The sequence below is a fragment of the Scyliorhinus canicula genome, chromosome 8, assembly GCF_902713615.1.
Source record: "Scyliorhinus canicula chromosome 8, sScyCan1.1, whole genome shotgun sequence".
Taxonomy (NCBI): Eukaryota; Metazoa; Chordata; class Chondrichthyes; order Carcharhiniformes; family Scyliorhinidae; genus Scyliorhinus; species Scyliorhinus canicula.
In genome coordinates, this window is record NC_052153.1 from 168,726,320 (window position 1) to 168,967,737 (window position 241,418).

The 241,418-nt window shown below is 49.6% G+C and overlaps 1 pseudogene; it reads right to left on the reverse strand.

The window, feature by feature from the left end:
* Positions 1-1,122: 1,122 nt before the first annotated feature.
* On the reverse strand, positions 1,123-218,042 carry LOC119970686 (annotated as a pseudogene).
* Positions 218,043-241,418: the final 23,376 nt, after the last annotated feature.

Consider the following 241,418-nt stretch of genomic DNA (forward strand, 5'->3'; position numbering starts at 1 on the left):
CCACTTACAAAGGGAAACATGGCCACTTAGAAAGGGAAGTATGGCCACTTGCAAAGAATCACGGGAAATATGGCCAATGCAGGATCCAGAAGAACTCAGAGCTTAAGTGTATCTTGGCTACTCGATAACCAGACACTAGCAAAAACATCAGCCGATTTACCTTCTAATGGCCCATTTCCCCAGAACAAAAGACTTATACTCAGGTATCAGATACAGATACAGACTCATCGGCACCACTCCCTTCACCCAGGAAGCCCAAACAGCCACGGTCAATGACCGCTCAGGACATGCCCAGCCATCAAGGCACCCGCCCCTTTATTGGCTAAAATCGAAGGCAGTAATCGAAGCCTGCCGAATTATTGGGTCCAAAGCTAGGGACCACCTAAAAGAGCGCGACCCCCCCCCCCCCCCGAAGGATAAAAAGAGACACTGCCATGTGTGGGTCTCTCTTGGCCCCGGCGCTCAGTCTCTCTTGGCCCCGACCTACGCCTAAAACCGAGTGCAGCATCACGACCAGAGGACAAGTTCAAGACCAACGATCGCTACCAGACGGATGAGCCCAGCAGAAACGAAGTCACTTCTCCAGGCCCAGCCACGCACGATCCGAACAAAGGCCTTGTTCTTCTGCATAAAGCCGGGTGCCTGAAGTTAAGTACAGGTTGTTGTATTATTAGGTGTAATTCAGCTTGTAGTGTTTTGTGTTGCATTTCTAAGTAATTCTTGTGTGTAAATAAACTATCATTGAACTTGAACTAACTAACTGGTTGTTGGGTCTTTGATCGATATCCGGTAAAACCTTGTGGTGGTATCATTTGATACCTGGCGACTCTGAAAAGCAATATCATCATTAATAACTGTCATATCAGTATCCAGTTAAAAAGAGCAACATTATTGGCGTCTCCAGTGCGAATTGGCAACATGCTTCAACAGAGTAATCCCAGCTCATTAATATTGACATTTTAACATTTGTACTACTGTGACTTGTGTGATGGTTAATATAAGTGAGGGGCATTAACATTGTTTGTGTCATTATTATTGATTCTTTTTAGTTGCATTTTACAATTGATCAGTTAATTGTTCCATTGAAATGTAATTTCATGATAACTTGCAAGGCATCCTTTTCAAGTTTGGACATTGTTCCTTTTTAAGTTTTGAATCCACGCCTGAATCAATTATCATTGTGTTCATGCCTGTTTACCCCTGCAACAAATAAAGACGTGAAGACGGTTAAATTAATGATTAATAATACTGATAACCTGTTGGCAAAGAAGTAAGGAAAGATCTGTTTCCATTAAATGTAATTATCTTTCAGATTTACACAATCTCTACCGTGTTACTACATAAGCAAAGTCAGTTTTATCTGTTGCAGTGCACCAGACAGATTTCCCTTTAGGCATATCGCTCCTTTGGCATCCATTAGGTGGAACAGGTCAGATGTCTACCACTTGTTTGATGAAGAAAATTGCCGTTAGCAAACTAAGATAAAGATATAGGCACAGCAAACACTTGTGAAAGCAGTGATGTCAGTTATCAGAGCCTTGGAATTTGCTGATTATGAAAGAACATTCACTTACATACTACCCACAGCTCTTAGCTTAAGATGCATGCACAATATCAATCATCAGCAAGTATACAAAGAAACATTACTCTCAACATAGAGATTCGGTTAACAGCCTTTCAGGTGTTGAAACGTTGCCACACATACTCCTTCCCTACAACACAATCTTATACTTTGCAGGAGCTATTATGAGATTTTTAAAAAAAATTTCAGAGCTGCTGCCTCTTGCATAGTAAGTTCACAAAGCAAATGTATGGTTTTCCAATATCAAGTAACTTTTATAGCTTAAGACAAAGCAACTGGATACCACAATGTATGTTTTATGAGCTTGCAGTCGCAGCCTCAGCTCCCGGGGGCTGGAAATTGAGGGTGTGCTCCATATCCTTTTCTTTGTGGGGAGTGTTCCTGCGATATTCTTACATACATCCCCGGTGGGCAAAGCTGCATGCCATAAGTGCACATGCATAAGATTTCTTCTCGCATTTAAATTAATGAACCCAGATCTCAACTTTTCTATCGGCGCAAGCCTAGTTTGTTCGGGGGGGAAATGGTGATAAATGACAGTGAAAGATTAAAAAGGCAAAAATGCAAATGCTGGAAAACTAAAATAAAAGTAGAAACTGATGTAAATCTTTAGCTAAACAAGAAATATTTGAACAGTGAAACAATAGAAACGGTTTATGTTTTATACATGTTTTGTTCCTGTACAGATGTTTGACACATTCAGATACACTGCACCTTGCCGTTCTTTTCTGGGGTCTTCACTATTCAATAGAAGATCTTGACTTTCTGGTGAGGGAGACTGTGACCACTTAAAATTAGAACATAAGAACCTGAGAAATAAGACCGTTTTGCCTGGTCTGGAGGGTGTTAGCTATGTGGAGAGGCTGAAGAGACTTGGTCTGTTTTTATTAGAAAGACGGAGGTTGTGGGGTGACCTGATAGAGGCCTACAAGATTATGAGGGCATGGAAAGAGTGGATGGGAAGACACTCTTTCCCAAGGTGGAGGGCTCAGTCACCAGGGGCATAGGTTTAAGGTCTGTGGGGCAAAGTTTAGAAGAGACGTGTGAGACAGGTTTTTTTACGCAGTGGGTGGTGACTGCCTGGAACGCGTTGCCAGGGGAAGTTGTGGAATCAGATACATTAACGGCGTTCAAAAGGCATCTTGACAAACACATGAATAAGATGGGTACAGAGGGATAAGGCACAAGGAAGTGCTGAGGGTTTTGGCAAAGGTTGGTATCATGACCGGTACAGACTTGGAGGGCCGAAGGGCCTGTTCCATAGAACAAAGAACATTACAGCGCAGTACAGGCCCTTCGGCCCTCGATATTGCGCCGTCCTGTGAAACCCCTCTAAAGCCCATCTACACTATTCCCTTATCGTCCATATGTCTATCCAATGACCATTTGAATGCCCTTAGTGTTGGCGAGTCCACTACTGTTGCAGGCAGGGCATTCCACACCCTTACTACTCTTTGAGTAAAGAACCTACCTCTGACATCTGTCCTATATCTATCTCCCCTCAATTTAAAGCTATGTCCCCTCGTGCTAGACATCACCATCCGAGGAAAAAGACTCTCACTGTCCACCCTATCTAATCCTCTGATCATCTCGTATGCCTCAATTAAGTCACCACTTAACCTTCTTCTCTCTGACGAAAACAGCCTCAAGTCCCTCAGCCTTTCCTCATAAGATCTTCCCTCCATACCAGGCAACATCCTGGTAAATCTCCTCTGCACCTTTCCAATGCTTCCACATCCTTCCTATAATGCGGCGACCAGAACTGCAGGCAATACTCCAAATGCAGCCGCACCAGAGTTTTGTACAACTGCAACATGACCTCATGGCTCCAAAACTCAATTCCTCTACAAATAAAAGCTGACACACCGTACGCCTTCTTAACAACCCTCTCAACCTGGGTGGCAACTTTCAGGGATCTATGTACATGGACACCGAGATCTCTCTGCTCATCCACACTACCAAGAATCTTACCATTAGCCCAGTACTCTGTCTTCCTGTTATTCCTTCCAAAATTAATTAACTCACACTTTTCTGCATTGAACTCCATTTGCCACCTCTCAGCCAGGCGCTGCAGCTTATCTATGTCCCTCTGTAACTTGTAACATCCTTCCGCACTGTCCACTACTCCACCGACTTTAGTGTCATCTGCAAATTTACTCACCCATGCTTCTACGCCCTCCTCCAGGTCATTTATAAAAATGAAAAACAGCAGTGGCCCCAAAACAGATCCTTGTGGTACACCACTAGTAACTGGACTCCAGTCTGAACATTTACCATCAACCACAACCCTTTGTCTTCTTCCAGCTAGCCAATTTCTGATCCAAACTGCTAAATCACCCTGAATCCCATGCCTCTGCAATATTTTCTGCAATAGCCTACCATGGGGAACCTTATCAAACGCTTTACTGAAATCCATATACACCACATCAACTGCTTTACCCTCATCCACCTGTTTGGTCACCTTCTCAAAGAACTCAATAAGGTTTGTGAGGCACGACCTACCCTTCACAAAACCATGTTGACTATCTCTAGTTCCTGTGCAGTATTGTTCTTTGTTCTTTGTTGATTGACCGTCAAGCCTGCCCCTTAATTCAAAATGATCTTGGACGATTTTCTGCCTTATAGAAACCCTACAATGCAGAAGGCCCATCAAGTCTGCACCGACCCTCTGAAAGAGCACCCTATTTAGGCCCGCAGCCCCACCCTATTCCGGTAACCTCAGGTAACCTATGGATGTTAAGGGGCAATTTAGCATGGCCAATGCACCCAACCTGCACATCCTTGGACTGTGGGAGGAAACTGGTGCACCCGGAGGAAACCAATGCAGACACGGGAAGAATGTGCAAACTCCACACATATGGTCACCCATGGCCAGAATTGATCCCAGGTCTCTGGTGATGTGAGGCAGCAGTGCTAACCACTGTGCCGCCAAGCCGTACCTTTCTCGCCCAGTCAATGCCACTTGCGCGCCCATTTCACATATCCCTTGATTACTTGAGAGACTAAACTATGTCTCATCTCAGCCTTAAATACTTTGAACGATGGAGCTTTCCCAACATTTTGGGAAACAAAATTCCAAAGATTCACAATCCTTAGAGTGAAGAAATGTCACCTTATCTCTGTCCTAAATCTCATCACCCTGTGACTGTGTCCCTGTGTTCTAGATTTGACATATTGAAACACCACAACTTGGAATTTCCCCTCCAAGTCACTCATCATCCTGACATAGAAATATATCGCTGTTGCTTCACTGTCACTGGGTCAAAATCCTGCAACTCCCTACCAAACTGCATTGTGAGTGTTCAATACCACACGCCTGCACTGGTTCAAGAAGGCAGCTTACCACCACCTTCTCAAGGGCAATTCGGGATGGGCAATAAGTTTGGAATTGATTTATTGTCACGTGTGCCGAGGTACAGTATTGTTTTGCGTACAGTCCAGATAGATCGTTCCATGCATAAAAAAACATAGAACATATGACAAATACACAATGTTAATACATAGACACAGATATCAGTGAAGCATACGGAGTGTAGAGATCTCAGTAGAGAAGATGCATGGAGAGATCAGTTCATTCCATAAGAGGATCGGTCAGGAGTCTGGTAACAGCAGGGAAGACGCTGTTTTTGAACCTGTTAGTGCATGTTCTCAGACTTTTGTACCTCCTGCCTGATGGAAGATGTTGGAAGAGAGAATAACGGGTGGGAGGGGTCTTTGTTTATGCTGTCTGCCTTCCCTCGGCGGTGGGAGGTGTAGACAGAGTCAATGGATGGGAGACGGTTGCACGTGATGGACTGGGCTTTGTTCACGACTCTCTGTAGTTGCTTCCGTTCTTGACCAAGCAGTTGAGATTTACGACAGAGATAAGGAGACCTTTCTTCACGCAAAGGATTGTGAATCTTTGGAATTCTGTATCCCAAAAGGTTGGGAAAGCTCCATTGTTGAATGCAGCCAGGTAGGATGCTTTCTGTGGTGCATTTGTAAAAATTAGTGTTAGTCAATATGGACATGCCAAATTTCCTTAGTTTCCTGAGGAAGTATAGGCGCTGTTGTGCTTTCTTGGTCATAGCATCGACATGGGTGGACCAGGACAAATTGTTGGTGATGGGCACCTACGAATTTGAAGCTGTCAGCCATATCCACCTTGGCACCATTGATGCAGACAGCGGTGTGTACGATGCTTCGCTTCCTAAAGTCAATGACCAGCTCCTTAGTTTTGCTGACATTGTGGGCTAGATTCTTGTCATTGCACCATCCCACTAGGTTCTCTATCTTCCTCCTGTACTGTGATTCATCATCGTTCAAGATCTGACCCACTATGGTCATGCCATCTGCTGATCTAGCCAGTGGTGCCCACATCTTGGAAATTAATAAAAAAAGATTCCCCAGCCAGGGGAAATGCCACTCAGTGTCTACCTTGTCAAGACCCTTCACAATCTTGTATGTTTCAACAAGATCACTTCTCATTTTTCTGAATCCTGGAGAGCATAGACTCATTTTACTCAGCCTCTCATTCCAGGAACCAATCTAGTGAACCCTTGCTTTATTGCATACAAGGCAACTGGTTCCTTCCTTAGAAATGGTGACTTAATTGTAGTCAGACACCTTGGCCGGGATTCTCCAAAATGTTAAGGGTTATGCAAAATGCAAAGTGTTAAGGGCCAGCGTCAAAACCGCGCGAGTGACGCCGGCGTCAATGGGCTTCCAGGCCCTGTTATTCTTCCCGTCCTTGAGGGCTAGAACGGCGCCAGAGTGCTGTGCGCTGCTCTGGCACTGAAAGCCGGCCCGCAATGGCCGGCACAGGTCCGCGCATGCGCGCCACAGCCGGCGCGGGACCGCACATGTACGCCACGGCCGTCTCTGCACTAGCCCGTGGGCAACATGGCGGAGCCCTACAGGGGCCTGGCGCGGAGGAACATAGGCCCCATTGGAATTAACGCACCCGCCAGTCGGTTGCCCCCGATCGCGGGCCTGGTCATCGTGAAGGCCCCCCCTCGGAGTCGGCTCCCCCCACCTCCCCACCAGGACGGACCCCGCAGCCAGAATGCTGAGGTCACGCCAGGTAGGACCATACGCAAACGACGCCGGCAGAACTCGGTGGGCACTCGGCCCGTCGAGCGTGCAGAATCGGCACGGCGACCGCACCAGCCCGATTCACCGGTCACCGGAGAATCAGCATCCCGGCGTCAGAGCGGCATGGCGGGATTTGCGTGTCCCCCCCCCATCGATTCTTCAACCCGGCACACGCTTGGCGAATCCTGACCCATAAATTTTGTATTTTAATTTACATGCAGTAAAGTCCAACGTGCGTTTTGCCTTCCTAATTGCTTGCAGTACCTCCATGCTAATTTTCTGTAATAATGTACCCCAGTCTCTATTTGAAAATTTCATGATTTTTAAAAATATTCTGCTTTGCTATTCTTACAACCAAAGTGAATAACCTCACACTTCCCTGCACTATAATCTATCTACCACCTTGTTGCCCACTCACTTAAACTTGCTACATCCCTTTACAGCCTCTGTCTCCTCGTAGCTTTTAGTCTCATTCAACTTTGTATCACCAGCAAACCTAGAACCATAGAAAAGTTACAGCACAGAAGGAGGTCATTCGGCCCATCATGTCCATGCCAGCCGAGGACACCCAGGTGCCTTTTCTAATCCCACCTCCCTGCACCCGATCCATAGCCCTGTAGTTTACAGCACTTAAGGTGCAAATGCAGGAGCTTTTTAAAAGAATTTAGAGTCTCTACCTCCACCACCAACTCAGGCAACGAATTCCAGATTCCTACTATCCTCTGCATAAAAACTTTCTTCCCCATGTTCCCTCTACACCTTCTGCCTCTATCTTGAATCTATGTCCCCCGGAGATACATTACTTTTTGTTTCTTTATCTGAGTCATTAAGTTATCATGTAACAGAGAGTTGGTGTGAAATTTGGTTCCAGAGTGCCACTGGAATTGGAGCTTTGACATTTGTAGCAAAGCCCACCTAGCTTTTCGTGCTGAGAAAGACACTTGTGTGGGCACCACCTGCGTCTGCCAGGAACACCTGAACTGGTGATTGATGAGACCATCAATTCACGCGACACGTGGTTAGAAGTGAACAGTGGTTTTAATTGTCTTACAACAGAGCCTGCCTGTGACACGATGAACTCCAGATGAACTGGCAGGCAGGCCCTCAGCATCAACCTTTATACTTCCGGTTAGGGGGAGGAGTCGTGGGTGGAGCCAAGGGTGGAGCCCAGTACAAACTCCCGTACACTCCCAGTGCATCTCCCCCTAGTGGCAGAGCAGCGCAACTGCTCGTGTGCCGAGCTTACAGAGACATAGTACAACATGTGTAATACAGTGTGAATTACGCTACTGTGATTCACCACAGTGATGTTACTCAGTCCTGATTTAATGTTCCATTTGGAAACCTGGACCACACAGGTCCATTCAACGCATTTGCTTGTCACTCACCAGAGAACATGCGTTCAATTGCATGTCGGGCCCAGCAGGAGCTTATTGAAAACTCCAGGCACCCAACATGTAGGTAAGTCATTTGCAAATAACTATTGCGAAGGCTCTGGACGTGCAGTGGAGTGTTGATTTGGGAGGGTAAGTTCCTGGATTTGGCAGGGAATGCAACTGTATCCTCACCGGGAGGCCAGAGGTTTGTTGACCTGTCCACACAAAGGTTGCAACATGTATGGTGGCTGAGTTTGCAGTGCCTTTGGGTCCGCAACTTGAAAGGAGCAGAGGCTGTGGAGAGAACTGTCTCGATACCATGCCCTCTGCCAAGACTCCTCAGAGCTCCTTGACAACGACAGAAGGCTGTCTAGCAGGTCAGCAAATACACTGAGTATCTCCGTCAGCAGTTTGTTCTGCCATCAATTGAGTCTGCTGTTGCACCAATATCCAGTGAGCTCACAGCATGCTGATCCCAACTTTACACTTTTACTTATTCCCTCATGGGATGTGGGCACTGTTGGCAAGGGCAACAATTGCTGCTCGTCCCTCATAGCCCGTGAACTGAGTGATCTGCACCACCATTTCACACAGTTAAGAGTCCGCCATATTGATGTGGGTCTGGGTCACATGTAGGCCAGACCAGGTAAAAGAAAACTCCATCTGTTTCACTAATGCTCTTAAAGGGAGGGAATCTGCCATTCTTACCTGATCTGGCCTCCACATGACTCCAGATCAACAGCAATGGGCCCAGCAAACCACTCAAATAAATGCTGGCCCAGCCTTACATCCCCTGAATGAATCAGAAAAACATAAGATGAATTAACCATTACAAGTGCTAGAGTGTAATGGGCTAGAATGGGCAGCACGGTAGCATGGTGGTTAGCACAATTGCTTCACAGCTCTGGGGTCCCAGGTTCGATTCCCAGCTTGGGTCACTGTCTCTGCGGAGTCTGCACGTTCTCCCCGTGTGTGCGTGGGTTTCCTCCGGGTGCTCCGGTTTCCTCCCACAGTCCAAAGATGTGCAGGTTAGGTGGATTGGCCATGCTAAATTGCCCTTCGTGTCCAAAAGTGCCCTTAGTGTTGGGTGGGGTCACTGGGTTATGGGGATAGGGTGGAGGTGTTGACCTTGGGCAGGGTGCTCTTTCCAAGAGCTGGTGCAGACTTGATGGGCCGAATGGCCTCCTTCTGCACTGTAAATTCTATAATTCTATGATTATCAAAACACCGAATTGGTTCAGATATCCATCAAACTATATTTGAGGGAATTATGGGTTGGTTCCGATACAAGTGCAGCTATCTGCTGGAAGTGCCAGATGGAAGAATTGACATCATTCACACACCACTCAACTCAGACATTTTGCTAAATTTATCTTGCATTAATAATTTAGCTTTTCGTGGTGCACCAGTATTTCAGATTCTCAGGAAAACTGTTCCAGTGAGTTTGTTTCTGATAGAACTGCAGCGGTTCAAGAAGGCAGCTTACTACCCCTCAGGGCAATGAGGGATGGGCGACAAATGCCAACCTTTACAGGGATGCCCACATCCCATGCAAAAATAATAATAAATAATAAACCTTCAGTTTTGCTGCTTCCCCCTGCACAAGTATGCATTCTGCATTTGACTCTTTCTGTAAAGCAAATTTACTGTGCCCGAGGCACACAACGATGTTCCTGGAGACCTGGATCAGAGGTTTGGGGTGAGGATGGAAACAACTGTGCTGCAAAGCATCCTGTGATGTGTCCAGACAGCTTAAATACTGTCCAAAGCTGGAAATGGTGGAGGGGGATTGAGGCAGAGTGAGTTGAGGGTGGTTCACAAAGTAGTCACAGACCCAGCGCTCTGGCCCCCGTGGAGAGATGCAATGGTCTTATTACAACTTGACCCCCAAACTGTGCCAGTATCTGAACGGACTGCTGATACCTGCCGTATTGTGATGATCTACCTATGCCCCCTCCCCCAACAGGACAAGACCGCTCACAACACTCGTTAGCGGAACAAGACTGGAGGGGGTTCGCCCATCCTGCACCCCCTCACCACGTTTGAGCAGAGGGCACTGGACCTTGTTGGGGGATCTGCCACCCGAGAGATCGCGCAATGCGAGGTTGGCGGAGCTGCAACAAGTGAGACAACCCTGCATGACAAACAACCCCCCTCCCCCATCCTCTGTCCCTTCACACACCCTGCCCACTTGGACACCTCCTCCTTCCTCTGTCCCTTCACACACCCTGCCCACTGGAACACCTCCCCCATCCTCTGTCCCTTCACACACCCTGCCCACTGGAACACCTCCCCCATCCTCTGTCCCTTCACACACCCTGCCCACTGGAACACCTCCCCCATCCTCTGACCCTTCACACAACCTGCCCACTTGGACACCTCCCCCATCCTCTGTCCCTTCACACACCCTGCCCACTGGAACACCTCCCCCATCCTCTGTCCCTTCACACACCCTGCCCACTGGAACCTCCCCCATCCTCTGTCCCTTCACACACCCTGCCCACTGGAACACCTCCCCCATCCTCTGTCCCTTCACACACCCTGCCCACTGGAACACCTTCCACATCCTCTGTCCCTTCACACACCCTGCCCACTGGAACACCTCCCCCATCCTCTGTCCCTTCACACACCCTGCCCACTGGAACACCTTCCCCATCCTCTGTCCCTTCACACACCCTGCCCACTTGATCACCTCCCCCATCCTCTGTCCCTTCATACACCCTGCCCACTTGGACACCACCCCCATCCTCTGTCCCTTCACACACCCTGTCCACTGGAACACCTCCCCCATCCTCTGTCCCTTCACACACCCTGCCCACTGGAACACCTCCCCCATCCTCTGTCCCTTCACAACCTGCCCACTGGGACCGTCCAGCGCCCGGCCGAGCGTCTCTAAATAACACGTTTCATTCTCTTCCCTAGGACGTGATGCCGAACGACCAGGGCCGTCTGCCTCCAGGCGGACACAGGCATCTGCCCCCACCTCATCCAGGGCCGCACAACAGAGGGTGCCCGATCAGCGGGGAGTCCCATCCTCCCCAACCGAATCTGTGGAGCAGGTCGCCCAGAGAGCGGCGAGAGAGCAAGAGAGAGAAATGGCCCGCGAATGCCCCGCGGCCTCTCAGCGGGCCGATGACATAGAGGAGGCATCCACCCAAGACGACCTCGAGCTTGCGGCATAGCTATCTCCCACACCATCCACCATCCCAGAGACACTCACCCCGGTTGGCCTATTTAGTGATGAGGCTCCTGGGTCACAGTCTGGGTCGCACATCACAGCTGAGCAGGTACAGCAGGTGGAGGTCGGAGCAGCCGAGGGCCCGGACTGGTGGAGGGCAGGCCAGGCCCAGCATCCAGCTGGCTCCCAGACGTTTTCCGAGTTCCTGGAGTTTCTCAACCCACTCAATGCACAGCCGATGCATCAAGAAACCCAGGGACACAATGACGGGATGAGAGCTGTCTTCCGGACTCTGCAGACGCTGTTAGAGGAGTCGGACCGCGTCCACGAGCAGGGAGTGGTGCCGCTCATGGCAGCAAACCAGTCCGACACCGCACGGATGGCATCCGCGGTGGAGGCAATGGGTCAGATTATGCAAGGCGTTGGGCTTAATGTGCACGCGTCATCCTCAGCCCTGGACAGGGTTGCCCTCTCACAGGCAGCCAGAGCCAACACGACATTGCCGGCGCGCTGCGGGCCTTGACCGAGTCTCAGCAGGTCATGGCCCAGTCGCAGCACGCCATGGCACAGTCACGGCAGTCGATGGCACAGTCCCAGCAGTCAGTCGCGGAGAGCATCAACCGCCTGACAAATGTACTGGATGGCGTCGTGCACTCACAGGTTGAGATCGCACAGTCCCTGGCGGGAATGTCTAACTCCCTGGACTCCGTCTCTGCAAACCTTCGGATCCTGGTGGATACCGTTGCAGGCCTCCAGGACTGGCAGCGCCAGGTGTCGGTGGCGCGACGGGGCAGCTCACCGCTCGCACCTCTGTCCCAAAGTGAGGCCCGGGGGCCACCGGGCTCCCCGAGGGAGGAGGAGGTTTCGGGGCCCGTTCCATTAACTCCATCACGGGACGTCCCGGAATTCTCGGCCTCCCCCCGTCCCATCCCTGGTGCATCGGGTGGGCAGCAGGCAGAGCAGGGTGGCACAATGTCACCCGAGACGCCTGCAGAGCAGCCTGGCCCATCAAGGCCGGGTCGCCCCAGGAAACGCTTGCCGAAGGAGAAACGAGTCGAAGGGGGCGATTCGCAGCAGTCCTCCTCCACTCCTGCTGTATCATCTGGGGAATCACTTAGACGTAGTGGTAGGGCCCGTAAGGCAACAAAGAGAGACACTGAGTAAGTTGGCACGGGTGAAGGGCACAGTTTAGTTGTAGGGACTAGGGCACCTGCAAATTATTGTTAACATTAAACGCACTGTTCCACCATACTTGTAATACTGTGTGATTGTTCCACAGCCACAGGAATCGTGATAGTGACCGAGTGTCGCTGGGGTTGACGAGTGGTGAAACTTCGGTGCCGGGTGTTTAGTCCCTGCCCCTCCCCCCACCCCCTCCCACAGCTAGCCCACGCGGGCACGTGATGGAGTGTCCGTGACGAACTCAGCGGCCACCAAGGTGGATGGTTCAGCTATTGCCATGGGTCAGACTCTCTCTAACGATTCTGAGCTCACAGCTCTTCGCAGAGCGGGCTGTCATCATTCCACATGGCACTGATCACACCCGCTGACACAATCATCAATGTTGTGCCATACCGTCTGGACCCAGTGGTAAGGGTGATATCGAAGTGGAGCAGTGTACACTGAGAGGGGGTGGGGGGGGGGTTGTGGTGGTGGAAGTTGTGTGTTGACCCTCTGCACGACTAGCGATGCAGGTGGTGGTTTGGTGTTCAGCGGGGACGTCACATGCGACGTGTGAACCGTGCTGCCACCAAGGCGTCGCATGCCCACCGTCCTCGCCGGGTCCGTCGTGCCGCCTCCTGGACATCACCAGCACCTGGGTCGTGTCTGCGTGCTGCGCCCGCCACTCCGCCAGCCTCCTCCTTCTCCTCCTCCTCCTCCTCTGTGCTGGCACCACTACCACTGGCTGTCCCTCCGCCTCCTGCAGCAGGTCATCTCCCCTCTGCATCGCGATGTTGTGCAGTGCACAGCAGACCACAACAATGCGAGCGACCCTGTCGGGCTGGTACTGCAGGGCCCCTCCAGAGTGGTCCAGGCACCTGAATCTCATCTTCAGGAGGCCAAGGCAGCGCTCCACCACACCCCTGGTTGCTGCATGGGCCTCGTTGTATCGTGTTTCCACATTGGTCTGAGGCCTCCGTATAGGCGTCATCAACCAAGACCTCAGCGGATAACCCCTGTCGCCTAGCAACCAGCCCCTCAGCCGGGGGGGAAGTCCCTAAAACTTCGCAGGGATGTACGACTGCGCCAGTATGTAGGAGTCATGCACACTCCCTGGGAACCTTGCACAGACGTTCATGAACGTCATGTGGGGGTCTCATACCACCTGGATATTCATGGAGTATGTCCCCCTCCTGTTTGTGAACACCTCCCTGTCCCCTGCAGGCGGGCGCATGGGGACGTGAACACAATCGATTGCCCCCTGCACCCTTTGTATCCCGGCTACGCTGGCAAATCCACGAGCTCGTGAGTCTTGAGCTGCTCGGTCCTCGGGAAAGGTGATGTAGCGGTCCGCGATGGCAAAGAGGGCGTCAGTCACATCCCGGATGCACCTGTGGACCGATGACTGGGAGATCCCGGAGAGGTCCCCGCTCGGAGACTGGAAGGAGCCGGTCGCATAGAAATTAAGAGCGACCGTCACCTTGATGGCAACTGGGATCGCGTGTCCTCCCCCCATTCCACGTGGGGCGAGGTGCGCCACGAGGTGACAGATATGTATCACCGTCCCCCTACTCAGCCGGAGTCTCCTCGTTGGCCGTTGTTAGTTGTTGTTCGGAAAGAGATCCAGACATGGTTCACCCTCGGCCTTGGTCGTCGCCTCTGGTGTCGTGGCTGCACCCTCACTCTCTCCTCCTCCCCCTCCTCCTCCTCCCCCCCATGCTGCTCGACGACTGGCAACTCCTCGGCCCTTCCCTCTGCTGCTGCAGCTGGCCCTGCGTCGACTGCGGGTTGTGGCTGTGGATGCTGCTCCATCTCCAAATGCGGTGCAGTGGCCCCAACCACTGCGCACAACATAGCCGTTCTGTTCGCAGGCATTGTGCTAACCTACAAAAGGGTGGTGGGGGGGCAGAGAAACGGGACATGTTAGACGGAGGTTAGTCGACACCTCGGCAGCCACCTGCCATGGGATACCTGTGTGTCCCGGTGGCCTGGTCACGCTGCTGACACGCGGGCATGCTAACCCCTGGTCACTTTCTGCATCCAACGGGCAGTTAACTACGTCCTCTTCACCGGTGCGTCAGTGGCCTGTGGCCTTAAGCCACAGGGCAACCAGCGGCCGTGTACTCGTGACCGGCACGCCATGGCATGGTGGCAGACATTTTGTAACCGGGCTTGGACGAGTCACTCGCTCACTCTCTCCCTACGCCCCCACTCCCCCCCCCGTCTCCCCCACTCCCCCCTCAGTCTCCCCCACTCCCCCCTCCGTCTCCCCCACTCCCCCCTCCGTCTCCCCCACTCCCCCCTCAGTCTCCCCCACTCCCCCCTCAGTCTCCCCACTCCCCCCTCAGTCCCCCCACTCCCCCCTCCGTCTCCCCACGCCCCCCTCCGTCTCCCCCGCTCCTCCCTCAGTTTCCCCCACTCCCCCCTCCGTCTCCCCACTCCCCCCTCAGTCTCCCCCACTCCCCCCTCCGTCTCCCCCACTCCCTCCTCAGTCTCCCCCACTCCCCCCTCCGTCTCCCCCACTCCCTCCTCAGTCTCCCCCATTCCCCCCTCCGTCTCCCCCACTCCCCCCTCAGTCTCCCCCACTTCCCCCTCCATCTCCCCACGCCCCCCTCCATCTCCCCACACCCCCCTCCGTCTCCCCCACTCCCTCCTCAGTCTCCCCCACTCCCCCCTCCGTCTCCCCCACTCCCCCCTCCGTCTCCCCCCACTCCCCCCTCAGTCTCCCCACTGCCCCCTCAGTCTCCCCCACTGCCCCCTCAGTCTCCCCCACTCCCCCCTCCGTCTCCCCCACTCCCCACTCAGTCTCCCCCACTCACCCCTCAGTCTCCCCCCCGCTCTGGACCCCTTCCCATTCTCGGGGATGCCTTCCCCGTTGTGGCCAGACTCCAGCAGTGCGCTGAGCGGTGCGCTGAGCGGTGCGCTCACCTACTCGAAGCTCTCGTCAGCCAGCACGACTGGTTGACGAACTTCAAAAGCAGGTGTGTTGCCCGGCGTGAAAACATAGCGTGAGGACGTCGGGGCTTCGGCCCATCCGGGCCGGAGAATAGCGGGGGGCCAATAAGTCGGGCTTCTGGTCGTGTCGGGGGTCTTTCGAGGCCTTTGCCGGGAATGCCGACGTGTAGTTTGTGCGGGGTTTGGAGAATAGCGGGAGGGTGTCAGACCGGCGTCGCTGTAAAAATATGCGCGGCCCGCTATTCTCCGAACCGGCGTGAGAGCGGAGAATCGCGCCCTTAGTCTCCCGTTGGGAGAATCGCACCCTTTAATTTTCCCCGAGAAAGTTGACGAACGGCTGCCACCTCCAGGTGAAACCAATCATTGATCCTCTTAAGGCGAACTTTATTTTCTCGAGACTGAGAAACCCAGCCATGTCACTAATCCAGGTCTCTACACTCGGGGGCTTCGCTTCTCCGGGCTACCAGGGAGGCAAAGGCCAAGACGTCGGCCTCTTTCGCCCCCTGAACTCCCGGCTCTTCCAACACTCCAAAGATCGCTACGTCCGGACTCGGTACCACCCGTGTTTTTAGCACCGTGGACATTGCCTTTGCGAACCCTGCCAAAATCCTCTAAGCTTCGGGCATGCCCAAAACATGTGGGCTGATTTTACTGGACTTCCCACGAACCTCGCACACCTGTCCTCTACCCCAAAAAACTTGCTCATCCGGGCCACCATCATGTGTGCACGGTGGACTACCTTGAATTGTTTCAGGCTAAGCCTGGCACATGATGAGGATCTATTAACCCTGCTTAGGGCATCCGCCCACAGAACCGCCTCTAACGCTCCTCCTAGCTTGTCTTCCCACTTGCCCTTAAGCTCCTCCACCGGAGTTTCCTCCGCATCCAAAAGTTCCTGGTAAATATCTGATACCTTCCCCTCTCCTACCCAAGAACTGGGGACTACTCTGGGGCGGCATTCTCCCCTACCCGGCGTGACGGAGGGTCCCGGAGTAGGGGAGTAGCGCCAACCACTCAGGGGTCGGGCCTCCCAAAAGGTGGGGAATTCTCCCAGCCCCGCGCCGGAGCGGGTTGCACCAGAAGACTGGCGTTAAAAACTAGCGCCCCCGGCAGCGGGGCTGGCCGAAAGGCTTTCGCCGGTCGGCACATGCGCCGGCAGTGACGTCAGCGGCAGCTGGCCGCTGACGTCACTGCCGGCGCATGCGCGATGTGGGGTTCTCTTCCGCTTCCCCCATGGCGAAGGCCGTGGCGGCCGCGGAAGAGAAATAGTGCACCCAGGGCACTGCCCCGGAGTCTGAGCGGGGCGGCCCCGATCGCGGGCCAGGCCATCGTGGGGGCACCCCCTGGGGTTCGATCGCCCCCCGCCCCCCCCCCCCCCAGACCCCGGGGCCCGCTCGCGCCGCTGATCCCGCCGTTCCAGAGGTGGTTCAAACCTTGGCAGCGGGAGAGGCCTCCCAGCGGCGGGACTTCGGTCCATCCGGGCCGGAGAATCACCGCAGGGGCCTCTCCGATCGGAGTGGCGAGATTCCCGCCACCGCCACTTCCCGGGTGGTGGAGAATCTCTGCCACGGCATGGGCGGGATTTTCTGCGGCCCCAGGCGATTCTCCGACCCTGCTGGGGGTCGGAGAATTTCGCCCCTGTTCTGTATCCCCTGTGGCGGCTATTGTGTTATGCTTTTCCGCGTAGCATAAGCTGCTTCCTTGATGTATACTCTGACAAAGGAAGGTTCAGACTTGGAGATAGATTTAACACATTTATTGAAGAGTTAACAATTCTCCTACTTGGGTTTGACTCTCCTGCTATTCTATCTATAGTAACTCAATCTAATTAACCAGTCTGTTCTAATCCATGCGGTGGGTGTGATGCTGCTCCTGTCTCTCTGAGTGTTGCCTATGGAAAGAGAAAGAGCATGTGTCCCCTGTCCCTTGTGGTAGTGTCACCTCTGTGTGTGTCTTGAATGCCCTTTGGTCGTGTCCTTTCTTACTGACCTATTGGTTGAATGTCTGTGTGTCATGATGTCTCTGATGCTCCCTCTAGTGTTTATTTAGTCCTCGTGTATTTACATTAACCCCTTGTGTATTTACAGTGTCCTAGTGTATCTACATTAACCCCTTGTATATTTACGTGATGCATATCACCACAGCGGCAGCAGCAGAAAGGCCGGAACCTACTTTCTCAAGAAGTCTCGCACCTGCAAGTACCTAAACCCATTCCCTGCTGGCAATTCAAATTTATCCTCCAAGGGTTTCAAGCTGGGGAAGTTCCCGTCTATAAATAGATCCTCCATCCTCCTAATTCCTGCCCTTTGCCATCTCCAGAACCCACCATCTAGCCTACCCAGTACAAACCGATGATTATTATAAATCGGGGTCCAAACCGATGCTCCCTCCACTCTCTTAAATCTCCTCCTTTGCCCCCAGATTCTCAGAGCCGCCACCACCACCGGACTTGTGGAGTATCGGGCCAGTGAGAACGGAAGAGGTGCCATTATTAGTGCTCCCAAAACTGTGTCTTTACGTGACCCCGCCTCCATACGCTCCCACACCGACCCCTCCTCCACTACCCACTTCCTAATCATGTCTATATCAGCCGCACAGTAGTAATTGCAAAAGTTTGGCAACCCCAAACCTATCCTCCCGTCGACTGCGCTCCAGCAACATTTTCTTCACTCGCGGGGTTTTACCTGCCCACATAAAGCCCGCAATAACGTTTATTCACCCACTTGAAAAAGGCCCTTGGGATGAAGATGGAAACTGAAAGACAAACAGAAATCAGGGGGGACCGTCATTTTCACGGATACCCTTCCCGGCAGTGATAGCAGGAGCATGTCCCATCTCTTAAAGTCCTCTTTCATTTGTTCTACGGGCCAGAATAGGTTTAACTTGTGCAGTGCCTCCCATTCCCCAGCCACCTGGATTCCCAGATACCGAAAGCTCCTTCCTACCATTCTAAATGGGAGCTCTCCCAGTCTCTTCTCCTGTCCTCTTGCCTGGATCGCTTTTCCCATGTTCAATTTATACCCCAAAAAATTACCTAATTCACCGAGGATCCGCAAAACTTCCCCCATCCCCTTCAACAGGTCTGAAATATACAAGAGCAGATCATCTGTGTAAAGCGAGACCCGGTGCTTCACCCCTCCCGAACCAGCCCTTTCCAGTTCCTGGAGGCTTTTAACGCCATGGCCAATAACTCTATTGCCAGAGCAAACAGTAACGTGGATTGGGAGCACCCTTGCCTCGTCCCTCGGTGTAGTTTAAAATACCCCGACCTCAGCCGGTTCGTACTCACACTCGCTGCTGGTGCCTGATAGAGGTACTGCACCCAGTCAATGAAGCCCTCACCAAACTCAAACCTTCCCAGCGCCTCCCACAGGTAATCCCACTCCAACCGATCAAAAGCCTTCTCCACATCCATCGCTACCACCACCTCCATCTCTCCTCCTTCTGAGGGCATCATAATGACATTTAAAAGCCTTCGAACATTGGCCTTGAGTTGCCTGCCCTTTACAAATCCCATCTGATTTTCACCCCCGGGACACAATCCTCTATCCTTGTGGCCAGTATCTTAGCCAGCGGTTTGGCGTCCACATTCAGTAGAGAAATTGACCTGTATGACCCACATTGCTCTGGATCCTTCTCCCGTTTCAGGATCAATGAAATCAAGGCCTGCGACCACCCTCCGACCTGTTGGAGGGAGGACTCCCTTCTCTCTTGCTTCATTAAACGTCCTCACCAGCAATGGGCTCAATATCTCTGAAAAATTCTTATAGAATTCCATCCGGGCCGGCAACGGGACCTTGCCCGACTGCATATCCTCCAGCCCCTCAATTCTTTCCTCAATTTCAATTGGGGCTCCCAGCCCTTCCATCAGTCCTCATCCACCCTTGGGAACCTCAGCTGACCCAAAAACTTCCTCATCCCGTCCACCCCAGCCAGGGGTTCTGACTCATATAATTTGCTGTAAAAGTCCTTAAACACCTCATTCACCCCCACTGGGTCCAGGACCGTGATCGTGATCCACCTCTACTCTTTACTCTCCCTATCTCCCTGGCTGCCTCCCTTTTTCTGAGCTGGTGTGCTAACATTCTGCTAGCCTTTTCCCCATACTCATAAATCGCCCCCCTTTCCTTCCTCAGCTGTCCCACCATTTTCCCTGTGGTCAACAGCCCAAACTCCACCTGTAACCTCCACCGCTCCCTCAGTAGCCCCACGTGTAGGGCCTCCGAGTATCTCCTGTCCACCTGGAGTATCTCCTCAACTAACCTGTCCCTGTCAGCCCGTTCCACCTTTTCTCTGTGGGCCCGTATCGAGATTAGTTCCCCTCTTACCACTGCCCTCAAAGCTTCCCAAACCATTGCTGCAGAGACCTCCCCTGTATCATTTGTTTCCAGGTAGTTTTGGATGGACTTGTTAACCCGCCCACAGATTGCTTCGTCCGCTAACAATCCCGCATCCAGCCTCCATAGCGGGCGTTGTCCTCTCACCAAACTAACCCGTAGCTCCACCCAATGTGGGGCATGATCCGACACTGCGATTGCCGAGTACTCAGTATCCACCACCCCCCGATATTAGAGCCTTGCTCAGAACAAAAAAGTCGATGCGAGAGTATACCTTGTGGACATGGGAGAAAAAAGAAAACGCTTTGGCCCTTGGCCGTGCAAACCTCCATGAGTCTACTCCCCCCCATCTGTTCCATAAACCCCTTGGGCAGTACGGTAGCATTGTGGATAGCACAATTGCTTCACAGCTCCAGGGTCCCAGGTTCGTTTCCAGCTTGGGTCACTGTCTGTGTGGAGTCTGCACATCCTCCCCGTGTGTGCGTGGGTTTCCTCCGGGTGCTCAGGTTTCCTCCCACAGTCTAAAGATGTGCAGGATAGGTGGATAGGCCATGATAAATTGCCCTTAGTGTCCAAAATTGTCCTTAGTGTTGGGTGGGGTTACTGGGTTATGGGGATAGAGTGAAGGTGTTGACCTTGGGTAGAATGCTCTTTCCAAGAGCTGGTGCAGACTCGATCAGCCGAATGGCCTCCTTCTGCACTGTAAATTCTATGATAATTCCTTTGCCGCGGTTGGCACCCTCCCTGTCCTGGATTTTGACCGGTCCAATTCCGGATCAATGACTATTAAAATCTCCCCCCATGATCAAGTTATGTGACTCTTAAGTCTGAGATCTTACCTAACACCCACCTCATAAATTCCACATCGTCCCAATTCGGAGCCTATACATTCACGAGTACCACCCGCACCCCCTCCAGCTTCCCACTCACCATTATGTACCTACCCCTCATATCTGACACGATTCTCCCCGCCTCGAATGCCACTCGTTTATTGATCAAGATCGCTACCTCCGCTGGTCTTTGAGTCCAGTCCTGACTTAAAGCATCCGTTTTATATTATTATGTTCATTTGTTACAAGGAAAAAGACTTCAATGAAAATATTTTTAAAAATGTTGCTTGTGGTTACAAGGGTGTCACTATAGAATAATAATAATCCCTGTATGCGAGCTGGCCATTCGATTACATAGTCCCATCGATTCTCTGTTATAATCTTTTTTATTATTGTCACAAATAGGCTTACATTAACACTGCAATGAAGTTACTGTGAAAAGCCCCTAGTCTCACCCAACGGAAACCAACGCAGACAGGGGAGAATGTGCAGACTCCGTACAGTGACCCAAGCCTGGAATCAAACCCGGGTCCCTGGTGCTGTGCAATCGCCTGTCTGTAGTTTGTGCAAAAATGTCATCAGACAGTGGATGATCATATTCTACCGGTTGCAACCCCTCCACCATTTATTTCTCTTCCTATTAGGATGCCATAGCTAAAGGTAAGGATATCAACCAAAGACTTAATGAGAGATTGCAAGAAATAAGCCAGGACTTGCACAATTATCATAGAATCATAGAATTTACAGTACAGAAGGAGGCCATTTGGCCCATCGAGTCTTCACCGGCCCTTGGAAAGAGCACCCTACCTAAGCCCATACCTCCACCCTATGCCTACACCTCCCCCCTATCCCCATAACCCCAATATTACTTTTTGGACACTAAGGGCAATTTAGCATAGCCAATTCACCTAACCTGCATATCTTTGGACTGTGGGAGGAAATCGGAGCACCCAGAAGAAACCCACACAGACACGGGGAGAACGTGCAGACTCTGCACAGACAGTGCCGGGAATCGAACCTGGCACCCTGAAGCTTGAAGCAACTGTGCTAACCACTATGCTATCGTGCTGCCCTCTGTGTTGGTGGTTCCAAACCATATCCACTGTGAGCTAATAGATTTTTTTCTCTCAGGCCATATAGGGAACAGCAGAGAGGCCAGATGAAAACATGGGTGTAGTCAATGATCCTCTGCACTGTAAAGTTGCTGTACCGAGAAGCATGTTGCTGAATCTTTTCATCTTGTTCTCATCAGGACAAAAACAATAATACCAAGTTTCAAATGATCAGTGCAACCAGGAAAAATGGTGCTGATTAATTTAATGTGCTTTGTCAGAAAAATCACTTTTGTGGTATAAATGCAGGAAATGGTAAAAATAAGCAGCCTCCGTTGAGAAAGAAATAGTTATTGTTTCAGGTTGATGACCTTTCAGCAGAACTGGGAAAAGTTAGAGATGTAATACGTCTTGAGCAGGGCATGGGTGGGACGAGGACAAAAGGAAGGTCTGTGATAGAGACAGGTGAGATTGAATAATAGAAGAGAATGTGCTGATATTCTTTCTTACGGGGGTAAAAAGAGAGGTGATGGGTCAAGAAAAGTAGCAAAAGTTGTGTCTGGAGCAGGTGTGCTGCCGTCTGAAAGAAAAAAAAATGAAACAAACAAAGAAAAGGAAAATTGGAGCGGAAATCATGGTCTGAAGTCGTTGGACTCAATGTTGAGTCCGGAAAGCATCTAATTAAAAGTTGAGGTGCCATTGCTCAAGCTTTCGTTGAGCTTCACTGGAGAGGTATATTAGGCCGAGAGCAGAGATATCAGTGTGGGAGTAGGTTTTTTTGATGTTCTGCTGTCTTCTCAGAATGGCCTCTGTTGGCCCTGCTAAATGCTTGAACATTCATGGGCAGCAGGTTTTGCTATTTAAAAGATTTGATAGCATAACTGGAGGGAAACTATTTCCTTTGGTGGGAGAGTCCAGAGTAAAGGAGCATAAATTTAATGCTGGGGGCAAGGCCATTCAAGCATGATGCCAGGAAGTACTTCTTCGCAGAAAGGGGAGAAGAAATTAGGAAATCTATCCTTCAAAGTAGGTCAGTTGAAAATTTCTAAATTGTGAATCAAGGAAGATCGGACATGATCTAATTGAATGATGGTACAGACTTGAGTGACTGAATGGCCTACCCCTGTTCCTGTATTCCAAATGGCCGATACTGTAGATGCTCCCAATGCGACTCTTGAAGAAGCCCAGTGTATAAAAAAATGAGGGGCAGTCTGATCTTGCCAACCATTGGCAATATTGTCTGTGCTACACAGGGGCCTTTGTGAAAAGAATGGCACAGCTGCCAATATCTCCCTGCTGAATTTCAATCTCCTGGGGACCATCTCCACTATCATTTTCACTTCACAGGAGACTCCCGTTGTGTAGCAAAGATAGCGGACAATACACCTGGTGTGTCACCTGACAACAGAGGTAGCTTTATGCAGCTCCTCCTGCCCCTCTACCACCAGGTCCAGTGGAAACAGTTTCTATAGTGCACAGAAACCTATAGTGAGATTGGTAAAGAATGCACTGAAACTGCTCTGCCAGTCGCCCTAATTAATGCATTACATTATATAAAATAAACAGCTGCGTGTCTGAGTTAAAATAGTGGGTAGAGGAATATAATCCAGACACAAACTTGGAAAAAGCCCGTCTCAACAGAGAAGATAAAAGAGTGAAGCCTTCAGTCCAGCAGCCGTGTCACAATTCTTCCACGGCTCTGTGACCAGAGTATTTCATGAAATTGTTTCTTGAAGAACGCAGCACTCACAATAAACCACATACAGAATCTTCCAATAAACCCTCATCTTCCATTTACTGTGAGCAAGATTTTCGGTGGAATTCCCAAAGACACAACAAACATACTTTTCCTTGTTGGCAGAAATACGAAGAAGATCGACATTTTTCGTTTTGAGTTTAGAATCTATGATGAGTACCGAGATCATCCTGGAAAAGAATGGAACATTAGGATGAATTGTTTGTCATAAGTAGCTATTTTACACGATTATTCATGAAACCGCGCCTTCTCAACCTTGCCCCTCGCCTGAGGTGTGATGATCCTCAGGTTAAATCACCACCCGTCAGCTCTCCCCCTCAAAGGGGAAAGCAGCCTATGGCAACCTGGGACTATGGTTACTTTACTTATTTTACAAGTAGTACTCTTTAGAGCTGACAGTACCATGGGGATAGACCATTGCCATGTCCACCCTCCCTGGGACCCTCGACATGCAGAGTTTCTCATTTAAAATATTCTTACTCTGGTCATACATTTAGGGCGCAATTCCCTGGCCTCGTTGCGCTCGAGCGAGAGCGCAACAAGGCCGGTGAATAGCAGGAGAGGCCAAAAATGAGAACTGCGCCGGACGCCAAACAGTTTGCGATGCAACCGGCCCGCTCCCTTAGGCGAATTTGGGATCCCGCCGTAACGTGGCAAGAAGCCAATAATCACCGCTTAAGCCTTATTTCCAAACAATTAGCGGGAGCCACCCCACATCCAAGAGCCAATGGCCTCCCGCCATCCAGTGGCCTCCCCAGCACGTGGTCACGCTGGAGCCGATTAGAAATCCTTTTGAAAATGTGATTATGGCGGAAGGACTTCTGCGGGGTTCCGAGGAGTTGAGCAGCCATCTTCGCTCACAGGCAAAGAGCCCGTGAGCACTGGGCTTGGCACCCCGGTGCTGGGGTGGGGGGCAGCCATCAGGGGTGGACACCCTCGGCAGGGTGGCCCGCCATTGGGAGATGGGGGTTGGCATTGGGGGGGCCACTGGAGGGGCAAGCAGGGATGGTTCGACTATGCCAATCCCTGGATCATGTGCAGTCATTCTGGGAGCAACCAATGTTCCTGCCCGTATGCCCTACTGACCACCCATAACTACTACTAACTGCTGAGGCATCGTCTGAAGGCTAATGCTGAATTGGCTATCATGGTTAAGTGAGCACTTAATATATTCCAAGTGGATTCCCGTGGGTGGGCGAACAATGTAGCATGTGGGAGTCATTGCCTAGCATTCCAATCAGACCATGATGCCTGGACACTGTGTTTGAACACTGCGGGAGGCACATGCAGCAGCCAAGATCTGAAAACCCAGGGGATGGGCCCCAGGCCCCAGCCTTGGGGACATGTCCACGGCCGGGGGGGTGGGTGAGTGCAACGAGTAGAGGTTCAGCGCTTGCTCCAGGTAACATTATGTGTGGGTGTCAGGAGTACAGGATCTAGGGTCCGGTGAGCAGAGGGCCCACCGCTGTGGCTGGGTGTTGTAGGCAGGGTGTTACAGGCATGGGTGGCAGGGGGAAGATCAATGGGGGAATGGAGGGTCCTGTGGAGAGAGCCACCGCAGTTTCTCAGTCTAATACCCTCTCCCAATTCTTTACAGGTATTGATGCATATGGATGGTATTTGGGACCCCGCAGAACAGGCCCTTTTGGTGCTGTTGGTGGGCCGGGCGGCCAGGCGTCAGAGACGGTGACAGCAGCGGTGTCTACAGAGCTCCAGGCGGCGGCCCATGTGCTGAACCTGCCCCACACCGTAAGAACCCGGCCGCCAATCGGGTCAGGGTGAAACACAGAGGGAGAGTCCCATGACGGCCCAGGTATACAGGCGTCGCTATCGTTTGAGCAGACAACTGACAGCGGTGCCACAGGAGGCTCTACCTCAACAAGAACTTGGCACAATGTGGAGGAGGACACCTGCTCTTTGTGGCCGTCAAGTTCACCGTAGCCCTGAACTTTTACACTTCGGGATTCTTCCAGGTCTCGAGCGGGGATCTGTGTGGTATCTTCGCAGCCCACAGGTGCATCCGACAGGCAGGGCCGGCCCAAGGTACCGGCAACTCGGGCAGTCGCCCGGGACGCCATGTGCTAGGGGGCGCCAGAGACTCGGGTCCCGCGCATGCGCAGTTGGGCCGGTGCCAACCAGCGCATGCGCGGTGGCCGCCCTCCCCCATGGCGGCTCCCTCCGCCCCCCCCCCCCCCTCCGGCCGCATCCCCGCCTCGGCCCCGCCTCGGCCCCCCCCCCACCTCGGCCCCCTCCCCTCGGCCCCCCCCCTCCCCCTCGGCCCCCCCCCTCCCCCTCGGCCCCCCCCCCCCTCGGCCTGGATGGTCGGTTGACTTTGGGCGATACCTGCTGAGGACCTGGCTATGATGCCAGTGCAGAGGCTGGAGACCCTTGTGGAGACCCGATACATCTAGGCCCATGTGGCCACCTGGGCTGCCATTGAGCGGTGCATCAGACTGTTCAAAATGCACTTCTGATGTCGACCACTCCGTTGGTGCCCTGCAGTACACCTCTCGGAGCGTCGCCCGCTTTGTGGTGGTTTGCTGTGTCCTCCACAACCTGGCACAGCAGCAGGGCAGCATGCTGGAGGAGGGGGATAAGGAACATTTGGCCACCTGCGAAGAGATGGAGGATGATGAGGAGATGTCGGACAGCAGGGGCTGGAGGACGATCCTGGGGAGGAACCAGGATACCAGCCAGAGGCTGCAGGACAGATGGCAGTGGCGAGGGTCCGGCAAGCTGTGTGAGCCAGGAAGGGCCTCATACTTGCCCGCTTCACATAGGATGTGGCCTGATCCCTCATTGCTACCATGTCTCCCCCCACCCCCATTTCGAACCCTCCCAGGTTCTGTGTTGCATCAATCCAGGGTGCTGGGGGCTGTGCCGGCACCGTCAGCGGGTCACTGTCTAGGGTAGGGGTGCAATAACCCGCAGAGAGCTGATCGCTGGTGTTCCTCAATCTGTGCCCTAGTCAGACCCGTGCCTGTCTGCTGAATGCTTGCTCACACCCATCACCTGCACGCTGCGTGCCCAGGGTGGGGGGGAAAGGGGGCGGGATGCCCGGAGAAATGGCCCAAGGATTCGGAGGTCGGGCCAGATCGCGGAAGAAAGTGACAGAGGCATCATACTGGTTGTGGTGAAGGGTTTGTAATGTTTCACAAGGGTCCAACAATGCCCCAATCTCCCCACCACAACCTACCCCCCTCCCCCAGTGCCTCTCAATGATCCTTCCTACCTCTACCACGACATCTGGGTGTGTCCCCAGGATGCACATCAGAGGTGGAGACATAGCTGCTTACCACGTCCCATGTCCTTCGATGCCTCTGGCAGGCGTCCTCTGGGGGCTCTAGTCCCCGGCGCACTTGGCAGCACATGCACAGACATGCCACCCTGCCCCGTGTGCTGACTGCGAGACGCAGCTTCGACAGAGGGGTGGAACCTGGGGAAGCAGGTGGCAACCGTTTCCACTCCATGGGATGGATCCGAGTTGGCACCCAGCATCCCTTGCTCCCGGTCAGTGCATGGGCAGCTCGTTCGACACCTGGCTGCCCATGCGTCATGTGGGCTCTGCCAGCCCTGGTGGCAGCCAATGTCTGCACCATGGTGTCGACGCCCTTGGCAATCCTGCTGAGCGATTGGGCCATGCTCTGCAGCGTCTCGGAAATGTCCACCTGCAACACGGACAAGCTCCACAGCACCTCAGCCATTTCCATCTGAGACTGCGACATGTCCCGCAGAACATCATCAAGGTTAGCCTGGTACTGGGTCATGCCCCCAGCGAGTCAGATATTCAGCCAAGGCCCTCTGCAATGGCCGTTACTGACTGAGCCACGCCTTGGGCACCTTAACCAATGGTGCCGAGGTCATGCGCCAGACTCTCCACTGCGGTCGCCACCCCAGCAGTGTTGGCCTCAGTGCCACACATTGCCGGGTGACACCTCCCATGCCCGTAGCCTCTGGGACTCCTCCAATTGGCTTTGGACATTCTGGAGTGTCGCTGACATCTCCCTCTGAGTGTCCCAGGCGCTCCCTAACGCCTCCATCACCACCATGTTCCATAGGCTTAGCTTCAGGCTGGGACCAAGCTCAGTCCTGGGATCCAGCAGCCCTCCGACTGCTGGTTCACTTGGGCATTGCTACATCTACCTGATGTGCATCAGCGACTTTGTGGTGTTCACCAGATTGTGCCCCAGAAGCCTGACCACTAACGCTGCCCACTGAGTTTGTGCCTCTGCGTTGGTGGAGGGTAGGGATGACAGCTGTGGTGTGTCAATTGTGGCATCCTTGGAGCTTTCCTCTGGTGAGGGGGCCACTCCGGATGAGCAGGGTGCCATCGGCTGGAGGACCTGCGGGAGAATGAACACGTGATCAGTGGGAGGGATGGGTCAGATTGTATGGCAATACCAGCTCACATGTGCCAAGTCCAATCAACCAAATGAGACAGTCTGATGACATTACCCCAGTCCCGCACTGGGAAATTCCGAGTGAAGAACACAGTAATTAGCTGCAGTACCACTGCAAAGCAGTAGAGGTGGAATTCTCACCAGAGAGATCTCTGAGCAAGACTTATTCAAGATCAGCAGTTAGGGCCCTTAATGGCTTCATGACATACCGCAAACTTTCGGCCAAATACGTTGTGTAATTGGGCCTATTAGGCAATGGCTGCTGCTGGCATTACAGCATTTAAGGCCTAGGATTGAAGAAGTACTCAGGCATATGTGAGCGATGGCAGGAAAGGGGTTGTGAGGTGGGGGATGATGGGGAGGGGAGGAAATGTTGACAGGGAAGAGAAGAAAGGTTGGCAGCAAGGGCTGGGGATGGCTCTCAAAGAACCCTCTTCATGATGCCTTGCCAATCGATCTGACACTGATTGCCTTTGAATAAGAGAACTCCCCTTGCCCACCCAGAAGCCTCTAAACAAGCACACCAGGGTTTTCCTGTTCTCCTCCCTGCATGGCGAGCCTCCCTGCCAGCAGGGGTGGGATGAGGTCCTTAAGTGGGCATTAATTAACGTGAGGGGGTTAGGAGGTCCGGTCAAGAGGTCAAGGGTGCTTGCGCATCTTAAAAGTTTGAAAGCCGATGTAGCAATGCTGCAGGAAACTCACTTGAGGGTGAAGGACCAGGTGAAACTTATAAAGGGTTGGGTTAGTCAGGTGTTTCACTCTGGATTTGACAGATGGGCTCGAGGGATAGCGGTAATGGTCAGCAAAAGGGTACGCTTCCAGATGGAGAAGATGGTGGCAGATCAGGGGTGCAGATATGTGATTGTAACAGGGGCACTGGAGGGGAGGTTAGTGACAAGGTGATGTGTATATGGTCCCAATTGGGACGATGTGGGATTCGCAAAGAAGGTGCTTGGGGCCATCCCCGACTTGGACACACACGAACTGATAGTGGGGGGGACTGGAACTTGGTGCAGGGGCCAAGGTTGGACAGGTCACGGCTGCGCTCGCTGGTCCCATCAAGGGGGGGGGGGGGCGGCGGCGAAGGCATTGGCTGGGCTAATGGTGGGAATGGGAGGGGTGGACCCTTGGCGGTTTCGGCACCCAAGGGAATGGGAATACTCGTTTTTCTCAGCAGTCCATAAGGTAGACTCGCGGATCAACTTTTCCGTGGAGGCGGAAGGCTTTGCTGGCTGGGATTAAGGGGTCGGATATGGTATTGGATAAGGGGGTAGCGCAGAGGCCCGGGGTGGAAATTAGATACCCGACTTTTGAGAGACCAATGGTTCTGTGACAAAATTGAAAAGGTAATTGAGGAATATGTAGGTTTCAACTGTACGGAAGGCTCTAAAGGCGGTGGTGAGGGGTGAGGTGATTTTGTTAGAGGCCAGGGTGGACAAAGAGGAGAGGTTGGAGCGGCAGAATGTAATAGATGAGAAGTTGGAGGTAGATAGGAGTTATGCAGAAGATGGGGACCCAGCGAAGTTGGATAAGAGGGAGGAACTACAGGTGAGCTTTGACCGACTATCTACCAGAAAGGCGGTGCACCAACTGAGACAAGCAAGGGGTGCAGTTTACGAACATCGGGATAAGGTATGTTAGTAGGTCGGCTCCGGAGTGAGGCAGCGGTAAGGGAAATTGTTCAGGTGAAGGGTAGGGCAGGGAAGTTGGTGGTGGCTCCGGAGCTGATTAAACAAGGTGTGGAATTTTATGAGAGATTGTACAGGTCAGAGCCACCTGTGGGGAGACCGGGAGATGCAGGAATTTCTAGATGGGTTAGAGTACCGAGGCTAGGGGAGGAGGACAGGGCTACATTAGAAGGGGCAATAGTGGAGCAGGGCGATAAAAGATGCGATTGGGAGGATGCAGTCGGGGAAGGTGGCAGGGCCGATGGGTTTCCGGTGGAATGTTATAAAAATTCAAGGATAAGCTGGCGCCCCTGATGGTGGGGATGTTTGAAGAGACAATAGGGAAGGGAGTGCTGCCGCAAACCTTGGGGCAGGCATCGATTTCCCTGTTTCTAAAAAAAGATAAGGATCCGACAGTGTGGGTCATATAGGCCCATATCAGTTTTGAATGTGGATGCAAAAGTATTGGCGAAGGCACTGGCGGGTAGGCTGGAGGAGTGCCTTCCAAAGGTGATAGGTAAAGATCAGATGGGGTTTGTAAGAGGGAGGCAGCTCTTTTCAAACATTAGAAGGGTATTGAACGTTGTTATGGCACCGGCGGAGGGGAAGGAAACAAAGCTGGTTGTGGCATTGGATGTTGAGAAGGCGTAGAATGGTACAATGGGGGTACTTGATGGCAGTTCTGGAGCGGTTTGGGATTGGGACCAAGATTTGTGAACTGTGTAAAGTTTTTTTTTTTTATAAATGTTTTTTATTGAGTTTTCATATTTTATATATGACAAATTACAAATTATTAGAGAGAAAAAAAAAGAAAACACAAAAATTTAACATGAATATTTACAGGTAAGCATCTTCATAACAACAATTGTGGCCGCCCCCTTTAGCCAGCATACATATTTTACATTCCCCAATATGGCCGAGGCACATGTTTATAGGCATTTATTTATAGTTTGGTTTTGGGCCTTGGCTTGCCATCAAACCCCCCATAACGAGCCCGTAACCCCCCCCCCCCCCCCCCCCCCCCCCCCCCCCCCACCACCCCGCTGACCCTTCCCCTGATTCCCGTCAATTTTTCCCCTGATTCTTGGCCACCCGACTATTCTTCCTCTTGTACGTTGGCCACAAACAGGTCCCGGAACAATTGCATGAATGGCTCCCACGTTCTGTGGAAGCCATTTTCCGACCCTCGGATGGCGAATTTGATTTTTCCCATTTGGAGAGATTCCGAGAGGTCGGACAGCCAGTCTGCAGCTCTGGGCGGTGCTGCTGACCGCCTGCCAAGCAGGATTCTACGGCGGGCGATCAGGGAGGCAAAGGCAAGGGCGTCCGCCCTCCTCCCCAGGAATAGATCTGGCTGGTCTGAAACCCTGAAGACCGCCACTATCGGGCATGGCTCCACCCTCACCCCCACCACTTTGGACATAGCCTCGAAGAAGGCTGTCCGTACTCCACAAGTCTGGGGCAAGACCAGAACATGTGGGCGTGGTTGGCCGGGCCTCTTTGGCACCGCTCACAATCTGTCCTCCACCTCCGGGAAGAACCTACTCATACGGTTTCTCGTTAAGTGGGCTCTATGTACCACTTTTAGTTGCGTCAGGCTGAGCCTTGCGCACGTGGAGGTGGAGTTGACCCTATGCAGTGCTTCGCTCCAGAGTCCCCACCCTATCTCCATCCCCAGGTCGTCCTCCCATTTCCTTCTTGTTGCGTCCAGTACGGTGTCGTCCCTATCTACCAGTCGGTCATACATGTCACTACAGTTCCCTTTCTCTAGGATACTTGCGTCCAGTAGGTCTTCCAGTAGTGTCTGTCATGGCGGTTGTGGGTACGTCCTTGTCTCCTTTCGGAGGAAGTTTTTGAGCTGCAGGTACCGTAGCTCGTTCCCCCCAGCTAGCTGAAATTTCTCTGTCAGTTCGTCCAGTGTTGCGATCCTGTCGTCCGTGTATAGGTCCCTGACTGTCAGTGTCCTTTTGAAGGTGGCGTCAGTCAGTGCTGGTTTGAACCTATGGTTGTTGCAGATGGGAGCCTTGTCCGACATTTTGTACAGGCCAAATTGCTGCCGCAGTTGGTTCCAGGATTGGAGGGTGGCTGTCACCACTGGGCTGCTGGAGTGTTTTTTGGGTGGGGATGGGAGTGCTGCCGTGGCGAGGGCCCAGAGGGAGGTTCCCATGCAGGAGGCCTCCTCCGCACACACCCACTCGGCTTCTAGTTCCTGGATCCATCCCCTTACTCGCTCGGCTATTGCCGCCCAGTGGTAGAATTGTAGATTCGGGAGGGCTAGCCCCCCCCTGGGTTTGTTTTTTTGTAGGACCTTCTTTGGGATCCTAGCATTTTTACCCCCCCCCCCCATACGAACGCCATGATAAGTTTGTCCAGCGCTTTGAAAAAGGCCTTGGGGATGTAGATCGGAATGGATCTAAACAGGAAGAGGAACCTGGGCAGTACGTTCATTTTGATCGTCTGGACTCTCCCCGCGAGGGAGAGCGGGAGTGCGTTCCATCTTTGCAGGTCCTTTTTAACTTCCTCCATCAGGCTGGTGAGGTTCTATTTGTGGATCCCTTTCCAGTCATGGGCTATTTGGATCCCCAGGTAGCGGAATTTATGTCGGGCTTGTTTGAACGGCAGCCCCTTTAGTGCTGCCCCCCCCCCCCCCTTGCGGGTGTACTGGGAAGATCTCATTTTTGCTCATGTTGAGTTTGTAGCCCGAGAAGGCTCCAAACTCTTTCAGGAGCGCGATGATTCCGTCCATGCTGCTTTGTGGGTCCGAGATATAGAGGAGCAGATCATCCGCATAGAGTGAGACTCTGTGCTCTCTACCTCCCCTTCGGATCCCCCTCCAATTTTTTGCTGCCCTGAGCACGATTAACTGTGTAAAGTTATTATATAAGGAGCCGAAGGCGAGTGTCCGCACAAACAATATCAGCTCAAGATACTTTTCTCTCCACCGTGGGATGAGGCAGGGATGTCCTGTGTTCCCCCTGCTGTTTGCACTCGTGATTGAGCCGTTGGCCATTGCATTAAGAAGTTCGGGGTATGGAAAGGAATAGTGCGGGGCGGGGGGGGGGGGGGGGTTGGTAGAGCATAGGGTGTCCTTATATGCCGATGACTTACTGTTGTACGTGTTGGAACCGAGTGTGTCAGTAGGGGGAATATTGGAGCTGCTTCTAGTGTTTGGGTCTATCTCGGGGTACAAACTAAATCTAGTCAAGAGTGAGTATTTTGTGGTGTTTCGGCCGGAGGTGGGGGCAGGGGTGGGGGGGCAGCCATCCCGTAGGACAGGGACTCACTTTAGGTACCTGGGGGTGCAGGTTGCCGGGAGTGGGGGGGGACGGGGGACGGGGGGACGGGAGGGGGGGGGGGGGGGGGGGGGACTCCGCAGGTACAACATTTCTAGTTTGGTGGGGAGAGTGAAAGCTGATCTGGCAAGGTGGGATGGTCTCCCTCTGTCATTGGCGGGTGGGATACAGGCGGTTAAAATAAACGTGTTGCCGCGATTTCTATTTATTTTTCAATGCCTGCCAATTTTCCTGCCAAAGGCTTCTTTCAGCGAGATTGAGAGAAGGATTATTTTATTCATATGGGGAGGGAAGGTGTCCAGAGTTAGAAAGGTGCTACTACAGAGGGGAAGGCTGGTAGGGGGTTTGGGTCTTCCAAACCTGATGTTTTACTACTGGCCGGCGAATGTGGAGAAGGTGCAGAGCTGGGTAAGAGGGGTTGAGTCCCAGTGGGTCAGAATGGAGGAGAGTTTGTGCAGGGGGTAGGGATTGAAAGCACCAGCAACAGCGCCGCTCCCAATGACCCTGTGGAAATACTCAGGGAGTCCAGTAATAATAGCTTCAATGAGAATTTGGAGGCAGTTTTGTCAACACTTCGGGTTGGGGGCAGGGTCAAGGGAAATGCCGATTCAGGGGAACCACAGATTTGTGCCAGGGAAGTGGGATGGAAATTTTCGGAAATTGGAAGATAAGGGGATTAAGACACAAAAAGATTTGTTTCTTAGGGGTTGGTTTGCAGGATTGAAGGAGCTGGAAGCGAAGTATGGGCTGGAGAAGGGGGAAATGTTTAGATACATGCAGGTTCGAGATTTTGCCACAAAGGAGATACCGAGCTTCCCGATGGAGCCAGCCCCTGCATTGCTGGAGGAGGTGCTGACAGCGGAACTGGAGAAGGGGGTAGTGTCGGCGGTTGTCGGACCTATTTTGGAAGAGGAGAAGGCACTATTGGAAGGGATCAAAGCAAAGTGGGAGGAAGAGTTGGGAGATGATATGGAGATGGGTTTCTGGTGTGAGGTGCTCCGGAGAGTGAATGCCTCCACCTCGTGTGCGAAGTTGGGGCTGATACAGCTGATGGTGGTATACAGAGCACACCTCACGAGGGCGAGGATGAGCCAATTCTTTGAAGGAAGTAGAAGATGTGTGTGAGCGTTGCGGGGGGAGGGGGGGGGGGGAGGCTGCATCCCAAGAGAGCGGGAAAACTAGTGCCCTCTGGCTTTATAGTGGCCGTGTCCTGTCTGGTGCTTGGCTGCTGTGTTCTTGTGTGTTCAGTGGTCATCCTGTGTGTCATCAATGTCTGTCTGTGCACCATCATATACTTGTGTGTATATTATGACAGTAGCCTTCGCCTCGTTGATCGCCCGAAGGCGGATCCTGATAGGTTGGAGAGCAACCTCTCCACCCTGTACCCTGGCGTGGATGTGGGACCTGGTGGAATTCTTGGGCTCTTGAGAAGGTGAAGTTTGAACTGAGGGGAAGGATGGAGGGGTTCTACATTCATGAGCATTATTCATTATGCACTTTCAAGAACTGGATAACATTGAACATTGAAGTTGGGGTGGGTGGGAGGGTTGGGGGAGGGGGGGCTGTGTGTGTTAATGGCGACTATGGGCGATCCCTAATTCCTTTTTGTCATTTGTTTGAACATGCAGCCTAATGTTTGGGGTTTGGTGGGAGGTTGTTAATGATATGGGGATTGACATATTTGTTATTGATTATTGTTTATTGTTGGTAGGTGTAAATTTGGGAAAAAATATGAAAAATGAGGAGAATAAAAAATATTTTTTTTAAAAAGTGGGCATGAATTTCAGATAATGTCCCAGGCACCACCATCACTATCCCTCGGTATGGCCTGTACCTCCGATTAGACATATCCAGCAGAGGTGGCAGCAGAGTCGTATACAGTTGGGAACTAATTGCCTAGGAGTCCTCAGCAGTGACTCTGGACCCAATGAAGGCTCATGGCATCAGGTCAAACATCAGCAAGGGCACCTCCTGCAAATTACGATGCTCTGCTCATCCCACAGCTGATGAATCAGTACTGCTCCATGTTTAACACCACTTGGAGGAAGCACTGAGGGTGGCAAGGAGACAAAATGTACTTTGGTGGGGGACTTCAACATCCATCACCAAGAGTGGCTCAGTAGCACCATTACCGATTGAGTTAGATGAGTCCTAAAATACATGGCTTAGACTGGGATTGTGATAGGTGGTGAGGGGACCAACAAAAGGGAAAAATCTACTTGACCTCATCCTCAACAACTTGTATTTGCAGATGCATCTGTCTATGATCGTATCGGTAGGAGTGAACACTGCACAGCCCTTGTGGAGACAAAGTCCCCTCTTCAACTGAGCATACAGTCCATCACGTTGTGTGGCACTACCATCGTGCTAAATGGGATAGATTTTGAACAGATCTAGCAACTCAAGATTGGGTATTGATTAGGCGCTGTGGGCCAAAAGTGGCAACAGAATTATACTCAGCCACAATCTGTAACTCCATAGCCCAGTGTAACCTCCACTTTACCATTAACACCAAGCCAGGGTATCAGCCCTGGGTCAATGAAAAGTGCAGGAGGGCATGCCAGGAGTAACATCAGGCATACCTTAAAATGAGGTGTCAACCTGATGAAGCTACACACAGGACTACTTGCATGCTAAATAGTGTAAGCAGCAAACGAAAGACAGCTAAGGAATTCCACAACCTAAGGATCAGATCTACGATCTGCAATCTTGCCGCATCCAGTGGTGAATAGTGGTGGACATTTAAACAACTCACTGGAGGAGGAGGCTCCACAAATATCTCCATCCACAATGATGGGCAGGTCTAACACATCAGTGCAAAAGACAAGGCTAAAGAATTTGTAACAATCCTCAATCAGAGGTACCGAGTAGATAATCCATCTGAGCCTCCTCCAGAGATCCTCATTAAAACAGATGCCAGTCTTCAGCCAATTAAATTCACTCCATGTGCTACCAATAAATGACTGAAGGCACTGAACAATGCAAAGGCAGTGGGCCCCAACAATATTCTGGCAATAGTACTGAAGACCTGTACTCCAGAACTTTCCGTGCCCTTAGCCAAGCGGTTCCAATTCAGCTACAGGACTGGCGTCTATCCGACAATGGGGAAAATTGGCAAGGTATGTCCTGTACACAAAAAGCAGGACTGGTCCAACCCAGCCAATTACCACCCTATCAGGCTGTGGTGGTATGATTAGCATAGCTGCCTGCCATTGGTGTAGAAGACCGGCTTACCATTGGCCCTGGTCGGTCATGTGCCTCTCGAGCAGTTGGTTGAGATCAGTCATGTGACGGCTCCCCGATTGGTCGCGCGGGGTATAAATACCCAGTACTCCCGGCGGTCGTCCTTATACTGTAATCGACCGCAGGGCTAACATCTAGCTGATTAAAGCCATACTTTTGTACAGCAACTCGTCTTGCGTTCAATTGATGGTACATCAATTTAATCAGCTAGAAATTTGAAGATGGAGCTCCGGATCAAGCCCGAATGCCGCCGCATCAGCCCGCAAACTCAGAACGCATCGTAAATCTTCAAACATTGGTTGGCGTGTTTCGATGGCTACCTGGCGTCCGCAAACAGCCCCCCCACCATGGCACAGAAGCTTCATATTCTTCATTCCAGAGTGGGCATGGCGGCCTACGTGATGATAGGGGAAGAAAAAGAGTACGACGCGGCCATGGATAAGCTGAAAGGACAGTTTCTTAAGCCGGTAAACCGAGTGTTCGCCCGACATCTGCTGGCTACTAGACAACAGTTCCCCGGTGAGTCCTTAGACGATTTTTACCAGGCCCTCGCTGTCCTGGGGAGAAATTGCGCCTGCCTCCAAGTTTCAGCCACTGAGCACATGGAACTTTTGATCAGAGATGCTTACGTGGCTGGGATGCAGTCCGCCGCTATCCGCCAGCGAATGCTGGAAAAAGACGACCACAGCCTAACTGAGGCACGGACTCTCTCCACCTCCCTGGAGGTCGCCGACTTAAATGCCCGCGCCTACGTCCCCAGCCGCACTGCAGCGCCATGGGCCTCCTAGCACGCTTCCCCACCGCCATCCACGCTCCCGACCCCCATCAGGCCTGCACCGCGGGATGCCCCGACAAGTCCGCGGGGCCCCGCTGCTATTTCTGTGGGTTCGCCAAACACCCTCGCCCGCGCTGCCCCGGCCCGTTCCGTCCTTTGTAAGAGCTGCAGGAAGAAGGGCCATTTTTCATCGGTCTGCCAGGCCAAATCGGTCGCTGCTGTGCTGCGCAGCGGCCGGGGATCCCCCCTCCGGGCCCTTCCAGCACACCGCGCCAATCTCTCCCCCCCGCCCCCGGGCCCCTGCGCCCAGCGTGCGCGCCTATCCTCCTCCTCCGGGCCCTTCCGGCCCGTTCCAGCGCACCGCGCCAATCTCTCCCCCCGCCCCCGGGCCCCTGCGCCCGGCCTGCGCGCCTCTCTGCCCCCGCTCTCAGCCGCTCCGATCGGCCCGCCGGCACCGTTAACCCCGCCCCCAGCAACCACGAGGGTCCTGCGGGTGCCACCATCTTGGGCCCCGGACGCCACGTGCGGGTCCTGGGCGCCGCCACCTTGGGGCCCCGACTCCACATGCGGGTCCTGGGCGCTGCCATCCTGGACTGGCACACAAGGTCCTGCCAGCACCTACTCGGCCAACGACGATGGATCTTCTCCGCGGCTCGCGGCCATTCAGCTCGACCAGTCACGTCCACGCACGCCCGCCAAGATGACGACGCTAATCCACCTCAACGGGCACGAGATGGGCTGCCTGCTGGACTCCGGGAGCACGGAAAGCTTCGTACACCCTGACACGGTAAGGCGCTGCGCGCTCCCTGTCCACCCTGTAAAACACAAAATCAGATTAGCCTCAGGTTCGCACTCCGTCCGCATCACCGGGTGCTGCATCGCGGACCTCACGGTCCAAGGGAAGGTTTAAAAAAATTATAAACTCCTTATCCTCCCCGACCTTTGCGCACCGGCACTCCTAGGACTGGACTTCCAGTGCAACCTGCAGAGCTTGACCTTCCAATTCGGCGGCCCTATACCCCCCTCACTGTCTGCAGCCTCTCGTCCCTCAAAATGGACTCCCCCTCCTTGTTTGCTAATCTCACCCCGATTGCAAACCCGTCGCAACCCGGAGCAGACGGTACAGCGCCCAGGACCGGACCTTCATCAGGTCAGAGGTCCAGAGGTTGCTGAAGGAAGGGGTCATCGAGGCCAGCAACAGTCCCTGGCGAGCCCAAGTGCTGGTGGTCCGGACTGGGGAGAAAAACCGGATGGTCATCGACTACAGCCAGACCATCAACCGGTTTACGCAACTGGACGCGTATCCTCTCCCCCGTATTTCCGCCATGGTAAACGAGATTGCGAAATACAAAGTCTTCTCCACTGTGGACCTCAAGTCCACTTATCACCAGCTCCCCATCTGCGCGAGTGACCGCAAGTACACCGTGTTCGAGGCTGATGGTAGCCACTACCACTTCCTCAGGGTTATATTTGGTGTCACAAATGGGGTCTCGGTCTTCCAACGGGAGAAGGACCGAATGGTCGACAAGTACGGATTACGGGCTACCTTCTCGTACCTCGATAATGTCACCATCTGCGGCCACGACCAGCAGGACCATGACATCAACCTCCGAAAATTCCTCCAAACCGCAAAACTCCTTAACCTAACTTACAATAAGGATAAGTGCGTGTTTAGCGCCGACCGTCTAGCCATCCTCGGCTACGTAGTGCGTAACGGAGTGATAGGCCCCGACCCCGAACGCATGCGCCCCCTGATGGAACTCCCTATCCCCAATACCCTCAAATCCCTTAAACACTGCCTGGGTTTCTTTGCTTACTACGCCCAATGGGTTCCCAATTACGCCGACAAGGCCCGACCCCTCATTCAGTCCACGACCTTCCCGACGTCGTCAGAGGCCTGCCAGGCCTTTAGCCGCATCAAAGCGGACATCGCAAAGGCCACGGTGCGCGCCATCGACGGGTCCCTCCCCTTCCAGGTCGAGAGCGACGCATCAGAAGTAGCTCTGGCGGCCACCCTGAACCAAGCGGGCAGACCTGTGGCCTTCTTCTCCAGAACCCTCCAGGCTTCCAAACTCCGCCACGCCTCAGTGGAAAAGGAGCCCAGGCCATAGTCGAAGCTGTGCGACATTGGAGGCACTATTTGGCCGGCAGGAAGTTTACCCTCCTCACAGACCAACGGTCAGTGGCCTTCATGTTCGATAATGCACAGAGGGGCAAGATTAAGAACGACAAGATCTTGCGGTGGCGGATCGAGTTGTCCACGTACAACTATGATATCTTGTATCGCCCTGGGAAGCTCAATGAGCCTCCTGATGCCCTGTCCCGCGGTACGTGCGCCAGCGCGCAGATAGACCGCCTCCGCTCCCTCCACGCGGACCTCTGCCATCCATGGGTGACCCGCTTCTATCATTTCATAAAGACCCGCAACCTGCCCTACTCCATCGAGGATGTCACGGCAGTAACCCGTGACTGCCACATCTGCGCAGAGTGCAAACTGCACTTCTACCGCCCCGAGCGCGCATCTGATCAAAGCATCCCGCCCCTTCCAATGTCTCAGCATTGACTTCAAGGGGCCCCTTCCCTCAAGCAACCGCAACTTACTTACTGACGGTGATCGATGATTACTCGCGCTTCCCCTTCGCCATTCCCTGCCCCGACATGACCACATCGACTGTCATTAAGGCCCTCTCCATCTTCTCCCTGTTCGGCTACCCCGCGTACATACATAGCGATCGGGGGTCCTCCTTTATGAGCGACGATCTGCGTCAATTCCTCCTCAACGGGGGCATTGCTCTAGCAGGACGACCAGCTATAACCCCCGGGGTAACGGACAGGTCAAGCGGGAGAATGGCACCATCTGGAAGACCATACTACTGGCCCTCCGGTCCAGAAATCTCCCTATTTCCCGATGGCAAGAGGTTATCCCCGATGCCCTACATTCTATCCGCTCCCTCCTCTGTACCACAACAAATCAGACACCTCATGAACGTCTTCTTGTTTTCCCCAGGAAGTCGTCCTCCGGATCCCCTCTCCCGACGTGGCTGGCCGCCCCCGGACCCATCTTGCTCCGGAAGTATGTGCGGGTGCACAAGTCCGACCCGTTGGTGGAACAAGTCCAGTTACTCCACGCTAACCCGCAGTATACGTACGTGGAGTACCCCGACGGTCGGCAGGACACGGTCTCCCTCCGGGACCTGGCACCGCCGGCGTGCGACCCTCCCCCCCACAGACCCCCCCCCCGTTCTTTTTCCCCCCCCAGCGTCCCACCCAGGCCACCCTCCCCCAACCATGGCGTCTCCACCACCAGCCCGGGTTACGGCGACAGTTCAAGGACCATCGCTCCTGAAGTCCAGGACATCAGCTGAACCACCACCATTGGCTGAACCAACGTCACCAACTCCACTGCGGCGGTCTGCCAGGAGTCCATTTAACTCTCAACACCACCATGGACCTTGTATGGACACTATGTACTGCTATTAAATGTCTGGGCCAGTGGGAAGCCAAGGATACATTTTTTTTCCTTCTCTCCTTACAACTCATACCACCAGTTCTCGCCCCCCCCCCCCCCCCACCCAGCTCTCGTTGACACCCCCCCCCCCCCGGCTTCTTTCTCCGCAGGGGTGAATGTGGTGGTATGATTAGCATAGCTGCCTGCCATTGGTGCAGAATACCGGCTTACCATTGGCCCTGGTCAGTCATGTGCCTCTCGACTGGTTGGTTGAGACCAGTCATGTGACGGCTCCCCGATTGGTCGAGAGGCTGAGTTAACCCCGCCTCCAGGGCGGGGTATAAATAACCAGTACTCCCGGCGGTCGTCCTTATACTGTAATTGACCGCAGGGCTAACGTCTAGCTGATTAAAGCCATACTTTTGTCCAGCAACTCGTCTCGCGTTCAATTGATGGTACATCACAGGCTACTCTCAATCATCAACAAAGTGATGGAAGGGGTCATAGAAAGTGCTATCAAATGGCACGTGCTTAGTAATAACCTACTCACTGACATTCAGCTTTGGTTCAGCTAGGGTCACCCAGCTCCTGACCTCATTACAGCATTGGTTCAAACATGGACAAAAGAGCTGCACTCCAAAGATGAGATGAGAATAACTACGCTTAACCACAAGGCAAGTATTGCGACAAGGAGCCCAGCAAAACTGAAGTTAATGGGAATGGGGGGGGGGCGTAAACAATCTACTGGTTGGAGTCATACCTCACACAAGGAAGATGATTGCGGTTGTTGGACGTCAGTCATCTCAGTCCCGGGACCTCACTGCAAGAGATCCTCAGGGTAATGCCCTTGGCCAAACCACCTTCAGTTGCTTCATCAATGACCTTCTTTCCATCATAAGGTTAGAAGTGGGATTGTTCGCTAATGATTGCACAATGTTCAGCACCGTTCATGACTCCTCATATGCTGAAGCAGTCAATGTCCAAATGCAGCAAGACCTGGACAATATCCAGGCTTGGGCTGACAAGTGGCAAGTAACATTTGTACCACACAAGTGTCAGGCAATGACCATCTCCACCAAGAGAGAATCAACCCATCACCCCTTGACATTCAATGGCACTATCAAACTATAGGGGTTACCATTTGCCAGAAACTAAAATTGACTGGCCAGATAAACACTGCGGCCACAAGAACTGGTCAGAAACTAGGAATTCCGTGTTGTATAACTCACCTCCTTACTCCCCAGAACCTGTCTACCATCTACAAGACATCAGTCAAGAGTGTAATGGAATACTCTCCCCTTGCCTGGATGAGTGCTGCTCCAACAACACTCAAGGAGCTTGACACCATCCGGGAAAAGAAGCAGCCTGCTTGTTTGTCAACCCATCCACAAACGTTCATTCCCTCCACAAACGAAGAACAGTGGCAGCGTGTGTACCATCTACTATATGCACTGCAGGAACTCATCAAGGATTTTAGTAGTACATTCCAAACTCAGAACCACTACCGTCTAGAAGGACAAGGGCAGCAGACACATGGAAACACCACCACTTTCAGACTTTCAGAAACTTCCAGACCAAGCCACTCACAATCTTGACTTGGAAATATATCGCCGTTCCTTCGCTGTCGCTGGTCAAAATCCTGGAACTCACTCTCTAACACCACATGGACTGCAGCGGTTCAAGAAGGTGGCTGACCACCACCTTCTCAAGGGCAATTAGGGATGGGCAATAAATGCTGGCCTAGCCAAGGTCACCCATATCCCATTATTTATTTTTTTAAATTCTAGATTATGGCTTAAGAGGATGCTCATTGTGACTGCTGTGGTATAATGTGTTATTAAACTGCAATAAAAATATGAAAATGTGGATTTTAGAGTAACTAAGAAAACACAAGAGACGCAGCATCATTTCATCACAACTAACGCAAGGAAACATTACTGTAACAAGGCTGAAGTAAGGTATCTAGATTCCAAAGTTAATAGTTATCTTGAGCAGAATGATTCCTCAGCTCCACAATGCATTATATATGAATTAGCACAATTTTTGCATCTAATGCAACTACCTGCAGATCTCACATTCAACATAGCTGTATTGCATTTCTTTAGGATTTGTCAGCTGCTGTGAATGTTATTGTGCAAGCCACTGACAAACCATTTAACAAATAACGAGGGAAAGAGCTTTCAATTTGCTGGAATGGATCCCAGATAGGATTTATCAGATCACATCATAGCCAAAATTAAAATTCAAAAGTATTTAATTAAGTTTTATGTTTGACCTGGGGATAAAATACACAATAGTTCTTCTCCACTCAGAAGATTGTAGGGTCAGTTTGATATTACCTTGCCATGTTGACCTGTATCTCAAGAAGGAATTTAAAATATTCTGATAAGGAATCCCATTTAATTGATTTTGTTCATTTATCTAGAAAGACCGTAAATTCTTCTCATTGAATTATCCATTTGATTCTGAAGTAAACCATCTGTTGTTGCCTCCACTGCACTCACCAAAAGTCCATTTATTGATCATCGTTTGTTTGCAGAATGATTTCCTGTTTATCAGTTCTAATTTTACCTTTTTGACAGGATTAACAATTTTTACACTTCTATATGCTTACCTCTCAAATATTTCCTTTCATCAAAAACCATAATTTCTCTAACGTTTTTAACATCGCCAAATGATTCATGGTGCTTTACAGAAGTGTTATCCAACACACTTTGACACTGAGACACACATCAGGAGGCGTTAAGAGAAGTGATGAAAATCGTGGTCAAAGAGGGAACTTTTACAGAGATTCCTGGGCTTTGATCCAAGGCAGCTGAAGGCATAGAACATAGAACAGTACAGCACAGAACAGGCCCTTCGGCCCTCGATGTTGTGCCGAGCAATGATCACCCTACTCAAACGCACGTATCGACCCCATACCCGTAACCTTACTTTTTAGGACACTACGGGCAATTTAGCATGGCCAATCCACCTAACCCGCACATCTTTGGACTGTGGGAGGAAACCGGAGCACCCGGAGGAAACCCACGCACACACGGGGAGGACGTGCAGACTCCGCACAGACAGTGACCCAGCCGGGAATCGAACCTGGGACCCTGGAGCTGTGAAGCATCTATGCTAACCACCATGCTACCGTGCTGCCCCACTATTAGTGGCATGGCCAACTATTACAGAGCAATTAAAATCAGAGATGTTCAAGAGGCTAAAATTGGAGGAGCAGAGAGGTCTTGGGAAGTTGTAAGGCTACAGAAACAGAAAGGGGCAATGCCAAGGTGGGATTTGACAACAGGGAAGAGAATTTTAAAGTAGAGGTTCCAGTTGGACTGGTCACAATACAGGTCAGTGCACAGAAGAGTGATGGTGAGTGAATGGGACTTGATTCAGCGTAGGCTTGGGCAGCAGAGTTTTAAATGAGCTCAAGTTTACTGATGGCGGCCATTGGGATAGTCTTATCTAGAAATAGCAAAAACATTTCAGCAGCAGACGAGCTGAGGCATGGACGATGTTATGGAGGCGAAAATAGGTGGCGTTGGTGATGGAGCAGATATAGCCCGGGATTCTCCCTTCCGGGGACTAAGCCCCCACGCCGGCGGGAAAACCGGCGTCAATGACTCCGGCGTCAACAGGCCCCCAAGGTGAGGAATTCTCACCTGTCACCTAGGTGGACACCGGAGGGGTTGGCGCCGCTCCAGCCGGCGGCGAAGGGACTGCATGAGTTTGCGCATGCGCAGGACGGCCTTCATGATCTCGCGCATGCGTGGAATGGCCGTCGTGATTCCGCGCATGCGCAGACCGACTGTCGTATTTTGCTGCATGTGCCGGGGGGTTCTCCGCTCTGGCCATGGCGGAGGGAAGAAATGCCCCCACGGAACAGGCCCGCCCGCAGATCGGTGGGCCCCGATCGTGGGCCATGCCACCGTGTCAAGTCATTACGTTTTGAGAATGAGGATGAAAAATAAATATGACAAAGTAATTGAAATGTTTGACAAGCATTGTGAGCTTCAGATAAATGAAACTTTTGAAAGGTATATTTTCAGGAAAAGAGTCCAGAAAGTGGGTGGAACACTTGATTGCTTTATCACAGATCTCAGGCTTAAGGCGCAGACCTGCAATTTTTCAAGTTTATTAGACTCCCTTCCACGTGATCAGACTGTATATAGAGTTAAAAGCAAAAAGCTGCGTGAGAGATAACTGAGACAATCGAAGTTAACGTTAGAAGACACCATTCGTATATGTCAAGCAAGAGAACTGGCAAAAAGAAATCAGTATTCTGAAATGTTGGTTAGTGAAAGTGGTGTGAAAACGAACAACGTGGCTGATGACATTGATGCTGTGGTGCACTTGAAAAAGAAGCGCGCTGCAGATGGTGGCCATTTTGCACATGACACCACGAGTGTCATGATGTGCAAACACTGTGGCCATGCCCACCAAGTAAAAAAAATGTCCAGCTTTAGGTAAAACCTGTGCAAAGTGTAACAGACTTAATCATTTTACTTCTCGGTGTAGAACGGGAACTGCATCGCAACAATTTAAGCAGATGAGTACATCTAACAAGGGAAGACCTGTACAAGAAATTAACTTAAAGAAGCTTGACAATAAAGTGAATAGACCTGACGCTGTACAAGATGGGTTTGATTTAGAAGACTCTTCCTTTATGGATATAATTGAAAGTGTAGACAAAGTCCCACAAGCAATTTCCGATGCGAGCAATTTAAAACATATCTCAATTGTTCATGATCAGGAGGATTGGACAATTCCATTAAAAATTAACGGAACCATTATTCAAACTAAATTGGATATCGGTGTACGAGCTAATCTGATAAATCAATCAGACATGGCCAAACTGAAAATAATACCTCAAATTGATGAAAACGACTGTCAGTTAAGAGACTACAATGGCAATGTCATTACCACAATGGGGGCATGCTATCTAACAGTCAGATCAAAGATAAGATGATTCCTGTCAAATTTGAAATTGTAGGACCGAAGCAATGTTCATTTTTGGGTGTCCAGGCGTGTGAGCTGCTGCAGCTGGTAAAGCGAATTCACAGCTCAGACAAAATCTCAGCCAATACCAAAGACCAAATCAATGCCATTCCTAACGTCAAGTTTCCTAACGTATTTCATGGAAAGGGTGTGTTACTATTCAAATATAGAATACAGCTTAGAGAGAATGCTAAGCCGGTCATTCATCCACCTGAGAGGGTACCAGCTCCCCTGAGAGAACGCTTGAAACTGGAACTTAACTGCATGCAGAGCTGGGGATCATCACGAAAGTGTAGAACCAACTGATTGGGTTAGTTTGATGGTATGTGTTAAGGAGGCAAATGGCGACCTCAGAATCTGCATTGATCCTAAGGACCTGAACCAAAATATAAAGAGGGAACACTACCCAATTCCCAAATGTGAAGAGATCACAAGTGAGATAGCAGTTGCAAGAATCTTTACAAAATTAGATGCTTTTAAGGGTTTTGGCAACTGAAGCTAGATGAAGCTAGCAGTAAGTTGGCTTTGATTTTTAGGTCATCATTGGCTACAGGAATAGTGCCAGAGGACTGGAGGATAGCAAATGTGGTCCCTTTGTTCAAGAAGGGGAGTAGAGATAACCCCGGTAACTATAGGCCGGTGAGCCTAACGTCTGTGGTGGGTAAGGTCTTGGAGAGGATTATAAAAGATACGATTTATAATCATCTAGATAGGAATAATATGATTAGGGATAGTCAGCATGGTTTTGTGAAGGGTAGGTCATGCCTCACAAACCTTATCGAGTTCTTTGAGAAGGTGACTGAACAGGTAGACGAGGGTAGAGCAGTTGATGTGGTGTATATGGATTTCAGTAAAGTGTTTGATAAGGTTCCCCACGGTCGGCTATTGCAGAAAATACGGAGGTTGGGGATTGAGGGTGATTTAGAGATGTGGATCAGAAATTGGCTAGTTGAAAGAAGACAGAGAGTGGTAGTTGATGGGAAATGTTCAGAATGGAGTTCAGTTACGAGTGGCGTACCACAAGGATCTGTTCTGGGGCCGTTGCTGTTTGTCATTTTTATAAATGACCTAGAGGAGGGCGCAGAAGGATGGGTGAGTAAATTTGCAGACGACACTAAAGTCGGTGGAGTTGTAGACAGTGCGGAAGGATGTTGCAGGTTACAGAGGGACATAGATAAGCTGCAGAGCTGGGCTGAGAGGTGGCAAATGGAGTTTAATGTGGAGAAGTGTGAGGTGATTCACTTTGGAAAGAATAACAGGAATGCGGAATATTTGGCTAATGGTAAAATTCTTGGTAGTGTGGATGAGCAGAGGGATCTCGGTGTCCATGTACATAGATCCCTGAAAGTTGCCACCCAGGTTGATAGGGTTGTGAAGAAGGCCTATGGTGTGTTGGCCTTTATTGGTAGAGGGATTGAGTTCCGGAGCCATGAGGTCATGTTGCAGTTGTACAAAACTCTAGTACGGCCGCATTTGGAGTATTGCGTACAGTTCTGGTCGCCTCATTATAGGAAGGACGTGGAAGCTTTGGAATGGGTGCAGAGGAGATTTACCAGGATGTTGCCTGGTATGGAGGGAAAATCTTATGAGGAAAGGCTGATGGACTTGAGGTTGTTTTCGTTAGAGAGAAGAAGGTTAAGAGGTGACTTAATAGAGGCATACAAAATGATCAGAGGGTTAGATAGGGTGGACAGCGAGAGCCTTCTCCCGCGGATGGAGGTGGCTAGCACGAGGGGACATAGCCTTAAATTGAGGGGTAATAGATATAGGACAGAGGTCAGAGGTGGGTTTTTTACGCAAAGAGTGGTGAGGCCGTGGAATGCCCTACCTGCAACAGTAGTGAACTCACCAACATTGAGGGCATTTAAAAATTTATTCGATAAGCATATGGATGATAAGGGCATAGTGTAGGTTAGATGGCCTTTAGTTTTTTTTTTCCATGTCGGTGCAACATCGAGGGCCGAAGGGCCTGTACTGTGCTGTATCGTTCTATGTTCTATGTTCTAAGTACTATGTACTTACAACACCCCGTATGGCAGGTACTGCTTTAACCAAATGTCTTTCGGTGTCATGTCAGCATCAGAGATATTTCATTGAGTGATGGAACAAATGATAGAAGGTATTTCAGGCATCAGAGTATATCTTGATGACACCATCATATGGTCAGCAACTCAAGAAGAACACAATGCAAGACTTCTTCAAGTAATACAACAAATCGAGAAGTTTGGTTTGAAACTAAATAGAACCAAATGTCAATTTGGTATCTCCAAACTCATGTTTTTAGGTGATCAGATTTCAACTCATGTTTTTAGGTGATCAGATTTCAGCTCAAGTTGTGCAGCCAGACACTGAAAAGATTGCAGCCATCAACAAAATGTCTTCTCCTGGAGACAAAAAAGCGGTTCTTAGACTTCTCGATTCATTCCGAATTTATCATCAAGTACTATGGCTCTGAGACAGCTAATACGGAAAAATTTTGTTTTCACATGATCTGAAGGACACAAGAAGGAGTGGTCCGACATAAAGACAGCACTCACCACAGCACCAGTCCTGTCTTTCTTTAATCCTAAGAGTGAAACAAAGATATCTACAGATGCTAGCAAGGCCGGCATAGGAGCTGTGCTGCTACAGCAAACATCTGACGGGCAATGGCAACCGCTTGCTTATGCCTCGAGATCGATTACACCGACTGAACAGTGCTTTGTGCAAATCAAAAAAGAATGGGTCTCCTCACTGGAATGGACAAATTCCACAATTATGTGTATGGATTACCCACCTTTACAGTGGAAACAGATCATCATCCTCCTGCATCTATCATAAAGAAAAACTTGAATGACATGTCTCCAAGACGCCAACGTATGATAATGAAACTTCAAAGGTATGAGTTTGAATTAGTCTTCACCCAGGCAGCACAGTGGCGCAGTGGGTTAGCTCTGCTGCCTCACAGTGCCGAAATCCCAGGTTCGATCCCGGCTCTGGGTCACTGACCGTGTGGTGTTTGCACATTCTCCCCGTCTCTGCATGGGTTTCGCTCCCACAACCAAAAGATGTGCAGTTGAGGTGGATTGGCCATGCTAAATTGCCCCTTAATTGAAAAAAAATGAATTGGGTACACTAAATTTATTTTTAAAAAAGAATTAGTCTACACCCCGGATAAAGACCTTGTTGTAGCTGATGCACTGATACGTGCAACAGATGATACAGGGATGACCGACATTGTCCATGTCCTCAAAGTTCAAGCGAACCTGATTGAGGAAAGTCTACCTGTCTCTGATGAAAAAATGAAACTCATCAAGGAAGAAACAGCCAAAGATGACACAATTCAGCATATGTTGCACTACATGCGAGATGGTTGGCCGAAAGGAACTTGTTCCAACTACAGGAATATATGAGTGGGTCTGAGCAGCGTGAACAGTTTCCTGCTTGGACAAGACCGGATTGTAATTCCGCCTTCGTTAAGAACCACGATCCTCAGCAACGTGCATGAAGGTCATCTGGGGTTGCAAACGAAGAGCTTGTGAATTAGTATATTGGCACGGTATCAATGAGGATCATAGAATTTACAGTGCAGAAGGAGGCCACGCGGCCCATCGAGTCTGCACAGGCCCTTACAAAGAGCACCCCACTGAAGCCCATGTATCTACCCTATCCCTGTAACCCAGTAACCCCCAGTTAACACTTAGAATGGCCAATCCGTCTAACCTGGACATCTTTGGACTGTGGGAGGAAACCGGAGCACCCAAAGGAAACCCACGCAGACACAGGGAGAATGTGCAGACTCCACACAGACAGTGACCTAGCTGGGAATCGAACCTGGGTCCCTGGAGCTGTGAAGCAACTGTGCTAACCACTATGCTACCATGCTACACTTTTTACCCTGTGCCAGAATATCAATAACCTTGTCGCAGCATGTGAAAGCTGTCAATATAATTAGTTACACCAGCAGAAATAAACACTGACGATGCATGAACTTGTCAAGACTCCATGGGCAAAGTTGGCATTGATCTGTTTTATTTCAACGGAAATGACTATCTATAAATCATAGACTGCTTCTTGAATTATTCTGAGGTTACCAAATTGTCCAATTCCAGTTTGAGAGCGGTTATAAATGCTACAAAAGAGATTTTTGCAAGACATGGAATCCTGTTTACTGTCATGACTGACAAAAGTCCATGTTTCGACAGCTGTGATTGGACAGGATTCGCAGAACAATACAATTTTCAGCAGATGACTTCTAGCCCACAACATCCACAATCTAATGGGAAAGCTGAAAAAGGTGTACGCAGATCAAAACAACTGCTCAAAAAGCATTGGATTCCTGAAGGAATCCATTCTTAGTTTTATTAACCAATAGAGCTACACCACTAGCTACTGGATTTTCACCAGCACAACTTCTGGTGAATCAACAGCTACGTAGTACGTTACCATATTTGCCTACAGCAGATCCTGATAATGACGATGCTGTACAGAAGATTAAGCAATCGCACCTTGATGCCTGGACATTGTGTTTGAACACCGTGGGAGACAACACAGCACACGCAGCAGCCAACATCTGAACACCCAGGGGCTGGGACACAGCTTCAGGCACATGACCATGCCGGAGTGTGGGTGGGTGCCATGAGGAGGGTCGGGTTGCCTGGAGAGATGGGCAAAGGGTCCTGGGGTCAGCAGGCATTGCATAAGAAAGTAGCAGAGGTGCCATAATGGTTGTGCAAAAGGTTCCTGATAGTGGGGGTTCCTGCCTTCACCAGATGTACATTGGTATCAGTGTGGTGCTTACCAGCTTGTCTACGTCCTGTAATTGAAGGCTCGCCTCCTCACTTTTTACCACTTCGCCAATTTTTATATAATCCGCGAATTTACTGATCAATCCTCCTATATTCATACCTAAATCATTTATATAAACTATAAACAGCAAGGGCCCCAACACTGATCCCTACCACAGACTTCCTGTCAGAAAAACACCCCTCGACCATCATCCTCTGCTTCTTGCCACTCAGATAATTTTGGATCCAATTTGCCAAATTTCCTTGGATCCCATTGACTCTTATCTTCGCTGTCAGTCTCCCATGTCGGACCTTGTCAAAAGTCTTGCTGAAGTCCAAGTAGACTACGCCAAATGTACTTCCCTCATCTACACCCCTGGTCATCTCTTTGAAAAACTCAATCAAGTTGGTCAGACATGACCTTCCCTTAAAACCATGCTAACTATTCTTGATTAATCCCTGCCTCTCCGAATGCAGATTGATTCTGTCTCTCAGAACTGCTTCCAATAGTTTCCCCACCTCTGAGGTTAGACTGACTGGCCTTTGGTTTCCTGGTTTGGACCTTCCTCCCTTCTTGAATAATGGTACCACATTGGCTATCCTCCAGTTCTCCGGCACCTCTCCGAAATTTGCCAAATTTCCTTGGACCCCGTGGGCTGTTACCGTCACTATCCGTCTCCCTTCTGGGACCTTATCAAAGGCCTTGCTGTAGTCCGAGTATGGGGTCAGAAGTTCATCTCAGCGTCAAATAAGATGCTAAGATTGAAGACGGTTTGGTCAGTTTGGACAGTGGCCAGGGAGAACACTGGAGTTCGTGCTTCAAGGTTACTCTAACCAAACTGATACTTTACTGGAGCAAATGTAAAGAAAAGGTAGCCAATTTTATCAAGTTGAGGACGACTGCTGCAGCATGCCTTTAGCCCGAAGCAGTCATTGAATGCAAAACAAGTGGACTGTTTTTGAAAGAAAGAGGAACTGCCCTGTTGTTCCTCAAACAATCCCAGCAGAAGTTATCTTTTTTCATTTTCAGATAAGCAACCGCAACATTAAGCAGGAACAACTTAAAAACAAAAAGGCAGCTCCTTATCAGTTTCTATACACATCCGGTTGGAGCACGAAGGAAACATTTCTGTGTGAGGAGAGTGGAGTTTTTCTGTGAATTCTGACAGACCAACAACAACAGATTTAAGTCCAAATGGTGAGTTATAAATCTACCCCATAAAAGTTGCACCCGGCCTGTTAGCCCAACCAGATTGTGCCAAGTTTACGCTTCACGTCAGAAAATAGTCCCAATCGCATTTACCTGCTGAACCCCAATATTCCTTTATCCTCTTCATCCACCTGTCCAACATAATCTAACCTGTAAAAAAAGGCCCTGAATTACCTTGCACATACTAACCCTGCATTCCAGAGCTCGAGCGGATATGTGTGTGTCATCTCACAGGCCACAGCCCACAGGTGCATCGAGCAGGTCACGAATACCCTATGTTCCCAAGCGGAAGACTACATCGTCTTTGACATTGACCAGGCTCATGTCAATCAAAAAGGGCCACAGTACAGGGTACAGTGACTGAGAAGAGTGTGAAAAGGGAGGTGGCCAATGCAGGATAATGTGCACAGTATACGGAACAATGTAAATGAGCTTGTTGCGCACATTGAAATTGGCCAGTGTGATGTTGTGGCATCACAGAGACGTGGCTGCAATGGGATCAGGGCTGGGATCTAAATATCCAAGGATATATGTCCTATCGAAAGGACAGGCAGATGGGCAAAGTTGGCGGGGTTGCATTGTTAGTAAGGAATGAAGTTAAATTGATAGCAAGGAGTGATATAGGATCAGAAGGCATAGAATCCCTGGGTAGAGTTGAGGAATCGCAAAGGTAAAAAAACCTTGATGGGAGTTATGTACAGGCCCCCTAGCAGTAGTCAGGATGTGGGGCAGAAAATAAATCAGGAGATAGAAAAGGCATGTAAAAAAGGCAATATTACAATAATCACGGAGGACTTCAATATGCAGGTGGACTGGGAAAATCAGGTTGGTAGTGGATCTCAAGAAATTGAATTTGTGGAATGTCTAAGAGACGTTTTTTTGGAGCAGCTTGTGACAGAGCCTACTAGGGAACAGGCAATTCTGGATTTGGTGATGTGTAATGAGGCAGACTTGATGAGGGAACTTTAGGGAGCAGTGACCACAATATGATAGAATTTACCCTGCAGTTTGAGAGGGACAGGCTGCAATCAGATGTGACCGTACTACAATTTAATAAGGGTAACTACAAAGACACGAGTGAGGAGCTGGCCAGAGTTGATTGGAGAAGGAGCCTAGCCATCAGCCCTGGGTAACTGTTCCAGAGGCTCAGCATCAGGCTGGGACCCTGGCTGGGTCCAATAATCCAACAGACCTCCGACTACTGTCTTTCCTGGGGGTCCCTGCCTCCACCTGATGTGCATCATCAGCGGTGTGGTGCTCACCAGATTGTGCCCCAGAAGCCTGTCCACTAACATGTCCCACTCAATTTGTGTATCTCTGCTGGAGGAGGGTGGGGATGACAGCTGTAACGCAACAATAATGGTTGGATCCTCAGAGCTCTCCTCCGAGGTGTTCTCCACGGAGTCAGGAGAGGGGGCCACCCAGGATGTGCCGGCTGGAGGACCTGCGGGAGAATGGACATGTGGTCAGTGGGAGGGATGGGTCAGTCAGTAAGACAATTGCTACTCACGTTTGACAGGTCCTCCAGGTGGAGCCCAATGGTGCCTCACCTTTGCAGCGTCCGCCAGCCTCCGCGTGGGTGACCGCCCTGTCTTAGGCCACACCGGTCACCTCCAAGGCTCGCTCCTCAGAGTTGAGGATTCCCAAGTCCCACATCTCACCACCAGTCTAGGCCCTCTCCCACCGATTATGGGAGAGCTTTTCCTGAGGAGACACAGAGAAGACATTGGATAAAGGCAAATTACTGCGGATGCTGGAATCTGAAACGAAAGGGAAAATGCTGGAAAATCTCAGCACGTCTGGCAGTATCTGTAGGGAACGAAATGAGCTAACGTTTCGAGTCCGATGACTCTTTGTCAAAGATCATTACAAAGAGTCATCGGACTCGAAACGTTACCTCTTTTCTCTCCCTACAGATGCTGCCAGACTTGCTGAGATTTTCCAGCATTTTCCCTTTTGTTACAGAGAGGACATTGTTAGCCACAAGCGTGGTTCACAGTTGTGAGGGAGGGGAGGGGGTGTGGAGGGAGGGTTGGGGTGGAGGGAGGATTGAAGGGGGTGGAGGGAGGGTTGAAGGGGAAGGGGGTGGAGGCAGAGTTGGAGGTCACCTGGGGGGTTGGGAGGGTGGATGTTCCCTTGGCGGGGTGGGGGCATTGGTGTCTACTCACACATGCTGCCCGGTGTAGGTCGTTGATCTTCTTCCAGCACTGGAGGCCAGTCCTCTTGGTCACACTACCCGAGCTGACGGCTGCCGCCACCTTGCCCCAGGCAGCACTGGTACTTTGTGACTCACCTTCCATGACCCCCGATGGAAGAGGACATTCCTCCTGCCCTCCACCGTGTCCAGGAGTCTCCCTGGGTTATCTTGGGGCTGGTCTCCTCATTGTTGCGAGCTGGCTGGGGTTGGCCGCGCAAGTTCAGCTTAAGGGCTGCTCAACCTTGTTAGCGGGGGGCTGGCGAGCGTGGTCCCGGCCTATCAACTGGCGAGCCGCCATTTGGGGCGAGAAGCCCATGAGGCCTCATTAAGTGGACCAATTAACATTGAATCGTGTTGATGTGTTATCAGTGTGGGTCTAACATCACTACAACTGGATGCAGTAAAACGAGAAACAGGCTTCCGACACAGGAGATGGTCCAACACTGTTTTATTGAACCTGCTGATTGCTGTACTTAATCTGCTGTGGGTTGACACTCTATTAACCTAACTGATAACCTCCTACTGGCTTGACCAGACTAGCTCTCTACCACATGGTGATGATGTTCATTGGCCTACGCACTGCGACTATCTCCCTCGCCGTGAACTGTGAGAGAGAGAGCCTTAATGCCCTGTGGGCTTTATAGTGGTGGTGTACTGTCTGGTGATTGGTTGTTCTGTGTCGTGTGTGTTCATTGGTTATTCCGTGTGTCAATCACTGCCTGTCTTCATCTCATGATGTACATAAGTAGATATTATGACAAGTGTTACCGGCATCTCTGGGCCAAGTGCCAGGAAACTCGCTGCAATTCCCGCTCGCTACCACACTCAGAAATATTTCCAGAGAATTGCGCCCTATGTTCTCCCGCCGGAGCTGATTTGCAACCGATTTGAGCTCCTGCCTCCCCAGAGACCTACTAAACAAAGAGAACACTCACCCGCCCGGAGAATGTCTTAATAAGAAGACCCCCCCGAGACTCCCTGAATAAAAAGACCTCTGTCAGTAAGACACCCTCCCCAATAAAGAGACCTCTGTTATGCAGCACCGCCCCCCCCCCCCCCCCCCCCCCAAGCCCCAGTCGCCCAGAAAAGAGACACCTGTCTGAAAGATAGAGAGCAGTCCAGACAGAGGCAGTGAAAATAATTACTGTTTTGACACTTACCTGGGCACACACGCTTGCTGGTTCAAACACAGGAAGCACCATGTGTCAATTCCTGCAAAGAGAAACCGGTCAGCTGTGTTTAAACCACTCAGATCCTTGAGCTGCAAGCCATTCATTCATTTTCTTTACCAGGCTGTGATTAACAGCTTCCACATACACACACAGCTGTCAGCCTTGCTTTATTCATCTTCCTTCATGGTTGAGTAACTCTAAAGTGCTTTAACCACAATGTTTATCCACATCAACTACTTCTGACTCCCCTTTACTTCTCCCGACCCCAGTTACCCAATGGCTGCCTGCCCCCCACACCAACTCACCAGTGCAAAGCCACCTCACTTTTTTTTAATAAATGTTTTTATTCTCTATTTTCGCATTTTCCTCCAAAATTTACACCACACCCACAGACAGTAAACGGTAACAAATACAAAATCAATCCCCTGAACAACAACAATGATCCCATCCTCCCACCACCCCAAACAATGGCCCACCTGTCAATATATGCATCCAATAAAACAAACCCTCCCACGGTGGAAACAAAAAGCAAAGGAGAAAAAGAAAAAAGGAGTCCGGGACCGCCAATGGTCACCATAGAGTCCACTCCCCCCCCCCCCCCCCCCCCCCCCCCCACACACACACACACTAAATGCTGTCCAACCTCTGACAGAGTGCCGTACATGATACCCAAGAGTTGTAACCCCCCCCCCCCCCCCCACCACTCCTTCCCAACTCCTCCCGTCCACTGCCTCTTGTAAAACTCCTTCCCCCAACCTCGGTTCCTTCCCCTCCAACTTTCCACTCCGGCTAGATCACTCGGTTCTGCCAGGCTCCGATGGCCGCAGCCCCTCCCCCCACCTCACTCCCATTCACTGGCCGGCATAGACCGGCCCCCGCCCAGGTCCCTTTCCCCCTTGCCCGACCCTAGGAAAGCCCACAAATCCCCCTTTTAGCGCACAAATCCCGCATATCCACCTACACCCCAAAGAGCCCTCACTTCGAGTGAAATTCCCATCACTTCCCTTGTCCAAATATATACAACATTGGCTCCTGTAGCCCATACACCTACACGCAGTGAAACAAACAAACAAAAAAAGAAGAAAATACAGTCATGAGGTTACATCGGCATATGGTCATTTCTCAATTTCTCAGTTCTGCCACAGTCCTTCTGCCTTCGCAAACTCCTCCGCTGCCTCCGCCGTTCCAAAATAAAAGTCCTTGAGCTTGTAAGTCACCCTCAGCTTAGCTGGATATACAATGCCGCACTGCACCTTGCTAATGTACAGTGCCCTCTTCACCCGGTTGAAAGCAACCCGTCTCATCGCCAGCTCCACCGTAAAGTCCTGGTATACACGTATACCAGCTCCAGCCCAATGCACCACCCGCTTCTGCTTGGCCCAGCACAGGACCTTCTCCTTCACACTATACCTACGGAAGCACAGAGTCACTACCCTTGGTGGCTCACTCGCCTTTGGTACAGGCCTCCACGACTGATGAGCCCGATCCACTTCATATCGGGAGGGATCCTTCCCCTCCCCCAATAGTTACTCCAGCATCGCAGCAGAATACTCAGTCGGTCTCGGCCCTTCAACTCCTTCGGGCAGCCCCACAACCCCCAAATTCTGTCGCCTGGACCTGTTTTCCAGGTCTTCCATTTTTCCTCGCAGATCCTTATTAATCTCCATAACCTTCCGCATCTCCTTCCCCATCGATGTAAGTGTTTTTTTTACATAGAATTTACAGTGCAGAAGGAGGCCATTCGGCCCATCGAGTGCACCGGCTCTTGGAAAGAGCACCCTACCCAAGGTTAACACCTCCACCCTGTCCCCATAACCCAGTACCCCACCCAACACTATGGGCAATTTTGGACACTGAGGGCAATTTATCATGGCCAATCCACCTAACCTGCACATCTTTGGACTGTGGGAGGAAACCGGAGCACCCGGAGGAAACCCACGCACACACGGGGAGGATGTACAGACTCCACACAGAAAGCGACCCAAGCCGGAATCGAACCTGGGACCCTGGAGCTGTGAAGCGATTGTGCTATCCACAATGCTACCGTGCTGCCATGCTGCAATAATGTCTCCTCCACTTCCTTCAGCGCCTCCCCTTGTTCCCGCACCACTTCCACTGCACTCGCCACCGCTGTCGTCACCGAGGAAATCGCCTCCTCCACCAGCACACTCAAAATTCCCTCATCTCCTTCCTCATTGTCTCCATGCATTTTGTAAACTGCCTTTCGAATTCCGCAGCCATTACCGTAGTTATTTCTTCAGCTGTAAGCAATGCGGCCTCTCCTGGTGCTCCAGCCTCCATTTTCCTTGGTGACCCCGCGGTGACCTTTCCACTCCCCGATGAACTTTCAGCTGTTTTCACAGCCGTTTTTTTACTGGACCTCGACATATCCCTTCCCTGTACTTTCTCCTGGCCTTCACTGCCTTCGCTGCCCCTAGGACTGGGCGTCAATCCCTGACAATGCCGTTCCCGAATGGGAGCCCTCCAATGCGCGGCTGCCTCCCACCCGCCGTCACTGGAAGTCAGCCGTCACCGCTTCTTCAGTGGTCTTGGTGAGATCTTTTCACAGTTGTTCCCTCTGCTGCTAGAATTCAGCTTTCATAAAGGCCCTCAAGTCAGCTTGAGGCCTTTAAGCTCGCCCTTCCCCCGCCTGCATGCTGGAAGAGGCTTTTGTCTCTGCTGTAGCTTCAGCCAAATCTTTCACTGTTTCTGCGGGCCTGGTAACCAAGAAACATACCACTCCTGGGGGAAAGTATTCCTCCAACATTCACCTGTGCCTTTGCATCAAAATTCCACCCCGCATTGCTTAAAAAAGAGCTCTTGTCTGTAACCTTCGGCAGGAGCTGCCTTTTGTGTGACCACTTACTCCATGGTGCACACCGGAAGCCCGCAAAGCCACCTCACTTAATTGGTGATCCAGCCTCCATCACGGTTCCTTGTCGGGGACTGATGGCAATGTCACATGGAGGCCCTCAAGCAAATAACTTCCTGACGACCATAAAACCCAGTTGTGGTTTCCTGGGTCAGTCAAGGTGGCCTCCCCCTCAACCTTTCAGCCAGCAGTGAGCCCACTGCTGGCTCAAAGTGCCCTGGTCTTTCTCTTTGAATTTTGCACCAACATTTGTTGTGAATGAAAAGCTATTTTGGCACGGTGCCCTCTGAGGGAATCTGGGACATGAGTGAACACGGCAAGTGACTGAATATCTTCTTAAGCAATCAGACTGCAGTATTTCGACTGAGGCATGTCGAGTCTGAGGCAGGATGTGTAAGTTAGAATATTTCATACAATGCCAGATTGGGCAGAGATAGCTAAATAAAGAAGCTGCTGCCACTCAACTCCCCACACATGCTCATTCCAGCCAAGAAGATGGTGGTTCACAGATATGGAGCTCAAGACCCTGCTGGACACCGTGGGGGAGAGGCGGGGTGTCCTGTTCACCGGGCTGGGAAAGAGGCTGCCACCTTCCACCATACACCGGGCCTGGGTGCAGAGGCTGTGAGTGTCGTGGGCCCCACCACCAGGACCAGCTGTTGCAGGAAGCTGCATAACCTTCTCAGGGATGCCAGGCTGAGGAGCCAGCACTATGCCCCTGGCATCAACTCACGTCCATACACACACCCGTAACGTCCCTCACTCCCCCCCACATCCCCCCCCCCCCCACCCACCCACCCAGAAGGCGACCGACTCCCACCTGCCGGAAGTCTGTTCGCATCCTGTTGATGACCCCCTAGACCAGGAGCATCCCGGCAATGGCGGCCAACCTCACTGCCAGGGCATCCTGGTGAGATCGGTCTACATTGAAGCTAATATATTATACTGAACGGGCATACAGGACCTCCGTGATGGTATAGATGGCTCTGTGCACCAAAGTCTGTGGGATCCCTGACAGGTCCCCACTTGGCACCTGGAAGGACCCCAATGCGAAGACATTCAGGGCGACGGTCACCTTGACCGCTACCGGAAGCAGTCATTCTAGCCACCGCAGCCCTTGGGGATGCATTGAGGCTGCATGAGCAGGAGCAGCTTGCCCCAGATGAGCAGGAGCCGGCTGGTGAGGATGAAGAGCTGGCCACCCAACAAGCTGAGGAGGAGGTGGAAAGGAGGTACCACATTAGGACTCATGTGTAGCGATAACGCCTGTCACTCGAGGACCTGTCGGGCCAGGCATGCCGTCGAAGACTCCGGCTGAACAGGAGGACTGTATATCTGCTGGATCATGGCGCACCTGGAACCACGGAGTGTGGGGGAGGACACCTGCTTCCAGAGCATGGCCCAGTCTCAGAGGATCATTGCTGAGGGCTTTGACACCATGGCGCAGAAAATGGGGAGCCTCTAGGACTGGCAGTGTCAGATGACTCAGATGCTTATGAAACTCACTCCAGCTGTCCCTCTATCCCATGGAGTAACCCAAGAGCCCACGAGCAGCCCAAGGGAGGAGGAAGCAACGGAGCCCATCCCGGAGCCTTCTACCAAGGAGGCTGAGGCAGTCTCCAGCTCTTCTGATTCCTCCCCTCCTGCCACCAGCACAGTTCAGGGGCAGCGGGCAGAACAGGTTGGCACATTGATACCAGTGACATCCCATAAGTTGGCCAACACCATCTACGTCCAGACCCTCCAGGGCAAGTTCACCAAGGGCATCACAGACCACTGGTTGCGGAATGTAGCAGACCACCTCTACTTCTGATGTGCATCCTGGGACACACCGGAGAAGATTAAGACATTTTAGGAGCACTCAATGGGCAAGGGTGAGGTTCGTCATCGTAGTTAAGGAGTGGATAATTGTTACATGAAATGTTCACCATTAAAAAGTGTTGCAGTTGGATATCTGGTAGCGACCATGGAGTGAGTGATCGCACATCGGGTGAACGTGTTGAGCAAAAAAGGTGCAGGAGGGGTAGAAGGAGAGAGTGACCCATCGGTGGATGGATTTGTGGACCAGGAGTGGACTAAAACAAAAGGAGCGAGGAGAAGCTGTACCTGCGACACAGGAGAAGATAGCGGAGGGTCAGGGATCGGCCCTGCCCTCTCAATGGTCGCTGGGCTTCTTGAATGAGAGATTCACCCAGCAGAGAAAGGAGAATCTGGAGGACCTGGCGAGGGTTGTGAATACAAAAAAGGTGGGGATCGACCGCCTGGAAATGTGGTTGGAGGCCCAGAGCCAGGCAGTCCAGAAAGTGGAGGAGACGGGGGCGGGGGGAAGCATGAGGAGCAACTTTCCTCAATGGCGGCCGAGTTAGGGGTGATGCGGGATACTCAGAGGCGGCTGCAGGAGAAGGTGGAGGACTTGGAGAACTGGTCCCGGAGGTAGAACATTAGGTTCGTGGGGCTGCTGGAGGGCAGAGAGGGAGCAGACGCTGTCTCATATGTGGCTCAGATGCTGGGAGAGGGGGCCTTTGAACAGCCCTTGGAAGTGGACCAGATACTCAGGGCGCTGATGAGGAAGCCGCAGGGGGATGAGCCACCGGGGGCGATGGTGTTGCACCTGCACCGGTTGCGTTGATAAGGATTGGAACCTGAGGTGGACCAGGCAGGCGAGGCTATGTACCTGGGAGGGCAGTGAGCTTTGTGTGCAACAGGACCTGGGTGCGGAGCTGACCAAGAGGAGAGTGGGGTTCAATAAGGTGAAGGCGGCCTTCTTTAAGAAGGGGGTGAAATTCAGAATGCTGTACTCGGCGTGCTTATGGGTGACTTATAAGGATTGTGAACTTTATTTTGGGATGTTGGAGGAAGCGATCAAATTTGTCAGGGAAATGGACTGGCAAGAGAAGGAGGACACTGAACTTTTGAGGAGATGTTCGATTCACCACCCTCGCCAGGTCCTCCATGTTTGTGTTTGTTTTCTTTGGTTGCCATTGCCCTGTGTTTTTCATTTGTGAGGGATGGGTGGTTACTCCTTTCATTGCGTTTGGGTTGGTTTGATTTTTGCAGCAGGATAATGTTTGATTGGGGATGGCGAAGGGGAATCAGTGAGGGGTAGGATGCTCGGCGTCATGGGCGGGGGCTACCAGGCTAGCTGGGCGGGTTAGTTCACGGAAGCGCGGTGGGGGTGAGCTGGTGGTTAGAGTGTTGATGGGAGTTGGGATTGTTATTTTGTGGTGGGCGGGGAGGGGGGGAACATCTGACAGGGTTAGAGCTTTTAAGATGTGGGGCGTAATTCTCCCCTACCCGGCGGGGCAGGGGGTCCCGGCGTAGCGGAGTGGCGCCAACCACTGCGGCGTCGGGCCTCCCCAAAGGTGCGGAATTCTCCGCACCTTTTGGGGCCAAGCCCTTACATTATGTTGAGCCTTTGGACCTCCGCTCTGATAAATACCCTATCCTGCAGGCTATACCGCCTGCTACGAGTGGCTACGGGTTTACAGTCCTTTGTGAGATTGGCGAAGAGGGGAGGGGATACGCAGCGTAGCGACGCTGCAGATCGTGAGTGGGGGCAGGGGCCCTCCGAAGCTGAGGGTGAGGCTCTTGAGGTTACATTGGAAGTCTAGGCCTAATAAGAGTGGCGCGCAGAGTTCAGGCAAAATGTAGAGTTTGAATTTCGAGTAGCTTGCGTCTTGGATTGTGAGTGTCGCGGCGGTGCGCCCCTGGATCTGGACCGAATGGGAGCCTGAAGCGAGCGAGATAGTTTGCTGCGCGGGGCAAACGGGGAGCGAACAGCGCCTTACCAGGTCTGGATGTATGAAGCTCTCAGTGCTCCCGGAGTCGAAGAAGCATGGCGTTCTGTACCCGTTGATATGGTTCGTAGGTCGTTTCGGCTGTGCTCGCTTCTGCAAGGTAGGCCTTGAAGCACCGCATCCAGTGGGAGAAGATTTCTTTAGCCTCTGCATCCTGCGGGTTGAGTTCCAGGCGTCCAGGCTTGAGGGCCGATTCCATGATCGATCTTTACTGTTCTTAAGTCGATTAAATTGATGGAACCATCAATTCACCAGACACACGTTTCCGATATGAATCTAGGCTTTAATCGACTTACTTCAGAGCCAGCCTGTTACCCGTTGATGAACTCTTTGTGAACTCAGGCTGACTCTGGACAAGGGTATTTATACAGCAGCACTAGGGGGAGGAGTCGTGGGCGGAGCCAAGGGTGGAGCCCAGTACAAGTTCCTGAGTACTCCCAGAGCTACTCCCCATAGTGGTTGGATAGCGCTACTGCGCTTACAAAGACAGTGTGAATTATCATGTCATATATATTACATTCACCACACCGAGTATAAATTGAACATGGGGAAGGGTGAGGTCTTTCCGATCCAGGTGAGGGAGCAGAAGAATAGATTGGGAGCGATGCTGTATAAGGTTGGGGGAGGAGCTTTCAGTACTTGGGCATTCAGGTGGTGCAGGGGTGGGAGCAGCTGCATAAGTTAAATTTGGCTCGGTTTTTAGAGCAGATGAAGGGACTTTAGAGGTGGGATGCGCTCCCATTGTCATTGGTGGGGATGGTTCAAACTATAAAGGTGACGGTCCTCCCGAGGTTCTTGTTTGTGGTTCAGAGCCTCCTGATTTTTATTAGGAATGTGCTTTTTAGGAGGGTGAACGTGGTGATTTCTGGATTTTTATGGGCTGGTAAAACACCGAGAGAGAAGAAAGTGCTGCTGGAGCGGGCTCGGGAGGGGGTGGAAGGGGTGGGGATGGGTCTCCCGAACTTTATAAATTACTACTGGGCGGCAAAAATAGCGATGGTCAGGAAATGTGTATTGGAGGAGCGGTCGGTATGGGAGCGGATGGAGGCGGCCTCATGCAAGGACATGGGTTTTGGGGGGGGACTGTTAACGGTGCCTCTACAGGTCTTGCCGGCCAGGTACTCCTCAAGCCTGGTACTGGTGGCGCCCCTGCAGGTGTGGGGACAGTGGCGGCAGCACCTGGGGCTGGAGGGGACGTCGGTTTGGACATCGATATGTGGCAACCACCGGTTTGTTCCAAGGGGGCTGGATGGGGGTTTTGGGGTGGCAGCGGGCGGGGACCGAGCGGTTTGGGGATTTGTTCCTCGATGGCGGCTTTCCGAGCGTGGAAGAGTTGAAGGAGGAATTTGACTTGCCAGGTGGGAATGGGTTCCAGTGTTTGCAGGTGAGGGACTTTTTGTGGAGGCAGGTAGCGACCATTCTGCACCTGCCGCCCAGGGGCTACAAGATAAGGTGGTGTCAAGAACAGGGGAAGGGGAGGGGATGGTGTCGGAAATTTATAAGGAGCTGATGGACTGGGAGGCAGCCCTGATGGGGGAGGTGAAGCGTAAGTGGGAGAAAGAGTTGGTAGGGAGTTGGAGGCTGGAATGTGGGAGGAAGCCTTGAGGAGAGTTAAAGCACCCTTGTCATGCGGCAGGCATGTTTAAGGCCTTATCCAGTTTAAGGTGGGAGACAGGACACATATGACTGTGGCCCGGATGAGCAGGGTTTTTGAGGGGGTGGAGGATAGTTATGGGTACTGTGCACAGGTGGGCCCACGGACCATGTCCATATGTTCTGGCCGCGTCCAAAGCTTGGGGGATTCTGGCAGAGGTTTGCCGACGGTATGTCGGAGGTTCTGAAAGTGAGGATGGTCCCGAGTCCAGAGATTGGGGTGTTCGAAGACCTGGGAGTCCAGGGGGCGAGAGAGGCTGATGTCGTGACCTTTGCCTCCCTGGTAGCCCAGAGATGGATCTTGTTAGAATGGAGGAACCCGGACCTCCCGAAGTTGGGGGTGTGGGTAAGTGACCTGACGAAGTTTCTCAGACTAGACAAAATAAAGTTCGCTTTGAGGGCCTCAGTGGGAGGGTTTGCCCGGAGTTGGCAGCTGTTTATCGACTTCTTTGGGAAAAGTTATGCTGCCAGCAGTGGGGGGGGGGGGGGGGGGGGGGGGGGGGGGTTCCAACAGAGTGGGTCTTTCTCTCATCTGGGCTCAGATCTTCCTGCAGGCCTCCTAATTACGCCACCACTGAGAGCCTATGACACCCACAATGGTGGACATCCAGGAAAGCAAACCTCGTCAGTCACTGGGCACAGCCCTAGCCCTTACAGACTTGATCCCCTGACACTGAAAGGCCCATCACTCTAGTGTGATGTCACTTTGACTCTTAGGAGGGGTGAGGGGAGCATGGTTCAGGGAAGGGGGCACTGGGTTTGGAGTCGGTGTCATTGGGTTTGGGGTAGGGGCGAAACTGGGTTTGGGGAAGGGTGGCTTGAGGTGGGGGGAGTTTGGGAGGTGGAGCTGGGAGTGAGCTTCCAGACACAAAGTCTCCGATCATGCGAATCTGGAGGCTATGAGGGCCTCCTTGTTCCTCCTGGCCAGTAGGACCCTTGCTGTTGCCTGTCCTCCATCCACACACTCATCATCCTCCTCCCCCAGCATGTCGTCCCCTACCTTGCCAGGTTGTGGAGTTCACAGCAGACCACAACGTACCGGGCTCCCTCTGGGGGCTGTACTGTAGAGCCCACCAGAGCAGTCCGGCCCTGTCAGCGGAATTGCATTTTGAGCAGCCCAAGCATTGTTCAATGACAGTCTGGGTGGCAGCGGGGCCTCATTGTAACCGGACACTGCCTCAGTCTGGGACCTTAGCACTGGCATCATCAGCATGACCTCAACGGGTATCCTTTGTCCCCTAAGAGCCAACCATCAGACTAGGTGGTCCTTGAATACCCCGGGGATCTCCGATGCTGCAGAATGTAACTGCCAGACACATTTCCCGGATAGTGTGTACAAACGGGCATGACCCTGAGGCAGTGGTCGGAAAGGATCTGTACATTCAGGGAATCTCTTTCTGTTAATAAAGGGCAGTCCCTGGTGCAATGGTACTCAAAGGGTGACATGTGTCCCATTGATGGTTCCCTTGGACCTGGGGCATCCTGGCAATGGCGGCGAATCTTGTGCAGTCATTTGGGGCAGCACAGTAGCACAAGTGGATAGCACTGTGGCTTCACAGCGCCAGGGTCCCAGGTTCGTTTCCCTGCAGGGTCACTGTCTGTGCGGAGTCTGCACGTTCTCCCCGTATCTGCGTGGTTTCCTCCGGATGCTCCGGTTACCTCCCACAGTCCAAAGTCGTGCAGGTTAGGTAGATTGGCCATGCGAAATTGCCCTTAGTGTCCTAAAAGGTTAGGAGGGGTTATTGGGTCACGGGGATAGGGTGGAAGTGAGGGCTTAAGTGGGTTGGTGCAGATGGGCCGAATGGCCTCCTTCTGCACTGTGTGTTCTATGTTGAGAGAGTGCTTACGGTGTGGAATGGACTGCCTGCTGTGATAGCGGAGTCGAACACTTTAGGAACTTTCAAGCGGTTATTGGATAGGCACATGGAGCACACCAGAATGACAGGGAGTGGGATAGCTTGATCTGGGTTTTGGACAATGCTCGGCACAACATCGAGGGCCGAAGGGCCTGTTCTGTGCTGTACTGTTCTATGTTCTACGTGGTTGGTGCTGCAAGGCCCTCATCACCACATATGTTGTCTGGCCTCAACCCTTGCCATTGAGGGATTCTTCCCCTGACCGGCTTGAAGTGTGAGGCAGATGAGCGTGGTGAAACATTAATGATGGTGGCCAATTGGTAGGACAAGTGTGACTTGCAGGTTTATAAGAGGGCAAAAATGCTATCAGAGTCAATTGGGGGGTGGGGGGGGGGGGGTTGTCATGCTATCACGCTCAATGGACCTGGGCCGCCAGTGCATGACCTGTGCCTTTAAGCCCGACGGAGAGTCCAAGACTACAAGCCTTCCCCGCCTTTAACGTGACTGTCCTGCCTTCTCACTCTGAGTGGCACCCAGTGAGCCACTTGTGCTAACAACCTTAATTCTGTACATTTCCTTCTGCCCAGATTAGCAGCACCGAAACCCCAGGCCATTGACAGCATTATCCGGGAGATTCTGCTCAGCTTTCTGGGGTTCATCCAGACATTTAAACATTGTCAGTGAGACACTCCTCAGTGGGGAACCCCTGCACTTTACTGTATGAGTGGTGCCAGTTGCCTCTATGATGCTAATGTACCTCCAGTGCAGGCATGCTGTTCAGGAGTCAGAGGTTGGAAAAGATCCAGTCTAAAGTCATTGCTGTCATACAGAGCACCTGCTCTTTCGAGGAAGCACCTCAGAGCCAATGGACTGTGAGGTGCTATAAAAACATACCCTCCTTTGATATAGCTTTTATCTGTCAAGCAGGAGGTTTGTAAAAGTCAATAGGAAGTGCAATGGACTGTAAACCAGCAAGTACAAATGGGAAACTTCAAAGGGGATGAAATGCTTCTCCAAGAAACAGGCTGCAGCATGTCTCTGTCCTGTGAGAGGATTTTAGGACAGGCAGGCTGCAGCTGTGCTATGCCCCGCTGTAGGGTGTTCACAGAAAATAAATCTGGCTTCACAGATCCAAGTCCACAGGTGACCCCAAAACCCGGCCGCCACCAGCCTCCCCCTGCAACCCCCGCTCCCTTGGAGAACCATTCCCCTCCCCCACAGCACCCAGCCAGCAGCTGCTATGTCCTTGTGCTCCCTGAAGGTAAGTGTGGAAATTTAAATTTCTGCCTTCATCTCAAGTTTTTCTTTGGAGCTTGTCTTGGCAATTTTCCTCTGCACGTCCACTTCTCAACCCTTTCTTCAGGTCAGGATGCTTCACCGGATTCTTTTTCAGTCTTGTAGGATTTTAGTTCTTCTCTGCATTTTCTGTGAGGTTTTGTGATTTTCCATTGGCTACCACCATGCTGAATGGTATTGGATACCTTTCGGTAGGTCTTAATGAAGTATTCAAGCTGGCAACTCAACAAGGTCCTTTGGCTGCACCTTCCAAACATGTAACCATTACGAGTGAATCTGATGAAAATGTTGAGCAAGAGGAGAAGGGATGGGAGGATCACATAAAATCCTCCCATCCCCTCGCCATGCAGCAGATGCATGGAAACACCACTGCTGGCAGGCTCCCCTCCAAGTCACACACATCCTGGCGTGGAACAATTTTGCCATACCTTCAGTATCGCTGGGTCAAAATCCCGGAACTCCCTCCCAAAGGGCACTGTAGGAGTACCTACACTGCATGGATAGCAGTAGTTCAAGAAGGTGGTTCACCAACTCTTTCCACAGGGCAATTATGGATGGGCAATAACAATGCTCGTCGAGCCAACGACGCTCATGCTCCAAGAAAGAATTAATAAAAGGAGCTGTCTCCATGTTTGCTCAAGTACAGGGCTCAGTTCAAAACTAGACTGACCTCTAGGGGTGGGTCATATGTTCTCTTACATCTCTGTACAGTACTTAGTCCCACAATTGACCTTATATGTGCCAGACATTATATCAAAGGTGCCCTCAAACAACAGGGCTCCAGGACTAGACTGACCAAAAGTGAATACTTATGGGTCCACAATTTTCTTCATGCAATCTTTTTGTTTCACGTTTTGCAACTGCAAGTCAGTCATCAGGTTATTTCGCCTGGTTGTGGCTAAATTGCAACAACGCTGTAAGAAGTTTGGGAGGAGATTACCTACATAACCATTCTTTCAGTTGTAGGCAGTGTGAGGCCTTCTGGAATCAGGAGTGTGTTTCTGCTGTAAAAAAAGGTCACTTATTAAGTTTCGAGTGATAATGGCTCATTTGAACATTTCATTCACAGGCCAATGAAACATTTTACAAGCCATTCAGTGTTTCTGAGACAGAGGTTTTACCTTTTGCTTCCATACACCATGAGCTAATTGAAGGCGCATCTGTAAATGCTGGCCGGTATTCCCGCCGCCGGAATTCTCTGTTCCTGCTGGCAGCCCACTCCCGCCCGTGGGTGTCCCGGCGGCGCGGGGTGGCTATGATGGGAAATTCTATTGACAAGCGCTGGGAAGAGAGGATCCTGCCACCAGCAAAGGGCGCGCAGCCGAGAAAATGCGCCTGGGGGAATCCAGTCCGTCGTTTTTGAAAAAAAATCATTCGTAGAAATAACTTTGGTGAGGCAAATCAGACTCAAGATTAGTAGACAGTTGGGAGAGAAAAGTTTGATACCAAGATTACCAGCGGACACACATTTCCTTTTATGTGATCCTCCCACCCCCTCTCCACTTGCTTATCATTTTCATCAGATTTCTTTAAGTTGCCTTTAACTTCAGATGGTATCAGGTGGCTGATTCTAGCAAAAAAACAGTATGTAGAGTATATAAAGCAAAATTACAGAAGATAATTACAGGAACCAAGTACAATAGGTTGTTGGAAAAATACAATTAAATTCACTGATACAGTATAACATTTTATCAGCTGAATTGAACAATATTCCATAGTAATGTGTTTCTGCAGTCTGTTGAAGCAGATTTTTTATTTTGTGCATAGCAGCAACCCATCAGTGCTTCAGAAATGAGAAATGCCATGGTGCTCTCCCACACCCCCAGCTATTAGCTCGACGGCAAGGAATTTAAGGAGAGAAACAACATGAGGAAGATGGAACACAAGAAAAAGAAGCAGGAGACTGAACTACTAATTCAACTCCACTTTCTCACCCATTCCCATATCCATTGATTTCCTTAGTGCCCACAAATATGAATCTCAGTCTTGTAGGCACTGAGCAGCACGGGCAGCACGGTAGCATTGTGGATAGCACAATCGCTTCACAGCTCCAGGGTCCCAGGTTCGATTCCGGCTTGGGTCACTGTCTGTACGGAGTCTGCACATCCTCCCCGTGTGTGCGTGGGTTTCCTCCGGGTGCTCCGGTTTCCTCCCACAGTCCAAAGATGTGCGGGTTAGGTGGATTGGCCATGATAAATTGTCCTTAGTGTCCAAAATGGCCCTTAGTGTTGGATGGGGTTACTGAATTATTGGGATAGGGTGGAGGTGTTGACCTTGGGTAGGGGGTAGGGTGCTCTTTCCAAGAGCCGGTGCAGACTCGATGGGCCGAATGGCCTCCTTCTGCACTGTAAATTCTATGTAATCCCCAGCCCTGTGGGACAGAGAATTCCAAAGATGCTCCGAACAAGGACATTTCTTCTCTCAGTATAATGTGTCCAACCTCTTGTGATGAGACTACAACCCCTACATCTAGCCAATCCCATAAAGAAACAAACTTTCAGCATCCACCCTGCCAATCCCATAAAGATTTTTATACTTTCCAAACTCCAAAGAATTTAGACCTGTTCTACTCAATCTCTCCTCCGGGGTCAACCGCTCCTATGCATGAACCGATTTAGTGAATCTTTGTTGCATCCCCTTCAAACCTTCCTTAGGCAAGGAGACCAAAACTGTTCACAGTATTCCTGGTCTGGTTTTGCCAAAGTCCTGGTGCTTTACCCCAAACCCTTGTAATAAAGGTTAACATAGCATTTGACTACCAAATTGCTTGCCACACCTGCACATTGACTTTCTCTGATTTGGGATCGCCAAATTCCTCTGCATACTAACATTTATTACATTCCCCTGTTTAAAAATATTCTGCTTTTCCATGCTTCCTACCAAAATGGGTAATTTCATTTTTCCCCAAATTACAATCCACATGCCACCTTCTTGCCCAGTTGTTTAACTGGTCTAAATCCCATTGCAGTCGCTTTGCATTCTACTCATTGCTTACTTTCCCTTCCAGCTTCGTTTCATTAGCAAACTTGGATATTTGCATTTGGTTCCCGCTTAAGTTATTGATACAGACTTTAAAAAGCTGAGGCCCAAAGACTGATCCTTGCAGTGCTCCACTAGTTACATCACATCATCCCAAAACTGATCTATTTATTCCTACTGCCCAATCTCTGTATGCAAACAAATCCTTAACCTGCGTTAACATATTATCCCCAATCCTATGAGCCTTCATTTTGTTTAACAGCATTTCATGTGACTTTTTATTGAATGCCTGCAGAAAATACAAATATACTATCACAGGTTCATTGAATTTACTGTACAGAATGAGGCCATTCGCCCCATTGAGTCTGCACCAGCCCTTGGAAACAGCACCTGACTTGAGCCCACACCTCCACCCTATCCCCGTAACCTTTTTTTCTTTGGACACTAAGGGCACTTTAGCATGGCCAATCCACCTACCAGCACATCTTTTCACTTGTTCTCCCTTATCTACCCTGTTAGCTACCCACAAAAAACTCTAATAGATTATCAAACATGATTTTCCTATCATAAAACTGCAACATTGTTTTTATAATGTAATAACCATGTCTATTCCAATTGTCCATTGGAGTTTTTATTCTTCTAGGAAATGTATACTTGTTGGGAACTTGGAATTGTGTTTCGAAATAGACATAGAACATAGAACAGTACAGCACAGAACAGGCCCTTCGGCCCTCGATGTTGTGCCGAGCAAATGATCACCCTACTCAAACCCACGTATCCACCCTATACCCGTAACCCAACAACCCCCCCCCCCCCCTTAACCTTACTTTTTAGGACACTATGGGCAATTTAGCATGGCCAATCCACCTAACCCGCACATCTTTGGACTGTGGGAGGAAACCGGAGCACCCGGAGGAAACCCACGCACACACGGGGAGGATGTGCAGACTCCGCACAGACAGTGACCCAGCCGGGAACCGAACCTGGGACCCTGGAGCTGTGAAGCATTTATGCTAACCAACATGCTACCAAAAGAAATGTTTGCAATTGCTTATCTCGTGTCATATACAATGAAGTACAGAGGAAGAAATGAAGGAAAACAAGAAAATTACCTGCATTTGGGAAAGTAATTCTGGTCCAGAAATGGAGGGAGTTGTTGAAGTTATATTATCCTGAGGGTGATTTCCCTGATGCATAGTTGTCTGGAAGGAGCAAAACTTGCAGCAGTGTTGTCTGACCGAGGAACAGTAGCTTCAAAAAGAAAATGGTCTAAATATATTTCACTGCAAATATCTATTATTTTTTCCTTCATGCCACACTAAATACATTTTCCTCATTTCAAAGTTTTGTGGACCCATTTGACAATGATACCGGATACCCATTTTTGTTTGTCTTTTCTTGTTGGTTCATATTTTTAAAAGAGGGATCTTAACAGTGGATATTCCTTTCCTGTAACAGCCTCCCCGAACAGGCGCCAAAATGTGGCGACTAGGGGCTTTTCACAGTAACTTCATTTGAAGCCTGCTCGTGACAATAAGCGATTTTCATTTTCATTTTCATTTCATTTCATTTCATTAAATTCAAGCTGTGGGATTCTCCGTCGGTGGGATACTCCGCTTCACCGGCAGCGCACCCATGCCTGTGAATTTCCCGATGGCGTGGGATGGCCACAATGGGAAACCCCATTGGTCGGCTGCGGGAACGGAGAATTCCCCTGCTAGCGGGGACGTGCCGGAAAACGAAGCTGGTGGGACGGTAAATCCGGCCTCAGGTGTTTCTGTAACTCCTTATAATAATATAATAATCTTTATTTTCACAAATAGGCTTACATTAACATTGCAATGAAGTTACTGTGAAAAGCCGCTAGTCGCCACATTCCGGTGCCTGTTCGGGTACAGTGAGGGAGAATTCAGAATGTCCAAATTACCTAACAGGCCGTCTTTTGGGACTTGTGGGAGGAAACCGGAGCACCCGGAGGAAACCTGAATGTTATGATCTGCCAAGTGTTCATCCAGGTACTTTTTAAAGGATGGGAGACAACCCACCTCTACTACCCTACCAGGTAGTGCATTCCAGACTGCCACCACCCTCTGGGTAAAAAGGTTTTTCCTCAAATTCCCCCTAAACCTCCTGCCCCTCACCTTGAACTTGTGTCCGCTCGTGACCGGCCCTTTAGGGGACAGCTGCTCCCTATCCACCCTGTCCATGCCCCTCATAATCTTGTCCACCTCAATCAGGTCACCCCTCAGTTTTCTCTGCTCTAGTGAAAACAGTCCCAGCCTATCCGACCTCTCTCGCATCTTATATGTTCCATCCCAGGCAACATTCTGGTAAATCGCTTTTGCACACGCTCCAGTGCAATTACATTGTTCCTATAATGTGGCGACCAGAACTGCACACAGTAATCCAGCTGTGACCTCACCAAGGTTCTATACGGCTCCATGATGACTTACCTGCTTTTGTAATCTATGCCCCAATTGGTAAAAGCAAGTGTCCCATATGCCTTTTTCGCCACCCGAGTAACCTGCCCTTCCTTCAGAGATCTATGGGCAAACATGCCAACATCCCTTTGTTCCTCAAAACTTCTCAGTGTCAGGCATTGACTCATTGACTGCATCCTTGTCAAATTAGTACTTCCAAAGTGCATCATCTCACACTTTTCAGGGTTAAATTACAGGGTTAAAAGCAGGGTTAAATAGGGGCTGGTTTAGCACAGGGCTAAATCGCTGGCTTTTAAAGCAGGCCAGCAGCACGGTTCAATTCCCGTACCAGCCTCCCTAAACAGGCGCTGGAATGTGGCGACTAGGGACTTTTCACTGTAACTTCATTTGAAGCCTACTTATGACAATAAGCGATTTTCATTTTCATTTTAAATTCCATCTGGTTTTTGTCTGCCCATTTGACCATCCTATCTATATCTTCCTGTAACCCAAGACACTCAACCTCACGTAGTCATCTATGTGGTTTATATAAATGACAAACAACATCCTCAATGGTTGATTTTATTTTGTTCATGAATTTTGTGCTGATCAAGGCAAAAGTTATTACTGCTCAGTCAGGCACCCAGTGTGAGAAAAACCATAAGAATTAAGAGCCATTGGCCCCTCGAGCCTGTTCTGACATTCAATACAATTATGGCTAACCTCCTGTCTTAATTCTACCTTCCCATCTGCTCCTCATTTCCCTTATCTTTGGGAGACCAAAGATCTGTCCATCTCAGCCTTCAATATACCCAACAATCGCGCATTCACAATCCTCTGGGATAAGGGATTCCAAAGATTCACAACCTCTGAGTGAAGAAATTTCTCCTCATCGTAGTTCTAAATGACCAACCTCTTATCCTGAGACTGTGCCTTGTGTTCGTAGATACTCCAGCCATGGAAAATAACCTTTCAGTGTCTACCCTATCTAGCTTCTTCAGGATCTTGTAAGTTTCAATGAGGTCACCTCCCATTCGTCTAAACTCCAGAGAGTAATGACGTACGTTACTTAGCCTTTCATCAGAGGATAAACCTCTTTATCGAAGAACCAGTAGTGAACCTTCGCTGTACTTCCTCCAATGCAAGTATATCATAGAATCATACAATCCCTACTGTGAAGAAGGAGGACATTCAGCCCATCGAGTCTGCGCCAACCCTTCAAATGAGCACTCTGCTCATTTACAAGTGTCCATTCCTATGACTACCTAATAAATAACCTCACACTGCCCACATTCCACTCCATCAAGCATCTTGTTGTGAACTGACTGAACCTGTCAATAGCTATTGGCAGTCCCTTTGTGCCCTCATAGAACATAGAACATACAGTGCAGAAGGAGGCCAGTCGGCCCATCGAGTCTGCACCAACCCACTTAAGCCCTCACTTCCACCCTAACCCAATAACCCCTCCTAATCTTTTTGGACACTAAGGGTAATTTAGCATGGCCAATCCACCTAACCTGCACGTCTTTGAACTGTGGGAGGAAACCGGAGCATCCAGAGGAAACCCACGCAGACACGGGGAGAACATGCAGACTCCGCACAGACAGTGACCCAGCAGGGAATCGAACCTGGGACCCTGGCGCTGTGAAGCCACAGTGCTGACCACTATGCTACCGTGCTGCCCAGTCTATGTTCTCACCTCGCTTTGTATCATCAGCAAATTTAGATACATCTTTATCTAAGTCATTAATATAGTTTATAAACAGCCTAAGCACCAGCATTGATACTTGCTGACTATTAGTAGCAACCTGCCAACTTCAAAATGTCCCATTGATCCCTACTCTTCTTGTCTGTTAACCAATCCTCCATTCATGCTAATATATTATCACCAATTCCATAAATATAAATGCCTCTTTATCTTGCACATTAACCCTTTATATGAGACTTTATTCATAGAATCTATACAGTGCACAAGAAGGCCATTCGGCCCATCAAGTCGACACCGACCCTCCGAACAAGTACCTTAACCTACGCCCACTCCCCTGCCCTCTCACCGTAACCCCACCTAACCTTTGGACACTAATTTATCATGACCAATCTACCTAACCTGCACATCTTTGGACAGTGGGAGGAAACCGGAGCACCCAGAGGAAACCCATGCAGACACGGGGAGAACTTGCAAACTCCCCACAGTTACCCAAGGTCGGAATCGAACCCAGGTTTCTGGTTCTCTGCGGCAGTTGTGAATATCTTTTGGAAATCCAAGTGTATTACATCTACTCCCTTCCTTTTATCTGCCCTACCAGTTACATCATCAAAAAAAGCTGCTAAATTTGTCAACTCTGATTTCCATTTTGTTGATTCTGTCTGATTAGGCAATAATTTTCTCAATTAATTGGTAGGGTGTTAACACTAACTTATAATTGCCAGTTTTCTCTATATTTTCTTGAATAGCATTTCTTGAATAACATTTACTAACTTTCAAAATGCTGAGGTTATGAAGTTTCATTAATCTTAATGAGTGCATCCACTATTCCTGCAGCTATCTTTCCAGAACCCTCCAGAATTATGGACATTTGACAGCTTTCAGACCCTTAAGTATCTATAATGCCTTTTCTCCAATTCAATTACTGTACGTTCCTCACTCTTGACAGGGAACAATATTAAAGACCATCAACAGGTTACCAAAATTGAGGTTCATGGAATAGGAAGGTTAGTCAGTGTCAGCTCAGATTCAAAAAATTGGTCTACAGAAAACAGTGAGTTTCAGACTAGTGGGTGGTGGACAGTGTTGTTCCCCTTGGGTCAGTGCTCCAACCACTTTTTTCATAAATATGAATGATTGGGTATTGGAATGAAAATTAATATTTCAAAATTTCCCTGTGATACCAAACGTGGAGTTATGACAAACAGTGAGGATTGAACAAGCCAATTGCAACAGAACACTGAGCAGTTGACAAAGCATATTCATTTACAGAGCTCTTGAATGCAATACATGGATATTATAAAGCTCGTGATAGGTCACACTTGAGTATTGCAGCCATTCCCGGGGTCCTGGTTTCGATTCCCGCTTGGGTCACTGTCTGTGCGGAGTCTGCACGTTCTCCCTGTGTCGCGTTGAGTTTGCTCCGGGTGTTCCGGTTTCCTTCCACATGTCTCAAAAGACATGGGGCGGGATTCTCCGTGAATCGGCGCGATGGCCCGAACCCGGCGCCTGAAACGGCGCGAATCACTCCGGCATCAGGCCCCCCGAAACGTCCTGAATTCGCCGGCCGGGAATAGGCTAGTAGCGGCGTGGCGCCATTCACGACGGCATCACCTGTCACGTACGCGCGCAGCGTCGATGATGCCGCACGGCATCACTGCACAAAATACGGGCCCCCCTGGAAACCTGGCAAAATGGTCGCCCGCCACGCAGCGCCAAGTGAGATGCCCCCCTTTCCCCTTCCCCATTCCCCCTATTCCCCCATATCTCCCTTTCCCCATATCCCCTTCCCCATAGCCCCCTTTCCCCATACCCCCTTCCCCCATATCCCCTTCCCCATATCCCCCTTCCCCATCTCCCCCCATTCACCCATATCCCCCTTCTCCCATATCCCCTTCCCCATATCCCCCCTTCTCCCGTATCCCCTTCCCCCATATCCCCTTCTCCCATATCCCCCTTCCCCATATCCCCCCTTCTCCCATATGCCCCCTTCTCCCATATCCCCCTTCCCCCATATCTCGCTTCTCCATATCCCCCTTCCCCATATTTCCCTTCCCCGTATCCCCTTCCCCATATCCCCCTTCACCCATATCCCCTTCCCCATATCCCCACTTCTCCCGTATCCCCCTATTCACCCATATCCCCCCTTCCCCATATCTCCCTTCCCCCATATCCCCTTCCCCATATCCCCCAGTCCCATATCCCCTTCCCCATATCCCCCCTTCACCCATATCCCCTTCACCATATCCCCCTTCCCCATATCCCCCTTCTCCCATATCCCCCCTTCCCCCATATCTCGCTTCCCCATATCCCCTTCCCCATATTCCCCTTCCCCGTATCCCCTTCCCCATATCCCCCTTCACCCATAATCCCACCTTCACCCATATCCCCTTCCCCATATCCTCTTCCCCATATCCCTTCTTCCCCATATCCCCTTTCACCCATGTCCCTTCTTCTCCCATATCCCCCTTCCCCATATTCCCCTTCCCCATATCCTTCCCCCATATCCCCATAACCCCCTTCCCCATATCCCCCTTCTCCCACATCCCCCTTCCCATATCCGCTTCCACCCATATCCCCCCTTCCCCATATCCCTCCTTCTCCCATATTCCCCCATTCACCCATATCACCCCTTCCCCCATATCCCCTTCTCCCATATCCCCCTTCCCCCATATCCACCTTCCCCATATCCCCCTTCCCCCATATCCCCTTCCCCATATCCTTCCCCATATCCCACTTCTCCCATATCCCCTTCCCCCATATCCCCCCATTCACTCATATCCCCCTTCTCCCATATCACCCCATTCACCCATATCCCCCTTCCCCATATCCCCTTCCCCATATCCCCCTTCTCCCATATCCCCCTTCTCCCATATTCACCCATATTCCCCCTTCCCCATATCCTCCTTAACCCCTATCCCCCTTCCCCATATCCCCTTCATCCTATCCCTCCTTCCCCCATATCCCCTCTTCCACCATATCCTCCTTCCCCCATATCCCCCTTCCATAAGACCATAAGACATAGGAGTGGAAGTAAGGCCATTCGGCCCATCGAGTCCACTCCGCCATTCAATCATGGCTGATGGGCATTTCAACTCCACCTACCAGCATTCTCCCCGTAGCCCTTAATTCCTCGCGACATCAAGAATTTATCTATCTCTGCCTTGAAGCCATTTAGCGTCCCGGCCTCCACTGCACTCCGCGGCAATGAATTCCACAGGCCCGTCCCAGTCCCATCCCCCTCCCATCCCAGTCGCCCAAGCCGCAGCCTGGCCCATCTAGGCCGGGCCGCCCTAGGGAACGCCCGCCAAAGGGGTCCCTAGTCACAGGGCAGGAATCGCAGGAGTCCACCTCCAGTTCTGCTGTGCCATCTGGGGAACCACCTAGACGTAAGGCCAAAAAATTAGACACTGAGTAAGTTGGCACGGGTGCAGGGCACAGATTAGTTCTGGGGCTAGGGCACGTATATGAACTGTTTGTTATTAAAATCACTTTCACACCTACAGAAGCTGCCTTTGTGCTCTGTCCGATGCATGCGGGGGTGTGGTGTGAGGTGAGCGCCAGTGTGTGTGTGAGGGGTGATAGAACGTCGGCCTCAGGTGAGTGTGCCCCTCCTCCCCCCGGGTCGCCTTCGCCATCCCCCCGGGCAGAGGATGGGTCCGTGCGCTGCAGTGTCATGGCCGCATGCACGGATGGTCCAGGTGGAGGGTGGTACTGTGGCCATGGGTCAGACTTTGTCCAACGATGTAGAGCCCAGAGTTCACCGCAGAGCGGGTTGTCATCATCCTCCATGGCCTGCAATAGACACGCTTCCACCGGCGACGTGAGCCCGGCCCGTTGTGCCGCAGGTGGATGTGCAATGGGGGGGTGGTGTGCATGCAGGTGGGGTGCGGGTCGTTGGTGTTGGGTGGGTGGGGTGAGGGTGGTAGGCTGGTGCCGTAGTGTGCAGTCTGCGCCCATACTCGGTGATTCCCACGTCCCCCTAGCCCACCAGGCGGCCTGCTGGCCAAGCCGGTAATGATGGGCAGCCTCCTGTCCATGTCCAACCCTTCTGTCCTGACCAATACGGATGAGTCATGTACACTGTCCGGCTACCGGGTGCAGACGTGCAGGATCCTCACGCGGTGGTCATAGACCACCTGCACGTTCATGGAATAGGTCCCCTTCCTATTCGTGAACACGGCCCTGTTATCTGCAGGTGGCCGCACGGCGACGTGCATCCCATCGATAGCCCCCTGGACCATGGGCATCCTGGCCACGGCAGCAAAGCCCGTTGACTGGGCATCCTGGCTGGCCCGGTCACAGGGAACTGGATGTAGCGTCCGCAATGGCATACAGGGCGTCTGTCACTACACAGATGCACCGGTGCACCAATGCCTGCGAGATGCCGGACAGGTCCCCACTCGGCGCCTGGAATGGCCCCGTGGCATAAAAGTTCAGGGTCACCGTAACCTTGACGACCACGGGGAGAGGGTGTCCTCCCCCAGTGCCAAGCGGTGCCAGGTGTCCCATCAGGTGGTAGATATGGGCGACGGTTTCCCGTCTCTTCCGGAGTCCCCTCCGCATGCCCGGTCCGTGAGGTCCTGGTACGACGAGCGAGGCCAGTACACACGATGTCTCATCGGGCATCTCCGTGGCACCATCACCACCTCCTCCTCGTCCTCCTCATCCTGTCGTGTGGGTGGCCCTCCAGCCTCGGCGGCTGCCACCTGCCTCCCTGCGGCATGCTCCTCTGCGGCAGCCTCCGCCCCCTCCCTGGCACGCTCCTGCTCCAGCTCCCCCAGGGCAACATGTAGAAGTGCGGCCAACATCGTTGGGTGATGACCAAACATAACGGCCTGCAGAGGGTGGGGGTGGGCGGTATAGATGACATGTCATCATTGCCCACACTCCCCCCCTGCCTCCCACCCTTCCACAGCCAGGTGCCATGGGCTGCATGGCCGCGACTTTTGCCAGCACCTGGCACCCCTCCTCGGCACGCACTGTCCCCAAACCCCCCCCCCCCTCCCCGGCACGCACCCCCTCCCCAACCCCCGCCCCCCCCCCCCTCCTCCCCAGCACGCACCTTCTCCATCACTCGCCCTCCGCCCGCTCCTCCCCCCATTTCTCTCCTGCTCCTCCCCCCCCCCCGCTCCTCCCACCCAGCTGTTCCCACCCCACCCCACCCCCCGCTCAAGGTTAAATACGCAGTTGACATCAATGGCATCATTATGTCCCCACACTATCTGAGGAACTTGACAAGGCAACAAATGAAAGCAATTAACATCGCCAGGTGCCCCATGAGTGATTTACGGTCTTGGAAATCCCTTATTTGTACCATTGCTTCTCTGGGACCTGTGACTCCAGATCCACAGCAATGTAAGTGGCTCTTAACAGTCCAATGAAATGGCCTAGCCAGTCGCATTGTTCAAGGGCAATAGGGGATGGGCAACAAAAACTGGCCTTACCAGCAATGCCCACACCCCTTGAAAGAATAAAACTGAAAAAATAAGACCAGGAAAGACAGATTGCAGGTTCTGGGACCCAATTAACTGGCTGCCATTGAGGCTGCTTTATAATAAGGACAGCGACTCACCACCAAACCCAACCCAAACAGAGGGCCAGCATTCAGCAACCTTAGCAGTGCCACAACTAGGGGCCAAAGTTGAATCTGCACCTGGAGCAGTGATGGCCATGTGCCCTCCAGAGGTGTACGTCTGGCTGGGGCTGCCAGGGCCTTGCAGGCAGGCCCCTGTGATCAGGAGAGGGTGGGCATTGTTGATGAACAAGCAGGCCTGCTGCTGTTGGGGTGACCATTGCAAACAGGGTGGCCTTCCAGGGGCCATAGAGTTCCCCAAAATGAGGCCAACCCCGTATCCTCCCCCGCCCCACCACACACACCCCTGAGCCCACTGGGTGGCTCCCATGATTAGCTGGTCTTTTGAAAATCTAAATATCTGGGAGGCGATTCTCCGAACCCTGCGCCGGGCCGGAGAATCGGAGCAACTGTGCCCCGATGCCAGCATGCGATTCGCCGAGGTGCAGAGAATCAGCGCCATTTGCGCCGACGGTTTGGCGCGACGCCGGCCGCGGGCCGCTGGAATCGGCGGGGCCGTCGATTCTCCGGCCCGGATGGCGGCCGCTCCGACGCAATGCCGTTCACCCCTGATCGCTGCTGGCGGGAACTCTGCAGGAACGCTTGGGGTACGGCCTGTGGGGGGGTGGGCACCTTCTTCGGGGTGGGGGGGGTCCTCCGATGGGGTCTGGCCTGCGATCCGGGCCCACCAATCAGCGGGCCGGCCTCTTTCCCCCCCCCCCCCCCCCAGGACTACTTACCGGTGCGGCCGGCCCCTGAACACCGACCCCATGTTGGGTCGGGGCCGGCGCACGTAAGAAGTTCCCTGCGCATGCGCAGGATGGCGCGGCCCAACTGCGCATGTGCAGGAGGCCCCGGTCCCACAAATCGCGCCACGCCCCTGCCAGCCCCATGGAGGCCCCAGAATGGGGTCTGGGAACAGGCGCCGACGCCGGAGTAAAACATTCCGGTTTTTACTTCGGCGTCGGCACTTGGACTCCTGTTGGGAGAATCCCGCCCCTGATACTTGCTAAATGACTCTTGTCTAAACTTTTAAACTATATTTTCTGACTCTCAGTGCTCTGTCCACAGAATCAATAGAAGAATCCATAGAATCCCTATCGTGCAGAAAGAGGCCATTCGGCCAACTGAGCAGCACCGACCCTTTGAAAGAGCACGCTACCTAAAACCCATTCCTCCGCCCTATCCCAGTAACCCCAAAACCCCACCAAACCTGCACATTGTGGGAGGAAACCGGAGCACCCGGACGAAACCCACGTATTCACAGGGAGAACGTGCAAACTTCACACAGAATATCTATTTTGGTTTTTATAATACGTATTCCAGTATCTATACTATTTTACTGCTTTTTAAATGGCGTTCGTCTGTAATATCTTCCAATTTTGACAAAGGGGGTCATATATAAACATTAATCAAATGCCTCAAACCTCATTGTATTGAAGCTGATGTAGTATGTACAGCTGGCTAACACAGCGAGAGTTCAACAAGCCTAAAATGCCATCACTGGGTCAAATCAGACTGAACTGCATATATTTCTGCCACACGCTCAGTGCACATGCTCCAGCTACTTCACCAATATACCGTTCACTGTGATTTGCCTTACCATACGTACCACATCACAATATTGGAATTCTGAGAATACTTGTAGCATCTAAAAATCAAGTGCAAATTATACAAATTTCTCACCCCTGTTCTTCACAGTGTCGACTCACCAGGTCATTATTTGCATTTCCTGAATTGTCTCTGGGAGAGGCTGGTGATGGGTTTCAGGCAGTATCAAGCTTAATAATCCAGCTGTTACCATGAAACTACCCATTATTATGAAGGTCATTATTTTACTACGCGCAACTGGAAAAAAAAGAGACAGCATTAGAACTGATATGGAGATTCAATACATAAGTTAAATACTGCAAATGCTCTAAATCATGGAATCATAGAATTTACTGTGCAGAAGGAGGCCATTCGGCCCATTTGGACTGAACCACTGAAAGAGCACCCTATTTAAGCCCACGCCTCACCCCATCCCCATTAACTAGTAGCCATACCTAAACTTTTGGACACTAAGGGGCAATTTAGCGGGGCCAATCCACCGAACCTGCACTTCTTTGGACTGTGAGAGGAAACCGGAACACCCGGAGGAAACCCACACAGACACGGGGAAAAAGTGCAAACTTTTTGGCCTCAACTTGGCCAGAATTTAACCCAGGACCCTGTAGCTGTGAGGCAGCAGTGCTACACACTGTGCCACCGTGCCACCCTTGAAATAATCTAAAATAAAAACTGAAAATGCTGGAAATAGACAGAGGCCAGGTCGTATCTATGGAGAAAAAAAACCGAATTAATGAGGGAGTTTCTCTGGGGCCGTTCGCCCGAGCCCGGCTGGCTCACTGAATCGGATGTCAGGACAAAAAAGAGATTCTCACTGGGTGCCAAACCCGACACAAGCCTCCCGGCCATTTCTCCTGGCAAGAACTCATTAGCATCTATTTCAATCTCATTAGTGAGATTAAACTGGAATGCTGCGGCCTCCTGCAATGCTCATACCATCCCAGCTGGACGTTCTGCAGATGTGAATCACTGCTGGTCCTTAAAAGTGGGGTCCAGGGACACTGAGGGGGAGCAAGAGGGTGAATATCTTCTCTGCACTTATTTCAAGGGTGCCGAGGGGTGTTCTTTTTGGGGAGATAGGGGTCTTGGGCTTGGGCTTGGCTGGAGGACCTCAGTTCGGGTGTCTTTCCTGGGATGGGGATCGTGTGGCAAGTCTTCCCTCTGTTGTCTCGAAATCTTTGAACTCTCTTTCAATATATAAATTTCTATGATCTGTCAGATTAAGGTAAAAGTCTTCCCTCTGTAGTCTTCAGACTTTTGTGCGGGGATTGTCCGACCCTGCGCCGGGTCGGAGAATCCCGGGGGAAGGCGAGAATCCCGCCCCCCCGCCCCGACGCTGGCTTCCCTAATCTCCGACGCGGTTTTTCGGGCACTGCAGGAATTCCCGCCTCGCTGGTCAGGGGCCATTGACAGCGCCCCCCCCCCCCCCCGGCGATTCTCCAGGCCCCGATGGGCCGAGTGGCCGACAAGTTTTGCCCTATCCCACAGGCGTGGATTACTCACCTCACACACGGCTGGAAGGTAAGAGCGCGGGGGCCGTCCTGGAGGGAGGCAGGGGGATCCGACTGATCACCGTGCAGTTTGATTCCGTGGGGGCCTATTTTACGCTGTGCTGGGCCCCTGTAGGCCATATTGCCAGGGGGCTGGCGCGGAGAAGGGAATCTCCGCGCATGCGCGGACATACGCCTGCCGTTCTGCAAATATGTTGAAATACGCTGGCCGTTCCGCGCTTGCGCGGGCCGTTCCGCGCTTGCGCGGGCCGTTCGGCGCCGGCTGCAGCTGCGGGAACCTCTCCGGCAGCCACCTAGTCCCCTAGAAAGGGGAGAATTCCTCACTTTCGGGGGAAGTTGACGCCGGAGTGGTTGCCGCCAGTTTTCACGCTGGCATGGGGACGTAGCCCCATTATTGGAGAATCACGCCCTTGATCTCTCTCCCAGCATGTCAAATTCAAAGAACTGTCGGATTAAGGTAAAAATCTTCTCTTTGATGTGTTCGAAACATAGAACATAGAACAGTACAGTATAGAACAGGCCCTTCGGCCCTCGATGTTGTGCCGAACAATGATCACCCTACTCAAACCCACGTATCCACCCTATACCCGTAACCCAACAACCCCCCCCATACCTTACTTTTTTTTAGGACACTACGGGCAATTTAGCATGGCCAATCCACCTAACCCGCACATCTTTGGACTGTGGGAGGAAACCGGAGCACCCGGAGGAAACCCACGCACACACGGGGAGGACGTGCAGACTCCGCACAGACAGTGACCCAGCCTGGAATCGAACCTGGGACCCTGGAGAAACCTTTGAAGTTCTTTATTCACAGTCAATTTCATTCCCCTTTAACTTTTGCAAGCCTCTGGGCCCGCCGAGAAACTTTTTCTAAAAATAAATTTATAGTACCAAATTCTTTTTTTTCCAATTAAGGGACAATTTAGCGTCGCCAATCCAGCTACCCTGCACATCGTTGGGTTGTGGGGGTGAGACCCACGCAGACATGGGGAGAATGTGAAAACTCCACACGGACACCTGCCGAGAAACCTAATGGTTTGAATTGCACTGTTTACATTCAACTTCACAGTCTATTACATTTTACAAGTCTCGTAATTGACAGGTCCAGGCTAGTTCAAAGGAAGGCTTAGCTGTGTTTATTTTTGAAGCTCATCATGGTCCATTTTGCTTCTGCCTTCATAAAAGAAAACATGAGTAATGTACCAGAAGTTCTGAGAAACACAAGTTTCAGTGAAGAGTTGAAGAAAATTAGTGTTCGTAAATAAATAGATTTGGGAAAATTAATGGGATTGAACCCAGATAAATCTCCTGCATCTGATAATCTTCATCCTAGAGTACTTACGAAACTGACACCAGAAATAGTAGTTTCATTGGTGATCATTTTCCAAAATTCGGACTCTGGAATGGTTCCTACAGATTGGAGAGTAGCTAATATAAGCACACTATTGAAAAAGGGAGGTAGAGAGAAAACAGGGAACTAAAAACCAGTGAGCCTAACATTGATAGTGGGGAAGTTGCTGGAGTCCATTATTCAGGATTTCATAACACAGCATTTGGAAAGCAGTGGTATAGTCAGACAAAGTCAGCATGGATTTACAAAATGGAAATCATGCTTGACAAATCTAATGGAATTCTTTGAAGAATGCAAAAAGTTGGAATAAATAGGTCCAATTTAGATTGGCAGGCCGTGACTAGGGGTACCACAGGGATCTGTGCAAGGACCCCAACTGTTCACATTATTTATTAATGATTTGGATGAGGGAACTAAATGTATTATCTCCAAATTTGCAGAGCATACAAAGTTGGGTAGGAATGTAAGCTCTGAGGAGGATGCAGACATGCTTCAGTGGGATTTGGACAGGCTGAGTGAGTGGGCATGATGATGGCAGATGCAGTATAATGCGGATAAATGTGAGGATATCTGCTTTGGCAGCAAAAATAGGAAGGCAGATTATTATTTGAGTGGGCGTAAATTGAGAAACGTGGATACCCAGTGAGACCTTGGCGTCCTCGTGCATCAGTCGCTGAAAGTAAGCACGCAGATACAGCAGGCAGTAAAGAAGGCAAATAGTATGTTGGTCTTCATAGCAAGAGAATTTGAGTATAGGAATAGGGATCTTTTACTGCAATTGTGTAGGGTATTTGTGAGGTCACATTGCGTGCAGTTTTCACGTCCTTATTTGAGGAAGGATGTTCTTGCTGTGGAGGGTGTGCAGTGAAGGTCTACCAGGCAGATTTCTGGGATGGGTGGGACTGTGACATGAGGACACTAAATCGGTTGGGACTATATTCATTGGAGTTCAGCAGAGTGAGAGGCCATCTCATTGAAACTTAGAAAATTCTAACAGGGTTAGACAGGGTAGATTCAGAAAGAATGGGGGAGTCTAGAAAAAGGGGTTATAGTTTGAGGATAAGGGATGAACCTTGAGATGGGGAGAAATTTCTTAACCCAGAGAATACTAAATCTTTGGAATTCGCTACCACAGGAAGTAGTTGAGGCCAAAATGTAGTGCAGTTTCAAGAAGGAATTAGATGTGGCTCTTGAGGCTCTAGGGATCAAGGGATATGGGGGGAAGGCGAGATCAGGATATTGAGCCTGATGATCATCCATGATCATAATGAATGGCGGCGCAGACTCAAAAGACCGAATTGTCTCCTCCTGCTTCTATTTTCGACGAACATTTCTACGTATTAACTCTGAAGTTCTTCCTGTTTTGAGCATGTGTTGTTTCGAATCACAGTTTTTTCCTCCAGTCTTGTACTTTTTTCAGAAGTACTTCCTCTTTTCAGCAGGTGTTCTGTCTGGCCCCATTTTGTTTACTCTACTTTATTTTTCCATGTCTCCGAACCTTCCTGGAAAGCAGGTATGATTTCTAATTCCGCTTTTTTTTGGCCATTTCTTTTCTTATCTGCACAGCCTCTTACAAAACCGATAAGCTTTACATTACCATTTTTTCTCTCCCTGGCTGTCTTTTTTAAACTCTGCCAAGCTTCCTAAAATGCCAGATAGCTTGAAATGATCACAATCTCTTGGCATTGTCTTCACTGCAACCTCTTATGAAAGAACCGCATGCCTGGACAGTTGTTACATCTCCACCGCATAAGCATCAGCCACAGCTCAGGTAAGAAAACTTAAGTGTCCCTCAATGATGATCCCTTATCAGAGTCTCTGGAAATCTCTGCATGAGCCACAATGAGCCGAGATTAACTACCTCGATGCTTCTGCCATTTGTCAGGGGGATCTGAGGTCCTGATATGGGTGGGAAGGAGTGTGAAGTTTGAAGCTTTCCAGCCCAAGGGGCTGGTTCCATGTCACTCATGGAGACAGGGATGGACAGTCAAGGTAATGGCTGGGGAAGGAGGGGCGGGGGTGCATCTATCGTGCACTCCCATTCATTCCTGTAATCAACGGTCCTACACTGGCTGCCCTGCTGTATGTAGTGTGGCTACCAGACAGGGATAAGGTGGTGTGATGTTTAAGCTTGAGCATCCACGGTGCACCCATGTTTGCCTCTGAAAGCACCTGCATCCTCTCACATTCCTACTCATTATCAAACTCCTTTCCAAAGCCCATCATCATTGATCAGATGTGCCAATCTCCAAGTAAAGGTCAGAGGAAAAAACAGTCATAGGCCGGGCCTGAGGGTCGTGGGCCAGGCATAGTGAGGAGTGGGCTGGTGCCTCGCACCATCGACCACATGACTGCACCTTTGGATCAGGGGCTATGAAGCTCTGAAGGGCATCCATTCTCAGCATCAAATGAGGGACACCATTACTGATGATGTGAAGGGAGGGATCAAGCAGCCACGAGGCCATGGGTGATTATGAAGGGGAAATGTCTATGTCACAAACCATGCTGTTGTTATCTGTGAGGGTATTCCAACTTGAAATAACAGTTTGTGGGGGGTGTATAGTTTTGTTTTGATGTGAGGAGACAAGTGAAACGCCAGTGAGAAGAAGCAGCATAGTCACTGTACAACAATTATTAAAAGCTATTTATTAGACACATGAACTGGATTACTCAACGACAATTTAGAAATATGGATTACTACACTGACACACAGGTTTTATGGAACATATCCCTTATTCTAAAATATATCTACGATCCCTAAACTCCTTAAGACTATCCTGTTTCCCCAAACACAAAGTAAATAAATTTATAAGTCACACCAGCTTATAGTTACCACACAGTACAGGGATAATAATCAAATTTGGGAAACGTCTTTCTCTGGTCCAGCAACAATATTTAAACTGCCCGTATGAAGGTTTTCTGCATAGCCTTAAGACCATAAGACCATAAGACATAGGAGTGGAAGTAAGGCCATTCGGCCCATCGAGTCCACTCCGCCATTCAATCATGGCTGATGGGCATTTCAACTCCACCTACCAGCATTCTCCCCGTAGCCCTTAATTCCTCGCGACATCAAGAATTTATCTATCTCTGCCTTGAAGCCATTTAGCGTCCCGGCCTCCACTGCACTCCACGGCAATGAATTCCACAGGCCCACCACTCTCTGGCTGAAGAAATGTCTCCGCATTTCTGTTCTGAATTTACCCCCTCTAATTCTAAGGCTGTGCCCACGGGTCCTCGTCTCCTCGCCTAACGGAAACAGTTTCTTTGCGTCCACTCTTTCTAAGCCATGTATTATCTTGTAAGTTTCTATTAGATCTCCCCTTAACCTTCTAAACTCCAATGAATACAATCCCAGGATCCTCAGCCGTTCATCATATGTTAGACCCGCCATTCCAGGGATCATCCGTGTGAATCTCCGCTGGACACGCTCCAGTGCCAGTATGTCCTTCCTGAGATGTGGGGCCCAAAACTGGACACAGTACTCCAAATGGGGCCTAACCAGAGCCTTATAAAGGCTCAGTAGCACATCACTGCTTTTATATTCCAACCCTCTTGAGATAAATGACAACATTGCATTCGCTTTCTTAATCACAGATTCAACCTGCATGTTTACCTTTAGGGAATCCTCGACAAGCACTCCCAGATCCCTTTGTACTTTGGCATTATGAATTTTCTCACTGTTTAGAAAGTAGTCTATGCTTGGATTCTTTTTTCCAAAGTGCAAGACCTCACATTTTCTCACGTTGAAATGCATCAGCCATTTCCTGCACCACTCTCCCAAACTGTCTAGATCCTTCTGCAGCCTCCCCACTTCCTCAGCACTACCTGCCTGACCACCTAACTTCGTATCATCGGCAAACTTCGCTAGAATGCCCCCAGTCCCTTCATCCAGATCATTAATATATATGGTGAACAGCTGCGGCCCCAACACTGAACCCTGTAGGACACCGCTGGTCACCGGCTGCCATTCCGAAAAAGAACCTTTTTATCCCAACTCTCTGCCTTCTGTCAGACAGCCAATCCTCAACCCATGCCAGTAGCTCACCTCGAACACCATGGGCCCTCACCTTACTCAGCAGCCTCCTGTGTGGCACCTTATCAAAGGCCTTTTGGAAATCCAGATAGACCACATCCACTGGGTTTCCCTGGTCTAACCTACTTGTCACCTCCTCAAAGAATTCTAACAGGTTCGTCAGGCACGATCTCCCCTTACTAAATCCATGCCTTGGCTCTAAGAAGGGTGCGAGATTGCTGCCGCTATCATTTCAGGATGCCAGATTCTAGAGGTGTCATGGGCTGGAGGGTCTGTGGGAGGTTCATAGGTCTGATGGGTTGATAAAGCACCTTCTGTGGGAAAGGCAGAGGCTTGTCAGATTTACTGTGCTAAATCTTTAATGTAGATTATTTACATTGCTCACAGTCAATTTTGAATGAACGCTGTGTGACTTCACCGGTTCCAATTCAGTGAACCTCTAACTTCTTAATTTTACTTGGCCTTGTGCTACGTTTAGGTGTCTCCCCAGAATGGCAGGTAGCACGATTGGGCATTGTGCCTCGCCAGAGAGGGGAGTACTGGGGGGGCTTCTGAGGAGGATGCTGGGTGTTAGCATGTACTAGATGCTGTGGTATGAAGAGGCAAGAGTTCAGCTCCTTTTTCACCAACACGCCTTTAATGGTTCAAACTCACTCAGCACAGAACTCTACAGATCATCGCAAGCTCCAGAGTCCACCTGAAGCCCCTTTACATATCAGTGTCAATCATTGAACACTTAACATAAATGAGACAACTAATTGCAATGTCTCTTAACCCATTACTTAACACTGGGGGGTCAGTGGCGGGATTCTCCGACCCTCCGTGCCAGAATCTTGCCCGGCTTGGGGCTGAAAAATAGCCGTTCACATGGGAAATCCGACGCAACGGCGCTTCCGCGGACCTGCCAGTCGCACGCATCCGATGTGACGCCGGTTGGGCGCCACAGAAAGAGGCCCCCGCAGCGATACTCTACAGTCGACTGGCCGAACTCCCGACGGCGTGGTTTACATCTGGTACCACCCAGCGGGAGCTCGGACCTGCGGCGGCGGTCCTCGTGGGGGGAATCTGACTCCGGGGGGACCTCAGTGGTGGCTAGGCCTGCAATCGGTGGCCACTGATCGGCGGTCCATCGCGATCTGGGGGGGGGGGGGAGCCTGCTGTCCTCCGCACGGGCCACCATGTTGGCATCGCCCGTGCCGAAGTGAGCCGCCGTGCGCATGTGCGAACTCGCTTGCGGCCGCCATGTGCATTCGCGGCTGCACGGACTGGACAGCAGGGCCCCACCGGCAGCCAGAGCTGTAGAACACACGCCGGGGCCCTGCTAACCCCCTGGAAAACGGAGAATCACCTTTGAGGAAAAAGTCCGGAGTGATTCTCGCCCATTTTCCGACGGGCGTGGGGACTTAGTCCCCACGAGGGAGAATCCCGCCCCAGGTGTCAAGAGGCTGTGTGGCAGCAGATAGTAGGTTAATGGTGAGATGCTTGGGGTCAGAGATGGTAATGATGCCAGGAGGAGACAGGTGGGTACTCACCTTTGCAGCTCTAAAGAGGTCATTCATCATCTTCTGGCATTGTATACTGGCCCTCGTGGTGAAGCTGCTGGCACCCTAGCCTCTACCACTGCATCCCAGGCTAGATTCATAATGGCCGCTGGTGCTTTCCTGCCTACACTGCGACTAAGATAGCTCTCCCCCTCTCCACTGGGTCCAGAAAATGATTAAGGTCAGCATCCAGAAATTTTTGGGCTGCACTTCTTGCTGGCTGGACTGACAGTGAATGCTGAGGAGTGTTTAAATATTGCTCCCGCTTGTTAGCTATGAACAACTGATCCCCGATTTGGGTAAATGACACACCTGGGGAATTTGGCATGATGTGGTTCTCATGTGGGATTATTTTTCAACCAAAGCATGGTTGAGTTGCTCCTCAACAGCACTGCCAGGGCCAATGGGAATTGTACCAATTTTCCCACTGGTGGCAGTACTTTTTCCCGGAGAATCGCGCCCAATGTTTCAAGTCGATGACCTGTCATCAGCGGCGTCAGTATTCTGTTTTCTCAAATGTAATACATAGGTCCATAGAACTTTTAGCAGAGATCTGCAATGGTTCAAGAAGGTAGCTCAGCATCATCTTCTGTTGCAGTTCCAGAGGTGTGTCCACAGTGCTATTAGGGATGGAGTTCCAGGATTTTGACCCAACGAAAGTGAAGGAACGGCGATATATTTCCAAGTCAGGATGCTGAGTGACTTGGAGTGAAACCTCTAGGTGGTGGTGTTCCCCAGTTACTGATGCCCAACCTCTCCAACCTATCCTCATAACTGAAGTTTCTCATCGCTTATACACTCTTGTAAACCTCTCCAATGTTTGCATCCTTCCTATAGTGTGGCACCCAGAACTGTACACAATATTCCAGCTGAGGTCGAACTAGTTAAAAGCAAATTTCTGCGGATGCTGGAATCTGAAACCAAAAGAGAAAATACTGGAAGATCTCAGCAGGTCTGGCAGCATCAGTAAGGAGAGAAAAGAGCTAACGTTTCGAGTCCAGGTGACACTTTGTCAAAGCATTGTCTAACTAGTCTCTTGTATAAGTTCAGCATAACCTCCTTACCCTTGTACTCTACATCCCTATTAATAATGTCCAGAATACTATATCCTTCATTAACCTTCATTAAGGGCAGCACGGTAGCATTGTGGATTGCACAATCGCTTCACAGTTCCAGGGTCCCAGGTTCGATTCCGGCTTGGGTCACTGTCTGTGCGGAGTCTGCACATCCTCCCTGTGTGTGCGTGGGTTTCCTCCGGGTGCTCCGGTTACCTCCCACAGTCCAAAGATGTGCAGGTTAGGTGGATTGGCCATGATAAATTGCCCTTAGTGTCCAAAATTGCCCTTAGTGTTGGGTGGGGTTACTGGGTTATGGGGATAGGGTGGAGGTGTTAACCTTGGATAGGGTGCTCTTTCCAAGAGCCGATGCAGACTCGATGGGCCGAATGGCCTCCTTCTGTACGGTAAATTCTATGAAACTGCTCCATCTACCTGTCCTGCCACCATCACTAATCTATCCACATATACACCCTCTGCTCCTGCACCCTTATTTTATATTGTCTCACCATGTTCTTCCTACCTCTGTTTCTCTCTCCACAGCTGCTGCCAGACCTGCTGAGCATTTCCAGCATTTTCTGTTCTTATTTCACTAAAAAACATATTATCTGGCCATTCATTTCATTGTTTTTTGTGGGAGCTTGCTGTGCACCAATTGGTTGCTCCAATTCATACGTGACAACAGTGACAACACTTGTAAAATGTTTCAATGACTGCACAGCACTTTAGGATTCCCTGAAGTCATAAAAAATCTAAATAACTAGAAGTTATTTTGTTCCTTCACTACTAAATTCTTTTTCCCCTGGTGGAGTTGTCAGGTTACTGACGTTTTGGCTCCCTTGAACGGTTCTTTCGGATTGCTTCCTGCAGTAAACTAATTCTGATATCCTGCTACACATCTGCTCTTTTGTTTATGTTCAGATACTGTTGCATTTTGGGCAACTCCATTGCAAGAATATGTACAGAAAATTAGTTTATTGTGGATGGTTTTAGAAGTCTAAGGCACCAAATATGCAGGAAAGGCAGTTCAGTTAAACTGATTTAAGGGAACTCTCTGCAATTAATATTCTTTAGTTTATACCTTCCAAAAGAACACAATATGCCCTTCTGGACTCCAGTTGTGTTTTACTGGTGAAGTGTGAGGAATAAATATTTAAACGCTCGGAATTCTAGAAGGATTAGCTCTTTATCAACTTCAGTGAATTGAACCTCGTCAAATGAATGGGAACAAAGCCTGATTAATGGCAAATGTAATGTGCTGCAGCATTCGCCAAAAGTGGACGCCCTTTGTTATGTGGGGTGATGTCAGCTCAGTGAAGAATAAAGGGAGAGATTTGGAAATTGAGACCTACCCAATGCACGCCACGGTATTAAAATATCCAGTTATCAGGTCACTGGAGACGGAAGTCCAACATCAGTTGCTAATGCCACAGTTTTCAGATATAATCCAAACATGGGCACAGGCACACATTTAGAGCACTTGACATTGGTAAATGCCGACCCTCCCCACCATGCTAACCTGTATACAGTACATGTTTCCAGGATTCCTGGGGTTCCCCAGGTACACACTTATGAATTTTAAAATAGTGTATTCTGGTCAATTTTGAAACAATATTTAATTTCATAATTTTTAGGTATTTAAGGAGTAATTTTCCAAGTAGCTACTGGTAGATGGAAACTTTGCCCATGATCAGTGCAGGTGGGAAGACTGCAGGCTTCTTCAATGTATATTTGTCAACGTTCCTCACCACCAGTGCGATATAATTACAGAGGGAGATTCCATAATGCTAGTGCCACTGAATGTCATGGGGAGATGGTTGGATTCTCTCTTGTTGGATATAGTCTTTGACTGGCACTTGTGTGACATGAATGTTTCTTGCCACATAGCATCCCTGATTCAAGTCTGAATGTTGTCCAGGTCGTGAATGGCGCAATCATCAGCAAAACTCCGCACTTGCGGCTTTATGATGGAGGGAAGGTAACCATTACCTGAGCAGCTTTTAATTCCAGATTTCTGAACTGAACTTAAATTCCACCAGCTGTCAGGGTGGCAGAAAGAGGCTAGTCGGTCCATCGAATCTGCACCGGCCAATAGAAAGATCACCCTACCTAAGCCAACACCTCCACCCTATTCCCGTAACCGAGTAACCTCATCTAACCGTACGTAAAGATGAGACGTAAAAGTTCAGTTAGGGTGCTCGAGAGTTACAAGTTAGCTAGGAAGGACCTAAAGAGAGAGCTAAGAAGAGCCAGGAGGGGACATGAGAAGTCTTTGGCAGGTAGGATCAAGGATAACCCTAAAGCTTTCTATAGATATGTCAGGAATAAAAGAATGACTCGGGTAAGAGTAGGGCCAGTCAAGGACAGTAGTTGTGTCCTTGTTGTGTGTGGAGTCCGAGGAGATAGGAGAGGTGCTAAATGAATATTTTTCATCAGTATTCACACAGGAAAAAGACAATGTTGTCGAGGAGAATACTGAGATACAGGCTACTAGACTAGAAGGGCTTGAGGTTCATAAAGAGGAGGTGTTAGCAATTCTGGAAAGTGTGAAAATAGATAAGTCCCCTGGGCCGGATGGGATTTATCCTAGGATTCTCTGGGAAGCTAGGGAGGAGATTGCTGAGCCTTTGGCTTTGATCTTTATGTCGTAATTGTCTACAGGTATAGTGCCAGAAGACTGGAGGATAGCAAATGTTGTCCCCTTGTTCAAGAAGGGAAGTAGAGACAACCCCGGTAACTATAGACCAGTGAGCCTTACTTCTGTTGTGGGAAAAGTCTTGGAAAGGTTTATAAGAGATAGGATGTATAATCATCTGGAAAGGAATAGTTTGCTTAGAGATAGTCAACACGGTTTTGTGAAGGGTAGGTCATGCCTCACAAACCTTATTAAGTTCTTTGAGAAGGTGACCAAACAGGTGGATGAGGGTAAAGCAGTTGATGTGGTGTACATGGATTTCAGTAAAGCGTTTGATAAGGTTCCCCACGGTAGTCTATTGCAGAAAATACGGAGGCATGGGATTCAGGGTGATTTAGCACTTTGGATCAGAAATTGGCTAGCTGGAAGAAGACAAAGGGTGGTGGTTGATGGGAAATGTTCAGACTGGAGTCCAGTTACTAGTGGTATACCACAAGGATCTGTTTTGGGGCCACTGCTGTTTGTCATTTTTAGAAATGACCTGGAGGAGGGCGTAGAAATGAAAATGAAAATCGCTTATTGTCACGAGTAGGCTTCAATTAAGTTACTGTGAAAAGCCCCTAGTCGCCACATTCCGGCGCCTGTCCGAAGGATGGGTGAGTAAATTTGCAGATGACACTAAAGTCGGTGGAGTTGTGGACAGTGCAGAAGGATGTTACAAGTTACAGAGGGACATAGATAAGCTGCAGAGCTGGGCTGAGAGGTGGCAAATGGAGTTTAATGCAGAAAAGTGTGATGTGATTCATTTTGGAAGGAATAACAGGAAGACAGAGTACTGGGCTAATGGTAAGATTCTTGGTAGTGTGGATCAGCAGAGAGATCTCGGTGTCCATGTACATAGATCCCTGAAAGTTGCCACCCAGGTTGAGAGGGTTGTTAAGAAGGCGTACAGTGTGTTAGCTGTTATTGGTCGAGGGATTGAGTTTTGGAGCCATGAGGTCATGTTGCAGCTGTACAAAACTATGGTGCGGCCGCATTTAGAGTATTGCGTGCAATTCTGGTCATCGCATTATAGGAAGGATGTGGAAGCATTGGAATGAGTGCAGAGGAGATTTACCAGAATGTTGCCTGGTGTGGAGGGAAGATCTTATGAGGGAAGGCTGAGGGACTTGAGGCTGTTTTCGTTAGAGAAGAGAAGGTTAAGAGGTGACTTAATTGAGGCATACCAGATGATCAGAGGATTAGATAGGGTGGACAGTGAGAGCCTTTTTCCTCGGATGGTGATGTCTAGCACGAGGGGACATAGCTTTAAATTGAGGGGAGATAGATATGGGGCAGATGTCAGAGGTAGGTTCTTTACTCAGAGAGTAGTAAGGGCGTGGAATGCTCTGCCTGCAACAGTAGTGGACTCACCAACACTAAGGGCATTCAAATGGTCATTGGATAGACATACGGATGATAATGGAATAGTGTAGATGGGCTTTAGATTGGTTTCACAGGTCGACGCAACATCGAGGGCCGAAGAGCTATATACTGCGCTGTAATGTTCTATGTTCTAACCTTTCTGGACACTAAGGGCAATTTAGCCTGGCCAATCCATCTAACCTGCACGTCTTTGGACTGTGAGAGGAAACCGGAGCACCCGGAGGAAACCCACGCAGACACAAGGAGAACGTGCAGACTCCGCACAGACAGTGACCCAAGCCGGGAATCGAACCTGAGACCCTCGAGCTGTGAAGCAACAGTGCTAAGCACTGTGCTACTGTGCCACCCATCCAGGCACGGACCACCATTGCCATGGTCTGCAATGCAAGCATCTTGCTGCGCACCCCACTGACCATACATCGTGGCCTTGGTTCTGCAGAGTGCCACCAGCCTTATGGGTGTCCCCACCCTCCTCCATGCCATTTCAATATGGGCCAACCAGGATGACTGAGCAGCGGGGTTCACCACCATTGCCGAGGTGCCCCGGATCCAGGGGGTGATTGATGGGATGCATGTTGCCCTACAAACACCTGCAGATGACAGGCCGCTCTACAGAAACAAAAAGGGGTTCCACTCGATGTGCAGTTGGTGTGACCATTAGATGCACACCATGGGCGCGTGTGGGGGGGGGGGGGGGGGGGGGGTGGGTGGCGTCAGACACCGGAGAAGCGAGTGCTGGGTGAACCGTGGTCTCAGAGTTAAGCCCACCCCCAACAACCACCCATTATCCCCCCCACCCCGCGCCCACACTGCAGCCAACCCGGACCAGCCCACCCCTCATGCACATCTGACAGAGCACCAAGGCAGGTTGTAACATTGTGCACAGATGTTTAATGTGAAGATATATAAACAATTATGTGCTCGAGCCCCATCACTAAACTATGCCCTGCACCCATGCCAACTTAACTGGTATTTACTTTTTTGGCCTTACCTACCCTAATGCTACATCTAGGTGGATCTCCAGATAGTACATCAGGAGTGGAGGCGGCAGTGATTCCCGCCCTGCAACCTGGGTCCCCTTTGGCGGGTGCCTCCTGAGGCGTCAGGGCCTGCCTAGGCCTGGCCGCTGCTCGGGTGTCCAATATGGTGCAGTGCTGTCTTTTTCTGCTCACTGCCCAACAGATGCACCAGGGTAAGAAGGGGGAGTCCAAGGTGCTGTGGTATTCAGGCACCTTCCCTGCAGGAGACACTGGCACGGGCCCCATCACCTCCTCCTCCCTTAGGGTGCCCGATGGCCAGCAGGGTACCCCATGGAATGGGGATGCGAGTGGAGCCTGCACCTGCTTTATCGGAGCATCTGTGAGGTGAGTGTCTCCCCCACCACCTGGCCCTGCCAGTCCTGGAGGCCCGCTGCCATCTTGGCCAGGGTCTGCATGTTCAGAGCCATGGAACACAGGGAGTGGACCATCTCTGTCTCGGACTGCATCACATCATGCTGTGACTGTGTCACGACCTTCTGGGTTGACACCGCAACAGCCTGTGCTAACTCCCTCTGGGACTGGACCTCGTCCCTCTGAGTTTGCATCACGTCGGCCAGCGCCTGGATTACTCCGCCGATAATCCCAGCCATGGTCTGCTGTGACTGGGCCATGCTCAAGCGAGACGCTGCAATGTCCAGGTGGCCCTGGCACATGGCTGTCTGTGAGAGGACAGCCATGTCTTCAGCCACCATCTGCGCAGAATGCCCCAGGCCTTGGACATACTGATCCAAGGCCGAAACTCTCGCCCCCAAGGCTTCCAACATGGACTCCTACCCATGTGTGGCACGCACGGACAGCACCACATCCTGCTCCTGCATGTGGTTGGAATCCTCCACCTGCGCCTGCATGTGCTGGATGCTCGCCGACAACCCCTCCTGTCATCCCTGGCTCTGCAACTGCTTCTCCACTATCGATGGGACTGTCTGTTCCAGAAGCCCGAAGCTCATCTGGATGGCAGCTGGTCCCGGGGGTCGGCTAGCTCTCCGACTGCCCACACCCACGGGTGTTCCTACCTCCACCTGCTTTATCGGAGCATCTGTGTGGTGAGCACCAAATAATGCCCCAGGAACCTCTTCACTATTGTGCCCAACAGAGGTGAATGTCTCTGGGATGGCGGAGGGTGTTGGTGACAGCAATGACAGAAAATGTGTGTCATCATCGAACTTGAGCTCCGGGGTGTTCTGGGTCTCGGGCCTATGGCTCTCATCCGTGTCTCTGCCCATCACCAGCAGGTCCTGTAGGACACAAGACAAGACACATGATTAGGCTGCACGCCGGGGTGGGATGGTGGTGGTGGGAGTAGGTGTGGTGGAGCTGTGTTGGGGAGGGAGTTTGTTGGGGATGGGGGTGTGTTTGGGAGGGGGAGTAGGGAAGGTGGTGGTGGAGCTGGGGTGTGTCGGTGGAATGAGGGTGGTGTGGGGGTGAGGGTGTTGTGAGGGTGGTTTGGGGGTGGTGTTGGGAGATGATGACACACGTGCCATTTGGAATTGCAACTCAGCTGAGTCTCACTTCCTCGCCCGACGCCGACCTCAACCCTGGCTTCTGTCCTTTCCTCGGGCCCACCGACCATGGCCAGGGCCGTTTGCTCTTCCACGGTGAGTGGCCGCAGGTCCAGCGATCCACCCCCAGTCTTTTCCCGCTCCTGCAAGTTATGGGCGGCCTTCTCCTGGAGGGGGAGAGTGGAATCAGGAAATGTACCATGTTAGATAATCCTATGCATTCAGCCCAGGGGGTCGGTAGCTGGTGACCTCAGTGGCCACGGCATCCAGCCAAGGCAGCTGGTATGGGTGTTGGCATGTGATGCAGGGTGGGGGTTTGGATGCCCTCCTGGTGGGTGGAGATGTGGGGTAACGGCTGTGTGGGTCAGGGGTTGGTGCCAGGAGCACAGTGCTGCCTACTCACTCTGGCAGCCCTGAGGAGGTCGTACAGTTTCTTTTGACACTGCCGGCTGGTCTGGACACTGTTGCTCACAGTGCTTACTGCCTTTGCCACGTGCGCCCAGGCACAGCGAACGGTGGTGGCTGGCAGCTTCCTTCCCGGGCCTGGGTACAAGGTTGCGCATCGCTCCTCCAGCAGGGTCTCAAACTTGGTGTGCGTAAAACGGGGTGCCGCTCTCCTCGCTGCCACCTTTTTGGCTGGGATGGTGTGTGTGAGGAATGAAATGTGTATATGCAGCTGCAGCTTGTCGGCTTCCTGAGTGCCAATTGGGAATCCGGTGAATCCGGCACCATTTTTCATTGGAATCGATTGTGTTCCAGCCTACGTGGTACTAGCCCCTTAACGGTCGTTGAATTGGTCCAGGTGCAGCGACAGTTTTGCTGTCATAAACTCAGCAAATCTTGCCGCAGTATCAACACTTAGTGAGGTATTCTCCAATAATGGGGCTAGGTCTCCACGCCGGCACGAAAAGCGGCGCCAACCACTCCGGCTTCAACGGTCCCTGATAATGGGGAATGCTCCCCTTCCTAGGGGGCTAGAGTGGTCCCAGCCGCTCCAGCTGGCACGGAATGGCCAACGTGAGTTCGCGCACGCACGGGGGTTCCCTTCTCCGTGCCGCCCCCGGCAATATGGCGGAGCCGTACAGGGGCCCGGCACGGAGGAACATGGGCCCGCACGGAACCAGCCCGCCGGCCGATTGGTAGGCCCTGATCGTGGGCCAGGCTACCGTGGAGCCCCCCCCCCGGGGTCGGATCCCCCCGCCCCTCCTCCAGGACAGCCCCTGGAGACACACCTTCCAGGTCCCGCCATGTGGGACCTGAGTAACTCACGCCGGTGGGACTCAGCCAAACTCGGGGACACTCGGCTCCTCAGGGCCCGGAGAATTGCAGGGGGGGGGGGGGGGGGGGGGGGCACTTTCAATGGCCCCCAACTGGCGTGGCAAGAATCCCGCGGGCGCCCAAGAATCGGCAGGGGAGAATTGGGAAGCCGGCCGCGGGGCACGATTCTCACGTCCCCCCGGGGATTCTCCGACCCGGTGTGGGGTTGGAGAATCCTGGCCTTCGTCTCAGGAACAGAGAATTCCGCCAGTTGTCATCTCCCTTCGCAGAATAACTTCTTTAGTCAGAGACATACCTTCCTTCCTGATTATCCTCCTACTTCAACTGTAAGCTTCCACTAAGCTCCGTAATTCATGGGTATCCCATCCAATTCCCTCCAGGTTTATTGAGGTAATCGCCCCTTTAACTCCTTCCCATTGAAAATGGCAGTCCCACCCTTAACTTTCCCCACTTACCCGACACATATACCAACTTTAACCGTCTCAGCCCACTGTGGCAATCTCCTCCTCTAAACCTTCCATGAACCTCGCACTATTTCCACTCGATTCCACTATCAGGCCTGACTGCATGATTTCTTCTTTTTACATAGTCACGCCCCACATCTCTGCATGTAAAGCAGATTTTCTAAACACACTTTTGAAAGTCTTCCAAATGCCTGGTGCAGAAAATCCCATTGAAGTGGAGCAATCTAACCAACCACATTATGAACATATACAAGAAAGTCAAACAACTCATTTGTAAACTTGACGACAGAAAGGTTATTGGGCCTAATGGCACAGTACGTTTGAGTGTTCTGTGTTGGGAATTTATAGCTTTCCTGCCACACCTCATTTTGGGAGAGGAGGGAGAACATTGAGAATGAGACATAGCGTACCTTGCACTGGCTATCGTACATAGATAACTGAAAATAATGAATGACAAAGTGTTAAACCTTTGAATTACCTTCTATCTGATCGCTGCTCATTGCTGGCTGGTCATGTTCAATGCTGCATCCAAATTTCTGCAATCCACGTTGTAACTCTGACCAAGTCCCTTTCCACCCTCATTCCTGCACTTCCTGACCGATACATAAGCTCCCATTGAGCTCCCATCCTCATGTTCAGATCATTACATGGCCTCATCCTTCCCTATCTCTGGAACATTTTTCAACCCGACAATTCTCTGATAAATCTGCATTCCTCCAATTCCTATCCGCTACTTCCTTCTGCCTGTCTTTGGTGGCTATATCCAGGCCCCAAGCTCCTGAATTTCCTCGCTAAATCCCCTTCCCTCTCCATTCCTTTCCATTCCTCTGAGACTTTGTTTTAAATCTATTATCTGCTAATGTCTCCTTCTTGTGCTTGGTGTTATTTCTTGTCTGATCACTCTCCTGTGATGTGCCATTGAAGATTTTATTGCATTTGGCGCATTAGCAGAATCTTCACAAAAATGCAGAGAGTTGACTCCGCTGAGAAAACTGGTGTTGGAATTGTAGTCGGCATTTCTCGCCGTATTGAGCAACACGGTGCAATTTCACAGAGGAAGCGAGAATCAGACAGTCAGCTGGAGGGGTGGGGGGCGGTGGGGGAAGGGGGCATAAATAGCCGGCAAGGCTGGGAAACCCGAGATAGGGACGCCTTTTTTAAAGGGTGCCCGATCATTGATTTGACAAAGAGGCCTCCCCCAACGTCTACAAGCAATCGGGGTGACCGCCACCCACCCCCTGTGGTGACCCACCACTGTATAATTGTGTGTGTGCCTGTATTAGGGGATGTAAGGCAGTACCTGTACTACAGGTTCATCGGTAGCCCCTGCCGGCTAGCTCCGCCCACAGGGAGCCGTATAAATATGTATGAGTTCTCCTGAGCTGCCATTCTACCAGCTGCAGTCGGAGGATAAACATCTAACTATAATAAAGCCTCTCTTGTACTGATTCGAGTCTTTAAGTGCAATTGATAGCGCATCAATTTATTATAGTTAGATTTTCCGCATCATGGACATCAGGATAAAACCAGATCGCTTGCAGCTGGATCCGCAATCGCCAAACGCCAGAAAAGACTTTAATCACTGGCTGGCTTGCTTCGAGGCCTATATCAACTCAGCGAATCCCGAACCGACGGAAGCTCAGAAAATTCAACTTCTCTAATCAAGGTTGATCTGATACAGGACGCGCCGAATTACGCAGGCGCCATGGAACTCCTTAAAGAAAATTACGTCCAGAAGACGAACACTTTGTTTGCAAGGCATGTACTCGCCACTCACGTACAACTACCTGGTGAGTCAATTGAAGACTTCTGGCGGGCCCTTATCCCTCTAGTATGGGACTGTGACTGTCAGGCCATCACGGCCACGGAACATTCCAATCTCCTCATGCGTGATGCATTCGTGACGGGGATTGCATCGGACCCCGTCCGGCAACGACTGCTGGAAGGGGCCGTACTCGACCTAACGGCGACAAAAACTTTAGCGCTCTCCATGACGGTCGCATCTTGTAATGTACAGTCCTACCCCGCTTGCTGCGCGGCCCACCCATCCTACCCCTTGTGGACCCCGCAACCGACCCTCCCGACTGGGGCTGCTCCCGCACAATATGCCTGCGTTGCTTGCCACACCGCGCACTCTGGGGGTCCCGCTGCTACTCCCGGGGCCACGTGCGAACAGTAGGGGCCGCCATCGCCCCCCCGGTCCACGTGCGGCCCATGGGGGCCGCCATCTTGCGCCGCCCCCACAACGTGCGCACCATGGGCTCCGCCATCTTCTTCCCCACAGGTACTTCGGACGTCGCCATTTTGTCCTCCCCTCTGGACTGTACCGCGGGACCCGGGTCGCTGCCGCTCCTCGTTGGACTCCTCGGACGATCGCCAGCTGCTCACCTCCATGACGCTGGACCAGTCCCGTCCTCAAAACCTGGCTACCGCTTTGACGACGGTGCTCATCAACGGCCACACGACCTCCTGCCAACTGGACTCCAGGAGCACCGATAGCTTCATCCACCCGGGCACGGTAAGGCGCTGCTCCCTCGCGGTCCATCCCGCCAACCAGCGGATCTCCCTGGCTTCCGGATCCCACTCTGTCCCGATCCGGGGTTTCTGTATGGTCAACCTCACCGTACAAGGCGTTGAATTCAGCGGTTTCCGCCTGTACGTTCTCCCCAACCTCTGTGCTACACTATTACTGGGCCTGGATTTCCAATGTAACCTCCAGAGTCTCACCCTCAAATTCGGCGGGCCCCTACCCCCACTCACCATTTGCGGCCTCACGACCCTCAAGGTTGACCCTCCCTCCCTCTTTGCCATTCTGATTGCAGATTGCAAGCCCATCGCCACCAGGTGCAGACGGTACAGCACCCAGGACAAGACCTTCATCAGGTCTGAAGTCCAGCGGCTGCTTCAGGAGGGTATTATCGAGGCCAGCAACAGCCCCTGGAGAGGCCAAGTGGTGGTGGTTAAAACTGGGGAGAAACACAGGATGGTCGTGGACTACAGCCAGACCATCAATTGGTACACGCAGCTCGACGCGTACCCCCTCCCTCGCATATCTGATATGGTCAATCAGATTGCACAGTACCGGGTCTTCTCAACGATTGACCTTAAATCCGCATACCACCAGCTCCCCATCCGCAAATCGGACCGTCCCTACACTGCCTTCGAGGCGGACGGTCGCCTCTATCAATTTCTTAGGGTTCCCTTCGGCGTCACTAACGGGGTCTCGGTATTTCAAAGAGAAATGGACCGAATGGTTGACCGGTACGGACTGCGGGCCACGTTTCTGTACTTAGACAATGTCACCATCTGCGGCCACGACCAGCAGGACCACGACACCAACCTTGTCAAATTTCTCCACACCGCATCTCACCTCAACATCCCCACACAACCCCCTCTGCCCTGGCGCCACCCTCCCTTCCCCCGGCGCACCCCACCGCAGTCCCCGTTCCAGGACAATCCGTCCTCCCCTTGCTCCCACCCGGGGATGAAGAGGATTTCGACATGCTCTCGGAGTCACCAAAGACCAAGCCAACGCCAGCACTGCGGCGCTCTCGATGACAGATCAAGGCACCGGACCGTCTCAATTTGTAACCTTCTCTGTAATTTTTAAAAGCAATCTGTATGTATATAGTTTTCTACCACCCTCGCTGGACTCATTTTTAACAGGGGGTGAATGTGCTAGTCACCGCTGATGTATTATTTTGTATATATGGGTTTTACGGTAAGGCCCCTGTACTACAGGTACGGGGGTAGATCCCTGCCTGCTGGCTCCGCCCAGTAGGCAGAGTATAAATGTTTGTGCTCTCCATACAACAGCCATTTCGCCAGCTGCTGTAGGAGGCTACACATCTCTGTGTAATAAAGCCTCAATTACATTCTACTCTCGTCTCGTCGTAATTGATAGTGCATCAGTGCATGTTTGGGGTACCTTGATTTGGTAAGCACACCGTTCCATTGCAGAGAAGAGGGACAAAGGTCATTCCTAAATCAAGAAGACTTTAAAAAAAAGAGCATTTCATTTAATTTGAGTGGTGACATCCTGTAGGTCTTTGAAATCCTGAGCTATATGTGGGGAATTTGATTTGTAATGTTAAAAAGATATGGTTGAAAATAAGTGCCACTGTAGGTACAGATTTCAGGTATGTTGCGACTGTTATCCATTTTCACCCACCAGCAACTTGGTTATAAGCCTGGCTGCAGTTTGAACCGTCAGATCCAGCTGTGGCCTCTGTGAACATCTGCTTCAACATATGAATAGGGCTCCACTCTGGGATCTTAACTGTGGCAAGTTCGCATGTGAGAATGCCTGCACTCAGTACATTTAATGAAGACTCGTCCAGCTAGGCTTTTTAAACCAACCTTGTAAGCACACTGGAGCTGTACTATGAAGCCAAGCAGTGAGGTTGTCTCCTTGAAGGAGTGTCATGGTGTTTCTGCCAGATTCCAATCAGGCCCTGATTTTGGAGATATACGTGCAACTTGATCAGTAAACTGACTTCAAAGGGACGCTAAAGTTACAGTATAAACATGTCCTGACAAGCCTCAAATGTGGCTAGTGTTTGGAAGAAACTTTATGCAAAGTCAGAGAATTGGAGTTACAATGTTCTCATTTTATTTCAAATCTACAATTCCTTCTAGTATGGTTTGCTGTTCAACTAAACCTAGTGGTTTATTACTTGGGAGTATTGAATAGGTACAACAGATGCCATGCAAAAGCACTTCTTGCCACACTGATGAAGAATTCGTTATGATGCAGAGCCCTGGGTAAAGTGTACATGGTCTGTGGAAGGAAAAGCCTTATTTTGGGAGAGGGTGTGAAACTGACAATCAGCAGTGTCTCCCACCCCAGGACCACCCAGCCCCCCCCCCCCCCCCCCCCATTGCTTCTCTCGTTGTTTGATAGATGAATACCATTTCCTTCTTCTATACTTGCTTATTCTATACGGTATACATTCCTTTCCAGGCCATATTGTCTACCTAGATCTTTACAGCCCAATTCAGCAAAGCAGATCCATCCTTGTGCTTATGCTCCACATGATCTTCCTCTTTAGGAGCAGCACGTAGCACAAGTGGATAACACTGTGGCTTCATAGCACCAGGGTCCCAGGTTCGATTCCCCGCTGGGTCACTGTCTCTGTGGAGTCTGCACGTTCTCCACATGTCTGTGTGGGTTTCCTCCGGGTGCTCCGGTTTCCTCGCACAGTCCAAAGATGTGCAGGTTTGGTGGATTGGCCATTCTAAATTGTTCTTAGTGACCAAAAAGGTTAGGCCGTCACGGGCCTCCCCCTCTGGGTCTCTCCCTGGCCTAATGGGCCCCGCCCTACACGCTGAGGACCCGCCGTCTCGTGTCTCTGTCGACGCTGTTGCTGGTCCTTCGAACAGTCGACGGACAGCGTGTGCTGCAGGAGGCTCTGCACCAACAAGGGGACAGTGTGACACCCATGCCATTTTCTTGCGGACTTGGCACCACGTGGAGGAGGAGGTACCTGCTCCCGGTGGCCATCAAGGTCACCGCCGCCCGGAGCTTCTACGCCTTCTGTGCTGGCGAGCGTGGTCCTGGGTGAATCAGCCGGGGAACCATGATTTGTAGCATGAATCCCTTTGGGCCTCGTTAAGTGGACCAATTAATGTTTTATCATGGTGACAGCCGTGTGCTTGTAATAATCTTTATTGTCACAAGTAGGCTTACATTAATACTGCAATGAAGTTACTGTGAAAAGCCCCTAGTTGCCACATTCTGGCACCTGTTCGGGTACACTGAGGGAGAATTCAGAATGTCCAATTCACCTAACAGCACGTCTTTTGGGACTTGTGGGAGGAAACCCACACAGACACGGGGCGAACGTGCAGATTCCACACAGACAGTAACCCAGACCGCTTGATTGATCATTGATGTCTGTAGCAGGTGGCATGTATGGACACCGTAAAGGGACATGAAGGGGTTGTGCTGGTGGGTGCTCGGGGATGCTGAGAAACAAGCATAGAGATCAGGGCCGGGATTCTCCCCTACCCGGCGGGTTGGGGGGTCCTGGCGTGTTGGAGTGGTGTGAACCACTCCGGCGTCGGGCCGCCCCAAAGGTGCTCCGCACCTTTAGGGGCCAAGCCCTCACATTGAAGGGCTAGGCCCGCACCGGAGTGGTTCCCACTTCGCCGGCTGGCGTGAACGGCCTTTGGCGTCATGCCAGCCGGGGCCGAAAGGACTTCGCCGGCCGGCATAAGTCCGCGCGTGTGCCGGAGCGTCAGCGGCTGCTGACGTCATACCCGCCTCTCTCCCGCCTCTGCCATGGTGGAGATCATGGTGAAGGCGGAAGAAAAAGAGTGCACCCACGGCACAGGTGGGCCCAGATCGTGGGCCAGGCCACCGTGGGAGCACCCCCCGGGGTCAGATCGCCCCCCTCCCCCCAGGACCCCGGAGCCCATCTGCGCCATCAATCCCGTCGGTCAGGTAGGTGGTTTAATCCACGCCGGCGGGAGAGGTCTGTCAGCGGCGGGACTTCGGCCCATCGCGGGCCGGAGAATTGCCATGGGGGCCCGCCGACCAGCGCGGGGGGTCCGCCGACCGGCGCAGCGCGATTCCCACCCCCTGCCGAATCTCGGGGGCGGAGAATTCGGGACACGGCGGGGTTGGATTGACATCGGCCCCGGGCAATTCTCCGACCCGGCGGGGGTTCGGAGAATCCTGGCCCAGATGTGAAGAGGTTGCGATGTGTCAGCAGTGATTCCCCCCGATTTGGGGGAAGGTTGCTAATTTAAGGGGTAGCTGGCGGAACTGATTCCAGGAGAGAAGTGATAACTTACCCTCGCAACTTGGTGGAGGTCGTTGATGTCCTTCTGACATTGGGCGCAGGGCATCCAGCCTGCACTGGCTGCCACACACTCCCAGGCAGTATCGGTGACCCTCAAGGCAACAGGATGTCCCATCTCGCATCAATGACATCCAGAAGTGTGATCAGGTCGACATCCCCAAAGCGAGGAGTAGGTGTGTGTTGACTGGGAGTGAGTGCTGTATCTCATTTTCTGAATCCCAAGGTCCTCACTGTACCTGACTCAGTGAGTGCTGAGGGAACGTTTAAAAGCAGCTCCACAGGACGCCTTTCCACAAGTTTGGCGAATCAGTCGGCGAGACAGCCAGTAATGACGAGACATTCTTGGGGGCTCATTTTCAGCACTAAGTGCCGTTAAATGCAGGCCACGATCTCGCCAACACGACCATGGAGTAACACCCTGCCAATCGCGCCAAAAGTGACATTTATAAATGTTTCCGTTAAATCACGCACTATAACGCATTATTAAATATTTGGTGTGTATTCAATCTTATTCATAGGACCACATTAATCAAAATGCGAGATTTTGATCTTGCAGCCCACTGAGATGAAGGAGGGCCATTCATACGGCCCAGTCAATAGCTGAGGTTGCCCATCGCTGCCTTATGTCATATCACTCTATAAGCACATCCTTCGACTCCATTTCCTGTTATATATTTCCTAGTTTCACTTGAACTAATTAATTCTCTTAAATTAAACTATTAATTCGGCCTTGAACCTAAAGTGATTAATAAAAATAATTACTAAACTGTTTGCAATATTCTCAGGCGTCTTGAATTTTTCACTTACCCAGAAATGCAAAATATGGGGAGATTATGCTGCCAATTCTAGATGCCATCGAACATGCTCCAAGCCCCATATTCCTCACCACAGTTGGATACAACTCCGATGAAAAAATGTAGATTATAGTGTAGGCTGCTGTTGTGCCAGATTTACCAATAATCATCAATAGAGTGATCACAATCTGAAGAGCTGTAGAAATCAAATTAATCAATAGTTAGTGTTCATCAATAGAGAGTAGCATTTCCTTCCTTTAAATCTGGGGAAATTAGTTCTGCCCTAAATTCTTGCTAACAGTCATCTTGATTATATTTATTCTGAGTTAAATTTAGCATGTAATTTCTACCCCTTTAAGAATATACTGCAGACTGCTGGCCTGTTTTGGTGTGACCTGTATCCTGTTATTTTAAATACCAATACATAGACTACAAGATCTCCCTTCAACAAGCACCTCTTTGTATATATTTTTAGGATAAATCATTTATATTATTTGAAGTACAGATAAGATCTAAAAAGGTACTGCGAGGACTTAGAAAGTCAGATGGAGATACAGTGAAGACCTGGGGAGTCAGATACAGAGATACAGAGGACCTGGGGAGTCAGATACAGAGATACATTGAGGACCTGGGGAGTCAGATACAGAGATATAGTGGGAACCTGGGGAGTCAGATACAGAGATACAGTGAAGACCTGGGGAGTCAGATACAGAGATACAATGAGGATCTGGATAGTCAGATACACAGATACAGTGAAGATCTGGGATGTCTGATGCAGAGATACAGTGGGGACCTGGGGAGTCAGATATAGATATACAGTGAGGACCTGGGGAGTCAGATATAGATACACAGTGAGGAACTCGAGAGTGAGATACTGAGAAACAGCGAGGAACTAGGGAGTCAGATACAGAGATAGAGTGAGGATCTGGGGAGTCAGATATTGATATACAGTGAGGACCTGGTGAGTCAGATACAGAGATACAGTGAGGACCTGGGGCATCAGATGCAGAGATACACTCAGGACCTGGTGAGTCAGACACAGAAAGACAGTGGGGACCTGGGGAGTCAGATACAGAGATACAGCGAGGATCTAGGAAGTCAGATGTAGAGATACAGTGGGGACCTGGGAGTCAGAAAAAGAGATACAGTAAGGACCTGGGGAGTCAGATACTGAGATACAGTGAGGACCTGGGGAGTCAGATACAGAGATACAGTGAGGACCTGGGGAGTCAGATATAGATATACAGTGAGGACCTGGGGAGTCAGATATAGTTACACAGTGAGGACCTATGGAGTCAAATACAGAGATACATTTGGGAACTGGCGAGTCAGACACAGATATACAGTTGGGAACTGGGGAGTCAGTCACAGAGATACAGTGAGAGCCTGGGGAGTCAAATACAGAGATACAGTGAGGATCTGGGGAGTCAGATGGAGATACAGTAAGGAACTGGGAAGTCAGATACAGAGATACAGGGTTGAACTGGGGGGTCAGATATAGATACAGGGAGGAACTGAGGAGTCAGATACAGAGATACAGTGAGGACCTTGGGATTCAGATATAGAGATACAGGGATAACCTTGGGAGTCAGATACAGAGATACAGTGAGTGCCATGGGATTCAGATATAGAGATACAGTGAGGACCTGGGGTATCAGAGACAGAGATACAATGAGGATCTGGATAGTCAGATACACAGATACAGTGAAGATCTGGGATGTCTGATGCAGAGATACAGTGGGGACCTGGGGAGTCAGATATAGATATACAGTGAGGACCTGGGGAGTCAGATATAGATACACAGTGAGGAACTCGAGAGTGAGATACTGAGAAACAGCGAGGAACTAGGGAGTCAGATACAGAGATAGAGTGAGGATCTGGGGAGTCAGATATTGATATACAGTGAGGACCTGGTGAGTCAGATACAGAGATACAGTGAGGACCTGGGGCATCAGATGCAGAGATACACTCAGGACCTGGTGAGTCAGACACAGAAAGACAGTGGGGACCTGGGGAGTCAGATACAGAGATACAGCGAGGATCTAGGAAGTCAGATGTAGAGATACAGTGGGGACCTGGGAGTCAGAAAAAGAGATACAGTAAGGACCTGGGGAGTCAGATACTGAGATACAGTGAGGACCTGGGGAGTCAGATACAGAGATACAGTGAGGACCTGGGGAGTCAGATATAGATATACAGTGAGGACCTGGGGAGTCAGATATAGTTACACAGTGAGGACCTATGGAGTCAAATACAGAGATACATTTGGGAACTGGCGAGTCAGACACAGATATACAGTTGGGAACTGGGGAGTCAGTCACAGAGATACAGTGAGAGCCTGGGGAGTCAAATACAGAGATACAGTGAGGATCTGGGGAGTCAGATGGAGATACAGTAAGGAACTGGGAAGTCAGATACAGAGATACAGGGTTGAACTGGGGGGTCAGATATAGATACAGGGAGGAACTGAGGAGTCAGATACAGAGATACAGTGAGGACCTTGGGATTCAGATATAGAGATACAGGGATAACCTTGGGAGTCAGATACAGAGATACAGTGAGTGCCATGGGATTCAGATATAGAGATACAGTGAGGACCTGGGGTATCAGAGACAGAGATACAATGAGGATCTGGATAGTCAGATACACAGATACAGTGAAGATCTGGGATGTCTGATGCAGAGATACAGTGGGGACCTGGGGAGTCAGATATAGATATACAGTGAGGACCTGGGGAGTCAGATATAGATACACAGTGAGGAACTCGAGAGTGAGATACTGAGAAACAGCGAGGAACTAGGGAGTCAGATACAGAGATAGAGTGAGGATCTGGGGAGTCAGATATTGATATACAGTGAGGACCTGGTGAGTCAGATACAGAGATACAGTGAGGACCTGGGGCATCAGATGCAGAGATACACTCAGGACCTGGTGAGTCAGACACAGAAAGACAGTGGGGACCTGGGGAGTCAGATACAGAGATACAGCGAGGATCTAGGAAGTCAGATGTAGAGATACAGTGGGGACCTGGGAGTCAGAAAAAGAGACACAGTAAGGACCTGGGGAGTCAGATACTGAGATACAGTGAGGACCTGGGGAGTCAGATACAGAGATACAGTGAGGACCTGGGGAGTCAGACACAGAAATACAGTGAGGACCTGGGGAGTCAGATACAGCAAAGATCTGGGGAGTCAGATACAGAGATACAGTGAGGACCTGGGGAGTCAGATACAGATACAGTGAGGACCTGGGGAGTCAGATACAGAGAGACAGTAAGGACCTGGGGAGCCAGGATCAGAGATGCAGCGAGGATCTGGGGATTCGCATAGAGATACAGTGTGGACCTGGGGAGTCAGATACGGAGATACAGTGAGAATCTGGGGAGTCGTATAGAGGTACAGTGAGAACCTGGGGAGTCAGATACAGAGATACAGTGTGGACCTAGGGAGTCAGATACAGAGATACAGTGAGGACCTGGTGAGTCAGATATAGATATACAGTGGGGACCTAGGGAGTCAGATACAGAGATACAGTGAGGACCTGGGGAGTCAGATACAGATACAGTGAGGACCTGGGGAGTCAGATGCAGAGATACAGTAAGGACCTGGGGAGCCAGGATCAGAGATGCAGCGAGGATCTGGGGAGTCGCATAGAGATACAGTGTGGACCTAGGGAGTCAGATACAGAGTTACAGTGAAGACCTGGGGAGTCAGATACAGATACAGTGAGGACCTGGGGAGTCAGATACAGAGAGACAGTAAGGACCTGGGGAGCCAGGATCAGAGATGCAGCGAGGATCTGGGGAGTTGCATAGAGATACAGTGTGGACCTGGGGAGTCAGATACGGAGATACAGTGAGAATCTGGGGAGTCGTATAGAGGTACAGTGAGAACCTGGGGAGTCAGATACAGAGATACAGTGGGGACCTAGGGAGTCAGATACAGAGATACAGTGAGGACCTGGGGAGTCAGATACAGATACAGTGAGGATCTGGGGAGTCAGATACAGAGATACAGTAAGGACCTGGGTTGCCAGGATCAGAGATGCAGCGAGGATCTGGGGAGTCGCATAGAGATACAGTGTGGACCTGGGGAGTCAGATGCGGAGATACAGTGAGAATCTGGGGAGTCGTATAGAGGTACAGTGAGAACCTGGGGAGTCAGATACAGAGATACAGTGTGGACCCAGGGAGTCAGATACAGAGATACAGTGAGGACCTGGGGAGTCAGATACAGAGATACAGTGAGGACCTGGGGAGTCTGATACAGAGATACAGTGAGGACCTAGGGAGTCAGATACAGAGATACAGTGAGGACCTGGTGAGTCAGATACAGAGATACAGTGAGGACCTGGGGAGTCTGATACAGAGATACAGTGAGGACCTGGTGAGTCAGATACAGAGATACAGTGGGGACCTAGGGAGTCAGATACAGAAGTACAGTGAGGATCTGGGGAGTCGCATAGCGGTACAATGAGGACCTGGGGAGTCAGATACGGAGATACAGTGAGCATCTGGGGAGTCGCATAGAGGTCGCAGGGTTCTAAAAGGGCTAGCTGAGAAGATTGTGGAGGCATTGATGGTGATCTTTCAGGAATCACTGGAGGCAGGGAGGATCCCAGAGGCCTGGAAAGTGGATAATGTAACACTGCTGTTTAAGAAGGGAGGGAGGCAGAAGACGGGAGATTATAGGCCCGTGTGCCTGACTTCGGTCATTGGTAAGATGTTAGAGTTCATTGTTAAAGATTAGATCGCGGAGTACTTGAAAGTGCATGATAAAATAAAACATTGGGGGGGATTATGGAGCACTTGGGGAAATTTGGCCGGTTTGCGGAATATAAATTACTGAGTGGCAAATATTGTGATTGTAGAATTTACAGTGCTGAAGGAGGTCATTCGGGTTATCGTGTCTGCACCAGCCCTGGGAAGGAGTACCCTACCTTTCCCCATACCTCCACCCCGTCCCCGTAACCCCACCTGATCTTTTTTTTTGGAACTAAGGGCAATTTAGCATGGCCAATCCACCTAACCTGCACTTCCTTCTAGTACTTCAGGGACTTGTTTATAGGGGGCAAATGTTCAGGGTTGGAGGAGTTGGAGGAATTGTATGTTGCCCAAGGGGAATGGTTTTAGGTACCTCAGGTTCAGGATTTTATGAGGAGAGAAGTACCGTCCTTCCCGGGGCTGCCGCCTCCGGTGTTGCAGGATAAACTTGTCGGAGGACGAAATTGGGGAGGGGAAGGTGTCGGATATTTACAAGGAACTGATGGAGAGGGCGAGGGAGGGCGCCCTGGCGGCGGGTGTTACATGGGAGGAGGAGCTGGGACGGGTTGTGAGGTCCGGGACAGGGGCTGAGGCCTTCTGGAGGGTGAATGCGTCCTCGTCGTGTGCGAGGTTAAGCTTCATCCAGTTTAAAGTGGTCCATAGGGTCCACATGACAGTGGCGAGGATGAGCAAGTTAGAAAATAGAGACTGAAGGAGGCCATTCAGCCCTTCGAGCCTGCTCCGCCATTCATCATGATTGATCATCAGGTTCAATACCTAGATCCCGCCTTCCTCATATCCCTTGATCCCGTTAGCCCCAAAATCTATATCTAGACAATGTTTTCACATCAACTACTTTTTGCAGTAGAATTCCACAGATCCACCACTCAAGTTAAAAACTTCGGGACATTATTCTTGTCTTCTTTTTTGAAGACAGTAACAAAGTACAAATTTAGTTCCTTAGCCATTTCTTTGTTTGTGTCAACCTTTTTCTCTTTAAATATCTAAAGAAACTTTTACAGTCAGTTTTTATGAACCCCACTAGTTTACTTTCATATTGTATTTTCCCCTTCTTAATCAATTCCTTGGGGGTCTGCCTTTGCTGAATTTTAAACTGTTCCCAATTCTCAGGTCTATTTCTTTTTCTTGCTAACTTGTATGCCCCTTCCTTGAATCTAACACTATTTCTAATTTCCCCTGTAAGCCATGGATTGGCCACAGTTGCCTTTCTACTCTTGCACCAAATAGGAATAAATAACTTTTGGAGTTGACCCATTCGTTCCTTGAATGACTGCCATTGCCTGCCCACTGTCCTTCCTTTCAGTAATGTTTCCCAGTCCATCATAGCCAACTCATGCCTCATACCATCATAGTCACCTTTATTGAAATTCAGGACCCTAGTCTTAGAATCAACTACCTCACTATTCAGCATCATAAAGAATTCCATCATATTATGGTCACTCATCCCCAAGGGTTCTCTCACAACTAGGTTGCTAACTAATCCTTTTTCATTGTATGACATTCAGTCCAAGATGGCCTGTTCCTTTGTTGGATCCTCAATGCATTTGGCCATACACACTCCAAAAATTCCTCCTCTGTGTCTAATTTGACTCACCCAATCTATATGCATATTCACAGATGTTGCTTTACCATATGCATCTCTGATCTCCTGTCTAATGCTATTCCCTCCATTATCACTGCAGTTTGGTGGTCTGTATACCACCCCTACGAATGTTTTTTGCCCCGTGGTGTTTCTTAACTCCACCATACAGATTCCACATTGCCTGTGCTAATATCTTTCCTCAATATTGTATCAATATTTTTCTTTAACAACAATACAACTCCATCACCTTTTCCTTTCTGTGTGTCCTTCCTAAAAACTGAATCGCCCTCATTGTTTAGTTCCCATCCTTGGTCACCTGACAGCCATGTCGCTGTAATCCCAACTATATCATACCCCTTTACACCATAAATTTTATTTTGAATGCTACGAGCATTCAGGTACAAAACCTTAAGAGTACCCCTGAGTTTAAACCCTCCCCAACCGCTCTAGCAAGTAAAGCCCCCCAAGGACATCAGTCCTGGTCCTGCCTTGGTGTAACCCGTGCAGTTTGTTCAAGCCCCACCTTCCCCAGAACCAGTCCCAATGCCTCAGCATCCTGAAACTTTCCCCTCACACCATTTCTTCAGCCAGGTATTTATATTTGCATTGTGTATTTATCGTATGTCCTATGTTATTCGTGTGTGGAATGATCTGCCTGGACTGTACGCAGAAAAATACTTTTCACTGCATCTTCATACACATGACAATAAATCTAAATCTGATATATCTTGGTCGAGCCTAAAATAAGGCAGTGTGCCATTGTTAGGGTTCTTGTACGGGCTGCCTGCCCCACTGCAATATTACGAATAGTCGGGGAGGCGTCAGTTGGGTTGGCCACCTGTGCGTCAATGGAAACCCTTAACTGGATAATTAATGCTTACTTAAGGGCCTTGTCCCACCTCTGCTCAGATTTAACAGGCAATGGTAGAGGATTGCATCGCATGTGCAACCTGGCAAATTTGTGCCTGTGGGTTGCTGGCCAGTAGCAAATTGGGGGAGGGAGGGTGATTTGGCCTTTTTTCAGGGCTCCGGGAATCAAAGGCCCAGCTCATAATGTTTTCTCTCACCATGTCCACTCTCCTACCTGTCCCTGCCCAACATGAAGCCCTCATGCACCCTTGCCACGGCCTGCCGGACTGGACCTGGCGATATCGGAGACTTTGGGCTCTTGCTGTTCCTCTTGGGCCTCCTGCACTATTGGGAGTGGCCTTCGCTCATGGGTGGCAGCACTGGTACTGCAGAGCTGCCAGCCTCCCATTTCCCTGTAGATTTATGAGACAGGATTTCCTCCTGGACAGTGGCAATATTCTCATCTCATACCAATTAAGGGCAAGTGAAGGCCAGCTTGTTAATGCTGTGTTCTTTGCAGGGTTAGTGGATAGGGTCCCAGAGGACTGGAAAGTGGTGAATGTAACATCCCTGTTTAAGAGAAGGGAGGGAGGCAGAAGATTGGAAATTATAGGCCGGTTAGCCTGACTTGGGTCATTGGTAAGATTTTAGAAGTGGGCAAAGAAATGGCAGATGGAATACAATGTGGAAAAGTGTGAGGTTATTCTCTTTGGAAGGAGAAATTGAGGCATAGACTATTTTCGAAATGGTAAGATGCTTAGGAAATCAGAAGCTCAAAGGGACTTGGGAGTCTTTGTTCACGATTCTCCTAAGATTGACGTCAAGTTCAGTTGGCAGTTAGGAAGGCAAATGCAATGCTAGCATTCATACAAAGAACAAAGAAAATTACAGCACAGGAACAGGCCCTTCGGCCCTCCCAGCCTGCGCCGATCCAGATCCTTTATCTAAACCTGTATCCTATTTTCCAAGGTCTACTTCCCTCTGTTCCCGCCCATTCATATACCTGTCTAGATGCTTCTTAAATGATGCTATCATGCCCGCCTCTACCACCTCCGCTGGTAAAGCGTTCCAGGAAGCGTTCATGTCGAGATGGCTAGAATACAAGACCAGGGATGCACTTCTGAGGCTGTATAAGGCTCTGGTCAGATCCTATTGGAGTATTGTGAGCAGTTTTGGACCCCATATCTAAGGAAGGATGTGCTGGCCTTGGAAAGGGTCCAGAGGAGGTTCACAAGAATTATCCCTGGATTGACGAGCTTGTCGTATGAGGAACGGGTGAGGACTCTGGGTCTGTATTCGTTGGAGTTCAGAAGGATGTGGGGGATCTTATTGAAACTTACAAGATACTGCGTGGCCTGGATAGAGTGACGTGGAGAGAATGTTTCTCTCTTGTAGGAAAATCTAGAAGCAGAGGGTACAATCTCAGACTAAAGGGACGATCCTTTAAAACAGAGATGAGGAGGAATTTCTTCAGCCAGAGGGTGGTGAATCTGTGGAACACTTTGCCGCAGAAAGCTGTGGAGGCCAAATCACTGAGTGTTTTAAAGACAGAGATAGATAGGTTCTTGATTAATAAGGGGATCAGGGGTTATGGGGAGAAGGCTGGAGAATGGGGATGAGAAAAGTATCAGCCATGATTGAATGGCGGAGCAGACTTGATGGGCCGAGTGGCCTAATTCTGCTCCTATGTCTTATGGTCTTATAGGTGCGAGTACTGTGCGGGGGGCCCGCGAGTCATGTTCATATGTGGCAGCACGGTAGCATTGTGGATAGCACAATCGCTTCACAGCTCCAGGGTCCCAGGTTCGATTCTGGCTTGGGTCGCTGTCTGTGTGCAGTCTGCACATCCTCCCGTGTATGCGTGGGTTTCCTCCGGGTGCTCCAGTTTCCTCCCACAGTCCAAAGATGTGCAGGTTAGGTGGATTGGCCATGATAAATTGCCCTTAGTGTCCAAAATTGCCCTTAGTGTTGGGTGGGGTTACTGGGTTATGGGGATATGGTGGAGGTGTTGACCTTGGGTAGGCTGCTCTTTCCAAGAGCCGGTGCAGACTCGATGGGCCAAATGGCCTCCTTCTGCACTGTAAATTCTATGTAATTCTATATGTTCTGGCCGTGTCCAAGACTGAGGCGGTTCTGGCAGGGGTTCTCGGGCATGATGTCCGAGGGGCTGGGTGTGGCGGTCATTGTGGGTGCGGAGGTGGCGATATTTGGTGTGTCGGGAGAACCGGGAGTCTGGGGGAGGGGGAAGAGAGGCTGAAATATTGGCCTTTGCCTCTCTGGTAGCCCAGAGACAGATTTTGTTGGGACTCAGGAAACGGGGGCGTGAGTGAGTAGAATTCCTGAGGTTGGAAAAGGTTAACCTCGCTCTGCGGGGGTCGGTCGAGGGGTTCGCTTGGAGGTGGAAACCGTTCATCGATTTCCTCAAGGAGAATTGAGAGGCCAGCAAGGGGGGGGAGGGGGGGCTTTGGAGGGGGTGTAAGGCGGTTAAAATGGGGTAGATGGGGTGTGGCGGGGGGCTGGTGTCAGGGGTTGGAGGGTTGTGCTTGTTTATTGCGTTGATGTGTTCTTCTGATATTCTGTGCAAATTTTTAAAAAGTAGATACATTGAGGACCTGAGGAGTCAGTTGCAGAGATGCAGTGAGAAGCTAGATATTTTTCGGTAGCTTGATAATGGTGACCTGAGGACATGGGCTTCCAAGAAAGGCTTGGTGGAGCAAATGAGAAGGCTGCAAGGACCTCAAGATTTTTTTCGAGAAAAATTGAACACCTTTATTTAAAATAAAATACATTATTTAAATTCTTACTTGAAGGAACAAACTCGATGAAAAGCAGAATACCGCCACTAAATATGAACAGGGTAGCAATGATGATCCGTCGAGGTGAAACGTGCATCAACCACCACACTATCACATATACTGGTAGTTCACTGGCCGCAGAGATAAAACAGTTGATATAGGGATCGCCATGCATGTTGGGAGTATTGAGGGATAACCCATAGTAACCACAGGCGGCAATCATCCTGCAAGAGAAAAAGAATAATTGTTCACATACCTTCAAATGTTTAGTAAAGTCAGATACTGTGTACATACAGTCATGGAGATTTGTCTCAGGCCTGAAGGATGGAGTATAATAGATTAATGCAACATCACATGCTTTGCTCCCTGTTAAAGTCTTTATGGAAAATGTAACCGGCAGTAAGGTGTAAGATCTTATTGAATGGCGGCGCAGGCTTGAGTGGCCGAATAGCCTAATCCTGCTTGTAATTTGTTTGTTCATACGTGTGTTTCAATAAAGTTCATGTTTTATGTACATCTGCAGAATCAGAATATACACTATATTAGATAAACTATACCAAGAATGTAATCTGGTGGCACGGAGCTCCTTCGCCTGGCATACAAACAGAAACTTAAGTGGGAGAATCCGGTTAAGAAGGTCGTGCAGTGCTGGTCTGAGGCAACAGAAGAGTTCCTATGCAACTGCTTGGAGGACTGGTCCATATTCAAGAATTTAGCAGCCAACCTAAACGAGCATGCCACCATCATCACAGACTTTATCAGCAAGTACATAGAAGATTGCGTGTCAGAGAAGGTAGTTGGTGCGTTCCCCAACTGGAAACCATGGTTCTACCGGGAGATTCACTCACTGCTGAAGGTCAGGTCAGAGGCATTCAAGACAGATGACCTTGACCTATCCAAAAAATCTGGGTACAACGTCCACAAAGCCACCAGGAATGCTAAGAGACAATACCAGACAAAGCTAGAGTCACAGACTAACAAATAGACTCTCTTTGGCTGTGGCAAGGCTTAAACAACAAACCAAAGCCGAGTAGAATCTCTCGCAACAGCGCACCCCTCCCCGATTACATCATTGCATTCTATGCTCTTTCGAGCAGGAAACCAACAAACAATTGTCAACTGCCCCAGCAGCGTAGGATAAATCCATACCTACCATCACAGCTTCTGAAGTCAGATTAGCCTTCTTGAAATTGAACCCTTGAAAGCAACGTGTCCTGACGGAGTCCCTGGTCGTGCACTCAGATAATTCGTGGACCAACTGGCGGGCGTGTTCATGGACATCTTCAACCTCTCATGACTGTGTTCTGAGGTTCCCACCATCATACCAGTGCCAAAGAAGAACCAGACAGCGTGCCTCAACGACTACCATCCGGTGGCCTTGTCATCGATCGTAATGAAGTGCTTTGAGAGGTTAGTCATGAGGCACATCAACTCCACACTCCCAGAATGCCTTGATCCACTGCAATTCGCATACTGCCACAACCAGTCCGCAGCAGACGCTATCTCCCGGGCCCTACACTCAACCTTGGAGCATTTTGACAACAAGGACTCCTATATCAGACTCCTATTCATTGACTACAGCTCCACCTTCAACATCAGAATCCCAGCCAAGCTCATATCAAAACTCCAAAACCTTGGACTTGGATCCTCCCTCTGCAACTGGATCCTCGACTTTCTGACCCACAGACCACAATTAGTAAGGATAAAAAACAACACAATAGTCCTCAATACCGGGGCCCCGCAAGGCTGCGTACTTAGCCCCCTACTACATTCTGTATACACTCACGATTGTGTGGCAAAATTTGGCTCCAACTCCATGTCCAAGTTTACTAATGGCACGACTGTAGTAGGTCGGGTCTCAAACAACGATGAGTCAGAGTATAGGAGGGAGATTGAGAGCCTAGTGGAGTGGTGCAACGACAACAATCTCTCCCTCAATGCCAGCTAAGCTAAAGAGCTGGTCATTGATTTCAAGAAGCGAAATATTGTACACTCCCCTGTCTGCATCAACAGGGCCAAGGTGGAGTTGGTTGACAGCTTCAAATTCTAAGGTGTGCACGCCACCAAAAATCTGTCCTAGTCCACCCACGTCGACACTACGACCAAGAAAGCACATACTACCTCAGGAAACTAAGGAAATCCAGCATGTCCACATTGACTATTACCAATTCTTACAGATGCATCATAGAAAGCATCCTATCTGGCTGCATCACAGTCTGGTATGGCAACTGCTCGCCCAAAACCGTAAGAAACTACAGAGAGTTGCGAACACAGCCCAATCCATAACGCGAAATCGCCTCCCATCCATTGAATCTGTCTACACGTTCTGCTGCCTTCCCACCCGGATTATTCTCTCTTCCAATTTCTTCCATCAGGCAAGAAATCCAAAAGCCTGAGAACATGCACTAACAGATTCAAAAACAGCTTCTTCTTTGCTGTTACCAGATTCCTGAATGAACTGAACTGATCTCTCCACGCATCTTCTCTACTGAGTAGTACTACACTCCGTATGCTTCATCTGATGCCCATGTCTATGTATTTACACTGTGTATCTATCGTATGTCCTATGTTTTTTCTTGAATAGAACGTTCTGTCTGGACTGTATGTAGAACAATGCTTTTCACTGTATCTGGGTACATGTGACAATAAACCCAAATCCAAACCAATAAGCGACCTGCATGCACGAGCAAAGAATTGTGGACATGGACATCCAAGCTTACCTCTTGTCAGAATGATGGTAAAGATGGTTAATGTTGCGATGTGAGTTTTGAGGCGAGCAAACGTGGAAGTTGCAAATGAACAACGAGGTGGAAAAATTAGCCGATGACATCCCTGCGGCATGGATGTGTTCAGCGAATAAAAGCATTGCCTTGCAACTCTTTAAGGTTCAAGCATCACAATTAGGATTTGTTCAGAATGAGCCAGAGGAGGAGCAAATACTCCAATCGACATGATGCATATGTTGCCGGTTAGTATATTTTGCAGAGTCTCATTCGGTTTCAAATATAAAACTTAACTCCCTCTCACAAAATTATGTTATTGCCCTAAATTCACATGAGTGGAGTCCAGGGACTCCAAGTCCAATATCACGGGGCTTTGCCTGGCAGGATTCTGTTCTTTGTTCCAGAGACTTTCTGAAGGCCAGTCTTGAGAGCGATGGTCGGTTAGTACTACCAGCACATGACCAGCTGCAGTCATGATAACGTCCCAGCATAGGTCCCTCCAACATTTCTTCCATTAGAGTGCCCAAAGACGAAAGTTTGTTTCCCTTTACTTGGATCAGGAAATAATTTGCAAACATAACAGTGGACTGCCTTAGAGGTTTCCAAAAAAAAACAACCAATTTCTAATTTCCGTCATTCCATTTCTCTTCACCCTTAACAAATGGGACTGATGAAGACTTCCAACCTGTTTTCGGCCTCCAACCTCAAATTATTTTCTCAAATGTTCCCTATTACCTGTGTTTTCTGGTTTATTTTGTACGAAATAGTCTATCATACCCATTGAAACGTATTTTGGCCATAAGACAATGTCTTCAAGGTGTGTTTCTTTCCTCACTAAAACAGAATCAGCAACATCTTTAGCTCCATTGTCATTTCCGAGTCCACTTGTTCAGCTTTTGTTGTCGATGTGGTATCTGCGGAAATCGGCAAGTCATCAAATAATTCACTCACACTTTTCGATGAATGTGCATTGTTCAATACTTTGAGCTTTTAGAAGTAAAATGACAGACTCTCTTTTTGCTTAACTTTATCCTTTTTCCTTGCCTTTATTTTTCTGCATTTTGACTGCCAGATTAATAGTGTTGCAACACATTGCTAATGATTTTAGGCAGCTAATAAAGTGCCTGATATACCATGGGCGGGATTCTCCGCCGGCGTGATTCTCCGTTTTGCCGGTGCCCGGGGGTTTCCCGACGGCGTGGGGCTGCCCCACAATGGGAAACCCCATTGACCGGCTGGCATAACGGAGAATCTCGCCGGTGGGTCGGGGCAGAAAAGTGGCGCGGCGGAGAATCTAGCCCAGGTGTTTGCACAGTTAATCCCATGATTTTATCAGGTTCTATCTCTGCAAAAATGGGATTCATCTTTTAAGTATGAAGCTGTGATTCCAATTTCAAATATCACTCACTCTACTTTCCCCCAGCCCATTTACCCCTCACAAACTCTCCCTCCCCTCAAACCCATCACAAACTCTCCCTCCCCCGCAGTCCTCTCACACACTCTCCATCCCCACATTCTCACACACTTCCACCCCCAATCCCTCACTCCTCAAACTCTCCCATTCTCACCTTGTTTGCCTGGGCTCCTTGAGGCAGCCTGCCTCATCCACACACACTTGCTGCTGGCCCTGGAGGGGTGGGAGGTCCACTCTGCTGCCTGCGCCGCCCTCGGCTTGCCTACACTGTGTCCTCATCGTGGTCTTGGGGCCTCGCTTGTCTGCTGTTGGCCTCGAGGGCGGGGTGTCCGTTCTGCTCCAATCATTGCCCTTGGATTCCCCACACTGTGTCCTCATTGTGGGCTTTGGACCTCACGTATCTACTGGTGGCCTGGTGGGGACATTCCGTCTGCTCCCGGCACTGCCTTCGGCTTCCCCACACTGTGTCCTCGTCGTGGCTGGCCATTGTGCCACTCCCTCGCCTCGGGGCCTCACACGTGAACACCTACGTGCCAACTGTTACTTACCTTCTCGCTCTTTGGTTTGCATCCAATCAGTCTGATTTTGCTTTTTAGTTGCTGCATCAGCTTCAAATGCAGGGAGTAGTCAGCCTCTGATTGGATGCCCTGCTAATTATTTGGCCTGTTGATGTGCTCTTCAGCCGAGCTGACTCTGTGTTCCAACACCAGGTCTAGCAGTACAACAGGACAGCTGGCATCGGGCCCTCTGCTAGTCGAAGCCCTGTGCCTAAGCATGGCATGCTTTTGTATATCTGCTCCTGGTGTGATAGCTTATAAGCCGAGCTGATCAGGAACAGAATCATCATGAAAGTGTTGAATGATGCCTTGTCTGACCACTTTCAGTTGAAGGATGCTCTAACCTTAGCAGAGGTAGTTATTTCCCCCATTTCCAATAGTTTAACATCTGGTGAAGAGAAACGTTCAAATAAAATAAAAATAACTTTTTAAATGTCTCTATGATTTTTCTCCAGCGAGCAGTACTTTGGGTGTACCTGCACCACATGGACCGCAGTGGTTCAAGAAGGCAACTCACCACCACCTTCTCAAGGGCAATCAGGGATGGACAACAAAAATGCTGGCCTAGCCAGAGATGCCTATGTCACAATTTGTTTTTTAAACGGCTAGTGTGTTGGAATATAGCCAAGTCCAGAGATAACAATGTCCAAATAAGGTTTTCATCAGCAGATGAGCTGATATGGGTGCAAAATCAGGCAGTGTCACGGAAGTGGAACTAAGCGGTCTTAGCGACAGAACAGATTGGTGGTCGGAAACTCATCTCAGTGTTAAGTATTGGGTTGTGAACAATCTGGCTTAGCCTCGAACTCTTGCAAGGGAGAGTGTTGACAAGCAAGGGGAGCTAGCTACACAGTGAGGCTGTGTTACAGATGAAGGGAAATTAAATGTTACTACCAGGAGATGTCAAAGCAGCTGTCTTCCCATCTCACAGCTTTGGCATTGAGTGTGGAATTCCAATCATCGTGGGTCTGAGTTCTCAGCGGCTTTCCTGATTCCTGATGATGACTCTAATCTTCCTCTGCCTGTTGGTTCAGTTGCTTGGGTCTTAACAGCACTCCCAATGGTCACACAGTAAGAGCTGCTGCCACCATTGTAGTGGGTCATCAACTCCCATCTCTGCAGACTGCCCTAACTGGATAGCAAATGTAGAGGCAGCCCGTTAATCAACCCTATCTCGAAAGGTTAAGCTGGTAGGCACACGACTGAAACACGGAACCTGGAAATGGACCAGACCATTCAAAACTTTTAAAGTGGTGTCAATTCCAGCCAAAATCTTTCCAGACATTCCACATATGAGCTTGTTACTCATCCACCCAGGGCCCCTTGCTGACACGGCCTAACTCAACCCTGATCTAAAATCTAGGCCCGTGATTGCGTTTTGATTAGAGAGAATATCATGGCAATACTGAGAGGGGATATATCCGAGGGTTCGCCCACTAAGTTTATATTTAAAAATTTAAATTTAAAAATCACTTATTGTCACGAGTAGGCTTCAATGAAGTTACTGTGAAAAGCCCCTAGTCGCCACATTCCGACGCCTGTCCGGGGAGGCTGGTACGGGAATCGAACTGTGCTGCAGGCCTGCTTGGTCTGCTTTAAAAGCCAGCGATTTAGCTCAGTGAACTGAAAAATAAGAAGGGAGAGATCACTTTGATAGGATCAAAGTGGACCGCAAATAGTCAGCGGGAAATTGAGGAGCAAATGTGTGAGGAGATAACTGCAAGAAAAATAGTGTGGTAATAGTTGGGGATTTTGGGCAGGATTCTCCAAAATCGTGATTAACGCGGGGGCGGAGAATGGGCGTCGATGCCGAAATCCGGCGTGATGCCGCTCCCGAGATTCTCCAGTTCCCGGAAAATTGCTGTGAATCACGTACGTGCGGTCTACGCGGCGTGGGTAGGGGGCCATTGACAGAGGCCCCCGCAGCAATTCCCTGAGGACAACTGGCCGAGTTCCTGACGGCCTGGTTCTAACCACATTTTGCCTGTCGGGAACGTGTCTGCGTGGGTTTTCTCCGGGTGCTCCGGTTTCCTCCCATAGTCCAAAGATGTGCAGGTTAGGTGGATTGGACATGCTAAATTTCCCTTAGTGTCTATAAAGTTTAGGGTGGAGTTACGGGCATAGGGTGGTGTAGGGCTTAAGTGGGGTGCTCTTTCCAAGGGTCGGTGCAGACTCGATGGGCCAAATGGCTTCCTTCTGCACTGTAAATTATCTGGTCTGATGAATGGCAGGTGGAGCTTAATTTAGATAAACATGTGGTCATGCATTTTGGTAGATCGAATCAGGGCAGGATCAACTCAGATAATAGTAGGGTGTTGGGGAGAGTTACAGAACAAAGAGATCTGGGAGTACAGGTTCATAGCTCCTTGAAAGTGGAGTCGCAGGTGAACTGGGTGGTAATGAAGGCATTTGGCATGCTTGGTTTCATTTTGAATTCTTTCCCGTCGTGCCAGTCTGTATCTTGTTTTCATGTCTTTGCTTTCAGACAGGGCTGACCCTTTTCCTGCTTTTAACCTTCTGCTATTTTACCTTCAGCCAACACTGACCTTTCAACTGCTATTAACACCCACTCTGATCAAGATTTTTGTTGTTAATACCATCATTACCATTCCCTTTACTTGTGTTCCATGATATCCTTGCCATTTTATCACCTCCACTCTCTAACTTATCCCTGACCTTCCCTTTTTCTCCAGCTGCCTCTCCCCATTTTAGAACAGCAGAAAACCCATCACATCTCTTTTCTGTTCTGAAGAAGAACCATTTGGACTCGAAACATTAATCTGTTTCTCGCTCCATAGGTGCTACCAGTCCTGCTGAGTTTTTCCAGCACTTTCTGTTTTTGTTTCAGATCTCCAGCACCTCAGTATTTTGCTTTTGCTGAATTTACTGATTCCCCTTTATTTACCCTGCTAGTTATACCCTCAAAAACTCTAATAAATTTGTCAAACAGGATTTCCCTTCAGTAAAACTAGCTGCCACGGTGGGATTTGAACCCGTGTCCTCAGAGCAGTTCATAGTCGGGGCGGAACGGTAACACAGCTGGGGTGGTACAGGAACACAGCCGGGGCGGCATGTTAGCACAGTTGGGGCGGCACTGTAGCATCGTGGTTAGTAGAGTTGCTTCACACCTCCAGGGTCCAGGTTCGAGTCCTGTCTTGGCTCACTGTCTGTGCGGAGTCGGCACATTCTCCCCGTCTCTGCGTGGGTTTCCTCCGAGTGCTCTGGTTTCCTCCCACAGTCCAAAGATGTGCAGATTGGGTGAATTAGCCATGCTAAATTGTCCCTTAGTGTCCAAAAAGGTTGGGTGGGGTTACTGGGTTGCGTGGATGGGTTGGAGGTTTGAGCTTTGGTAGGGTACTATTTCCAAGGGCCGGTGCTGACTCGATGGACTGAATGGCCTCCTTTTGCACTGTGGATTCTATGATTCTATGATTGCCCTGGATCTCTGGATTACTAGTTCAGTGACAATACCACTACGCCATTGCCTCCCCTACAATCCAGCCCAGGATTTCACACCAACTCCTTTAGGATTTCTTTGTCTTGACTTCTGTGCAAACTATTCACAATTGCTTTACTTCTTGATTCTCAGACTGTATCAAAATGACATCAGAAGTTTATTTTACCTTTGGAGGCTGTTGTCCCACTTTATCTATGTTCACTTACCTCCAGACTTCTCAGACAATTTTCTTTATTTTTCTAGTTTCCTGAACTAGCTGCTCTTCAGATCCCTGCACTTGTTTTATAGAATTTACAGTGCAGAAGGAGGCCATTCGGCCCATCAAGTCTGCCCGGTTCTTGGAAAGAGCACCCTACCCAAGGTCAACACCTCCACCCTATCCCCATAACCCAGTAACCCCACCCAACACTAAGGGCAATTTTGGACACTAAGGGCAATTTATCATGGCCAATCCACCGAACCTGCACATCATTGGATTGGTTTTCTTAACCATTACTCTATGGTATGGCCTATTGTCCAGCAAAGCTGAGAGAGATGTTCCATCCCTACCATTCGAAAACCTACTCTCTCACTACATATCTCCAAATGCAATCAGATCAGCTAAATTAAAACTTAAAAGCTCCTCTACCTTACAAGGCCCCAGTTGCTAAGCAACCTCCAGATGTTTTTGCCTATTATCTATTTTTCATGCCCTCTCTAAACACAGTAGAAACACAATTGGAACTTAACCAACCTCAGGAATTGGCTGTGTTTAAGTTTAATATTTTTGTTTTCAATTGGAATATGTCACTTTCAAACTTAACATCGAATTGAATGGTATTATGATCACAATTTCCCTATGGATATTTTACTATTATATTACTAATTAGCCATGCTTCATTACACAATACTCAATCTAAGATAGCTCCTACTACTCTTACATTCTCACCCTGCTAAAGACGCTGCTCCTCTAGCACTCTCTCCATTAATGGTCCTGCTCCTCTTGCACTCTGTCCCTATTAGATCATTTGGAGACTTGGGCGGAGAGATGGCAGATGAAGTTTAATCCGGACAAATATGAGGTAATGCATTTTGGAAGGTCTAATACAGGTAGGGAGTATACAATGAATGGTAGAACCCCCAAGAGTATTGACAGTCAGAGAGATCTAGGTGTACAGGTTCACAGGTCACTGAAAGGGGCAACACAGGTGGAGAAGGTAGTCAAGGAGGCATACGGCATGCTTGCCTTCATTGGCTGGGGCATTGAGTATAAAAATTGGCAAGTCATGTTGCAGCTGTATAGAACCTTAGTTAGGCCACACTTGGAGTATAGTGTTCAATTCTGGTTGCCTAGACACTACCAGAAGGATGTGGAGGCTTTACATAGAACATTACAGCGCAGTACAGGCCCTTCGGCCCTCGATGTTGCGCCATCCTGTGAAACCCCTCTGAAGCCCATCTACACTATTCCCTTATCGTCCATATGTCTATCCAATGACCAATTGAATGCGCTTAGTGTTGGCGAGTCCACTACTGTTGCAGGCAGGGCATTCCACACCCTTACTACTCTCTGAGTAAAGAACCTAACTCTGACATCTGTCCTGTATCTATCTCCCCTAAATTTAAAGCTATGTCCCCACGTGCTAGACATCACCATCTGAGGAAAAAGGCTCTCTCTGTCCACCCTATCCAATCCTCTGATCATCTTGCATGCCTCAATTAAGTCACCTCTTAACCTTCTTCTCTCTAACAAAAACAGCCTCAAGACGCTCAGCCTTCCCTCGTAAGATCTTCCCTCCATACCAGGCAACATTCTGGTAAATCTCCTCTGCACCCTTTCCAATGCTTCCACATCCTTCCTATAATGCGGCGACCAGAATTGCACTCAATACTCCAAATGCGGCCGCACCAGAGTTTTGTACAGCTGCAACATGACCTCATGGCTCCAAAACTCAATCCCTCTACCAATAAAAGCTAACACACCGTACACCTTCTTAACAACCCTCTCAACCTGGGTGGCAACTTTCAGGGATCTATGTACATGGACACCGAGATCTCTCTGCTGATCCACACTACCAAGAACCTTACCATTAGCCCAGTACTCTGTCTTCCTGTTATTCCTTCCAAAATGAATCACATCACACTTTTCTGCATAAAACTCTATTTGCCACCTCTCAGCCCAGCTCTGCAGCTTATCTATGTCCTTCTGTAACTTGTAACATCCTTCTGCACTGTCCACAACTCCACCGACTTTAGTGTCATCTGCAAATTTACTCACCCATCCTTCTACGCCCTCCTCCAGGTCATTTCTAAAAATGACAAACAGCAGTGGCCCCAAAACAGATCCTTGTGGTACACCACTAGTAACTAGACTCCAGTCTGAACATTTCCCATCAACCACCACTCTTTATTTTCTTCCAGCTAGCCAATTTCTGACCCAAACTGCTAAATCACCCTGAATCCCATGCCTCCATATTTTCTGCAATAGCCCACCATGGGGAACCTTATCAAACCCTTTACTGAAATCCATATACACTACATTAGCTGCTTTACCCTCATCCACCTGTTTGGTCACCTTCTCAAAGAACTCAATAAGGTTTGTGAGGCACGACCTACCTTTCACAAAACCATGTTGACTATCTCTAGTTCCTGTGCAATATTGTTCTTTGTTCTTTGTTGATTGACCGTCAAGCCTGCCCCTTAATTCAAAATGATCTTGGACGATTTTCTGTCTTATAGAACCCCTACAATGCAGAAGGCCCATCGAGTCTGCACCGACCCTCTGAAAGAGCACTCTATTTAGGCCCGCAGCCCCACCCTATTCCGGTAACCTCAGCTAACCTATGGATGTTAAGGGGCAATTTAGCATGGCCAATGCACCCAACCTGCACATCCTTGGAATTATTCCTTTCCAGATGATTATACATCCTATCTCTTTTAAACCTTTCCAAGACTTTGCCCGCAACAGAAGTAAGGCTCACTGGTCTATAGTTACCGGGGTTGTCTCTACTCCCCTTCTTGAACAAGGGGACAACATTTACTATCCTTCAGTCTTCTGACACTATTCCTGGAGACAAAGATGACTTAAAGATCAAAGCCAAAGGCTCAGCAATCACCTTCCTAGCTTCCCAGAGAATCCTTGGATCAATCCCATCTGGCCCAGGGGACTTATCATTTTCACTCTTTCCAGAATTGCTAACACCTCCCTCTTATGAACCTCAATCCCATCTAGTCCAATAGCCTGTATCTCAGTATTCTCCTTGACAACATTGTCTTTTTCCTGCATGAATACTGCCGAAACATATTCATTTAGCACCTCTCCTATCTGCTCGGACTCCACGCACAACTTTCCACTACTGTCCTTGACAGGCCCTACTCTTACCCTAGTCATTCTTTTATTCCTGACATATCTATAGAAAGCTTTAGGGTTATCCTTGATCCTACCTGCCAAAGACTTCTCATGTCCCCTCCTGGCTCTTCTTAGCTCTCTCTTTCGGTCCTTCCTAGCTAACTTGTAACTCTCGAGCGCCCTGACTGAACCTTCACGTCTCATCTTTATATAAGCCTCCTTCTTCCTCTTGACAAGTGTTTCAACTACTTTCGTAAACCACGGTTCCCTCGCTCGACCACTTCCTCCCTGCCTGACAGGTACATACTTATCAAGGACACGCAGTAGCTGTTCCTTGAACATGCTCCACATTTCCATTGTGCCCATCCCCTGCAATTTCCCTCCCCATCCGATGCATCCTAAGTCTTGCCTCATCACATCGTCCTTTCCCCCAGCTATAAATCTTGCCCTGCTGTATATACCTATCCCTTTCCATCACTAAAGTAAACGTAATCGAATTGTGGTCACTATCACCAATGTGCTCACATATCTCCAAATCTAACACCTATCCTGGTTCATTACCCAGTACCAAATCCAATATGACCTCGCCTCTCGTTGGCCTATCTACATACTGTGTCAGGAAACCCTCCTGCACACATTGGACAAAAACGGACCCACCTAAAGTACTCGAACTATAGTGTTTCCAGTCAATATTTGGAAAGTTAAAGTTCCCCCATAACAACTACCCTGTTACTTTCTCTCCTATCCAAAATCATCTTTGCAATCCTTTCGTCTACATCTCTGGAACTTTTCGGAGGCCTATGGAAAATCCCTAACAGGGTGACCTCTCCTCTGGAGTGGGTGCAGAAGAGATTTACCAGGATGTTGCCTGGTATGGAGGGCATTCGCTATGAGGAGCGGTTGAATAAACTCGGTTTGTTCTCACTGGAACGACGGAGGTTGAGGGGTGGCCTGATAGAGGTCTACAAAATTATGAGGGGCACAGACAGGGTGGATAGTCAGATGCTTTTTCCTTGGGTAGAGGGGTCAATTACTAGGGGGCATAGGTTTAAGGTGCGAGGGGCAAGGTTTAGAGGAGATATACGAGGCAAGTTTTTTACATAGAGGGTAATGGATGCCTGGAACTCGCTGCCAGAGGAGGTGGTGGAAGCAGGGACGATAGTGACATTTAAGGGGCACCTTGACAAATACATAAATAGGATGGGAATAGCGGGATACGGACCCCAGAAGTGTGGACGATTTTAGTTTAGACGGGCAGCATGGTCGGCGAAGGCTTGGAGGGCTGAAGGGCCTGTTCCTGTGCTGTACCTTTCTTTGTTCTTTGCTCTTTGACCCTGCTCCTTTCACACTCTCTCACTGTTCATGACCCACTGCTGCTCTCGCACTTTCTCACTGTTAATACTCACCTGATGAAGGAGCTGCGGAAAGCTTGAGATTCGAAACAAACCTGCTGGACTTTAACCTTGTGTTGCAAGACTTCTTATTGTGCCCACCCCAGTCCAACACCAGCATCTCCACATCACTGTTAATGCAACCACTGCTCCTCTCACACTGTTAATGGGCTACGTAATTGTGGTAAACCACTGCTGCATAGTCTATGGAATTCCAGGCAATTTTCTATCCAGAGAGATTTTAGGATGTAGAATTCCAAATAATACTTCAGGTGAACATCACAAATGTATTTAAAGGGACGTTGGACAGACACAGGAGCAAGAACAAATAGGAAGCTATGACGATGATATTATAGTTATATGAAGAGATGTGAAGGAAGCTCGTGTGGAAATTGACACAAACCATTTGGGCTGACTGGCCTCCTTTTGCATTTTACATTCATTGAGACAGCTAGTAATACACTTAGAGCTAAGAAACAGGCCATGTGATCCAACACTACGACTGCATTTATCTTTGTCAGCCCATCCTTCTACACCTTTTGTCCTCATGTACTTCTAGGTTCCACTTAAAGGCATCAACTTAATACTGACTATGAAGCTGCTAAACAGTTGTAAAAACCCAGTTAGTTCACTAGCGTGCATTAGGGAAGGCAATCCTTACCTGGTTTCGGGGCAGCATGGTAGCACAGTGGTTAGCACAGTTGCTTCACAGCTCCAGGGCCCCAGGTTTCATTCCCGGCTGGGTCACTGTCTGTGTGGAGTCTGCGTGTTCTCCCCGTGTCTGCGTGGGTTTCCTCCGGGTGCTCTGGTTTCCTCCCACAGTCCAAAGATGTGCAGGTAGGTGGATTGCCCATGCTAAATTGCCCTTAGTGTCCAAAACGTTTAGGTGGGATTACTGGGTTACGGGGATAGGGTAGAGGTGTGGGGTGTACTTACCAAGGGTCGGTGCAGAGTCGATGGGCTGAATGGCCTCCTTCTGCACTGTAAATTCTATGTCTACATGGCACGGTAACACAGTGATTAGCACTGTTGCTTCACAATGCCAGAGTCCCAGGTTCAACTCCTGGCTTGGGTCACTGTCCATGCGGAGTCTGCACATTCACGCTGGGTGGGAATCTCCAAGCCCCGCGCTGAGCCGGAGAATCAACCACGCCACGCCGCCCCGACACCGGCATGCAATTCTCCGAGGAGCGGCGCTGTCCACAGCTGGGCCGCCGTTTCTCCGGCCTTAATGGGCCGAGCGGCCATGGGGAAATGGTAGAGTCCCGTCGGGGGTAGGGGGGCTCCTTCGGGAGGGCCTCCGATGGGGTCTGGCCCACAATGGAGGCCCACCAATCAGCGGGCCAGCCTCTCCAGCCCCGGCCCTATTTTGTTACGCGACCGGCTCCTGAACCCCCGCCCCATGTTGCGTTGGAGCCGTCGCATTGAGGAAGTCCCTCGCGCATGCACGGGTTGGCACGACGCCACTGCGCATGCACGGGTTGGCGCGGCGCCCAGTTGGCGCGGGAAGGGAGGCTGGAGCGGTGTGAACTTCTCCAGCGCTGTGCTGGCCCCCTGTGGGGGCCAGAGTTTGTAGTGCTCACGCCCGTTTTGTGCTGTCGTAAAAAGTGACGGCATTCACAACAGCGTGGACACTGGAGAACAGATCAGGTTCCGGAATTTTATCTGCCTTTAATCCCTGATGCGCTATCAATTGCACACAAAGACTCAAATGGGTACAATAGAGGCTTTATTAACGTGAGATGTTTCTCCTTCGACTGCAGCTGGTAGAATGGCAGCTCAGGCGAACTCATGAATATTTATACTGCTCCCTGTGGGCGGAGCTAGCTGGCAGGGGCTACCGACAAACCTGTAATACAGGTACTGCTGTACATCCCCTAATACAGGCGCACACATATTTACACAGTGGTGGATCACCACATTCACCCCCTGTTAAGAATGAGTTCGACTGGGGTGACGTGGAACTATATACATAATCCGTGATTTATTTACAGAGGGGAGGAGAAAAAAATTAAGTGCCCATCTTGCAACCCGGTGCCCATCATAGGTTGAGTCTGACCGGTGGTCTAATGGTTCGTTGAGAGCGACGCAGCAGTGGTGGCGACATCTGTACAGGCGGTGTCGGTGTCGACGGCATCGGTGATGGCGGTGTTGGTGATGGCTAGTGGCTGGACAACTCCGGGAGCATGCCAAAATCTTGCATGTCCTCTAGTGTGGGCAGGGGAACAAGGGATGGACCTGGTGGGGCTGATGTTGGGAGCGCGGGGGGAGGGGAGGGTGGCACGTGGGTGGGGAGGTGTGTGGGAGTGGGTTCGGCACCCGAGGGAGCCAGGTCCCTGAGCGAGACTGTATCCTGGCGGCCGTCGGGGAACTCCACGCAGGCATACTGGAGGTTTGCGTGGAGCAGGCGTACCCTGTCCACCAAAGGGTCCACCTTGTGGAGCCTGACATGCCTACGCAGTAGGACCGGCCCTGGAGCTGCGAGCCAAGTTGGGAGTGACACCCCGGATATAGACTTCCTAGAGAAGGTAAAAACACGTTCATGGGGAGTGTTGTTAGTAGCGGTGCACAGCAGTGACCGAATGGAGTGGAGTGCATCAGGGAGGACCTGCTACCAGCGAGCGGCTGGGAGTTTCCTGGACCGTAGGGCCAGCTGTACAAGAGAAGCTTTATTACCATGAGATGTTTCTCCTTCGGCTGCAGCTGGTAGAATGGCAGCTCAGGAGAACTCATGAATATTTATACTGCTCCCTGTGGGCGGAGCTAGCTGGCAGGGGCTACCGACAAACCTGTAATACAGGTACTGCTGTACATCCTTAATACAGGCGCACACATATTTACACAGTGGTGGATCACCACATTCACCCCCTGTTAAGAATGAGTCCGACGGGGGTGACGTGAAACTATTTTACGTTGTAAATAATTTTTATTGGAATTTTTGAAAAATAAATATCAACAGAACAACAATAGCAATAACAATAATAAACACCCCCCGGCACCCGTAACAACGCATACAACAAACCCGCCCACCCCCCCAAGCCCAATAGACAACAAAATAAATTAACAATAAGCAAATTAACTTAAACACTATCCCCCTAAACCCCCCACCCCCCACCGCCTTTCCCCACCTCCCCCCTCCCCAGGTTGCTGCTGCTACTAACCTAGTACCTTATCGTTGAGCCAGAAAGTCGAGGAAAGACTGCCACCTCCTAAAGAGCCCTTGTACCGACCCCCTCAGGGCGAATTTGACTCTCTCCAGCTTAATGAATCCCGCCATGTCATTAATCGAGGTCTCCACGCTCGGAGGTCTCGCATCTTTCCACTGCAGCAAGATCCTCCGCCGGGCTAATAGGGACGCAAAGGCCAAACATCGGCCTCTTTCGCCTCCTGCATTCCCGGCTCCACCCCAACCCCAAATATCACGAGTCCCCAGTCTGGCTTGACCCTGGATCCTACCACCCTCGACACCGTCCTTGCCACCCCCTTCCAGAACTCCTCCAGTGCCGGGTATGCCCAGAACATATGGGCATGGTTCGCTGGACTCCCCGAACACCTGACACACCTGTCTTCGCCCACAAAGAGCCTACTCATCCTAGACCCGGACATGTGGGCCTGGTGCAGCACCTTAAACTGGATGAGGCTAAGCCTCGCACATGAAGAGGAGGAGTTCACCCTCTCCAGAGCGTCCGCCCATGTCCCCTCCTCAATCTGCTCCCCCAGCTCCACCTCCCACTTAGCCTTCAGCTCCTCTACCGAAGCCTCCTCCACCTCCTGCATCACCTGGTAGATGTCAGACACCTTCCCATCCCTGACCCACACCCCCGAAAGTACCCTATCCCTTACCCCCCGCGGGGGCAGCGAAGGGAATCCCTCCACCTGCCGCCTAGCAAACGCCTTGACCTGAAGGTACCTGAACATATTCCCCGGGGGAGCTCAAACCTCTCCTCCAATTCACCAAGGCTCGCAAACCTCCCGTCAATGAACAGGTCTTCCAACTTTCTAATGCCCACCCTGTGCCACCCCAGGAACCCGCCATCCATGTTCCCTGGGACAAACCGGTGGTTCCCCCACAGCGGGGCCTCCATCATGCCCCCCACTTCCCCCCTGTGTCGCCTCCACTGCCCCCAGATTTTGAGGGTAGCCGCCACCACCGGGCTCGTAGTGTACCTCGTTGGAGGGAGCGGCAGCGGCGCCGTTACCAGTGCCTTCAGGTTCGTGCCTCCACAGGACACCATCTCCATCCGTTTCCATGCTGCCCCCTCCCCATCCATTACCCACTTACGTACCATCGAGACGTTAGCCGCCCAATAGTACCCAGAGAGGTTGGGCAGCGCCAGCCCCCCTCTATCCCTTGCCCGCTCCAAAAAGACCCTCCTTACCCTCGGAGTCCCGTGCACCCAAACAAATCCCAGAATGCTGCTGTTCACCCTCCTAAAAAAGGCCCTCGGAATGAAAATGGGGAGGCACTGAAACAAAAACAAGAACCTCGGGAGCACCGTCATTTTAACGGACTGTACTCTACCCGCCAATGACAACAGCAGCATGTCCCACCGTCTAAATTCCTCCTCCATCTGCTCCACCGACCTAGTAAAATTGAGCTTGTGCAGAGTCCCCCAGCTCCTAGCCACCTGAACCCCCAGGTACCTAAAGCTCCTCACTGCCCTCTTTAGCGGGAGCCTACCAGTCCCTTCCTCCTGATCTCCCGGGTGTACAACAAACAGCTCACTTTTGCCCAGGTTCAATTTATAGCCCGAGAAACTCCCAAACTCAGCAAGAATCTCCATCACCTCCGGCATTCCCCCCACCTGGTCTGCTACATACAACAGCAAGTCGTCCGCATACAGCGACACTCGGTGCTCCTCCCCACCTCGCACCAAACCCCTCCACCTCCCCGACTCCCTGAGAGCCATGGCAAGAGGCTCAATTGCCAACACAAAAAGCAAGGGAGACAGGGGGCACCCCTGCCTCGTCCCACGGTGTTGCCTGAAGTACTCGGACCTCCTCCCATTTGTCGCTACACTCGCCATCGGGGCCTCGTACAGCAACCTCACCCATTTAATAAACCCCACCCCAAACCCGAACCTCTCAAACACCTCCCACAAGTACCCCCACTCAACCCTGTCAAAGGCCTTCTCCGCAGCCAATGCCACCACAATCTCCGCCTCTCCTTCTGCTGCCGGCATCATTATCACATTTAGCAGCCTTCGCACGTTAGTGTTCAGCTGCCTCTCCTTCACAAATCCCGTCTGATCTTCATGTATCACCCCCGGCACCCAGTCCTCTATTCTAGTGGCCAAGATCTTCGCCAGCAACTTGGCGTCTACATTCAGCAGTGAAATTGGCCTGTATGATCCGCACTGCAAGGGGTCCTTATCACGCTTCAGGATCAGGGAAATCAGCGCCCAAGACATCGCCGGGGGAAAAACACCCCCCTCCCATGCCTCGTTGAAGGTCCTAACCAACAGGGGGCCCAGCAGGTCCACGTATTTCTTATAAAATTCAACCGGGAACCCATCCGGTCCCGGCGCCTTCCCCGACTGCATGTGGCCAATCCCACTGACCAGCTCCTCCAACTCGATCGGCGCCCCCAGTCCCTCCACCTGCTCCTCCTGCAGCCTTGGAAATCGCAGCCTGTTCACAAAACTCTCCATTCAACCTCCCACCGCCAGCGGCTCCGACCGGTACAGTTCCCTGTAAAAGTCCCTAAAGACCTCATTGACCTCTGCCCCCTGCCGCACTACATTCCCACCCCTATCCTTCACTCCACCAATCTCCCTAGCCGCGTCCCGCTTATGAAGCTGATGCGCCAGCATCCTGCTCGCCTTCTCTCCATACTCATAGACCGCTCCCTGCGCCTTCCTCCACTGTGTCTCCGCCTTTCTGGTGGTCAATAAATCAAACTTAGCCTGCAAGCTACGTCGCTCCTCCAGCAATCCCTCCTCCGGGGGCTCCGCGTACCTCCTATCAACACTCAACAGCTCCCCCACCAGTCTCTCCCTCTCCCGCCTCTCCCCCCTCTCCCTATGGGCTCGGATGGAGATTAGCTCCCCGCTAATCACTGCCTTCAGAGCCTCCACACCATCCCCACCTGGACCTCCCCAGTATCATTGACCTCGAGGTACCTCTCGATACATCCCCGAACCCTCCTATGCACCTCCTCATCAGCCAACAACCCCACGTCCAGACGCCAAAGCGGGCGCTGGTCCCACACCTCCCCCATCTCCAGATCCACCCAATGCGGAGCATGGTCCGAAATCGCAATAGCCGAATGCTCGGCCTCCTCCACCCTCGGGACCAATCCCCTACTCAAAACAAAGAAATCAATGCGGGAATAAACCCTGTGCACATGGGAGAAAAAAGAGTACTCCTGAGCCCTCGGCCTCCCGAACCTCCAGGGATCCACTCCTCCCATCTGGTCCATAAACCCCCTCAACACCTTGGCCGCCGCCGGCCTCCTGCCTGTCCTTGAACTAGAACGATCCAGTAGGGGATCCAGCACCGTACTGAAGTCTCCCCCCCCCCATGATCAAGCCCCACACCTCCAGGCCAGGAATGCGGCCCAACATATGCCTCATGAAACCAGCATCATCCCAATTTGGGGCGTACACATTTACCAACACCACCCTCTCCCCCTGCAGCTTACCGCTCACCATCACATATCTGCCGCCACTATCAGCCACAACCTCAGACGCCTCAAACGCCATCCTCTTCCCCACCAGGATCGCCACCCACCGGTTCTTCGAGTCGAGCCCTGAATGGAAAATCTGCCCCACCCACCCCTTCCTCAGATGGACCTGGTCCACCAACTTCAGGTGGGTCTCCTGGAGCATGGCCACGTCCACCTTCAGCCCCTTCAGATGCGAAAACACCCGGGCCCGCTTAACCGGCCCATTCAACCCCCTCACGTTCCACGTAATCAGCCGGAGCAGGGGGCACCCCGCCCCCCCCCATCCCCCGTCGACGAGCCATAGCCCATCGACTGCTCGCCCCTGGCCAGCACCCATTCGGCCCGTTTCCCACGGCGATAGAACCTCACCCCGACACCCCGATCTGCACCAGCTCCTCCCTGGCCAATCCAGCAGCAACCCGGCACCCCCCCCCCAAGGCTAGGACCCCTCCTAGCCGCGACGCTCCCTCCACTGTACTCCCGTGAGCCAGCTGACTTCTGCTGACTCCGGCAGCTCCCGCCCTAACTCCAACCCCTCCCGATATGAGGTCCCCGCTCCTCCCCTGCATCAGCTCCTTGGCACCGCTTCAGCGTGGGAAAACGGATCTGATAACCATGCCCCTCGCCACCTGCTCCACCCCCCTCGTCCCGCAGCGCGGGAAACCAGAGAAAAGCCCGCACTTTCACACTGCCCTACCCACCAACGCAGCTCCCAAACAGCAGTCCCAACCCATCCACCAACTCCGTACAAACAAAGGCACAAATCAACCACAATCCCCAATACCCCCCTTAAAGCACAAAACCATAACCCACATCGTCCGAAAGCGAGAGAAAAAACAGAAACAAACAGAGTAACCAGCAACAGCATAAACAGTGATACAGAAATAGAAAAACTCCCACAGCCCCCAATCTCTAGTTCTAGCCCAACTTTTCAGCCTGCACAAAGGCCCACGCTTCCTCCGGGGACTCAAAGTAGCAATGCCGGTCCTTGTAGGTGACCCACAGGTGCGCAGGCGGCAACATGCTGAACTTCACCTGCTTTCCGTGGAGCACCGCCTTCGTCCGGTTAAACCCGGCTCTCCGCTTGGCCACCTCCGCACTCCAGTCCTGGTAGACACGCACTACCGAATTCTCCTACTTACTACTCCTCACCTTCTTGGCCCATCGGAGAACACACTCCCGGTCACTGAACCGATGGAACCGCACCAGCACCGCCCGCGGGGGTTCATTCGCCTTAGGTCGCCTGGCCAGTACTCTGTGGGCCCCCTCCAGCTCCAGGGGCAGATGGAAGGATCCTGCCCCCACCAGCGAGTTCAGCATCTGGGCCACATAGGCCGGCAGGTCCGACCCCTCCAGCCCCTCCTCGAGGCCCAGGATCCGCAGGTTCTTCCTCCGTGACCGAAGCTCCATCTCCTCGAACCGATCTTGCCACTTTTTATGAAGCGCCTCGTGTATCTCCACCTTCCCCACGAGGGCCGAAACCTCCTCCTCGCGCTCAGAGGACTGCTGCTGCAACTCAAGTACAGTATCGCTGCACCCTGGGTTGTCTGGGTCTCCAGCAGCTTACTCGTCGTCACCTTCAGGGATTCCAACAACTCCCCTTTCAGCTCCGTAAAATAGCGCAGAAGGGCCGCCTGCTGCTCCTCCGCCCACTGCCTCCACTCCTCAGGGGCTCCACCGGCCCCCATTTTGTCCACCTTCCCCCACTTTTCCAGGGGAGCTGCTGCCGTTTTTCTCCTCGCCCCACCCCGAGTCCGCACCATAAATCCCGGGGGGTTTTGTTCCAGACCTCTTTATCCACCGGGAAGCGTCGAATCAGCGCCGTTTGGGGCCCTTAAAAGAGCCCACAAGTCCTATTAAAGCGGGAGCTGCCGAACGTGCGGCTTAGCTCCGCATAGCCGCAACCGGAAGTGTGACGTGGAACTATATACATAATCCGTGATTTATTTACAGAGGGGAGGGGGAAAAAAAATTAAGTGTCCATCTTGCAACCCAGTGCCCGTCATAGGTTGAGTCTGACCGGTGGTCTAATGGTTCGCTGAGAGCGACGCAGCAGTGGTGGCGACATCTGTACAGGCGGTGTCGGCGTCGATGGCATCGGTGCTGGTGGTGTTGGTGCTGGCTAGTGGCTGGACGACTCCGGGAGCGTGCCGAAATCTTCCATGTCCTCTAGTGTGGGCAGGGGAACGAGGAATGGACCTGGTGGGGCTGATGTTGGAAGCTCCGTGGGAGGGGAGGGTGGCACGTGGGTGGGGAGGTCTGTGGGAGTGGGATCGGCACCCGAGGGAGCCAGGTCCCTGAGCGAGACTGTATCCTGGCGGCCGTCGGGGAACTCCACATAGGCATACTGGGGGTTCGAGTGGAGCAGGCGTACTTTATCCACCAGGTGTTCCGCCTTGTGGTGCCTGACATGCCTATGAAGAAGGACTGGGCCCGGAGTCTTGAGCCAAGTCGTAAGCGACACCCCGGATGTAGACTTCCTAGAGAAGGTAAAAACACGTTCATGGGGTGTTAGTAGCGGTGCACAGCAGTGACCGAATGGAGTGGAGTGCATCAGGGGGGACCTGCTGCCACCGAGCGGCTGGGAGGTTTCTGGACCATAGGGCCAGCTGGACGGCCCTCCAAACCGTCCCATTCTCGCTCTCCATCTGCCCGTTTCCCCGGGGGTTTTAGCTGGTCGTCCTGCTGGAAGCGATACCCCTGCTGAGCAGGAACTGACGCAGCTCATTGCTCATGAATGAGGATCCCCTGTCACTGTGGATGTAGTCGGGGAAACCGAACAGAGCGAAAATGGAGTCGAGGGCCTTGATGACGGTGGCATCGGGTTGATGACGAGCGATCGGGTTTTATTCTGATGTCCATGATGCGGAAAATCTCACGGTAATAAATTGATGCGCTATCAATTGCACACAAAGACTCGAATGGGTACAAGAGAGGCTTTATTACTGTGAGATGTTTCTCCTTCGACTGCAGCTGGTAGAATGACAGCTCAGGAGAACTCATGAATATTTATACTGCTTCCTGTGGGCGGAGCTAGCCGGCAGGGGCTACCGACAAACCTGTAATACAGGTACTGCTGTACATCCCCTAATACAGGCACACACATATTTACACGATGGTGGATCACCACAATCCCATGATGGTTACTGCGCCAAGTTCCTCTGCATTAACTGCAGTTTTTGGAAAATTTTATTATCCTCAACTGTGAAGAGAGAGGCAAAATATTGGTTCAGTGCGTCCACCATCTCTGTGTTCCACATAATTCCGCACCAGCATCGTGCTCTTAAGGGTCAACATTTACTTTAGCTCATTAAATATATCTTCCTCATTATATATTTATAGAAGGTTTTGGTATAGAAGCACGGTAGCATGGTGGTTAGCATAAATGCTTCACAGCTCCAGGGTCCCAGGTTCGATTTCCGGCTGGGTCACTGTCTGTGTGGAGTCTGCACGTCCTCCCCGTGTGTGCGTGGGTTTCCTCCGGGTGCTCCGGTTTCCTCCCACATTCCAAAGATGTGCGGGTTAGGTGGATTGGCCATGCTAAATTGCCCGTAGTGTCCTAAATAAGTAAGGTTAAGGGGGTGGGGGTGGGTTACGGGTATAGGGTGGATGCGTGGGTTTGAGTAGGGTGATCATTGCTCGGCACAACATCGAGGGCCGAAGGGCCTGTTCTGTGCTGTACTGTTCCGTGTTCTGTGTTCTGTAGTAGTGATTATGTTTTCTGCTAGTTTCCTTTCATAGTTCATCTTAGCTCTTTTGATTTTATTTTTAGTAGCCTTTTGCTGAACCTTAAAGTTCTCCAAATCCTCCAGTTTACCACTAGCGTTTGCAGTACGGTATGCCCTAATTTTTGCCTTTATGTCCTCTTCCTTTTTTATCCGTGGAAGATTTTCCTGCCTTTTACAATTCCTCTTCTTTTCAGGAATATACCAGGTGAAATTTGAATTCAATCTGGGGCAGGATTCTCCGGCTTCTCAGCCACACGTTTCCCGGTGATGGAAGGCGACGCGCCATTCACGGCGGCGGGATTCTCTGCTCCCACCGCTGTCAATGGGAATTCCCACTGAAGCCATTCCACAGGGAAACTGGCAGGCGGGGGTGTGCTGCCGGTGGAACCAGAGAATCCCTCAGCCGGTGAATGTTCTGCCCCCCGAATTAAAAGTCTGACCATGAAACCTTTGTTGCTCGTTGGAAAAACCCATCTGGTTCACGAATGCCCTTTAGGGAAGGAAATCAGCCATTCTTACCTGGTCGGGTCTACATGTGACTCCAAACCCACAACTGTAGCCATCTGGGGTGGCCGCGCCCCGATTCCAAAATGGACATTCACAAAGAGTACAGGGAAAATTGGACAGTACTAGGAAAACAAACAGGTGCAAGGTTTGCCTGTGAATTGGAACTTGCAGATCCCAGACAGAACTGAAACTACAAGCCATTAGCATAGTAATGAGCTATCTCCAAGGACAAAAGAGAAACATTTAAACAATCGGTACCAGGGCAGACTCCCCGCTGCTAGTGGAGACTAAAACAAAGGCAGGCCAATGGTTACCTAGGGCCCGCCCAGCGATCGAAAAACGACCCCTTTATTGGAGAGAATCGATACAAATGATTGGGACATGGTCCAATTAATTGGGACCAAGTTCAGGAACCGCCCAGAGAGGCGCGAAACCCTTTGGGGTATAAAACAGAATCCCCAAGGTCAGAGTGCTCTCTTGAACTCTTCTTCTTCACCTTCACCTTGGCCTTTGGCTCTCAGCGATGAGAGGCCCGCCAAGCACCAGCCAAGTAAGTCTAAGGTCAATGCACGCTACGAGATAGGCGCTCCTTGCTACTATTCTATACCAGTTCGAAGCCAGCAATATCAGAACCGGACAACGGCCATTGTTCCTCTGACTGAGTGGGCGCCTGAAGCTAAGTATAGGCTTTTAGTAGTAGTTGTAGTTTAGTGAGTAGAGTTTGTGCATGAGTAATAATTGACTGTGTGTGTAAATAAATGTGCATTGATTTCAAACTTACTAACTGGTGTATCGAGTCATTGATCAGTATTCGGTTTTGAACCTTGCGGTGGTATCAGAAAGATACCTGGCGACTCTTGAGCAAAGGTAATTAAAACAGAGCAAATTAAGGAAAGCATAACGAGCAACACAACAAAGTGGCTGATGCATAAATGCCAAGGGAAATTAGGGATGGGCAATAATTGCAGGACCAGTCAGTGACACTCTAAAAAAAGACTCCTTGGTGGATTTATTAGTGAAAATCGTAAAGCCATTCGTCTAGATTTGGATTCCCTCACAATTTATGTATCTTCTCTATGGGCAGGATTTAACAAGCCTTTCCGCTAGTGGGAGCTTCCGGCCCCACCGAGGGTGACGCTCCCATGACAGGCTCCTTGGCAGTGGGACAGGTGAGCCATTCAAAATGGCGTAGACATCAACGGGGTTGGAAGATCCTTCCAGCGGCCAATGGTGAGCCGCCTCTGCCACCAGAGAACATGCCGGGGGAGTGGGGGGGTTGGAGGCAGGTTGGAGGCGGGGGGGCGGGTGGGGGGGATCCTGCTCTATGCCTTCTTTCACTGTCACTGGGTCATAATTCTGGAACCCCCTTCTTAATAGCGCTGTGGGTGTCCTGACACCACATGGACTGCACCAGTTCAAGAAGGTGCTCACCATCCCCTCCTCAAGGGCAATTAAGGATGGGCATTAATGCTGTCCTAGTCTGCGACGCCCACATCACATTAAAGAATATAGAAAAAATAGCCAATCAAACTGTTAAATAATTTTAAATAGAGAAAGAAACAGTGCAAAGAATTATTTATTTAATTTCCTACCACCCCCCCCCCCCCCCCCCCCCCCCCCCATCACGACCAGAGGCAGGACTGGAGGTGAAGGCCCTATAATGGGACAGAAATGCAGGGATGGAGACCCCATCATTGTCCTTATTCCCCATTTTAAGTTCGCGCCCGGGAGGTTCAGAAGGTTAAAGGAGGATCTTTTTGCAGGAAGGCTAATTGAGGCCATGTCATGTGTGAAAACAGCCAGGTATGCCTGCAGCATGATGGGGAGGGATTGGGGTGGTTCTTCCTTGGACATGTATCCAAAGGAAGGATCTGCTTATGGTAAAGGAGAGATTCACATGAAGATGTTCCCCAGCCCTGAACAATGATCCCCTTGTCCTCCCCTGCTGGAGACTCTCTGATTGCCCCAGCGATGCTGCTCCACTCACCTCTGTCTTGGATTTGCAGTGACAATCTTCATCTTTGGACCTCCTGCAGTAACGCCAGTGGCCTTTGGTGGTGCTGCAAGTATTGGAGAGCTGCTGGCGTCTAATTGGCTGACTCCTCTCGGAGATTGGCCAACCACCCTGCATCAGAAAGCCTACCTGGAGATTGCCCCTGCTGAAGCTGCAAATCCTGTCGATAGTCAGCGGGATGCCTAATCGGGACTTAATCCTGACAGGGTTCCTGAAAATAGCCACAGAGGGGTTGCTACTGTCTCTCCACCAGTGGAAGGGCCCATCACCATATCCATTAAATTCCACTCGGATAACGTTGGTTCATCTCACTAGTGAAAAATCTGTTTGCGCAAATCGACTATCCTTACTTAAATCCATGTAAATTTCATGGTTATCGAAATAGATGGAGCGATAAATAATCAGTTTATTGAAAAGTCTTCATGTGCCGCATTGTGATGACAAAATAAACAATCATAATTCATGACAAAGAGACAATCATTAAAATAAAAATAAAGTATACAATTTAAAAAAGGATTGTACAATTATGAACATTTCGTTATACAAGTAATTACAACCCATTGCAAAATGCATGTGCCCTTAATCCATAGACTAAAAATGAATAGTCTATGGAACTCTTCCATTGTTAGTAATGTTACTTAAACAAAGACAATTTTATACAACTTGCTTTGGAATATTAAGACATATTGGCTCCCAAATTTCCAGGGAACTGGCATAAATTTAACAGGCAGGGAGGAAGATCAGGCCAGCAAATAGGGGAGGAAAGTTGAATAGGGAGACACTTCCTAGGCATTAATGGCCATCTGGCTCTTTACACCTGATGTAAGGTAAGTACATTACATTTCTTTCCAAATATGTGAGGATGAATTATAATTAGGGAAAAATTAGGGAATTATGTTTTGCATTATTTTCCCTGTAACCATATCTCACCTTCACATAGTATTTATTATCTTGCCCTGAAAATCTGTAGGAGTTCATGGTGTATTTTGACTATGATATAAAGGCTCATGAGGAATTGTAGGGATTCTATAGTTCTATATTTCTATAGTTCTACACATATTCAGAAACAGCACAATGTGCCGAGGCTCCCCAGGTGTTGTGTCTGTGGGCAGGTGTAAGGCCTGACCCTGCCTGGAGGGCTGGGGCTCACACTCACCTTGCCTGAGCGTATGTGATTGATGCACCTTTATTAGCATTGGACCAAGTCTCTTCTCACAGCAACACCAATCTCCAACCATTTCTATCTTCTGGCCTCCCCTGAACAACCTCCAGGAAAAACAGAGCCTCCTCCTCTCCCTTTCTGCCTTCAACATACAATTCAGGTCTGCGTGAATGAAGTGAGGGTCAGCCCTGGCCTGGGCGCCAAGCCTCTGGCTCTCCTGTCTCACCTTCTCTCCCTTCAGCAGAGTGGAAGGCTTGGCCACAATCAACAGTCCCACTCTTCAGACAACTGGCAGCCTCACTGATGGATGCAGTGGGAAGTCAAAATCAGTCACACACTTCATCTGAAATGTTTCCATTCCCACCCCCCAATGGCTCTAATTGCACAAAAATCTGTTTCCAAACTGATTAGGGACTTACCCATGTGAAATCTGTGACGTTAATCAGTTTCCTACCTGAAGCATGATTCTGACTTGAAAATAAACCCAACTCCAGGTGGCCCTCCTAATGGAAACGCCCACCGTAGCCCCTACAGGGGGCACTGGACCAGGGCTGCGGAGCGTACCGCTGGCATGAGCAGCACCAATCAACGGTACCCCTTTCAGCAGAGATGGGTGCCCAGGCCAGTGGCACCGATGGTGCCGGGCACCGACAGGGCCAAGAGTGTGGAAAGGAGGTAGGGGGAGGGTGAACATGCGGGGACAGAGTCCGCGGTGCCAACTGGGGGCATCGTGTAGACTGTTGGACCAGGTTGGGCACAAGGCTATGCACCACACAAACATGTCTGCCTTTCACCCCTGCAGACAATGGATATTGGAATTTAATCAGCAATGGTGGCTTTCCATAAGACCATAAGACATAGGAGCAGAATCAGGCCACTCGGCCCATTGAGTCTGCTCCGCCATTCAATCATGGCTGATATTTTCTCATCCCCATTCTCCTGCCTTCTCCCCTTAGCCCCTGATCCCCTTAGCAATCAAGAACCTATCTATCTCTGTTTTAAAGACACTCAGTGATTTGGCCTCCACAGCCTTCTGCGGCAAAGAGTTCCACAGATTCATCACCATCTGGCTGAAGAAATTCCTCCTCATCTCTGTTTTAAAGGATCGTCCCTTTAGTCTGAGATGGTGTCCTCTGGTTCTAGTTTTTCCTACAAGTGGAAACATTCACTCCACGTCCACTCTATCTAGGTCTCGCAGTATCTTGTAAGTTTCAATAAGATCCCGTCTCATCCTTCTAAACTCCGAGTACAGACCCAGAGTCCTCAAACATTCCTCATATGACAAGTTCTTAATTCCAGGGATCATTCTTGTGAACCTCCTCTGGACCCTTGCCAAGGCCAGCACATCCTTCCTCAGATACGAGGTCCAAAACTGCTCACAATACTCCAAATTAGATCTGATCTGAGCCTTATCCAGCCTCAGAAATACATCCCTGGTCTTGTATTCTAGCCCTCTTGATGTGAATGTTAACATTACATTTGCCTTTTTAACTGCCGACCGAACCTGCACATTAACCTCAAGAGAATCGTGAACAAGGACTCTCAAGTCCCTTTGTGCTTCTGCTTTCCGAAGCATTTCCCCATTTAGAAAATATTCTATGCCTAAAGTCCTCCTTCCAAAGTGCATAACCTCACACTTTTCCACATTGTATTTCATTTGCCACTTCATTGACCACTCTCCTAGCTTGTCCAAGTCCTTCTGCAGCCCCCTTGCTTCCTCAATACTACCTGCCCCTCGACAGATCTTTGTATCATCTGCGAACTTAGCAACAGTGCCTTTAGTACCTTCTTTCAGATCATTTATGTATATTGTGAAAAGTTGTGGTCCCAGCCCAGACCCCTGAGGCACACCACTAGTCATCGGCTGCCATCCTGAAAAAGACCCTTTTACCCCCACTCTCTGCCTTCTGCCAGTCAGCCAAATCTCTATCCATGCCAGGATCTTACCCTGAACACCATGGGCTTTTAACTTATTTAACAGTCTCCTATGCGGCACCTTGTCAAAGGCCTTCTGGAAATCTAAATAAATCACGTCCACTGGCTCTCCTTTGACTAACTTCCTTGTTATCGCCTCAAAGAACTCTAGCAGATTTGTCCGATACGACCTCCCTTTGACAAAGCCGTACTGACTCAGTCCTATTTTACCATGCCCTTCCAAGTACTTCGCAATCTCATCTTTAATAACAGACTCTAAAATCTTACCAATGACCGAAGTCAGGCTAACTGGCCTATAATTTCCCGTCTTCTGCCTCCCTCATTAAACAGTGGTGTTACATTAGCCATCTTCCAGTCCTCTGAGACCCTTCCTGCCTCCAGTGATTCCTGAAAGATCGTCACTAATGCCTCCACAATTTCCTCAGCTATCTCTTTTAGGACCCTGGGGTGCAGTCCATCCGGTCCAGGTGACTTATCCACCTTCTGACCTTTCAGTTTCTCCAGAACCTTCTCCTTAGTGATGGTCACTGCACTCACCTCTGCCCCTAGTTCTCCTGGAGCTCTTGCATCCCACTAGTGTCTTCCACCATGAAGACTGATACAAAGTATCTATTCAATTCATCTGCCTTTTCTTTGTTTCCTATTATTTCTTCTCCAGCCACATTTTCCAGTGGTCCAGTGTCTATTTTTGCCACTCTCTTACCTTTCATATATTGAAAAAATCTCTTCCTATCTGTCTTTATATTACTAGCTAGCTTGTACTTATACTTCATCTTCTCCCCCCTTATTGCTTTTTAGTTGTCCTCTGCTCACTTTTAAAGGCTTCCCAATCCTCTGGTTTCCTTTTTTCTTTAGCCTTTACGCTGTCCTTGACATCCCTTGTCAGCCATGGATGCTTTGTCCTCCCCTTCGCATGTTTCCTCCTCCTTGGGATGAATTTCTGTTGTGCCTCCCGAATAACCCCCAAAAACCCCTGCCATTGCTGTTCCACTGTCTCCCTGCTAGGCTCCTTTTGCAATCAACTCTGGCCAGCTCCTCCCTCATGTCTGTGTAGTTACCCTTATTTAATTGTAATATCGTTACATCTGATTGCAACTTCTCCCTCTCAAACTGTACGGTAAATTCTATCATATTGTGGTCACTGCCCCTAAGGGTTCCTTCACCTTAAGTTCCCTAATTAAGTCTGCCTCATTACACATCACCAAATCCAGAATTTCCTGTTCCCTAGTAGGATCTGTCACAAGCTCTCCCAAAAAACCATCTCTTAGACATTCCATAAATTCCATTTCTTGGGAACCACTACCAACCTGATTTTCCATGTCCATCTGCATATTGAAGTCCCCCGTGATTCTTGTAATCTTGCCTTTTTTACATGCTTTTTCTATCTCCTGATTTATTTCCTGCCCCACATCCTGACTACTGCTAGGGGTCCTGTACATAACTCCCATCAGGGTCTTTTTACCTTTGCGATTCCTCAATTCTACCCACAGAGATTATATCTCTTCCGATCCTATATCGCTCCTTGCTATCGACTTAACTTCTTTCCTTACTAGCAATGCAACCCCGCCCCCTTTGCCTGTCTGCCTGTCCTTTTGATAGGACATATATTCTTGGATATTTAGATCCCGGCCCTGATCGCCTTGCAGCCACGTCTCTGTGAGGCCCACAATATCGTATCGGCCAATTTCAATATGCGCAACAAGCTCATTTACCTTGTTCCGTATACTGCGTGCATTTAGGTACAACACCCTCAAACCTGCATTGACCACCTCCCTTTTCACACTTTCCTCAGTCATTGGACCCTGTACTGTGGCCTTTTTGATTTTTGACTATGGCTTCTCTGCATTACACTTTCCTCTTCGTGGCCACAGCCCTGGGGATGAACTGCGACTGTACGAGCTGGAGCTGCTCGAGGAGGAGGAATCTACAGCAGCTGAGTGTTCCCCAGAGTAAGAGGAGGCAGGCACTGAGGATGGAGAGCTATCCACCCAACAGGCCAAGGAGGAGGTGCAAAGGAGGCGCTGCATGAAATCTTGTGTGTACTGGCAGCGCCTGTCATTCGAGGACCTGCTGGACCTAGCATGCCATCGAAGAACCCAGCTGAGCAGGAGGTCAGCATGACATACCTGCCATTTTATGTTGCACCTGACACCACGAGGGAATGGGGAGGACACCCGTTCCCGATGGCCGTCAAGATGATGGTCGCCCTAAGCGTCTACGCCATGGGCTTCTTCCAGGCGAGTGGGGACCTGTCTGAGATCTCACAGAGCTCGGGGCACAGGTGCACCCGTGCTGTCACGGAGGCCCTATATACCCAGTCGGCACAATACATCCATTTCAATGTGGAACGAGTCCACCAGGATGCCCGGGCAGCGGGGTTCATCGCCATCGCCGAGATGCCCCGGGTCCAGGGGGTTTCGGCAGAATGCATGTTGCCCTATGAGCACCTGCAGATGTCAGGCAGCGCTTCGAAAGAGGTTCCACCCAATGAACGTGCAGCTCATATGTGACCATCAGCTGTGCATCAAGCACATCTGCGCCCGATACCCGGGCAACGTACAGACGACTTCATCCTGGCACACTCGGTGATTCCCAGCCTCTTCGAGGTGCATCCCTCGCTGGGGGATTGGCTCCTGGATGACAGAGGCCATCTGCTATGGTCGTGGCTGATGACGCCTATCCGGAGGTCACAGACCGATGCCAAGAGGTCGGTTTCCTCTGGGTGCTCTGGTTTCCCTCCACAGTCCAAAGATGTGCAGCTTAGGTGGATTGGCCAAGATAAATTGCTCTTTTGTGTCCAGAAATGTGCAGGTTAGGTGAGGATACGGGGATAGGGCGGGAGAGTGGGCCTAGGTAGGTGCTCTTTTGGGGTTTGCTGTGTTGGACATCAATTCAGTCGAGACGCTGAGTAGTAGTGAACCAATGCTTTAATAGACTAAAAGTGTGCCAACCAGTGGCTCCTCCCGCACTGCAAGATTGCCCCAGGTCGGCGGGCTTTATACCTCCTCAGAGGGGCGGAGCCACAGGCAGAGCCAACAGCAGCACCAATAACAACATTCCAACAGTACAACAGCAACAACCAATAACAGAAAAGCAATAACAGTAAGTATATACAACAGTGGAGATAATGATAGTAATAGAACAGTAGAACAATAGTGAACATATCTACAATAGCCTTACGTAGCCATACGTGGCTCACTACATGCTGCAGACTCGAAGGGCCAAATGGCTTTCCTCTGCACTGTTGGGATTCTATGGATGGCTAGTGACACCCAGTTCTAGCTGGGTGGTTTGAGACCTGTCTCCCTCTCCTATCCTTGGTGTAGATTCTGTGCTGTGGATTGAACCTCTTATGCAAAGAACTAATGAAATGGTGAAGATTGTCAATATAAAAACAGAAAATGTTGCATAAACACAGGAGACTGGTAGCATCTGTGGCTGTGGAGCGAGGAACAGAGTGAACGTTTCGAGTCCATATGACTCTGTTACAGAACAGAAGAGGAATAGAAATGCAATGAATTATATAGTTGGAGAGGGGAGTGGGGGACGTGGGACAGAATAGAAGGTCAGGGATAATTCGGAGCTAAAGAGAGATTGACCAAGATGTCATGGACATAAGACAAAATGGGTGTCCATGGTGGCATGGTAAAGATTGTCCTTGTGTCCGCCACATTTCCTTGAGCTTGTGCTCGGGAACTGAGCTTTCCCTGAAGGCAAGGGCTGGGAAAATTTAGCAGTGTATAACTTGCTCATTTGAAGTTACTTCAAAGTATATAATTCGTTACTGGTTAACAATTTAGACTGAGAATTAGGGATCTTCACAAGGATCATTTCCCAGCAGGAGTTTACCACTCTTCTTTACCACAAAACAAAACCACTGAAAAGTTTCAGACTTACACATTACACCAAATATCTACAGGAGGGAGGGGTAGCGAAGATCAAAGAACTTTATCACAAACAAGTAACCACGCCAGGTAATACAGCCAACAGTCTATCACCTGTAGAACCTCTGAATTCACACCATCAATTAGGATTTATGACCTAAAATACCCTAATTTAAATAAGATGAAAGGAATGCAGCCTCAACTAGTCTTCTGCACAGTAATAATTACATTGCATTTGACCAAAACCGTTTTGGAAGTATTAGGTTTGAAGAACATATACTTCAGGGAACTGTGAACTTTTATATGTAAGTGAACCTAGACTTGCTAAATTTACTTTTCCAATATGCCTTTGAGAGATAGCAGCACAGCATCATGAGAAGGAAAGTGTGTCATGTGATGCAGCCCCAGTTTCACTTGGCCTGTGAGCGGAATATGGCACGCACAGCTCTGCTGCTGATGTCCTCAAGCTTTCTATCCATGCACCCACATGACTAGTTTAAATAGAGGAACCCACAGAGTGTTTTTACATAATCCTTTATGAGTGACTAGCGCCTTTATATCATTATAAAAACACAACCGTAAATGGGAATGGTTGAAAATCCTGCTGCTTATGTGTCACCTTTTCTTTTGCAAGGAATGGAAACATTGCTGCTGATTAATGGCAGGTCGGGAACTCTTACTTGGACCTGCAGACTGGAAATCCTGGAAAAGAATGGTACAGGCAATTCCCAGGGAGGCAGTCGAACGAGAGTACCTTGAACACACATCTTATTTTTATAACCCTTGCGAAAGGAACGGTCACCCATATTTTTATTGTTTAATTTAGAGTATCCAATTAATTTTTTCCAACTAAGGAGCAATTTAGAGTGACCAATCCACCTGTCCTGCACATCTTTTGGGTTGTGGGGGCGAAACCCACGTAAACACGGGCAGAATGTGCAAGGAGCAGTCACCCATAAGCAGCACAAACAAAATGCCCAGGTGAAAGAACAGCAGCTCACACATTCCGGTTAAACACAGAGCGGAACCTAATACAATGTAAATGCTGGGATGCATCAGAGGAAAACATTCCCCATTAAAAGGGCAGTTATAACAGAATACTGTAATACTTCTTTTAGACTATGCAAGTTCCAAATACAATTTTTACTGAGACTTCTTTGCTAATGGGATCTCCACTCACCACATAAAGAATGAGATGACTGTGACGTTTCTTATATTGGGAGTGATTATCAGATCCAAATAACTGTGTGTATGCTTATTTCTATCCACGGGATCCTGGAGGAAAAAGAATAGAGAAGAAAGGAATCCCAAAAATGTGAATATTGTTCACATAACAACAGCGCCAACTCTAGCTTCATGGACCTGAATCAGCTATGTTAGATTAGTTTCATTCTCTCCTTCACTCTTTCCAGTTTTGGTAGCCTCTGCCTTGTTTTCTTAATTTAGTTGTTTTAAAAATATTTTGTGGCCGGCACAAAACACGTTGGAAAGAGTCGCAGATTTCAAACCCAGCGTAAGACGGCGACAAAGAAAATGAAGTGACGAAAAGGTACTTTGTTACCGTATTGCGACCTGTAGTCTGAAATATTGCCCCATGATATGTAACGCCATTTATCCTCGTCGCGTTTTTTAATATTGCTTCAGCTTGTTTCACACGTCCCTTCATGAGCAGCCATCTGGGAGATTCAGGTATACACCTACAATTTAAACACAACAACTTGTGGAGTTAAAAAACTGAAATTTCAACGATGATGAAAGGTTGAGGCCTATGTCCTCTCGTGTTCAGAAGAATGAGAGGAGATCTCACCAAAACGTAAAATATTCTAAAGAGCCTTGACAGGGTAGATACTGAGAGGTTGTCCCCCATGGCCGGAGAATCTGGAGCACAGAGGCAAAGGCTTCAGGCACAGAGCTGATCATTTGGGACAGAGATGAGGATGAATTTCTTCACTCAAAAAGGTTGTGAATCTTTGGAATTCTTCACCCCAGAGAGCCTCAGATGTATTATCATTAGACTTCAGGCGGGAAAAGACACATTTTTGGTCTTTCAGGGAATCAACGGATATGAGGAGTGGGCAGGAAGGTAGAGTTGAAACTGAAGATCAGGCTTGATTGTATTTAATGACCGAACGGACCCGATGGGCCGTATCGGCTACTCCTGCTCCTAGTTTGCTTTTATGTACCTCAGCCAACTGGTTTGCAACCCACTTATCTGCCTATAAGTTGACCAATGTGATGGCTTTTGGCAGCTTTACCCTGGGCAGAATTTAATACTCCACCGCTGGCAAGATTATAGTGGGGGGGGTTGGGGGGAAGGGGGGGCGAAGAGCCTAAAATTCCTTGACCCAAGTTCCTGTTGGATATCTGCCTGCCTGCCCCGACCTCTGTGTAATTTTACACTCGGCCTGCTGGCACCCTCTCAGCTGGGCACCCTGCCCTTACTCCAATTGACACCCATGAGTGACCACTGATTGATCACTTGAGGTTCGTTTCCTTCCCCAACCTCAATTTTCAGGCTGGCGGGAAGAGTTTTGGGGCAGGATTCTCCATCCAATGACGCCTGAATGGGGAAACTAGATTGAGTGTAGAATCGTGCGTGAGCCGGAAATGTTGGCCGGCGCCGGGCACCCAACGGAATGCCATGCTTTGGTGCCTCGACAGCACCATCAATGCATTCTACTCCATACGAACAATAAACGCCATTGGCATATCATTAATGGGCCCGACCCGGTATTCTCCGGGGCCTTCACGTTGCTTCGCCTTCGTCAGGAGTAATTACCGACGGTGAGTTTCACTTGTTTTTCAAAAATCAGGAAACCGTGGACTGATGGTCCTGCCCCTGGCATAGCTAGTTGGGGGTGGGGGAGGGGGGGGGGTCTACCAGAGCCGGGGGTGGGGGGGGGGGGGGGGGGGGGGGGGGGGGGGGTGAAGTAGCGGGGTGACCAGGAGATGGACTGTGGCATTGGGGTGACCCCCGGGACTGAGGCAGTGCCCAGGCACAGACCGCCATTGCCGTGGCCCACCTCACTGACCACCCACTGTGGTCCACGGTTTCTCAGAGTGATGCCGGCCATATGTGTTCACCCACCCCCAGCCCTTCTCTCCACCCCACCTCCCCCCCACCACAACCACCCCCCATCGCGGTGCCAAGCGCCGACAGGGGGCCTCTGAGGATGGAGAGCTGGCTGCCCAACAGGCTGAGGAGGTGGGAGGAGCACAGGGCGTCGCCTCCAGGTTCACTGACTAGGGGATTGGCCAAAGGCAAGAACATCCCATCCGATGCACGCCCCCCCTCCCCCCCCCCGGCCGACCACCCCCTCCCCCTCCCATGACCCCCTAATTACCCCCCTCTCCCTGCAACACCCTCCATGACTCCTACCTGCGTGTGCAGACCCTGGGTTGGTCCATGGGATGCAGGATGCTGACGTTCCGCTCTGCGATGAGCTCTGGTCCTCTACATCGATTGACAACATCTGACTCCTGCTCACCGTCTACCTGGGTGAGCCCTGCATGCGAGCTGGCCATTCCATCACATAGTCCCACCAAACACTTAGGATGGTGGTGGTGGGGGCAGGTGGGGGGGGGGGGGGGGGGGTGGCGGTGGGGGGAGTTGTGGTGGTGTTGGATGAGAGGCAGGGGGAGGGGAGGTTTACAGGGGCGCTGTGTGAGGTCCAACCTGGGGACCCTGGACTGTGACCACCTCCACCGTCCACCCAACTCCGCCCAGCCCAGCTCAGTCCAGCCCAGATCATCCCTCACTCCGTGCTGACAGAGCACTGAGGCAGGTGGCAAATTTTGTGGACAGGTGTTTATTTTACAATGAACGGGCGGAATTTAATGGAACAAATTCTCACTTAATTTGTGGTGGGTGTTTCAGGGAGTTTCCCGCCAGTTCTGCTGGCAGGTTTCGCACCGCTATTCAATGACACTTAAGGACGCAATCCAATGACCACCCTGCGCTGGAAAAGCAGTTCGCCGCAGTGCAGCATTGCCAATAAAAGCCGGGGGACCTCTTCCCGGGATCTACCAGGCCTTCAACAGATCCAAAGCGATCTCGTGAGACATTGCGATGTAAATTCTGCCCACAATGATAGTTAGTCTCACTCTCATGTGCAGATTTCTGAGTACATGAGGCTTTGGGATTCATCCTCTTAGCCTCGGAAATCCGGGCCAGCGCCATTCAGCAGTGGTCCCACAAACGGAGACCTGACAGAACAGCATTCATGGAGGTCTCCCAGGGGATTGGAGTTCCCAGCTGCATGCCCTTTGGAAAGGGTGGTGCCCTGGCACTGCTGGTGCCACCTGGGCACCCTGGCAGCACCACCTGGGTGCCAGCTGCCAAGGGCACCACCAAAGTGTCAGGCTGGCATTTTTGCACATGCACAATTGGGCTGGGGCAGGGTCCCTCCCATAGTGTGTTTTGGCGGGGAGGAGGGGGAGGTTGGGGATCTCTTTGGGGGCCTCGAAGATCGGGATGCTACACTGGGGAGTTCAAGCGAACGGAGCTCCCCATTGAACAAAACGGTACTATGCGCGGCCTCAGCTGAGGCCCCTTCTACAAAGCGGGTTCCATTGTATAGCCAATGTGTTTCTCGGTGCTGCGAGTGCCAGGAAACATGTGGCTAAACGCGCTCGCCATGGGACTTTGTTCCCATTTGGCTGAAACAATCTCTTATTCATTTTCTGGCCCTGGGCAGTTTCCTACATGGTTTAGCCCACACGTAGAATTTTTTTGCAGCACTGGGGAGCTGAACTCATAGATCAGGCCACCATTTTGAAAGGGTTGTCTGACCTCTAAATGAGCTTGTGAGTCCGCCATACCACCCCCCACCCATGGACAATGTCACCCCCAACAGACATGGGTATAACTCCACACCCCCCGAAGTGTGGGCACACAATTGTGGGATTCCTGGGGGTGCCCTCTCTTTAGCCCCCCCCCATGTCCTCTTACAGCGCCCCCCCCCTTCCAGGACCCCCAGCAGTCACCCCCCAACCTCTCAGAGGCCCCTACTTACCTTCCATGCACCCTTCTTCAACCCCCCCCATCCTCCTTTGATGGACTTGACTCCCTTGGGCAGTGCCACCCTGGCACAAGGGCAATGCTCCTGCCAGGTTGGCAGGACCACCTGTGCACCTTGGCAGTGACAGGGTGGCAGTACAAAGGTGCCAGCTTGACAGTGCCAAGGTGCCTGCATTCCAGGTGGAGGACCAAGGAGCCACCCTACACTATCCCTTACCACCCAGGGGCCTCCGATGGCCCAGACCCCCCCCCCCCCCCACCCCCCCCCCCCCCACCCCCCCCCGAGTGCCTGGTCCACATGGACATTCAGCCCACGTACTGAACGGCACCCGGCTAGGGCCTCACTGGGGAGGTTGGTAGATGTCGGAAGGCCGGTAGATATCGGGTGGACTCGCTTAGTTTTCACACTACGGCGCCTGTTTGGGTACACTGAGGGAGAATTCAGAATGTCCAATTTGAAGTGAAGCAGACATATGCCACCAACACTGAAGAAGGTTCAACACTATTTTATTAACTACTGATAAAATAAGAGACATACGATAACTGTGAGTTTACACGATGCTAGTTTAACTAGAGACCTGTGCCTGTCCAAACCAGTTGAATCTCTCAGCACGTGGTGCGAGTCTGTACGAAACTTGATGAGCTCTTGTGCTTCTGAGAGGCAGCATCCAGAATGAGTGGGAACAGTGATACCCTCAGCCTTTATAGTGCGTGTGTTCTAACTGGTGATTGGCTGCGGTGTTTGTGCATGTTGATTGGTCCTAGTGTATGTCCATCAGTATGTGTCTGCACCAAGATATACTGGTGTATATTATGACATCCCCCCTTTTAAAAAAATGTTGATGTGAATGTGTGACAATAAATAGTGTGGATGTGTGAAGAATGTTCCTAACTACGTGTGAGGTGCGAAGAGATATGTACACATCTATATACATGAAACAAAGCTATATACAAGGGAAGGTGCCTGGTGCAGATAATTAATATGCAGCAAATTGAACGAGAACAATGAACAAGAATAATGCTATACAAACCACTAGAAAACGATTTTAACAAGGAAGGAAACATCTCAGAGAGTCCACATATTTGCAAAGTTCATAAATTCAGTCTCTGAGGTGGGCGATGAACTCTGGTTGACCGCCTCAAGGGTGGGTCAATAGTCCCCAGGTCAGGAGCAGGGTGGGCTGCAACACAGTCAGGGGGAGGCAGAGTGACCGGAAGCTCTGCACAGTCCATGGCAGGGTCAGCAGAGGAACTGTTCGGAGGATCCCGTGACAACTGTGGAACAAGACGAAGGGCAGGCCGATTGCGGCGCCGAATGGGTCCGTCCGGTAACCGGACCAGGAAGGAACGGGGGCCCACCTGCCTGAGGACAACAGCAGGTGCAGACCAGCCACCATCCGGTAGATGAATGCGAACCGTGTCGTGTGGTTGGATGTTGGGGAGATCAGCAGCACATGAGTCGTGTGTCGCTTTTTGCTGCACCTGAGACGTCTGCATCCTGTGAAGCACGGGGACATGATTGAGATTGGGGGCGTGAATCGATGGCACTGTCGTCCTGAGGGTGCAGTTCATCAGTAACTGTGCAGGCGACAGCCCAGTGGAGAGCGGGGCGGAGCGATAGGCCAACAAAGCAAGATGGAAGTCAGAGCTGGCATCGGCAGCCTTGCAGAGTAGCCTCTTGACTATATGAACCCCCTTTTCCGCCTTGCCATTGGACTGAGGGCACAGGAGACTGGACATGATGTGTGCAAAGTTGTACTGCCAGGCGAAGCTGGCCCATTCCTAGCTTGTGAAACAGGGGTCATTGTCCGACATCACTGTGAGCGGGATGCCATGCCGGGCAAACGTCTCTTTGCACGCTCGAATGACAGCAGAAGAAGTGAGGTTGGGCTACCTGATGACCTCTGGGTAGTTGGAGAAGTAATCAATGATGAGCACATAGTCCCTGCCCAATGCGTGGAACAGGTCAATGCCCACCTTGGTCCAGGGCAATGTGACCAACTCATGGGGCATCAGGGTCTCCTGTGGTTGGGTGGGTTGAAAACGCTGGCAGGTGGGGCAGTTGAGTACCTCATTGGCGATGTCATTGTTAATGCCTGGCCAATAGACAGCTTCCCTGGCCCTGCGGCGACATTTTTCAACTCCTAGATGGCCTTCATGCAGTTGCTCTAGGACCAGCTGGCGCATGCTGTGCGGGATCACGATGCGGTCTAACTTTAGGAGAACCCCGTCAACAACCGCCAGATCGTCACGAACATTGCAAAATTGTGGGCATTGGCCCTTGAGCCACCTGTCCATCATTAAACGCATGACACGCTGCAGAAGGGGGTCAGCCGCTGTCTCGCGGCGAATTTGTACCAGGCGTGCATCCGATGCTGGCAAGTGGGAGGCTGCGAACTGAACTTGAGCGTCGACCTGGCAAACGAACCCTTCGTGATCGCATGGAGCGGTGACCGACCTAGAGAGGGCATCGGCAATGACAAGGTCTTTGCCAGGGGTATAAACGAGTTGGAAATCATACCTCCGTAGCTTGAGTAGGATGCGTTGGAGGTGAGGCGTCATATCATTCAAGTCCTTTTGTATTATGTTGACGAGCAGACGATGGTCGCTTTCAACAGTGAACTGGGGAAGTCCATATACATAGTAGTGGAACTTCACAACACCGGTCAGAAGGCCGAGGCACTCCTTCTCAATTTGCGCGTAGTGCTGTTCCGTGGGGGTCATTGCCCGTGTTGCATAAGCAACGGGGGCCCATGACGAGGCCTCATCACGTTGCAGAAGCACGGCTCCAATCCCACCTGACTGGCATCCGTAGAGATTTTAGTCTCTTTGTTCGGGTCGAAAAAGGCCAGCACTGGGGCCGTGGATAGCTTGGCCTTCAGTTCCCTCCACTTGAGCTCATGGGCAGGGAGCCACTGGAAGTCCGTTGTTGTACGAACCAGGTTTCTGAGGACCGTGGTGTGCGAGGCGAGATTTGGGAAAAACGTCCCGAGGAAATTCACCATGCCCAGGAACCGGAGGACCGCTTTCTTGTCCTCGGGCGTTTTCATGGATGTGATCACCGCAATCTTGTCCTCATCCGGCCGCACCCCTAAATGGGAGATATGATCGCCCAGGAATTTAATGTCCGACTGGCCGAAGGAGCGTTTGGTCCTATTGAGGCGGAGGCCATGTTCGTGAATGTGCTTGAAGACGCGCTTGAGGCGGCTGATGTGTTCCTGCGGGGTGGTGGACCAGATTATAATGTCGTCGACGTATATACGGACGCCTTAGATTCCCTCCATCATCTGTTCCATTATTCTATGTAATACTTCGGACGCTGAGATGATGTCAAATGGCATTCGGTTGTAGCAGTATCTGCCAAAGGGCGTGTAGAATGTACACAGCTTTCTGCTCGACTCATCCAGCTGGATTTGCCAGAAGCCTTTTGAGACTTCGAGTTTTGTGAAGAGTTTGGTGTGGGCCATTTCACACGTGAGTTCCTCACCTTTTGGAATCGGGTTGCTCCCGCATGATATTCCGATTAAGATCTTTAGGATCTATGCAAATCCTTAGCTCACCGGACGGTTTCTTCACACAGACCATGGAACTCACCCAGTCGGTCGGTTCTGTGACTCTGGATATGAACCCTTGGTCTTGGAGGTCCTAGAGCTGTTGTTAGAGGCGGTCCTTAAGGGGCGCTGGGACTCTGTGAGCTGCGTGTACCACAGGCGTGGCGTTGGTCTTGAGTAGAATCTTGTATGTATACGGGAGCGTGCCCATGCCCTCGAAAACGTCGTGGTAATGCTGGATGATGGAGTCGAGTTGCGCCCTGAAGTTGGTGTCAGGAGAGGCAGACACGTTGCTGGGAGAGAGAGTGAACCCTCTGCATAAGTTGAGCAGCTTACATGCCTGCGCACCAAGCAAGGAGGCTTTTGAGGCGGCAACAATCTCAAAAGATAGGACAGCTGTGTGAGCACGGTGTGTCACCTCGAGTTGGCAGGATCCACTGGCAGCGATGGCATTCCCGTTGTAGTCAAGCAGTTGGCATGCAGATGGCAGGATGGCAGGCTGGACACAGAGGTTGCGGAGGTCAGACGACGCAATGAGATTGGCGGAGGCGCCAGTGTCCAGGCGGAACCTCACAGGGGACCGGTTGACCGTAAGGGTGGCACACCATTCATCATCTGGATCGATGCTGGGAATGGGTTTGGTGCTGCGCTTAGGAGACATCCTGTTCTTGGTTATGATGCCAACTTGGAAGGGGGCTTGCACGTCATCGCTGTCAAAGTTGGAGGACAGGTCTGGAACAGGTTCGATGATTGTAGGCTGAATGGCCCGGATATCCCTGCGGGGCTGGCTGGATCTCCTGAAAGTAGCAGGCTGGGTCGACCTGCATAAAGCGGCATAGTGGGCAAGTTTGCCACACTGCAGACAGCGTCGGGTCTTCGCGGGACATTGCTGCTTTAAGTGGGCAGAGCCACAGTTGCCGCATGCCGTTGCGTTGGCACGTTAGTTGCGCCACCGCGCGCGGCATGATCCAGCGAGGTGCGCGCCTGCGCAGAACGGTCCTTGACGTCACCACGTTCGTTGCGTGCCAGTGTGGGAGCCCCCGAAAAGCGCGCAAAATGGTCGCCATCGTCCAGACTTAGGCCCTGGAGAGACTTGATAACTTGGACCTGTTCAGCCTCGTGGGGAGCTTGCCGGTTCAGTGGCCTGGATGTGGGAATATCGCGTGGAGTCATGTTCATGGAACACGCAGGTCTCTATGGCAGTGGACAGGGTGAGCTGTTTTACTTTAAGTAGCTGCTGGCGAAGGGGCTCCCACGGCACAACAAAAACTATCTGGTCACGTATCATGGAGTCAGAGGTGGACCCGTAGTTGCAGGACTGCGCAAGGACACGGAGGTGGGTGATAAAGGACTGGAAAGGTTCGTCCTTACCCTGTAGGCGCTGCTAAAATACACATTGCTCGAAGCTCTCGTTTACCTCGACCTCGCAGTGGCTGTCAAACTTTAAGAGGACAGTCTTGAACTTTGATTTATCCTCCCCATCAGCGAAGGTGAGCGAGTTAAAGATGTGGAGGGCATGGTCCCCGGCTGTGGAGAGGAACAGAGCAATCTTCGGTGCGTCTGAGGCAGCTTCCAGGTCCATGGCCTCGAGGTACAGCTGGAAGCGCTGTTTAAAAATCTTCCAATTGGAGCCCAGGTTCCCGGTAATGCGGAGGGGCGGCGGCAGGCGAACAGTGCCCATACTGCAGGATGGCTGGTGGAAGGCTGATCACTGGTAGGTATGTCTCAGAAGTACTAACATCCCTCAACTACTGGTACCATGTAGTGTTGGCAGTGTAGACTTGTGAAGCTAACATATGCCACCAACACTGAAGAAGGTTCAACACTATTTTATTAACTACTGATAAAATAATAGACATAAGATAACTGTGGGTTTAAACAATGCTTGTTTAACTAGAGACCTGTGCCTGTCCGAATCAGTTGAATCTCTCAGCACGTGGTGTGAGTCTGTACTAAACTTGATGAGCTCTTGTGCTTCTGAGAGGCAGCATCCAGAATGAGCAGGAACAGTGATACCCTCAGCCTTTATAGTGCGTGTGTTCTAACGGGTGATTGGCTGCGGTGTTTGTGCATGTTGATTGGTCCTAGTGTATGTCCTTCAGTATGTGTCTGCACCATGATATACTGGTGTTGATACAATTTACCTAACAACACATCTTTCAGCACATGTAGGAGGAAACCGGAGCACCCGGAGGAAACGCCGCAGACATGGGGAGAACATGCATACTCTGCACAGACAGTGTCCCAAGCCGGGAATCAAACCCGGGTCTGTGGCTCTGTAAAGCAACAGTGATAACCACTGTGCTACTGTGCCGCCCATTTCAACCATTTCTCCATTTACCCAACACTGTGAAAATCGTAGAGGTTGGGTTTGCGGGTTGGACTTTTGCCCCCATTTTCACTAATAAGAAGAGACTCTTTGTCTAAATACGTAAAGCATTACCAAAAAGATAGATGAGCTAATGGCACAAAATATATAAAGGCATGAATTTTCATACAAGACAAAGAGACTCTGCAAAAATACAGGCCTTTATCTCTATTTGTTCTGAATTACTCGATTGTATGAAAAATTCTTTATATATTCGGATAAAGAGCGATTAATTTAATTTTTTTACTGCTATTCTTTGCATGGACCTTATTCATTGGTGCACATTTATTGTTAAACTCTCCCTTCTCTGCCTCTTCCCAAATCTGCCCCCAGTGGCCAAAATTGGGCTTCGTGCATTTATTTTACAAGGGGAAAATATGAACAATTAAAGCCAATTTAAGAGTTCACCCCCATGTACCCCCAAAAGATGCTTGGCTCGATATCACAGTGATTTACTTTTCAGGCATCCCTGGTGGCCACCTAAAGCAGGTCTGAGGTAGCTCACATATTTAAATGTCCTAATGCCGTGATAGCCATGAACTGAGCAAGAGAACATAGAACATAGAACAGTACAGCACAGAACAGGCCCTTCGGCCCTCGATGTTGTGCCGAGCAATGATCACCCTACTTAAACCCACGTAACCCGTATACCCGTAACCCAACAATCCCCCCATTAACCTTACACTACGGGCAATTTAGCATGGCCAATCCACCTAACCCGCACATCTTTGGACTGTGGGAGGAAACCGGAGCACCCGGAGGAAACCCACGCACACACGGGGAGGACGTGCAGACTCCACACAGACAGTGACCCAGCCGGGAATCGAACCTGGGACCCTGGAGCTGTGAAGCATTGATGCTAACCACCATGCTACCGTGAGGCCATATGAGACCGTGAGCTGGACATATTTCACCCAGGAATCTCCAACAGCTTTGAATTAAGTTGCAAAAGTTGTACCTCAAACTGTTGCCTCCCAACTTCACAGTATCCCCCATTGCCCCTGTACCCCTGCCCGCCCTTCTCCTCTAGGACCAATCTTCAGGCCGCTCTTTGCCAGTGAGAATAAATGGACCAACATTCATGTTTTTTAATGTGTGAGCTACCAACAGGTAGCCAGTAGTAATAATAACGGGGCTCTCGGTCCTATTTCTGACCAACCTCAGGCCTCCTGATTTTGGTGCGTGCTTTGTGCCTGTTGTTCATTTAGGCCCCAAAACAGGCATATTGATTTTCAAAAGTGTCCCGTGCCTTTCTTTTGCTACAAATCAATTCAAATAAACGACTGATGAATTCCACTCACCACCAAAGAGGCATATACAGAACTTCTGGGAGGGTCAAAGCCAGTAGTAACATCCTCCAATCTCGGATAAGATATGCAAGTAGTGGCAGCAGCATATATCCAAAGGCATAGAATATACACACACCAACTGTCGTGAAAGCAATCCTCGTAGATTTTTCAAAGAGTTCTGTTCCTGGTCAGTGAGAAAAGCATGCAATAAGGTCAGTTAAGACTTGAATAACAAAACAGAACGTAATGGCCTGGAGTTCCCACTTGATTGTCTTGTTTCTTTTGGTGCAAGGATTGTGGAACTTGAAGCGTATATTGTATTCCATGCAACTCCTGTTTCCGCGATCATTTATGCTATTTTTAAAAGCATTGCTCTGGTAGCAGGCCAGCATCTACAAAACAGCTACGGCATCACCAGGATGAGTTAATCCCCATTGGATGTCTCTCGTAATTGCACTCGTTCACAGACACTTCAGGAAGGGGACCCCCAAAATTAAGCTGGTTCTTTTGGGCGAAAAAGACATAGAAAGGTTTTTTTAAAACTTGATTTTTGTTCTAATTCAACGAAGAAACTGACGTACCCCCAAATAACAAAAAAAATAGTTTTGCACATTTTTTTAAAAAGCAAACTTTAGTAACTTAAATAATAATCTTTGTAATCAGGCTGCTCAGGAGAATTCGATTAAAATTGCATATAAATATATTTTGAGCTGTGTCAATTAATCACCGATTTATCGCTTTTGAAAATATGAAGGATTTTTTTTAAGTGTTTTTTTCAACAACTCCTATTTATCCAACATCTTTAACAGGGTAAAGGTAAAGTCGCCATAGTCCCAGGTGACCAATAGGCTGTTTTCCCGTTTGAGGGGGAGAGCTGACTGGTGGTGATTTAACCTGCGGGTCACCACACCTCAGGTGACGGGCAAAATTGAGAAGGCAGAGCCTTCATGAATAACCTCAGCTCGTGCTCGTACCATTCCTAAATGCTTCACTTAATTGTTATCGTACAAGATTTGGCATTGAGCCACATAAGAAATTATCAGGCAGTCTGAGTCAAACAGGTAGTTTTTCAGGTGAATCGTAAACAGGGAAAGAGAGATGGAGAGGCAGAGAGGTTTCATCTAGGGAGGGAATTCCAGAGCTGAGGGCCTTAGCAGATGAAGACGCAGACTGCAATGTGAGAGCGATATAAAAATGTCTCATGTTGTGGTGACCACGAAGGAGATTGGGGGGGGGGGGGGGGGGGGGGGGGTTGGTGGGCATCATTAGATCGCCCTGTGGGCTTCGTGGAAAATGAATTCCTCAATTAGGTGGGTGGGAGCTCGCCCAACAGGGAATAGGCAATTGGAGCTTAAAACCTGTTGCTTCAACCCAGGCAGGGCTTGGACTGATGCGCTGTAAGCCACGGCAGAGGGCTTTTTTGTTGCTTTAATATTAGGGTGTGGTGCTGGAAGACCTGGCCCTGGCAAGGTTATTACACTGGCGAGGAGGAGTAAACAAGTTTTTTTCTTCGGGAAACTTTCATTGTTGAAAACAAATGGTTTCTCTGGTAAGAAGAGAAAATGCCCCTCTTCGGTAAAGCTGAAGCCTATGATTTAAGGGGAGAAGACTGGATCCAATACACGAGTGCATACTTACTTCTTCTGGGCCAATAATAGTGAGGGAGATGAAAAACAGAACGTGATCTTACTGACTGCATATGGGGCTCCGACATTCAATGTGCTAAAAAGTCTCAATTATCCAGACCTTTAACGAGTTAGTAAACTTGGTTAACAAAAAAACACTATGACTCAGAACGCTCTGTTACACTCCAGAGATACTGCTTTAACACAACAGGGAGAATCCTGGGGGAACCCATCACCAAACATTGGTCAGATTATGGAAATTAGCAAAACATTGTGAATCCAGATCATCCCAGGTCGACATGCTGTGAGAGAGATTGGTATGCGGAGTAAACAATATAAGAAAGTTATTGGCAGAACCCAATCTGGATTTTTTTTAAGGTGATGAAATAGCTCTATCACTGGATCATGCAGAAAAAGGGGCTCAGGAGCTACAAGGGATGGCAGCAGCAATGCCCTCCAGTTAGAGAGAAGGACCTTGTGTGAAAGTGACTATTACTTAACTGAAGGCACCTGTGTAAATAAGGTGCCAAATAGTCTATTGGAAGATGTCACAATGACCCTCATTTTTTTAGCGTCTTTGTTATTGTCAGAAGGAAAATTAAGGCCTCGCTGCAAAGAAATGCAACATTGTCTAAATTGAAACACGTGATCATGGATGGTGGAGTCCAAGGACAACCCTCGGAAAATTAAGCCTTATCTGACCAAGAAAGATGAACTAAGTATTGAAGACCATGTCATTCCTTGAGGGTCCTGAGCAGTTGTCCTTTGCCCAGGGTGGTGCTCAATACTTATGGAACTACATAACACTGCAATTAAGTTACTGTAAAAGTCCCCTAATCGCAACATTTACTGCACCTGTTTGGATACACAAAGGGAGAAATCAGAATGCCCAATTCACTCAACAAGCACATCATTCGGGACTTGTGGGAGGAAACTGGAGCACCCGGAGTAAACCCACGCAGACACAGGGAGAACGTGCAGATTCTGCACAGACAGTGACCCAAGCCGGGAATCAGACCTGGGTTCCTAGTGCTAACCACTGTGCTACTGTGGCGCACCAAATAACCATCCTGGAATATCAAAAATTAAAATGCTTATCATTGATTGATTGATTGATTGATTTGATTTATTGTTACATATACCGAAGTACAGTGAAAAGTGTTTTTCTGTGGCCAAGGGAGCGTATAGGTACATACACAGTAGGTAAAAAAGAATAGGGGATAGCTTCAGTGGATACGAAAAGGTACACATCGATAAATAAGTAATTGTTGCAGTGCGGAACAAGGGCCAAACAAAGCAATTACGACACGTGCAAGAGCAGCATAGGGCGTGGTGAATAGTGTTCTAACATGGAACAGATCAGTCCGAGGGAGAGTCATTGACGAGTCTAGTAGCGGTGGGGATGAAGCTGTTCCTATGTCTAGATGTGTGGGTCTTCAGACTTCTGTATCCTCTGCCTGATGGAAGGGTCTGGAAGAAGGCAAAGCCTGGGTGGGAGGGATCTCTGACATTGCTGTCTGCCTTCCTGAGGCAGCAGGAGGTGTAAACAGAATCAATGGGAGGGTGGCAAGCTTGTATGATGGGTTGGGCTGAGTTCACCACGCTCTACAGTTTCTTGCGATCTTGGGACGAGCAGTTGTCATACCAAGCTGTGATGCAGCCGGATAGGATGCTCTCTATGGCACATCTGTAGAAGTTTGTGAGAGTCGATGGAGACATGACAAATTTCTTTAGCTTCCGGAGCCACATTAGGAGCCACATCTGGTGGCCCGGTCTTGACTCAGACTCAGTGAGACAATGTGATCTTTGCCAGGAGAATCAGAAATTCCCTCCTTCATCCTTCCTATCCATGGGAGCGGCCAGGCAGGCCATGGGTGTGAGTGCACGTGCACTCTGCCGGGCCCTTTATAGGTTCCATGTCTTTGCCCTCCAAATGATTGGAGGTGCACCGGATGGGCCTTACCACCTCCCACACTAAAATCGAGAAATTACGACCAAGTTTTTGTACACCTGGAATACCAGAAGTCCAGGTTTCCGATAATCGTGCTGCCTTCACCAAAACATCATGCTATCCAATGGCGTCAGACGCATCAGGACAGCAGCTTATCACCCATCGTCAAATGGGCTGGCAGATCAGATGGTGCATATTTTAAAAATTGGCATGAAGAAACAACCTCCATAGAGAGCAAATTGGCAGGATTTTTATTCAACTATAGGACCATTCCTCACACAACAACAGGGATTGCCCGAGCGGAACGGGTAATGGGATGGCAACTTTGTGCAAGAAGGACATAGAGGCTACCAGAAGGTCTTGGAGGTTTTGGAGAGAGTACAGAAAAGGTTTGCCAGGACGTTGCCTGGTGTGGAGGGTATTAGCTATGAAGAGAGATTGAATACACTGGGATTGCTCTTCCTGGAAAGACGGACGCTGAGGAGCGACCTGATAGAAGTTTATAAAATTATGAGGCGTATAGATAGGGTGAACAGTTGGAGGCTTTTTCCCAGGGAGGAAATGACAATTACAAGGGGGCACAAGTTCAAGGTGATGGGGGAAAGGTTCAGTAGAGATGTGCGGGGGAGGTTTTTTTACACAGAGGGCTGTGGTGGCCTGGAATGCACTGCCAAGTGAGGTGGATGAGGCAGGTACGTTAGCGACCTTTAAGACTAATCTGGACAGACACATTAACAGATGGGGTGTAGAAGGATACAGACATTTGGTCGAGATAGGACATGTGATTGGCGCAGGCTTGGAGGGCCGAAGGGAGTGTTCCTATGCTGTATTGTTCTTTGTTCTAAGATTATGCCTACTGTTCACAAACCTGGCAGGGAGGGTGGAGTCCCAACAAGAGAGCCAGAAAAGAAATTGTGATTTTGCAAGGACCAAAAGAACATTCAAGACAGGTGACCTAGTTTATATGATGAACTTCAGAGATGGTTCCAGCTGGGTCCCTGGGGTGATAATGGAGAAAACAGGGCCAGTATTGTTCAAACCGAAGGTCCAGAGTAAGGCTATAAAGAAACACCTGGACCACCTGAGGAGCAAGTCTCGTTATCAGCCATGGATGTGGCTGCCACTAGTACAGGGAATCAGGTCGAAGGCATCTGTCCCCCCCCAATAACGAGGAAATGGGCTCTAAGATGGAAGCAGAGGAAGTTGATGTCTCAACTGAAGCAGACCCTGAACATAGAACAGTACAGCACAGAACAGGCCCTTCGGCCCTCAATGTTGTGCCGAGCAATGATCACCCTACTCAAACCCACGTATCCACCCTATACCCGTAACCCAACAACCCCCCCTTTAACCTTACTTTTTTAGGACACTACGGACAATTTAGCATGGCCAATCCACCTAACCCGCACATCTTTGGACTGTGGGAGGAAACCGGAGCACCCGGAGGAAACCCACGCACACACGGGGAGGACGTGCAGACTCCACACAGACGGGAATCGAACCTGGGACCCTGGAGCTGTGAAGCATTTGTGCTAACCACCATGCTACCATGCTGCCCTGAAGACGAATATGCGTTGGTAACTCTTCGATGCTCCTTTTGGAAACAGAAGTCCCTAATTTGGTTCACACCTCCAGATCCGGTTCCACCCTCGACTGACCTCAGACTGATCGCAGGAGGCAGAAGGGCCTTATTTGCGGCAGGTGTACTGGTGGGCAAAATTGACTTGAGCAGGAAGGGATGTGATAGTGGCAATGAAGGACATGGAGGATTATCAATAGATCTCTCCTTGGGCCTCGTGGAATATGAATTCCCCAATTAAGCAGGCGGGAGCTCGCCCAATGGGGAATGAACAGCAGGAGGCGATATTCAGTATGTCCTCGGGTTTGCACTCATGTGCTCTAAGCCACACCAGTGGTCTATTTTATTGCCTTCATTGTCGGGTGTATTGCTGGAGAGCTGACTTTGGCCAAGTTATTACACATCAGTATTTTCTTAAATTGTTCAGAATTCTCCCCAAAGTTTTTATGTGCATTCCAAAGAGATTTCCAAACTCCAAAACAACTCTGTGTATCTTTACTTTATGTTAAGGAACAAATAAATAGATAGGAGGGAGAAATAAATGCCTGCCAAGTCCAACAAAGATAATTGTACAATTTGGCTGTTTGTGATCATCTTAAAATCTCTTTCATGCTCCTGGACTGAGATAAAGCTTAGTGTCTGAAAGACTATCCCTGTCACAACCTTATTTATTAATGCTATTCTCAGTGCCCATTTGAATTTTTTTTGGTGCTTTGATCCTCCATGCACTCTCTGCTGTCCCAAATGTTATTTCTATCCCCTGCATCTTCAATGTGTCACAATCAGTCCATTGAACTCTCATTTTCTCAGAACCACATGGGCACAACTCCTTGGGTTAAAAACTCTGTAATCCCATTTTAAGCATAGGGGCCATGATTCTCTATCTGCCCACACCCATTCGGAAAGGCTACATGCAAACCTGGTGCTTGTTCCGTGTTTAAGTGATTGTGACATTGGGGCCTGTGCTGCTGGCTGGCTGAGTGTCAGCAGGAGGTCTACAGCACGTTCTGATAGCGTGTGATACATCTAACCTATTCCTCTTAAATGCAGTCTGCACTCTTAAGGGGAGTTGCACATATTGGAACAATACAGTCACTAACTTCCTGCAATGGCACTGGCTGAAAGTAGGAGCTACACAGATTGGAAACCATGGAAGAGAGAGAGCTCCCACATTTACAGGTGTGACACAGGAGACCTTGTTGGTAGAGGTTGACATGAGGAGCGATATCATGTTGCCACGGAGTCGTGGAAAGGCCTTCCTCTCTTGCCCTTGTAATTGGACAGCCGATTTCTTTCCTCCACACCGCCTGTTTACATCTGTATATTTTATGAACAAAATGTGGGGCAGCATAGTGGCACAGTGGTTAGCACTGTGGCAAGGTGGATGCAGAACTGGCGAGGTCATAGAAGACAGAGAGTAGCAATGGAAGGGTGCTTTTCTAATTGGAGGGCTGTGACTAGTAGTGCACCGCAGGGATCAGTGCTGGGACCTTTGCTGTTTGTAGTATATATAAATGATTTGGAGGAAAATGTAACTGGTCTGATTAGTAAGTTTTCAGATGACACAAAGGTTGGTGGGATTGCAGACAGCGATGAGGACTGTCAGAGGATACAGCAGGATTTAGATTGTTTGGAGACTTGGGCAGAGAGATGGCAGATGGAGTTTAATCCGGGGGCAGCACGGTAGCATGGTGGTTAGCATAAATGCTTCACAGCTCCTGGGTCCCAGGTTCGGTTCCCGGCTGGGTCACTGTCTGTGCGGAGTCTGCACGTCCTCCCCGTGTGTGTGTGGGTTTCCTCCGGGTGCTCCGGTTTCCTCCCACATTCCAAAGGTGTGCGGGTTAGGTGGATTGGCCATGCTAAATTGCCCGTAGTGTCCTAAAAAGTAGGGTTAAGGGGGGGGGCAGTTGTTGGGTTACGGGTATAGGGTGGATACGTGGGTTTGAGTAGGGTGATCATTGCTCGGCACAACATCGAGGGCCGAAGGGCCTGTTCTGTGCTGTACTGTTCTATGTTCTATGTTCTAAGTGTGAGATAATGCATTTTGGATGGTCTAATGCTTGTAGGGAATATATAGTGAATGGTAGAACCCTCAAGAGTATTGAAAGTCAGAGATCTAGGTGTATAGGTCCACAGGTCACTGAAAGGGGCAACATAGGTGGAGAAGGTAGTCAAGAAGGCATACGGTATGCTTGCCTTCATTGGCCGGGGCATTGAATATAAGAATTGGCAAGTCATGTTGCAACTGTATAGAACCTTAGTTAGGCCACACTTGGAGTACAGTGTTCAATTCTGGTCGCCACACTACCAGAAGGATGTGGAGGCTTTAGAGAGGGTGCAGAAGAGATTTACCAGGATGTTGCCTGGTATGGAGGGCATTAGCTATGAGGAGCGGTTGAATAAACTCGGTTTGTTCTCACTGGAAGGACGGAGGTTGAGCGGCGACTTGATAGAGGTCTACAAAATTATGAGGGGCACAGACAGAGTGGATAGTCAGAGGCTTTTTCCCAGGGTAGAGGGGTCAATTACTAAGGAGCATAGGTTTAAGGTGCGAGGGACAAGGTTTAGAGGAGATGTACGAGGCACGTTTTTTACAGAGGGTAGTGGGTGCCTGGAACTCGCTGCCGGAGGAGGTGGTGGAAGCAGGGATGGTAGTGACATTTAAGGGGCATCGTGACAAATACATGAATAGGATGGGAACAGAGGGATACGGACCCAGGAAGTGTAGAAGATTTTAGTTTGGACGGGCAGCATGGTCGGCACAGGCTTGGAGGGCTGAAGGGCCTGTTCCTGTGCTGTACTTTTCTCTGTTCTTTGTTTGTTCTTTGTTCTCACAGCGCCAGTGACTCGGGTTCAATTCCAGCGTTGGGTGACTATTTGTGTGGCGTTTGTGCATTTGCCCCGTGGCTGCATGGGTTTTTTCCAGGTGCTCCAGTTTCCTCCCACAGTCCAAATAAGAGCTAAAATTGTCATTTGGTGTCCAGTGATGTGCACATTCAGTGGCTATGGGGGTAGGGCAGGGGAGTGCACCTAGGTAGGATGATCTTTCAGAGGCTTGGTACAGACTTGATGGGCCGAATGGCCTCCTTCTTCACCATAAGGATTCTATGGTTCTAAAACAACACCATCTGCCCTCCAGCCGCCCACACCTTGACTGTGGCGTTTAAAGGCCCGCTCTCCAGCTGAAACTGCGCGCGCTCTCATTCCACTGGCTGGGAAGTCACATGGCCTCTGTGATTTGCCAAAGCCGCAGACGAGGATGTCATCTGGTCTCTGAGGTTTGCTGCAATACCTTTCATCCCATGAATCTGTTGAGTGAACCTTCTCTGAACAACTTCTAATGCAGTAATATCCTTTAAGTAAGGACACCCAGGGTTTCCTATCTACCCTATCAATGCATCTCATATTCTTATACACCTCTATCGGGTCTCACCTCAACCTTCGCTGTTCCTTAGGGAAACACCCCCAGCTTTTCCAATCTTTCCTCATACATCAGATCCCCTAGCCCAGGCAACATCCTGGTGAATCTTCCCTGCACCCTCTTCAGTGCAATCACATCCTTCCTATAATGTGACAAGAACTGCATGTAGCGCACCAGCGACCTAACCAGCATTTCATATAAGCATAACCTCCCGGCTCTTATATCCCATGCCTCAGCTAATAGAGGCAAGTATCCCATATGCCTACGTAACCACCTTATCTACCTGCCCTGCCATCTTCAGGGATCTGTGGATATGCACTCCAAGATCCCTCTGATCTTCAATACTTTGCAGATCGCTACTTTGGCAATGTAACCTTTCACCTTGTTAACTCTCCCCAAGTGCATTATCTCACATCTTTCCAGGTTGAATTCCATTTGCCAGTGGGCTGCCTACCTGGCCAGTCCATCAATACCCTCCTTGCAGTCTCCGGCTATCCCCCTCCCCATTTATCACCCTACCAAATTTTGTATAGTCCAACAAACCTCTTGATAATACCCTCTATATTTAATTCAAAATTATTACTGTACACCATAAATAGGAAGGGCCCTGCACTGAGCCCTGCAGAACCCCACTGGAAACAAACATCCAGTCACAGAAATATCCCTCTACCATCACCCTCTGATTCCTGCCTCTCAGCCGATTTCAGATCCAATGGGCCACTTTGCCGACAATTGAGAGAAGACTGACGGGGCAGCAATTGACCAGGCTGGATTTGCCCTATTTTTACTGATTTTGCAGAGATCAGTGATGGCTCGTTATGGTCCCAATGCTGAAACTAACTTTACCTCCAGATTTCTTTGATTAACAAATTGAATTTATTAAGTAATTGAATTTAGGTTCCCCCGGCTGTTAGTCCCCCAGCTGGGATTTGAACACATGCCCTCAGGGCGTCAGCCTATGCCTAATTACCACTCCACCACTATCCCCTCACAGCTCTTTGATTCTCTCCTTGTCCCATTACTACTCCACTTTGTCTTGCATCATCAACCCTTTTGTCATTTAATCTAAAAAGAAGTTCTTACGAAAGGTCATCGACCTCTCACATTAACTCCTGTTTCTCGTTCCATCATTGCTGTCAGGCATGCTGAGTATTTCCAGCATTTTCTGGTTTTGTTTCAGATTTACAACTTGAAGTGTTTCGCGTTTTGACGAGCTCCTAATTTTGGGTATTGCAGGTGAGGGCGCCACCTATTGGTCAATGGTTGTGAAGCGAAGAAAAACAAGAAAGGGAAGAAAAGTTCAAAGAATAACATCAAAGATTATGAGCTGTTATAATAATTATGGAAGAACACACACATTCTCACATTTTTACTAAAGGGGAGGGAATTAAGATCCAAAGATGTGCTGGTTAGGTGGGGTTACGAAGATAGGCCGGGGGTGTGGCCTAGGTAGGGTGCTCTTTTTAAGGGTCACTGCAGACTCGATGGGCCGAATGGCCTCCTTCTGCACTGTAGGATTCTATGGAAGAAATAATCGTTCGAGCTTTTGAAATGTTATTCAATTTTCTCATATCTTTTAATGAATATACAAGTTAGGAGCAGAAGAAAGCCTCTTGGGCCTGCTCCGTCGTTTAATAAGATCAGGGCTGCTCTGTTTTGTCTTGTATCTCCTGTGCCCACTTTGCAGGTTTGTCAATGTCTGGAAACCTATCTGTCTCCTTCTAACTTACCATATAATCATTTCCCCAAATGTAAATTGATCCACATCTTACAACAATTACTGCATACACTGTTCTCTTTGATCATACCGCATGTTATGGCTATGATTTATGAGTGAACTCATCAAAGAAAATTTAATGTTTTCTATTCTGGAGTGAACCTACAAATTAAAATCAGAAGTCAGTGCTGCATTAATAATCGTAAGAAAGAATACAGATAATAACAATTAGAAAAAAAAAAATCTTACCATTGTCTATCAGTCATTGAAATATCCCCAAATCCTTCACACAATTAATAATTTATTTTTCTACAGTGTAATGACAGTCATGTAGGCACAAGTGGAAATTATTCTCTGCCAACCCACAAGTAGTAACGAAGGTATAATTTCTTAATTTCTATTTTGGCTTTGGTACTGTTTGAAGAACAAAACAACAAAATCATTAGGTGAACTCCCCGTATTTCTTAAAATTCCCATTGTTATGTATCTGGGAATATATTCCTGTTGGTTCTGCATCATATGATGTGCAGTGAAGTCAGCAGAGTGTTTGTGTGGGCTTTGAGCAGATCACCATCTCTGATTGTATGAACAATATCATAAATGTGCAGGTTAGGTGGGGTTATGGGGATAAGGCGGGGGTGGGAGGGGCGTGCCTGGATAGTGTGCTCTTTCAGAGGGTCGGTACAGACTTGATGGGCCAAATGGCCTCCTTCTGTACTTTAGCGATTCTACGATTCTGTGAAATAAACCTCTCACCGTGTTTTACAAGAATCCAGATGTTGTCATCTCCATACCTATTCTCCTTGCAGCAAGAAACAAAATATAATAGCAGATACAACTGGCGACGAGGATTGAGGCAGGAAAAATAGGTGAAAAAAAGATTTTATCGACGGACAGGGGATGGCATCGGGAGCAAAGCAACGTTATTCGTACCCGATTTTCACACACACAGACGTTGGGTGGCGCGTTGGCGACAATGCAGAAGGTCTGAAATTTTTTGTAACTGCAACTGCAAGAAGACCAATAGTGAGGGAAGGTTTGCTTGCCTTGAATTGAGTGGGGTCTGGGCTGCAGGAACCACGAACATGACAAAGATACATGGGCTGTGAAGAACAGGGGGCGGAATTCTGTTCTGACCTCCGGGGGGTCGAAGAATCGCCCGGGGCCGGCGTCAATCCCGCCCCCGCCATGGCCCGAATTCTCTGCCACCCGGGAATCGGCGGGGGCGAGAATCGCACCGCGCCGGTCGGCGGGCCCCCCGCACCGGTGGATGGGCCCACCACGCCGATTCTCCGGCCCGCGATGGGCCGAAGTCCCACCGCTGACAGGTCTCTCCCTCCAGCGGGAATCAAAACACCTCTGGTGCCAGTGGCGCGGGCGGGCTCCGGGGTCCTGGGGGGGGGGGGGGGGGGGGGGCGCGGGCTGATCTGACCCTGGGGGGTGTCCCCACGGTGGCCTTGCCCGTGATCAGGGCCCACAGATCGGCGGGCGGGCCTGTGCCATGGCGGCACTCTTTTTCTTCCGCCTTCGCCATGGTCTTCATCATGGTGGAGGTGGAAGAGATCCCCTCCCCTGCGCATGCGCCGGTATGACGTCAGCGGCCGTTGACGCACCGGCGCATGTACGGACTTCCGCCAGTCGGCGAAGGCCTTTCGGCCCCAGCTGGCGGGGCGCCAAAGGCCGTTCGCGCCGGTCGGCGGAGTGGCAACCACTCCGGCGCTGGCCTAGGCCCTCAATGTGAGGGCTTGGCCCCTAAAGGTGTGAAGAATTCAGCACCTTTGGGGAGACCCGATGCCGGAGTGGTTGATGCCACTCCAATACGCCGGGACACCCTGTCCCGCGGGTAGGGGAGAATCCCGGCCCAGGTCAGTGACGAGTTCCGATTCTGTTTCTGAGCACTTTTCACTGCCAATAGCGAAAGATACTGAATGACAACTCAAGAAGTACCATCCACTGAAGGGAATGAGAACACTTCTCACGTCACAAGTAGCCAAATTCAAGAACACCAAATTCTACCAAAAAGGAATAGACATCCACCAGAGACTGTCTTATTGAATTGTAGATATGTATGGAAATAATACATAAGAAGATCTGTTGTACAGTATAAATGTTATTTATTGTCGTTGCCTAAATGAAGTAAACGGGGAAGGGTGTTAAGTATCTGGGAACACATACACATGCATGATGTGATGGGCAGTGATGTCAGTAGCGTGTTTGTGTGAGTTTATGGTAGATCACCATCTTTGATTATATGAGCACATCTCTAATAAACATTTTGTCGTGTTTTACAAGAATCTAGAGTATGGGCACCTCCATACCTTTCCTCTTGGCGGCAACAAAGAAATATAACACCCATCTGAATAGGTTGATGGGAACTCAGCTTAAGGCCTTGATGGAAATGTCAGCCAAGGTTAAGCTCTGTCAGTAATTATTTGGAAAATCTGGAAAGGACTGGAATCCACAGTGTATGTTTGCTATTTAAGTTAAGTCCGTCCCTGTAAACCAGGCTATCTGTGTTATTCTAGAATTGCCTCCACTTTCAGGAATGAACCTGCACATTAGGGTCAAGGGGGCACAGTGGTTAGCATTGCTGCCTCAAAGCACCAGAGACCCGGTTTCAATTAAGGCTTGGGGTGACTGTCGGTGTGGTGTTTGCACTTTCTCCCCATGTCTGCATAGGTTTCCTCTGGGTGCTCAGATTTCCTCCCACAGTCCAAAGATGTGTATGTTAGATGGATTGGCCATGCTAAATTGCCCCTTGGTGTCTATGGGTGTGCAGGTTAGGTGGGGTTATGGAGATAGGGTGGGAAAAGGACCTAGGTAGGGTGCTCTTTTGGAGGTCATGCAGGCTTAATGGGCTGAATGGCCTCCTTTTGCGTCGTAGAATTCTATGTTTCTATGGTTCAACTGCAGGTGTGGAATGAGAGTGAACTAAGTGTTGGAATTTACACTGTTACACTACACTGCATTAAAAAATGGAAATGTACATCATTTAAAATTGTTCTCTAGACATTTTCTCACTTTAAAACTGTGGCATGCTATGCTAAAAGATGTCATGTTAAAGTAAGAGTCCTGCAATTTACTAAATTTGTTCCAGATATTATTCTTTCCCTCCCAATGCATTTTCTACCACACTCCTCCCTCTCAAGCTCCTTCTTTCCAGTAGTTAAATGTGGTTATATTTTTGGGCTGATCTTAGCACTTTTAAGCCAGGAAGTTGGGTAAATTGAAAGATGCATTCGTATGGGCAGCTGTATAGAACAGTAAGGATGTGCCAGCACCAGAGAGAGTGCAGAATAAAAGTAACCAAACTGATATTTAGCACCTGAGTTTTGAGAAGGGAATGAAATACCAGCGATTCTTTACTCTGAAGGTGAGCAAGTTCACAGGAGATATATTCAAGTGTTCACAATTCTTGAGGGAACAGCTCCTTTGAACTGAATCATGACCTTGAATTCTCCCTTTGCCTGAAGCATTTAGGAGAGGCTGTGGATCTTGGCTTTCTGTTTCTCCTTTAAAATGTCACTTCTTGCAAGGATCCTGATCAATTTCAGTCGAGCTTTGAAAGACCTCACAGCCCTTGGCCTCTGATGCTGTTCCAATGGACCTCTGCTCAAACACTTGACAACTTCAGATCATAACCACCGCTCGCAATGCCTCCAGGCAGACAGCAGGTGCGGGTCATGCTTTGGCGATAACCATTGGCGTCACCTTTGGCTTCATCTTGGGCAGCAGGATTGCACAGTAGTCCTTCACAGTGCCAGTGACCCAGGTTCAATTCCAGCCTCCGGTTACCATCTATGTGGAGTTTGCACTTTCTCCCCGTGTCTTTTGGGTTTGATCTGGGTGCTCCAGTTTCCTCCCACAGTCCAAAAGATTAGCAAATTAGGTGGATAGGTCATGCTAAATTTCCCCTTAATTTCTTAAGGGTTTACTGGGTTACAGAGATAGGTTGGGGTTGTGGGCCTACGTAGGGTGCTATTTCCAAGGGTCATAGAACATAGAACATTACAGCGCAGTACAGGCCCTTCGGCCCTCAATGTTGCGCCGACCTGTGAAACCACTCTAAAGCCCATCTACACTATTCCCTTATCGTCCATATGTCTATCCAATCACCATTTGAATGCCCTTAGTGTTGGCGAGTCCACTACTGTTGCAGGCAGGGCATTCCACGCCCTTACTACTCTCTGAGTAAAGAACCTACCTCTGATATCTGTCCTATATCTATCTCCCCTCAATTTAAAGCTATGTCCCCTCATGCTAGACATCACCATCCGAGGAAAAAGGCTCTCACTGTCCACCCTATCTAATCCTCTGATCATCCTGTATGCCTCAATTAAGTCACCTCTTAACCTTCTCTCTAATGAAAACAGCCTCAAGTCCCTCAGCCTTCCCTCATAAGATCTTCCCTCCATACCAGGCAACATTCTGGTAAATCTCCTCTGCACCCTTTCCAATGCTTCCACATCCTTCCTATAATTATATCCTTCCTATAATGCGGCGACCAGAATTGCACGCAATACTCCAAATGCGGCCGCACCAGATTTTTGTACTGCTGCAACATGACCTCATGGCTCCGAAACTCAATCCCTCTACCAATAAAAGCTAACACACCGTACGCCTTCTTCACAACCCTCTCAACCTGGGTGGCAACTTTCAGGGATCTATGGACATGGACACCGAGATCTCTCTGCTCATTCACACGACCAAGAATCCTCCCATTAGCCCAGTACTAGGTCTTCCTGTTATTCCTTCCAAAATGAATCACCTCACACTTTTCTGCATTGAACTCCAGACCAGCGCTGCAGCTTATCTATGTCCCTCTGTAACTTGTAACATCCTTCCGCACTGTCCACAACTCCACCGACTTTAGTGTCATCTGCAAATTTACTCACCCATGCTTCTACGCCCTCCTCCAGGTCATTTATAAAAATGAAAAACAGCAGTGGCCCCAAAACAGATCCTTGTGGTACACCACTGGACTCCAGTCTGAACATTTCCCATCAACCTCCACCCTTTGTCTTCTTCCAGCTAGCCAATTTCTGATCCAAACTGCTAAATCACCCTGAATCCCATGCCTCCGTATTTTCTGCAATAGCCTGCCATGGGGAACCTTATCAAACGCTTTACTGAAATCCATATACACCACATCAACTGCTTTACCCTCATCCACCTGTTTGGTCACCTTCTCAAAGAACTTAATAAGGTTTGTGAGGCATGACCTACCCTTCACAAAACCGTGTTGACTATCTCTAATCAAATTATTCCTTTCCAGATGATTATACATCCTATCTCTTATAAACCTTTCCAAGACTTTGCCCACAACAGAAGTAAGGCTCACTGGTCTATAGTTACCGGGGTTGTCTCTACTCCCCTTCTTGAACAAGGGGACAATATTTGCTATCCTCCAGTCCTCTGGCACTATTCCTGTAGACAATGACTTAAAGATCAAAGCCAGAGGCTCAGCAATCTCCTCCCTAGTTTCCCAGAGAATCCTCGGATAAATCCCATCCGGCCCAGGGGACTTATCTATTTTCACAATTTCCAGAATTGCTAACACCTCCTCCTTATGAACCTCAAGCCCTTCTAGTCTAGTAGCCTGAATCTCAGTATTCTCCTCGACAACTTCACAGTTGCTGGGTCAGTGCAGACCCGATGGGCCGAACGGCCTCCTTCTGCACCGTAGAGATTCTATGATCTTTTGTGTCTCTATCATCTCACTACTGTTTATCTTGCACCAATTATTCCTTTTGTAATTTAATCACAAGCACCCTCCACCCTATCACAGACCTTCGCTGTTACTCTTTCCTCCCCTCCCAGCTTTCCCTGTCGCTGTAATTTGTGCTAACAGTTCAATCTCCAATTTCTTTCAGTCTTGATGAACGGTTAACAACCTGAAATATCAATTCTGTTCTTCTCTTCACAGTTGCTGCCTGCCTGGCTGGCTGCGCATTTACAGTCTTTTCTTTTCATGCATCTTTGAATTATAGGCCGGGAATGCAGTAAAAAATAAATTACTTACCAAGAACAAAAGTGGCCATGTAACTTGAAATATCTCCAATGCCAACAAAAAAGTATAATATGCAGAACATTTCCCAACTCTGCGAGGCCAGCTGAATTAAATTTAAGATTATCTGTAGTGCTCTACCTCCAAAGAGAACGACCTTTCTTCCATACCTTTAAACAAAAAGCATATATTAATTTCAAAGACTAAATTGTTATGCATCAACTTTTCATTCATACCTTTAAATACCAAGCAGGAGTTAGCCATTCAGCCCCGATCCAATTGTGTTTCGAATTTCACATTCCCATCTAACCCCGGATTCCCTTGCCTGGCAAGAATCTATCAACCCCCACGTTAGAAATATTCAGTGACCCCCCCCCCCCCACCCCCAACCTCCACCGCCTTCTGAGGCAGAGAGCTCCAAAGTCGCACAACCCTCTGAAAGAAGACAATTCTCCTCATGTCTGTCCTAAAAGTGCAACCCACAATTTTAACACAGTTCCCCTTAGTTATGGACTTACCCACAAGAGAAAACATCCTTTCCACCGTCCACTTTGTCGAGACTGTTCAGGATATACATACTTTGGTCAAATCACTCCTCACTCTTCTAAATTCCAGTGGTAGCAAGCCCAGTTTGTTCAACATTGCCGCATGAGACAACCCACTCATTCCAGGTATCAATCTAGTAAATCTGCTCTGAACCGCCTCCAACACATTTACATCCTTCCTTAAATAAGGAGACCAAAACTGCACACAGTATTTGAGATGTGGCCTCACCAAAGCCCTGTATAAGTGAAGCATTACATCCTTAATTTTATGTTCAATTTCTCTCCTATTAGAGGTTAAAATTCCATTGGCCTTCTTGATTACCCTGCTGTACCTTCATGCTAACATTTTGTGATTCATGCACGAGAACACTGGTTTAGCACACTGGGCTAAATCGCTGGCTTTTAAAGCAGACCAAGGCAGGCCAGCAGCACAATTCAATTCCCGTACCAGCCTCCCCGAACAGGTGCCGGAATGTGGTGACTAGGGGCTTTTCACAGTAACTTCTTTGAAGCCTACTCGTGACAATAAGCGATTTTCATTTTCAACACCTCGATCGTTCTGCACCTCAAAATGCTGCATGATTGTCAAGCAATGACATGTTATGCTTGAAGTACTTTAGACTGTTTAGGTTATTGTGATGCGCGTTAGAGGGTCACTAAGAAAAGATCCTACTTTAGGTATCCTGGTCTTGAGAAATATAAGGTGTAAACCGATAATTACATTTGCAAAAGGAAGGGTGCAAAGAGATCAGGCTGCTACTAAGAAAAAATCCTGGATTGGAATTGAAAATTTATATCAAACGGTATTTTAATTCATTATATCGTTCCGCAAAGCTATGTTGTCAACTACACAAAGTCCATCTGGTTTTCTTTCAGAGTAGTCACAGAAAGATAGAAAATAGGAGCAGGAGGAAGCCATTCAGCCCATGAAGCCATTCATTATGATCATGGCTGATCATCCAACTCAGTAACCTGTTGCCCCTTTCCCCCCACACCCTTTGATCCCTTTCACCACAAGAGCTATATCTAACTCCTTCTTGACAACAGAACAATGTTTTGGCCTCAACTGCTTCCTGTGGTAGTAAATTCCACAGGCTCACCACTCTCTGGGTGAAGAATCTTTCCTCATCTCAGTCCTAAATGGTCGACCCCATATCCTCAGACTGTGACCCCTGGTTCTGGACTCCCCCACTATCAGGAACATCCTTCTTTCATCCCCCCTGTCTAGTCCTGTTAGACTGTTATAGGTTTCTATGAAGCCCCCCCCTCTTTCTTCTGAAATCCAGCTAATATAATCCTCACTGACTCAATCTCTCCTCAGATGTCAGTCCCGCCATCCCATGATGCAGAGCAGACAGGGAGATGTTGCTGAACACAGCGGGTCTGGTGGCCTGAAGTGCATATGTTTTAATGCAAGAAGTATTACGGGTAAGGCAGATGAATTTAGAGCTTGGATTAGTACTTGGAACTATGATGTTGTTGCCGTTACAGAGACCTGGTTGAGAGAAGGACAGGATTGGCAGCTAAACGATCCAGGATTTAGATGTTTCAGGCGGGATAGAGGGGGATGTAAAAAGGGTGGCGGAGGTGCACTACTGGTTAGGGAGAATATCACAGCTGTACTACGGGAGGACACCTCAAAGGGCAGTGAGGCTATATAGGTAGAGATCAGGAATAAGAAGGGTGCAGTCACAATGTTGGGGGTTTACTACAGGCCTCCTAACAGCCAGCGGGAGATAGAGGAGCAGATAGGTAGACAGATTTTGGAAAAGAGTAAAAACAACAGGGTTGTTGTGATGGGAGACTTCAACTTCCCTAATATTGACTGGGACTCACTTAGTGCTAGGGGCTTAGAAGGGGCAGAGTTTGTAAGGAGCATCCAGGAGGGCTTCTTAAAACAATATGTAGGTGGTCCAATTAGGGAAGGGGCTGTACTTGACCTGGTATTGGGGAATGAGCCCAGCCAGGTGGTAGAAGCTTCAGTAGGGGAGCATTTCGGGAACAGTGACCACAATTCAGTAAGTTTTAAAGTTCTGGTGGACAAGGATAAGAGTGGTCCTCGGGTGAATGTGCTAAATTGGGGGAAGGCTAATTATAACAATATTAGGTGGGAACTGAAGAACCTAGATTGGGGGCAGATGTTTGAGGGTAAATCAACATCTGACATGTGGGAGGCTTTCAAGTGTCAGTTGAAAGGAATTCAGGACCGGCATGTTCCTGTGAGGAAAAAGGATAAATACGGCAAATTTCGGCAACATTGGATAACGAGAGATATTGTCGGCCTCGTCAAAAAGAAAAAGGAGGCATTTGTCAGGGCTGGAAGGCTGGGAACAGACGAAGCCTGTGTGGAATATAAGGAAAGTAGGAAGGAACTTAAGCAAGGAGTCAGTAGGGCTAGAAGGGGTCACGAAAAGTCATTGGCAAATAGGGTTAAGGAAAATCCCAAGGCTTTTTACACATACATAAAAAGCAAGAGGGTAGCCAGGGAAAGGGTGGGCCCACTGAAGGACAGGCGAGGGAATCTATGTATGGAGCCAGAGGAAATGGACGGGGTACTAAATGAATACTTTGCATCAGTATTCACCAAAGAGAAGGAATTGGTGGATGTTGAGTTTGGAGAAGGGTGTGTAGATAGCCTGGGTCACATTGAGATCCAAAAAGACGAGGTGTTGGGCGTCTTGAAAAATATTATGGTAGGTAAGTCCCCAGGGCCTGATGGGGTCTCCCCCAGAATACTGAAGGAAGCAAGAGAGGAAATTGCTGAGGCCTTGACAGAAATCTTTGGATCCTCACTGTCTTCAGGTGATGTCCCGGAGGACTGGAGAATAGCCAATGTTGTTCCTTTGTTTAAGAAGGGTAGCAAGGATAATCCAGGGAACTACAGGCCGGTGAGCCTTACGTCAGTGGTCAGTAAATTACTGGAGAGAATTCTTTGAGACAGGATCTACTCCCATTTGGAAGCAAATGGACGTATTAGTGAGAGACAGCATGGTTTTATGAAGGGGAGGTCGTGTCTCACTAATTTGATAGAGTTTTCGAAGAGGTCACAAAGATGATTGATGCAGGTAGGGCAGTGGATGTTGTCTATATGGGCTTCAGTAAGGCCTTTGACAAAGTCCCTTATGGTAGACTGGTACAAAAGGTGAAGTCACACTGGATCAAGGTGGATACAGAACTGGCTAGGTCATAGACGGCAGAGAGTAGCAATGGTAGGGTGCTTTTCTAATTGGAGGGCTGTGACTAGTGGTGTTCCGCAGGGTTCAGTGCTGGGAGCTTTGGTGTTCGTAGTATATATAAATGATTTGTAGGAAAATGTAACTGGTCTGATTAGTAAGTTTGCAGACGACACAAAGGTTGGTAGAATTGCGGATAGCGATGAGGACTGTCAGAGGATACAGCAGGATTTAGATCATTTGGAGACTTGGGCGGAGAGATGGGAGATGGAGTTTAATCCGGACAAATGTGAGGTAATTCATTTTGAAAGTTCTAATGCAGGTAGGGAATATACAGTGAATGGTAGAACCCTCAAGAGTATTGATAGTCAGAGAGATCTTGGTGTACAGGTCCACAGGTCACTGAAAGGGGCAACACAGGTGGAGAAGATAGTCAAGAAGGCTGTATAGAACCTTAGTTAGGCCACACTTGAAGTATAGTGTTCAATTCTGGTCGCCACACTACCAGAAGGATGTGGAAGCTTTAGAGAGGGTGCAGAAGAGATTTACCAGGATGTTGCCTGGTATGGAGGGCATTAGCTATGAGGAGCGGTTGAATAAACTCGGTTTGTTCTCCCTGGAACGATGGAGGTTGAGGGGCGACCTGGTGGAGGTCTACAAAATTATGAGGGGCATAGACAGAGTGGATAGTCAGAGGCTTTTCCCCAGGGTAGAGGGGTTAATTACTAAGGGGCATAGGTTTAAGGTGCGAGGGGTATAGAGTAGATGTACGAGGCAAGTTTTTTACACAGAGGGTAGTGGGTGCCTGGAACTCGCTGCCGGAGGAGGTGGCGGAAGCAGGTATGATAGTGACATTTAAGAGGCATCTTGACAAGTACATGAATAGGATGGGAATAGAGGGATAGAAGATTGTAGTTTAGTGTGGCAGCATGGTCGGCACGGGCTTGGAGGGCCGAAGGGCCTGTTCCTGTGTGGTACTGTTCTTTGTTCTTTGTTCTATGAATCAGTCTGGCAAACCTTCGCTGCACTTTGTCCATAGCAAGAATGCCCTTCCTCAGATAAGGAGACCAGAACTGCACACAATTTTCCACCAACTGCACCAAGACATCCTTGCTCCTCTACTCGAACCCTCTCCCTATGATGGCCAACATACCAGTTGCCTTCTTCACTGCCTGTTGCACCTTCTACAAGCTGAAGGGCTGCCAGAAGGACCTGGAGACAGCACGGTGTGGTGGGACCTGGCTCCACGAGGGAGTGAGTATTTCTTTCCTCCATGACTTACATCGTGGGCCGAAGGGCCTGTTCTGTGCTGTATTTCTCTATGTTCTATGTTCTCGTCGGCGACGCAGGCCATATGTCGGAGCTTCAATGATGTTCAAAGGCAACTCAAGTCAGTTGAAGTGAAGTTTGCTCGGTTTTATCCTGCGACTGACCACTGCTTTAGCCTTTGTTCAATCCATGACGGGCAACGATATAAGCTGATGGTTTGCTGCTCGGACTACCTCAAGCTCTTATCCAGAACCTTTGTCTATCATGGTGCTCTTGTCTGATTTTATGATCTTTTATTCTGTTAAAGAAATTTGTTATTATACTTGCACTGTTTGATTGTCTTCTGCTTCTTCTGAAAAGTTTCAGGGACTCATATTAGTATTATTAGTAAAAATAATCTTTATTATTGCCACAAGTAGGCTGACATTAACACTGCAATGAAGTTACTGTTTAAAATCCCCTAGTCGCCACATTTCGTCGCCTGTTTGGGTACACAGAGGGAGAATTCAGAATGTCCAATTCACCTAACAAGCATGTGGGAGATTGATTGATTGTCTTATCTTGTCTGAATCATGGTAGATATGCTGGGTGCTTATTATCCATTATTTTTCTTCTATTATCTAAGTTTTATTCATGGCTGAACTGAGTGGTGCCATTGCCGAGGGCTGAGTGGTAGTGGGTACAGGTCTCCTTGGGTGCGTCTAAAATAATTTGGATTTGATTTGTTGTCAGGTGTACCGAGGTACAGTGAAAAGTATTGTTCTGTGTACAGTGCAGACAGATTGTTGCATACATGAAAAAGCATAGGACCTACATAAATACACAGTGTAAATACATAGACATTGGGTGAAACATACAGAGTGCAGTGCTACTCAGTAAAGAAGATGCATGGAGAGATCTGTTCAATCCATAAGAGGATCATTCAGGAGTCTGGTTACAGTTGGGAAGAAGTTATTTTTGAATCTGCTGGTGCGTGTTCTCAGACTTTTGTATCTCTTGCCCGATGGAAGAGGTTTAAAGTGAGAATAACCCGGGTGGGAGGGGTCTTTGATTATGCTGCCAAGAAGGGGCATTCGATTCCCATTCCCTTCTTCGCCATTTTTCTCATCATTCTGGGGAAGTTATCCAGATGGTTATGACAGTATGGCCGTGAGGTTAATCTTTTTTTTAAATTTAGAGTACCCAATTCATTTTTTTCCAATTAAGGGGCAATTTAGCATGGCCAATCCACCTAGCCTGCACATGTTTGGGTTATAAGAACATAAGAACTAGGAGCAGGAGTAGGCCATCTGGCCCCTCGAGCCATGATTCAATGAGATCATGGATGATCTTTTGTGGACTCAGCTCCACTTTCCGGCCTGAACACCATAACCCTTAATCCCTTTATTCTTCAAAACCTTAAAAACATTTAATGAAGGAGCCTCAACTGCTTCACTGGGCAACGAATTCCATAGATTCACAACCCTTTAGGTGAAGACGTTCCTCCTAAACTCAGTCCTAAATCTACTTCCCCTTATTTTGAGGCTATGCCCCCTAGTTCTGCTTTCACCTGCCAGTGGAAACAACCTGCCCGCATCTATCCTATCTATTCTCTTCATAATTTTATGTTTCTTAAGATCCCCCCTCATCCTTCTAAATTCCAACGGGTACAGTCCCAGTCTACTCAACCTCTCCTCGTAATCCAACCCCTTCAGCTCTGGGATTAACCTATTGAATCTCCTCTGCACACCCTCCAGTGCCAGTACGTCCTTTCTCAAGCAAGGAGACCAAAACTGAACACAATACTCCAGGTATGGCCTCACTAACACCTTATACAATTGCAACATAACCTCCCTAGTCTTAAACTCCATCCCTCTAGCAAAGAAGGACAAAATTCCATTTGCCTTCTTAATCACCTGTTGCACCTGTAAACCAACTTTCTGTGACTCATGCACTAGCACACCCAGGTCTCTCTGCACAGCAGCATGCTTTAATATTTTATCATTTAAATAATAATCCCGTTTGCTGTTATTCCTACCAAAATGGATAACCTCACATTTGTCAACATTGTATTCCATCTGCCAGACCCTAGCCCATTCACTTAACCTATCCAAATCCCTCTGCAGACTTCCAGTCTCCTCTGCACTTTTCGCTTTACCACTCATCTTAGTGTCATCTGCAAAACTTGGACACATTGCCCTTGGTCCCCAACTCCAAATTATGGGGTTATGGGGGCGAAACCCATGCAAACAGGGGGAGAATGTACAAACTCCACACGGACAGTGACCCAGAGCCGGGATCGAACCTGGGACATTGGTGTCGTGAGGCAGCAGTGCTACCACTGCGCCACTGTGCTGCCAGGCCATGAGGTTAATCCTGAATGTTCCCCTTCGATCCATTTTGGTTGTGATGTTACTTTACGGTTATTATGGGAAGGTTTCTTTATAGCTGACTAACCTACTCTGGTGCAGACAGGTCCTATCCATGAAAGAAACGGTTTGGGGATATTTGATGCCTCAGGGAGAAGTGAGTTAGATGAGGGGGTAATGGTATACACCTGGTTGTGGCGTGAAAATCTGACCTATTCGTCTCTGTGACTTAATGATGACAGGTAATCTCAAAGGCTGCTGAAGGAATACATGGGGCACCCATCACCCTACCAAAAGAAAAAATATTCTCTTCTTTCTCAAGCCAAGAGGTCAGCATAGCCTTATGACAGGAAACTAATTTGGATGATAGGGAACACTTAAAAGAAATACGAGAGTGAGTGAGGCAGGTTTTCTTTGCATCTTTTTCATCAAGCCGCGTGGGGGAGGCAATTCTTATCAATAAGAATGCCCCAGTTAAAGTTGAAACTTGCACCAAGGATAAAGGCGGTAGAAGAGTGGTGCATGGGACATTGTTTCTTTGATGAATGTTTACGTCCTCCCGAATTATTCCTCGGAGTTCATCACCAGGGTTTTCTTGAACTTTGCTGAGGTGACCTCAGCTAACTCAATTGTGGCAGGTCAATTTAACTGCCAACTGAACCCCGATAGATGAGATCCCGGTTACCAGGTTACCCCCCCCCACCCCACGCTGCAGGCTAAGGCATTAGCCTCGTCCTGTGAAGTGGTTGGGTTTGTGGATATTTGAGGGCACATTACACCCTAGGAGTTACCACTTAACATTTCTTTCAGGATGATCTTGCGCTTGAATTTCTCATGCTCCATTGGTAGCATTTTAATCTCAGTCATGCATCCGTTTTCATGGAATCTTTGCTTAAAGGCTCCTCCCTCCACCCTCCTGATTAATAATCAGGAGATTCAGTGTTTCTCTGATTACAGATATATCAATTACTACATACTTCAAAAAAGAGTTTGAGTGCGTTCTCTATTAATTTGACACCAGGGGCGGGATTATCCCCTACCCGGCGTGACGGGGGGTCCTGGCGTAGGGGAGTGGCGCCAACCACTCTGGGGTCGGGCCTCCCCAAAGGTGGGGAATTCTCCGCACCTTTGGGGGCTAGCCCCGCGCCGGAGCGGTTGGCACCAGAAGACTGGCGCAAAAAACCGCCGCCAGCGGCCTTTCAGGCCCACCGCCCGGCAGTGGGGCTGGCCGAAAGGCTTTCGCCGGTCGGCGCATGCACCGGCGGTGACGTCAGTGGCCAGCTGCCGCTGACGTCACCACCGGCGCATGCGCAATGTGGGTTTCTCTTCCGCTTCCGCCATGGCGGAGGCCGTGGCAGCGGCGGAAGAGAAAGAGTGCAGCCAGGGCACTGGCCCGGAGTCTGAGCGGGGGGCCCCGATCGAGGGCCTGGCCACCGTGGGGGCACCCCCCCGGGGTCCGATCGCCCGGCGCCCCCCCCAGGACCCCGGGGGCCCGGTCGTGGCGCCGATCCTGCCGCCACCAGAGGTGGTTCAAACCTCGGCGGTGGGAGAGGCCTCCCAGTGGCGGGACTTCGGCCCATCCGGGCCGGAGAATCGCCGCAGGGGCCTCGCCGATCGGAGTGGCGTGATTCCCGCCCCCGCCAGATCCCGGGTGGTGGAGAATCTCTGCCACGGCGGGGGCAGGATTTTCGGCGGCCTCAGGCGATTCTCCGACCCTGCTGGGGGTCGGAGAATTTTGCCCCAGATATCTCCCCCTCCATTTTACTTATGCTAGGTAGTTGATTATTTGACTTATGCTAGGTGGTTGATTATTTAGCGTAGGATGCTGGCAAGCCAGCTGTGGCTAGAAGGTTGCTTGGCAAAGGTGATGTAGAGTTATAAGGGCAGCACAGTGATGTGACCATCAATTCACTGGAGACACGATTGGAAGTAAACTGTGGTTTTAATAGTCTTACAACTGAGCTTGCCTGCGACCAGAAGAACTGAGAGCAGGCTCACGGCTGCAGCACTTTATACTTCTGGTAGTGGGAGGGACCATGGGTGGAGCCATGCGCGGAGCCATGGGTGGAGCCCTGTACAAGCTCCTCATCTCCCCCTATGGGCAGGACCGTGCAACGGCTCACATAGAGAGCCCACAAGGACATAATACAATGCAATGCAATACAGTGTGAATTACAATACAGTATGAATTCACCACACACAGTAGCACAGTTGCTTCACAGCTCCGGGTTCCAGGTTCAATTCCCGGCTTGGGTCACTGTCTGTGCGGACTCTGCACATTCTCCCAGTGTCTGTGTGGGTTTCCTCCGGGTGCTCTGGTTTCCTCCCACAGTCCAAAGATGTGCAGGTTAGGTGGATTGGCCATGCTAAACTACCCTTAGTATCCAAAAAGGTTGGATGGGGTTACTGGGTTACGGGAATAGGTTGGAGGTGTGGACTTAAGTGGGGTGCTCTTTCCAAGGGCTGGTGCAGACTCGATGGACCAAATGGCCTCCTTCTGCACTGTAAATTCTATGATCTATGATCTATAAGAGGACTGCCAATTGGCAGCTGTTGAAGGAGGTTGGTGCAGCAATAGTGGCTTTGGACTCCTCATTGACACAACAGGCCGAGAAAAATTTGAAGTTTGCAAGGCAAAAGTTGTAAGAATATGGGAATAAACTGAGCAAATACTTTGCTTGCTTGACAAAGAAAAGGCTCACTATAGGATGATCCCCTCTTTGTCTACACAGTAGGTCACTTCTTTGAAAAATTCAATCAGGTTGGTCAGACATGTAATCCCCTCAACATAACCATGCTGACTGTTCTTGATTAATCCCTACCTCTCCAAATGCAGATTAATTCTGACTCTAGGAATTGCTTCCAATAGTTCCCCATCACTGAGGTTAGACTGAGTGACCTGTAGTTTCCAAGTTTATCCCTTCCTCCCTTCTTGAATAATGGTACCACATTGGCTATCCTCCTGTCCTCCAGTACTTCTCCTGTGACCAGACAGGAATTGAAAATGATTGCCAGCGCTCCTTCTATTTCTTCCCATGCCTCAGTATACAGTCTGGGATATATTTACCTGGCCCTGGAGATTTTTCTACTTTTACACCTGCCAGCCAATCAGAAACTCCTCTCTGTCTGTGCTAATTTCTTTAATTTTATCACAGTCCTTCTCTTGAATTCTGTACCCACACCGTCCCTCTCACCAGTGAACACCAACACAAAGTATTCATTTAGAACCCTATCTTCACCCTCTGACTCCACACACAAATTACCATTGTGCTCCTTAATGGGCCCTACTCTTTCCCCAGTTATCCTTTTACCCCTAATGCACTTATTAAAAATTTTTTTTTTATTATCATAGAATTTACAGTGCAGAAGGAGGCCATTCGGCCCATCAAGTCTGCACCGGCTCTTGGAAAGAGCACCCTACCCAAGGTCAACACCTCCACCCTATCCCCATAACCCAGTAACCCCACCCAATACTAAGGGCAATTTTGGACACTAAGAGCAATTTATCATGGCCAATCCACCTAACCTGCACATCTTTGGACTGTGGGAAGAAACCGGATCACCCGGAGGAAACCCACACACGGGGAGGACGTGCAGACAGTGACCCAAGCCGGAATCGAACCTGGGACCCTGGAGCTATGAAGCAATTGAGCTATCCACAATGCTACCGTGCTGCCCCCACTTGTAAAACAACTTAAGATGTTCCTTTCGTTTACTTGTCAGTATCTGTTCGTGTCCCCTTTTTGCTCTCCTAATTTCCTTTTTAACTTCCCTCTTGCACATTCTAAATGCTTCGAGGGCTTCTGCTGTTTTGAGTGCTCGTTAGCCTTTTCCCCTTTTTCTCCTTATCCAATGCAGTATATCTCGCGATATTGAGGGCTCACTGGATTTGTTGGCCCCACCCTTTTTCTTTATTGGAACATGTTAGTCCTGTACTCTGCCGATTTCCTTCTTGAATAGTGTCCCACTGTTCTGTCACATATTGACCGAAAATGTCTGCTCCCAGTCCATGCTGGCCAAATCGTATCTGATCTTATTAAAATCGGCCTTCCTCCAATTAAGAACTTTGATTTCAGGTTCACCCTTGTCCTTTTCCATCACAATCTTGAATCCAAAGGAGTTATGATCACTGTCTCTCCCACTGATTTCAACCGCTTGCCCGACTTTGTTGCCTAAAAATGAAGTCCAGGACTACCTCCTCTCTGATCTAGTCTCCTATATCCCAAGCCATGCTCTGATGGAATGTTTATTCCCCTCCCATTCAAAGTTAAGGATTGATGAGACCATCAATTCACGCGACACGTGGTTAGAAGTGAACAGTGGTTTTAATCGTCTTACAACAGAGCCTGCCCTGTGACAAGATGAACTCCGGATGAACTGGCAGGCAGGCTCGCAGCATCAACCTTTATACTTCCGGTTAGGGAGAGGAGCCGTGGGTGGAGCCAAGGGTGGAGCCCAGTACAAACTCCCGTACACTCCCAGTGCATCTCTCCCTAGTGGCAGAGCAGCGCAACTGCTCGTGTGCCGAGCTTACAGAGACATAGTACAACATGTGTAATACAGTGTGAATTACGCTACTGTGATTCACCATAAGGATGCCCCATGAGATAGCACATGATAAATCCAGTAAGAATTACCAATTCAATGGTAAGTGATGCAAAATGTATTCACAGTGTTCTTGTTTATTGAATCTTGTACCTGTCTGAAAGGTGTCCTGAGATTATCGAGCCGCACAGAACTCCCAGGAAAAATATTGATGTGGTAAACGGCCCTTTCCATTTTTTGTCACACACTAGGTCCCACTACAGGAAGGTATAACATTTGAAGGCATGAGACTTTTATCTTAGAACATGGTTAACACTTTTAAGATACTTCTGTAAAATTCTTACACCACAACCTAATTTTCATTTGATATTTTGAAAGTATACCGGGAGATTTTTGCCAGTGTCACTACTGGTGGTAAATTAAATTCATCACCCGTGTAAGAACAGGAGCATTCTATCTCTTAAATCACAATATGCACAATAGATTAATCTGCTACAAAAAGTCGAGCTGGGACTACTTAACACTATAATATCGAATTGTTGCTGAATACACATAGTTAATAGGACTTGGGCCGATGGTGCCATAGTAATAATGTCATTTCACTTTTAAAATAAAGATCCAGGCTCTGAGGATATGGGTTCAAAACCCACCACAGTAGCTGGTGGAATTTAATTTCAATTAATAAATCTGGACCTGAATTCTTAAGAATGTGGGAGCTAGGCACCCGCCGTCCAGAAGCCTGGAGGGGAATACAGCTCCGCTGACACCGGCAGCCCTACTGCCATTTCAAGTTCTAGTGAGCATTGATTGGCAGAAGGCAGGTTATTCATTGTCACTTGGGTGGTAGTCCTTTCCATGGAGAGTGCCACAGTAGCCAGAGGAGGCGTTGCAGCAATGAGCCTGGAACTAAGTGCAGGAAGCCAAATTTAAAAAGCAGGTTTGGTCATTTTACTGTTTCCTCCCACGCTGTCATTTGCGCTTCACCCAACAGCCCAAAAAATTGAGGATGGGTGGGAAAAGGTCCTGAAATGACAACAAGGTGTTCACTTAAGAGCCCTATTTGTGCAAGGGTGGGCTCCCAACCTACCGCCGAGGCACTGCCCAACCCACCGTAAAATTAATTCCAGTTCAGGGCAGGGGGTTCCTGGAGAGAAACCCATCCATGCATGTCACACTCCCCGCCGCCCCCCCCCCCCCCCCCCACCCAACTCAAAATCCGTTGGGGCAGCAGATAATCCTGGCCTAAACTGGGGTTTTACAAACTCAGGGTTGCAACCCGAGGGTGGGTCGCAGGCGGGTATCGGGAAGGTTGTGTAGCGATTGGTATTGGCGTTCCCGATCGTGGGAAGAAGTCCCTAACTGCCACGATCTGCTTTTAAGAATGCTGGCCATGGGCAGTCCCCGATTGATTGCAGTGTTTAGGGGGGGCAGGGAGCGCGAGGCTGGGCTGTGTGCTGGTCACCGCGCACGAGGGGGGGGGGGGGGGGGGGACATGGGCTGACGGGCGCCCACATGGACACGCAGTGCTAACAGTGATGGGCCCAGCTTGGAGCTCCGCTCCAGTGCTTGTCCTTTGCGCGCTGCCTCGGCTCGTTCCCTGCCACCGATTGGCAGTATGCAACATGCAACTCCTTGGTGAATGGCTGGCACAACATCCTCTTTTACCCCCACGGCGGTAATTACTGGTTGGGAAGTGGTCTGTGACTGGGTAAAATGCAGTGAGAGGAAGCCAGGCCAGGTGTGTCGGGGAGGACATAGACGTAGAACATACAGTGCAGAAGGAGGCCATTCGGCCCATCGAGTCTGCACCGACCCACTTAAGCCCTCACTTCCACCCTATCCCCGTAACCCAATAACCCCTCCTAAACTTTTTGGACACGAAGGGCAATTTATCATGGCCAATCCACCTAACCTGCACGTCTTTAGACTGTGGGAGGAAACCGGAGCACCCGGAGGAAACCCACGCAGACACGTGGAGGAAGTGCAAATTCCACACAGACAGTGACCCAAGCCAGGAATCGAACCTGGGACCATGGAGCTGTGAAGCACCTGTGCGAACCACAGTGCTACCGTGCTGCCCTCGGAAGTAAGTGCTTTTGATGAGAATGAAGCAGGAGGCGACTTGGATGTTTTGATAGTGCAATGCAGTGGAACCAGTGAGAAATAGAGTGACATTGTGCGTGTTTGGCAAGTTACTTCATCTCATCTGAAGTCGTAGTTTGTAAAGTAAAAATAAGATTGTACTTTTTTCGATTATTGTTTAAATTTATAAAGAAATGGGAATATATTTCAAACAAAGTTTGTGTGTAAACATTGCCCATGCAGGCTCGACGTCGCAAATTCTCCAGCCGGGAATAGGCTAGCAGCGGCATGACGCCATCCGTGACGGCATCACCCGTCAAGGACGCGCACGCCGTCACTGACGCCGCGCGGCGTCGCAGCACAAAGGACCCCCCGCGTCGCAGCACAAAAGACCCCCCCCGTGGCAGCACAAAAGACCCCCCGCGTCGCAGCACAAAAGACCCTCCCCCCTAGACCCGTCAAAATGGCCGCCCGCACGCAGCGCCAAGGTTCCAGGAGCGGTACATCAAGGCGGTCCTGGACGCAGTGGAGCAGAGGAGGGAGGCCTGTACCCCGGACACGGCCGTAGGAAAGCACCATGCCTCAGCCGGCGCCTGTGGGGGGGAGGTGGCAGAGGCCGTCAGTGCCGTGGCCATGACAGCAAGGACAGGCATCCAGTGTCACAAGAAGATCAATGACCTTGTCAGGGCAGCCAGGGTGAGTACTCCACCTCCTACCTCCGATGGGCGGCACAGCCCTAGGTGCAAACTACATGGCTGCACCCACCCATGCAGGCTGCAGTGACAGTATGGGTTGTGAACCTCTGCCAACATGCACACAACCGCTGGTCCGCATGAGGACCTGAGGGGGTCCACCCGAAATGCGACCACTCACCAGCCATGAGGAGGCCCTGGAACTTGCAGGAGGACCCGAGGACCGGGAGACTGGTGAGACCCCCCACTGCCTGCCCCCTTTCCCCCTTCCCCCTATCCCCCCTTCCCCATATCCCCCTTTCCCTATATCCCCCTTCCCCCATATCCCCTATATTCCCCCTTTTCCCCATATGCCCCTTCCCCCATATCCCCCTTATCCCCATATCCCCCTTCCCCTATAACCCCAAATCCCCCTTGCCCCATATCCCCCCTTCCACCATACCCCCTTCCCCATATCCCCCCTTCCCCTATATGCCCCTTCCCTCACATCCCCCTCCCCCATACACCCTTTCCCCATATCCCCGTTCCCCCATATCCCCCATATCCCCCTTCCCCCATATCCCCCTTCCCCCATATCACCCATATTCCCCCTTCCTCATATTCCCCCTCCCCCCATATTCCCCCTTCCCTCATATCCCCCTTCCCCATATCCACCATATTCCCTTCCCCCATATTCCCCATATCCCCGTTCCCCCATATCCCCATATCCGCCCTTCCCCCATATTCCCCATATCCCCCTTCCCCCATATCCCCCATATTCCCCCTTCCCCCATATTCCCCCTCCCCCCATATTCCCCCTCCCCCCATATTCCCTGCAAGCACAAGCACAATCAATATCCAGTTCTGCAACAAATAATCAAGAAGCAAGAAACAATGCTCATAGTGATGATGCAATGACATGCGAGTTACAAGAACAGAGAAGAGCTACTTTGAATGTAGAGACAAATACAAGTGTATCCATTACTAATCAACCCAGGCGACCACCCCCAGGACGATCCAGGGCGGCCATAAGCCAGGAAAAGACCCGGCCCAACAGGCATACAACGCCCCCAGGACAATCCAGGCGGCCACAAGCCAGGGACGGACCCGGAGCACCAGGGAGTCGACACCCCCATCTAGTACGCGTGCGGCGACGCTCGCGGGCCAGACCCAGCGACGAGGGGGGGCAGCCACATGAACAGGCCCCCGTTGCAGCCGACCCAGGACACACCTACCCAAGACACACATATCCAGGACACCCCTACCCAGGACACTGACGCCCAGGACACACCTACCCAGGACACTGACGCCCAGGACACACCTACCCAGGACACTGACGCCCAGGACACACCTACCCAGGACACTGACGCCCAGGACACACCTACCCAGGACAATGACGCCCAGGACACTGACGCACATGACACCAACACACAGGGGACGGATGGACAAGAATCACCACACCAGGGGACCCTGGACTTCGGGTCGGATGAGGAGCACGACACTATGCCACTGCTTTCTCCTACACCCTCCACCATCGCAGATACACTCACCTCGGTTGGGCACTTTAGCGATGAGGCATCTGGGACACTAACTGGTGCGCATAACACAGCCGTCCCAGTACAGCAGGTGGAGGCAGGAGCAGCCGAGGGGCCGGGTGGTCGGAGGGCAGCCTGGCGCAGGCAACCATCTGACGTCCAGATGGGCCGCTGGTTCCTGGAGTTACCACACCCACCCATAGACCCGATACAGTCACGGACCAAGGGACGATTGAAGGGGGTGACGGCCGGCTTGCAGCAGCTGCAGATGCAGGTGGAGGAGTCCACCCGCATGCTGGAGCTGGGAGTGGTGCCGGTCATGCGTGCCACCCAGGCCGAAACCGCACGGGCGGCGTCTGCGGTGGAGGCAATGGGTGCGACGGTGTCAAACATGGGTCGCAGTATGCAAGGCCTGGGGCAGCGTCTGTGGACATGTCTGCTCTCTCACAGGAAGCCGTGAACCAGAGCCAGCAGCAGATCATAGAGGCGCTCAATGCCGTGGCCCAGTCTCACCAGGCCATGGCTGGGGCCATCGGCGCCTTTGCCTAGGTGCTAGCCGGCGTCGCCCAGACACAGACAGGGATGGCCAACTCCCTGAGCTCCATGGCTGCAAACTTGCAGACCCTTGTTGATACCAGGGTGAGCATCCAGGACTGGCAGCGCCAGGTGTCCAGGGGGGTGGGGGGGGGGTGGGGAAGAGGTGGGGGGCGTCGGATGCTTGATCCGTTCGCATCCCTGACCCATGTAGAGGCCATCGGGCACCCCGAGGGAGGAGGACGTGCTGGGGCCCGTTCCAGCGGGAGGTCGGGGAGGTCCCGGAACACCGCGACACCTCGGAACCCCCTCCCCCCTTCCGTCCCAGGTGCATCTGGTGGGCAACGGGCAGGGCAGGCTGGCAGCTCACCATCCCAGTCGCCCGAGCCGCAGCCCGGCCCATCTAGGCCGGGCCGCTCCAGGAAACGGCCACCAAAGGGGTCCCACGTCCCAGGGCAGGAATCACAGAAGTCCACCTCCAGTTCTGCTGTGCCGTCTGGGGACCCTGCTAGACGTAGTCAAAGGGTCCGTAAGGCCAAAAAATTAGACACTGAGTAACTTGGCACGGGTGCAGGGCACAGATTAGTTATAGGGGCTATGGCACGTGTATGAACTGTTTGTTATTAAAATAATTTTCACACCTACAGAAGCTGTTTTTTTGCTCTGTCCGATGAGTGCAGGGCTGTGGTGTGAGGTGAGCGCCAGTGTGTGCGCGAGGGGGTGATAGAATGTCAGCCTCAGGTGAGTATGACCCCCCCCCCTACCCCGGTCACCCTCGCCATCCCCCCCAGTCAGAGGACGGGACCGTGCAATGCAATGTCATGGCCGCATGCAGGGATGGTCCGGTTGGAGGGTGATACTGTGGCCATGGGTCAGATATTGTCCAACGATGTAGAGCCCAGAGCTCATAGCAGAGCGGGTTGTCATCACCCACCATGGCCTCCAATAGACACGCTTCCACCGGCGACCACGTGAGCCCGGCCCGTTGTGCCGCAGGTTGATGTGCAATAGAGGGGTGGTGTGCATGCGGGTGGTTGGTGATGGGTGGGGTGGTGTGCATGCGGGTGGTTGGTGGTGGGTGGGTGGGTGGGGTGAGGGTGGTTGGTGGTGGGTGAGTGGGTGGTGGTGAGGGTGGTAGGCTGGTGTCGCAGTGTGCAGTCTGTGCCCATATGCGGCGATTCCCAAGCTCTCCTAGTCAGTGAACCGGGCGGCTATCAGCCTGTCCCGTGCCCGCTGGCCCAGCCAGTAACGGTGGGCAGCCTCCCGTCCATGTCCAGCTGTCTGTCCTGACCATTGCCCCCATCCTCCTCATCTGGGGAGGTCTGCGCCTCGTCCTGCTGCTCCTCCCCTTTCCTCTCCTCTGCCTGCAGCACATCGCCCCTCTGTTGGGCTATGTTGTGTCGGATGCAGCAGACCACAACGATGCGGTTTTCACACCTATCTGACGCATACTAGAGGGCCCCTCCAGAGTGGTCCAGGCATCTGAAGCGCATCTTTAGCAGCCCAAAGCACCTCTCCATCACACCCGTGGTTGCTGTATGGGCATCGTTGTAGAGGTTCTCCGCGTCAGTCTGTGGCCTCCGTAAAGGTGTCATCAGCCACGACCACAATGGGTAACCCCTGTCGCCCAGCAACCAGCCCCTCAGCCGGAGGGGGGGGGGGGGGGGGGGGGGGGGGGGGCGTCCCTCGAACATGGTGGGGATGAAAGATTGCACTAATACAAATGAGTCATGTACACTGCCCGGGTACCAGGCACAGACAGGCAGGATCATCATGCGGTGGTCGCAGACCACCTGGATGTTCATGGAATAGGTCCCCTTCCAATTGGTGAACAAAGCCCTATTATCTGCAGGTAGCCGCACGGCGACGTGCATCCCATCGATCACAGCCTGGACCATTGGCATCCTGGCAACTGCAGCGAAGCCCGCTGCCCGGGCATCTGGGCTGGCCTGGTGCACAGGGAACTGGATGTAGTGGTCCGCAATGGCATATAGGGCGTCTGTCACTGCACGGATGCACCGATGCCTGCGCGATGCCGGACAGGTCTCCACTCGGCACCTGGAATGACCCCGTGGCATAAAGGTTCAGGGCCACCATAACCTTGACGGCCATGGGGAGAGGGTGTCCTCCCCCAGTGCCACGTGGTGCCAGGTGTGCCATCAGGTGACAGATGTGTGCCACGGTTTCCTGGCTCATCCGGAGTCTCCTTCTGCATGCCCGGTCCGTGACGTCCTGGTATGACGAGCGGGGCTGCTACACACGGGGCCTAATCGGGCGTCTCCGTCTCTGTGGCATCACTACCATCTCCTCATCCTCCTCGTCCTGTCATGCGGGCAGCCCTACAGCCTGGGCGGCTGCCACCTGCCTCCCTGCAGCACGCTCCTCTGCGACAGCCTCCGTCGCCTCCCTGGCACGCTCCTGCTCCAGCTCCCCCAGGGCAACATGGAGAAGTGCGGCTTCCGCCATGGCGGCCATCATCGCTGGGTGATGACTAAACATAACAGCCTGCAGGGGGTGGGGGGGGGGGGGGATAGATGACATGTCACCATTGCCCTCCCCCCAGCCCCTCCTTCTCCCCAGCCTCTCTCCCCCGCCACACAGACTCCAATGGCTCCTGCAACCAGTGGCGGACTGGCCAAGGTGTCAGCTTGCCCGATGACAAGTGGGCCCCTGATGAAGTGGGCCCCCTATATCAAATAAAAATGCAATAAAGGAACAAACACAGACAACTGTTTTAGTAATAAAAGGAATAAGAAAAAAAAGAGAACAGGACACAAATAAGCAGTGCATGAAAAGGAACGAAGCAGGGGAGGTAGTGGAAGGATGTGGAATAGGGGGGCCCGGGTCGGGCACAATTAAGGAAATTCCATGTTTTCAGCAAGAGTGTGTGAATTTAAAGATAAAGTTACAATTTGTGATTTGAGATGGTCGGCAACTTCAAAGGATATCAAGCAGTAGTCTTGGTTCAGCCGGTACATCGGTCCGGGGCCCAGAGAGCCAAGAAGGGGCCCGTGAATCTCTGAAGAGCCCTTAAAAATTATAATTAATTAGATAAATAAATCTCCAACTTCTTTCCTGAGATTTGTATTCTAACTTAATAAAATAAAATTGTTTTTAAAAAGAGCAATACCAAATAAAAATGCATTAAAGAAACAAACAAATAATCACTCAGTGTATGAAGGAACGAAGCAGTGTTAAACGGATGTGAAAAGGAGTGGAGGGTGGGGGGGGGGGGGGTGGGGGGGGCAGGGGGGGCTGGTTCACCCGGGTCGGACATAGTTGGAAATCCACGTTTTCAGCAAGAGTGTGTGAACTTAAAGATAAAGTTACAGTTCGTGATTTGAGATGGTCGGCAACTTGAAAGGATATCAAGCAGTGAATAGGGTCGTGATGTCACTGAAAAGGAGAAGCGGTACCTTTGACCGTGAATCATGAGGTCAAAGATATTGAAGTGATAAGCCATGATCGGTAAACTCAAAGGGTTGCGACTTGCAACACTACACTGGTATCACACTGGACATGTTAACTTTGGTCATGGGACCATTCTTAATGTCTGACTATAGTCGGACCAAACTTCTAAGTTTCAACAGTTGTCTCAGTTGCTTGCTGGTGTGAACACTGGACAGTGGATTGTCTCCTCTTCTGAAGCTGCATAGGCCACAGTAGTATTGACTAATGAACATAGCCTATTGAAGTGTAAGTAAGTTATTTTATATTTTTTATCAAGTAAGGGTTTATCTGGCGTTCCTTCAAGTTATTCTTGCAATCATCAATATTCATTTTTCCCAATGTGTGCTATTTTTAATTAAGTTTTTATTTCAGGAATATTACCCCTACCAGCATGAAAAAGAAAAAGCATAAATCTGGGTCACTAAAACGCAAAGAACAAAAAGAAGCAGAAAGGAAGGAATCAGCCAAGCGATGCAGGCCTATTACAGAGTTTATAATACCACAAGCACAATCCACATCAATATCCAGTTCTGCAACAAATAATCAAGAAGCAAGAAACAATGCTCATGGTGATGATGCAATGACATGCGAGTTACAAGAACAGAGAAGAGCTACTTTGAATGTAGAGACAAATACAAGTGCATCCATTACTAATCAACCCAGGCCCAATATTTCTTCTGGCTTCCTTGTTCCGGTATCTGTACTGCCTAAGTTGCAACATCTGAACACATAGCTTCAACTAGTGACAGGGAATCAGATATTCAGATCCTTGTATATATTTGAAACTACAACCCCGTTATCAAGTTATCTACAGACAAGTGGTTTAGATATGTTTACTGCATGGAGTTTGGTAGATTCAGCTACAACAAAGTTGAAGGAACAGACAAGAACATTTGATAATGTTCACAGCAAGGCTTTGGAATTTGTAAATAAATGTAATGACAGGATTTCACAGATGAATATGGATGAAAATCAAACATTGGAAATTGATGCATTGAAAACAGGATTGCCAAGAGGCAGAGGAAGAAGAAAAGAATGGCAAATGAGCTTATTGATGATGAAAGAAATTCCTCAGATTCTCTAGCTGATTTTCGAATAAATGTGTTTAACCTAATAATGGATCGCATTGTCCAGTCACTAGTATCACGCTTTGTACAACACAAACAGTTGTATAAAGATTTGTCCTGCTTGGACCCAGCAACGTTTATAACTACTGCAGAGAAGGGCCTTGAAGATGAAGCATTGGAAGGTATTATTAAGCTGTTTCCACAAATCAGCAAAGATCAAGTAATATTGGAATTGTTTTCTTTTGCTTCAAACTTTGATGTATTAAAGCTATTGCTTAATGATGGTGAGAATATGGATTCCAGTTGCAACAATTGTAAAATTTGCAGCACTTGCCCATCGTGTGTACTAAAATTTCTGGCATCCAACAGACTTCATGACAAGGCATATGATAACCTTTATGAACTTTATAAAGTCATCTGCACACTATCAGTTACTCAAGTCCAATGTGAGAGGACATTTTCAAAGCTAAAGATCATAAAGACAAGGTTAAAAAATTCGCTGTCTGAGGAGAATTTGGAATCATACATGCTGCTATCCATTGAAAAGGAATTGTTAGATGAATTGGATGCAGAAGCAATTATTGGCAGATTCGCACAATCGTCTAGCGAACACAAACGATTGCTCTTAATATCGTGGACTGCATGCAATGCTCTATTGTGCTCTTGAACTATCTGTTAATGTGTAAATTGTGCAGTAAACTATTTAAAAATATCAACCAATTACTTAAAAATGTTTTTAAAAATTAAAAATTCAATTATAACATTCTGTATTTACATTTGGTATCTACTGCCAGTAATATGTACAGTACATGTACACTGTAATTACTAAGAAATACACATTTATTCCACAAACATTTTAATTGTACCCTTTTTTCCATATGTATTTTTTGAATATTTTATTTAATCGTTATGAAAATTAAATGATAGCATTGTAGTTGTGGGTGGGCCCCCTTTGTCTCCAGGCAACCAATATTTTTAGGCCCAGTCCGCCACTGCCTGCAACCCCCCCCCCCCCCCCCCCCCCACCACCACCTGCATCCGTGCCGTCACTTCTCCGGCAGCCACCCCACGCCGACCCCAACCTCCGTGCTGGCCGGCGTCAACCAACACGACTGGTTGGCGCCGATGGAATTTTTGGGGGGCCGGAGAATATCGCGGGACAGCCGGGCGGGATTTACGCTGCCCCCCTTGGCGATTCTCCGAACCACCAGGGCATCAGACTATCCCACCCCAGGTATTGGAAATAAAGTTTTAAAACCGATCTGCTTCACTGATGTCCTTTTGGGAAGGAAATCTGCTATCTTTATCTTGCCTAGCCAACATGTGACTCCAGACCCACAGCAATGTGGTTGACGCTTAAAAATAATGGTGTTTGCGAAATCACTCTGTTGACTTAAGTTTGAGGTCTATAATTATGGGACTTTTTTTCTGCATTACTAATGTCACAACATATCATTATCACAGTGGGGTGCCTTTTTTGTTGTATCTTTTAATGGGATGTGGGTGCTAGGCCAGCTTTTGTAATGCGCATCCCTGATTGAACTTCAGAAGGGGCTGATGAGCTATCATTCTGAGCCACTGCAATCTATGTGGCATGAATGCACCCAGTTCTATTTGGGAAGACCCAGCGACAGTGAAGTAACACCGATTATAGCTCCAAGTCAGGTTGGCTCAGAGGACAACTTGCAGGTGGTGATGTTCCTATGCTCTCCTGCCTTTTTAGGTCATGGAGAGTGTGGGTTAGGAAACTGCTGTCGAAGGAGCTTTGGTAAGTTGCTGCACTGCATCTTGTAGATGGGAAACACTGTTGCCACTGTGCATCGGTGGTGGAGGGAGTGAATAATTAAAGTGGTAGATGGAGTCCAAACAAATGTGTTGACTTCTCCTGGATGATGTTGAGCATCTTGAGTTTTGTTAGAACTGCATTCACCAAACATATTGAGAATATTCCATCAGAATCCTGACTTATGCCTTGTAGGTGATGGACAGCCTTGGGGAGTCAACAGGTAAATTACCCTCTGCTGAATTGCAAGCCTCTGAACTGTCATTAGCTACAGATTCTATGTGACTGGTCCAGTTCAGTTTCAGGCCAATGGTGACCCCCAGAATGTTGATAGCGGATTCAGTGATGTTATTGCCATTGAATGTCATGGGGAGTTGGTTGGATCCTCCCTTGTTGGAGAAGGTTATTGTCTGGCATTTGTGTGATACTAATGTTCCTTCCCACATATTGACCCAAGCCTGAATATTGTCCAAGTTTTGCTGCATACGACAAGGATGTCTTCAGTATCTGAGAAGTCACTAATGATGCAGAACATTGTGCAATCATCATTGAACATCCCTACCCTTTGATGAAGGGAAGGTAATTGATAAAGGGAAGGTGGTAAGAGAGGGGGAGGGGTGGCATTGTTAGTCAAGGACAGTATTACGGTGGCTGAGAGGACATTTGATGAGGACTCGAATACTGAGGTAGTATGGGCTGAGTTAAGAAACAGGAAAGGAGAGGTCACCCTGTTAGGGATTTTCTATAGGCCTCCGAAAAGTTCCAGAGATGTAGAGGAAAGGATTGCAAAGATGGTTCTGGATAGGAGTGAAAATAACAGGGTAGTTGTTATGGGCGACTTTAACTTTCCAAATATTGACTGGAAACACTATAGTTCGAGTACTTTAGATGGATCCGTTTTTGTCCAATGTGTGCAGGAGAGTTTCCTGATGCAGTATGTAGATAGGCCAACTAGAGGCGAGGCCGTATTGGATTTGGTACTGGGTAATGAACCAGGACAGGTGTTAGATTTGGAGGTAGGTGAGCATTTTGGTGATAGTGACCACAATTCGATTACGTTTACTTTAGCGATGGAAAGGGATAGGTATAAACCGCAGGGCAAGAGTTATTGCTTGGGGAAAGGCAATTATGATGCGATGAGGCAAGACTTAGGATGCATCGGCTGGAGAGGAAAACTGCAGGGGATGGGCACAATGGAAATGTGGAGCATGTTCAAGGAACAGCTACTGCGTGTCCTTGATAAGTATGTACCTGTTAGGCAGGGAGGAAGTGGTCGAGTGAGGGAACCATGGGTTACTAAAGCAGTTGAATCACTTGTCAAGAGGAAGAAGGAGGCTTATGTGAAGATGAGACGTGATGGTTCAGTTGGGTCGCTTGAGAGTTGCAAGTTAGCTAGGAAGGCTCGAAAGAGAGAGCTAAGAAGAGCCAAGCAAGGACATGAGAAGTCTTTGGCAGGTAGGATCAAGGATAACCCTAAAGCTTTCTATAGGTATGTCAGGAATAAAAGAATGACTAAGGTAAGAGTAGGGCCAGTCAACGACAGTAGTGGGAAGTTGTGCGTAGAGTCCGAGGAGATAGGAGAGGTGCTAAATGAGTATTTTTTGTCAGTATTCACACAGGAGAAAGACAAAGTTGTCGAGGAGAATACTGAGATACAGGCTACTAGACTAGAAGGGCTTGAAGTTCATAAGGAGGAGGTGTTAGCGATTCTGGAAAGTGTGAAAATAGATAAGTCCCCTGGGCCGGATGGGATCTATCCTAGGATTCTCTGGGAAGCTAGGGAGGAGATTGCTGAGCCTTTGGCTTTGATCTTTAAGTCATCTTTGTCTACAGGAATAGTGCCAGAGTACTGGAGGATAGTAAATGTTGTCCCCTTGTACAAGAAGGGGAGTAGAGATAACCCCGGTAACTATAGACCAGTGAGCCTTACTTCTGTTGTGGGCAAAGTCTTGGAAAGGTTTATAAGAGATAGGATGTATAATCATCTGGAAAGGAATAATTTGATTAGAGATAGTCAACATGGTTTTGTGAAGGGTAGGTCGTGCCTCACAAACCTCATTGAGTTCTTCGAGAAGGTGACCAAACAGGTGGATGAGGGTAAAGCAGTTGATGTGGTGTATATGGATTTCAGTAAAGCGTTTGATAAGGTTCCCCACAGTAGGCTATTGCAGAAAATACAGAGGCATGGGATTCAGGGTGATTTAGCAGTTTGGATCAGAAATTGGCTAGCTGATAGAAGACAAAGAGCGGTGGTTGATGGGAAATGCTCTGACTGGTGTCCAGTTACTAGTGGTGTGCCACAAGGATCTTTTTTGGGGCCGTTGCTGTTTGTCATTTTAATAAATGACCTGGAGGAGGGCGTAGAAGGATGGGTGAGTAAATTTGCAGATGACACTAAAGTCGGTGGAGTTGTGGACAGTGCAGAAGGATGTTACAAGTTACAGCGGGACATAGATAAGCTGCAGAGCTGGGCTGACAGGTGGCAAATGGAGTTTAATGCAGAAACGTGTGAGGTGATTCATTTTGGAAGGAATAACAGAAAGGCAGAGTACGGGGCTAATGGTAAGATTCTTGGTAGTGTGGACGAGCAGAGAGATCTTGGTGTCCATGTCCATAGGACCCTGAAAGTTGCCACCCAGGTTGAGAGGGTTGTTAAGAAGGTGTACGGTGTGTTAGCTTTTGTTGGTAGAGGAATTGAGTTTCGGAGCCATGAGGTCATGTTGCAGTTGTACAAAACTCTGGTGCGGCCGCATTTGGAGTATTGTGTGCAGTTCTGGTCGCCACATTATAGGAAGGATGTGGAACCATTGGAAAGGGTACAGAGGAGATTTACCAGGATGTTGCCTGGTATGGAGGGAAGATCATATGAGGAAAGGCTGAAGGACTTGAGGCTGTTTTCGTTAGAGAGAAGAAGGTTAAGAGGGGACTTAATTGAGGCATACAAGATGATCAGAGGATTAGATAGGATGGACAGTGAGAGCCTTTTTCCTCGGATGGTAATGTCCAGCATGAGGGGTCATAGCTTTAAATTGAAGGGAGATAGATATAGGACAGATGTCAGAGGTAGGTTCTTTACTCAGAGAGTACTGAGGGCGTGGAATGCCCTGCCTGCAACAGTAGTGGACTCGCCAACACTAAACGCATTCAAATGGTCATTGGATAGACATATGGACGATAAGGGAATAGTGTAGATCAGGGGTGGGCAAACTACAGCCCGCGGGCCGCATGCGGCCCGACAAAGGTTTTTATGCGGCCCGCCAATGAGGTGCCCGGAATCATAACCGGCATTTTTGAAAAGCCGCCGGGGAAAAGCCGCTGAAGTAAATGCGCTTATTGAATAACAACAATAAGCCTTATTATTGTTTGTAACCTGGACTCCTATTGGTCGCACACCCAACTAAACCAACCAATGAGACAGCCCCACTCATCCACCCCACTACGCGCGTTTTTATCGTTGACTCGGCTAGGCTGTGCTTCTGTCAGTGTTAAGGATCAGCACAAGCAACTTGACACCTGATTTCAACAAACTGGTAAATGACTGCAGTCAGATGCATCATTCTCATTGACATTGTTCTGTTACTTACTGAGTTACTTTGTTTTTCAAATAAATGTGCTTTTTTTTCTTAAAATATTAATTATTTTACTTAATATACTATGCGGCCCTTTAAAATTGTGAATTTCTGAATGTGGCCCTTGCACGGAAAAGTTTGCCCACCCCTAGTGTAGAGGGACTTTAGAGGGGTTTCACAGGACGGTGCAACATCGTGGGCCGAAGGGCCTGTACTGCGCTGTAATGTTCTATGTTCTAGCTGAAGATGGTTTAATCTGCAGCACTACACTGCAAAACAATTCACAGTTCACTCTTTGATTGACAGGCCCAAGTCATTATAGAGTCTTTGGTGCGGGGCTATGATTACAAATATTTTTATAGGGATTAAGCACTTGAATGAAATTCATGTTCTTTTATAAGGGATTATGTAGTTGAGGGAATATAAAAGTTGTGAATGTATTTTTGAATAAGGGTTTTTTTAAATGAAGGAAATAGTATGCCATAGATAATTAGAACTCTAGGTTATTTCATCTCAGCAAGAGGTAGATTCTGCATGAATTAGCATGAAGGGTCCAAGGGTAGCGGATAGGGGTATGTGTTGTCAACACATTGGCACAGGTTTAAAACAACCATGTAGTTGTGAGAGGGTCATAGGTCGGCATGGAGACCGTGAAGAGCCATGAGTGCTAAGTGAAGGTGCATGGAAAGTGTGTGGGTGGGTAAAGGGTGAAAGTGGGAGAGATGTATTTTGTTATTTTTACAAAGGGGAAAAGTCCCAGTTCACCAAGGTGGGAATAGTGCACAGCCAACTTCTGCACCCAACAATCTGGGGGTTTCTGCCAAAATTGGTCGAGCTGTCTCATGGACTAGCCAAGCAACAGCCTGACATCATCATAATCACAGAATCATACCTTACAAATAATACCCCAGCCACCACTGTCCCTATCCCTGGGTATGTCCTGTCCCACCGGAATGACAGACCCAGCAGAGGTGGTGGCATAATAGTATGCAGTCAGGAGGGAGTTGCCCAGGTAGTTCTCAACATCAAATCTGGACCTTGGAGTTGGGGACCAAGGGCAATGTGTCCAAGTTTGCAGATGACACTAAGGTGAGTGGTAAAGCGAAAAGTGCAGAGGATACTGGAAGTCGGCAGAGGGATTTGGATAGGTTAAGTGAATGGGCTAGGGTCTGGCAGATGGAATACAATGTTGACAAATGTGAGGTTATCCATTTTGGTAGGAATAACAGCAAACGGGATTATTATTTAAACGATAAAATATTAAAGCATGCCGCTGTGCAGAGAGACTTGGGTGTGCTAGTGCATGAGTCACAGAAGGTTGGTTTACAGGTGCAACAGGTGATTAAGAAGGCAAATGGAATTTTGTCCTTCATTGCTAGAGGGATGGAGTTTAATACTAGGGAGGTTATTTTGCAATTGTATAAGGTGTTAGTGAGGCCACACCTGGAGTATTGTGTTCAGTTTTGGTCTCCTTACTTGAGAAAGGACGTACTGGCACTGGAGGATGTGCAGAGGAGATTCACTAGGTTAATCCCAGAGCTGAAGGGGTTGGATTATGAGGAGAGGTTGAGTAGACTGGGACTGTACTCGTTGGAATTTAGAAGGATGAGGGGGGAATCTTATAGAAACATTTAAAATTATGAAGGGAATAGATAGGATAGATGCGGGCAGGTTGTTTCCACTGGCGGGTGAAAGCAGAACTAGGGGACATAGCCTCAAAATAAGGCGAAGTAGATTTAGGACTGAGTTTAGGAGGAACTTCTTCACCCAAAGGGTTGTGAATCTATGGAATTCATTGCCCAGTGAAGCAGTTGAGGCTCCTTCAGTAAATGTTTTTAAGGTAAAGATAGATAGTTTTTTGAAGAATAAAGGGATTAAGGGTTATGGTGTTCGGGCCGGAAAGTGGAGCTGAGTCCACAAAAGATCAGCCATGATCTCATTGAATGGCGGAGCAGGCTTGAGGGGCCAGATGGCCTACTCCTGCTCCTAGTTCTTATGTTCTTATGTTCTTCTGGACCTCATAAAAAACCCATGGCACCAGGTCAAACATAGGCGAGGAAACCTCAGGCCGATTATCATATAAGGTTCACCTTCAGCTGCTGAATCAGTACTCCTCCATGTTGAACACCACTTGGAGGAAGAACTGAGGGTGGCAAGGACGCAGGATATCCTCTTGGTTGGGCACTTCTTCGTCCATCACCAAGAGTGGCTCGGTAGTGCCACCATAGACCGAGGTGGTCAGCTCAAAAAGGGCATAGCTGGATGGCACGGTGACCCAGTGGTTAGCACTGCTGCCTCACGGTGCTGAGGACCCGGGTTCGATTCTGGCCCTGGGTCACTGATCGTGTGGAGCTCGCACATTCTCCCCTTGTCTGCATGGGTCTCACCCCCACAACCCAATGATGTGCAGAGTAGGTGTATTGGCCATGTTAAATTACCCCTTAATTGGAAAAAGTAATTGGGTACTCTAAATTTGAAAACAAATAAATAAATAAAATCAAAATTAAAGGGCGTAGCTAATAGACTGGGGCTGCAGTTGGTGTTTATAGAACCAACATGAGGGAAAAACATACTTAACCTCATCCCACCAATCTGCCTGCCGCAAATTCATCTGTCCATGACAGTGTCCATAGGACTGACCACCGCACAGTCCTTGTGGAGATAAAGTCCCGTCTTCAGATTGAAGATACCCTCCATCATGTGTAAGTCATTACCACAGTGCTAAAAGGGATTGACTTTGATCTAGCAACTCATGATTGAGCATTCATGAGGCACTGTGGGCCATCAGCAGCAGCCACAATCTACAGCCTCATGGCCTGGCATATCCCCCATTCTACCATCACCAGAAGGCCAGGAGATCAATCCTGGTTCAATGAAGAGTGCATTGGAATCTTGCCAGGAGCAACACCAGGCATACCTAAAAATGGGGTGTCAACCCAGTAAAGCTACATCATAGGACTACTTACGTGCCAAACAGCATAACCAACAAGTAATAGACAGAGCTAGGCCATCCCACAATCAACGGATCAGATCTAAGCTCTGCAGTCCTGCCATATCCAGCTGTGAATGGTGGTGGACAATTAAACAACTCACTGGAGGAGGAGGCACCACAAATATCCCCATCTGCAGTGATGGAGGAGCCCAGCAGAAATGTGCAGAGGACAAGGCTGAAGCATTCACAACAATCTGCAGCCAGACGTACTGAGCAGATGATCCATCTCAGCCTCCTCCGGAGTTCCCCAGCATTATAGATGACAGTCTTCAACCAATTCATTTAATTCCATGTGATATCAAGAAACAGCTGAAGGCACTGGATACTGCAAAGGCTATGGGCCTGACAATATTTAATCAATATTACTGAAGACATGTACTCCAGCACTTGCCGCACCCCTACCCAAGCTGTTCCAGTATAGCTGCAACACTGGCATCTATCGGCAATGAATAATTACCCAATTTAGAGGACAAATTCAAACAGATCAATTACAGGCCTATCAATTTACTCTTGATCATTAGTAAATTGTTGGATAGGGTCATCAATAGTTTTTTAAAATTCATTTACGGGATGTGGGCGTCGCTGGTTAGGCCAGCATTTATTGCCCAACCCTAGTTGCCCTTCAGGCTGTCAAGCAGCAATGACTCAATAATCGCCTGCTCACGGGTGCTCAGTTTGGATTCTGACAGGGTCACTCAGTTCCTGACCTCATTACAGCCTTGGCTCAAACATGGACAAAAGGGCTGAATTCCAGAAGTGAGTTTAGAGTGATTGCCCTTGACACCAATGCAGCATTTGACTGATGGCATCAAGGGGCCCCATCAAAACTAGATTCAATGAAAATCACGGGGGAAAACTCTCCAATGGTTGGAGTCATACATAGAACAAAGAATGATGCAGCAAGACCTAGATAATAGATAGGCTTGAACTGACAAGTGGCAAGTGATATTCATGCCACACAAGTGCCTGTCAATGACTATCTCCAACAAAAGAGTATTTGTCCACCATCCCTTCACATTCAACATCATTACCATCACCGAATCCCACAACGATCAACATCTGGGGGTTACCATTCAACAGAAACCAAACTGGACTAGCCATAGAAATACTATGGCTACTAAGGCAGGTCGGAGGCTAGGTATCCTGCAGTGGGTAACTCACCACCTGACTCCCCAAAGCCTGTCCACCACCTACAAGGCTCTGGTCAGGAATGTGTTTGAATACTCTTCACTTGCCTGGATGAATGCAGTTCCAACAACACTCAGAAACTCAAGAGAACCCATGGCAAAGCAGCCCTCCGACAAACATTCACACCCTCTGCCATCAACAAACTGTAGGAGCAATGGGTACCATCTACAAACTGCAATGTAGGAACTCACCACGGCTCCTTCGGCAAAACCCCAAAACCTCTACCATCTAGAAGGACTACGGCAGCAGATACAGGGAACCTCACTGCCTGTACGTTCACTTCCAAATAACTCACCATCCTGACTTAGAAATATATTGTCGTTCTTTCACTGTCGCTGGGTTTTAAATAAAGGGTGAAGAAGCAAAAGACAGCATAAGGACATGGGTGCTCAGGCCAGGAGCGGAGGAGAGGGGAATACCATGAGAAGCAAGAAGACAAAGGCAGCCAGTCTGTAGCAGACAACAGGAACCTCAAGTTTTTCATTTAATTTTTGATTCGGGGAATGCCCTGTAGTATATAAGAAGCATAGACAGTTGCAATCAAATAAACTGCATCATCTGAAAATGGTTAACTTTCACTTGGTAACAATTGTGCCACACAAGTGCCAGGAAATGACCATCTCCAACAAGAGAGGATCTGGCCATCGTCCCTTGGCATTCAATACATTATCTTCACTGAAATCCCTACTGTCAACATCCTGTATGTTACCACTGACCAGAAAATGAACTTGACTGGTCATATAAATACTGTGGCTACCAGAATAGGTCAAAGGCAAGTAATCCTGCGGCGATTAACTCACCTCTGGACTCCCCAAAGCCTGTCCACCATCTATAAGGAACAATTCAGGAGTGTGATGGAATACCCTCCACTTGCCTGGATAAGTGAAGTTCCAACGACACTCAAGAAGCTCAACACCATACAGGACAATGAAGCTCACTTGGTTGGCACCCCCTCCACCACCTTCAATATTCACTCCCTCCATCACCGATGAAGTGTAGATGAACTGCAGCAACCCACCAAGGCTTGTTTGACAATACCTTCCAAACCTGTAATCTTCACAGGTCAGAAGAACAAGGCAGAAGATGCATGGGAACACAGGTTTGTCTCCAAGCCACACAATATCCTGTCATGGAGCTATTTCTTTGGTCTCGTTGGGTCAAAATCCTGGAACTCGGTCCCTGACAGCACTGTGGGTGTACCTACGCCCAATGGAATGTAGCGGCTCAAGAAACCAGCTCACAACCACCTACTCAAGAACAATTGGGAATGGGCAACAATAGGTAGTCTGGCCAGAAATGACCATATCCTCTCAGAAAGAAAGTTCACCTCATCTCAGTCTTAAACGTACAACCTTTTATTTTTAAAAGAACCCTTACTTTGAAATGAGAGTTGCAAATGTTATGTGACAAGCTGCACATCAACTGGTATTCTTCACAGGCAGAGCAAGGGCAGGGATCTGATTCAAGTTCTGCCACTGGCCCACCATTCCGAAAATGGCAAATCTCAGAGCTGAGCTCCATTGCGTAACAAAATGACCTATAATGATAAATTAGCGGAGTTGTCTTCAAGACTCTCACTGTCCCAGTCTTTCCAGCTCTCTTTGCTACTTGTTTACATCAGTGTAGATCAGATTACCTTTTCAAGGAACAGATTGCTGTGTAACCCGAAGGATTGCAGCTGCTGTTAGTGGTAGACGGGTAACAAGGCAATATCTTTCTCGGCAGACTTGTTAATGTTTAAGACATGGATATCTCTATCTCTTGTTTTCAGTATTTTAACACAAGGTACATACAAGGGAAGATAACACTCATTGGAATCCGTGCCGCCACCTCATTCTTCCTAATCAGACAATGTAGAATATACAAGAGTACTCGAAAGATAAACATGTCAATTAACTGACCTATCTAAATTTCTCGACGAACCAGCAGTATAAGTAGCTGACATTGCAAAGTAACCACTTTCATTCCAGGAACACGTACTAAAAATAGAGGTTGACAGAGAAAGCATTTTGAAAACAAGTATACGGCCATTCAGTCCATATGTTACCATGAAATACATTTAAGATCCACAGAATGATGGGCTCGAACAGCCCCTAACAAGGCTCTTAATACATCTGTTAAAGCAAATAATTGCGGATGCTGGAATCTGAAACAAAAAAGTGAAAGTACTGGACAATATTAGCAGGCCTGACAGCATCAGTGGAGAGAGAAGAGAGCTAATGTTTCGAGTCTGGATGACTCTTTGCCAAAGCTGTCAAAGTAGGAGGAGGGTTACAAAGTGGGAGGAAGAGTAGGGAGAGGGTATGGAGGAGGGGTTCTGGTGTGAGGTGCTCCGGAGTGTGAATGCCTCCATCTCGTGTGCGAGGCTGGGACTGATACAGCTGAAGGTGGTGTATAGAGCTAACATCACAAGGGCGAGGATGAGCCGGCTGTTTGAGGGGGTAGAAGATGTGTGGAAACGTTGTTGGGGGAGGCCCCCCGCAAACCACGTTCATATGTTTTGGTCCTGTCCAAAGCTGGAGGATTACCGGAAGGAAATTTTTAGGGTAATCTCTAAAGTGGTGAAAGCAAAACTGGACCCGGGCCCTCGGGAGGCCATATTCAGGGTGTCGGACCAGCCGGGGTTGGAAACGTGTGCGGAGGCAGATGTTGTAGCCTTCGCCTCGTTGATCACCCGAAGGTGGATCCTGTTGGGATGGAGATCAACCTCTCCACCCTTTTCCCTGGCGTGGTGGGGGGACCTGCTGGAATTCTTGACTCTTCAGAAGGTCAAATTTGAACTTAGGGGAAGGATGGAGGGGTTCTACAATTCATAGCCATTATTCATTATGCACTTTCTAGAATTGGATTACAGCGAACATTAGGGGTGGTGGGGGCTGGGAGGTTTGGGTGAGGGGATCTGTGTGTGTTAATGGTGACTATGCATCATTCCTGATTCCTTTTTGTTATTTGTTTATGTTAACATGCGAGCTAATGTTTGGGGGTTTGGTGGCAGGATGGGATCGTTGTTATTGATGTGGGGATTGACATTGCATTTGTTACTTATTATTATTTATTGTTGGTGGGTGTAAGTTCGGGAGAAAATGTAAAAAACGAGGAGAATAAAAATATTTTTCTTTAAAAAGTAGGAGGAGGGTCTTTTTGGATGGGTAGAGTTCATGTTGTGCACAACTGGCCGACTTTTCTTTTTATAAATTTAGAATACCCAATTCATTTTTTCCAATTAAGGGGCAATTTAACATGGCCAATCCACCTAGCCTGCACATCTTTCGGTTGTGGGGGCAAAACCCACACAAACACGGGGAGAATGTGTATACTCCACACGGACAAACTGGCCAACTAAAGGGTCTCCCAAATAGTTAGTTAAATGGATGAGAACTATGGGCGAGCATGTTCTCACATGTAAAGTGGCCCTTCTCACACACTGTCGCAACCATGTGTCTTATTCGCCCAATTTTCGTATCACCTCAGGAGCAGGAGGGGAGAATGTGAAGAGGGTGCACTCTAGCTCTCCAACAACAGATGCCTCAAGACCAGAAGCTGGCAGGATCAGAGGAGGAGGCTGGTCCAAGGCAAGCATTGGTGAAGACAGGTACCGGCCTATCAACACATCCAGAATTCAGGAAAAACTGCTTCAGATGCCAGAGAGGTGATGCCAGAGATGCCTGAGGGCATCCCAAGAAATGGTCACTAAGATATGTCAGGTTGTCCATCAAGGTGCTCAGCCATGTGAACTTTGGTGGGAACTGCAAGTTGGCCTCAACGTTACAGCAGAGCTCAATTTCTACACCAACTGTTGTTGTTGACAGGTTACATATATGTGGCATCTCACACATGGGTACGTAAAGGAGACGAACAATGCCCCATGTAGTTGTGCCAATGTTTTTATTCACTTTACCATTGATGAAGACAGCCAGGCTGCAAGATCAGTCGCATTCAGTGTCATCATTGGGCTTCCTTGAGTACAAGATTTCATTGACAGCACTCTCGTAGCCATAAATGCTCCCTGGCAACATCCAGATGCTTTTGGAAATCGTGCAGTTCCTCTCCGTGACCATACAACTGGTGTGTGACCACAGGAGAAGAATAGTCTGTGCTCCTTTCTCAGAGAGCAGTCATGGTGCATGGATTTTATACTATGCACAGCTCCCAGAGCTTTTCGAAGCCCCAACCCAAGATGGTGGATGGATCCCCAATGACATATCCCCTGACTCTATTATGCACACCCCAGATAGTGTCACGAATAGTAGTAGTCTGTTATGGGCAGCACGGTAGCATTGTGGATAGCACAATCGCTTCACAGCTCCAGGGTCCCAGGTTCGATTCCGGCTTGGGTCACTGTCTGTGCGGAGTCTGCACGTCCTCCCCGCGTGTGCGTGGGTTTCCTCCGGGTGCTCCGGTTTCCTCCCACAGTCCAAAGATGTGCAGGTTAGGTGGATTGGCCATGATAAATTGCCCTTAGTGTCCAAAATTGCCCTTAGTGTTGGGTGGGGTTACGGGGTTATGGGGATAGGGTGGAGGTGGTAACCTTGGGTAGGGTGCTCTTTCCAGGAGCCGGTGCAGACTCGATGGGCCGAATGGCCTCCTTCTGCACTGTAAATTCTATGTCTATCTATGTATTGCACAAGCTGGCACTGCAACATGGATGGATATTAAAAGGGGACGAGCGCAAGAAGATCAGCCCTCCTCAAATGATTTTATTTGAGTATTTGTCAGAACAAGAGGTGGAGCCCATAAATCCAAATGAACTTTTGATGGTTGCCAGGTCCATGGAGAGATATGCAAGGGATGCCAGGGACAACCTGATCGACACCAGGTTCATACAACAATGATGTTTCTGCATGATTATCGCTACATCACCTTGTTGGGATGTAGACCCGGCCCTGCCTTCCTCCCTTGCCAAGTTCATTCTCAATCTACACCTTCTACCACCTAGAATAGAATGGGAACGGGAGCCTTGTCACACACACTTGTTAGTGAATGCTGGTAACAAGGGCATTGGGGTACATGGACATCCATGAAACAGCCTGTCTTGCCCAATGATTATGAACCTAGATGGGCGATCCAATTCAATCCAGTCTGTTGCTCAAGAGCAGAGCAGCCGTGTTCTGACACAAATTAAAGTGAGACATCACTAAAAACAGATAAGTGATTGGTTGGTGAATATTTTGCGAACTTTTCTAAAAAGCTCATAGAATGTATGAGTAATTGCAAGGTTTTCTTAAGGCATACTAGCAGTGGTAAAGATTATTGTGAGTAACAGCGTGTATTAATCATAAATTAATTAAGAATAGATGAATTAACACATAATAAAGATGGCAGGACAGGTGACGTGTTGCGACTGCAGAATGGGCAAACCCATCTGCAGTAAATGTCTGCAGCTTGAGGAGCTTCCGCTCAGAGTCACTGAGCTGAAGGCCAAGCTTTAGATACTGTGATGCATCAGGGAGGGGGAAAGTTACCTGAACACTTTGTACTGGGAGGTAGTCATGCCCCTTAGGGTAGCCCATTGGGAGGCAGTGGTGTAGTGGTACTCCATACCGATAATGAAATTTAAATTCGAAAAATATCTGGCATTAAAAGTCTAATGATGACCATGAAATGACTGTCGTAAAATCTATCTGGTTCACTAATGTCCTTTAGGGAAGGAAATCTGTTGTCCTTACCTGATCTGGCGCCAGATCCACAGTAATGTGGTTGACTCGTAAATGCCCTCAGAGATGGGCAATAAATGCTGGCCTAGCCAGCGATGCCACATTCCATGGATGAATACTTTAAGAAAATGATCTTTTGATTTGATTAATGGTCAGGGATAAGAGGGTATGACTGGGAGTGGGGCATGTAACGGGATCTAAGAGTTAGAAGTGGAGGATCCTCAGCCTTTGCAATTGCTTAATAATTCTTGCAGCCTCTCGGGATGAAGGTATTGGCTGTTGGGTGGATGAGCAAACTAACCATGGTCCAGGAAACAATTCAAACAGTGGGAGTTAATAAGAATTATGCGTTAGTTGGAGACAGTCAGCAGGATTCTCCGATCCCACGCCGGGACAGAGAATCCCCGGGGGGCGGCGCAAATCCTGTCCCGCCACCCCGACGCCACCTGCCGTATTCTCCGGTGCCAGTTTTCAGATGGGGGTGGGGTTCACGCCTCGCCAGTCAGGGGCCGTTGACAGCGCCCCTCCCTAGCAATTCTCCGGGCCTCGATGGGCCGCGCGGCCGTCGGTTATTGGCCAGTTCCACCAGCGTGGATTAGGCATGGTCCCACATGGCGGGACCTGGCAGGTACGTCGGCTGGGGTGGTCTTCGGGGGGGCGGGGGGGGGAGATCCGACCCCAGGGGGCCCCCAGAGTGGCCCACGCCGGCCCTTTGGAGCATGCATTAACTCGCGCAGTCCCTTCGGTGCCGGCTGGTGTGGCGCCAATCCCTCCGCCGTCCACCTAGCCCCCGGAAGTGTAGAGAATTCTGCACTTTCGGGGGCTGTTGACGCCGGAGTGGTTCGTACCGTTTTTTCCCGCCGGCGAGGGGACTTAGTCCCACAAAAGGAGAATCCCACCCCTTATATTCAGTTTGATGAACACATTTCCCTGTAGCTGAGAGGGAGAGTCCAAATGGCTACGTTGTCTGGCCGGTACCAGGGTTTAGGACATCTGCTCTGGGCTAGAGAGTGACTTGCAGTGAGTGGAAGGATCTAGTTGTCGTGGTCCATGTAGGTCCCAACAACATAGGTAGAACTAGGAAAGAGATTCTGCTGAGGAAGCATGAGTAACCCGGGTTAAGGTAAAACAGAACTTCAATGTAATAATGTCTGGATTGCAACCTGCGCAACAAGTATATTGGTGTAGGTTAAATCAGGGGCGGCATTCTCCCCTACCCGGCGTGATGGAGGGTCCCGGAGTAGGGGAGTGGCGCCAACCACTCAGGGGTCGCGCCTCCCCAACGGTGGGGAATTCTCCCCACCTTTGATGGGACAGCCCCGCGGCAGAGCGGTTGGCACCAGAAGACTGGCGCAAAAAACCAGCGCCCCCGGCAGTGGGGCTGGCCGAAAGGCTTTCGCCGGTCCGCGCATGCGCCGGCAGTGACGTCAGCAGCAGCTGGCTGGCTGCTGACGTCACTGCCAGCGCATGCGCGATGTGGGGTTCTCTTCCGCTTCCGCCATGGCGGAGGCCGTGGCGGCCGCGGAAGAAAATAGAGCAGCCAGGGCACTGGCCCGGACTTTGAGGGGGGGGGGCCCGATTGCGGGGCACCCCCCGGGGTTCAATCGCCCCCCGCCCCCCCAGGACCCCGGGGGCCTGCTCGCGCTGCTGAGCCCGCCGTTCCAGAGGTGGTTTAAACCTCGGCGGTGGGAGAGGCCTCCCAGCGGCGGGACTTCGGCCCATCCAGGCCGGAGAATCGCCGCAGGGGCCTCTCCGATCGGAGTGGCGAGATTCCTGCCCCCGCCACTTCCTGGGTGGCGGAGAATCTCTGCCACGGCGGGGGCGGGATTTTAGGCGCTCCCAGGCGATTCTCCGACCCTGCTGGGGGTCGGAGAATTTCGCCCCAGATTAGAGAGTTCAATCACGGCTTAATGATTGGTGAGGGTGAAATGGGTTTTGATTCAAGACAGCAGTACTGGGGAAAAAGGGAATTGAACCTTTGGAACTGTCTTTGTCTAAACCTTGCTGGGACGAGAGTTCATGCGAGTTGTATAACTAGGGTGGCAGAGAGGACTTTCAACTAAGTAATCGAAACAGCAAGGAATCAAGTTTGGGAAAGCTGGGATAAATTAACAAGGCAAAAGAACAAGGAAAGAGGAAGAGAAATGATGATCAAGAGCATACTGGGAAGGGACAGAATGCACAAACCCTAGAGTAAGCAGATAAGACTAGAAGTTACAAAAAAATGTAAGAAGATAGAACTAAAGCCCCTGGGCTGGATTCTCCGTTTCTGTTGCTAAGTGCCGGTGCCAACTGCGAATCTGTGGTGCTCCACGACCGGGAAATCGGCACTAATCCCTCACCGATTGCAGTACCAGTGATGGGCTAGCACAGGCGCCGCAAGGAATAACCGCGGATCATGCGGAGAATGGCCGGGTCCCGGGCAGCGCATGCGCAGGGCTGACAAGCTGCAGCTTCGCACGCCTACGCCCCCACCGGTCATGCCGGGAAACATGGCATTAGCCATGCTGTACCACGTACCCACCCACCCCAACCCCACAACTGACCCCCTGGCCGCCCCCCACCACTCTCCCTAGTTCTAGCAGAAGCCACCTTGGCCAGCAGCACGGATCTCGGCTGAGTGTGGCAGCGCTGGACATTGTTCAGAGCCGGCACGCCAGCTTCCCGACCTCTGGGACCACCCGTGGCCCACGCCATTGGGAACTTGGCCCATTGGGGATGGAGCATCACGGGTAGGCCGCCTGATAATGAGTCAATGGCATCACACGACGCACATCCCGATAATGCTGATTTGGAGGGGGCGGAGCATCGGCAACCAGCATCAAACTGCCTTCTGCCCCGATTCCGGCATCAGAAGCCCGATTCTCTGCCCGATCACCGTTCCCGATTTCGGCGTCGGGCTACGGAGAATCCCGCACAGTCTGAATCTGAATGCACATAGTATTCATAACAAAACAGATGAATTGAGAGCACAAACGGACATAAATAAATAAATACGATTTGATAGCCATTAACGAGTCATGGCTGCAAGATGACAAAGGCTGGGAGCTGAATATTTAAAAGTACATAGCGCTGGCTCCTGTAGCCCTGTGCCATTTGGCGTTGGGGCCGCTGCGGGGAAGAAGGCCACTGCGTTTGCGCTAGTTGGCGCCGGCACAACTGCACATGGGTTAGTTGGCGCCGGCTCAACTGCGCATGCGAGGACCCCGCAGCACCGGGTTCAGGCCAGGATCGGCAGCTGGGACGGCGGATGCCGCTTCAGTGCCGTCCTAGCCCCCTGAGGGCCGCACAATGGGGTCCCGGAACGGGCGTGACGCTGGAGTAAAACACTCCTGTTTTTACTCCGGCATCGGCACTTAGCCGCCAAATGGGAGAATCCCGTCCCAGATTTCTGGTGCAGCACCACCCCGGGATTCTCTGTCTCACAAGCCGGCTAATGGAATGGTCCCCATTCTCCCAGGAAGGCAGTTGCTTCATTGTAACTTTGCATTTTCTTTTCTCTTGTGCAGTTACTGCTTTTGTTTTAAATATGCTTCCTGTGAAAACAGTAAAACTGATCACTGTCGGGAAACGCCCGGGCTGCCGGCGCAATGGAGAATCCCAACAGTGGAGAATACAGCCCATAATACATGTGAGAATGGTACAGCGGTAATCACAGGTGATTTTAATCTGCAAATAAATTGGGACAAATCAGATTGGCAAAAGTCACCTGGATGATGAGCCCAGAGATTGTTTTCTGGAAAGTTTCTTATCACAACACGTTTTAACCCCAAGCAGAGATCAGTCTATTCTAAATATGGTCACGTGCAATGAGACAGGATTAATTAATGATTTCATAGTGACGATATCCCGAGGTAGCGGTGACCATAATATGATTGGATTTCACATTCAATTTGAGGGAGAGACAAATGAAGCTGGCTACAGAGAACTGGGAAATTTAGGTTAAGGGATAAGTGATAGAGAGGCATTGGTAGACATTTGAAGTGGCATTTCAGAACATAATTTAGGAGATTATGAGGAGAATATCGGAAAATATGCGATGACTTTGGTCACCCATTGTGGGTCTCAATCCGTCCACCAAAATGTGCAACATCGTTGCATAAAATAGAAGTTTCTTACCTCAGTGACAATAGTAGAGTTGTAGCGGTCTGTGCTGTACACCCAGCCGTCAATGCAGGGTTCTATTCCACCCATTGTGTTATTTAAACCATCTGCTTGACTTCTGTACCTGCTGCATTTACTGGGCTCTTGTGCACCATCCACTCCCTCCATGGGCAGCAATAAACTCTGGTTAGCAAAGGAAGTTTTCTCCAGCCGTCGTGCTTAAAGAGTTAAGCAGGCGGCAATGGTGCTCAGGGATATCTGCCAGAAACACCATCGACATAACCAGATAGCCATTTGGAATAGTGACGCAACTTAGCAAAAAGAACATTTTCCTCTGGTATGGTCCCCATTCTCCCAGGAAGGCAGTTGCTTCATTGTAACTTTGCATTTCCTTTTCTCTTGTGCAGTTACTGCTTTGGTTCTAAATGTGCTTCCTGTGAAAACAGTAAAACTGATCAATTCATTTTCTGATAGGTTTGTGCGAGAAAGTTACCGCCATTGCTCCCAATAAGAATGTCTATCAAATCTCATAAGCTGCTGGCCCATTTAGAAACACTTGTTCAGAGTGTTCTAAAGCTAATTCAAGCTCAATTTGAAAACCGGTCACCACATTTTATTCCGAACTATATTTAGAGTTAAATATTAACGACTGTCATGTGAGAGTACTCTTTAAGAAATGGAGCTGCTCATGTTACTGGAGTGATGGCACAGTATGGGTGGAGCTGGGCTCCACTTCTGCTTTTTAGTTTCAGTTTGAGAAAGCTTGCGTGTGTCTGTGAGCTGCACTGCTGTTGATCTCTGGCATCAAAAGATTATTTATGGCTCATTTGGCCAACTCAGGGGTGCGATTCTACCCGGCGGGGCGGGGGGGGTCCCGGCATAGCGGAGTGGCGCCAACCACTCTGGCGTCGGGCCTCCCCAAAGGTGCGGAATTCTCCGCACCTTTGGGGGCTAGGCCCGCGCCGGAGCGGTTGGCACCATGCCAACTGGCGCCAAAACCGGCACCAACGGCCTTTGACGCCCACCGCCCGGCACCGGGGTGGACGAAAGGCCTTCACCGGTTCGCGCATGCGGGTGCCGCTCTCATCACCACCGGCGCATGCGCGCTGGGGGATTCTCTTCCGCCTCCGCCATCGTGTTGGCCGTGGCGGCGGCGGAAGAGAAAGAGTGCCCCCACGGCACTGGCCCGCCCGCCGATCAGTGGGCCCCGTTCGCGGGCCTGGCCACCATGGGGGCACACCCTGGGGTCCGATCGCCCCGCACCCCCCCAGGACCCCGGGGGCCTGCTCACGCCGCCGATCCCGCTGCCACCAGAGGTGGTTCAAACCTTGGCGGCAGGAGAGGCCTCCCAGCGGCGGGACTTCGGCCCATCACGGGCCGGAGAATCGCCGCACGGGGCTCGCCGCTCGATTCTCCGACCCTGCATGGGGTCGGAGAATTTCGTCCCAGAATTGTGAAAAATGTCTCAGTATTGAATATAAATCTAATCTAATGCCCCTCAAACATCTCAGGGATGTACGACTGCGCCAGTATGTAGGAGTCATGCACACTCCCTGGGAACCTTGCACAGACGTTCATGATCCTGATGTGGGGGTCGCATACCACCTGGATATTCATGGAGTATGTCCCCCTTCTGTTTGTGAACACCTCCCTGTCCCCTGCAGGCGGGCGCATGGGGACGTGAACACAATCCATTGTCCCCTGCACCATCGGTATCCTGGCCACGCTGGCAAATCCACGAGCCTGTGAGTCTTGACTTGCTCGGTCCTCGGGAAAGGTGATGTAGCGGTCCGCGATGGCATAGAGGGCATCGGTCACATCCCGGATACACCTGTGGACCAATGACTGGGAGATCCCGGAGAGGTCCCCGCTCGGAGACTGGAAGGAGCCGGTCGCATAGAAGTTAAGAGCGACTGTCACCTTGATGGCAACCGGGATCGCGTGTCCTCCCCCCGTTCCACGTGGGGCGAGGTGCGCCACGAGGTGACAGATATGTATCACCGTCCGACTACGCACCCGGAGTCTGCTCCTGCAGGTGCTGTCCGTCATTGTTAGGAAAGAGATCCGGGCACGGTACACTCTCGGCCTTGGTCGTCGCCTCTGGTGCCGTGGCTGCACCCGCACTCTCTCCTCCTCCCCTTCCTCCCCCCCCCCCCCCCCCCCCCCCCTCCCGCATGCTGCTCGACGACTGGCAACTCCTCGGCCCTTCCCTCTGCTGCTGCAGCTGGCCCTGCATCCACTGCGGGTTGTGGCTGTGGATGCTGCTGCATCTCCAAATGCAGTGCAGCGGCCCCAACCACTGCGCAGAACATAGCCGTTCTGTTCGCAGACATTGTGCTAACCTACAGAAGGGTGGTGGGGGGCAGAGAAATGGGACATGTTAGACGGAGGTTAGTCGACACCTCGGCAGCCACCTGCCACGGGATACCTGTGTGTCCCGGTGGCCTGGTCGCGCTGCTGACACGCGGGCAGCCTAACCCCTGGTCACTTTCTGCATCCAACGGGCAGTTAACTACGTCCTCTTCACCGGTGCGTCAGTGGCCTGTGTCCGTAAGCCACAGGGCAACCTGCGGCCGTGTACTCGTGACCGGCACACCATGGCATGGTGGCAGACATTTTGTAACCGGGGTTGGACGGGTCACTCTCACACTCTCTCCCTACCCCTCCCCCACTCCCACTCCCCCCCTCCGTCTCCCCCACTCCGCCCTCTGTCTCCCCCACTCCCCCCTCCTTCTCCCCCACTCCCCCTCCGTCTCCCCCACTCCCCCCTCTGTCTCCCCCACTCCCCCCTCCGTCTCCCACACTCCCCCCTCCATCTCCTACACTCCCCCCCGCTCTGGACCCCCCTCCCGTTCTCGGGGATGCCTTCCCCGTTGTGGCCAGACTCCAGCAGTGCGCTGAGCGGTGCGCTGAGCGGTGCGCTCACCTCCTCGAAGCTCTCGTCAGCCAGCATGACTGGTTGACGAACTTGAAAAGCATGTGTGTTGGCCGGCGTGAAAACAGTGCGTAATGACGTCGGGACTTCGGCCCATCCGGGCCGGAGAGTAGCGGGGGGCCAATAAGTAGCGATTCTGGACGTGTCGGGGGCGTGTTCGAGGCCTTTTCCGGGAATGCCGACGTGTAGTTTGTGCGGAGTTCGGAGAATAGCGGGAGGGCGTCGGACCAGCGTCGCCGTGAAAATTTGCGCGGCCCGCTATTCTCCGAACCGGCGTGAGTGCAGAGAATCGCGCCCGAGGAGTTATGTAGTTTGTGAAGCATCTTGCCAGAAAAGGTGGAAATATGTGGAATTCAGGGTGAGAGGAATGGCGTCCATTATATAAGGTAAGGTTGCAAAGTCCAGTGAAGAGTGGTGATGTGGTAGTAGGAGTAATAGAGAAACTATCTTGTCCAGGAATACGGTTAATCTTGGGTAATGATATAGCTGGATCATAGGTGGGAGTGATGCATACTGTGGTTGATAAGCCAGTGGAAAATCAGACAGCTGAAGTGTTGAAGAACGAATATCCTGGGACTTTTCCAATTGTGTAGTAACAAGGTCACAAAGTCACAGGTTAAGACAAGAGGAGAAATCAAAGAGTGAAGGTGAAGTTGAAGTGCAATTATCGAAAATGATTTTTGATCAGATGGTTGAAAAAGAACAAGAACAGGTGGAGGATGAGGCGGATATTTTTAGTTCAGGAAAATTGGTGGAGTTACAACAAAAATATCTAGAAATAAAACGGATGTATCAGAAAGCATACACGGAAGAGGAATCTCAGTGTATACTGGGGCGTTATTACCGTAAACCTGATGTCTTGATGATAAAATGGAGACTGTTATGGGAGAGGCGTTTTCAGAACCCCAAAATGTATCATGGAGTTCAACCAATTTCCCCCTTTAATGTATTGTTGCTTTTGAAGCACACGGCTTGTTCTCCAGGTGTGGTAATACAATTATGGACACATGGGTTTTTAAAAACAAAAACATGTTTATTCTATGAACTCAACTTAACCTTTTAAATAAACATTGGATCACTTAATACCCCTTAATTCAAAGATAACCCCGAAAATAATACAGCACTAAATAATCCTTCAGTTGTTCCTTTAAACATCCAAAAAACGTAATACCTTTAAGCAGAAACACATCAGGTTAAAGACATTACTATTATGAGTTTAAAGACCCAAATGATTCAGAGATAGTCTTTCATGGCAGAGATCACAGCAGATCCAGCTCACTGCAAACACAGACACACCCAAGCTATTTTCCTCAAAACTGAAACCAAAAACAGAAGTGAGCTCAGCTCAGCTTCCCCCACATTCTGACATCACTTCAGTAATAAGAGCTGCTTCATTTCTTAAAGGTACATTGCTTAAATATCCGTTTCTTAAAGGTACCCTCACATGACACCTCCCCCCAAGAAAAAAAATAAACTATCAACTTCAAGATGGTTTCATTTTTCACCATCCACTAAGAAATGTACACAGTAAATATACTTTCTCGTTTCACAAGAAAAAACAACACACGCAAACAGGCATAATAATAAAGTCCATTTTTCCCATTCTTCTTCCTCCAACCAAAATCCTTCCATTCATCACATTCGTGACAAAGCATCGGCCATCACATTTTCTCGTGCTGCCACATGTACTATTTTTAAATGAAATGGCTGTAACAGTAAACTCCAGCGAAACAGCCTTGCATTGTTATTCCGGAATTGCTCCAAAAACGTCAAAGGATTAGTATATATAATGGTGTCAGATGGATTGCTGGTCACATCAATGTGAAATGTTGCAAAGCCAGCACCAAACGGGCAGCAGGGTAGCATGGTGGTTAGCATAAATGCTTCACAGCTCCAGGGTCCCAGGTTCGATTCCCGGCTGGGTCACTGTCTGTGTGGAGTCTGCACGTCCTCCCCCTGTGTGCGTGGGTTTCCTCCGGGTGCTCCGGTTTCCTCCCACAGTCCAAAGATGTGCGGGTTAGGTGGATTGGCCATGCTAAATTGCCCGTAATGTCCTACAAAAAGTAAGGTTAAGGGGGGGGGTTGTTGGGTTACGGGTATAGGTTGGATACGTGGGTTTGAGTAGGGTGATCATGGCTCGGCACAACATTGAGGGCCGAAGGGCCTGTTCTGTGCTGTACTGTTCTATGTTCTATGTCTCCTTCTCAATCATGGAATACTTTTTCTGGTGAGAATTCAATTTCTTTGAAAAATAACCAACAGGCCGCTCTAGCCCTTCGTCGACATCTTGAAGAAACACCGCACCTACGCCCACATCACTTGCATCAACAGCCACTTTGAATGATTTGGTGTAATTTGGGATGACTAACACAGGAGCAGTGGTTAACACAGCCTTCAGGCGGTCAAATGCCTGTTGACACTCCGCTGCCCACTGGAATTTGTTACGCTTCTTGAGCAAGTCCGTCAGTGGAGCGACCACACTGCTAAAATGTGGTACAAATTTCCAGTAAAATCCACTCATACCAAGAAATCGCATTATTTCCCGTTGTTTCGAGAATATCACAAACTCCCCAATAACTTTCATTTTCACATCCCGTGGGACTATTCGACCCTGTCCGATTGTATGGCCAAGGAAAGTGACTTGGGCTTTTTAAAATTCACTTTTGGCTAGGTTTATCACCAAACCCGCCTCCTGAAGTCGATCAAATAACTCCTTCAGATGTTTTAAATGTTCTTACTATGTCTGGCTGAACACTACCGGATCGTCGATATATACCGCACAATTGGGTAATCCTGAAACAACTGTATTAGTTAACCGTTGAAATGTTGCTGGGGCATTTTTCATGCCAAATGGCATAACTTTGAACTGGTATATGCCATCTGGAGTCACAAAAGCTGAAATTTCCTTCGCCCTTTCAGATAAAGGTACTTGCCAGTAACCTTTCATTAAATCCAATTTGGAAATAAAAGTGGATTGTCCCACTTTCTCAATGCAATCCTCCAAATGTGGGATAGGATAAGAGTCTGTTCTTGTAACTGCATTAACCTTTCGATAGTCCACACACAACCGTTGCGTACCGTATGGTTTAGGTACCATCACTATGGGAGCTCCATTGGCTGCAACCCACTTCATTATGAAATTTTTCTCTCAATCTCTCTGTTAACCTGTGCCAATTTTAAAGGATTAAGTCTATATGGATGTTGCTTGATAGGAACAACATTTCCCACATCTACATCATGTATAGCCATTTTAGTACTTCCCAATTTATCTCTGCAAACTTGCCCATCTGATATCAATAACTCTTTCAGGTCAGTTTGTTTTTCCTCTGGAAGGTAACTTAACAATTCATCCCAATTTTTAAGAAAATCCTCATTTTCCAATTTAATTTGAGGTATGTCAAATTCACAGTCATCTGGATTTGGTCCATCACTTTGAGCTTAGAATCATTGAAACCTCCTTTTTTCTCTCCTTCCCTTTCAAAGTACATTTTAAGCATATTCACATGACACACTTGGTGAGTCTTCCTTCTATCTGGTGTTTTTACCAAATAATTCACCTCACTTAATTTCCTTTCAATCTGATACGGTCCACAAAACCTAGCTTTTAAAGGCTCAACTACCACTGGTAACAACACTAAAACTTTATCTCCACTGGCAAAACTACAAACTTTGGATTTCTTGTCCACTATCCGTTTCATCACATTTTGTGCAACTTTTAAACGTTGTATAGCCAATTCACCTGCTCTATTTAATCGTTCCCTAAAATTTGACACGTAATCAAATAATGTAATTTCCGATTTCTCACCCACCAATTTTTCCTTAATCAATTTAAGTGGTCCTCTTACCTCATGACCAAAATTAGTTCAAAAGGATTAAATTTGGTAGACTCATTAGGTTCATCCCTAATTGTAAACAGTACAAATGGAATTCCTTTATCCCAATCCTCTGGATGATCTTGACAATACGCCCTCAACATTGTCTTTAATGTCAGACGCCACCTTTCCAACGCTCCCTGCGATTCTGGATGGTATGCAGTTGATTTAAATTGTTTTATTCCTAAGCTATCCATAACTTCTTTGAATAACTTTGAAGTAAAATTTGATCTTGATTCGATTGAATTTCTGTGGGTAGTCCACATCTAGTAAAAAATTTCAGTAATTCCTCCGCAATCCGTTTAGCTGTAATATTACGTACTGGAATGGCCTCTGGAAACCTAGTAGACACATCCATTCTAGTCAAAAGGTATTGATTCCCACTTTTTGTTTTCGAAGCAGTCCTACGCAATGAATTAGGACCCTTGTAAAAGGTTCCTCAAATGCTGGAATGGGTATTAAGGCCGCTGGTTTTATCACTGCTTGAGGTTTTCCTGTCACTTGATATGTGTGACATGATTGACAAAATTTAACTACATCTTTATGTAGTCCAGGCCAATAAAAATGTTTTTGGATTTTAGCTTGAGTTTTCCTTATTCCCAAATGACCTCCCACTGGTACCTCATGTGCAACTTGCTGCACCTCCTTTCTATACCCTACAGGCAATACTACTTGATGAACTTCTGCCCACTTTTTATCCGCTTGCATATGTAAAGGTCTTGTCATGTGAGAGTAACTTTAAGAAATGGATGTTCAAGCAATGTACCTTTAAGAAATAGAGCTGGCCATATTACTGAAGTGATGTTAGAGGGTGGCGGGAGCTGAGCTGAGCTCAATTCTCTTTTTGGTTTCAGTTTTGAGGAAAAGAGCTAGGGTGTCTCTGTGTTTGCAGGTAGCTGGATCTGCAGTGATCTCTGCCATGAAAGACTATCTCTGAATCATTTGGGTGATTTAAACTCATAATAGTAATGTATTTAACCTGATGCGTTTCTGTTTAAAGGGTGTTAAGTCTCTTGGAAAGTTTAAGGAACAACTGAAGGATTATTTAGTGTTGTATAATTTTCGGGGTTATCTTTGAAGCAAGGGGTATTAAGTGATCCAATGTTTATTTAAAAGGTTAAATTGAGTTCATGGAATAAACATTGTTTTGTGGTTATAAACCCACGTGTCCATAATTGTAATACCACACCTGGAGAACAAGCCATGTGCTTCAAAAGCAACAATACATTAAAGGGAGAGGTTGGTTGAACTCCATGATACATTTTGGGGTTCTGAAAACGCCTCTCCCATAACAACTGGGGGCTCGAGGGGGTTAAAGATCATCTATTGCATTGGCCTTAGTGAACTTAAAGACAATGAAGGATTGTTGCTTTTCCAGTGTGGTATTTTAGTTTAAATGTGTTGTGGCCAATGGCTCCTTCAGAGGCTCAGAAGTTTTTGGGGGTGCAGAATGTCAAATGCTGTACCTTATGGACAGAGATGAAAAGCAGATTGTTATACGCGGATGATACGCGTTATACGTATCATAGAATTTACAGTGCAGAAGGAGGCCATTCGGCCCATCGAGTCTGCACCAGCTCCTGGAAAGAGCACCCTACCCAAGGTTAACACCTCCACCCTATCCCCATAACCCAGTAACCCCACCCAACACTAAGGGCAATTTTGGACACTAAGGGCAATTTATCATGGCCAATCCACCTAACCTGCACATCTTTGGACTGTGGGAGGAAACCAGAGCACCCGGAGGAAACCCACGCGTACACGGGGAGGATGTGCAGACTCCGCACAGACAGTGACCCAAGCTGAAATCGAACCTGGGACCCTGGAGCTGTGAAGCGATTGGTTTGGCAAAAACATTGCACTTAACATTACCTGACAAAATGCGAAAAGATGAGTTAATTATGGCGGTGGTTCGGCATTTAACTTTGCCTGAGATAGAGGCTGACTCATTGGAAATGGCAAAAATTCAGTTGCAAATTAAACAAATGGAACATGAGAAAGAATCAAAGCGGCTAGAATACAAAAAAGAGAGAGAGGAAAAAGAAAGAGAGAGAGAGGGAAAAGAAAGATCGAGAGAGGAAAACAAAAAGGAGAGAGAAGAAAGGAGAAAAGAAAGAATATCCCCAGCAGAACAAAAAGAAAAAGAAAGGTACAGATCAGGGAAAAAGATAATGAAAGGGAGTTTGAACTTCAGAAAATGGCCATGAAACATGACAGTCAATTAAAATTGGCAGACGTAAAGGGAAACGTACAGTTGGATGATAGTGCTGAGGATAGTGAGAAAGAGCATCATACTCGAAGGCTTGGTGGGAATCTATTTAAATATGTCCAAGCATTGCCAAGGTTTGACGAGAAGGAAGTGGAAGTCTTTATCATTTCATTTGAGAATGTAGGTAAAGAAATGAAATGGCCGGGACTTCCGGTGGCGGCGATGACGTAGGAAGCCGCACATTTGGGAGCTCCCGATTCAAATGGACTTTTAGGCTCTTTTTAGAGCCCAAAACGGAATTTTTTCGACGTCTCCCGGTGGGAGGAGGTGTGGTGATCAGCTTTTTCCGCATTTCATGCCTCGAACACGGAGTGGAAAGGGGGAATAAACGGCAGCAGCTCCCCAGAAAAAACGGGGGAAGGATTCCAAAATGGCGGCCGGCGGAGCGCCAGAGGAGTGGAGGCTGTGGGCGCAGGAGCAGCAAGCTGCTCTCCTGCGGTGTTTTGCAGAATTTAAGGCTGAGGTGCTGAGCTCTCTGCAGGAAACGAATAAAAAGCTTTCGGAGATTCAGACGACCCAGGGTGCTGCCATCCAGGCGTTGGCCACTGAACGAAAGGAGGAGGCCGTTGTCCTCGTGAGCAAGGTGGAGGGGCACGAGGCACTCCATAAGAAGTAGCAAGACCGATTCGAGGAGCTTGATCTCCGCATGAGGCGGAAGAATCTGAGGATCTTGGGCCTTCCGGAGGGGCTGGAGGAGTCGGATCTGACAACCTACGTGGCCACGATGCTGAACTCGCTAGTGGGGGCAGGATCTTTCCATCTGCCACTGGAGCTGGAGGGAGCCCACAGAGTACTGACTAGGAGGCCTAAGGAGAACGAACCCCCGCATGCGGTGCTGGTGAGGTTCCACCGGTTCAGCTGGACTCGAACTAGGGGTTGGGGGTTGCAGGGTCGGTTGTAATGCTTTATTGCTGGTTCCTGCTGTTGCTGTGTTTTTTCTGTACATTTGTAATTTTGATATGGTTATTTATTGGGGTGTTGTTCTGTCTTTTTTGTTGGGGGGCATTGTTTGAGTTTTGTATTTTGCGAGGGGGTTCGGGGGGTTCGGGGGTTTGTTGTATTCTGTATAGGGTTGGGGGTATGGAGCGGTGCTGGTATTTGGGAGCTGCGTCAGAAGCGTGTGGTGGGGCAGTGCGAAAGCGCGGGTTTTCCTCTGGTTTCCCGCGTTGCGGGGCTTGGGGGTGGAGATGATGACGGGGGCGGGGCCTTAACTGGTTCCGCCCCGCGCTGGAGCGGTGCCTTGAGGAGTGACAGGATGGGGGATGGTCCCACTTTGGGAGGGGTCGAGTTATTGGCGGGAGATTCCGGGGTCAGCAGAAGTTAGCTGACCCACGGAAGTACAATGGAGAATGGTTCGCGGCTAGGAGGGTTCCTAGCCTGGGGGGGGAGGGAGGGGGAGAAAGGGTAATACCGGGTTGCTGCTGGTAGGGTCAGGAAGGAGCTGGTGGGGGCTGGGGGGACAGAGGTGAGGTGTTGTTGCTGTGGGGACTGGGTCGTGCAGGGGATGCTGGGCTGGGGCGGGCAGTCGACGGGCTATGGCTAGTCGATGGGGCAGGGGGGCAGGACGCCCTCTGATCCGGTTGGTCACCTGCAATGCAAGAGGATTGAATGGACCGGTGTAGCGGTTGAAGGTACTTGCTCATCTGAAGGGGCTAAAGGCAGAAGTGGCAATGCTTCAGAAGGCCCACCTGAAGGTGGCGGACCAGGTCCGTCTGAAGAAGGGATGGGTTGGGCAGGTTTTCCACTCTGGGTTGGATGTGAAGAACCGGGGAGTGGCGATTCTGGTGGGGAAAAATGTGTCGTTTGAGGCATCGGAGGTGGTGGCGGATAAGGGGGTAGGTATGTTATGGTTAGGGGCAGGCTGCAAGGAGAGAAGGTGGTACTTGCTAGTGTCTCCCAAATTGGGACGATGCGGGCTTTATGAGGCGTATGTTGGGATGGGTCCCGGATCTGGAGGCGGGAGGTCTGATCATGGTGGGGGGGACTTCAATACGGTGTTGGATCCTTCACTGGATCGGTCCAGCTCTAGGACGGGTAGGAGGCCGGCGGCGGCCAAGGTACTGAGAGGGTTTATGGACCAGATGGGTGGGGTGGATCCATGGAGGTTTGTGAGGCCGAGGGCACGGGTGTACTCATTCTTCTCCCACGTACATAGGGTCAACTCTCGGATAGACTTCTTCGTGGTGAGTAGGGGGCTGATTCCGAGAGTGGAGGAGGCCGAGTATTCGGCCATTGCAATCTCCGACCACGCTCCGCATTGGATAGAGTTGGAGATGGGGAGGTGCGGGACCAGTGCCCGTTGTGGCGGTTGGATGTGGGGTTGTTGACGGAGGAGGAGGTGTGTAGGAGGGTCCGGGCAAGTATTGAGGGGTACCTCGAGGTGAATGATACGGGGGAGGTTCAGGTGGGGGTGGTCTGGGAAACCCTGAAGGCAGTGATTCGTGGGGAACTGATATCCATCCGGGCACACAGGGAGAGGAGCGAGAGGAGTGAGAGGGATAGACTGGTGGGAAAGATGCTGGAGGTAGACAGGAGGTACGCAGAGGCACCAGAGGAGGGACTGTTGGGGGAGAGGCGCAGCCTGCAGGCTAAATTTGATTTGCTGACCACTAGGAAGGCGGAGGCACAGTGGAGGAAGGCACAAGGGGCAGTGTATGAACATGGTGAAAAGGCGAGTAGGATGCTGGCTCATCAGCTCCGCAAGCGGGATGCGGCTAAGGAAATTGCTGGAGTGAGAGACAAGAGTGGGAATGTGGTGCGGAAGGGGGTAGAGGTGAATGAGGTCTTCAAGGACTTTTACGGGGAACTGTACCGGTCGGAGCCAACGGGGAGAGGAGGGGAATGGAGAGGTTCCTCGACGGGCTTTCTTTCCCGAAGGTGCAGGAGAAGCAGATGGAGGGGTTGGGTGCGCCGATTGAGCTGGAGGAGCTAGTTAAGGGGATCGGGCAGATGCAGTCAGGGAAGGCACCAGGGCCGGATGGGTTCCCGGTGGAATTTTATAAAAAGTTTGTAGACCTAGTGGGCCCCTTGCTGGTACGGACACTTAATGAAGCGTGGGAAGGGGGGACTTTGCCCCCGACGATGTCGCGGGCGCTGATCTCGTTAATTTTAAAGAGGGACAAGGACCCCCAGCAGTGTGGTTCATACAGGCCCATATCTCTCCTCAACGTAGATGCCAAGGTGCTGGCATAAATCCTGGCCAACAGGATAGAGGACTGTGTGCCAGGGGTTGTACACGAAGACCAGACAGGTTTTGTGAAGGGAAGGCAGCTGAACACGAATGTGCGGTGATTGTTGAATGTCATCATGATGCCGCTGATTGAGGGGGAGGCAGAGATAGTGGTGGCGCTGGATGCCGAGAAGGCCTTCGATAGAGTGGAGTGGGGGTACTTATGGGAGGTGTTGGGGAGGTTTGGATTTGGTGATGGGTTCATTAGATGGGTAAGGCTGCTATATGAGGCCCCGATGGCGTGCGTGGCCACGAATGGGAGGAGGTCGGAGTATTTCCGGCTTTACCAAGGGACCAGGCAGGGTTGCCCCTGCCCCCCTTGTTGTTTGCACTGGCAATCGAGCCGCTGGCGATGGCGTTGAGGGATTCAGAGAGGTGGAGAGGTTTGGTGCGAGGTGGGGAGGAACATAGGGTGTTGTTGTATGCCGATGACCTGTTACTGTATGTGGCGGACCCGGTGGGAGGGATGCCGGGAGTGATCGAGTTACTAGCTGAGTTTGGGACCTTTTCAGGTTATAAACTAAATTTTGGCAAGAGTGAGGTGTTTGTGGTGCACCCTGGAGGAAGAAGGAATTGGTAGGCTCCCGCTTAGGCGGGCAGGGGAGAGCTTTAGGTACCTGGGGGTGCAGGTGGCCAGGGACTGGGGGACTCTTCACAAACATAATTTCACCAGACTTCTAGATCAGATGGAGGAGGAGTTCAAGAGGTGGGACATGCTGCCATTGTCGTTGGCGGGGAGGGTGCAGTCCATCAAAATGACGGTGCTTCCAAGATTCTTGTTCCTCTTTCAGTGCCTGCCCATCTTTATCCCCAGGGCTTTCTTTAGGAGAGTGACTAGCAGTATTTTGAGCTTTGTGTGGGCACATGGGACTCCGAGAGTGAAGAGGGTGTTTCTGGAGTGAGGGAGGGATAGAGGCGGGCTGGCGCTGCCCAACCTTCTGGGGTACTATTGGGCGGCCAATGTGTCAATGGTGCGTAAATGGGTGATGGAGGGGGGAGGGGCGGCATGGAAAAGAATGGAGATGGCGTCATGTAGAGGTACGGGCCTGGGGGCCATTGTAACGGCGCTGTTGCTGCTCTTCCCTAAGAGGTTTACCACGAGCCCGGTGGTGGCAGCGACCCTAAGAATCGGGGGACAGTGGAGACGGCATGGGGGGTAACAGGGGGCTCGATGGAGGCTCCATTGGGTGGAAATCATCGGTTCATCCCAGGGAACAGGGATGGGGGATTTAGGGGGTGGCAAAGGGTGGGCATCAGTAAATTGAGGGACCTGTTTATTGGCAGGAGGTTTGCGGGCCTGGGGGAACTTGAAGATAAATTTGGGCTTCCCCAAGGGAACATGTTCAGATACCTGCAGGTAAAGGCGTTTGCTAGGCAACAGGTAGAGGGATTCCCTTTGCTGCCCTCGTGGGGGACGATGGACAGAGTGCTTTCGGGGGTGTGGGTCGGAGAGGGGACGGTGTCTGACATCTATAAGGTAATGCAGGAGGTGGAGGTGTCGTCAGTGGAGGAGCTGAAGACTAAATGGGAGGAGGAACTCTGGGAGCAGATAGAGGACGGGACTTGGGCGGATGCCTTGGAGAGAGTCAACTCTTCCTCCTTATGTGCGAGGCTTAGTCTCATCCAATTTAAGGTGCTGCACCGGGCCCACATGTCCGGGACCAGGATGAGTAAGGTCTTTGGGGGTGAGGACAGGTGCACCAGATGTTCGGGGAGTCCAGCGAACCACGCCCATATGTTCTGGGCATGCCCGGCACTGGAGGAATTCTGGAAGGGGGTGGCAGGGACGGTGTCGAGGGTGGTTGGATCCAGGGTCAAACCAGGGTGGGGACTCGCGATTTTTGGAGTTGCGGTAGAGCCGGGAGTGCAGGAGGCAAAAGAGGCGGGTGTCCTGACTTTTGCGTCCCGAGTAGCCCGACGAAGGATCTTGCTACAGTGGAAAGATGTGAGGCCCCCAAGTGTGGAGACCAGGATCAGTGACATGGCGGGATTTATAAAATTCTAAAGGGTCAAATTTGCCCTGAGAGGATCAATACAAGGGTTCTATAAACGATGGCAGCCTTTTCTGGACTTCCTGGCTCAAAAATAGGTATCTTGGTCAATAGCAGCAGCAACCCGGGGAGGGGGGGGGGGGGGGGGGGGGGGGGGGGAGGAGGGGGGGGGGGGGGGTTCCTTATTGTAGTTTCTATTATGTAACTTAATATTGTGTTAATTTGCGTTGTGGTTAAAATGCTGTGTTGTTCATGGAGGTGGGGCGAATGTTTATGATTGCTAATATTATTGTTATTTTTGGTATTTTATTATGGTTCGTTGTTGTATAAATTCAAAATCTTTCAATAAAAATTATTTTTTTAATAAAGAATTTACTTATGTGGGTAAAGTCTACTCATGTGTATCAGGAGGAGCAGGTAAAGAAGTCACAATTTTAAGAGATACAGGGGCTAGTCAATCTTTAATGGTAAGAGGTGAGGAATTATGTAGTTTGGGAAGAATGTTGCCAGAAAAGGTGGTGATATGTGGAATTCAGGGTGAGAGGAGTAGCGTTCCATTATATAAGGTAAGGTTGGAAAGTCCAGTGAAGAGTGGTGAAGTGGTAGTAGGAGTAATAGAGAAACTATCTTGTCCAGGAATACAGTTTATCTTGGGTAATGATTAGCTGGATCACATGTGTGAGCGATGCCTACTGTGGTTGATAAGCCAGTGGAAAATCAGACAGCTGAAGTGTTGAAGGACGAATATCCTGGGATTTTTCTGGATTGTGTAGTAACCCGGTCACAAAGTCACAGGTTAAGACAAGAGGAGAAATCAAAGAGTGAAGATGAAGTTGAAGTGCAATTATCGAAAACGATTTTTGATCAGATGGTTGAAAAAGAACAAGAACAGGTGGAGGATGAGGCGGATAGTTTTTGTTCAAGAAAATTGGCTGAGTTACAACAGAAAGATTTAGAAATAAAACAGATATATCAGAAAGCATATACGGAAGAGGAATCTGAGAGTATACTAGAGTGTTATTACCGTAAAAGTGATGTCTTGATGAGAAAATGGAGACCTTTACATATTCAGGCGGATGAAAAGTGGGAAGAAGTTCATCAAGTAGTATTGCCGGTAGGGTATCGGAAGGAGGTGTTGCAAGTTGCACATGAGGTACCAGTGGGAGGTCATTTGGGAATAAGGAAAACTCAAGCTAAAATCCAAAAACATTTTTATTGGCCTGGACTACATAAAGTGCAGTTAAATTTTGTCAATCATGTCACACATATCAAGTGACAGGAAAACCTCAAGCAGTGATAAAACCAGTGGCCTTAATACCCATTCCAGCATTTGAGGAACCTTTTACAAGGGTCCTAATTCATTGCGTAGGACTGCTTCAAAAACAAAAAGTGGGAATCAATACCTTTTGACTAGAATGGATGTGTCTACTAGGTTTCCAGAGGCCATTCCAGTACGTAATAATACAGCTAAAAAAATTGTGGAGGAGTTACTTAAATTCTTTACTAGATATGGACTACCCACAGAAATACAATAAGATCAAGGATCAAATTTTACCTCCAGGTTATTCAAAGAAGTAATGGATAGCTTAGGAATAAAACAATTTAATCAACTGCGTACCATCCAGAATTGCAGGGAGCATTAGAAAGGTGGCATCTGACATTAAAGACAATGTTGAGGGCGTATTATCAAGATTATCCAGAGGATTGGGATAAAGGAATTCCATTTGTACTGTTTACAATTAGGGATGAACCTAATGAGTCAACCAATTTAGTTCATTTAAACTAATTTTTGGTCATGAGGTAAGAGGACCACTTAAATAGATTTTTATTTCCAAACTGGATTCACTTAAAGGTTGCTGGCAGATACCTTTACCTGAAAGGGTGAAGGAGATTTCAGCTTTTGTGACTCCAGATGACATATACCAATTCAAAGTTATGCCATTTGGCATTGTTGTAGGGAAAAATCCCTTGTGCCAGTGCATTCAAGAGGTCGAGTCTCAAGGCAAGGTTCAAAGCGTTTTTACTGTATTGTACAAGTACTGAAGTCCTTCAGGGAGACCCACGCAGCCAGATCCTAACAATGGCTTGACCACGGTGATCTCCCCGATTTGCAGACGAGGTTCAATATCTATAGAGAGTACAAGCATTTGCAAGGTTTTGTTGGGCTTTTGCCGTTTTACATTTGAATAGTACAGATAAATAGTACAGATACATGATTTCCCGGGCTTCCTGACTCTGACGTCAATGTCTCGGTATCTGCTTGGTTTTAATAGGTGTTCCCTTGACTTACAATGGGGTCCCATTATCTCTATGCTGTACCTTGATTAGGTGTTGAGTGTGGTTCCTGGGTTAACCTGGGAATCTATTGTGTCAGCCTCCTGTTTGATAGGATATGTGTAAAACTAATCTAATCAATATATTTAATCCTTAGGTTTCTTTTGCCTGCCTGGGTCATTTTGGTTTTACAACATTTCATTTTATAACATTTCATTTTATAAGTCTTAGTTTTAATCAAAATATATATATATATGCCCCACTGTCAGGGTCTTGACTCGCAGATATCTCGATCTTCTGGCCATGGTGCCGTTTTAAGATACAGCTTCGTGCTGTTGCGAGGCAGATTATAGATTCTCCATTTCATTCGAAAACGGTTTCTCAGCTGTGCAAAAATGGGATTCAAATGAATGCCCATCCCTTTACATCATAAATGGTGCCAATCAGTCCAATAAATGAGGAATACTTTGATGATGTAAATATTAATACGAATCCAATATTCGTTGGATTCAATGCTAATTGATTAGATTAGCATGGTGGTTAGCATAAATGCTTCACAGCTCCAGGGTCCCAGGTTCGATTCCCGGCTGGGTCACTGTCTGTGCGGAGTCTGCACGTCCTCCCCGTGTGTGCGTGGGTTTCCTCCGGGTGCTCCGGTTTCCTCCCACAGTCCAAAGATGTGCGGGTTAGGTGGATTGGCCATGCTAAATTGCCCGTAGTGTCCTAAAAAGTAAGGTTAAGGGGGGGGTTATTGGGTTACGGGTATAGGGTGGATACGTGGGTTTGAGTAGGGTGATCATGGCTTGGCACAACATCGAGGGCCGAAGGGCCTGTTCTGTGCTGTACTGTTCTATGTTCTATGTAATATAGCCTTAATAAATGTCCTACTTCAGCATGAAAAACGCACCAGCCATATTTCAACGGTAAACTAACAAAGTCGTTTCAGGTTTACCCAATTGTGCGGTATACATCGATGATCTGGTAATTTTCAGCCAGACATAGAAAGAACATTTAAAACACCTGATGGAGTTATTCGATCGACTTCAGGAGGTAGGTTTGGTGATAAGCCAAAAGTGAATTTGTAAAAGCCCAAGTCACTTTCCTTGGCCACACAATCGGACAGGATCGAATGGTCCCACGGGATGTGAAAATGAAAGTTATTGGGGAGTTTCCGATATTCTCGAAACAACGGGAAATAATGCGATTTCTTGGTATGAGTGGATTTTACTGGAAATTTGTACCGCGTTTTAACAGTGTGGTCGCTCCACTGGCGGACGTGCTCAAGGTGCGTAACATATTCCAGTGGACAGCGGAATGTCAACAGGCATTTGATGGCCTGAAGGCTGTGTTAACCACTGCTCCTGTGTTGGCCATCCCAAATTACACCAAATCATTCAAAGTGGCGGTTGTTGCGAGTGATGTGGGTATCGGTGCGGTGCTTCTACAGGATGACGATGAAGGGCTAGAGCGGCCTGTTGGTTATTTTTTTAAAGAAATTGAATTCTCACCTGAAAAAGTATTCCACGATTGAGGAGACTTTGAGTCTGGTGCTGGCTTTGCAACATTTTCATATTTATGTAACCAGCAATCCGTCTCACACCGTTATATATACTGGTCATAATCCGTTGACATTTTTGGAGCGATTCCCGAACAACAATGCAAGGCTGTTTCGCTGGAGTTTATTGTTGCAGCCATTTCATTTAAAGATAGTACATGTGGCAGCACGAGAAAATGTGATAGCTGATGATTTGTCATGAATGTGATGAGTGGAAGCATTTTCAGTTGGAAGAAGAAGAAGGACAAAATGGACTATAATATTGTACCCATTTGCGTGTGTTGTTTTTTTGAAACAAGAAGTATATTTACTGTGTGCATTTCTTAAAGGATAGTGCAAAGGTGAAAAATGAAACCATTTTGAAGTTGATGGGTTTTTTTTTTCGTGGGGGGAGGTGCCATGACAGTACCCTTTAAGAAATGTACCTTTAAGAAATGGAGCTGCTCATGTTACTGGCGTGATGGCAGAGTATGGTTAGAGCTGAGCTCTACTTCTGCCTTTTAGTTTCAGTTTGAGAAACCTTGGGTGTGACTGTGATCTGCACTGCTGTTGATCTCTGCCATCAAAGGACTATTTATGGATCATTTGGCCAACTCAGAATTGTAAAAAGGTCTCAGTATTGAATATAAATCTAATGTGCTCCTGTTTGAAGGTTTGTTAAGTCTTTTGGATAGTAAAAGGGCAGCAGACAGGTTCTTTAGTGTTGTATTCTTTGGGGCTGTACTTTATTTACTGTTTCCAAATATATTACGGTGAAACAGTTGAGGAACAGTGGAGAACCTTCCAAGCGATTTTTCAGAGTGTTCAGCAACGGTTTATACCAACGAAAAGGAAGGACGGTGGTAGAAAGAGGGAAAATCGACCGTGGATATCGAAGGAAATAAGAGAGAGTATCAAATTGAAGGAAAAAGCATACAAAGTGGCAAAGATTGGTGGGAGACTAGAGGACTGGGAAATCTTTAGGGGGCAACAGAAAGCTACTAAAAAAGCTATAAAGAAGAGTAGATTATGAGAGTAAACTTGCTCAGAATATAAAAACAGATAGTAAAAGTTTCTACAAATAAATAATACAAAAAAGAGTGGCTAAGGTAAATATTGGTCCTTTAGAGGATGAGAAGTGAGACTTAATAATAGGAGATGAGTAAATGGCTGAGGAACTGAACAGGTTTTTTGGATCGGTCTTCACAGTGGAAGTCACAAATAACATACCAGTGACAGATAGAAATGAGGCTATGACAGGTGAGGACCTTGAGATGATTTTTAACACTAAGGAGGTAGTGATGGGCAAGCTAATGGGGCTAAAGGTAGACAAGTCTCCTGGCCCTGATGGAATGCATCCCAGAGTGCTAAAGGAGATGGCTAGGGAAATTGCAAATGTACTAGTGATAATTTATCAAAATTCACTTGACTCTGGGGTGGTCCCGGCGGATTATAAATTAGCAAACGTCACACCACTGTCTAAAAAAGGAGGTAGGCAGAAAGCGGGTAATTGTAGGCCAGTGAGCTTAACTTCGGTAGTAGTGAAGATACTAGAATCCATCATCAAGGAAAATATAGCAAGGCATCTGGATGGAACTTGTCCCATTGGGCAGATGCAGCATGGGTTCATAAAAGGCAGGTCGTGCCTAACTAATTTAGTGGAATTTTTTGAGGACATTACCAGTGCGGTAGATAATGAGGAGCCAATGGATGTGGTATATCTGGATTTCCAGAAAGCCTTTGACAAGGTGCCACACAAAAGGTTGCTGCATAAGATAAAGATGTATGGCATTCAGGGTAAAGTAGTAGCATGGATAGAGGATTGGTTAATAAATAGAAAGCAAAGAGTGGGGATTAATGGGTGTTTCTCTGGTTGGCAATCAGTAGCTAGGGGCGTCCCTCAGGGATCAGTGGTGGGCCCACAATTATTCACAATTTACATAGATGATTTGGAGTTGGGGACCAAGGGCAATGTGTCCAAGTTTGCAGACGACACTAAGATGAGTGGGAAAGCGAAAAGTGCAGAGGATACTGAAAGGCTGCAGAGGGATTTGGATAGGTTAAGTGAATGGGCTAGGGTCTGGCAGATAGAAAACAGTGTTGACAAATGTGAGGTTATCCATTTTGGTAGAAATAACAGCAAAAGGGCTTATTATTTAAATGGCAAAATATTAAAGCATGCTGCTGTGTAGAGAGACCTGGGTGTACTAGTGCATGATTCGCAAAAAGTTGGTTTACAGGTGCAACAGGTGATTAAGAAGGCAAATGGAATGTTGTCCTTCATTGCTAGAGAGATGGAGTTTAAGACTAGGGAGGTTATGCTGTAACTGTATAAGGTGTTAGTGAGGCCACACCTGAAGTATTGTGTTCAGCTTTGGTCTCCTTACCTGAGAAAGGACGTACTGGCGCTGGAGGGAGTGCAGAGGAGATTCATTAGGTTAATCCCAGAGCTGAAGGGATTGGATTACGAGGAGAGGTTGAGTAGACTGGGACTGTACTCGTTGGAATTTAGAAGGATGAGGGGGGATCTTATAGAAACATATAAAATTATGAAGGGAATAGATAGGATAGATGCGGACAGGTTTTTTCCACTGGTGGGAGAAAGCAGAATTAGGGGACATAGCCTCAAAATAAGTCGAAGTAGATTTAGGTCTGAGTTTAGGAGGAACTTCTTCACCCAAAGGGTTGTGAATCTATGGAATTCCTTGCCCAGTGAAGCAGTTGAGGCTCCTTCAGTAAATGTTTTTAAGGTAAAGATACTTAGTTTTTTGAAGAATAAAAGGATTAAGGGTTATGGTGTTCGGGTCGGAAAGTGGAACTGAGTCCACAAAAGATCAGCCATGATCTCATTGAATGGCGGAGCAGGCTCAAGGGGCCAGATGGCCTACTCCTGCTCCTAATTCTTCTGTTCTTATATTCACTGTTTGGTTTAAAAAGATTAACTTTTGTTTTGTTTTAAAAACCACTGGTCTATTTTCTGCTGTACCATATCTGTAGAGTGAGCCGTGTGCTCCCCATACCAAGTTTAAAAGTTGTGGCTCAGGTGAAGTCCATGACAAACCTTGGGATTCTCTAAACCCTGGCCCATAACACTACATAAATTAATACTCCCTTAAGACAACTCCAAAACCATAGCATACCTAAGAAAAATCTTTGCAAAGCATCAGAAGCCATGGATGACCCTGGGAGGGTGGTAGAGGCGGGCTGCCTCACATCCTTTAAAAAGTACCTGGATGAGTACTTGGCACGCCATAACATTCAAGGCTATGGGCCAAGTGCCGGCAAGTGGGATTAGGCGGGCAGGTCAGGGCCTTTCATGCATCGGTGCTGACTCGATGGACCAAAGGGCCTCTTCTGTACTGTAGTTTTCTGTGATAATCCAAATCAGCCTTCTCCTGAGGTCCCTAGTATCACAGATACTAGCCGTCAGCTAATTAGATTCACTCCATATGATATTAATGAAAGGCTGAAGGGGCTCTTACAATATTCCACAATAGTTGCGAAGGTTAAATTGTGCTCTAAGCTAGCCCTACCCCTATTCAAGCTGTTCCAGTACAACTACATTCCTGCCGTTTCCTCAGCTGGTTAGACCAGCATTTATTGCCCATCCCAGTTTGCCCTTCTGAAGATGGTGGTGAGTTGCCTTCTCCTGGGGTGACAGATAATGCATAGTGAGAGTCACTTCGATGTGGGCAGCACTGGGGGTCCACAGTTAGTGGCCTGTGTGTGCAGGGCATCAGGCCATTGTGGGTGATATGGGTATTGGCATGTGGTGCGGGGTGGGGAATGAATGGCCTGCCGGTGTGTGGGGTTCGATCACCGGGACTGGGGGATGGTGCCAGGGGCACTGTGATGACTCACCTGACTGGCCTGAGGTGTTGTCCATCTTTACCCAGCACTGCCTGCCGGTCCACCCAGTGGGGGCCGCATAACGGCGGGGAGGGTTGATGGGTTGTGCGCTGTGTGGGACAGGAGTGGTGGCAGCGGCACGGTGGTGATGGGTGACTCGCCCTGCCTGCCCTAAGGAGGTCGTGCAACTTCTTCTGGCACTGCTGGCCGGTTCTGGTGGTGGGGCCATGCCGCTCAAGGCCTCTGCCATCTCCACCCAGACACGGTTGATGTTGATGTGTCGCAGCCTCCTTCCCACCTCGGGGAACAAGGTGTCCCACCTCTCATCCACGGCATCCAGCACTGATTCAGCTCTGCGTCGGCAAACCTCGTTGCCACTCTTCAGGGTACCATCTTCTTGGCTGGAATAAGAGTGTGTGGGGAGTGGAGTGCTTATTCACGTCTGTAGCTTGTCAGGCTATCAAGCCACACGCCGGCATGCATTGGAATTGTAGTAGTTGCACGTGGTGCTGGTGCTGGCCCATTAGTACTTCCTGAATTGCTCTGGGACCGGAGCTCTCGTTCCCAGTCCCAGCATCAGCATATAGGGCAGGATTCTCTCAGTCGACGCCAGTGCGGAGAATCGCCGGGCCGAGCCCGAATCGTGCGACGCCGCCCTGATGCCGGTCCGCCAATTCTCGAAGAATTGGCGCCATTGGCGCCGACGTGGTGCCGGTCGGGGGCCGTTCTACGTGCCCCCCCCCCGCCGATTCTTCGCCCAGGATGGACCGAGTGGCTGCCCAAAAAAGGCCGAGTCCTGCCGGCGCCATTCATATCTGGTCTTACCCGGTGGGACCTCGCCGTCCATCCTGTCAGGGGCGGACTGGTAGTTGGGGTGGGGGGTCCGATCCTGGGGGGGCCACCACCGTGGCCTGGACCGCGATCAGGGCCAACTGATTACATTCGTGCCGATCACAGTGCGCATACGCAGACCCGCGGTGCCCATTTGACGGCGGTATTGGCAGCTGGAGCGGTGTGGGTCGCTCCAGTGCCATGCTGTCCTCCTGTAGGGCAGAGGATCGCTACACATAGCGGACGGTGATGCTGTCGTTAAACTCTTCCGTTTTTACGACAGCGTCAACACTCTGCCGTCAGATGGGAGAATCCCGCCCAGAATCTCTGAAGCAGCAAATCCTGTCCCTTATCTTTTTCCTCCTTTCCTATCTTCAAACTCTGGAGATCAAGTTCAAGCTTCTTCGTTTCCATTTCTTTCCATCTTTCGTTTTCCTTTTCCTCTTTTTCCAATTCGAGTTTCAAATTTCCATTTATTTTTCAAATTTGAGTTTCTGCTTTTCCCTATCTCTTTCTATCTCAAACTGTTTCATCTGCAACTGAATTTGAGCTGACTCTAGCTGTGAAACACCATTTCAGATATCTCTTCTTTTAATTCTAAATGCTAGATAAATACTTTCATTGTATTGTCCTCACAGAATTTTGCTTTTATTTCTGCATGCAATTCATGTGCTAACTCAAGCCTTGTTCAAGGATTTCAAATTAGTATTACATCTACCACTCCCAGAAAAGGCTCAGCAACAATCAAAGCAATTGTTGAGTTCTAGCTAAGGTAATATTCTATAACTAGTAGATCCAAATAAGGATTCACCAACCCCACTTAATTTCAAGGATTCTCGATCCCACACGTGCCCCCAGTTTTTTATGATCCCAGCTGCTTTTGATACTGGACAAGTCAGATCCCAAAGTGAAACCTGACCTGATAGATCCTCTGCGGGATTCTATGTTGATGGGATCCTCTGCTTTGCCAGCGGTGCACCCATGCCCACGGGTTTCCCCACGGCAAGTGGTGGTCACAATGGGAAGTCCCAGTGCCGGCTGCGGAAACAGAGAATCCCACTGCCGGCTGGGGGGGGGGGGGGGGGGGGGGCATGCCAGTAAACGGGGCTGGCGGGATGGAGAATCCCACTCCCTATTCTTTTTTAGAAACCATGGAAGAAAG